The following is a 288,358-nucleotide window of genomic DNA, read 5'->3' on the forward strand; positions in this document are numbered from 1 at the left end:
TGCAGCTCTGGTGTAGGTTGATAATTACATGGCTTGTAGCCATAGGAGATGTATTTCTGAGCTCAAAACCAACCACTGACATTGAACACTGAACCTGTAACCCGCAAGGATCATTATAGAGAGGATGTTCTAATGGTGGTGTTGTTGAGTTCCCCAGACACTGCGCTGAGATAGAGAATAAGGCTGAAGCTTTAAGCAAGGAGGGACTACACTCATTCTTACAAGGTGCATTTCCTTTCAGGTCAAGCTTAAGATGTTCTATGTATTGGTGAATATTTGTTACGGCCTATTCTTGAGGACAGATTATTTTTCACAATATTAACGTATAAATATCAATAAAGGCCCCCCACAGTTTTGGATGTATTTGTTGAGTTTTGAAGGAATGCTGAGAAAAGCTTTATTTTGATTGTTTCTTGTCACGGGCCAAACGCGGATAGATCCCTCTCCATAAAGTCAGTATTATAGACACCAAACTCTGTGTGCCATGATGTAACCCTATTTTATATATGGTGTCTGCTCACGGTGTCGGCTCACAGTCTCATTCCAGACCAGGCAGGGGGGTGGGACGTGAAATATAAGATAAGAACATAAGAAATAGGAGCAGGAGTAGGTCTTGCGGCCCCTCTAGCACGCTCCGTCATTCAATACGATCATGGCAGTACTCTAGGTATGGTCTCACCAACGCCCTGTACAGTTGTACCCAAGACTTCCCTACTTTTATACTCCATCCCCATGCAATAAAGGCCAACATTTGCCTTCCTGATTACTTGCTGTACCTGCGTGCTAACCTTTTGTGTTTCATGTTCAAGGACACCCAGATCCCTTTGTACCACAGCATTCTGTAGGGATGATGGGAAAGGGATGGGAAATGGAAGGGCAGGGGTTGGGACGTGGAACATAAGATAAGAACATAAGAAATAGGAGCAGGAGTAGGTTTTGCGGCCCCTCTAGCCTGCTCCGTCATTCAATAAGATCATGGCTGATCTGATCTTGGCCTCAATTCCACTTTCCTGCCCGCTCCCCATAACCCTTGACTTCCCTATAGTTCAAGAATCTGTCTATCTCAGCCTTGACTATATTCAATAACTTAGTCTCCACAGCTCTCTGAGGTAGACAATTCCAAAGATTCACGACCTTCTGAGAGAAAAAAATCCTCCTTATCTCCGTTTTAAATGGGCAACCCCTTATTCTGAAACTATGCCCCCTAGTTCTAGATTATCCCACAAAGTGAAACATCCTCTCAACATCTATCCTGTCAAGCCCCCTCAGATTCTTATATGCTTCAATAAGATCACCTCTTTCTTCTAAATGCCAATGAGTACAGGTCCAACCTACTCAATCTTTCTTCATAAGACAACCCCTTCATCCCAGGAATCAACCTAGTGAACCTCCTCTGAACTGCCTCAAATGCAAGTATATCCCTCCTTAAATAACAAGACCAAAACTGTACGCAGTACTCTAGGTGTGGTCTCACAAATGCCCTGTACAGTTGTAGCAAGACTTCCCTACTTTTATACTCCATCCCCATGCAATAAAGGCCAACATTTGCCTTCCTGATTACTTGCTGTATCTGCATGCTAACCTTTTGTGTTTCATGTTCAAGGACACCCAGATCCCTCTGTACCACAGCATTCTGTAGTTTCTCTCCATTTAAATAATAATTTGCTTTTCTATTCTTTCTACCAAAGTGGATAACCTCACCGTTTCCCACATTATACTCCATCTACCAAATTTTTGCCTACTCATTTAACCTATCTATATCCCATTGCAGACTCTTTAAGAGGTGAAAATTCAGTCGCGCTCAGTTGGGATGGTAACGCAGGTGGAGCGGTAATTTTAGCTCCTTGAAAAAGTTTGCGCCTCCCGCCGAGAAATTTGTTGGAATCGGACGAATAGCTGAAGGAGGCGCTAAATTAGCCATTGCACACTTGACCTGGGCGGGGTGGGGACGCTAACGAAAATTCTAGCGCTAAATTTTTCCTACCCATTGCGCATGCTCTGATCTCCGATTGCGATCCTGGGAAAAGCCGAGGCTTACACGCGGGGCACGGTAAGTATGCGCATGCACAGCTCCACCTCCTCACTGACCTTAGAGCGGGAAAATGGAGGCACGGGGAGGAAGGCAGAGAGTGCACCGCTTCTCAGCTACTGCTCTTGAGGCCTTGTTGGAGCCTGTGGAGAGCCGCAACAATGCCCTACATCCGGGAGGGGGACGAAGGCCATCGCCAACGGTGTTCAGGAGGCTGTGGAGAGAGGTGGCCCGGCACATCTCTGCCTGCGACACGGTGGTCAGGACTGTTACGTTTAGAATAACTCCACAAGACTGTATATCTTAAGCTCAAACTGTTGTGACCTTGGTCTCTTTATTGTAACTCCAGAGTGAGAGGCAGCATTGTAATCTGCCTTTTATACCTGCTTGCCCAGGTTGTACAGGTGACCCTTGGATCTCCCACAGGTGCGCCCCCTGGTGACACGTCTCACACATTGGTAATGTTTACATACATAGCATCATTCCCCCCAAAGTCTTACATACAAGTTATTTACAAGTTGAGGCAATCCAGGGCTCTGTGTTCCCGGATTGATCACCTGAGTTGAAGTCCTGGCATGGGTGAGTCGGTCGGATCATTGTTGCATTGCAGTGTGGCTGGTCTGATCGGACTGTTGGGCATGGTGGGTTCATCCTCGTGGTTAACCGCGAGGTCGATTGTTGATTGGGTATGTGTGGGTGGATCAATGATGGTAATGTCCTCTTCAAACTGTTCTTGGTTGTCAGTGAACCGCAGTTTGGTCTGATCCAAGTGCTTTCTGCACGTTTGTCCATTCAAAAGTTTGACAACAAACACTCTATTCCGCTCCTTGGCTAACACAGTGCCAGCAACCCATTTGGGACCATGACCATAATTAAGAACAAACACAGGATCATTAACCTCAATGTCACGTGATACAGCCACGCGATCGTGGTACGTTATGCCGGTGATGCCGGGTTTATACAGGATCATTAAGATCCGGGTGGACTAAGAGAGCCTGGTTTTGAGTACTCTCTTCATTAGCAATTCTGCAGGGGGAACCCTGTAAGCGAGTCGGGTCGCGTGCGGTAGCTGAGCAGAATCCGAGATAACCAGGTCTGCAAGGAGCCGTCCGTCACGCGTTTCAAGCTCTGCTTGATGGTTTGGACTGACCATTCCGCTTGACCATTGGATGCGGGCTTAAACGGCGCAGAACTGACATGCTTGATGCCATTGCGGGTCATGAACTTGTTGAATTCCGAGCTGGTGAAGCATGGTCCATTGTCACTAACAAGGACGTCAGGCAAACCATGGGTGGCGAACATGGCCCGGAGGCTTTCAATAGTGGCAGTGGACGAACATGACGACATTATTATACATTCAATCCATTTAGAGTAAGCGTACACTGCTCCTAGGAACATCCTTCCTAGAAAGGGGCCAGCGAAATCTATGTGGACTCTTGACCACGGTTTGAAGGGCCATGACCACAGACTTAGTGGGGCCTCCCTTGGTGCATTACTCAACTGTGTGCAAGTGTTACATTGGTGTACGCATGACTCTAATTCCGAGTCAATGCCAGGCTACCAAACGTGCAACCTGGCGATAGCCTTCATCATGACTATGCCTGGGTGGGTACTGTGAAGGTCGTGTATAAATGTTTCCCTGCCTTTTTTTGGCAAAATTACACGATTCCCCTATAGGAGGCAGTCCGAATGGATGGACATTTCGTCCTTGCGTTGGTGGAACAGCTATATTCGTCTTGCATTTCCCCTGGGACTGCCGACCAGCTCTCATTGAGGACACAGCTTTTTACTCGTGATAGCACCGGGTCCTGGCTAGTCCAGGTCCTGATCTGGCGGGCCGTGATGGGTGACCTCTTGCTCTCAAAAGCATCCATTACAAGGAGCAAGTCTGCGGGTTATGCCATTTCCTCCCCGGTGGTGGGCAATGGTAACCAACTAAGGGCATCTGCACAGTTCTTAGTGCCTGGTCTGTGGCGGATTACATAATCATATGCAGACAATGTTAGTGCCCATCTTTGGATGCAGGACGAAGCATTGGTGGTAATACCTTTGCTTTCTGAGAACAGCGAAATGAGCGGCTTGTGGTTGGTTTCGAGCTCGAACCAGAGCCCAAATAGGTATTGGTGCATTTTCTTAACCCCGTATACGCATACTAATGCTTCTTTCTCAACTATACTGCAGCCTTAGATAAGCTTCTGAACGCATATGCAACCAGTTGCAGTTTGCCTGACATATTTGCTTGCTGTAACACACAACCGACCCCATACGAAGATGCATCACAAGCTAGTACTAAACGTTTACATGGGTCATACAATACACGTAACTTGTTAAAACATAGCAGGTTTCTGACCTTGTTAAAGGCTGTCTCTTGAGATTTACCCCAAACCCAGTCGTCACCCTTGCATAGCAACAAATGCAAGGGTTCCCATAAAGTGCTCAACCCCAGTAGAAAGTTACCAAAATAGTTGAGGTGTCCTAGGAACGAACGCAGCTCCGTCACATTCTGTGGTTTGGGTGCATTCTTGATGGCCTCCGTCTTGGAGTCCGTGGGTCTGATGCTGTCCGCCGCAATCTTTCTCCCCAGAAATTCGACCTCTGGCACCAGGAAAACACACTTGGAGCATTTCAACCTGAGTCCCACTCTGTCCAGTCGCTTGAGAACCTCTTCCAGGTTATGCACGTGTTCAGTGGTGTTGCGGCCAGTGATCAAGATGTCGTCCTGGAACATCACGGTGTATGGAACCAATTTCAGCAGACTCTTCACGTTCCTCTGGAAGATGGCCACTGCCAAATGCATCCCAAAGGGGCATCTGTGGTATATGAACAGTCCTCTGTGCGTGTTGATGCACGGCAATGTTTTCGAAGGTTCAGCCAGCTCCTGTGTCATGTAAGCAGAGGTTATATCCAGCTTGGTGAACGACTTCCCCCCTACTAGCATTGCAAACAGGTCATCCGCTTTGGGCAGTGGGTACTGGTCCTGTAACGAGACTCGTTTGATCGTTACCTTGTAGTCCCCGCAGATTCTGACCGTCCCACCGCTCTTCAACACCGGAACAATTGGACTGGCCCACTCGTTGAACTCGACTGGCGATATGATCCCCTCTCGTTGAAGTCTGTCCAGCTCAATCTTGACTTTCTCTCGCATCATGTATGGAACCGCATGGGCCTTGTGATGAATGAGTCATGCATCAGGGAGAAGATGGATCTGCACTTTGGCGCCTGTGAAGTTGCCGATGCCTGGCTCGAATAATAACGGGAATTTGTTTAGCACTTGGGCGCATGAGACATCATCCTCCGAAGACAGTGCTTTGATGTCGTCCCAGTTCCATCGGATCTTTCCTAGCCAGCTTCTGTTGAACAGCATTGGGTCATCGCCTGGTACAATCCATAGTGGTAAATCATGCACAGCTCCATCGTACAATACTTTCACTGCCGCACTGCCAATGACTGGTATGAGCTCTTTGGCCAAAGTGTGCAGCTTGGTGTGGATCGGACTTAGTTTTGGCCTTTGTGCCTTGTTGCCCCACAGTTTCTCAAAAGCCTTCTGGCTCATTGTTGACTGACTCGTCCCCGTGTCCAATTCCATGGAAACTGGAATGCCATTTAATTTGACTTTTAACATTATCGGAGGGCTTTTGGTGGTGAAGGTGTGTACCCCATACACTTCCTCTTCAGCCTCGGGTTGAGTTGCCTCTCTTACTCGTTCAGTGTGACCGGTGCCAGATCAGTCATCTTCTGCCGACTCTGCCACATGGTGAGTCGCAGCACGTCTGCACATTCACTGGAGGTGCCCCATTGTTCCACAGCCCTTGCACGTGTAATGCTTGAATCGACATTGATGGGCTCAATGATTACCCCCGCAGCGCCAACATGGTGCTTATGGATTCGCATTCATGCCCCATGGCGGACTCTGAGTCATCCTAGGTCTGGCCTCTGCGGGCGTGTAGGCCCTGCCATGTACAGTTCTGCCTGCTGAAGGTGTTAGTTTATGCACAGTACCTGCCGGTGAGTTCCGATGCTGCAATGATATCTGTTTAGTGTTATCGTTCGTGGATATAAAAGCTTGGGCTATTGTGATGACCTTGCTCAGATCTAGGGATTCGACAGACAGCAGTTTGCGAAGAATGACCTCGTGGCCAATTCCAAGCACAAAAAAGTCCCGCAACACTTCCCCCAAAAATGCAGCAAGGTGTCTTAAGTTGGCGACATAGCTCGCCACGTCCTGGCCCTCGGAGTGATGGTGCGTATAAAGGCGATACCTGGCCATTAAGATGCTCTCCTTCGGCTTGAGGTGTTCCCGAACCAGTGTGCACAACTCTTCATATGTCTTGTCCGTTGGTTTCTTCGCTGCTAGCAGATTTTTGATGAGGCCATATACCGTGGACCCGCAAACGGTGAGGAGATTCGCCCTGCACTTGATCACGGTTTCTGCCTTTTCCAGCTCGTTGGCCATGAAGTACTGGTCAAGATGCTCAACGAAGGCTTCCCAATCATCACCCTCAACAAATCTCTCAAGAATAAATGGCAGCCATAACTGCGTGAAAGTTCGTGATCTGTAACTCGTCGCCAATTGTTACGTTTAGAATAACTCCACAAGACTGTATATCTTCAGCTCAAACTGTTGTGACCTTGGTCTCTTTATTGTAACTCCAGAGTGAGGAAGCAGCATGGTAGTCTGCCTTTTATACCTGCTTGCCCAGGGTGTGCAAGTGACCCTTGGGTCGCCCACAGGTGCGCCCCCTGGTGGCAAGTCTTACACATTGGTAATTTTTATATATGTAACAAGGACAGTGATACCCTAAATGCTCTGTATCACCTCACCAGACAAGCCCCGCCCATCCAAGCCTCCCTCACCTTCTAGATCCCGAGTCAGTCTGAGGACACCCACCAACACTTTTTAACTCTTCATATGCGGTCACAGGCTTTCAGCCTCATACTTATGTGTAGCTCTTTGTCCCAAATCCCACCTTTGACACATCCACTTTGTACTGCCACGCAGGCTGAGACGCAGAGATTCAGACCTCGCAACATTAGTATCGAGTCACTTACTGCAGACATATATGGCACATGAGTTGCTGCAGAGCCACTGACAATTTCTTGTTTTGGTCATTGCAGGCCAAATTTGCCCACAGCAGGCGAGAACGCTGCGTGTGGTCGCACAGGAGGCGGGGAGCCAGACCTTTTAGACCTTACTGCCATCAAGGAGCGAATGTCCACCCATATGGGCGCACCAGTCGAGGCGGTAGTGGTGCCACAGCAGGTCAGGGTGTCTCCAGCAATGAGGATATGGCGTGGTACACATAGACCACATAGGGAAGGGCTGGGCAGTGTAAAGCCTTTACAATATGTAAGACAGTGAGGCTCACATGAATGCATTGCAAGGTTAATGTAAAAGGTACTCACCCTGACGACCCTAGTGAGGTCATTGTATTTCTTGCGACATCTAAACCGGGAAGCGGCCTCAATGAGCGACAGTGGGCCCCCAGAGGTGATGGTATGTGCCTTGCTTGATGTAGCAGCAGCCATGACATCACAGGCCGGAGCCACGCAAGGTCTTCGTGATGTCATACAGACACTGGTTGCTGGCATGCAATCTCAGACTGCAGCGTTTCAAGTGTTCTTTGCGTTTATGTAGTCTCAGAGTAATGCTATGCCAGCAGTGTCTGCCGCTATCCTCTCTGTCATCCCCACAGTCGGACAGGGAATGGATGGTGCCACAGCAGGTCAGCAATCTGTGGTTGCACATATTGCTCCTGATGCTCTGGCGTTGCCCCAGTGTGCCACTGGAAATGAAAAGTGCTGTCCTTCCTAATGATGACAGCATTCCAGCTCCCACCAATGCCAGTCCGCCTCTGCGACCTGCACCCCAGCCATCGCAAACTGCTGCTGCCCATCCTGAGGTGGTGCAGTCAGCAGCCGGGCATTCCATGGCACAGCTAGTCCAGGGCGTCAACGTGGCCATCTGTCCTTGAAAGTGGGCATGCAGGTACAGCAGGCGGTGAAGAAGGCAAATGGTATGTTGGCCTTCATAGCTAGGGGATTTGAGTATAGGAGCAGGGAGGTCTTACTGCAGCTGTACAGGGCCTTAGTGAGGCCTCACCTGGAATATTGTGTTCAGTTTTGGTCTCCTAATCTGAGGAAGGGCGTTCTTGCTATTGAGGGAGTGCAACGAAGGTTCACCAGACTGATTCCTGGAATGGCAGGACTGACATATGAGGAGAGACTGGATTGGCTGGGCCTGTATTCACTGGAATTTAGAAGGATGAGAGGGGATCTCATAGAAACATATAACATTCTGACAGGACATTCTGGGGAAGTCCAGAACCAGGGGACATAGTCTAAGGATAAGGGGTAAGCCATTTAGGACTGAGATGAGGAGAAACTTCTTCACTCAGAGAGTTGATAACCTGTGGAATTCCCTACCACAGAGAGTTGTTGATGCCAGTTCATTGGATATATTCAAGAGGGAGTTAGATATGACCCTTATGGCTAAGGGGATCAAGCGGTATGGAGAGAAAGCAGGAAAGGGGTACTGAGGTGAATGATCAGCCATGATCTTATTGAATGGTGGTGCAGGCTCAAAGGTCAGAATGGCCTACTCCTGCACCTATTTTCTATGTTTATATGACTCCCTCAGACACACAGCAGCCCTCAAGCAGCCTTACTGCAGGCACTGAGGCCACATTGAGGAGGAGCAGTAGGCGTTGGAGGGGGGTGAGGCAGAGGGGTTGGAAATGCCAGCGTTAAACGCACTGAGCAAATGTCTCCCCATGGGACCTGTGTTGAAATGTTAAGTCTCATCTTTGTTTGTGTTCTATGAAAGGGCGGGTGCTCCATTTTGTTTCGTTTGAGGGTGTGGAGTTGTTGGGGCTGTTTGAGTGATGTGTGAAAAATAAACTGTTACTTTGACTGTCTCCTTCAGCCTCTGTTGAATGACTGTGGACATGATGTAGATGTGGCATTATCGTGGCACAATGCACGGTAATTATTAGCTGCATCCTTCGGCTCCCTCCATTTCGGCTCATGTTCCTCTTCCTCCTCCTCCCCCTCGTCCTCCTTCTCTTGAAGTGGGCCTGTGATCCCCACTGGCAAGGCCTGGGCCAATTTGTGCAGCATGCAGCACACCACAATGAGTAATGAGACCTGTTGAAGGGGAGTATTGAAGACTGCCTCCAGAGTGGTCCAGATATCTGAATTGCTGCTTCAGCAGCCCTATTGTCTGCTCTATGATGTTGCGGGTGGCAGCTTGGCTCTCATTGTAGTGTTCCTCCGTCTCTGTGGTGGGATTGAGGAGGGAGGTCATTAGCCAGGTGACCAGGCATATCCCTTGTCCCCGAGCAGACTGCCTCGGCCTTTCCATGGTGGCTGAAATACTCATGGCACAGTGCTCTCCTGGAGGATATACGCATCATGCGTACTTCCAGGATAGCGAGCATTGACGGCGAGGATACGCTGCATGTGGTCGCACACCAGCTGCACATTTAGGGAGTAGTATCCCTTTCTGTTTCTGAAGACCTCTGTATTCTGGAATGGTGCTCGTCAGGCCACGTGCGTGCAGCCAATTGCTCCTTGAACCCTCGGGAAGCCTGCTATCCTGGCAAACCCACATGAGCGCTCATTCTGTTTCTCTCTGGTCATCGGGAAGGTAATGAAGTCCCTTCTACGTGTGTAGGGGTGTGTACATAGCGGATGCAGCAATGTGCTGCGAATTGTGAGATGCTGCATATGTTCCCTGGGAGGAGCTGGCGGCATAGAGGGTGAGTACCACTTTGACGGGCAGCGCAGTCCTGATGCCGATATGAGGCTACAGGTCTGCCTGCAGGAGGTGGCATATCTCTGTAACTACCTCCTTTCGGAAGCACAGCCTTCAAACACACTGCTCCTTGGACAGGTCCAGGTATGAGCGTTGCTGCCGCTAAAGCCAAGGGGGTAAGGCCTCCTGCCCCGACATCCAGGAGCTCTCCTCCTTCAGCCGCCAACATGATCAATAGCCCTTCTCTCTTGACACTGCTTCACTAGAGCAAATAGAATGCGACGCTGTGAACTAGGAATGCCCCCATTAAAGTTTTCAAAATGACTTTTTCTCAAGCTGAACTATTATGTGTGTCTGCCGTTGCAAACTCGGAGGCTCACGCACTGTGATCTGTGTAAACGTGGCAGTGACTGTGAGCTCCAAGGAAAGCGCTTCCTCATCCCTTTAAGTAGTCACTAGTTAACGACTCTGGAAGCCTGTACCGACTGTTTATTCAGATGTGATTATTGGCGGGCGCTAAATGAGGAGGCCACATCTAATTTAGCTCCCGGGGAGCAAGCATGCACGTTGCACCATGACTGACGTCATTATCGGAGTAATCGTCAGCAGCCCGGCACTAGTGGTTTGTGTAAAGTCCTTACTCTACAGCATGAAACCACACGAGGCACATTCCAGGGACAAGGCCACTCTGTGACCTTAACTCTTTATTACAGGACTCCAGAAGTGATGACCCTGCGTGGGACCTCCCTTATATACCTGTGAGATCAGGTAAGGAGTTTCTCCCACAAGTTCACCCCCTGTGGTCAAGGTGTAAATCTAGGTTGAGTATATACAGTAATACAGTGGTGTTACATTGTAGTTACAAACATGACATCACCTTCTCCCCCCCCCCCAAAGTCTTACTGGGATCATAGGTTCAGTCTTTCAGGTGGTCTGCGCTCCCTCGTGGAGCGCCGCAGTTGGGGCTCTGGTTGTTGGACACTGATGTGAATGTCTGTCACCTGTGGTGATTCTGGCCTGTCCGGGCTGACCTCAGGGACTGTGCATTCTTCTGATTGCTCTTGTTGCACGTTCGCTGGCGGTAGTGTGAGCTCCATCTCATGGTCTTCTTCAGGTTCCTCCATGTCCATGCTGAACCTTTTTTTTACTTGGTCCAGATGCTTACGGCATATCTGGCCATTGTTGAGTTTTACCACAATGACCCTATTCCCTTCTTTGCCAATTACGGTACCCTCAAGCCATTTGGGCCCCATGGCGTGATTGAGGATGAATACAGGATAATTTATTTCTATACATCTCACCCTTGAATTATGGTCATGGTACTCATTTTGTGACTTGCGCTTGCCCTCAACTATGTTGGTCAGGACTGGGTGGATGAGGGACAACCGAGTTTTGAGTGTCCGTTTCATGAGTAGCTCTGCGGGCGGGACTCCCGTGAGCAAATGCGGGCGGGATCTATAGGCCAGCAGGAGGCGCGATAGGCGACATTGTAGGGAGGGTCCTTGAATCCTGAGCATACGTTGCTTAATGATTTGGACCGCACATTCCGCCTGGCCATTGGAGGCCGGCTTAAATGGCGCAGTCCTGATGTGGTTGATGCCATTTCTTGACATAAACTCCCAGAATTTATAGCTCGTGAAACACGGGTCATTATCACTAACCAGGATGTCCGCAAGCCATGGGTTGCAAAGATCGCACGTAGGCTTTCCACGTTGGTGGATGACGTACATAAATTCAGGATGATGCACTCGATCTATTTCGAGTACGCATCTACCACAATGAGGAACATCTTCCCCATGAACGGGCCCGCGTAGTCAACGTGACTGCGTGACCATGGCTTTGTGGGCCAGGGCCACAGGCTGAGCGGGGCCTCCCTGGGGGCATTGCCCAGCTGGGCACAGGTCGTGCACCTGCGAACACAGTGTTCCAGGTCTGAATCAATTCCAGGCCACCAAACGTGTGACCGGGCAATGGCCTTCATCATCATAATGCCTGGGTGCTCACTGTGGAGTTCTCTGATGAATGCTTCCCTGCCCTTCTGGGGCATGACTACTCGGCTGCCCCATAGTAGGCAGTCGGCTTGGATGGAGAGCTCATCCATCCGGCTGTGGAACGGTCTGACCTCCTCAGGGCATGCTCCGTATGCGGGCGCCCAATCCCCAGTCAGGGCACATTTCTAAATCAAGGATTGGAGGAGATCTCTGTCCAGATTTTGATCTGGCGGGCTGTGATGGGGGAGCCTGCACTGTCAAAGGCATCGACAGCCATGACCATCTCAGCGCTTTGCTCAGCTGTCCCCTCGGTGGTGGCCAATGGGAGCCTGCTGAGTTCGTCAGCACAGTTTTCAGTGCCGGGCCGGTGCCGGATGGAGTAGTCATAAGCAGCTAGCGTGAGAGCCCATCGCTGTATGCGAGCTGATGCGTTGGCATTGACAGCCTTGCTGTCTGACAACAGGAATGTGAGTGGCTTGTGGTCCATCTCTAATTTAAACTTCCTACCGAAGAGGTACTGATGCATTTTTTTTACACAAGAGACACATGCAAGCGCTTCCTTCTTGACCATGCCATATCACCGTTCTGCTTGAGAGAGCGACCTGGAGGCATAAGCCACAGGTTGTAGCTGACCCTCAGCACGCACCCAATCCCATAGGACGATGTATCACAAGTCAGAACTAAACGTTTACAGGGGTCGTACAGGGTCAACAATTTGTTTGAACAAAGTAGGTTTCGCGCCCGATCAAAATCCCGTTCCTGACAGTCCCCCCAAAACCAATCGCAACCCTTACACAGGAGCACGTATAGCAGCTCCAACAACATGCTCAAGTTCGGCAGAAAGTTCCCGAAATAGTTCAACAGTCCCAGGAATGAACACTGCTCCGGTGTGTTGCAGGGCCTGGGTGCTCGTTGAATCGCCTCTGTTTTGGATTCGTTGGGCCGAATCCCATCTGCAGCAACCTTGCTGCCCAGAAACTCAACCTCAGGAGCTAAGAACACACATTTAGACTTCTTGAGTCGCAGGCCTACCCGGTCCAGTCGGCGTAGCACCTCCTCCAGGTTGTGGAGGTGTTCCTCGGTATCTCGACCCGTGATGAGGATGTCGTCCTGGAATACAATCATTCCCGGAATGGATTTAAGCAGGTTTTCCATGTTACGTTGAAAAATCGCGACCGCTGATCGAATGCCAAACGGGCACCTGTTTTACGCAAACAGTCCCTTGTGCGTGGTGATGGTGGTCAGTAGTTTAGATTCGTCGGCCAGTTCCTGGGTCATATAGACTGAAGTGAGGTCCAACTTGCTGAACAGCTTGCCGCCTGCCAGCGTGGCGAAGAGGTCCTCCGCTCTTAGGAGTGGGTATTGGTCTTGTAGGGACACCCGATTGATGGTGGCCTTGTAGTCACCACAGATCCTGACAGAGCCATTCGCTTTTAGAATGGGAACGATGGGGCTCGCCCAGTCACTGAATTCAACAGGCGAGATGATGCCCTCTCGCAACAGCCGGTCCAATTTGCTCTCGATTTTTTCCCGCATCACATACGGCACCGCTTTGGCTTTGTGGTGCACTGGCTTGGCGTCCGGGGTGATGTGTATCCTTACTTTAGTGCCTTTGAAAGTCCCGATGCCCGGTTGAAATCGTGACTCGAATTGTTGTAGGACTTGTGAGCACGAACTTCGCTCCACCGAGGACATTGCGTGAACATCCCCCCATTTCCAGTTCATCTCAGCTAACCAGCTCCTCCCCAACAGAGCGAGACCATTGCCTGGGACAATCCAGAGCGGCAGCCGGTTCACTAACCCATTGTGTGTGACAGCCATCATTGCACTGCCTAGCACCGGAATGATTTCCTTGGTGTAAGTCCGTAATTGTGTCTCAAGACGTTCTAATTTGGGTCTACTGGCTTTGAGTGGCCATAGCTTCTCGAATTGCTGAACGCCCATGAGTGACTGGCTGGCCCCAGTGTCCAGCTCCATGTGTACTGGGATGCCATTCAACAAAACTCTCATCATCATTGGTGGTGTTTTGGTGCATGAACTGTGAATATTCACCGCATGGACCCGCTGAACCTCGGCATCCATCGATTTGCCCCAAAAGTCATCCTGCCTCACAGAACCCTCTTCTGGTCCATCTGTCTTATATATTAGTCTGGTTGCAGGTTTTCTACACATTCGAGCTAAATGGTCACTGAGATTGCAGTTTCTGCAGACAAAATGTTGGAATTTGCAAAATCTGGCTGAGTGTTTTCCCCCACACCTCCAGCATGAGTTAAAGTTTCCATTGTTAGGGACAAAGGGATTATGGCCAGGAATTCCGTGCTGACTGTCCCTTTGACTGCTCTTAAGTACCCTATTAGTGTGTGTCAATGGCCCCATCCCAGGCCACATTGTCCACTGTGATGGTGTGAACGTCCGTTCAGCCTGCCACTGTCTCTGTTGAGATCCTGCTCTGGGATCTATTGCTGCCTGGTAAATGTCGGACTGCCCCTGCCTGCCTGCGGGGCTCTGAGTAGCATTTATGACGTTGACTCCCTGATCCATCGCCGCGTTAGAGACAGAATTGCGTGCGTAAATCATTTTCGTCTCTTCCTCCACCGCCATGAAAGTCTGAGCCAACAATGCCGCCGCTTCCAAGGTCAAGTCCTTGGTCTCAATTAACTTGCGAAAAATCCCCGCATGACCGATACCCTCGATAAAGAAGTCCCTTAGCATCTCCCCCCTGCAGGCGTCTGTGAACTTACAGAGGCTGGCCAAACGCCGGAGGTCCACTACAAAGTCCGGTATGCTCTGTCCTTCACGACGTCGGTGGGTGTAGAATCTGTATCGAGCCATGTGTATGCTGCTCGCCGGCTTGCGGTGCTCCCTGATTAATTTGCTGAGCTCTTCAAAGGTTTTGTCCGACGGCTTTTCGGATGCCAGTAAGTCCTTCATGAGCGCATAAGTCTTTGCCCCGCAGCTGGTCAAAAGATGAGCCCTTCGCTTGTCGGCCGCTGCATCCCCCAGCCAGTCTTTAGTTACGAAGCTTTGCTGAAGCCTCTCTACAAAATCGTCCCAGTCTTCCACAACACAGAACCGTTCCTCTGTGCTACCGGTGGCCATTCTGTGGGTCATGAATTCCCGTTTCTCGTCGCCAATGTAAAGTCCTTACTCTACAGCATGAAACCACACGAGGCACATTCCAGGGACAAGGTCACTCTTTGACTTTAGCTCTTTATTACAGGACTCCAGAAGTGATGACCCTGTATGGGACCTCCCTTTATATACCTGTGTGATCAGGTAAGGAGTGTCTCCCACAAGTTCACCCCCTTATGGTCAAAGTGTGCATCTCAGTTGAGTGCATACAGTAATACAGTAGTGTTACAAACATGACAGTTTGCGCTCCTGGTAAACCTCTAATGAATTTTCTGGCAGGGCACTAAAAGCTGCGCGCCCAGTCGGTAACCTCGAACACTCGCATTAATGCCCCCTCTGGACCCACTTAAAAGTCCTTAAGGAAATGGGCAATTTCAGCCCCTTGGTGTTCAGACAGATTTGGGTGTCCTTCTGCAAGAAACATAGAACACTAGCATGCAGGTACAGCAAGCAATAAGGATAAGTTGTGAGGAGGACACAAAGGGCTGCGTTTTCAGTTGTTTATCACCTCAGTACATGTCACATAAGAAATAGGAGCAGAAGTAAGACAATAAGGGAATTAAGGGTTACGGGGAGCGGGCGGGTAAGTGGAACTGAGTCCACGGCCAGATCAGCCATGATCTTGTTGAATGGCGGAGCAGGCTCGAGGGGCTAGATGGCCTACTCCTGTTCCTAATTCTTATGTTCTTATGTTCTTATTTGGTCCTTCGAGCCTACTCCGCCATTTAATAAGATCATGGCTGATCAAATCGTGGAGCTGAGTCAAAATTCCACTTCTGCGGTATCCCAGCAGTGACCCGCTCCTCCCCCACCACTCTGCTGCTGCCGAGCCATCCTAAGTGTGTCATTACAGTGCGCACTACTGATGTTCCCCTCTGATGTCGGAATTCCGCCGAGAAAATCTGCCAAAAGTTGCTTTTCTAAGGTGGTCCAGTGAGGCTGTGGCCTTATAAAATGGTGGTGCAGCTCCCATTAAAGGGGAGGATGCACTGTCGCTGCTGCCATGTTTTTTTTTGTTGGCCAACTGCCATGTCGGGCCGACAATTATGCCCCCGGGTTTGGCTGGGCCGCCAACAGGCAGCCTGGCACCCCTAGTGGCCGAACTTTAAAAATCGCGCAGGCTCTCCCCTTCCGCCACCCTTGTGTGCTCACCGCCACATTACCGCCCCCATTATGAGCAACTTCTGGTCCGCCGGATAAAAAAAGGCGAAGAGCGGAATTTCGCTCAAGAGGGCACCTCATCCACTGCGGTGGTGAAAACACAAGAAACAGGTTTGCAGCGGTGGACAATTTCGGCTCCCAACATTTAAAAGTTTCTTACCATTTAAAAATATTCTGTTTTTCTATTCTTCCTACCAGAGTGAATAACCTCACATTTCCCTACATTATACTCCATTTGCCATCTTATTGCCCACTCACTTAGTCTATCTATATCCCTTTGTAGACACTTTGTGTTCTCCTCACAGCTTACTGTCCCACCTATCTTTGTATCGTCAACTAATTTGGCTACAATACACTCGGTCCCTCCATCCAAGTCATTAGTAGAGATTGTAAATAGTTAAGGCCCCAGCACTGATCCATGTGGCACCCCACATTACCCATTTATCCCGACTCTCTGTTTTCTGGAGGGGCAGGGGTTGGGACACGGAGGAGCAGGGGCTGGGATGTAGGGGTGCATTGGCAGGCTATGAAGGACCAGGAGGTGTGATGTGATTGTTGGGGTCACAGAATATGGAGGAGCTTGGGATGGGACAAGAAGGGTCAGGAGATGAGAGGAAGTGGGATCATCTCTTGTGTCCAGTTTGCATTATAAATATTTGCAGACGACACAGTCCTAATGGATGACAACTCTAGGCACCAGGGCAAGAGCTGTGTGAGGAAGTAGATCTCAATGATGGTAGTAATTCAAATATTTCCTACATTACAGCAGTAATTACATTTCAAAAGGCTGTGAAGCACTTTGGGATGTCCTGAGGCTGTGAAAAACACAATATAAATATTGTTTTCTGTTTTTCTTTCTTTCTTCCTTTCTTTCTTTCTTTCTTTCTTTCTTTCTTTCTTTCTTTCTTTCTTTCTTTCTTTCTTTCTTTCTTTCTTTCTTTCTTTCTTTCTTTCGTTCTTTCTTTCTTTCTTTCTTTCTGTAACTATCTTTCTTTCTCTTTCTATCTTTCTATTTCTTTCTTTCTCCCTCTTTCTTTCTCTTTCTATCTTTCCTTTTCTTTCTTTTTATCTATCATTCTTATAAAGTCCTGACCTTGCAGTACAGACTTATACGAGGCACATGCTGAAGTCAAGGTCACTCAGGACCTGCACCTTTATTTCACAGCTCTCGAGTGCCACACTTGTCTGAGACCTGCCTTTATATACCTGTGTGGAACAGGTGTGCAGTGTCTCCTGCAAGTGCACCCCTGGTGGTAAGGTATGCTTGTGGTTACAGGTCATATCTAGTTACAGTCATGTGTAGCATGGTAAGATACAGTTATATACAGTGGTGTGAGATATATGACATCACCCTCCCCCAAGGTCTTATTGTCTTTATAGATTCAGTCTCTCAGGTGGTCTACGCTCTCGCATGGAGCGTCTTAGTTGTGGTTCAGTTGTTTGCCTTGGTGTCTGTTTTTCTTTCGGTGTGATTGCTGGTATCTCGCCTGGGCTGTCTGTTTCATTCAGTATGATTGCTGGTATCTCGCCTGGGCTGTCTGTTGAGACTGCCCTTTCCTCAGGTTGTTCCCTCTGTCTGTCCACCAGGTGTGGTGTGAGTTCCACATTATAGTCTGCCTCTGGTTCTGCAGTGTTGTTGGTGAATCTACTTTTTACTTGGTCTACATGCCTCCGGCAGGTTTGGCCATTGTCCATTTGTACAACCAGAAGCCTGTTTCCTTCATTGCCTGTTACTGTCCCTGCAAGCCATTTGGGACCCCTGCCATAGTTTAACACAAACACTTTGTCCCCTATCTCATTCCACCTCCCCCTCGAATTTCAGTCATGGTACTCAGTTAGCTTCCGGCGCTTTGCCTCAACAATTTCATGCATGTCTGGGAGGATTAACAAGAGCCTAGTCTTTAAGGTCCGTTTCATCAATAGTTGCGCGAGGGGAACCCCAGTCAACGAATGCGGATGAGATCTGTATGCCAGCAGCAGTCGCAACAGGCTGCTCTACAGCGTGGGACCTTGGATTTTAAGCATGCCTTGTTTAATGATTTGCACTGCTCGCTCCGCCTGGCCATTGGAGGCCGGCTTGAACGGTGCCATCTTAACGTGATTTATGCCGTGGTCAACTATAAAATCTTGGAATTCTGCGCTGGTGAAGCACGGACCATTATCACTGACCAATATGTCAGGAATTCCGTGCGTTGCAAACATGGTTCTAAGGCTCTCCACAGTGGTGGAGGTGGTGCTCGAGTTTAAAATGGTGCATTCGATCCACTTTGAAAATGCATCGACGACTACGAGGAACATTTTGCCCATGAATGGGCCCGCATAGTCTACATGCACCCGCGACCACTGTTTGGTGGGCCAGGGCCAGGGGCTCTGCGTCCGACGGTGCACCATTTGTGCCCAACATTGCTGAGTTGGGCACAAATGGTGCACCGTCGGACGCAGAGCTCCAAGTCCGCGTCAATGCCAGGCCACCAGACATGGAATCTGGCTATGGCCTTCATGAGAACGATCCCTGGGTGCTCACGGTGGAGCTCCCAAACAAACGCCGCTCTGCCTCGCAAAGGCATGACTACCCGGCTGCCCCACATCAGGCAGTCTGCCTGTAGTATAGTTCATGCATGCACCTATGGAAAGATTTGATCTCCTTGGGGCTGGCATCGTGAGCCTCTGCCCAGTCACCAGTTAAGACACATCTTTTGACTAGGGATAACGTGGGGTCGCTGGTCGTCCAGGCTCTGATTTGGCGAGCCGTCATGGGCGAACCTGTGGACTCAAAGGCATTGATTGCCATGACCATCTCACAGTCCTGTTCATCGGATCCTTCCGTGGTCGCCAGGGGTAGCCTGCTAAGCGCTTCGGCACAGCTGTCTGTGCCTGGTCTGTGCCTTATTGTGTAGTCATAAGACGCCAGCATGAGTGCCCACCGTTGAATGCGCGTCAAGGCGTTTATTGCCTTGCTCTCGGATAGTAGGGACGTGAGGGGTTTGTGGTCAGTTTCTAACGTGAACTTGTCCCCAAAAAGTTATTGGTGCATCTTTTTGACACCATACACGCACGCGAGCGCCTCGTTCTCCACCATACCGTACCCGCGCTCCGCCCACGAAAGTGACCTGGAGGCATAAGCAATCGGTTGTAATTTATTCGCACCATTGACATGCTGTAAAATGCACCCGACCCCGTACGCTGACGCATCACATGTAAGAACTAGCTGTTTACCTGGGTCAAAAAAAGTCAAAACACTGTTGGAACATAGAAGGTTGCGTGCCTTATTGAAGGCGCGTTCTTGGGCGTCCCCCCAAAACCAATCGCACCCCTTTCTGAGTAGCACGTGGAGAGGCTCCAGCAGCGTGCCCAAATTCTGCATAAAGTTCCCAAAGTAATTGAGTAACCCGAGAAAGGCACGCAGTTCCGAGACATTCCGGGGCCTGGGTGCCAGATGAATTGCTTCGGTTTTGGATTCTGTTGGTCGGATTCCATCAGCGGCAATCCTTCTGCCCAAAAATTCAACCTCGGGCGCGAGAAACAGACACTTGGATTTCTTAACTCTTCGGCCTACCCGATCCAATCGCTTTAGTACTTCCTCCAAATTGCGGAGATGGGAGTCGGTGTCCCTGCTCGTGATGAGTATGTCGTCTTGAAACACAACCGTCCCCGGGATGGACTTGAGCAGACTCTCCATGTTGCACTGAAATATAGCAACTGCCGACCTGATGCCGAATGGGCATCGATTGTACATGAAAAGGCCTCGATGTGTGTTGATGGTGGTGAGTAGCTTAGACTCTTCGGTCAGTTCTTGTGTCATATACGCAGATCTGAGATCTAGTTTCGAGAAAAGTTTTCCTTCAGCCAATGTGGCAAATAGGTCCTCCGCTCTGGGCAGCGGGTATTGGTCCTGTAGGGAGACTCTGTTTATGGTAAATTTGTAATCCCCACAGATTCGTACGGATCCATCAGGCTTCATGACGGGGACGATGGGACTTGCCCAGTCACTAAATTCCACGGGTGATATAAAGCCTTCCCGCAGAAGCCGGTCCAGTTCATGTTCAATCTTTTCCCTCATCGCATAAGGCACAGCTCTAGCCTTGTGATGGACCGGTCTGGCATCCTGTGTGATGTAGATTTTAACTTTAGCCCCTTTGAAGGTGCCCACACTTGGCTGAAAGAGATGTTCAAATCAACTTAGAACTGTTGAGCAGGAGGTCCGTTCCTCTGACGACATGGCGTGAACATCATCCCATCCTCGTCGTCACTGTAAAGTCCTGACCCTGCAGTACACACTTACACGAGGCACATGCTGAAGTCAAGGTCACTGAGGACCTGCACCTTTATTTCACAGCTCTGGAATGCCTCACTTGCCTGAGACCTGCCCTTATATACCTGTGTGGGACAGGTGTGCAGTGTCTCCTGCAAGTGCACCCCTGGTGGTAAAGTATGCTTGTGGTTACAGGTCATATCTAGTTACAGTCATGTGTAGCATGGTACGATACAGTTATATACAGTGGTGTGAGATACATGACATCTCTTTCTATCTATCATTCTTTCTGCCTTTCCTCCCCTTTAATGAGTCCTATGTTAACGAAGAAAGTTGCTCTCAAATCTCTGCAACCTGGACCCAACATCTCCATTTGATCCCAGCACAGAATGGATAAATCAAGCGCCTGTGTCCTGGTTGTGACACTAGTTGAGATATAGATGAAAATAGATCCTCGTGTTGCAGTGTAATATTAAACCTTGAGAACTAGGCTTAAAGGCTGAAGTATTAATACCCTTCTACCACAGAAAAGATTAAATGAGATTTGAATCTTTAGTCACACATTCAGTTCTCACCATCTGTAGTCTTCGCGACTAGTCTTTCTCACTTGTGAAATAGATTTCTCCACCCAATATCTTGGGCTGCAAAACCTATTTATTATCATATCATTGTATTTAATTATCTGCTTGCTGTCATAGGATTCCCAAACATACAATTCCCAACACATTTCTAAAATAGTTTAACTGACTTGTATCATAATAAGGTTTCACTTAATATCTTAATTTTTCTAAATATCTTAGCTACACACAGCTTGGCTGGTCTGAATTTGTAAACAAACCAATGTGTTTTCACATCTTCAGGGGATGTGAGTTAGATTATTATGGAATATAGGAACAGGAGTCAGCCATTCAGCTCCTCGGGCCTGCTCCACCATTCAATTTGACCATGGCTGATCTAGAATGTCTTTTGGATGAGACATCTGCTCCATCTGTAGAAGATCCAATGGCATTATGTCAAAGAAGAGTAGTGGCAGTAACCTCAGTATCCTGGCTGATATTTATCCATCAATCAACATAACAAAAACAGATTATCTGGTCATTATCACATTGCTGTTTGTGGGAGCTTGCTGCGCACAACTTGGCTGCCACATTTCCCACATTACAACAGTGAGTACACTTCAAAAAGTATTTCTGACGAAGGGTCAACGACCCGAAATGTTAACTCTGCTTCCTCTCCACAGATACTGCCTGACCTGCTGAGATTTCCAGCATTTTCTGTTTTTATTCCAGATTCCAGCATCCGCAGCATTTTGCTTTTGTGTCAAAAAGTACTTAATTGGCTGTAAAGCATGTTCTGTGGCCATGAAAGGTGCTATATAAATGCAAGTCAGCCTCTTTCTTTCTCTTTTCTTTCTTTCTTTCTTTCTTTCTTTCTTTCTTTCTTTCTTTCTCTCCCTCAACTCCATTTACCCATTTGGGTCCATATCTGTTGATACTCTTTTCTTACAAAACTCTACCACTCTCAGTCTCATAAGCTCTAATTGACCTCCAGCATTCACAGCCTTTTTGGTGGAGAGAGTTCCAGATTTGTTCATGGGGGAGGAATTCAAGTCGTGTTAGATTCCAGCATGAAATGGGCGACTTGAAGCGGAACGAGCTCCTGAAGATGTGGGCCCAAGGCCCCGATCGAAATTGAGTCTCAGGTCTTATCTGCATGACACCGCATGGCCAGCTGCGGACTCCATAATACAGCTCAATCGTAAAACCACCCACTTGAAGCCCCATAACATTGCCCAATTCAGCCTCATCCTCAGCCCATCTGCTGCCCAAACTCTCATCTGTGACTACACTCCAAAAGTACTTATTTGGCTGTGAACCGCTTTGGGACATCCTGAGGTCATGTAAGGTGCTATATAACTACAAGTTCATTCTTTATCATCTCCAGACTCAACTACTCCAATGCTCTCCTGGCCAACCTCCCATCCTCTACACTCTATAAACACCCGAAACTCTGCTACCCATATCCTATCCTGTACCACATCCTGCTCACCCATCATTTCTGTCCTCTCTGACCTACATTGGCTTCTAGTCCCCCAATGACTCCAATTTAAAATTCTCATCCTAATGTTTAAAACCCTTCATGGGCTTGCCCCTCCCTATCCTTGTAACTTTCTCCAGCCCTGCAACCCCCCCTCCCTAGAACTCTATGTTTCTCCAACTTTGAACACTTGTGCATTCCCTCTTACTTCACCCATGCCTTCAGCCAACTAGGGCCAAACTCTGGAATTCCCTCACTAAAACCTCTCCACCTCCCTCTTCTTTGAGACCTGACTTAAAACCAAGCTCTTTGACCAAGCTCTTAATTACCCCTCCGAATATATTCTTCTTGCTCTCAGTATCCTTTTAAAAAAATTCACGCCTCTGTGAAGTGCATTGGGACGTTTTTTTACGTCATAGGTACTTTATAAATGTAATTTGTTGTTGGATTTAATACTTGATGTTCAGTACAAGTCACTCTGTAACCTTTGAGTTGCTGCAGACAGACTAATCAGGTATTCGCCATATTGCAAGTTTTCCCACAAAGAAAGGTACAAGATTAGGAAGGCCATTTAGCCCATCAAACTCATCACTTTTAATTGTAAGATTGCTATAATCTTTCAGGTCCTTCTGAATTTCTGGGCACAGTGCAACTAAAGCACCCCAGGTTCAGGGAATGGATTAATAAGACCACAGCTGAAGTACAGTGTGCAGTACTGGGCTCCACACTATAGGAAGGATATTGACGTTTCAGAGAATGTTCAGTGCAGATTTACTAGAATGTTGCCTGCAATGAGGAAGTACAAATACGAAGAAAAACTTGGAAAATTGGATCTTTTTTGATAGAATAGTGCAGCTTGAGGGGTCAAGAACCAGGGGCAAGAGAAATCTCGGTTTCTCCTTCCCGCGGGCGTTCGAATGGATTTTAGAAAAAAGATGCCCACCTACCTGAAGCTGCTGCGGCCACGCGAGATCCCGGTCCTGAGGCCTCGCCTGACTGCGCGTCGCAACACGTGCACGTCAGGACGTGCGCAGGCCTGGAGCTGGAGTCACATGGCTCTGGGCAGCCAATCAGGTATAGTATATTCTCATTCATTGCAAAGAGTAGGAATAAATGGGTACTTTTCAGAATGGCAGGCAGTGCCCAGTGGGGTACCGCAAGGTTCTGTGCTGGGGCCCCAGCTGTTTACATTGTACATTAATGATTTAGATGAGGGGATTAAATGAAGTATCTCCAAATTTGCGGATGACACTAAGTTGGGTGGCAGTGTGAGCTGCGAGGAGGATGCTATGAGGCTGCAGAGTGACTTGGATAGGTTAGGTGAGTGGGCAAATGCATGGCAGAAGAAGTATAATGTGGATAAATGTGAGGTTATCCACTTTGATGGTAAAAAGAGAGAGACAGACTATTATCTGAATGGTGACAGATTAGGAAAAGGGGAGGTGCAACGAGACCTGGGTGTCATGGTACATCAGTCATTGAAGGTTGGCATGCAGGTACAGCAGGCGGTTAAGAAAGCAAATGGCATGTTGGCCTTCATAGCGAGGGGATTTGAGTACAGGGGCAGGGAGGTGTTACTACAGTTGTACAGGGCCCTGGTGAGGCCACACCTGGAGTATTGTGTACAGTTTTGGTCTCCTAACTTGAGGAAGGACATTCTTGCTATTGAGGAAGTGCAGCTTGGGATGGCGGGACTGACATATCAAGAAAGATTGGATCAACTGGGCTTGTATTCACTGGAGTTCAGAAGAATGAGAGGGGATCTCATAGAAACATTTAAAATTCTGACGGGTTTAGACAGGTTAGATGCAGGAAGAATGTTCCCAATGTTGGGGAAGTCCAGAACCAGGGGTCACAGTCTAAAGATAAGGGGTAAGCCATTTAGGACCGAGATGAGGAGAAATGTCTTCACCCAGAGAGTGGTGAACCTGTGGAATTCTCGACCACAGAATGTTGTTGAGGCCAATTCACTAAATGTATTCAAAAAGGAGTTAGATGAAGTCCTTACTACTAGGGGGATCAAGGGGTATGGCGAGAAAGCAGGAATGGGGTACTGAAGTTGCATGTTCAGCCATGAACTCATTGAATGGCGGTGCAGGCTCGACGGGTCGAATGGCCTACTCCTGCACCTATTTTCCATGTTTCTATGTTTCTATAATGGGATCTCCGTAAGTTGGAGTTCCCATTATTATGAATGAGAACCCCCCCCCACAAACACTAATAACCTATAATAAAAGATAGAAAAATTCACAACATATTTTTATTAATTTAAGTTAAAGTTATTTATGTATTTAAAAAATATATATGTTTCTGATTTTTAAAAAGTTTTTAAAATTATGGTTTAAATAAACTTACCGTAGTGGGGAGGGTTTTTAACAATAACATGTGTTTTTAAAATTTTATTTTACAATGTTTTTGTGTGTTTTAAAACTCTTACGCCTGTAAAAGTAGGCTATGCACCTGCCTTTATCAGGTGCAAGAGTTTTGAGGACATTTGCTGGGCAAGATATACGTAAATCCCGCAATATTGCCCTTGCAAATGTCCTCGCTCCCAATATGCGCGAGATCTGTCAAACAGAAACTTGACAGATTGGAAAAGCCGGTTTTCAGCGCATGTGCATTGTGCGCTGAAAACCGGCTTTTCCGAAGTCTTCCCGGGTCCATACAAACTCCGTACAGACCTGGGGAGGCCGGTATTTCCAGACCATTATTAAATGTAAGAGAAAGAACAGAGTGCAGGAGAGACTTCTTTACACAGAGAATTTGAGGATCTGGAATTCACTTTCAGGGTTCGTAGTCGAGGCATAAGCTGTCAACATTCAAGATTAGATTGGACAGGTGAATGAATGAGAAGGGATGAAGCTATATGGGAAGGGGGTGGGTAACTGTGATTAGAATTATTTGCTCGCATGGAGGGTAAATGCCAACACGGACAGGTTGGGCCGTTTCTACATTGCAACTTCCATGTATTTCTATATGTAATGTGCATGCCTGATAAAAATGATGATGGTGATTGCTCAAAGTAAACTCAGCAGCAGCACCGGGATCACATGCACCGACTGACTGAAAAGCATGACTCTGTCAAAACGCATGCAGAACAAAGGAATCACTAATTCCCAATGTTTTTGTGAGCTTTACTTGAACAAAGATAAGGCAACTAAAATATCCGCAACATGTGATAAATTCGTGATGATGACTGGTACTGAATCATCCCCAAAAGTTTTATCCAGAGGCTGCTGATTTGCAAACGAATTGCAGCTCCCTGCTGATCTTTTGTTGGCTTTGTTTTGGAGCGGAGGTGAGAGATTTTTTTCCCCTTGTTGTTTGCAGGAGATTGCTGGTGAAAAACAAATGTTTTGTATTTCTTCAAATTGTACACAAGCCAATTGCATTTGCAGCAAAACTGTTTCTAGTAACACAGTGAAAGGTTTATAGTGGAGGGCTGGAAAAAACAAGTTGAGAAAACATGTGGAGCTGGGCTGCCAACAATGGGGGATGTTCGGAGGGACCACCACAATCAGAAAGTCATTGAAAGTTGGCATACAGGTACAGCAGACGGTGAAGAAGGCAAATGGTATGTTGGCCTTCATAGCAAGGGGTTTTTGAGTATAGGAGCAGGGAAGTCTTGCTGCAGCTGTACAGTGCCTTAATGAGGTCTCACCTGGAATATTGTGTTCAATTTGGTCTCCTAATCTGAGGAAGGACATTCTTGCTATTGAGGAAGTGCAGCGAAGGTTCACCAGACTGATTCCAGGGATGGCTAGACTGACATATGAGGAGAGACTGTATCAATTAGGCCTTTATTCACTGGAGTTTAGAAGGATGAGAGGGGTTCTCATAGAAACATATAAGATTCTGACGGGACTGGACAGGTTAGATGCAGGAAGAATGTTCTCGATGTTGGGGAAGTCCAGAACCAGGGGACACCGTCTTAGGATAAGGGGCAGGCCATTTAGGACTGAGATGAGGAGAAACTTCTTCACTCAGAGAGTTGTTAACCTGTGGAATTCCCTGCCGCAGAGAGTTGTTGATGCCAGTTCATTGGATATATTCAAGAGGGAGTTAGGTATGGCCCTTACGGCTAAAAGGATCAAGGGGTATGGAGAGAAAGCAGGAAAGGGGTACTGAAGGAATGATCAGCCATGATCTTATTGAATGGTGGTGCAGGCTCGAAGGGCCGAATGGCCTACTCCTGCACCTATTTTCTAGGTTTCTGTGAAAGAGTGGTGCAGATGCAACTGAACACTTAGGGGCTGAAATTGCTCACCGATAAGTCCCGCCCATTTTTCGGCGGTCCCCAGGCGGCACCTACCTTTTGTCCATCGGGAGCCTGTTTCAGCTACGTTGTGTGTGCGGCAGTGGCAGCGGCAGGCAACGGGAGTCGGCGGGCGGGAGCGGGCGTTTGCGGGCGGCAGCATCAGTGGGCGGCAGGTGCAGGCCTCTCCACTCGGAGAACTCCGAGGTCCTGCAACGCGCATGCATGAGACTTGGTGAGTTTTTTTCGTAGTCTTTTCACCCACCTGGTGTCATTTCGACTCTCTTGCAGCTGTGAGTGGGAGAGGGGAGAGTCTGAGTTGGAGATTGGAGAGGGAACAGTCTGAATTGGAGAGGGCAGAGTCTGAGTTGGAGAGGACAGAGTCTGAGTTGGAGAGGGCAGAGTCTGAGTTGGAGAGGGCAGAGTCTGAGTTGGAGAGGGCAGAGTCTGAGTTGGAGAGGGCAGAGTCTGAGTTGGAGAGGGCAGAGTCTGAGTTGGAGAGGGCAGAGTCTGAGTTGGAGAGGGCAGAGTCTGAGTTGGAGAGGGCAGAGTCTGAGTTGGAGAGGGCAGAGTCTGAGTTGGAGAGGGCAGAGTCTGAGTTGGAGAGGGCAGAGTCTGAGTTGGAGAGGGAACAGTCTGAGTTGGAGAGGGCAGAGTCTGAGTTGGAGAGGGGGCAGGTGGGGCGATGAAGAGGAGCTTGGGCATCGCTTCAAGGGGGGGGAAGAGAGGTGATGGTGCTGGGTAGAGGGGTGGGTGTTGGTGGTGTAAATGTTTGTAAATGTAATAATGTTATGTAACTTTGTTATTGTGCACTTGTAAATACACTCACATTGTTGACCCTCTCTTGGTAAGTGTCTCATTTTAACATCATGTGTGGTGCCTTGTGAGAAACACACATCTGTCCCTCGGGTCATCTGCTTTATCAGGAATAGCTTCCCATCCACATATGACTGCACTGTATAATGGGTACGGTCATCAGGCCATCGCAATACAACAAGGAAGGGTCACCGGTGCAGGAAGGTTGCCATTCAATAACACTCACTTTACCTACTTTCAGGGCAGACCTTAAGGCTTGCACTTCAACCCTCTTTTTCCGAGGAGTGCCACCCTGAGATGACATGGTCATCAGTTACATTGCAGTACATTAAATGTCTTTTCCCGTGTTCCATTCCTCATGAAATGCTCTTCTGACGATCAGTTGCAGCGATGCTCCATTTCTTAATATCTTCTAACTCTCGCTTATTCAGCCTGACATAATCCCATACCCTCTGCGCAGTCACAATATGCGCCTAAATATGTTCCGCATTAAATACTCTCATAACTCTTGGAGGGTATCTCCACTGAACCTTTACCATCTTTCGCTACTCATTGCCGCCTCATCCAGCACACCTTCCCTTCAACGGAGTCATATGGAGAAACATACCTGAACTCTTTCTGTGCGGGTTAAGGTCCATCTCATTACTCTTTATGTGCTGTGAGGGTTATTTGATCTGTCAGCTTTATTACATCTCACAGAATAGAGTTATGTCCATGACCACAACAAAGCATGCTGGGTACAGGTCTTTTGTGATTAAGCAGAACATATTTTATTAAGTAGTTTCCTTGCAGTACAAAGAAATAAAACCTAAGGCGATAGTGACAGTCTAGTCATTGAAACCTCAACGGTAGGCCACTGAGTCACCACGGCGCTTGTCTCTTGCTGTATTCTATTGACTGTAGTCCTTCTTCAGTCTGCTCTGTAATCGTGCTGCCCCTAAAGTCGAATAGCTGTAACTTTATACTTTTTTCCTCTCATACAAATGTTGTGAGAGTCTGCAGCTGTCTCAGGCTTACAATAGATCATTCTAAGACTGTGCCTCTGACCTTCTATGTTATATCTAGTGCTTTCCTGAGAACTTTTAGAAGGACTGTATCACGGAATTAATTAATGAGCTTGGCTGTACAAAATCTGACATGCTGCATACTTTTCAGTTATTGATAATTATTTGGCTTTGGCCATTGTGATTCTAAATGAAGGTGTTTCAGCAAGGTAAAAAAAAAGTTTCCATCAGCTTAGACACATTTTAGTCACTTTTATCACATACCAATTAAACATGAGCATGATCTATAAACTAAAGCAACATCCAGTAAACTTTTTTCTCGCAGTCCCACTCAGAATGCTGTAGCATCCGCGATGTGCAGCGCTGCAGCACTCGGAGCCCTTCTCACTGCCACCCGATTCACGGCCAGGCCAGACCTGCTTTTTGCGAGCAGTCCTTCTGGCGGGCGGCAGGTCGATTTGAGGCCAGCATCACTGACCAAAATGGCCGACTTCCAGCATCACGCCGGCGGAACCCTCCACCACCAATCTCCCGCCGGTCCTGAAGGAATCGCGCCAAAAAGCTACATTTCCGGCGGAACCTCGGCGGCTGCAGGCGCAACTTCCACCAATTGTGGCCGCTTAATCCCTGAAATTCCAGGATTCCCACTCCGCCAGTGAACGTGCAGCATAGCAGGACTCCTGTCTTTTGCTGCCTGAATGGTAGGCTTTGTCTCAAATCCCACCAATGAGGTTATTATTGTTAAGTCCTGACTCTAATGTACTGACTTACACGAGACACATGCTGAAGTCAAGGTCACTCAGGATCTGCACCTTTAATTCCAGCTCTCCAGTGCTGCACTTACCTGAGACCTCCCTTTATATACCACAGTGGGACAGGTATGGAGTGCCTACTGCAAGTGCACCCCTGGTGGTAAGGTATGCTTATTGTTACAGATCATATCCAGTTACAGCCATGTATAGCATGGTAAGATACAGTTATATATAGTAATGTGAGATACTTGACATCACCCTCCCCAAGGACTTATTGCCTTTATAGATTCAGTCTCTCAGGTGGTCTCCGCTCTCGCGTGGAGCGTCTTAGTTGTTTGCCTTGGTGCCTGTTTTTCGTTCGGTGTGATTGCTGGTATCTCACCTGGGCCGTCTGTTTCGTTCGGTGTGATTGCTGGTATCTCACCTGGGCCGTCTGTTGAGACTGCCCTTTCCTCAGGTTGTTCCACCTGTCTGTCCACCAGGTGTGGTGTGAGTTCCAAATTGAAGTCTGCCTCTGGTTCTTCAGTGTTATCAGTGAATCTACTTTTTGCTTGGTCTACATGCCTCCAGCAGGTTTGGCCATTGTCCATTTGTACAACCAGTAGCCTGTTTCCCTCTTTGTCTGTTACTGTCCCTGCAAGCCATTTAGGACCCCGGCCATAGTTTAGCACAAACACTTTGTTCCCTATCTCATTCCACCTCCCCCTCTAATTTCGGTCACGGTACTCAGTTAGCTTTTGACGCTTAGCCGCAACAATTTCATGCATGTCTGGGAGGATTAACGACAGCCTGGTCTTTATGATTCATTTCATCAATAGTTGTGCAGGGGGAACCCCAGTCAACGAATGCGGATGAGATCTGTATGCCAGCAGCAGTCGCGACAGGCGGCTCTGCAGCGTGGGACCTTGGATTCTGAGCATGCCTTGTTTAATGATCTGCACTGCTCGCTCCACCTGGCCATTGGAGGGCGGCTTGAAAGGCGCCATCTTAACGTCATTTATGCCGTGGTCAACTATAAAATCATGAAATTCTGCGCTGGTGAAGCACGGACCATTATCATTGACCAATATGTCAGGAATGCCGTGCGTTGCAAACATGGTTCTAAGGCTCTCCACAGTGGTGGAGGTGGTGCTCGAGTTTAAAATGGTGCACTCGATCCATTTTGAAAAAGCATCAATGACTACGAGGAACATTTTGCCCATGAATGGGCCCGCATAGTCTACATGCACCCGCGACCACGGTTTGGTGAGCCAGGGCCAGGGGCTTAGGGGGGCCTCCCTGGGGGCATTACTGAGTTGGGCACAAATGGTGCACCGACGGACGCAGAGCTCCAAGTCCGCGTCAATGCCAGGCCACCAGGCATGAGATCTGGCTATGGCCTTCATAAGGACGATCCCCGGGTGCTCGCGATGGAGCTCCCGGACAAACGCCTCCCTGCCTCGCAAGGGCATAATTACGCGGCTGCCCCACATCAGGCAGTCTGCCTGTAGGGAGAGTTCATGCATGCGCCTATGGAAGGGTTTGACCTCCTCGGGGCAGGCATCGCGAGCCTCTGCCCAGTCACCGGTTAAAACGCATCTTTTAACTAGAGACAACGTGGGGTCGCTGGTCGTCCAGGCTCTGATTTGGCGAGCCGTCATGGGCGAACCTGTGGATTCAAAGGCATTGATTGCCATGACCATCTCACAGTGCTGTTCGTCGGACCCTTCTGTGGTCGCCAGGGGTAACCTGCTAAGCGCGTCGGCACAGTTGTCTGTGCCTGGTCTATGCCTTATCGTGTAGTCGTAAGCCGCCAGCATGAGTGCCCACCGCTGAATACGCGCCGAGGTGTTGCCGTTGATTGCCTTGCACTCGGATAATAGGGACGTGAGGGGTTTGTGGTCGGTTTCTAATGCAAACTTGGCCCAGAAAAGGTATTGGTGCATCTTTTTGACACCGTACACGCACGCGAGCGCCTCCTTCTCAACCATACCGTACCCGTGCTCCGCCCGCAAAAGTGACCTGGAGGCATAAGCAACGGGCTGCAATTTACCCGCATCACTGACATGCTGTGAAACGCACCCGACCCCGTACGCTGACGCATCACACGTAAGGACTAACTTTTTACCTGGGTCAAAAAAGGCTAAAACTCTCTTGGAACATAGAAGGTTGCGTGCCTTATTGAAGGCGCGTTCTTGGGCATCCCCCCAAAACCAATCGCACCCCTTTCTGAGTAGCACGTGGAGTGGCTCCAGCAGCGTGCTCAAGTTCTGCATAAAGTTCCCAAAGTAATTGCATAGTCCGAGAAAGGCGCGCAGTTCCGAAACATTCCGGGGCCTGGGTGCCAGGCGAATCGCTTCGGTTTTGGATTCGGTTGGGCGGATTCCATCAGCGGCAATCCTTCTGCCCAAAAATTCAACCTCAGGCACGAGAAACAGACACTTGGATTTCTTAACTCTTAGGCCTACCCGATCCAATCGACTTAGTACTTCCTCAAGATTGCGGAGATGGGAGTCGGTGTCCCTGCCCGTGATAAGTATGTCATCTTGAAACACAACCGTTCCCGGGATGGACTTGAGCAGACTTTCCATGTTGCGCTGGAATATAGCAGTGCCAACCTGATGCCGAATGGGCATCGATTGTACACAAAAAGGCCTCGATGTGTGTTGATGGTGGTGAGCAGCTTAGACTCTTCGGTCAGTTCTTGCGTCATATACGCAGATGTGAGATCAAGTTTCGAGAAAAGTTTTCCTCCAGCCAATGTGGCAAATAGGTCCTCTGCTCTGGGCAGCGGGTATTGGTCCTGTAGGGAGACTCTGGTTATAATAGACTTGTAATCCCCACAGATTCGCACGGACCCATCAGGCTTCATGACGGGGATGATGGGGCTTGCCCAGTCGCTGAATTCCACGGGAGAAATTATGCCTTCCCGTAGAAGCCGGTCCAGTTCGTTTTCAATCTTTTCCCTCATCACATAAAGCGCAGCTCTAGCCTTGTGATGGACCGGTCTGGCATTCTGTGTGATGTAGATTCTAACTGTAGCCACTTTGAAGGTGCCCACACCTGGCTGAAAGAGATGTTCAAAACGGCTTAGAACTGTTGAGCAGGAGGTCCGTTCCTCTGACGACATGGCGTGAACATCATCCCATTTCCAATTAAGTTCTGCTAGCCAGCTTCTCCCCAACAGGGCTGGGAGATCCCCGGGGACATTCCACAGGGAAAGTCAGTGTACCATCCCTTTGTGTGTGACTGAGAGCATGGTGCTGCCAAGGACTGGGACGATTTCTTTAGTATAGGTCCTCAGTTTGGTATCGATCTTTGTGAGTTTTGGTCTGTTGCTTTTGTGCGGCCACAGCTGTTCAAATTGTTGAATGCTCATGAGGGATTGACTGGCCCCCGTGTCCAGTTCCATGTTGACGGATATCCCGTTGAGTAGAACCCGCATTATAATTGAAGGCGTCTTGGTGTAAGAACAGTGGACATTGATCGTGTTAACCCGCTGTACCTCGTCATTCCAACCTTCTTCTGGTCTGCTTTCCGACCCTTCCGATTCGTATACCAGCCGAGCTGCTGTTTTTTTGCACATGCGAGCTAGATGCCCTGTATAGTTGCAGTTTCTGCAAACGGCATGCTGAAATCGACACACCCTGGTTGAGTGCCTTCCCCCACATCTCCAACACAGACCATTTCCATTGTCTCCGAAGGATGAGCTGCGTCTGGCTGATCTCCCTTGAGCTTCTCTCAATCTGTTGTTCATTGCTCACATTGTGGGTTGATGAGGTGTGATCAACCGTTCATGTGGCTCTTGATTTTGATGGCTTCTGGCGCCACTGTCTGCTGTTGAAGGCCTGCTCTCCTGCCTTTGTCTGTGTGTGGGGGTAGCGGTTTGTTTCACAATGTGAACCCCTTGTTCCGATGCCTCGTTGGTTGTCGTACCCGAAGTATAGATCAGCCTCGTTTCTTCTTCGCCTGCCAAGAACGTCTGTGTGACCAGTGCTGCTGCCTCTAGAGTCAAGTTCTTAGTCTCTATAAGCTTTCAGAATATGCCTGCATGGCCTATTCCTTCAATAAAAAAAGTCTCTCAGTACTTCTCTCCTTAGTTCATCGGGGAACTCACATGAACTAGCCAGCCTCCGAAGTTCTGCCACGAAGTCGGGTATGCTTTGGCCCACACAGCATCTGTAGTTGTAGAACCTGTGTCTGGCCATGTGTAGGCTGCTCACTGGCTTCAGGTGGTCTCTCACCAGTGTGCTCAACTCCTCAAATGATTTGCTTGCTGGTTTCTCGGGTGCCAGCAGGTCTTTCATTAAAGCGTATGTTCTCGAGCCACAGCAGGCCAAGAGATGGGCTCTTCTCTTGTCTGCCTTATCATCGCCCAGCCAGTCTTTGGTCACAAAGCTTTGCTGGAGCCTTTCTATAAAGTCATCCCAATTGTCTCCAGCATTGTATTTCTCATCTGAGCTGTTGGTAGCCATTCTGTGGATTCTGTGATCCCGTAACTCGTCGCCACTGTTAAGTCCTGACTCACACGAGACACATGCTGAAGTCAAGTTCACTCAGGACCTGCACCTTTAATTCCAGCTCTTCAGTGCTGCACTTGCCTGAGACCTCCCTTTATATACCACAGTGGGACAGGTATGGAGTGTCTCCTGCAAGTGCACCCCTGGTGGTAAGGTATGTTTATTGTTACAGGTCATATCCAGTTACAGTCATGTATAGCATGGTAAGATACAGTTATATACAGTAATGTGAGATACATGACAATTATCATAATAGGGACTGACTAGTGGCAGGACGATCGCACGCACCCAACAACAGGATGTGAGGAAGGATGGAGGAATTTTGTAAATGCACCAAAGGGGGAAAATGGACACTGGGCTTGGATCCTTTTCTGTAATGAAGTCTTGGAGCTGTTGATAGGCTCCACTATATAACTCTGGCCTATGTACCATTGGACCTAAGGAGAGTGTAGCCAGCTAAATTCCCAAGCTACCTTGGCAATTCCCTCAGACACGCCCTCAAAACAGTCTCTGGACGTGGAGGTGGGGTCTGCGCTGGCCACAACTACTAGAATTTGGCCCAAATCTTACACTGGGCAGTAACCCATTGGATCTGAGGTCTGCTCAAACCCCAGCCTCCACCTTGCCCCCCATCCCCAAAGGAGAGGCACCTGCCCTACATCCTCCCTGGTCCTTTTAATTTCAGCTCCAGGGAGCTATATTTATCTTGAATTGTGGTGTCGATCTACACCAAACTGATTGACTGACACGCCGTATGAGTACGGCTTGGACACGTTACCAGGAAAAAGATATGTGATCATAGAGTGAAGTAGGTAGATTACAAGATTATTAAGGACCACAGAGGTGAGTGTGTTTTCAGAGAGGGTCACTGAGGAACAGGAACTAATCAGGCCCCGATATTAACTGGGAACTGGGGCAGTTCCATATTGTGTGGGAAACCTGGACGTAAGTTCTGTGCATCTGTCAGTGGCATTTTAATGCAGCCAACTCATTATCATTTTACTTCCGGGTTTGATATTGATTTCGTAGCAGCGGGCGTGATGTGGACCTGCATGATGTGATCTCAACTCCAGTATTTAAAGGGCCAATCGAAAGATGGAATTTGGAGGAGATTGGAGTTGGAAGCAAGAGAGGAAGAACTTTGACAATGGATTCCGGACGTCCAAAAGCTATCTCCCACTTCAATGACCCCTCTATTGATGTATTGCTAGGGGCTATAAGGAGCCAGAGAGAGATAGTCTTCCCCAGCAATGGGAGGAAGAAACCTGCTGCCACAAAGAAGGCTTGGCTGGAGGTGGCCCAGGAGGTCAGCAGCAGGAGCATTTTGCCACACTCCTGGATTCAGTGCAGGAAGCACTTTAACAACCATAACAGGTCAGGAAAGGTGAGCATTGTTGCACCTTCACCTATATCCTGCTGTGTGCTTCAACCCAACATCTCACTTTACCTTGTCAAGCCTACACCATCACTCCTCACAGCCACTTACCTTGCAAGTGCACCCATCCTTCACTTTCTATGCATTTCCTTACATCCCCATCTATTCATCCACCACTGCCATTCAGCCTCATCCTGATGCAATTTCATGCATCTCCCTGATAGTCACCCTCACCGAATGCATTCCATCCATCGGGTGAACGCATGCCATTAGAATTACTCATAGGTTTGTTCTTTCCCCTGTTGCAAAAGAGAGCGCAATACACGAGGTAGAGGGAGAGAATTGGCAATGGTTCTCCATCGATTTCCCAGCTAACAACTGTGGAGGAGGAAGCGCTGCAGATCAGTGGTGTTTCAGCATCCCTTGCCATCGGGAATGGGGAGGCGGGAACCTCCCATCTACCTGGTGATACAATTAAACATCAGCGACCCACATGTCGTACAACACTCAGTCATACTGACTTAATTTTAACAGCGAGTGAAATATGATCATCTTTATTATGATAAGTTGCAACATACTTAAATTGCCAGTACTAATTCATATCTTTTCTCTCCACCAGGATCCTCACACGTGCAGCAAGAGTCCAGGGACCTCGTAGACGATGAATCCTCAGAGGAGCTGATTCCTTCTGAGGGTGCACTATTATAGGACTCATGATTGCCATGCATCAGTTCATGCACTCGCACTTTGGTGGGACAGTTCAGCAGATAGTTTGGTTTTTACCTTCAATTACCTGAAATTAGGAAATTACCTTCTCTGTAATAAATTATGTTGTAACAGAATATTTGCTTTACTTCCATTACAATCACATTAAAATATCCAAATGGGAGAAGTATTCTTGACCTCAATGTGCAGATATATCACTACCTCTTTTGTAGTTTGCTGGCACCTGGAATTGTCTATGAATCTAGCCGTGGAAAATTAAGTACGAAGAAAGGCTACAAATATGTAGCAAGAGGCATGTGGCAACCTATATGTGCTACAACTTGTGTGTTTTGATGTATACTTAACAGAACTGTATTTGTTAATTTAAGTCTTGCTTTTAAAGTTCTTTACATGGGTGCTTAACAACTATTTGTATTTGAACCATTTTATGTTCTGTCAGACTTTTATTTTTTTTAAACCTAATAGATCTCCTGTGGTATTGCTCACAGTACTGTCTTACCATGTGATTTTTGTGTGTATGAACATAAGAAATAGAAACAGGAGTAGGCCATATGGCCCCTCGAGCCTGCTTTGCCATTCAATAAGATCATGTCTGATCTGATCTTGGCCTCAACTCTATTTCATGCCTGTTCCTCATAATCCTTGACTCTCCTGCAGTTCAAAAATCTGTCTATCTCCACCTTGAATATATTCAATGACCCAGCCTCCACAGCTCTCCGGGGTAGAGAATTCCAAAGATTCATGACTCTCTGAGAGAAGAAATTCTTCCTCATTTCCGTCTTAAATGGGTGACCCCTTATTCTGAAACTATGCCCCCTAGTTCTAGATTCCCCCACGAGGGGAAACATCCTCTCTGCATCTACCCTGTCAAGCCCCCTCAGAATCTTACATGTTTCAATAAGATCACCTTTCATTCTTCTAAACTCCAATGAATACAGTCCCAAATTGCTCAACCGTTCCTCATAAGACAACATTTTCATCTCAGGAATCAACCTAGTGAACCTTCTCTAAACTGCCTCCAATGCAAGTATATCCCTTCTTAAATAAGGAGACCAAAACTGTACGCAGTACTCCAGGTGTGGTCTCACCAATGCCCTGTACAGTTGTAGCAAGACTTCCCTGCTTTTATACGCCATTTCCTATGCAATAAAGGCCAACATTCCATTTGCCTTCCTAATTGCTTGCTGTACCTGCAGGCTAACCTTTTGTGTTTCATATATGAGGACACCCAGAACCTACTGTCCCGCAGCATTTTGTAGTCTCAACATAAGAACATAAGAAATAGGATTAGGAGTCGGCCATTTAGCCCCCCGAGCCTGCTCCGCCATTCAATAAGATCATGGCTGATCTGATCTTGGCCTCAACTCCACTTTCCTGCCCACTCCCCATAACCCTTAACTCCCATATCGTTCAAAACTCTGTCTATTTCTACCTTAAATATATTCAATGACCCAGCCTCCACAGCTCTCTGGGGCAGAGAATTCCAAAGATTCAGGACTTCATTTCCATTTTCCCTCTCCATTTAAATAAATAATAATTTGCTTTTCTATTTTTTCTGCCAAAGTGGATAACCTCACATTTTTCCACATTATACCCCATCTGCCAAATTTTTGCCCATTCACTTAGCCTGTCTATATCCCTTTGCAAACTCTTTGAGGCCGAAATTGCTCCCGCCTGAAACGGGGTGCACGTACCCGTTTGTACCGCTGCGGTGGTTGAGGTGGCTTCTTGAGAGAAATTCCGCACTTTGGATTTTTTTTCAGGCGGACTGGAAGTCGCTCAGAATGGGGTGGAAATGGAGCGGTGAGTACACTGAGGGGCGGAAGTTGGGGTGGAGCGGAGCAGCCGCCGCATCACCACGATCATGACATCATCACGGCGCCGCATCACCACAATCTCCCCTTCACTTAAAGGGGAGAGCCTACACGAATTCTAAAGTTCGGTCCACTGGGAGGGTTTCGGCCGGGCCAGTGGCCTGGCACCCAAGAGGGGGTGCCAGGCTGCCCGTTGATGGCCCGGCTGAACCCAGGGGCATAATTGTCGGCCCGACATGGCAGTTGGCCAACAAAAAAAAACATGGCGGCAGCGGCAGTGCGCCCTCTCCTTTAATGGGAGCCGCACCGCCATTGCAGAAGGCCACATGAAAAGCATGGCCAGTCATTTCCGGTGTTAAGTGGCCTTAAGGAAAGGGGCAATTTCGGTCCCTTTATGTCCTCCTCACAATTTGCTTCCCCACCTATCTTTGTATCATCAGCAAATTTGGCTTCAGTACACTTGGTCCCTTCGTCCAAGTTATTAATATAAATTGTAAATAGTTGAAACCCCAGCACTGATCCCTGTGGCACCCCACTAGTTACAGTTTGCCAACCTGAAAATGACCCATTTATCTTGACTCTCTGTTTTCTGTTAGTTAGCCAATCCTTTATCCATGCTAATATATTATCCCCTACCCCGTGAGCTCTTATCTTGTGCAGTAACCTTTTTGTTATATGGCTATGTCATATTACATGTCTATGATTTCTCACTCTGTGGAGCAGTTTCCATGTAGTGTCCATTATTTCTGTTTAATTGACAAATCCAGGTGGAAACAGATCTGATTCCAGATATTAGCTTGAAGCTATGGTTTGTTGTGACAGGTTATTGGGCCAGAGGAGCATTGTAGGTAGAGCGAAACAATCCCACAATCAACGAATCACATCAAAGCTCTGCAGTCCTGCCACATCCAGTCATGAATGGTGGTGGACATTTGAACAACTGACTGCAGAATTGAAAAGTTGGGAAGTTATACTAAATGTGTATCGAACCTTGGTTAGACCACACTTAGAGTATTGCGTACAGTTCTGGTCGCCATATTATAAAAAGGATATAGAGCCACTGGGGAGGGTGCAGAGAAGATTTAGAAGGATGATACCAGAAATGCGAGGGTATACATATCAGGAATGGATGAACAGGCTGAGGGGTGACGATCCCAGGCAGCGGAGGCGCTCAGGTCAAGAACTCCCTGTATATGGACGACGTCGCTGTCTTTTGCTTGGATCCGCAGTTGGTCCGCAGATTGCTCGCAATCTGCGACCAGTTTGAACTGGCCTCGGGAGCAAAGGTCAATCGCAGAAAAAGCGAGGCCATGCTCTTTGGCAACTGGACCGACCGATCCTTTATTCCCTTCACCATTAAACCAGATTACCTGAAGGTGTTGGGAATATGGTTCGGAATGGACGGGACGTGCGCTAAAAACTGGGAAGAGCGTATCGCCAAAGTGAAGCAAAAACTGGGATGGTGGAAGCTGTGCTTCCTCTCCATGGCAGGAAAGAACCTGGTCATCAGGAGTGAGGTGCTCTCGGGGTTGCTACACGTGGCGCAGGTCTGGCCCATCTCTTGCTCCTGTGCCACGGCAGTCACCCGGACCGTCTTCCACTTTGTCTGGAGGTCCAAAATGGACCGTGTCCGCAGAGACACAATGTACAAATCTCTGGACAGTGGAGGAAAGATGTTCCGAACGTGGCCCTCATCCTGATGGCCACCTTTGTGTGCGGCTGCATCAAGCTGTGCACAGACCCCCGGTATGCAAACATCAAGTGTCACTATGTGCTGAGGTTCTACCTGTCCCCTTTGTTGTGAAGGATGGGTCTGGCCACGCTGCCGCGAAACGCCCCCACCAGCTGGACCATGCCTGCCCACCTGTCCTTCGTGGAAAAGTTTTTCACAACAAACCCCTTTGACCACAAGGCCATAAAACAGTGGTCAGCACGTAACGTCCTGGACGCCCTACAAAAGAAGGAGAGGGTGGACCCTGTCGGGTGGTTCCCTGAGCGGACTGTCGAACTCGTTTGGCAGAACGTCTCATCGCCAGAGCTGTCACACAAGCACCAAGACGTAGCTTGGTTGGTGGTGAGGAGGGCCTTACCCGTCAGAGCATTCATGCACAACCGACATCTCAGCAGCACGGCACAGTGCCCCCGAGTCGGCTGTGGGGCGGACAAGACTGTCACCCATCTCCTTCAGAATTGCGCCTTCGCAAGGCAGGTTTGGAAAGAGATGCAGTGGTTGCTGTCGAGGTTCATCCCGAGCAGCTCCGTAACACAGGACTCTGTGCTCTACACGCTGTTCCCAGGGACACACACCGAGACAGACATCATCGCTCTTTGCTCTTGCCGAAACTTGCTGGTCTTCCAGAGCAAGGAGATGTCCACATCTGTGTGTTGCAGACTGGCACAATCCAAGATCCAGGATTACGTGCTGAGGGACGCACTTAAAATTGGTGCAGTCGCCGCAAAGGGAAGGGCCACAGTTTAAAGCCCTTCTGCCACGGTAAACCCGGGGGCAGGAATCAGAACAAAACTTCCCTCGGGCCGTACTTGTAACTTCTTTTTTGTGTACATGGAGCACCGTGATCTGTAAACACCTATGTAGTGCCATGTACAATGCAAGGTCTGTTTCGTGATGCACGTTGGAAAGGAAAAGTGTAAATGTACCGTCACCCATTCCGTGTACTGTATAGTGACACATGTAATGTAATTTGTTGAATGTACTACAATGTATCCCATATTGTTCCGAATTGTACTTGAATTGAAAAGCAAGGAAATGTATCGAACGGAACTGCCGTCAGCACCCAAATGTAGTGTATGGGATTGCTGACCGCAGCTAAATGTACTGAACTGCTTTTGAAAGTACTGTACAAATTTTTATATGAATAAAGTATATTTTGAAATTTAAAAAAAATGAACAGGCTGTGTCTTTTTTCTCTTGAAAAAAGAGGCTCAGGGGTGACCTAATAGAGTTTTTTAAAATTATGAAAGATTTTGATAGAATGGATAAAGAGAGAATGTTTCCACTTGTGGGGAAGAGCATAACTAGAGGCCATCAATATAAGATAGTCACCAAGAAATCCAATAGGGAATTCAGAAGAAACCTCTTTACCTAAAGAGTGCTGAGAATGTGGAACTCGCTACTACAGGGAGTGGTTGAAGCGAATCATGTAGATGCATTTAAGGGGAGGCTAGACAAGCATATGAAGGAGAAAGGAATAGAGGGTTATGTTGATAGATTTAGATGAGGAAAGACGGGAGGAGGCTCGAGTGGAGCATAAACGCTGGCATTGTCTGGTTGGGTTGTTTCTCTGCCGTATATCCTATGTAATCCTATGACTGGAAAAGGAGGCCCCATGAACATCCCCATCCTCAATGATGGCGGAACTCAACACCTGACTGCAAAAGAAAAGGCTGAAGCGTTCGCAACCATTTTCAGCCAGAAGAGTCGAGTGGACCATTCATCTCAGCCTCTTCCTGAGGTCCCCACCATCACAGAAGCCAGTTTTCAGCCAATTCGATTCATTCCACGTGATTTCAAGAAATAGCTGAGCGCACTGGATACAGCAAAGGCAATGGGCCCCGACAACATCCCAGCTGTTGTGCTGAAGATTTGTGCTCCAGAGCTAGCGGACCTCTAGCCAAGCTGTTCAAGTACAGCTACAATACTGGCATCTCTCCAACATTGTGGAAAACTGCCCAGGTATGCCCTGTCCACAAAAAACAGGACAAATTCAATCCGGCCAATTAACGCCCATCAGTCTACACTCAATCATCAGCAACGTGATGAAAGGTATCGTCGATGGTGCTATCAAGCAGCACTTACTCCCCAATAAACTACTCATCAATATTTAGTTTGGGTTCCACCAGGACCACTATGCTCCAGACCTCATTACAGCCTTGGTCCAAACACGGACAAAAGACTTGAATTCCAGAGGTGAGGTGAGAGTGACTACCCTTAACATCAAGGCAGATTTTGACTGAGTATGGCATCAAGCAGCCCTAGTAAAATTGAAATCAGTTGGAATCAGGGGGAAAACTCTCCACTGGCTGGAATCAGACCTAGTACAAAGGAAGATGGTTGTGGTTGTTGGAGGCCATTCATCTCAGTCCCAGGACATCGCTGAAGGAGTTCCTCAGGGCAGTATTCTAGGCCTAACCATCTTCAGCTGCTTCATCAATGAATCAGTCACTCCCTTCACCACCAGCACGCCGTGTTTGAAGTGCGTACCATCTACAAGATGCAGTGCAGCAACTCGCCAAACCTTCTTCGGCAGCACCTCCCAAACTTGCGACCTCTACCACCTAGAAGGACAAGAACAGCAGACACATGGGACACCATCACCTCCAAGTTCCCCTCCAAGTCACACATCACCCTACTTGGATATATATCGCTGTTCCTTCATCGTCGTTGGGTCAAAATCCTTGAACCCCCTACCTAACAGCATTATGGGAATACCTTCACCACACAGACTGCAGTGGTTCAAGAAGACGGCTCATCACCACCTTCTCGAGTGCAATTAGGAATAGGCAATAAATGCTGGTCTTGCCAGCAACACCCATATCCCATGGACGAATAAAAAAAATGTATCCTCTTGTTCTGAGTAATAAATGCGTGAATCTTTTTACTGTTGGTGATCCTCATCAGCAGGCAAAGTGTGTATATGGCAAGGTCTGTGGGGGCCGCAAGGTGGTCTTGACTCGTGTGGTCCCAAGGACTTCTGTATAGAAGGGTCCTCTGATTTTGTCTGAATTGATGTGCCATCATGGTTTTGTGCCTATTGTTGGATTGGACTGGTGCCTGTGTCTGGGGAACCAAAATACCCACCCATTGCTGCAAGTACTAACTGTTGGCCAGTATGATCTGGCCAACATGAGTTGTCATTGTTTAATGTGCTTATACTCTTAATCGAACAAGGACATTAGTGATACAAAAGCAAAATAATGCGGATGCTGGAAATCTAAAATAAAAACAGAAAATGCTGAAAATATGCAGCAGGTCAGGCAGCATCTGTGGAAAGAGAAACAGATTTAACTTTTCATAAGAATATAAGAACATAAGAAATAGGAGCAGGAGTAGGCCATTTGGCCCCTCGAGCTTGCTCCGCCATTCAATAAGATCATGGCTGATCTGATCATGGACTCAGCTCCACTTCCTTGCCTGCTTCCCTTTATTCCCTTATTGCTCAAAAATCTGTCTATCTCCGCCTTAAATATATTCAATGACCCAGCCTCCACAATCTCTGGGGCAGAGAATTCCATAAATTTACAACCCTTTGAGAGAAGAAATTCCTCCTCATCTCAGCTTTAAATAGGCGGCCCTTTATTCTAAGGCTATGTTCCCTAGTTTTACTTTCCCTTATTATTGGAAATATCCTCTCTGCGTCCACCTTGTCGAACCCCCTCATTATCTTATAAGTTTCAATAAGATCACCTTCATTCTTCTGAACTCCAATGTGTATAGGCCCAACCTACTCAAATTTTCCTCATAAGTCAATCCCCTCATCTCTGGAATCAACCTAGTGAATCTTCTCTGAACAGCCTCCAATGCAAGTATACCCTTCCTTAACTACGAAGACCAAAACTGTATGCAGTATTCCAGGTGTGGCCTCACCAATACCCTGTACAGTTGTAACAGGACTTCTCTGCTTTTATACTCTATCCCCCTTGCCAACATTCCATTTGCCTTCCTGATTACTTGCTGTACCTGCATACTAACTTTTTGTGTTTCATGCACAAGGACCCCAGGTCCCTCTGTACTGCAGCACTTTGCTATTTTTCTCCATTTAAATTATAATTTGCTTTTCTATTATTTCTGCCAATGTGGATAACCTCAGATTTGCCCACATTATACTCCATCTGCCAAATTTTTGCCTACTCACTTAGCCTGTATATATACCTGTGCAGATGTTTTGTGCCCTCCTTACAATTTGCTTTCCCATCCATCTTTGTATTATCAGAAAACTTGGCTACGTTACACTCGGTCCCTTCAGCCAAGTCAGTAATATAAATTGTAAATAATTGCGGTCCCAATACCGATCCCTGCAGCACCCCACTAGTCACTGTTTGCCAACTGGAAAATGATCCATTTATCCCGATTCTCTGTTTTTTGTTAGTTAGCCAATCCTATATCCATGCTAATATATTACCCCAACCCCGTGAACTTTTATCTTGTGCAGTAACCTCTTATGTGGCACCTTATCGAATGCCTTCTGGAAATCCAAATACACCACATCCACTGGTTCCCCCTTATCCATCCTGCTCGTTTCATCCTCAAAGAACTCCAGCAAATTTGTCAAACATGATTTCCCTTTCATAAAACCAGGCTGACTCTGCTTGATTGAATCATGCTTTTCCAAATGTCCCACTACTGCTTCCTTAATAATGGACTCCAGCATTTTCCCAATGATAGATGTTAGGCTAACTGCTTTTTGTCTGCCTCCTTTTTTAAATAGGGGCGTTACAATTGTGGTTTTCCAATCCGCTGCGACCTCCCCCAGAATTCAGGGAATTTTGGCAGATTACAACCAATGCATCTACTATCTCTGCTGCCACTTCTCTTAAGACCTTAGGGTGTAAGCCATCAGATCCAGGGGACTTGTCTGCCTTTAGTCCCATTATTTTACCTAGTACTATTTCATTAGTGATAGTGATAGTATAGAAACATAGAAACATAGAAAATAGGTGCAGGAGTAGGCCATTCGGCCCTTCTAGCCTGCACCGCCATTCAATGAGTTCATGGCTGAACATGCAACTTCAGTACCCCATTCCTGGTTTCTCGCCATACCCCTTGATCCCCCTAGTAGTAAGGATTATATCTAACTCCTTTTTGAATATATTTAGTGAATTGTTCCTCCCTCCCTATAGCCCCTTGATTATCCACTATTGGGATGTTTTTAGTTCGGGACCTGGAATATTAGGTCCTTCATTGAAACACCTGTGAACTTTTTGGCGTGGAAGCAAGTCATCCTCGACTCGAGGGACTGCCTATGGTGATGATGAGGGTTTTTAGTGTTTTCTACCATGAAGACCGATACAAAATATTTATTGAATATCTCTGCCATTTCCCTGTTCTACATTATTAATTCCCCAGTCTCATCCTCCAGGGGATCAAATATTCACTTTAGCCACTCTTTTCCTTTTTATGTACCTGTAGACACTATTACTATCTGTTTTTATATTTCGTGCTAGTTTACTTTCATAATCTTGCTTCCCTCTTTTAATCATATTTTTAGTCGTTCTCTGTTGGCTTTTAAAAATGTCCCAATCCTCTGGTCTCCCACTAGTCTTGGCCACAGTGTATGTCTTTGTTTTCAATTTGATACCCTCCCTTATTTCCTTAGTTAGCCACAGATGGTTATCCCTTCTCTTACAGTCTTTCCTTCTCATTGGGATATATTTTTGTTGCGAGTTATGAAATATCTCCTTAAATGTCTGCCACTGCTCATCAACCGTCCCATACTTTAATCTATTTTCCCAGTCTACTTTAGTCAACTCTGCCCTCATACCTTTGTAGTCCCCTTTATTTAAGCTTAGGACCCTGGTTTGAGTATCAACTTTCTCTCCCTCCAACTGCATTTAAAATTCAACCATATTATGGTCACTTATTCCTAGAGGATCTTTTACTACGAGATCATTTATTAATCCTGCCTCATTACACAGTACTAGATCTAAGATCGTTCATCAGAACTGAACAAATTAGCAATATAGCAGGTTGTAAGCAAGTGTGCAGGGGCAGGGAAAGGGGGAGGGAAGGAAAGAACAAAAGGGAAGGTCTGTGATAGGGTGGAAGGCAGGAGAGATGTGGGGCTAGATTTTCCGATCATTTCTCGGCGATTTACTCGACTGTACAGCTGTTTTTCTGCCCGGCGAAAGGTGCCTCTTAAGTTTTTTCACGGTATTGCCCACATCTGAACACACCCGCCAGGACCAAACCGCCCACGTGCAATGCCGAGTACTACCGCCAGGGCATAAGTTTGGCCTCAACCGCCGACGTCCAGATCGCCGAGAGAACCGCCCTGTAAAAACTGCTTAAACAGGACGGTAGGTGAGTACTCTGCAAAGAAAGGTAAGTTAAAGGTTCTTTAGTTATTTATTTTTAATTTTAAAACGCCAATTAGGTATAAAAGTGGCTTGGGAATGCTTTGTACGTTTTTTTTTATTGAAATTTTTTTTTAAGTTTCCCGCCTCCCTAGGTCCAACCGCAGCCTCGGACTAAATTTGAAATACTTAGCGTCCATTCCGGTAACGACCGCCCATGTTGCTAACTTTCCACTTAACCACCGAGAAAACCGTCGACAATTAGTGTGCAACACCCATTTTCTTGCCGGGAGATTAGTTTTAATTACTTTAAACATAAAAATGGAAATTCTCGCCAGCGTTACTCACCAAACATTAGCACTTCTTCTCAGCAGGCAATAGGGCGTTGAAGGGCTCATAGGAAAGTCTAGCCCTAAATGACAAAAGGTATGATTGTACAAAGCAAAAGGAGATGGTAATGGGGAATTAGTGAGTAAGGATAGATGGTACTATTCGGCAGCCCCTCGAGACGAGGATGACACTCTTCACATCAAAAAAAGATGGGCTCACAGGTGTTACAATAAGTTACATCTTAAAGGGTGGAAGATGCCTGTGCGTGTATTTTTTTTAACATGTAGTGACCAGTGATATGTATGGAGAAAGAGTCAGACTGAACACTGTGAGCTCAAAGTGAAGTGTGACCATAGTCTTTTATTGAAGGTCTCCAGAGTGCCTCTCCAACCTGTGAAGCCTCCTTAAATACCTGTGCTCCCAAGAGATTATGGGATCCCTTGGGACTCCAGGGGATGAGCCCTCTTGTGGCTGTACAGAATAAATACAAGTTTACATATATAGCACACACTCCCCCCCCCCCCCCCCAAAGTCAATAGTGTAACTATTTACAATGTGAGTCGATCTGGGCCCTTCTTGCCCTGGTTGATCATCTCAGTGTGAAAGCTGGTATTGTTGAATCATTTGTTGGGCCCTCGCTGGACTGCTGTGCAGCTGGCCTTGCTGGGCTGCCTGGTGTGTTGGGTCCTGCTGGGCTGCTGTGGATGATGGGTTCTGCTTCGTGGTCAACCATGGTGCCGGTTGCCATTGGTGTGTACATTGGGGGATCAAAAAAGGTAGGGTCCAACGTGGGTTGCTCAGAATAGTCCATGAATCTGAGTTTGATTTGGTCTAAGTATTTCCGCTGAATGAGTCCATTTGAAAGTTTGACCCGAAACACCCTGCTCCCCTCTTTGACCACGACAGTGCCAGGAAGCCACTTGGGACCTTGTCCATAATTCAATACAAATACAGGATCATTGATTTCAATCTCATGTGACATATTTTCGCTATCATGGTATGTACTTTGTTGAAGCTGCCTGCTCACTACCTGTTCATGTATATCAGGGTGAACTATTGAGAGCATTGTCTTAAGTGCTCTTTTTATGAGCCGTTCAGCAGGTGGGATTCCAGTGAGTGAGTGGGGTCTTGTGCAGTAGCTAAGCAGGACTCGGGATAGGCGCGTCTGCAGTGAGCCTTCAGTTACCCTCTTCAAGCCTTGCTTAATGGTTTGCACTGTTCTCTCTGCCTGGCCATTGGACGCTAGTTTAAATGGGGCAGATGTGACATGTTGATCCCATTACGGGTCATGAATTCTTTGAACTCAGCACTTGTAAAACATGGCCCGTTGTTGCTCACCAGGACATTGGGTAGGCTGTGTGTGGCAAACATGGCCCGCAGGCTTTCAATAGTGGCAGTGGACATGCTAGCCGCCATTATCTCACATTCAATCCACTTGGAATACGCATCTTCAACCACAAGGAACATTTTACCCAAGAACGGGCCTGCATAGTCGACATGTACCCTAGACCACGGTTTGGAGGGCCAAGACCATAAACTTAGCTGTGCCTCCCTGGGTACATTGCTTAACTGCGAGCATGTATTACATCTGTGAACGCAGGACTCTAAGTCCGCATCGATACGTGGGATCTGGCTATCGCTTTCATCATTACGATGCCTGGGTGGGTACTGTGGAGGTCATTGATGAAGGTGTCACTTCCCTTCTTGGGGACCACTACTCGATTGCCCCACAGAAGGCAGTCTGCCTGTATAGACATTTCATCTTTGCACCACTGGAATGGCTTTATCTCTTCCTGCATTTCCACTGGGACACTGGACCAGCTCCCGTGAAGCACACAGCTTTTGACTAGGAACAATAAGGGGTCCTGGCTCGTCCAGGTTTTGATCTGCCTGGCAGTGACGGGTGATTGCTCACTCTCAAATGCTTCCATAACCATGGCTGAATCTGTGGGCTGCACTATTTCCATCCCCGTGGTGGGCAATGGCAGTCTACTGAGAGCACGGTGCAGTTTTCTGTGGTGGATGGCGTAGTTGTATGTGGACAACGTGAGCGATCTCTGGATGCGGGCCGATGCATTGGTACTTATCCCTTTACTCTTGGGATATGGGTGGCTTATGGTCTGTTTCCAATTCAAATTTTAGCCCAAACAGGTATTGATGCATTTTCTTTACCCCATAGACACTGATGTAAAGTGCAGCTGGGTCGGGAGGCTTCATGAAGGGGCAGGGTGTCAGCATCTGTGCTTCAGTCAAACCAGGATGTCAGTCATTCACAGTGAGGTAGTGGATGACTAGAGCCTTGTTCGCGAGTGAATGGATATTCTGCATTAAATAAGTAGAAGGGTGGTGTCTTCTGCCGGCAAAGTCCAAGCGGGCAGTGGTGGGTGAGTGGGATGGAAAGGGGGCTGGCAAGATTAGTGTCCAGCGTGTTCGCTGGGTGGAAAGATCGGCAAGAGAGGGTGATTGAACAGTTCAGGTTGTTGCTTGTAAAGAAAACTGACCAATCTGATTGTGATGCTGTATTTTTTCATTTTTAAGTGAGACACACCACCCTTTGTGTTATGGCAGAATGTAGGATTGAGATTTGTCTATGGGCCATTCATCACGTGAGAGATAGAAATTCATCGAATAGAAAGATAATATTGTGACAAAATCTGAAATGGATTTTGATACTGTGTAAGCATTGTGGCTTTAAGTAATACAATGGTAAGAGTGCCTTCTGAAAATTACAAGAAACAACATTCTTTTTCATTCTATATATTGTAGGAATACAGCCTAGCTTGATTAGTTCTGAGGAAGCTGTGTGATGAATAGAAATTAAAATGTTGTCATGTTGATGCACATAGACATTGTCACTCACTTCCATTGTATAAAGCCTGGTTTCATTTTCCCCTTGTAAGGCTTTGTTCCTCATAACAAACCGCCTGTTGCTAAAAATTGGGGACTTGGATTCTAGCCTCTCTACAGGAGAAGATTAGATTAAGTCAAAGTATCAAACTTCAGGATTTTTGTTTCTTCAAACTTCCAAGGTTTTTGTTCCTTCTCAGGTTACCTAAGAGACTAAGGTGTCAGCACTAGATGAACTGTTAGAAGATACTCATACTCGGCTGTTCTTTTCAGGATAAATGCAGTCTGTTCAGGTAGTTTGCTAAATGAGCCAGTCCTATGCTCCCTAGATGTTATGTGCAAATTTGCCAATGGTGTTAAATACGGTGCATAATACAGTAATGCATTCATGATAGCTAATAGGAACATAAGAAATAGGAGCAGGAGTAGGCCATTCAGCCCTTTGAGCCTGCCCTCAATAAGATCATGGTTGATCTTCGACCTCAACTCCACCTTCCCGCACTATCACCATATCCCTTGGTCCGTTTAGTATCAAAAAATCTATCGATCACTGTCTTGAATATACTCACCAACTGAGCATCCATTGCCCTCTCGGGTAGAGAATTGAAAGATTCACAACACTTTGAATGAAAAAAATTCTACTCATCTCAGTCCTAAATGGTCAGCCCGTTATTCCGAAACTGTGACCACTAGTTCTAGACTCCCTAGCCAGGGTTTTTAATACAATGCAATGCTCATTTCACCATGTAAATGCCTGTTGCTTAATTATGACGTTGCGTTTCACCAAGCCTCCTTGGGTTCACGAAATGCATCTGTAAAGAATGGCTGTACTGTGTTTTCCATATCAGAACAAAATAAACTAGCATCGTAAGCCGAGGAAAGGCAGCATCATCCTGTTGGATATCAATGAACATGCATTGGAACTGATTGGTTCTAAGGAAGTAATGATAAGCACCTTTGTATTCCTATTGATGCTGAGAGTTCATTAAGTTTGACCTTATTGTGAAAACATTGCAGTGGAAAGAATTTTGGTACCATCCTGACTATGTAAATTAAGGAAAGATTACATCTAATCCTTTCAATCTTTGGTCTAATAACATGGGATTTCCCTCAGACAGACTTGGAGGTCTTGGCACTGCCTGGGACAGACATTCCTGTTGAAGCAAAGCTGGTGTCAGCCAGCATTGTTAACCTTCAGGCTGTATTTCCTTAACGATAATAAAACAGAGTGTAAGTATTTCCCTAAAGGACATTTGGAGATAATGCAAGAAAAGAACAATTTACATTTATATAGTGTCTTTAACGTAACAAGCATCCCAATGCACTTCACAAATATGGACGTTACAAATTAGGAGAGGTGACTGAAAACCTGGTCAAAGACCTGATTTTGAGGATAACTATCGATTGTTTCCCTGTAACACACTTGATAGTGATAAAATATGTGCTCCTAACAGAATGGGACATCAATCTGCAATAGAATCAGACTCAAAGGTGATAGAATTGTGTACTTAGCACATCACTTGAGAGCAGTAAGGCTCACTCTGGAACATTTCCTGACCATAATTCAGGATAAGTCAGGATGTGGTTAAACAACAGTGGGTTGGCCCACTACACCAAGTCGGGGAGGTGGGGGTGGGAAAGAAAATCTTTGACAGATTGCAACCCAGCTGGTGTTGGGGTCAGAAGATTATTCTCTTGCCTCAGCATTTAGCTGGGGTGAACAACATAGTGAAGGGTGTTTTGACATTACCATTGAGTGGAAAATCCATTTGAGCGCATTTCGGGAGTTGGCAGCTCCTGGAGATAAACCAGTTTCCCGTTCCGGTCAACCATTAGATCCGATGGTTCTGTTCAAGGATAGATTTCTGTTCAAGCTTCTCCCATTTCTTCTGATCGCATGTTCAAACAATTTGAGGAGACAGGTCATCAGTATCAGGATCCAGGCTTTGATAACCCTTGTACATTGTTTTTCCCTATCAGATACTCTGGAATCTGTGGCACTTTATTCTGATGTATGTGAATTTCAGTGCCACTGGCCCTCCGCTAGAATCTGCTTTGTGATTGAATATTGTCAGAGTCTGCTACCTACTGCAGGCCCACAGACTGTGCAGTGTTTCACATGTACTGGGCTAGGTTCCGTACTTGTTCCTTTATCAGCATTCACAATGATGGATTAGTCTTTGCCGTGGATGTTTCTGCTGCTATAGGTTGCATGTTTGAAACTTTTCAGGTCCAGAGGGTTAGGAAAGGCTGCTGTGTGATTAGTGGGTCTAATCGTGGTCTCGACCCAATGGGCTGGATTTCCGTTTTGACTCTGTCTCTGTTACTGCCCCAAAGGGACAGTAATGGGAAATGGTTACCGCTCGGGCAGTCAGCTTCCAGCACCCCGCCGGTACATTTGGTGCCGGATTTGTGGCAGCGCTGAGCAGTACCGCCCGGGAACGCCGCGCCAGTGTGCGGGAACGCCGTGCCGGTGTGCAACACCCCCGGTTTCCACAGCGTTGTGAAATTTGTTTGGAGCGGCACCCATAGCGCCCTGTAGTGGGACCGCCTGGGAAAGCGGGTAGTCCGAGCTGTTCCGGCAGCTGTGAGGGAAGGAATGAATACATCAGGGAAGTTTGATTGTTTTTTTGTTGTTTTCTTTTTGCGATTTATTTTTATTTGGGGTCAGTAATAGATTGAGAATGTTTTCTGTGTTTTTTGTCCCGCTTTTCTTTTTTGCAGGGAGCTTTGGGCGCTCTGAAGCCGGCTCTTTAGCAACCGATTTTCAGTTGCTCACCCGGCCTAGCGCCCTAAGACAAGTGTGTAACGCCTCCCTTCGTGCTCCGCTCCACACTCAGGGCCCAGCTGCTGAATTTTGTGCATGCCGACGCAAACCATTTCCCAGCGCAAAATGTACCTCCCCGCCGCCATTAGCTCCCTAAGAAGCCTCCAACCGAAAATCCAGCCCAATTGGTCTAAATTCACTGATGGAAGAGCAGTCTTTTTCAATCTTTCTGGTCGGGAAAACTCAAACAGTTGATGACAACAGCATAAAAAACGTAAGTGCACAAAATAAAACAGTCTGGGACTTTGAAGGTCACAGGACAGATCATGCCGCGTGTTGGACATCTATGTGCTGGTTAATCTTCTGTGATGTCTGGAGGATGCATTTGAAAAAATGGAGGAAACCCTACAAGATGTAAGGCTGCTTTTGTGTTCAAAGAAAGAAGTGATTCAGTGATAGACTTATAGTCACGTTGTTTTGTTTTATTCAGAGACTCATTTAGCGCATTATTCCCAAATACTGGTGAGAATACTGGAATTTTGAAATCTAGTTTTTATCACTAGAGGATCAATTTAGACGTACTTCTGTTCCAGATCTGCTTTATGTTAGATTTGCTGTGGTTTGTCCTATTGATATGAACGGCAACACAAATATTGATCAAATAGATTCCCCCTCCCTCCACCCCCAGTATAAGCAGTTTTAAACTCTAATTGCATCTTATAAGTAATTCACTTTCTCTTGTCCCCTTTCTCCTCTTCCTCTGTATATGTTAACTCCAAGAGCACTGGCTATTCTCTGCTTTTGAATGAGGTGATAAACCATCCGCTCTCTCAGGTAGCCGAAAAAGATCCCATGGCACTATTCCGAAGAAGAGCAGAGGAGTTATCCCCGGTGTCCTGGCTGATATTTATCCATTCCCTGTAGGAAGGGGGAAAGAGGACAGTAGGAGTATGTTTGAGATTGTGTGTATGTACTAGACCTATACAGCGGAGCCTGATCTCCAGTTGTCTTGGATCCCCTTGCCACTGGACCAAGACCTAGCTCTGTCAAGCCCGTGTGGTAGCTGGTGTGCAACGGCCACCCCACGTTAAAAGAATTCACGCACAGGCATCTTCCACCGTTTAAAATGAAGTTCGGGACCTGGAACATCAGGACCCTCATGGACAACCCCAACAGCAACAGATCGGAACTGCTACTGCTATCGTTGCCCAGGAACTCAGACATTTCGATGTAGACATCGCCGCCCTAAGCGAGACACAGCGAGCAGAGGAAGGCCAGCTCAAGGAACATGATGGTGGTTACACCTTCTCTGGAAAGATAAACCAGAAGAAGAACGGCGCCTCCATGGGGTGGGCTTTGCCATAAAAAATGAGCTAGTTGGCCATCTCAGAGACTCCCCTTACGGGAGAAACGAACGCCTCATGATCCTTCGGCTCACTCTCTAGCCCGGAACCAGTGCGCTACCATCATCAGTGCGTATGCACCAACACTGGAAACTGCAGATGAGACCAAAGAGAAATTCTACTCCAGCCTGTAACAATCCCTGTCCCGAGTCCCAATGGGTGACAAGCTGATCCTCCTTGGCGACTTTAACACCAGAGTTGGAAAGCACACAGATCTCTCGGGAGGTGAGATCGGCAGAGAGGGGATAGGGAAAACCACTTCCAATGGGCCCTCCTCCTGATGAAAAGCTTAGAACATGGCCTTGTTATAACCAACACCTTGTTCTGTCAGAGACACAAGTACAAGGCCTCATGGCAGCACCCTCACTCCAAGCACTGGCATCTGCTAGACTACATCATCGTCCGAGCGAGGGACTGCAAGGGCGTGCGCATCACCCGTGCCATGACGGGAGCTGACGACTGCTGGACGGGCCACCGCCTAATCCACTCCATCATTAACATTAATATAACCCCAAAACAGTGATGGCAATGAAAACAATGCCGCAGAAAAATCAATGCTGGAGCACTCAAGATCCTGCTAAGAAAGTGCTATTCATCCAGCGCCTCACTCATCATAGGCAGTCCCTCGGAATCGAGGAAGACTTGCTTCCACTCCCAAAGTGAGTTCTTTGGTGGCTGAACAGTCCAATATGTGAGCCACAGACCCTGTTATAGGAGGGACAGACATTCGTCGAGGGAAGGGGTGGGTGGGGCTGGTTTGGCGTGCGCTCCTTCCACTGCCTGCGCTTGACCTCTTTTCTCTCTTTGCATTGAGACTCGAAGAGCTCAACGCCCTCCCGGATGCACTTTTTCCACCTCGGCGGTCTTCGACCAAGGTGTCCCAGGTGTCAGTGGTGATGTTGCACTTTACCAGGAAGGTTTTCAGGGTGTCCTTGTAACATTTCCGCTGCCCACCTTTGGCTCATTTGCCATGAAGGAATTCGGCATAAAGCATTTGCTTAGGGAGTCTCGTATCTGGCATGCGAACTGTCATATATGTAACCTCTATGTAACACCACTACAATACTGTATATACGTAAGCAATGCACACCTTGACCACAAGGGTGAACTTGTGGGAGACACTCCTTACCTGGTCATCCAGGTATATAAAGGGAGGTCCCACGCAGGGTCATCACTTCTTGGTCCTGTGAATAAAGGTTCAGGTCATGGAGTGACCTTGTCCATAGAATGTGCCTCGTATGGGTTTTGTGCCATTGAGTAAGGACTTTACACAAACTATGTGGCCTGCCCAGCGAAGCTGATCGAGTGTGGTTAGTGCTTCAATACTGGGGATGTTAGCCTGAACGAGGTCACTGATGTTGGTGCGCCTGTTCTCCCAGGGGATTTGCGGGATCTTGCGGCGACATCGTTGATGATATATCTCCAGCGACTTGAGGTGCCTTCTATACATCGTCCATGCCTCTGATCCATACAGGAGGACGGGTATTACTACAGCCCTGTAGACCATGAGCTTGGTGGTAGATTTGAGGGCCTGGTCTTCAAACACTCTTTTCCTCAGACGGCCGAAGGCTGCACTGGTGCACTGAAGGTGATGTTGAATCTCCGCATCAATGTCTGCCTTTGTTGATAAGAGGCTCCAGAGATATGGGAAATGGTCCACGTTGTCGAGGGCCGCGCCGTGAATCTTGATGATTGGAGGGCAGTGCTGTGCGGCAATGACAGGCTGGTGGAGGACCTTTGTCTTACGGATGTTGGTGCCTCACTACCAACCAGACGACTCCCAGGGATCCAGAGATGCAGAGTGTCCACAGCGCCTGGTCTGTCCTCAAGGCCTAAATAATTAGCACCTGTGAAGAGACGCTCAGGCACTTGACCAGGAAATACCAAGGTTGGTTTGACGAGAATGACCAGAAGATCCAGGAGCTAATAAGCTGCAAGCGCAAGGCATTCTTGAACTGGAAACAGCAAGACAACTCGAGAGCAAAAAAGCAGCTCTACAGGTGTTTGAAGGCCAAAGTCCAACAAAGAACTCGTGATCTAAAGAACAGATGGTGGGTGGAGAAAGCCCAGGAGATCCAGCAACTAGCTGACAACCACGATGTGCGTGGATTCTTCAACGCAGTCAAGACCATCTATGGCCCAAGCAGCCAAGGCCTTACCCTACTGCTGGCCCAGAACAGAGAGGTACCCATCAAAGACAGGGAGGCAGTCAATACCCGCTGGAAGGAGAACGTCGAAGATCTCCTTAACCGAGACTCTGTCTTCGATGCGAGTATACTCAACTCCATCCCATGGCATGTTACCCGCCACCACCTCAGTACAACCCCAGCCCAGCATGAGTTTGAAAAGGCCATCCGAAAACTGAAGAACAGCAAGGCCTCAGGAGCAGATGGAATCCCTGCCGAAGCACTAAAACATGGCAGAAAAGCACTATTGGCGAGAGTACATGATTCATTTATCTTATTTGGAAGGAGAAGAGCTTGCCAGGGTATCTCAGAGACACTTGCAGCTTATTAGCTTTTGGATCTTCTGGTTGTTTTCGTCGAACCAACCTTGGTATTTCCTGGTCGAGTGATCAAGCGTCTCTTCACAGGTGCTAATTATTGAGGCCTTGAGGACAGACCAGGTGCTGTGGACACTCTGTATCTCTGGATCACTGGGAGTCATCTGGTTGGTAGTGTCTCAAACGAGCGTACTATGCTTAAACAAAGGGCACTACACTGGGATGAGGGCAGAGTTGGCTAAAGTAGACTGGAAACACAGACTAAACGGTGGCACAATTGAGGAACAGTGGAGGACTTTTAAGGAGCTCTTTCATAGTGCTCAACAAAAATATATTCCAGTGAAAAAGAAGGGCGGTAAGAGAAGGGATAACCAGCCGTGGATAAGCAAGGAAATAAAGGAGAGTATCATATTAAAAACCAATGCGTATAAGGTGGCCAAGGTTAGTGGGAAAATAGAAGATTGGGAAAATTTTAAACGACAGTAAAGAATGACTAAGAAAGCAATAAAGAAAGGAAAGATAGATTACGAAAGCAAACTTGCGCAAAACATAAAAACAGATAGTAAAAGCTTTTACCGATATATAAATCGGAAAAGAGTGACTAAAGTAAATGTTGGTCCCTTAGAAGATGAGAAGGGGGATTTAATAATGGGAAATGTGGAAATGGCTGAGACTTTAAACAATTATTTTGCTTCGGTCTTCACAGTGGAAGACACAAAAACCATGCCAAAAATTGCTGGTCACAGGAATGTGTGAAGGGAGGACCTTGAAATAATCACTATCACTAGGGGGTTAGTGCTGGACAGGCTAATGGGACTCAAGGTAGACAAGTCCCCTGGTCCTGATGAAATGCATCCCAGGGTATTAAAAGAGATGGCGGAAGTTATAGCAGATGCATTCGTTATAATCTACCAAAATTCTCTGGACTCTGGGGAGGTACCAGCGGATTGGAAAGCAGCTAATGTAACGCCTCTGTTTAAAAAAGGGGGCAGACAAAAGCCAGATAACTATAGGCCGGTTAGTTTAACATCTGTAGTGGGGGAAATGCTTGAAGCTATCATTAAGGAAGAAATAGTGGGACATCTAGATAGGAATAGTGCAATCAAGCAGATGCAATATGGATTCATGAAGTGGAAATCATGTTTAACTAATTTACTGGAATTTTTTGAGGATATAACGAGCATGGTGGACACAGGTATACCGATGGATGTGGTGTATTTAGATTTCCAAAAGGCATTCGATAAGGTGCCACACAAAAGGTTACTGCAGAAGATAAAGGTATGCGGAGTCAGAGGAAATGTATTAGCATGGATAGAGAATTGGCTGGCTAACAGAAAGCAGAGAGTCTGGATAAATGGGTCCTTTTCCAGTTGGAAATCGGTGGTTAGTGGTGTGCCACAGGGATCGGTGCTGGGACCAGAACTGTTTACAATTTACATAGATGACCTGGAAGAGGGGACAGAGTGTAATCTAACAAAATTTGCAGATGACACAAAGATTAGTGGGAAAGCGGGTTGTGTAGAGGACACAGAGAGGCTGCAAAGAGATTTAGATAGGTTAAGCGAATGGGCTAAGGTTTGGCAGATGGAATACAATGTCGGAAAATGTGAGGTCATCGACCTTTTAAAAAAAAAACAGTAAAAGGGAATATTATTTGAATGGGGAGAAATTACAGCATGCTGCGGTGCAGAGGGACCTGGAGGTCCTTGTGCATTAATCCCAAAAAGTTAGTTTGCAGGTGCAGCAGGTAATCAGGAAAGCGAATGGAATGTTGGCCTTCATTGCGAGAGGGATGGAGTACAAAAGCAGGGAGGTCCTGCTGCAACTGTATAGGGTATTGGTGAGGCCGCACCTGGAGTACTGCGTGCAGTTTTGGTCACCTTACTTAAGGAAGGATATACTAGCTTTGGAGGGGGTACAGAGACGATTCACTAGGCTGATTCCGGAGATGAGGGGGGTTACCTTATGATGATAGATTGAGTAGACTGGGTCTTTACACATTGGAGTTCAGAAGGATGAGGGGTGATCTTATAGAAACATTTAAAATCATGAAAGGGATAGACAAGATAGAGGCAGAGAGGTTGTTTCCACTGGTCGGGGAGACTAGAACTAGGGGGCACAGCCTCAAGATACGGGGGAGCCAATTTAAAACCGATTTGAGAAGGAATTTCTTCTCCCAGAGGATTGTGAATCTGTGGAATTCTCTGCCCAAGGAAGCAGTTGAGGCTAGCTCATTGAATGTATTCAAATCACAGATAGATAGATTTTTAACAAATAAGGGAATTGAGGGTTATGGGGAGCGGGCGGGTAAGTGGAGCTGAGTCCACGGCCAGATCAGCCATGATCTTGTTGAATGGCGGAGCAGGCTCGAGGGACTAGATGGCCTACTCCTGTTCCTAATTCTTATGTTCTTATGTTCTTATGAAAGGGGACAAGTCCAATTGCGGTAGTTACAGAGGAGTTTCCCTGATGTCTACCACAGGGAAAGTCATCGCAAAAGTGCTCCTCAATTGCCTTCTCCCAGTGGCTGAAGAGCTCCTCCCAGAGTCGCAATGTGGATTACACCAGCTAAGGGGCACAATGGACATGATCTTCACTGCGCGTCAAATTCAAGAGAAATGCAGAGAACAGCACCAACCCTTGTACATGGCCTTTTCTGACCTCACAAAGGTCTTCGACACTGTCAACCGCGAGGGATTATGGAACATCCTCTTCAAATTAGGATGGCCTTAAAAGTTTGTCACCATCCTCCGCCTGCTTCACGATGACATGTAAGCCGTGATCCTGACCAACGGATCCACCACACACCCAATTCATGTACGGACTGAGGTCAAGCAAGGCTGTGTCATCGCACCAACGCTCTTCTCGATCTTTCTTGCTGCAAAGCTCCATCTCACCCTCAGTAAGCTCCCTGCTGCAGTGGAGCTAATCTACAGAACAAACGGGAAACTGTACAACCTCCATCGCCTCCACACAAGATCCAAGGTCATCCCATCCTCCATCATCGAACTACAGTACACAGATGATGATGTGCACACACGGAGGCCGAACTCCAAACCATCGTCAACCTTCACCGTAGCGTACGAGAGCATGGGCCTTACACTAAACATCCGTAAGGTAAAGGTTCCTCTACCAACCTGCCCCCGCCACACAGTACTGTCCCCCGATTATCAAAATCCACGATGAGGCCCTGGACAACGTTGACCATTTTCCATACCTCGGGAGCCTACTGTCAACAAGTACAGACATCGATGATGAGGTCCAACACCACCTTCAGTGTGCCAGTGCAGCCTTCGGTCGCCTGAGGAAGAGAGTGTTTGAAGACTAGGACCTCAAACCCGGCACAAAGCTCATGGTCTACAGAGCAGTAGTGATACCTGCCCACCTATATACTTCAGAGACATGGACTATATACAGCAGGTACCTCAAAACACTGGAGAAGTACTACAAACGCTGCCTCCACAAGATCCTGCAAATCCATTGGCAGGATAGGTGCACCAATCTCAGTGCTCAGGCCAATATCCCCAGCATCGAAGCACTGACCATGCTCGATCAGCTCCAATGGACGAGCCATATTATCCGCATGCCCGTTACATGACTTCCAAAACAAGCGCTCTACTCGGAGCTCCAACACGGCAGAGGAAACATTTCAAGGACACCCTCAAAGCCTCCTTGAAAAAGTGCAACATCCCCACCGACCCTTGGGAATCCCTGGCCTAAGACCGCTCAAAGTGGAGGAGAAGCATCCGGGAAGGCATTGAACACTTCGAGTCTCTTCGCCCAAGCACCCGTCTCTTCAACCACCATCTGCCCCACCTATGACAGAGACTGTAGATCCCACATTCGATTCATGAGTCACCTTCAAACTCATTTTTAGTGTGGAAGCAAGTCATCCTTGACTCCAAGGGACTGCCTAAGAAGAAGAAGAATCAACATCACTAAAACAGATTATCTGGTCATTATCACGTTGCTGTTTCCGTGAGTGCGACATTCAGCTCAGCGCTGAACGTGCTGCTGAGTGGCTGAACACTCAGCAGCGGGCCCAAGTGTGTGTGAGGCTAGCACTAATTAAAGCTAGCCTGCACTAGTTTGCACCTCTTAGAGGGGAGTTGCATTCTACCCACAGCAGCTCATTGAACTGGCTGGGTGCGCAGGAACAACTAATAATGGCACAACAGGGGAGAAATCGTGCACCGAGGTTCTCAGATGGAGCACTTGGAGGCCTTGGTACAGGAGGTGGATTGGAGGAGAGAGGTCCTCTTTCCACAGGGGGCCAGGAGGTCCTCCAGGCAAAATCACAAACCGCAATGGGAGCAGATAGTCATAGCTATCAATGTCAGCAATGTAGCCATGAGCAACTGGCTGAAATTCAGGCCGAAGTTTAATGACCTCACATGAGTGGTCAAGATCAGTAAATTCATCTTCAAGTGCCATATCCCACAATCTGCACCACTAGCCACACACACGGCTCAATTCACTACACCCCCACCACTCACCTACCAACTATTTCTATCAAGCAGGACTCATACCTCACATCCTCCATTTAAATTATAATTTGCTTTTCTATTATTTCTGCCAAAGTGGATAACCTCTCACTTTCCCACATTATACTCCATCTGCCAAATTTTTGCCCACTCATTTAGCCTGTCTATATCCCTTTGCAGATTTTTTGTGTCCTCCTCACAATTTGCTTTCCTACCCACCTTTGTATCATCAGCAAACTTGGCTACATTACACTCGTAGATGTCATATAGATGTCATTTATGTTGTGTTCCTAACACAGATGAGACTGCACACAGGGAGGTTAAAGTAACAGTGACCTCAGTCTTTATTATCCAGAGTGAGGAACAGGCCTTCAGGGCCGGCTTATATACAGTGCTCCCAAGGGATGCTGGGATCCCTTGGGACTTCAGGGGATGCGCTCCCTGGTGGCGGAAAATGGGAGTGCATACTTTACAGACACACAACATCACTCCCCCCCAAAGTCAAAGTGAAAACTATTTACAAGGTGAGGTGGTCGGGAGCCTTTCTTTCCCTGGTGGACTGCCTCGGTACAAATGTCTGTTCTGGTGTGTTGGCTGTGCCCTCGCTGGGCTGGCGTGTTGTTGGCCCTGCAGGGCTGCTGGGTGAGTCTGGCCTTGCTGCGATGTTGGGCGTGATGGGTTCAATTTCCTGGTCCGGTGTGGTGTCGTTGATCCTTTGGGTGTGTGTTGTGGGCTCGAAAAAGGTGGTGTCTGCTGTGGGTTGTTCAGGGCAGTCTGTGAACCGCAGCCTCGTTTGGTCCAGGTGCTTTCTGCAAATTTGTCCATTGTCTAGTTTGACTACAAACACCCTACTCCCTTCTTTAGCTATCACCGTGCCCGCGATCCACTTGCGACCATGTCCATAGTTTAGCACATACACAGGGTCATTCAGATCAATTTCCCGTGATACAGTGGCGCGGCCATCGTTTACATTTTGTTGCTGCCGCCTGCTCTCTACCTGATCATGCAGGTTGGGGTGGACCAGCGAGAGTCTGGTTTTAAGTGTCCTTTTCATGCATAGCTCAGCCGGGGGCAACCCTGTGAGCGAGTGGGGTCTCGTGCGGTGGGACAGGCGGGTTTGGACTGAGCCTTCTGTGACTCATTTAAGGCTCTGTTTGATTGTTTGCACTGCCCGCTCTGCCTGCCCATTAGAGGCTGGTTTAAACGGGGCCGAGGTGACGTGTTTGATCCCATTGCGGGTCATGAATTCTTTAAATTTGGCACTGGTGAAACATGGCCCGTTGTCACTGACCAGTATGTCAGGCAGGCCGTGGGTGGCAAACATGGCCCTCAGGCTTTCAATGGTGGTGGTGGTGGTGCTTCTCGACATTATTTCACATTCAATCCATTTTGAAAAAGCATCCATCACCACCAGGAACATTTTACCGAGAAACAGGCCCGCATAGTCGACATGGATCCTCGACCATGGTCTGGAGGGCCAGGACTACAAACTTAGTGGTGCCTCTCCAGGCGGGTTGCTCAACTGAGCACATATGAAGCATTGCCGTACACAGGACTCTAAGTCAGAGTCGATACTGGGCCACCACACGTGGGATCCGGCTATTGCTTTCATCATTACTATACCCGGGTGTGTGCTGTGGCAATCCGAGATGAACATCTCCCTGCCCTTTTTGGGTAGCACTACGCGGTTACCCCACAACAGGCAGTCTGCCTGAATGGACAGCTCATCCTTTCGCCGCTGGAACGGCTTGATTAGCTCTTGCATTTCAACGGGGATGCTGGCCCAGCTCCCGTGCAGTACACAGTTTTTTACTAGGGACAGCAGAGGATCTTGGCTGGTCCAAGTCCTAATCTGGTGGGCTGTGACAGGTGATTTATCATTTTCAAACGATTCCACGACCATCAACAAGTCTGCGGGCTGCACCACCATCAACAAGTCTGCAGGCTGCGCCATTTCCACCCCCGTGGTGGGCAATGGTAGCCGACTGAGAGCATCCGCACAGTTCTCAGTGCCTGGCCTATGGCGGATGGTATAGCAATACGCTGATAACGTGAGTGCCCACCTTTGTAAGCGGGCTGAGGCATTAGTATTTATCCTCTTGTTTTCAGCGAACAGGGATATGAGGGGCTTCTGATCGGTTTCCAGCTCAAATTTGAGGCCAAACAGGTACTGATGCATTTTCTTTACCCCGAACACACACGCTAATGCCTCTTTCTCAATCGTGTTGTAGGCCCTCTCGGCCTTAGACAAGCTCCTGGAAGCATCGGCGACAGGTTGCAACTTCCCCGCAATGTTAGCTTGTTGTAATACACACCCGACTCCGTACGACGATGCATCACATGCTAACACAAGTCTTTTACATGGCTTATACAATACAAGCAGCTTGTTGGAGCATAAAATGTTTCTGGCTTTCTCAAAAGCGATTACTTGGTTTTCTTCCCATACGCAATAACACATGTAGGGGCTCTAAGAGGGTTCTTAACCCTGGTAGGAAATTACCAAAATAGTTGAGGAGTCCCAGGAACGACCGCAGCTCCGTGACGTTCTGTGGCCTGGGCGCGTTCCTGATAGTCTCTGTCTTGGCGTCTGTGGATCGAATGCTGTCCGCCGTGATCTTTCTCCCCAAAAACTCCACTTCTGTTGCCATGAAGACACATTTTGACCTCTTCAGCCGCAGCCCTATGCGATTCAGTTGCTGAAGGCCCTCCTCCAGGTTTTGTAGGTGCTCGACAGTGTCCCGACCCGTGACCAAAACTTCGTCCTGAAAAACCACCGTGCGTGGTACCGACTTGAGTAAGCTCTCCATGTTTATCTGGAAGATCGCTGCAGCTGATCGAATTCCAAACGGGCATCTGTTGTAGATGAACAGTCCCTTGAGCATGTTAATGCAGGTGAGGCCCTTCGAAGACTCCTCCAGCTCCTGTGTCATGTAGGCCGAAGTCAGGTCGAGCTTGGTGAATGTCTTGCCTCCTGCCAGCGTCGCAACTAGGTCGTCTGCCTTAGGTAGCGGGTATTGATCCTGTAGCGAGAACGATTAATAGTCACTTTATAATTGCCACAAATCCTGACCGTGCCATCACTTTTGTGTACTGGAACAATCGGGCTGGCCCACTAGCTGAATTCCACTGGAGAGATGATGCCCTCGCATTGCAGCCTGTCCAGCTCGATTTCCACTCTCTCCCTCATCATGTGAGGTACCGCTCGCGCCTTGTGGTGAATGAGTCGTGCCTCTGGGACCAAGTGAATCCGCACCTTTGCCCCGGAAAAGTTTCCAATGTCTGGCTCAAAAAGGGAAGGAAATTTGTTAAGAACCTGGGTACATGAGGCCTCATCGACATGTGATAGCACTCGGATGTCATCCTAGTTCCAGCAGATTTTGCCCAGCCAGCTCCTTCCAAGCAGTGTGGGGCCATCGCCCGGGACAATCCAGAGTGTCAGTTCATGCACCGTGCCCTTGTAGGTGACCTTGACCATGGCGCTGCCCAGGACAGTGATAAGCTCTTTGGTGTACGTTTTCAGTTTCGTGTGGATGGGGCTCAGGGCTGGTCTGAGCCTTGTTGAACCACAGTCTCTCAAACACCTTTTTACTCATGATGGATTGGCTAGCGCCAGTGTCCAGTTCCATGGCCACGGATAAGCCATTCAATTTTACATTTAGCATTATAGGTGGACATTTCGTCGAAAATGTGTGCACCCCGTGTACTTCAGCATCTGCCTCCTCTCTCTGAGGCTCGAAATTGTTTTGATCCGCCATAGACCGACCTTCCTCTGCCATGTGGTGGTTAGCAGGTTTTGCAGAGCTTGCAGCTCATCTACAAGCTCGTTGGAGGTGCCCCATTGTTCCACAGCTCTTGCAAATATACCCTTTGAAATGGCATGAATAGGCTGAATGGAAGCCTCCACAACAAGACCTTGCATTCATCCTTTGTTGCGGACTCTGAGTCATCTGGGTCACCTGAGGCCTGCTGGCAGTTGCAGACACGTGGGTTCTGCCCTATACACTTCTGCTTGCATTTCTTATTTTATGAACATTGCTAGCACTTGTGTGCTGAGAGATTTGTTTGGTGTTATCACTGGTGGACATAAACGCATGTGCTATCGCAATGGCCTTACTGAGGGTCGGTGTCTCTGCAGTCAAAAGTTTTTGTAGGATGGTGTCGTGGCGAGTGCCCAGTACAAAAAAGCCTCTGAGCATTTGCTCCAGGTAGCCATCAAGCTCACATTGTCCTGCAAGTCGCCTTAGCTCGGCGACGTAGCTCGCCACTTCCTGACCTTCAGATCGCTGGCACGTGTAGAACCGATACCTCGCCATCAGCACGCTCTCCCTCGGGTTAAGATGCTCCCGAACCAGTGTACACAGCTCCTCATACGGCTTATCTGTGGGTTTCACCGGAGCCAGAAGACTCTTCATGAGGCTGTAGGTCGGTGCCCCGCAGACCGTGAGGAGGACTGTTCTCCTTTTTGCAGCGCTTCCTTCTCCGTCCAGCTCGTTGGTACAGAGTACTGGTCTAGCCGTTCGACATAGGCTTCCCAGTCCTCACCCTCCGAGAACTTCTCCAGGATGCCCACAGTTTGCTGCATCTTTGCGTTGGATTCATATACTCATCGCCAGTTATTGTGTTCCTAACACAGATGAGACTGCACACAGGGAGGTTAAAGTAACAGTGACCTCAGTCTTTATTAAGACATTCCAGAGTGAGGAACAGGCCTTATATATAGTGCTCCCAAGGGATGCTGGGATCCCTTGGCGGAATATGGGAGTGCATGCTTTACAGATACACAACAATTTATATCTAACCTGATGTGTTTTCAGATGATGTTGTCGAGGGGCAGCTTGTAGATGAGAAATAGTCTTTTCCCGCTATTCCACTGTGCCTTATCCCAGTGCACGGGGTCAATGGTAATATTGTTGGACTCAAAAGGGAAAATATTACAGCATTGCCCACACCTGAAAACATTGTCACCTTGGAAGATGCTTGGTGGAAATTCAGGGATTGAAATTGCCCTCCGACCAGAAAGCGTTGCATCTACTATTTTCTTTGATGTTTTATCGCCCCAATGGTTGTGTCGGCGACTAGAGGGAAATTCAGAACATTGAAGAAAAATGAGCGGGTCATTGTTTGAGTAGTGAATCGGCTCTCCGCTGCCTTGTGGGGGCAGCAGCAGCGATTGAGAGTCGATATTCAACTGCTGCCGATTGACTGAAACCGAGGCAGCTGCTCTCTGGAGTTCTTAAAGGGGAGGTCCTGTAGGTAGGTGTACTGCATTGTGTGCTGAGACTGGGAAAGTTTTGTTGCTTGTCAGACATGGCTGGCCAAGGCACTTTCAGGAAGGCAACGAGATTCTCGGATGCGGAGCTAGAGACCCTAGTCCAAGCTGTGGAGGGAAGGAGGCGGCTCCTATTCCCCGAGAGAGGTAGAGTGAGTTGGGAGGACTTTCGAGCTGTCGGGACAGAGGTGGCAGTGCAGGTGTCAGGGACCTCTGTGCATGACCGGATGCCCATTCAATGCAGGAAGAGGTTTAATGACATCACTCGAGCGGTCAAAGTGAATACATTTTGCCTCCAATGGTGACCTTCCATCTCGGAGTGTCTCCGTCACCAACTCTTGTTCGTTGCCTTCACTTAGCTAGTGGAGGACCATTTCATTGTTGAGCCATATATATGTAATGTAACGATAGTGACATTTGAATTGCCCTTTCATGTAAGTGTTGGATTTGCATGCAATGAAGGACCACGTGCATTAATTGGGAATGTGTGTCATGACACCCTTCTTTACAAAAGCAAAATACTGCAGATGCTGGAATCTGAAATAAAAACGGAGAATGCTGGAAATCTCAGCGGGTCAGGCAGCATCTGTGGAGTAACAGAACAATTCTAATGACTTGAAAAATGATCGTGCTGGGGCTGATATGCTGCTCGATTAAACCTGCTTAATGCAATCTGAGAACTCACTGGGAAGTCAAAAGAAGTGTGCGCTGCTCTCAAACAGTGGCTGATTACACAGGTTTTCATTTAAATCTGTCTGCAAGTATGCTTGTCCCCAGCATTAAGCTAGCAGTAAAGCTTTATCTTGGGCCTGTTTAGTAAAAGTGTCATGGTGATAAATGCTTTGTGAGTTTTCCATGTCGTGTTGTGAATGCTCATTAGTTTTGTCCATTCTGCTGGAGCTGAATCACATGTTGCAGTTAACTTCACGTCAGCATTTTCATAGTGCTGAACCCGAGCGCTGGCTGGCACTGTCTGCGCGGCCCGTGTAACGCTGCACAGGGAGGCACTCTGACAGTGCTGGCTTTGTGGAAAGGTCCAACATTTCATCTGTGATGAACGTTGGACATTTTCTTCTTGGCAGTTTTAAGAAATATCACTTCCAGCAGGCTTGAAAGCAAAATTTATACATATATTATCTATAAATAAAGTACACACACACATATATATAAAATATATATCACATATATCTACACACACATATATCACATGCAAAAATATATAGACACACACACATATATATATATATATTTGTCAACGGAAAACCTAGATGGTGCTACCTGTGACGGCTCAACACTGAATGCCGGGCGGATGAGTTTCTGAAAGAAACACGATCAAAAGACAGATGAGCTAATCCATGAATTAGTACAATAGTACAGAACAAGTCAATGGGCTAAACTTTTGGCATATATCCACCCATTTAACGCCCATTTACCGCCCATTTAACCACCGAGATTCAGTTTACCGCCATATTTGATTATAAATAGAAACTAATGCCAAATTATCGCCCATTTATCACCGGTGAAACTTTCGGCATACAATTACCGCCGGGAATGAACTGAACTGCCCGCCCATATTTTTAAAATAAAATCTGACATTGTCACTTGTGCACTGCCCAGAAGACTGTTTATAATCGAAACTAACGGCCAAATACTGCCCAGATTATCGCCAAGCGCTACTTTTGGCATTTCACCCATATCCTGCCCAAATGATTGCTCACCCAAAAAGACACCCAAGAAAAACTGCACTCACCTGACCTTAACCCAGCAGTATGGACACCATTTTGTAAATTAGAGGACGTTTAATAAAAGGCTGCTTCAATTTGATGGTAGCATTGAAGTAATTTGTGAGTGATTATAAAGGCGTTTTAAAATCTTGACAATCATCTAATCATGTTGTGGTAAATTTTGAGTTTAAATTGCATTTGTAGAGGACAATTTAATAATTTTGAAGACATATTAGGGCATTTATAGTAATTGGGCCTGTAATTTCTCAGCCAGTTTTGATGACTACTCACATGCTGCAGAATAGAGATGGGAGAAGGTTCATTGAAGAGCATTATGTGTCCAATCGAAGAGGTGACAGTCTGCTGAGGAGGAGGTGCCATATCTCGAGACTACTGCCTGCCGCATGGCATCAACGCAATCAGCCATTCTCGGCATTGCCGCAACCATCTGCTTCATGTCCTCTGAAATATGTGCAGTCAGTGCACCAATGTAACCGATTAATCCACCCATCGCCTGGAGGAGCTCTCGACCAATGTTGACGCTCGTCCTCAACAGTGAAACCATGTTCAGGTTGACATCCGCCTGTTGTTGCGCATGCCTGCCTCGCTGAACCAACTTCCGCGGGGTCGGCGTAGGCATTGGACCACCTTGATTGATAGCGTGAGCAATAGTTTGTTTGGATTGCTAAAAGTCAAATGATTGCATTAATTGACTGTTTTGAGTTTATTGAACAATTTTTAAATGACCATGCCATAAGATGCTTGGCCTCGCTATTTCCCCAGTTGACTTGGACATGGCCGCAGGAACATTGGACCCTTGAGTAAGTTTCCTCCGTGATCAGCATGACCTCACTAGAAGTGGTGATGCTCTAGGGGCCTCCACATTCTGGTCTTGCTCCTGGGGAGCCTGCGGAGCTAGAAAACATAACTGAGGGTAGTAGGAGAGAAGGGGAGGCCAGGGTGACATGAGAATGCTTACGCTACACAGGCATATGTACGAGGAGCAACACTACTGCAATAAATATTACCAACAGACGTCGCATATAATTATCACCGAAAGATGTTACAGAAAAATCCCCAAGGCCTGATAGTCTGCATCCCAGAGTACTTAAGGAAGTGGCCCTAGAAATAGTGGATTCATTGGTGGTCATTTTCCAACATTCTATAAACTCTGGATCAGTTCCTATGGATTGGAGGGTAGCTAATGTACCCCCACTTTTTAAAAAAGGAGGTAGAGAGAAAACACAGAATTATAGACCGGTTAGCCTGACATCGGTAGTTGGGAAAATGTTGGAATCAATTATTAAAGATGTAATAGCAGCACATTTGGAAAGCAGTGACAGGATCGGTCCAAGTCAGCATGGATTTATGAAAGGGAAATCATGCTTGACAAATGTTCTAGAATTTTTTGAGGATGTAACTAGTACAGTGGACAAGGGAGAACTAGTGGATGTGGTGTATTTGGAGTTTCAAAAGGCTCCCACACAAGAGATTAGTGTGCAAAATTAAGACACATGGTATTGGGGGTAACATATTGACGTGGATAGAGAACTAGTTGGCAGACAGGAAGCAAAGAGTAGGAATAAACGGGTCCTTTTCATAATGGCAGGCAGTGATTAGCGGGGTACCGCAAGGTTCAGTGCTGGGACCCCAGCTATTTACAGTATAATGATTTAGACAAAGGATTTGAATGTAATATCTCCAAGTTTGCAGATGACACTAAGTTGGGTGGCAGTGTGAACTATGAGGAGGATGTTAAGAGGCTGCAGGGTGACTTGGACAGGTTAGGTGAGTGGACAAATGCATGGCAGATGCAATATAATGTAGATAAATGTGAGGTTATCCACTTTGGTGGCAAAAACAGGAAGACAGAATATTATCTGAATGGTGACAGATTAGGAAAAGGGGAGGTGCAATGAGACCTGGGTGTCATGGTACATCAGTCATTGTAAGTTGGCATGCAGGTACAGCAGGCAGTGAAGAAGGCAAATGGCATGTTGGCCTTCATCGCGAAAGGTTTTGAGTATAGGAGCAGGGAGGTCTTACTGCAGTTGTACAGGGCCTTGGTGAGGCCACACCTTGAATATTTTGTACAGTTTTGGTCTCCTAATCTGAGGAAGGACATTCTTGCTATTGAGGGAGTGCAGTGAAGGTTCACCAGACTGATTCCCAGGATGGCAGGACTGACATATGAAGAAATACTGGATTGACTAGGCTTATATTCACTGTAATTTAGAAGAATGAGAGGGGATCTCATAGAAACATATACAATTCTGATGGGATTGGACAGGTTAGATGCAGGAAGAATGTTCCCGATGTTGGGGAAGTCCAGAACCAGGGGTCACAGTCTAAGGATAAGGGGTAAGCCATTTAGGACCGAGATAAGGAGAAACTTCTTCACTCAGCGAATTGTGAACCTGTGGAATTCTCTACCACAGAAAATTGTTGAGGCCAGTTTGTTAGATATATTCAAAAGGGAGTTAAATGTGGCCCTTATGGCTAAAGGGATCAAAGGGTATGGAGAGAAAGCAGGAATGGGGTATTGAAGTTGCATGATCAGCCATGATCATATTGAATGGAGGTGCAGGCTCGAAGGGCCGAATGGCCTACTCCTGCACCTATTTTCTATGTTTCTAACATCATGAGAGTACAGAAACTGCATGACATTACAATGAGATTTCATGATCATTAATTACATAACATTATATAATTCATAGATTATACTCAAATGGCATTAAATTACTTTAAATCACCAATGGTTTATACATTATTTATGTGGCGCAACAACGGGATCAGCACCATCACGGGTGGTCGAAAGATTATGCGCACTGACAAATGCCGCTCCTCCAGGTCAGTTAATTGGTAAAGGTCAGCACGTCCTCCTCCTGTGCGCCTGCGCTCAGCGCGATTCTTAGATATCTTCCTCTGCAAAGGTGACAAGAGCATGGCATAAGCTAATTGCCTAGGTACTATTACTGATATTACTAGATACTATTAGAGAACACACAGATATTATAATCCACAATTAGTCATCGCCCATGCTACTCATCGTTAACGTTATACACTTTGTATGCAATTGATGCATGGGTACATCTACGGTCGAGAACAAATGCAATAAATTTAATAAGATCATGGTTAGCAACTAGTGCATGACACCAAGATTACCAGATTAATTACAATCTAGCAGATTTACATTTTAATTAATGAGTCATTGCATCATTACAATTATAAATTTAATAATTTAATACTTACTCTTGCAGACCCAATCAGGTCGTTCCAGCACTTGCGGCACTGGTTTGGCTCTCGGACATCGTGGGCTGCTGATGATACAACTTCGCCGATCTCTGCCCAAATTCTTTGGTAAATGCGGGGTGGGGGGGTTCCCACGACCACCCCGGGTTAATTGGCTCCACCGAGTTTCTACCTCATGGACAAGGGCAGCATTTGCTTCAGCAGAAAATCTTTTTGCTCTCCTTCTCCCTCCAACCTCCGCCAAATCACTCCACTCACCCACCTCTGCCACCTCACCAACATCACTCACTCCCGACCTCCTCATAATCCATCTCCATTCTAGTATCAGGTTTTTTAATATTTTCTCTCTGCTAGCCGCGACAATAATGCGGTCTCTCTCTCCCTCTCTTGCAGTCTTCTGAGCATGCTCAGATGACCCCTGACCTCCTGAATCACGGTAAAAGTTAATTAACTAAAAAAAAAACACGCATGCGCAGAACGGCCGTTGCTATGGATGCTGGCCTTGCATGGTTGAATACATTGCTATTGCCCCTTTCACATCACTATGGCTATCGCCCAAATTAAAAAAGTGAAACTAGCAATTTTTAAAATGGGCACTATTCTGGTGATCCTGAAAAATAAAACAACCACTAACGCCAGAAAAATCGCTTAATTTTTGGCGATAACGATGATAATGGAAAGTCTAGCCCAATGAAAGAGAGACCATGGACAGTCCAATACACAGCATTAGGTTAAGGTCCCTGCCTTAAAGAGTCACAGGAGCTCCGGAACAGTAATCGACTGATCATGGTGATGATGATGATGATGATGATTTTATATATATATATATATACATAGTAACAATGGTAATCCAGATTAAAATGGATACTGGTCAGTTTAAAGTGTCAGACAGCTGTGTATATGACATTATTTCAAATATTCCCTTTGATCTGCATTTGTTAGTCTGTGGATTATCACTGCGATTAATTAAGAAAAGTTGCCATCTTATTCCTGGTGGATGTCTGAATTGTTTGTCAATAGAGTCATCTGGTATTTTGATAGTGCTGGTATGAATATACGTTTCAAGTCTGTAAATTAACTGCTCAACGAACAGAGCTGTCTCATCTCAAACTGGCTGAGAAAAGAAAGCTCTGAATTTTGTTTTAGGATTGGTTTTATTATCAAGCTAACTTTGGAAACCATCTTGAAAGTAAAATCTGACCTATGGACTGGAGGCTTTTAGCACAAGTGACAACCCTGCATCTGGGAGAAGGGTGATTGCAATCAAATATTGAGCAGAAGGCTGAGTTGGAGATTCGTTGATTGTCCTCTGAAAACTTTATGCAGTGATTTATTATCTTGTCTTCATCAGAATGCTACTCCAGACTTATTAAAGTCTGAGGAGAGATCTTTAAAGGAAAATCTACCCCTTTACTGGACATTATTTAGTCATCTGTACTTCGATGGCAATATCATCTTGTACTTTGTACGCGTGACTAACATCTCTGCTTCTATATATATTTAGGTTTAAATAAATTTGATTAATAATTTTACCCAGCATGTGATATTTTTACATTTGATTTGATAGGAGTATAGAGGGCCTCCAATATCAATTCTAATGGACAAAGTTATTGCAAGATGCTGTACTTGTTCTTGTAAGACATACATTCCTGGATCATAGGGGAACAACTCATGCACATGGAGTCTGGTATAATTAGTCAAAAAGAAATGGTGATTAAAAAGCCTGACTCATTTCTCAGTCTGTCACACCATTCCAATCAAAGACAGTCACGTCACATTGGGCTAAGTCAAGGGAGAAGAATTGCTCTGAAAAGAAAATTCTAAATAACGACCATAAAAATCTAATGACCGTCTAAGAATCACTTCTATATGTTAATGTTACTTAATCTTTGTGCAATCACCACTTGCTCGATTATATGGCGCAGCCTTATGAAGACTGCTTTCTATCGGATAGATACAGGAATCTCAAACTCTAGTCTATCCCGCCATAAATATACATCGTAGAGCAATTCAACTGAAGCATGAAATGTACTTGCCTGAACACAGATCTCATTTTCTATAGTTTTGGTGTCCTGGTCTGGGCCTACACTAGTTCACAATTTGACAAAATGAAGTTACATTTAAAAAGATTGAGACGATCAAGGATGATTTTTTTAAAAGATAGTGGAGTCAACCTTGTTGCTAAGGGCTAAAAATACAATGCATTTGTGACTCCTGTTGCGGCGTTGGCAACGACTCCCGCTATGTTGGGTGGGGGGTTACCAGCGGTGCTACGGCTGTGCACCCCGATCTCCTGCATCCGGAGATAGTGACGTCATCGCGCATGAATCGCCCCGTTAGTGCCCCGGCCTCGAAATTCACTATTGACCCCTGAAGCAGTGCCGGGCGAAAACACCGGCAGCTGCAGGAACCGCTACGGGGGTGAAAATTAAAGGCAAGGTGGCCGATGGAAAATAAAAAAAACACTTACCTTGCTTTGCACTGTTTTCGTCACAGGGTCCTGGCCACAAATGCACAGCCCAGCACTGTGCTTGAGTGCCGGGCTGAGCGAGCAGCACCCCCGCTTCATGGTGGTCCAGGTAGGTCCCTTTTTAATTCGCAGAGTCTGCAGCGTGGGCTCTCGCTTTAAGTGAGGGAAGGGCCCCTTGGCCGCAGCTGTGCCGCACGGCCCAGTGTGCAGCGCTGTAAAGGCGTCTGTCCTGTTCGCACTTCACTAAATGTGCTTGATTTAGTGCTCCACTTCCTCCCGGGGCGGTAACACAAATCTTTTGAGAGTGGTAGAAAGTTAGCGCCCGTCCCTAAGTTTTGTGCATCCCAACTGTTACCGCCCCCAAACGGGGCGATACTGCAATTCATCCCCTGATTGTGCTACAAAACTGAGATAACAAGATTTTAAAACGTGCAGTAGATGTTAAAGGAGTGCCAGAGATTTCCCACAGAGGCCTGGTGCATGAATGGGGTTCCTAGATGAAGGTCTCACAATCAGACAGTGAGCTGCATGTGATTGTGAAGAATTATGAGACCCTCACACACGTAGTGGCTAACTAAGGAAGTAAAAGACAGTATCAAATTGAAAACAAAGGCATTCAATATTGCGAAGAATAGTGGAAGGCCAGAAGATGGGGAAATTTTTGGAAACCAGCAAAGGACGACTAAAAAAATGATAGAGAGAGAAGATAGTTTATGAGAGTAAACTAGCAAGAAATATAAAAACAGACAGGTATATAAAAAGGAAGCGAGTAGCTAAAGTAAATGTTGTTCCATTAGAGGATGAGTCTGGGAAATTAATAATGGGAAACAGAGAAATGGCTGAGACTTTGAACAAATATTTTGTATTGGTTTTCACACTAGAAGACACTAAAAGCATCCCAATAATTGATAATCAAGGGGCTATTGGGGTGGGGGGGGGACTTAAAACAATCATTATCACTAGAGATAAAGTACAAGGCAAACTAATGGGATTAAACATGGACAAGTCCCCTGGACCCGATGGCCTGCATGCTAGGGTCTTAAAAGAAGTGGCTGCAGAGATAGTGGCTGCATTGGTTGTAATCTACCAAAATTTCCTGGATTCTGGAGAGGTCCCAATGGACTGGAAAATCGCAAATGTAACGCCCCTATTTAAGATAGGAGCAAGACAGAAAGCAGGAAACTATTGACCAGTTAGCCTAACATCTGTCATTGGGAAAATGCTGGAGTCCATCATTAAGGAAGTAGTAGCAGGACATTTAGAAAATCATAATGCAGTCAAGCAGAGTCAACATGGTTTTATGAAAGGGAAATCACGTTTGACAAATTTGCTGGAGTTCTTTGAGGATGTAACAAACAGGGTGGATAAAGGGGAACCAGTAGATGTCGTGTATTTGGATTTCCAGAAAGCATTTGATAAGGTGCCACATAAAAGATTACTGCTCAAGATAAGAGTTCACGGATATATTAGCGTGGATAGAGGATTGGCTAACAAACAGAAGGCAGAGAGTCAGGATAAATGGGTCATTTTCAGGTTGGCAAACGGTAACTAGTGGGGTGCCACAGGGATCAGTGTTGGGGCCTCAACTATTTGCAATTTTATTAATAACTTGGATGAAGGGACCGAGTGTAATGTAGCCAAATTTGCTGATGATACAAAGCAAGTTGTGAACAGGACGCAAATACTCTACAAAGCAATATAGATAGACTAAGTGAGTGGCAATAATTTGGATGATGGAGTATAATGTGGGAAAATGTGAGGTTATCCACTTTGGTAGGAAAAGTAAAAAAGCAAATTATTATTTAAATGGGGAGAGATTACAAAATGCTGTTATACAGAGGTATCTGGGGGTCCTAGTACATGAAACACAAAAAGTTAGCATGCAGGTACAGCAAATAATTAGGAAGGCAATTGGAATGCTGGTCTTTATTGCAAGGGGGATGGAATATAAAAGGAGGGAAGTCCTGCAACAAATGTAAATAAGATCACACTTGGATTACTATGTACAGTTTTGATTTCCTTATTTAAGGAAGGATATCCTTGCACTGGAGACAGTTCATAGAAACATAGGAAATAGGTGCAGGAGTAGGCCATTCAGCCTTTAAGCCTGCACCACCATTCAATAAGATCATGACTGATCATTCACCTCAGTACTCCTTTCCTGCTTTCTCTCCATACCACTTGATCCCTTTAGCCGTAAGGGCCATATCTAACTCCCTCTTGAATATATCCAATGAACTGGCATCAACAACTCTCTGCGATAGGGAATTCCACAGGTTAACAACTCACTGAGTGAAGATGTTTCTCCTCATCTCAGTCCTAAATGGCTTACCCCTTATCCTTAGACTGTGTCCCCTGGTTCTGGACCTCCCCAACATCGGGAACATTCTTCCTGCATCTAACCTGTCCAGTCCCGTCAGAATTTTACATGTTTCTATGAGATCCCCTCTAATCCTTCTAACCTCCAGTGAATAAAGGCCCAATCGATCCAGTCTCTCCTCATATGTCAGTCCAGCCATCCCAGGAATCAGTCTGGTGAACCTACACTGTAGTCCCTCAATAGCAAGAATGTCCTTCCTCAGATTAGGAGATCAAAACTGAACACAATATTCCAGGTGAGGCCTCACCAAGGCCCTGTATAACTGCAGTAAGACCTCCCTGCTCCTATACTCAAAACCCCTAGCTATGAAGGCCAACATACCATTTGCCTTCTTCACCGCCTGCCGTACCTGCATGCCAACTTTCAATGACTGATGTACCATGAACCCAGGTCTCGTTGCACCTCCCCTTTTCTTAATCTGCCGCTATTCAGATAATATTCCGCCTTCGTGTTTTTGCCCCCAAAGTGGATAACCTCACATTTATCCACATTATACTGCATCTGCCATGCATTTGCCCACTCACCTAACCTGTTCAAGTCACCCTACAGCCTCTTAGCATCCTCCTCACAGCTCACACCGCCACCCAGTTTAGTGTCATCTGCAAACTTGGAGATATTACATTCAATTCCTTCATTCAAATCATTAATATATATTGTAAATTGCTGGGATCCCAGCACTGTGCCCTGCGGCACCCCATTAGTCACTGCCTGCCATTCTGAAAAGGAGCCGTTTATCCCAACTCTCTGCTTCCTTTCTGCCAACCAGTTCTCTATCCACGTCAGTACATTACACCCAATACCATGTGTTTAATTTTGCACACTAATCTCTTGTGTGGGACCTTGTCAACAGCCTTTTGAAAGTCCAAATACACCACATCCACTGATTCTACCTTGTCCACTCTACTAGTTGCATCCTCAAAAAATTCTGGAAGATTTGTCAAGCATGATTTCCCTTTCATAAATCCATGCTGACTTGCATCGATCGTGTCACTGCTTTCCAAATGCGCTGCTATTTCATCTTTAATAATTGATTCCAACATTTTCCCTACTACTGATGTCAGGCTAACCGGTCTATAATTACCCGTTTTCTCTCCCTCCTTTTTTAAAAAGTGGTGTTACATTAGCTACCCTCCAGTCCACAGGAACTGATCCAGAGTCGATAGACTGTTGGAAAATGATCACCAATGCATCCACTATTTCTATGGCCACTTCCTTAAGTACTCTGGGATGCAGACTATCAGGCTCCAGGGATTTATCGGCCTTCAATCCCATCAATTTCCCTAACACAATTTCCTGCCTAATAAGGATATCCTTCAGTTCCTCCTTCTCACTAGACCCTCAGTCCCCTAGTACTTCCGGAAGATTATTTGCGTCTTCCTTCGTGAAGACAGAACCAAGATATTTGTTCAATTGGTCTGCCATTTCTTTGTTCCCCATTATAAATTCACCTGAATCTGACTGCAAGGGACCTACATTTGTCTTCACTAATCTTTTTCTCTTCACATATCTATAGAAGCTTTTGCAGTCAGTTTTTATGCTCCCGGCAAGTTTCCTCTCATGCTCTATTTTCTTCCTTTTCATTAAACCCTTTGTCCTCCTCTGCTGAATTCTAAATTTCTCCCAGTCCTCAGGTTTGCTGTTTTTTCTGGCCAATTTATATGCCTCTTCCTTGTATTTAACACTATCCTTAATTTCCCTTGTTAGCCACGGTTGAGCCACCTTCCCCATTTTATTTTTACTGCAGACAGGGATGTACAATTGCTGAAGTTCATCCATGTGATCTTTAAATGTTTGCCATTGCCTATCCACCGTCAACCCTTTAAGTATCATTTGCCAGTCTATTCTAGCCAATTCACGCCTGAAACCATCAAAGTTACCCTTCCTTAAGTTCAGGACCCTAGTCTCTGAATTAACTGTGTCATTCTCCATCTTAATAAAGAATTCTACCATATTATGGTCACTCTTCCCCAAGGGGCCTCGCACAACAAGATTGCTAATTAGTCCTTTCTCATTACACATCACCCAGTCTAGGATGGCCAGCCCTCTAGTTAGTTCCTCGACATTTTGGTCTAGAAAACCATCCCTAATACACTCCAGGAAATCCTCCTCCACCGTATTGCTACCAGTTTGGTTTGCCCAATCTATATGTAGATTAAAGTCACCCATGATAGCTGCTGTACCTTTATTGCATGCATCCCTAATTTCTTGTTTGATACCATCCCCAACCTCACTACTACTGTTTGGTGGTCTGTACATAACCTCCACTAGCGTTTTCTGCCCTTTGGTATTTCGCAGCTCCACCGATACAGATTCCACATCATCCAAGCTAATATCCTTCCTTACCATTGCGTTAATTTCCTCTTTAACCAGCAACGCTACCCCACCTCCTTTTCCTCTCTGTCTATCCTTCCTGAATGTTGAATACTCCTGTATGTTGAGTTCCCACCCTTGGTCACCCTGGAGCCATGTCTCCGCGATGCCAATTATATCATATTCATTAATTGCTGCCTGCACTGTTAATTCATCCATCTTATTCCGAATACTCCTCGCATTGAGGCACAGAGCCTTCAGGCTTGTCTTTTTAACACCCTTTGTCCCTTTAGAATTTTGCAGTAATGTGGCCCTTTTTGCTTTATCCTTGGGTTTCTCTGCCCACCACTTTTACTTTTCTTCTTTCTCTTTTGCTTCTGCCTCATTCTACTTCCCTCTGTCTCCCTGCATAGGTTCCCATCCCCCTGCTATATTAGTTTAACCCCTCCCCAACAGCACTAGCAAACACTCCCCCTAGGGCATTGGTTCCGGTCCTGCCCAGGTGGAGACCGTCCGGTTTGTACTGGTCCCATCTCCCCCAGAACTGGTTCCAATATCCCAGGAATTTGAATACCTCCCTTCTGCACCACTCCTCAAGCCACGTATTCATCTGAGCTATCCTGAGATTTCTACTCTGACTAACACGTGGCACTGGTAGCAATCCTGAGATTACTACCTTTGAGGTCCTACTTTTTAATTTAACTCCTAGTTCAGAAAAGTTTCACGTCGTTGATTCCTGAGATGAAGGGGTTGTCATATGAAGAAAGGTTGAGCAGGTTGGGCCTATACTCATTGGAGTTTAGAAGACTTAGAGATGATCTTATTGAAGATTCTGAGGGGGCTTGACGGTAGATGCAGAGAGGATGTTTCACCTCATGGGGGAATCTAGAACTAGGGGGCTTTGGGCTCAATTTTCCCGAGTGATCTGTGCCGTTTTTTTAGCGCACGCCACTCTTTTTGGCCTAAATTTAAAAATCCAAGTTTCCCCAAAGATCGTGCGCCAGCGTAACTCAGTTAGTTATGATTTTTTTAGGTTAGTGTTTTTGTTACGTCATAGCGAGGGAGCGATTCTGCCAACCGACCCTTGATCCCGGTGAGGAGATGTGCGGTTGGTGGCGGGATGGTACTGTGAAATAAATCTAAAATTAAAGAATTACATTAGACTTCAGTGCTCCAAATATCCTCACTTCAATTCCTTGCTTCCCGTTCTAAGCAAGCCTATTGCGCATATGCAGATCTGGGTATGGTCCATACCAGGGCGTCGACATTGGGGAGAGAGACAACAAAGGAGCTTGTCCTGCTGTTTTGAGCTTTTTGCAAAGGTAAAATTTAATCATGGGGGGAAATACTGTCAATGACATATCTCGCGCAACTCTTCTGCATGATGGTGCTGCGGAGGAAATGATTGATTCGACGTCATTGCATGAGGAACCTCAGAACACGTAGGATGATGGGCAGGAGGCCTTACCCATGTTGGGTATATTGAGACAGGCATTCATACCTGCACATGAGTGATGCGGATTGTGTGAGAAAGCTGTGTTTCTGCAACGAAGTTGTAACCGAGATCTGTGAGTTAGTAAAAGCAGACCTGCAACCTAGAAGCATCAGGAGGACTGCTTTGTCAGTTGAAGTGAAGGTTACAGCTGCACTTTCATTCTATGCATCTGGATTGTTCCAGGCCACAACTGGGGATGTGTGTACCATTTCTCAACATGCAACACGTATCTGCATTCGGCAGGTGACTGCTGCACTATATGCCCAGAGGAATAATTACATAAAGTTCCCCATGACCGCCCAGGCAATGCGTGAAAGGGCTGTGGGCTTCTCCAGGATTGTTGGCTTCCCAAAGGTACAGGGCTGCATTGATTATACCCACATCACCTTGCGAGCACCTTTGGAGAATTCCAAGATGTACTTGAACAGACAAAGTTTCCACTCCGTGAATGTGCAGCTTGTGTGTGATGACATGCATCTCATCATGTCAATCGATGCAAGATACCCTGGCAGCACCCATGATGCGTTCATCGCACGCGACAGCGTTATATCTGCCATGTTTCAGCAGCAACCAAAAGGGCAGAGCTGGCTACTGGGAGACAAAGGGTATGGTCTTGTCACCTGGCTCATGACGCCCCTATGCATAACCCGGACGGAAGCTGACCGGCAATGCAACATGGCGCACATTGCGACGCGCAGCATAATAGAAAGGACCATTGGCATCCTGAAACAGCGTTTCCGATGCCTGGACCATTCTGGAGGCTACTTGCAATACTCCCCTGAGATTGTCGGTCAGTTCACTGTTGTGTGCTTCATGCTACATAACTTAGCCATCATGAGGCAGCAGCAGCTGGTAATAAAACACCCACCTGAGGTGAGAGTGGCTGATAATAATGAGGAAGATGCAGATGAGGAGGAAGAGGAGGAGGAGGATGAGGAAGCCATGCAACTACTTGAATTCGGAGCATGACGGCGGAGGAAGGCGGTCTGTCACGCTTGAGCCTTGCGCCAGCAGCTCATCCATGAACGCTTTGCTGCCTGAAGGCTCAGCGACAACTATTCCAAATGGACCATGTTTACAGTTTGGACCTGTTCTGTAATGTTGTGTTGTGTTAATGGAACAAATAATTGAAATTCTTCTTCTTTATTTCAAAAAGTTGTGTTAATAATGGAACAAATATGGAAATGATTTAGTTATAATTTAAAATATATTTTATTCAAAAGTTTATCAAACTTGCACTTAACTTAATTTTAATAAAAATATTCTTGTATCAAAACTTTGAAGTTTTCAGTTAAGGTCACTTTCAAACTCTTAAGATTGCTTAAAAACTTTTAAACTTGTAAATTTACATCACTTACAAAAAACTAAAATTGAGAAAAGTTACAACAGTAACAACAATAAGAAGAAGAACACCAAAAGCAGCAAAGAAAGGCTGCACCCATCTCTCCTCCATCTTATTCTAAGACCACCCGCTGCGCTTGGCCTTGTTGACTCCACCCCTGCCCGCAGGCAATGGCGTAGCGTTTCTCGGGTTGGTACCAAGCTTATTCTTTCGAACATCTCGGGTAATGCTCACTTCTTGATTGCGGGGGGTGGGGGGGAGGTGGAGGCAGGCGGCAATGTGGAGGGCGAGGCTTGGTCAGGGATTGGAGTGGGAGTGGCAGTTGATTATGTCAATGGGCGCGGGGTCTGGGTGTGTTCCCTTATTTTAGCAACTAACACCGACATTCCCTCCCTTATGTGCCCTGATAGTCCCTCAACTACCTTCAACATTCCCTCCCTCATGTTGGCCGACATTGTCTCAACTACCTGAAACATTCCCTCCCTCATGTTCACTGACAGCGCATCAGCTACCTGCAACATTTCCTCCATCATGTGCACCGACATTGTATCTGCTGCCTGAGATATTCCCTCCCTCATGTTCCTGGACAGTGTTCCCATTTCTCGTGAGAGTGTTGATACTTCTGCCGACCATCCCGATACCTCATCACCCACCCCGTTGATGGTGTCCAGGAGTGATTGCATAAGGTCAATGCTCTGCGCACTCATTGCCATCATCTGAACCATATCTGTTGAATCCTGCACCCCAGGAGAGCGCTGTCGAGCTCTCCTTCCCCTCCTCAACCTGGGGGTGGCTCGCTGCATCCTACTGGGACCCACAGCCTCCGAGGGTGGGGCACTGGGTGTGCCTCACTGCATCCCACTGGAATCCCCAGCCTCGGATTGTGAGAAATCATGGAATGTCCCAACAATACACACGTATCACTCAGGAAAGGGCCTGGCACCTCAATGGGCCTCCTCCAGAGTGAGTACAACAGTGGGGGTTTCATCCATCCCCTCCCCCTGCCCCTGCCCCTCACCCACATGCTCTTGGTCTGGAAGGTGGTATTTATTGGAAGATGTTCGCCTCTTATGGCTCGTCTGCGTCTAAATCTTCTTCTGCACCGGCTTCAGCCTCATCAGGATTGGCCTCAAGTTCTGCAAAATATAACAGAACAGACAAATGGTGAGCAGCAGAGGAGGGGGCAGGGTGGTATGAGTAGGCTCACACAGCGCAGGCAGCAGGCTCAGTTGAAGGACCACGAACGCACATTGCATCAACCGAAGCCTAGCTGACGGAGACATCCCCATGAACCGAAGCATGGCTAGCCCGCGCAGTACTTAACATTTAGCAGGCAGACTGTGAAATTTGCAGGACTTACCCTCTCTGTCGAATGTGGGCCCAGCTTGTGCAGTAGTGGTTGCTTTTCTCCAGGCAAGTCCCATCAAAGCAGCAACCCTCGCTTCCAAGGGTGTCAGTGGGTGCAGATTTGCCGGGCCTCCTCCTATTCGAGTTCGTTTCCTTTTGTTGTATGTCACCTTCCTCTGCAAAGGTGAAAAAATAACTTTTTAGAGAGCGTGTCTTTCTGCTGGGTGGGACATATACAGCTGGTCACATTTACAATTGCAATTCCATTGAATAAATGAAAATATTACTTACACTAACTACTTGACCAAGGTCCAGCCGCTTCTTTTTGCACTGGCCTCCAGACCTCGGGGTGGTCACCATTACACAGTAATCTTCTGCAAGTTGGTTCCAGCGTTTCTTCATTTCTTTTGGTGAAACTTTTATGTGACCTCAGCTCGTGCCATCTGGCCTCAATTACAGTAACCAGTGCCTCCACTTTATCCTGTTAGAAATTCTTGGTCTTTGAGCTGCGTTGCATTTTTTAAAATGAAAATGAGGAGGAATTTCTTCTCTCAGAGGGTCGAGAATCTTTGGAATTATCTACCTCAGAGAGCTGTGGAGACTGGGTCATTGAATGTATTTAAGATGGAGATAGACAGATTTTTGAAAGCTAAGGGAGTCGAGGGTTATGGGTAGTGGGCAGGGAAATGGCGTTGAGGCCAGGATCAGATCAGCCATGAACTTATTGAATAGGGGAGCAGGCTCGAGGGGCCAAATAACCTATTCCTGCTCATATTTCTTATGTTCTTATGTATGTACATAGGCCGGAATCTTAGCAGCCCTGCGAGAGTAGTTTTAGAGGCGGTCCCGCTGTCAAAATAGCTGTGATTGACAGTGGGGCGCGATCCCGCTCTGAACCCACCTCCTTGTCAGTTTCCAAAGTGTCGGGTCTGGCTGCTGTTCACAGACCCGGCACCAAACGGCAGGCCAGCCAATTAATATCATTGGGCTCAACTTTGCCCGTTTTTCTAGGCCACAGCCACTCCAAAAATAAATGTGCCAAGTTTCCCCACTCTATTTTTTTTAATTGGCGCTGCACAGCCTGTCCTGTAGCCTCGGGGGGTGTGAGCTAAATGTTTGCATTGAAATAAATTATGCCGCCCCTTCTGCGCATGCGCAAAAGGAAAAAGGACCTTTTTGACGTGATTGCTATGGGCGCGCATGCCCAGTACAGCTCCCAGTCTGCAATCAGACATTTTTTAATTGCCAGTTGTGCGTGAAAACTTTAATTCTGATTGGAAAAATCGGAGCTGCAATACAAGATGCAACACGGCGCAAGGACCAAGAATTTCTTACAGGATGAAGTGGGGGCACTAGTTACTGTGATTGAGAACAGGCACGAGCTGGACACCAGCAGAGGTCACATAAAAGTTCAACCCAAAGAAATGAAGAAACGCTGTAACCAACTTGCAGAAGATTACTGTGCAATGGTGACCGCCCCGAGGTCTGGAGGCCAGTGCAAAAAGAAGTGGCAGGACCTTGGTCAAGTAGTTGGTGTAAGTAATATTTTCATTTATTCAATGGAATTGCAATTGTAAATGTAACCATCTATATATGTCCCACCCAGCAGAAAGACAGACTCTCTAAAAAGTTACATTTTCATTTTTTCAGAGGGAAGTGGCACACAACAAATGGGAAAGTACTCGAACAGGAGGAGGCCCGGCAAATCTGCACCCACTGACACCCTTGGAATAGAGAGCCACTGCTTTGATGGGTCCTGCCTGGAGAAAAGCAACCACCACTGCACAAGCTGGGCCCACACTCGAGGGAGAGGGTAAGTCCTGCAAATTCCACAGTCTGGCTTTACTAAATGTTAAGTACTGCGCGGGCTAGCCATGCTTCGGTTCATGGGAATGTTTCCCTCAGCTACGCTTCGGTTGATGCAATGTGTTATCATTCATCATGATCCTTCAAATCAGCCTGCTGCCTGTGCTGTATGAACCTATTCATGCCACCTGTACCCTTCTCTGCTGCTAACCATTTGTCTGTTCTGTTATATTTTGCAGAACTTGAGACCAACCATAAGAATATTCAGACGAGGTCGAGCCTGAGGAGGAGAACATCTTCCAATCCCACCTTCTAGGCCAAGAGCATGGGGGTGAGGGGGAGGTGATGGATGAAGTCCCCACTGTTATACTCACTTTGGAGGAGGTGCAGGTGCCGCCCATTGAGGTGCCAGGCCCTTTCCTGAGTTATGGTTTGAGTGTTGGTGGGACATTCCATGGTTTCCCACCGTCCGAGGCAGAGGATTCCAGTAGGGTGCAGTGAGCCACATACTGGGTCCCATCGCCCCAGGCTGTGGGTTCCATTGGGGTGCAATGAGCCACACACAGGGCCCCATCATCCCAGGCTGTGGGTCTCAGTGGGATGCAGCAAGGCACACCCAGGGCCGCACCAGCCCGAGGCTGCGGATCCCAGTGGGATTCAGCGAGGCACACCCAGGGCCCCATTGTCCGAGGCTGTGGGTCCCAGTGGGATGCAGCGAGGCACACCCAGGGTCCCATCGTCCCAGGCTGTGGGTCCCAGTGGAATGCAGCAGGGCAGACCTAGAGCTCCACCGTCCAAGGCTGTGGGTCCCACTGGGATGCTGCGAGCCACACCCAGGGTGAGGAGGGAAAGGAATGCTCGACCATGCTCTCCTGAGGTGCAGGATCCAACAGATGTGCTTCACATGATGGCAATGATGGCAATGACCTTACTTGATCACTCCTGGACACCATCAGCGGGGTGGCTGATGAGGTATGGGGACTGTCGAGAGAAGTAACAACACTCTCACGAGAAATGGGAACGCTGTCTGGGAACATGAGGGAGGGAATATCTCAGTCGGCAGAAACAGTGTCTGTCCACATGAGGGAGGGTATGTCGCAGATAGCTGATGCGCTGTCAGTGAACATGAGGAAGGGAATGTCGCAGTATTTCATAGAAACATAAAAACATAGAAAATAGGTGCAGGAGTAGGCTATTCGGCCCTTCTAGCCTGCACCGCCATTCAATGAGTTCATGGCTGAACATGCAACTTCAGTACCCCATTCCTGCTTTCTCGCCATACCCCTTGATCCCCCTAGTAGTAAGGACTACATCTAACTCCTTTTTGAATATATTTAGTGAATTGGCCTCAACAACTTTCTGTGGTAGAGAATTCCACAGGTTCACCACTCTCTGGGTGAAGAAGTTTCTCTTCATCTCAGTCCTAAATGGCTTACCCCTTATCCTTAGACTGTGACCCCTGGTTCTGGACTTCCCCAATATTAGGAACAATATTCCTGCATCTAACTTGTCTAAACCCGTCAGAATTTTAAACGTTTCTATGAGATCCCCTCTCATTCTTCTGAACTCCAGTGAATACAAACCCAGTTGATCCAGTCTTTCTTGATATGTCAGTCCCGCCATCCCGGGAATCAGTCTGGTGAACCTTCGCTGCACTCCCTCAATAGCAAGAATGTCCTTCCTCATGTTAGGTGACCAAAACTGTACACAATACTCCAGGTGTGGCCTCACCAAGGCCCTGTACAACTGTAGCAACACCTCCCTGCCCCTGTACTCAAATCCCCTCACTATGAAGGCCAACATGCCATTTGCTTTCTTAACCACCTCCTGTACCTGCATGCCAACCTTCAATGACTGATGTACCATGACACCCAGGTCTCATTGCACCTTCCCTTTTCCTAATCTGTCACCATTCAGATAATAGTCTGTCTCTCTGTTTTTACCACCAAAGTGGATAACCTCACATTTATCCACATTATACTTCATCTGCCAGGCATTTGCCCACTCACCTAACCTGTCCAAGTCACCCTGCAGCCTCTTAACATCCTCCTCGCAGCTCACACTGCCACCCAACTTAGTGTCATCCGCAAATTTGGAGATACTACATTTAATCCCCTCGTCTAAATCATTAATGTACAATGTAAACAGCTGGGGCCCCAGCACAGAACCTTGCGGTGCCCCACTAGTCACTGCCTGCCATTCTGAAAAGTACCCATTTACTCCTACTCTTTGCTTCCTGTCTGCCAACCAGTTCTCAATCCACGTCAGCTCACCACCCCCAATCCATTGTGCTTTAACTTTGCACATTAATCTCTTGTGTGGGACCTTGTCGAAAGCCTTCTGTAAGTCCAACTACACCACATCAACTGGTTCTCCCTTGTCCACTCTACTGGAAACATCCTCAAAAAATTCCAGAAGATTTGTCAAGCATGATTTCTCTTTCACAAATCCATGCTGACTTGGACCTATCATGTCACCTCTTTCCAAATGCGCTGCTATAACATCCTTAATAATTGATTCCATAATTTTACCCACTACCGATATCAGGCTGACCGGTCTATAATTCCCTGTTTTCTCTCCCCCTCCTTTTTTAAAAAGTGGGGTTACATTGGCTACCCTCCACTCCATAGGAACTGATTCAGAGTCTATGGAATGTTGAAAAATGACTGTCAATGCATCCGCTTTTTCCAAGGCCACCTCCTTAAGTACTCTGGGATGCAGCCCATCAGACCCTGGGGATTTATCGGCCTTCAATCCCATCAATTTCCCCAACACAATTTCCCGACTAATAAGGATTTTCCTCAGTTCCTCCTTCTTACTAGACCCTCTGATCTCTTTTATATCCAAAAGGTTATTAGTGTCCTCCTTAGTGAATACCGAACCAAAGTACTTATTCAATTGGTCTGCCATTTCTTTGTTCCCTGTTATGACTTCCCCTGATTCTGACTGCAGGGGACCTACGTTTGTCTTTATTAACCTTTTTCTCTTTACGTATCTATAGAAGCTTTTGCAGTCCGTTTTAATGTTCCCTGCAAGCTCCCTCTCGTACTCTATTTTCCCTGCCCTTTGTCCTCCTCTGCTGAGTTCTAAATTTCTCCCAGTCCCTGGGTTCACTGCTATTTCTGGCCAATTTATATGCCACTTCCTTGGTTTTAATACTATCCCTGATTTTCCTTGATAGCCATGGTTAAGCCACCTTCCCTTGTTTATTTTTACACCAGACAGGGATGTACAATTGTTGTAGTTCATCCATGCGGTCTCTAAATGTCTGCCATTGCCCGTCCACTGTCAACCCCTTAAGTATCATTCGCCAATCTATCCTAGCCAATTCATGCCTCATACCTTCAAAGTTACCCTTCTTTAAGTTCTGGACAATTGTCTCTGAATTAACTGTTTCATTTTCCATCCTAATGTAGAATTCCACAATATTATGGTCACTCTTCCCCAAGAGGTCTCGCACAACGAGATTGCTAATTAATCCTCTCTCATTACACAACACCCAGTCTAAGATGGCCTCCCCCCCAATTGGTTCCTCGACATATTGGTCCAGAAAACCATCCCTTATGCACTCAAATACTGTCAATGACCATGAGGGAGGTAATATGGCAGATAGTTGACACGTTGTTGCTCAACATGAGGTAGGTGAGACACTGTTGACAAACATGAGGGAGGGAATGTTGGAGGTGGTTGCGACACTGTCAGGGCACATGAGGGTGGGAATGTTGGAGTTAGCTGTTGCAATAAGGGAACACGCCCAGACCCCGCGCAATTTGACAGAATCAACTGCCACTCCCACTCCAATCCCCAGACCAGTCACTGAAGAGGCCCAAGCCAGGCCCTCCACAATACCGCCTGCCTTCCCAAGCCCCCACCCCCTCCATCAAGAATGCATTACCCGAGATGTTCGAAAGGATAAGCTTGGTACCAACCCGAGAAACCACTGTGCCACCGCCTGCGGGCAGGGGTGGAGTCAACAAGATCAAGGCAGTCTTAGAATAAGGTGGAGGCAAGATGGATGCAGCCTTTCTTTGCTGCTGTTGTTGTTGTTGTTGTTGTTCGGAGGGAATGATCAGCCATGATCTTATTGAATGGTGGTGCAGGCTCGAAGGGCCGAATGGCCTACTCCTGCACCTATTTTCTATGTTTCTATGTTTCTATTATTATCGTTGTTGCTGTTGTAACTGTTCTCAATTTTAGTTTTTTGTAAGTGATGTAAATTTACAAGTTAGTAAAAGTTAGTAAATGATCATAAAATTTTTAAGTGATCTTATAGTTTGTCAGTGATCTTAAAGTTTGTAAGTGATCTTAAGTGAAAACTTTAAAGTTGCTTACAAGAATATGTTTACAAAAGTTAAGTTAAGTACGAACAAATGTTTGTTCAACTTTTGAATAAAATATATTTTAAATTATAACTAAATCATTTACATTATTTGTTCCATTATTAACACAACTTTTGGAACGCAAGAAGAATAATTTTCATTATATGTTTGATTATTAATATAACTTTTTGAAGTAAGCAAGAATAATTTCTATCACTTGTTCCATTAACACAACACAACATTATGGAAAAGGTACAAACAGTAAACATAGTCCATTTGGAATAGTTGTCTCTGAGCCTTCAGGCAGCCAAGTGTTCATGGATGAGCGGCTGGCGCAAGGCTCAAGCAATCGTTAAAGGGGCACGACTGCCCGCCCGCCCTCCTCCGCCATCATGCTCCGGGTTCAGATAACTGCATGGTTTCCTTGTTCTTGCCCTCCTCCTCCATCTCGTCAACTGCATCTTCCTCATCATCATCAGTCACTTTCATCTCAGGTTGGTCTTCTACTACCAGCTGCTGCTGCCTCATGATGGCTAAATTATACAGCATGCAGCACACAACAGTGAACTGACCGCAATCTCAGGGATGTATTGCAAGTAGTCTTCGGAATGGTCCAGGCATTGGAAATGCTGTTTCAAGATGCCAATGGTTCTCTCTATGATACTGCGCGTCGCAATGTGCGACATGTTGTATTTCCGGTCAACTTCCATCCAGGTTACGCGTAGGGGTGTCATGAGCCAGGTGGCGAGGCCGTACCCTTTGTCTCCCAGTAGCCAGCTCTACCCTTCTGGCTGCTGCTGAAACATGGAAGATATAGCGCTTTCACATAGGATGAACACATCATGGGTTCTGCCAGGGTGTCTTGCATCAACTGACATGATGCGATGTATGTCGTCACACACAAGCTGCACATTAATAGAGTGGAAGCCATTTCTGTTTCTGTACCTCTCGGAATCCTCCAAAGGTGCTCGCAAGGCAAAGTGGGTACAATCAATGCAGCCCTGTACCTTGGGGAAGCCAGTAATCCTGGAGAAGCCCACAACCCTGTCATGCGTTGCTTGGATGGTCATGGGGAACTTTATGTGCCTTCCTCTCCTCCTCGAGCACGTGGTGAGTACAATGGCTGTGACCCCCCCCCTTCCCCCCATTCTGAACCCCAGTGCGCCACTGGGCCCCCAATGCCTGCCCCCAACCAAGCCTTGGACCACTTACCACCAAGGGCGCTACCCAGCGCCGAGCCTGCGGCCAACAACTCGCCGTAGGCAATTAGGTCCATACAGCAGTGCCTGGTCTCCAGTCGTCTTGGACCCCCTTGCCACTGGACCAAGACCTTGCTCAGCTTAGCCCGTGTGGTTGCCAGAGTGCAGCGGCCACCCCACGTTAAAAGAACTCACGCACAGGCATCTTCCACTCCTTTAACATGAAGTTCGGGACTTGGAACGTCAGGACACTCATGGATAGCTCCAACAGTGACAGGCCAGAACGCCGCACCACCACAGTTGCCCGGGAACTTAGACACTTTGATATCGACATTGCCGCCCTAAACGACACCCGTTGGGCAGGGGAAGGCCAGCTCAAGGAATAAGGTGGATATTATACCTTCTTCTGGAAAGGGAAACCAGAGGCAGAACGCCGCCTTCATGGAGTTGGCTTTGCCATCAAAAACGAGCTGGTCGACCGCCTCAAAGACTCTCCCTGCGGGACTAACGAACGCCTCATGATGCTTTGACTCACCCTATCCCGGAGCCAGTGTGCCACAGTCATCAGTGCTTACACCCCAACACTCGATGCAGCAGATGAGGCCAAAGAGAGTTTTTACTCCAACCTCGAAAAATTCCTGACCTGCTTCCCCGCGGGCGACAAACTGATCCTCCTCGGTGACTTCAACGCCAGGGTCAGCAAGGACACAGACCTCTGGGGAGGCGTGATTGGCAGAGAGGGGGTAGGGAAAGACAACTCCAGCGGTACCCTACTCCTGACAAAATATCTAGAGCATGAACTTGTCATCACCAACATCTTGTTCTGCCTGAGGGACAAATACAAGGCATCGTGGCAACACCCTTGCTCCAAACACTGGCACCTGCTCGACCATGTCATCATCCGAGCCAGGGATCACAAGGATGTGCGCACCACCCGTGCCATGACAGGAGCCGACGACTGTTGGATGGACCGCCGCCTGATCCGATCCATCATTGACATTAACATAGCCCCAAAGCGAAGGCGGCAGCAGAAGCAGTGCCACAAAAAAGTCAATGCCGGGCACATAAGGACCCAGCTAAGAGAGCCCTATACAGCCAGTGCCTCACAGCTAACCTGGCGTGCCTTGACGATCCCGAGACGCAGAATGCCCACAGTGCTTGGTCTGCCCTCCAGGCCTCCATAACCAATGTCTGCAAGGAGACGCTCGGTCACTCAACCAGGAAACACCAGGACTGGTTTCTTGAGAATGATCAGGAGATTCAAGAACTAATAGATTGCAAGCGTAGAGCATTACTGAGCCTTAAACAGCATCCCAACTCGGGAGCAGCAAAGCAACATTACAGACGGCTAAAAGTTCAGGTCCAACAAAAAACCCGGGACCTAAAGAACAGATGGTGGATGGAGAAAGCACAGGAGACACAGCAGCTGGCCGACAGCCATGATGTGTGAGGATTATTCATCGCAGTCAAGGCCATCTACGGCCCAAATACCCAAGGTCCCACCCCACTGCTGGCCAAGAATGGGGAAACACTCATCAAGGACACCGAGGCTGTCAGAGCCCACTGAAAGGAACACTTCAAAGATCTTCTCAATCGAGACTTTGCCTTTGACTCGAGTGTTCTCGACTCCATTCTGCAGCATGCTACCCGCCACCAACTCAGTGAGACCCCAACACTGCACGAGGTAAAAAAAGCCATAAGACAGTTAAAAAATAACAAGGCTACGGGAGCATATGGAATCCCTGCTGAGGCACTGAAGTGCGGCGGAGAGGTACTGCTGCCGTGAATACATGACCTCATCTCTCTCATCTGGAGAGAGGAGAGCATGCAGTGATCGTGACCATCTTTAAAAAAGGGGATAAGTCCGATTGCAGCAACTACAGAGGAATCTCCCTGATATCAGCCACTGGGAAAGTCATTGCTAGAGTCCTCCTCAACCGTCTTCTCCCCTTGGACGAGGAGCTCCTCCCGGAGTCGCAGTGCGGATTTTGTTCCCTCTGGGGCACAACGGACATGATTTTTGCAGCGCAACAGCTATGGAGCGTCCTCCTCCGTTTCGGATGCCCCCAAAAGTACATCACCATCCTCCCCCTACTCCACAACGACATGCAGGCCGTGATCCTTACCAACAGATCCATCACAGACCCAATCCACATCTGGACCGGGGTCAAGCAGGGCTGTGTCATCGCCCCAATCCTCTTCTCAATCTTCCTCGCTGCCATGCTCCACCTCACAGTTGACAAGCTGGAGTGGAACTAAACTACAGAACCAGTGGGAAGCTGTTCAACCTTCGCCGTCTCCAGGCCAGGTCCAAGACTACGCCAATCTCTGTCGTCGAGCTACAGTATGCGGATAACGCCTGCGTCTGTGCACACACAGAGGCTGAACTCCAGGACATAGTCAACGTATTTACCAAGGCATATGAAAGTATGGCCCTTACGCTAAACATCAGTAAGGCAAAGGTCCTCCACCAGCCTGTCCTCGCTGCACAGCACTGCCCCCCAGACATCAAGGTCCACAGCGCAGCCCTGGACAACGTGGACCACTTCCCTTATCTCGGGAGCCTCCTATCAACAAGAGCAGGCATTGGCGACGAGATCCAACACCTTCGGCCGCCTGAGGAAAAGAATGTTTGAAGACCAGGCCCTCAAAACTGTCACCAAGCTCATGGTCTACAGGGCCATAGTAATACCCGCCCTCCTGTATGGCTCAGAGACGTGGACCATGTAGAGTAGACACCTCAAGTCGCTGGAGAAATACCACCAACGATGTCTCCGCAAGATCCTACAAATCCCCTGGGAGGACAGACGCACCAACATTAGCGTCCTCGTCCAGGCCAACATCTCCAGCATTGAAGCAGTGACCACACTTGATCAGCTCCGCTGGGCAGGCCACATAGTTCGCATGCCAGACACGAGACTCCCAAAGCAAGCGCTCTACTCGGAACTCGTACACGGCAAATGAGCCAAAGTGGGCAGAGGAAACTTTACAAGGTCACCCTCAAAGTCTCCCTGATAAAGTGCAACATCCCCACTGACACCTGGGAGTCCCTGGCCAAAGACCGCCCTAAGTAGAGTAAGTGCATGTAGGAGGGCGTTGAACTCCTTGAGTATCGTCGCTGAGGGCATGCAGAAATCAAGCGCAGGCAGCAGAAGGAGCGTGTGGAAAACCAGGCTCCCCCCCTACTCTTCCCTTCAACCACTGTCTGTCCCACCTGTGACAGAGACTGCGGTTCTCGTATTAGTCTGTACAGCCACCTAAGAACTCATGCTAAGAGTGGAAGAAAGTCTTCCTCGATTCCAAGGGACTGCCTATGATGATGATGATATGTAGTCATTCCTCCGGGCATATAGTGCAGCAGTTACCTGCCAAATGCAGACATGTGTTGCATGTTGAGAAATGGCACACACATCCCCACTTGTAGCTTGGAACAATCCAGATGCATAGAATGAAAGTGCAGCTGTAACCAAACTTCAATTGACAAAGCAGTCTTGACACTTCTAGGTTGCAGGTTTGCCTTTACTAACTCACAGATCTCAGTTACAACTTATTTGCGGAAACACAGCCTTCTGACACAATCTGCATCACTCAGGTGCAGGTACGAATGCTTGTCTCGATATACCCGACGTGGGTAAGGCCCCCTGCCCATCATCCTGCGTGCTCTGAGGTTCCTCATGCGATGGCGTCTAATCAATTGTCTCCTCCGCAGCACCATCATACAAAAGGTTTGCACGAGGTATGTCATTGTCAGTATTTCCCCCATGGTTAAATTTTACCTTTGCAAGAAGCTCAAAACAACAGGTAGGCAGGACAAGGTTCTTTGTTCTCTCTCCCTACAAGATATGTATGAACCACACCCAGGTCTGAGCAGGCGCAGTGATTGGGAACCCACCTCCCCACCCCGCCCCATTTGATGCATAGTGGAGGCTTCTGATGCCTTCTGTATGCCTTCCACGGCCCCCCGACCCACGCGGGCTTGATTTGATGTGTAGTTCAGGCTTCTGATGCAGTCCACAGCACCCCCACCCAGGGCTTCCTTTTCAGCCGAGCCCTGAGCCCCTGTGTCCGGGCGTGGGACCGATTCTGCCGGCCCACGCTCCAACCCTCGAGCCCTGTTTGCAGACGTGTGGTGGCGTGTCAGTTTAAAAAAAAATGAAAACTTACAGAATCCCATCAAACTTCCATTTACTGCATTATGAGGTAAAACAAATTTATCTTTATTATGCATATTTAAGTGTTCTTTACTACCTCCAAAATTTCGCTGAGAAACAATGGTGTTTTTCTGCACCGATTTTTCAATGCGTGCTGGTTTTTCTTAACTCACCAGAAAGTTTTTTGGGAGTGGTCACATACGCCGACCTAGGAGAAATTTTTTTTACACAAACTTACATAATTGACAAAAACTGGCGCAGACATCAGGTTACGCCCCCGATGACTCAAAAAAAAACTAACCTAAAAAAATCATAACTAACTGAGTTACGCTGGCGCATATTCCTTGGGGAAACTTTAATGTTTTAACTTACGGCAAAAAAAGTGGTGCATGCCAAAAAAATGGCGCAAATCACTGGGGAAAATTGAGCCCAAAAAGAGGTACTTTAAAGATATTTTGAAAGAATATTACCAGGTACTTAACATTTTTCCAATTATTTCAGCAGCTTCCCATCACGTGGGCTTCTCGTTAGGCAAGTGTGTCGGGTTCTCAATGACTCTCATTTGCTTTGACTAGTTGACAGCTGCAGAAGTCGTATAAAAGCTACCATTTCACAGCTGTTCACATTCCAATCGCAGAGGTTGAAGCCTTCAGGGTTTGGAAGGCACCTTTGAGCTGTATGCAGTTTGGAAGTGTCTGCAGTGAACTCTCTATCCACTGTCACCTCCTTAGAGCAGCCTCTCTCACCATTGACACATCGCTTCTGTCATCTCAGCTTCAGCTGCCATCTATTCCAGCAGCATCGGTGCCCTTGAGAAAATCTCACCTTGGTCCTCAGAATCACACCACGATTAGCCCCAACATCAACATCATTAAACACACCAGTACCACCAACAACAACACCGCAATCACATAATGCTGCACAGGACACAGGACATCAGCACCCGACCACATTGCTGCTCGAAATGCCAGGGATGGCCTCACCATGGCCACACTTACTTCACTTGAGGCGGTACACCCTGGCTGCTACATGAAGTGCCAGGTTGGCAACACCCCACACCAGCACCATAAAGCACCCCTGCAATGATCAAACCATTCCTTTCACACATCACCATTCGGGGTATACCTTTACGTCTCATCATTCACTACAACTCACTAAGCCACTTCCAAAGGTTCACACAAATCTGTCCAAGAACGCACTGTGTGCAAAATAAAGATTTAAATGTTTGACAACACATTGGCAGAAACTTTACATGAACATTGGCTAAACGACCTAAGTGCCTAATCTTGTGTGTTGTTAGGTGGTATGATTGGACAAGGATGAGGGTGAGTGTGAGGTGTGGCTACTGAGATGGGGATGTGATAATGTAGATAGAGAGAGGGGATGGGTGAAGGTGCAAAGTAAGTTGGTTTGAGTAAGGATGTGCAGGAGTAGGGTAGGGAAATGTAAAGTCCTGTCCCCTCAGTACAGATTCACACGAGGCATGTAGTGAAGTCAAGGTCACTCTGGACCTGCACCTTTATTTCACAGCTCTGGAATGCTGCACTTGCCTGAGACCTGTCCTTATATACCTGTCTCTTGCAAGTGCACCCCTGGTGGTAAGGTATGCTGGTGGTTACAGGTCATATCTTATTACAGTCATGTATAGCATGTTGGGATACAGTTATATATAATAATGTAAGATACATGACATCACCCTCCCCCAAGGTCTTATTGTCTTTATAGGTTCAGTCTCTCAGGTGGTCTATGCTCTCGCGTGGAGCGTCTGAGTTGTGGTTCAGTTGTTTGCCTTGGTGTCTGTTTTTCTTTGGGTGTGGTTGCTGGTATCTCGCCTGGGCTGTCTGTTTCGATTGGTGTGATTGTTGTTGACTCGCCTAGGCTGTCTGTTGGGAATGCCCTTTCCTCAGGTTGTTCCTTCTGTCTGTCCACCAGGTGTGGTGCGAGTTCCACATTGTAGTCTGCCTCTGGTTCCACAGTGTTGTTGGTAAATCTGCTTTTGACTTGGTCTACATGCCTCCGGCAGGTTTTGCCATTGTCCATTTGTACTACCAGTAGCCTGTTTCCTTCCTTGCCCGTTACTGTCCCTGCAACCCCTGCCATAGTTTAGTACAAACATTTTGTCCCCTATCTCATTCCATCCCCCCCTCGAATTTCTGTCATGGTACTCAGTCAGCTTACGGCGCTTTGCCTCAACGATTTCGTGCATGTCTGGGAGGATTAATGAGAGCCTTGTTTTTAAAGTCCTTTTCATCAATAGTTGCGCGGGGGGGATCCCAGTCAATGAGTGCGGACGAGATCTGTATGCCAGCAGCAGTCGCGACAGGCAACCCTGCAGCGTGGGACCTTGGATGTTAAGCATGCCTTGTTTAATGATTTGCACTGCTCTCTCCGCCTGGCCATTGGAGGCCGGCTTGAACAGTGCCGTCTTGACGTGATTTATGCCGTGGTCAATTATAAAGTCTTAGAATTCTGCACTGGTGAAGCACGGACCATTGTCACTGACCAATATGTCAGGGATTCCGTGCATTGCAAACATGGTTGCGAGGCTCTCCACAGTGGTGGAGGTTGTGCTCGAGTTTAAAATGGTGCATTCGATCCACTTTGAAAATGCATCTACAACTACGAAGAACATTTTGCCCATGAATGGGCCCGCATAGTCTACGTGCACCCGCGACCACGGTTTGATAGGCCAGCGCCAGGGGCTCAGTGGAGCCTCCCTGGGGGCATTGCTGAGTTGGGCACAAATGGTGCACCTTCGGACGCAGAGCTCCAAGTCCGCGTCAATACCAGGCCACCAGACGTGGGTTCTGGCTATGGCCTTCATGAGAACGATCCCCGGGTGGTGTAGCTCCCGGAAAAATGCCTCTCTGCCTCGCAGAGGCATGACTACTCGGCTGCCCCACATCAGGCAGTCTGCTTGTAGTGATAGCTCATGCATGCGCCTGTGAAAGGGTTTTAATTCCTCGGGGCAGGCATCGCGAGCCTCTGCCCAGTCACCGGTTAGGACACATCTTTTTACTAAGGATAACGTGGGGTCGCTAGCCGTCCAGGCTCTGATTTGGCGAGCCGTCATGGGCGAACCTGTGGACTCAAAGGCATTGATTGCCATGACTATCTCACAGTCCTGTTCGTCAGACCCTTCTGTGGTCGCCAGGGGTAGCCTGCTGAGCGCGTCGGCACAGTTGTCTGTGCCTTATGGTATAGTCGTAGGACGCCAGCATGAGTGCCCACCGTTGAATTCGCACCAAAGCGTTAACGTTTATTGCCTTGCTCTTGGATAGGAGGGATGTGAGGGGCTTGTGATCGGTTTCTAACGCGAACTTGGCCCCGAAAAGGAATTGGTGCATCTTTTTGACACCGTACACGCACGCGAGCGCCTCCTTCTCTACCATTCCGTACCCGCGCTCCGCCCGCGAAAGTGACCTGGAGGCATAAGCTATAGGTTGTAATTTGCCCGCACTATTGACATGTTGCAAAACGCACCCAACCCCATACGCTGACGCATCGCAAGTGAGAACTAGCTTTTTACCTGGATCAAAGAAAGTCAAAACACTGTTGGAACACAGAAGGTTGCGTGCCTTATTGAAGGCGCGTTCCTGGGCGTCCCCCCAAAACCAATCGCACCCCTTCCTGAGTAGCACGTGGAGAGGCTCCAGCAGCATGCTTAAGTTCTGCATAAAGTCCCCAAAGTAATTGAGTAGCCAGAGAAAGGCGCGCAGTTCTGAGACATTCCGGGGCCTGGGTGCCAGGCGAATTGCTTCTGTTTTGGACTCTGTTGGGCGGATTCCATCAGCGGCAATCCTTCTGCCCAAAAATTCAACCTCGGGTGCGAGAAACAGGCACTTGGATTTCTTGACTCGTAGGCCTACTCGATCCAACCGCTTTAGTACTTCCTCCAAATTACGGAGATGGGAGTCGGTGTCCCTGCCCGTGATAAGTATGTCGTCTTGAAATACAACCGTCCCCGGGATGGACTTGAACAGACTCTCCATGTTGTGCTGGAATATGGCAGCTGCCGACCTGATGCCGAATGGGCATCGATTGTACATGAAAAGGCCTCGATGTGTGTTGATGGTGGTGAGTAGCTTGGATTCCTCGGTCAATTCTTGCGTCATATACGCAGATGTGAGTTCTAGTTTTAAGAAAAGTTTACCTCCACCCAATGTGGCAAATAAGTCCTCCGCTCTGGGCAGCGGGTACTGGTCCTGTAGGGAGACTCTGCTTATGGTAGATTTGTAGTCCCCATAAATTCGTACGGATCCATCAGGCTTCATGACTGGGATGATGGGACTTGCCCAGTCGCTAAATTCCACAGGTGATATAATGCCTTCCGGCAGAAGCCTGTCTAGTTCGTGTTCAATCTTTCCCCTCATCACATAGGGTACAGCTCTGGCCTTGTGATGGACCGGTCTGGCATCCTGTGTGATGTAGATTTTGACTTTGGCCATTTTGAAAGTGCCCACACCTGGCTGAAAGAGATGTTCAAATCGCTTTATAACTGTTGAGCAGCAGGTCCATTCCTCTAATGATATGGCATGGACATCATCCCATTTCCAGTTTAGTTTTGCCAGCCAGCTTCTCCCCAGCAGTGCTGGGAGGTCTCCGGGGACAATCCACAGGGGAAGTCGGTTCACTGTCCCTTCGTGTGTGACAGAGAGCATAGCGCTGCCGAGGACTGGTACGATTTCTTTGGTATAGGTCCTTAGTTTGGTGTCGACCCTTGTGAGTTTTGGTCTGTCTCTTTTATGCGGCCACAGTTGTTCAAATTGTTGAGCGCCCATGAGAGATTGACTCGCTCCCGTATCCAGCTCCATGTTGACAGGTATCCCATTGAGTAGGACCCTCATCGTTATAGGAGGCGTCCTGTTGTAGGAGCAGCAGCCATTGATCGTATTGACCCGCTGTACATCGGTGTCCCGGGTACTGTCCCCACCGTCTTCTGGTCCGCTTTCCGACCCATCCGATTCGTATACCAGCCGAGCTGCCATTTTTTTGCACATGCGGGCCAAATGCCCTGTATATTCACAGTTCCTGCAAACAGCCTGCTGAAATCGACATCCCCTTGATGAGTGCCCACCCCCACACCTCCAGCACAGATTGCCTGCAAAGAATGAGCTGCGTCTGGCTGATCTCTCTTGAGCTTCTCTCAGTTTGTAGTTGATTGCTCGCATTGTGGGTTGATGAGGTGTGAACGGCTGTTCCTGTGGCCCTTGATGGCTTCTGGCGACACTGCCTGCTGTCGAGAGCCTGTTCTCCCGGTTTTGTCTGTGTGTGGGGGTAGCAGCTTGTTTAATGCTGTGAACTTCTTGTTCCGATATTTCGTTAGTTGTCGTACCTGCATTGTAAATCAACCTCGTTTCTTCTTCCCCTACCAAGAATGTCTGTGCAACCAGTGCTGCTGACTCTAAGGTCAGGTTTTTGGTCTCTATGAGCTTTCGGAATATGCCTGCGTGACCTATTCCTTCAATGAAAAAGTCTCTCAGCATTTCTCTCCTCAGTTCATCGGAGAACTCACATAAACTAGCCAACCTGCGAAGTTACGCCACGAAGTCGGGTATGCTCTGGCCCACACAGCGACTGTAGTTGTAGAACCTGTGTCTGGCCATGTGTAGGCTGCTCGCTGGCTTCAGGTAGTCTCTTACCAGTGTGCTCAATTCTTCAAACGACTTATTTGCTGGTTTCTCAGGTGCCAGCAGATCCTTCATTAAAGCGTATGTTTTCGAGCCACAGCTGTTCAAGAGATGGGCTCTTTTCTTGTCTGCTTTGTCGTCTCCTAACCAGTCTTTGGTTACAAAGCTTTGCTGGAGCTTTTCTATAAAGTCCTCCCAATTGTCTCCAGCATTGTACTTTTCATCTGATCCGTTGTTTGCCATTCTGTGGATTCTGTAATCCCGTAACTCGTCGCCATTGTAAAGTCCTGTCCCCTCAGTACAGATTCACACAAGGCATGTAGTGAAGTCAAGGTCACTCTGGACCTGCACCTTTATTTCACAGCTCTGGAATGCTGCACTTGCCTGAGACCTGTCCTTATATACCTGTCTCTTGCAAGTGCACCCCTGGTGGTAAGGTATGCTGGTGGTTACAGGTCATATCTTATTACAGTCATGTATAGCATGTTAGGATACAGTTATATATACTAATGTGAGATACATGACAGGAAAGAAGAGTGATAGGGATGGGATAAGTGGCACAGCAGGATGAGGTTGAGTGTGGTTTTGCGGTAACATTTCGTCATCTACTGAAAGTATTGAAAGGCTTGCTACAACTGGACAGGTCCTTGGTGAGACCTCACCTGGCGTACTGTGCACAGTTTTGGTCTCCTTATCTCAGGAAGGATATACTTGCCTTGGAGGTGGTACAACGGAGGCGCACTAGATTGATTGCTGGGATGAGAGGGCTGTCTTATGATGAGAGATTGTGTAGAATGGGTCTATACGCTCTGGAGTTTAGAAGAATGAGAGGTGATCTCATTAAAAAAGGGGGCAGACAAAAGGCAGGTAACTATAGGCCGGTTAGTTTAACATCTGTAGTGGGGAAAATGCTTGAAGCTATCATTAAGGAAGAAATAGTGGGACATCTAGATAGGAATAGTGCAATCAAGCAGATGCAACATGGATTCATGAAGGGGAAATCATGTTTAACTAATTTACTGGAATTCTTTGAGGATATAACGAGCATGGTGGATAGAGGTGTACCGATGGATGTGGTGTATTTAGATTTCCAAAAGGCATTCGATAAGGTGCCACACAAAAGGTTACTGCAGAAGATAAAGGTACGCGGAGTCAGAGGAAATGTATTAGCATGGATCGAAAATTGGCTGGCTAACAGAAAGCAGAGAGTCGAGATAAATGGGTCCTTTTCGGGTTGGAAATCGGTGGTTAGTGGTGTGCCACAGGGATCGGTGCTGGGACCACAACAGTTTACAATTTACATAGATGACCTGGAAGAGGGGACAGAGTGTAGTGTAACAAAATTTGCAGATGACACAAAGATTAGTGGGAAAGTGGGTTGTGTAGAGGACACAGAGAGGCTGCAAAGAGATTTAGATAGGTTAAGCGAATGGGCTAAGGTTTGGCAGATGGAATACAATGTCGGAAAATGTGAGGTCATCCACCTTGGAAAAAAAAAACAGTAAAAGGGAATATTATTTGAATGGGGAGAAATTACAACATGCTGCGGTGCAGAGGGACCTGGGGTTCCTTGTGCATGAATCCCAAAAAGTTAGTTTGAAGGTGCAGCAGGTAATCAGGAAGGCGAATGGAATGTTGGCCTTCATTGCGAGAGGGATGGAGTACAAAAGCAGGGAGGTCCTGCTGCAACTGTACAGGTTATTGGTGAGGCCGCACCTGCAGTACTGCGTGCAGTTTTGGTCACTTTACTTAAGGAAGGATATACTAGCCTTGGAGGGGGTACAGAGACGATTCACTTGGCTGATTCCGGAGATGAGGGGGTTACCTTATGATGATAGATTGAGTAGACTGGGTCTTTACTCGTTGGAGTTCGCAAGGATGAGGGGTGATTTTATAGAAACATTTAAAATAATGAAAGGGATAGACAAGATAGAGGCAGAGAGATTGTTTCCACTGGCCGGGGAGACTAGAACTAGGGGGCACAGCCTCAAAATACGGGGGAGCCAATTTAAAACCAGGTTGAGAAGGAATTTCTTCTCCCAGAGGGTTGTGAATCTGTGGAATTCTCTGCCCAAGGAAGCAGTTGAGGCTAGCTCATTGAATGTATTCAAATCACAGATTGATAGATTTTTAACCAATAAGGGAATTAAGGGTTATGGGGAGCAGGCGGATAAGTGGAGCTGAGTCCACGGCCAGATCAGCCATGATCTTTTTGAATGGCGGAGCAGGCTCGAGGGGCTAGATGGCCTACTCCTGTTCCTAATTCTTATGCTCTTATGTAAACATACAAGATTCTGAAAGGTTTGACAGGGTAGATGCTGAGAGGTTGTTTCCCCTGGCTGGAGTGTTTAGAACTAGGGGGCACAGTCTCAGAATTATGGATAGGCCATTTAAGACAGAGATGAGGAGGAATTTATTCACTGAGAGGGTTGTGAATCTTTGGAATTCTCTGCCCCAGAGGGCTGTGGATGCTGAGTCAAGTATATTCAAGGCTGAGATAGATAGACTTTTGGAGTCTAAGGGAATCAAGGGATATAGAGATCGGGCGGGAAAGTGGAGTTTAAGTCGATGATCAGCCATTGAACATATGTTCTTGTGTTCTTATGTTTGCGCCACTGCAGGCAGCTCCTCCTGGCGACATCCCTGCTTGTGCCCTCCTGTGCAATGTGCAACCAGGCTGTGTTGGTGTCCTGGGGAGGTCTTTTCCGCCCATTGAAAACAAAGAGAACCTACTCGCTTGCTGTGACTCCCTCCATAAGCATCTGGAGGGAGTCATGGGAGAGCCTGGTGCATCCGTGCACCTTTTTGCAGTGCTTGTCAGCATTTGCAGCATCTGAATGCTGCACAACACTGACTACACAACTGGCAAAATCAATGTGGTCATGGTCTCTTTAAGGAAACCGGCTGATGACATGTCATTAAATGACGTCATCAGACCCGCTTCCTTCAATTGGCCGGGAACCTCGCTGAGCGGGCTTAACAAGCCCAATCAATGGAAGATTCTTTCACTTGGGTGAGTTCCATTGCGACTAAGAGACTTTCGGAGCATATGTGGAGCGGCTAGAAATGTTTTTCACTGCGAATAGTATCATTGATGTCCCTGATGAAATGAAACGGGCTATTTTCTTGACTGAAGCAGGGCCTAATGTGTATGAAACCCTGAAAAATGTGCTTGTTACCACCAAGGCGTAGAAATGCCACTGACGGAGATTCTAACAGCACTACAGTCCTGAGCCCCTGGAAATTGCTAAAAGTTATCGTTTTGGAACATGAGATCAAATGAATGATGAGGGTATCAATTAGTACATTGTAGCTTTAAAAAAGATATCCAATCACTGTCATTTTGGAATCTTTCAGGACCGAGCATTGCGTGACAGCTTTCTTTGTGGGATAAAAAATGAAGCAATCAGAAGGAAGTTGTTGACAATCCCTAACTTGACTTTTGATTTAGCTTGTCAGACAGCTATGTCAGGCAGACAAACAGACTGAAGTTGTAGAGAGTCCACATGTAGATCAAGGGTTTCCCTTGGAGAAAATCTTTCTTCAGGCCCAGCCTAGAATGAGTCGAAGTTCGACACCAAGTTTGAAAAATTCTATTTGAGGGCGAAGGTATCCTCTTCGAAACAGAAAATCAGTGGTTAAGTTTGATTTATAGATATGGAAACATGCATCCTTATCTTTTGTTGTGTATAACCATGCAAGTTATGTATGATGAGTATTTTGTTATGATTACTTCTTCATTAAGGAGGGAGAAATGTAATAAAGCGCCCCCTAGTGAACTACTGCTCTAACTAGTAGACTACTGATGTACTGCAACTACTAATGTATAACAATACAAGGGTCATGTGGCAAAGTCTCATGATGACAGGTTTCTCCATTGGCGCCATCTTGTAGAGTGTGTTTGTTAATGATGTATCACATCGTCGTAGCAAAGAGTTGGCACAAACTTGATGAGCTGAATAGCCTCTGCTATTATGTAAACTTCTATGGTTCTATTGTCATGGTTGAATGCAAATCCTTTCATTTAGTAATAGCTTCAGAAGTGACATGTAAATCCTTTGTGCTCAGAAAGGTAATTTGTGGATTCATAATGGGAAAAGAGATGCAGTGTTTATTTCTCAAGAACAGGCATTGTCCACCATTTCAAAAGACTTTAAATGCAACCATTTTTGTTTTGTATTTTTTATTTATTCATGGGATGTGGGTGTTGCTGGCAAGGCCAGCATTTATTGCCCAACCCGAATTGCCCTTGAGAAGATGATGGTGGGGACGGAGGGAGTTCCAGGATTTTGAACCAGCAACTATGAAGGAATGGCAATATGTTTCCAAATCAGGAAAATGTGTGATTTGGAGGAGAACTTGGAGGTGGTGGTGTTCCCATGTGCTTGCTGCCCTTGTCCTCATAGGTGATAGAGGTTGTGGGTATGGGAGGTGCTGCCGAAGAAGCCTTAGCGAGTTGCTGCAGTGCATCCTATAGATGGTACACACTGCAGCCATGGTGCATTGGTGGTGGAGGGAGTGAATGTTGAAGGTGGTGGATGGGGTGCCAATCAAGCGGCTGCTTTGTCCTGGATGGTATCGAGCTTCTTGTGTTGTTGGAGCTGCACTCATCCAGGGAAGTGCAGAGTATTCCATCACACTCCTGACTTGTCCCTTGTAATGATGGAAAGGCTTTAGGAGCTATTTCAGTAACTCTTCTTTGAATGCCTTCCACTGCTTTGACACTAATTTGCCTTCAAGTAGCTTTCCAGTCCATTTTGGCTAAATCACATTTCAGCTTAATTAAATTGGCCTTTCCCCAATTGAGAACTTTTACTCAAAGTCTATCTTTGTCCTTTTCCATAACTACACTAAATCTAACTGAATTATGATCACTGCCACCAAAAAAGCTCTCCCACTGATACCCCTTCCACCTGCCCAGCTTCAGTCCCTAAAACGAAGTCCAGAATGGCTGCTTCTCTTATTGTGCTTACTAAGTACTGGCTATAAAAGTTCTCCTGAATGCATTTTATGAATTCTGTGCCCTCGACACCTATTAAATTTATTTTATCTTAGTTAATATTTGAGTAATTGAAATCCCCTACTATTACTGCCCTATTTGTTTTGCACTGCTCAGTCACTTGACTAAATATCTCTCTCTGACTATACCCAGCCTTTGACCTGCTCTTGCACCCACAGTAATAATGTGGCTGATCCAGTTAAGTTTCTGGTCAATTGTTACACCCAGGCTGTTGATGGTTGGGGATTCGGAGATGGTAGTCCTGTTGAATGTCAAGAGGAGGTGGCTAGACTCTCCCTTGTTAGAGATGGTCATTGCCTGGCACTTGTGTGGCAAGAATGTTACTTGCCACTTATCAGCCCAAGCCTGAATGTCGTTTAGGTCTTGCTGCAGGTAGGCACAGACCGCTTCATTATCTGAGGAGTTTCGGATGGAACTGAACACTGTGCAATCATCAGCAAACATCCCCACTTCTGACCTTATGATGGAGAGAAGGTCATTGATGAAGCAGCTGAAGATAGTTGAGCCTAGGACACTTCCCTGAGGAACTCCTGCAGTGATGTCCTGGGGCTGTAATGATTGGCCTCCAACAACCACAATCTTTTCCTTTGTGCTAGGATTGATGCCAGCCAGTGGAGAGCTTTCCTCCCGATTCCCATTGACTTCAATTTTACTAGGGCTCCTTGACGCCACACTCGGTCAAATGCTGCCTTGATGTCAAGGGCAGTCACTCTCACATCACCTCTGGAATTGAGATCTTTTGTTCATGTTTGGACCAAGGCTATAATGAGTTCTGGAACCGAGTGGTCCTGGCAGATCACAAACTGTGCATCGGTGAGCAAGTTATTGGTAAGTAAGTGCCGCTTGATAGCAAATGACCCGAGTTTCTTCCCCCAAATTTTTAAGGAAAGTTTAAAAATATATATATATATTTTTTTTTAAAGTTCATTCTTCTTTATTTCAGGTTTGCCTTTTCCCCATGTGAGAGGCCCAATCTTTGTTTTTCTCTCTCTAACATTTTTGCAAAGTTAGAATGTTAAGAGCTTCCCCACTTCCGGGTTCACTGTCTGTGAGAATTCCACATTTTGATTGGTTGCTTAGGCAGCTTGTTGATGTCACAGTAGCTCTTTGCAGTAGATTCCTGAGATGAAGGGGTTGACTTATGATGAAAGGTTGAGCAGGTTGGGCCTATACTTATTGGAGTTTGGAAGAAAGAGAGGTGATCTTATTGAAACATATAAGATACTGAAGGGGCTTGACAAGGTAGATGCAGAGAGGATGTTTCCCCTCGTGGGGGAATCTAGAACTAGGGGGGGTAGTTTCAGAATAAGGGGTCACCCATTTAGAACTGAGATGAGGAGGAATTTCTTCTCCTAGAGAGCTGTGGAGGCTGGGTCATTGAATACATTTAGACAGATTATTGAACGATAAGGGAGTGACGGTTATGGGGAGTGTCATGTATGTAACCATCATGCACCGGTACTCTTCATGTAACTGTAACCTTCGTGCAACTCCTGTACACTGTACTTATACCCTAGAAATGCACACCCTGACCACAGGGGCTGAACTTGTGGGAGACACTCCTCACCTGGGTTTCCAGGTATAAAAGAGGAGGTCCCATCCAGGTTCAGACTCCTTGGTCCTGGAAATAAAGGTTAAGGTCACGTAGTGACTGTGTCTGTAGTACATGCCTCATGTGAATTTGTAGTACGGTGCAGGCACACCACAGGGAGTGGGCAGGGAAGTGTAGCTGAGGCCAAGATCAGATCAGCCATGATCTGATTGAATGGCGGAGCAGGCTCAAATGGCCTACTCCTGCTCCTATTTCTTATGTTCTTATTACGTTGCTGGGAAACCACATTAACTTCTGCTGATCTGAGTTACGCATCAGAAAACCTGAACTTCTCGTCACAGAGATCGCAAGATCATTGTGCGAAGCTTACTTGGGGGCCAGCAGCGAATGCCTTTGCTTTGCCGCTGACCACAAATTCCGGGCCAATCTGTTTTAGTGATGTTGCTTGAGGACTCCTCTGCTCTTCTTCCAGTAATGTCATGGGATCTTATATGTCCACCTAAGATGGCAGACAGGGCCTTGGTTTAGCGTGTCATCCTAATGATGGCTCATCCGACAATACTCCCTCAGTACTGCACTAAAGTGTCAGCCTAGATTTTGTGCTCAAATCTCGGGAGTGGGACTTTGAACTTACGACCTTCTGACTCAACCATCATCACTTAAACAGATTATCTGATCATTTATCTCATTGATGTTTGAGGGACCTTGCTATGCACAAATTGGATTCTGCGTTTCCCTACATTACCACAGTGATTACACATCACTAAGTACTTCATTGGCTGTAATGCGCTTTAGGACATCCTAAGGTCATAAACGTCAATGCTTAACTACAAGCTCTTTCTTTCAATAGTGCTACCAATAAGCCAAGGCTGACAAAAGTAACATTCCCAGAGGAACAAAAAAACAACTTGATGCAAAATTCAGAGTACAGGATGTTCAGACAGATAGATAATGCATTGTCGTCACATGTTAATGGTTTTAAGACGAGCAAATTATCATAAACACTATTCAACTTCATGATTTCCAAACAAACAAGTCTGATCTTGACAAACTGAGACTGCCTGTACAAGTGTCGTGATATGCATTTACCGCACCGCAAGTGAAAACAAATCTTCTAAATAGATGGAATTCCTGAACATAGATCCAGTACTTTTCTCCCTTTGTCTGCTAAAGGCTGGAATCTGTATTCATGCTGCCTAGCAGCTTTCTGATACTTCACATCCATTCTTCGTGTGTGAATGGACATCTTTGGCCATGTGAGGCCTTACAATTGAACCCAATGTGAGTTCTCACTTGACACCCTCACCCCCACTTGACAGCACAAAAGAGATCAAGGGGTAGGTTTTAAATATCGACTAACCTTCCCATATTGTCAATAAGAGAAAGAAAAGAATAAACTTGCATTTATATCGGAAAGGGCACCAGGAAGAATTCTCTTGTTCTTATTTGAATAGTGCCATGGGATCATTCGGTTTAATGTCTCATCTGAAAGATGGCACCTCCAACATTGCAACACTCCCTCAGTACTGCACTGGAGTGACAACCTAGATTTTGTGCTCAGGCCTGTGAAGTAGGACTTGAACCTGTGAGGCAGAGGCTTACGTACCTTTTGTGAGGTCACTCCCAGCCCCAACAAATATAATTGAAAACTTATCTTCATCGCAAGATGAAACTGAGCAGAAGGAGCACAGCGCACACTCCACCTGGTTTAGTCTCAAAGTGATGACCATGATCTTACGTACATTAACCCAGGGCTGCATGAGTTGTGCATCATGCCGATCATGCCCAGGAAAGCTGGAATCAGTCAGGACCGGGGCCAGCAAAGGACTCAGAAAGGTTAGTTTATCTTTATTTTTGATGGTATCCTTGTGGGCCAGGAGGAGTTGGAGCGTTCCTGCGGGGCCCACAAAGATACTTGGGCCTCCCTGCCTCAGGCTTCTCCCCGTCCCATTCTCCGACTGCATTACCTTATGATGGAAACCATTTCCTCGGGTCCCTGGCACTGGCTTCCTGCCGCTTGAAATAGCCTCTTCTGCTTTCCCGGCAGGTAGCGATTTCAGCCGGGATCGGGTGGGAGCTTCACTTGACAAATACAAATGGGGCACGAGAGTTAAAATGGCTCAGCTTGCTCACTCAATTTGCTCACCACCTTACACCACCCCCCCACTCCACCGCCCCCCCCCCCCCACCCCCCAACCACACGCACACACTCACACCCAATTTAAAATCATGGCTTCAGTTCAGAATTTGACAACTGGGAATGCTGATAGATTCCTGCATTCTAGAAATTTAAGAGCAAATTCCACAAAAGCTGTGTAGGATTGTGCGTAATATAATGAGCTAACAACTTGGCATAGGTAAAAGACCATCATGGGCTAGTTAGTATAGGGAACACCAGTGAAAGCTGAGAGAGTGAGGGAGGCTAATTGAATTCTGCTGTATTTACAGAACAGATCGCGTGAACAAGAATAAATATAAAACACAACTAAAGGCATAATTAACTGCAGTACTGGCCAAAGCTAATTATGGGTAAGTAGGATGCTTAGCTTAGATGGAATTTAAATCACATAACTATGGTAGTGTAAGCAATAAAGTGCTGCCAGGGATACAGAATCCAGGCTTGGCACAGCAAGTCACAGAAGCATTGGTAAGTTCAGCAGAAGGGCAACAGGAGTTTGTGTGGGAAGAACTAGGATCAACTGGTTTGCTAAGCTTTAAATGAATCTTAAGGAAAGAGCCCATGGTGCTACAGGTACACTAGGTTAGAAATAGTTTGTTCTTAACGATTACAATGACAATGAGCTAAGAGTAGGGGTGTGAGGAGGCTAAGACCAATAAGAGAGGGTTAAGTCTACGATGGACAAGATGACGGAGCCTAGATCTGCAGGCCCAAGTCAAAGAAGTGATCTAACATTCAAAAGAAACTAGGATATGTCATGGTAACCAATGTTAATGATGAGGCGAGTGTTTTACTGTGTGTGTGAAGGAGCAGCGAATGACCCTATAGTGAGGAGCTCAGAAGAAGGTAATCCTTGATTCTTGATAAGTAACTGGACATAGCGCTTGGATCTGTGTAAACAACTACTGCTTAACTTAATAAGATTGTGTAGTAACTCACTTTAGCCTTTGAACCGTATTTGGAATTTTGCATTCCTGTTACGGAGCCTCACTGGTGAGAAGTCGAGATTGGAGAGTACTGTGTGTTTGTCAATAGTGTGGGATTGTGCCAGAATCACAGTCTCGCTGAATTTCCCCTTGCTTTTTAATGTGAAAACCAGCACAAGAATTGTTCTGAAATGGACCACATTGTAAACTATCCAATGGATGTATTGTATGAAACAAAGAACTTGCAATTGTATTATAACTTCACATCCTCAGGATGTTCCAAAGTGCTTTTAATCCATTAAAGGCTAGGAGAGCTGAATCCATTCTCAATGGCGAAAACAAGATGGAGGCAGCAAGATATTAAAACATATAAATTCTGGGGATGTTGACATCACTGCCAAAGGCGGCTTTTATTGCCCAGCCCTAGCTGTCCTTGAGAAGGTGGTGTTGGGCCTTCTTCTTGAATCACTGCAGTCCTTGTGGTGAAGGTGCTTCCACAGTGCTTTTAGGGAGGGAGTTCCAGGATTTTGAGCCAGCGATGATGCAGGAACTGCGATATATTTCCAAGTCAGGATGGTGTGTGAGTTGGAGGGGAACTTGTGTCCTTGTCCAGGCTAACATCTCCAGTATTGAAGCACTGATCACACTCGATCAGCTTCATTGGGCAGGCCACATAGTTCACATGCCAGATACGAGACTCCCTAAGCAAATGCTTTATGCGGAGCTCCTTCATGGTAAACGAGCCAAAGGTGGGCAGCGGAAACGTTACAAGGACACCCTTAAAGCCTCCCTGGTAAAGTGCGACATCACCACTGACACCTAGGAGACCCTGGCCGAAGACCGCCCGAGGTGGAGAAAGTCCATCCGGGAGGGCGTTGAGCTCTTCGAGTCTCAACGCAAAGAGCACGAAGAGGTCAAGCGCAGGCAGCGGAAGGTGCATACGGCAAACCAGCCCCACCGACCCCTTCCCTCGACGAATGTCTGTCCCACTTGTAACAGGTCTGTGGCTCTCGTATCAGACTGCTCAGCCATCAAAGAACTCACTTTGGGAGTGGAAGCAAGTTTTCCTTGATTCCGAGGGACTGCCTATGATGATGATGTAGGTGATGGTGTTCCAATGCACCTGCTGCCCTTGTCCTTCTAGGTGGCAGAGGTCGCGAGTTTTGGAGATACTGTTAGATAGGGAGTTACAGGATTTTGACCCAGCGACAATGAAGGAACAGAGATAAAATATATTTAAATCAGGATGGTGTGTGAATTGAAGGTGATGGCTTTCTCATGCACATGCTGAACTTGTCCTCTAGGTGGTCGAGGTTGAGGGTTGAGGAGAAAATATCCTTAAAGGATATATTCACCTTGCCTTAAAGGCAGTGCAACAAAGATTTACTAGATTGATTCCTGGGATGAAAAGGTTGTCCTATGAGGAGAGATTGAGTAGATTGGGCCTATACTCTCTGGAGATTAGAAGAATGAAAGATGATCTCATTGAAACATATGACAATTTTTTTTATTCGTTCTTGGAATGTGGGATAGCTAGCAAGGCCAGCATTTATTGACATCCCTAATTACCTTTGAGACACTCGCTGCAGAATACCCAGCCTCTGACCTGCTCTTGTAGCCACAGTAATTATGTAGCTGGCCCAGTTAAATTTCTGGTCAATGGTAAACTCCCAGGATGTTGATGGTGAGGGATTTGGCAATGGTAATGCTGCTGAATGTCAATGGGAAGTGGTTAGACTCTCGTTTGTTGAGATCGTCCTTACCTGGCATTTGTATGGCGCGAATGTTACTCGCCACTTATCAGCCCACGCAGCATTCATAACAAGGTAGATGAGTTGACAGCACAAATAGAAATAAATGGGTATGATCTGATAGCCATTACAGAGATGTGGTTGCAAGGTGACCAAGGTTGGGAACTGAATATACATGGATTTTTGACATTTCGGAAAGATAGGCAGAAAGGAAAAGGAGGTGGGCTAGCTCTGTTAATAAAGGATGAGATCAGTGCAGTGGTCAGAAATGATATTGGCTCAGAAGATCAAGATGTAGAATCAGTTTGGGTGGAGATAAGAAATCATAAGGGAAAGAAGTCACTGGTGAGAGTAGCCTATAGGCCCCCTAACAGTAGCTACACTGTAGGACAGAGTATAAATCAAGAAATAATGGAGGCTTGTAAGAAAGGTACAGCAATAATCATGGGCGATTTTAATCTTCATATAGGCTGGACAAATCAAATTGGCAAAGGTAGCCTTGAGGAAGAGTTCATAGAGTGTATTCGGGATGGTTTCTTAGAATAATACATTCTGGAACCACCCAGAGAGCAGGCTATTTTAGATCTGGTAATGTGTAATGAGATAGGATTAATTAATGATCTCACATTAAAGGATCCTCTAGGGAAGAGTGATCATAGCATGTTAGAATTTCAAATTCAGTTTAAGGGTGAGAAACTTGGCTCTCAAACTAATGTCCTGAACTTAAATAAAGGCAATTACAAAGGTATGAAGACAGGGTTGGTTAAAGTGGACTGAGAAAATAGATTAAAGGGTAAGACGATAGATAAGCAGTGGTAGACGTTTAAGGAGATATTTCATAACTCTCAGCAAAGATATATTCCAGTGAGAAAGACTCGAAGAGAAGGATGAACCATACGTGGCTAACTAAGGAAGTAAAGGATGGCATCAAATTTAAAACAAAGGCATACAATGATGTAAAGATTAGTGGTAGGCCAGAGAATTGGGAAATTTTTAGAAACCAGCAAAGGATGACTAAAAAAATAATAACAAGAGAGAAGATAGATTATGAGAGTAAACTAGCAAGCTTCTACAGGTACATAAAAAGGAAGAGAGTAGGTAAAATAAACATTGGTCCCTTAGAGGATGAAACTGGGGAACTAATAATGGGAAACAGGGAAATGGCAGAGAGTTTGAACAAATATTTTGTATTGGTCTTCATGGTAGCAGACACTAAAAGCATCCCAATAATTGATAATCAAGGAGCTATTGGGAGGGTGGAACTTAAAAAATTCACTATCACTGGAGAAAAAGTACTAGGCAAACTAATGGAACTAAAGGTGGACAAGTCCCCTGGACCTGATGGCCTGCATCCTCAGGTCTTAAAAGAAGTGGCTGCAGAGCTTGTGGATGCATTGGTTGTAATCTACCAAAATTCCCTGGATTCTGGAGAGGTCCCAGCGGATTGGAAAACCGCAAATGTAACACCCTTATTTAAGAAAGCAGGGAGTCGGAAAGCAGGAAACTATAGACCAATTAGCCTAAGATCTGTCATTGGGAAAATGCTGGAGTCCATTATTAAGGAAGTAATAGCAGGACAGTTAGAAAATCATAATACAGACAAGCAGAGTCAGCATGGTTTTATGAAAGGGAAATCATGTTTGACAAATTTGCTAGAGTTCTTTGAGGATGTAATGAGCAGGGTGGATAAAGGGGAACCAGTAGATGACATGTATTTGGATTTCCAGAGGCATTTGATAAGGTGCCACATTAAAGATTACTGCACAAGATAAGAGCACACAGGGTTGGGGGTAATATATTAGCAAGGATAGAGGATTGGTTAACTAACAGAAAGCAGAGAGTCGGGATAAATGGGTCATTCTCAGGTTGGCAAATTGTAACTAGTGGGGTGCCACAGGGATCAGTGCTGGGGCCTCAACTATTTATAATCTATATTGATGACATGGATGAAGGGACCGAGTGTAATGTAGCCAAATTTGCTGATGATACAAAGATAAGTGAGAAAGCAAGTTGTGCAGAAGACACAAAGAATTTGCAAAGGGATACAGATACGCTAAGTGAGCGGGAAACAATTTGGCAGATGGAGTATAATGAGGTTGTCCACTTTGGTAGGAAAAATAAACAAGCAAATTATTATTTAAATTTAAAAAAGAAAAGACTTGCATTTATATAGCGCCTTTCACGACCACCGGACTTCTCAAAGCACTTTTGGAGTGTAGTCACTGTTGTTATGTAGGCAACACGCTGGACAATTTGTGCACAGCAAGCTCCCATAAACAGCAATATGATAAGACCAGATAATCTGGTTTTATATTGATTGAAGGATAAATATTGGCCAGGACACTGGGGATAATTTCACTGCTCTTCTTCGAAATAGTGCCATGGGATCTTTTACGTCCATCTGAGAGAGCAGATGGAGCCTCGGATTAACGTTTCATCTGAAAGACATTTCTGGTCACCAGCGAGCTGTTGAACTTTGAACAAATTGATACATTTCCTATTATGAAAAAAGTACAAGAAAAATAACCAACACATTAAAGCATTTATTTATAAATGGACGATCTGAAACATATGCGATATGAAACAAAGGTGGGTAACTGGAGTGGAGATTCAGATCAGCCATGATCCAATTGAAAGGCGGAAGCATATGGAAAGCAGTGACAGGATCGGTCCAAGTCAGCATGGATTTATGAAAGGGGAATCATAGTTGACAAATCTTCTACAATTTTTTGAGGATTTAACTAGTAGAGTGGACAAGGGAGAACCAGTGGGTGTGGTGTATTTGGACTTTCAGAAGGCTTTTGACAAGGTCCCACACAAGAGATTGGTGTGCAAAATGAAAGCACATGGTATTGAGGGTAATGTATTAACGTGGATACAGAACTGGTTGGCAGACAGGAAGCAGAGAGTCAGGATAAACGGCTCCTTTTCAGAATGGCAGGCAGTGACTAGTCGGGTGCCGCAGGGTTCAGTGCTGGGACCCCAGCTATTTACAATATACAACAATGATTTGTATGAAGGAATTGAGTGTAATATCTCCAAGTTTGCAGATGACACTAAGCTGGTGGTGGTGTGAGCTGTGAGGAGGATGCTAAGAGGCTGCAGCATGACTTGGACAGGTTAGGTGAGTGGGAAAATGCATGGCAGATGCAATATAATGTCGATAAATGTGAGGTTATCCACTTTGGTGGCAAAAACAGGAAAGCAGAATATTATCTGAATGGCGACAGATTAGGAAAAGGAGAGGTGCAATGAGACGTGGGTGTCATGGTACATCAGTCATTGAAAGTTGGCATGCAGGTACAGTAGGCAGTGAAGAAGGCAAATGGCACGTTGGCCTTCATAGCTAGGGGATTTGAGTATAGGAGCAGGGAGGTCTTACTGCAGTTGTACAGGGCCTTGGTGAGGCCTCACCTGGAATATTGTGTTCAGTTTTGATCTCCTAATCTGAGGAAGGACGTTCTTGCTATTGAGGGAGTGCAGCGAAGGTTCATCAGACTGATTCCTGGGATGGCAGGACTGACATATGAGGAGAGACTGGATCGACTGGGCCTGTATTCATTGGAGTTTAGAAGGATAAAAGGGGATCTCATAGAAACATATAAAATTCAGATGGGATTGGGCAGTTTATAGAGGCAGGAAGAATGTTCCCGATACTGGGGAAGTCCAGAACCAGGGGTCACAGTCTAAGGATAAGGGGTAAGCCATTTAGGACTGAGATGAGGAGAAACTTCTTCACTCAGAGAGTTGTTAACCTGTGGAATTCTCTACTGCAGGAAGTTGTTGAGGCCAGTTTGTTAGATATATTCAAGAGGGAGTTAGATATGGCCCTGACGGCTAAAGGGATCAAGAAGTATGGAGAGAAAGCAGGAAAGGGGTAATGAGGTGGATGATCAGCCATGATCTTATTGAATGGTGGTGCAGGCTCGAAGGGCCAAATGGCCTACTCCTGCACCTATTTTCTAAGAGGCTCGACGGTCTGAATGGCCTCCTCCTGTTCTTGTACGTCTGGCACCTAGCAGAGCAAACAATGGTGAGACGCAGATAATTGAGTATGTAGGACATATCCAATGGCACAGTCTAAAATTCCAGTTCACAACAAAGTCACATGTAACCAACTTGGATGATACAAGGTAGATTTAAGCACTTTGGCAGGAAACTGAAAGAGGGAAGATGAAAGGCTGCATACTATGGGTTGTTTGGAAAAGGAAGAGTTCAAGGATAGAATTATGACTAAATGGTGCTCGTTAAAGCTAGGACTGCTTGTGAGATCAAGTAATTTGGTACAGGAAAGATGAGCTACACTTGTACAGGACAGGAGCTCATGACTGATGATAAATCAAAGATGCAGGCTGGAGTGTGTTACAAAACAGTAAGGGTTGAAATGTCATAAATCATTTAAGTGGTTTAGTAACGTCTCAACCCAAGATGTGTTAAGTCCTTTATAAATACTCCAGCCTCTGCGTGCTTGTGCATATATATCTACTGGTAGAGGTGATGGGTGTTTTCTGCATTCTTTTGGCAGGTAGCAGTGCGGTGGACAGCACTCTACTGCAATTGAATCATTTGATCTGGTAAACACTAAAATCATCCAGTTTCAATTATTTATTGAACGGCAATAAAAAATATCTTAATTATTACCTGTGGAAATTTTTCAGTGAACAAGTTCTACAACTCTGGATATTTAAAATTTGCAAGTAGAGGCCTTCAGTTTGAGCACGTAACCATTTTATAAGATGAGGAATACAGATGAAGTATTGGGATATCCAAAAGATTTCAATTTTGTTTGCGAAAAAAACTTGGTAGAACCTGCAGAGATCCACAGTTGTTCTTAAACAAATATGATTGATTGCAAATACATTTTCAGGTTTGTGAAAAGAATTACGTGTGAAAAGTACAGTAGCTTGCCGCATGTTGATCAGAACGATGTTGCTCTCTGTTGATTGGGCAGCTGTAACATATACATTCATTGCATCAAGTAACAAAAGACTCTGAAGAAAGGAGTTTCCTCATGTAGTTTCCCTCTCATACGAGCGAACAGACAGCACATGATTGAAGGAAAGTGTCAATATGAGTTTCTCATATAAATGGAGAGAGATTACTGAATGCTGCAGGACAGAGAGATCTGGGGGTCCTTGTATATGAAACACAACAAGTTAGCATGAAGGTACAACAAGTAATTAGGAAGGCAAATGGAATGTTGGCCTTTATTGCAAGGGGAATGGAGTATAAAAGTAGGGAAGTCTTGCAAGTGAGGTGAGACCACACCTGAAGTACTGCTTACAGCTTTGGTCTCCTTATTTAAGGATGGATATACTTATATTGGAGGTAGTTCAGAGAAGGTTCACTAGGTTGATTCCTGAGATGAAGGGGTTGTTTTATGAAGAAAGGTTGAGCAAGTTGGACTTATAATCATTGGTGTTTAGAAGAATGAGAGGTGATCTTATTGAAACACATAAGATTCAGAGGGGGCTTGACAGGGTAAATACAGAGAGGATGTTTCCCCTTGTTGAGGAATTTAGAACGAGGGCCATAGTTTCAGAATAAGGGGTCGCCCATTTAAAATGGAGATGAGGAGGAATTTCTTCTCCCAGAGGGTCGTGAATCTTTGGAATTCTCTACCCCAGAGAGCTGTGGAGGCTGGGTCATTGAATATATTTAAGGTGGAGATAGACAGATTTTTGAACGATAGGGGAGTCAAGTTTTATGGGGAGTGGGCAGGGAAGTGGAGTTGAGGCCAAGATCAGATCAGCCATGATCTTATTGAATGGTGGAGCAGGCTTGAGGGGCTAAATGGCCAACTCCTGCTCCTATTTCTTATGTTCTAACGTAAGCCTGAATGTCGTCCAGGTCTTGCTACATGCGGACATGTACTACCTCTTTATCTGGGTAGCGAACATCCCCACTTCTGATCTAAGGATGGAGGGAAGGTCATTGAAGAAGCAGCTGAAGATGGTTGGGCCTTAGTCACTGCCCTCAGGCATTCCTGCAGTGATGGACTGGGGCTGAAATGATTGGTTCCCAACAACCACAACCATCATCCTTTGTGCTAGGTATGACTCCGGCCAGCGGAGAGTTTTCCCCGATTCCCATTGGCTTCAATTTTACTAGTGCTCCTTGATGCTACACTCGGTCAAATGTTGCTTTGATGCCAAGGACAGTCACCTCTGAGGGGGATTGACAGGGTAGATGCTGAGAGGTTTCTTCCCCTAGCTGGAGAGTCTAGAACTAGGGGGCATAGTCTCAGGATAAGGAGTTGGCATTTCAGACTGAAATGAGGAGGAATTTTTCACTCAGAGTCTTTGGAATTCTCCACCCCAAAGGACTGTGGATGCTGAATCGTTGCATAAATTTAAAGCTGAGGTTTATAGATTTTTGGACTCTGAGGGAATCAAGGAATATGGAGATCGGGTGGGAAAGTAGAGTTGAGGTCGAAGATCAGCTGTGATCTTACTGAATGGCGGAGCAGGCTCAATGGGCTGTATGGCCATCTCCTGCTCCTAATTCTTATGTATGTTCTTAAAAAGGGGAGAGATGTGGGTAATATAAACACACACAGACTGGACTGTGAGAACAGAACTAGAATTCAGGAGTACAAAAATAGCAAGCCTCAAACAATTCTGAAAATAAGAAAGATTTCTGTTCGAGGATCGTGGATTAAGTGGAAATTGTCTCCCAGTAAAAGTGGACAACTCAGGCTCGGACTTTCCTTGAGGCTTCTCCCACTCCTATGTTTCAGTGAAAGGTTGATGGAGACCACTTTTAGGGCTGAAGTTATTCCCCAAGGGAATTCACCTATTATACAGCATGCAATTATTGAGTTTTACAGCACAGAAGAAGGTAATTCTGCCCATGGTGCCTATGCTGGTTCTCTGAAAGATCGATCCACTTCCAAAAAAACAAAGTCGCATCAGAACCTGCATAAAAACAGAATTGAAGGTGATACCGGTGTTGATCAAGTTGATGAAATATTCTATAGAAAGCAATAACTCCCAGGTTACTGGAAGGAATTGTTTATCCTACCCATAGTTTGATGTCCTTCAATATGTTTATCATGTGCATGAAACTTCTGCACTGAAACAATTGCTCCCATCTTCGGAACTTATATCTTTGGCCAGTTACAGACCTGCTTACACTGTGGCAACTGGAGTTTAATAACAATAACAACAACTTGCATTTATATAGCGCCTTTAACATAATAAAAAGTCCCAAGGTGTTGCAAAGGAAGGTTATCTAACAAAGTTTGACACTGAGCCACATAAGGAAATATTAGGGCAGATGAAAGTTTTAAGGACTGTCTTAAAGGAGTAAGAAGAGGTACAGAGATAGAGGTAGGGTTAGGGATGGAATCCAGAGCTTAGGGTCTTGGCAACTGAAGGAGCGATAATTCGGGATGCTCAAGAGATCAGAATTGGTGGAGCTCAGATATCTCGGAGCGTTGTCGGCTGGAAGAGGTTACAGAGATAGGGATGAGTGAGGCCATGAAGAGATTTGAAAAGAAAAATTAGAATTTTAAAATTGAGACATTGCTTAACCGAGGTTATTGTAGGTCAGCGAGCACAGTGGTGATGTTTGAATGGGACTTAGTGCGAGTTAGGACATTGTTCGCAGAGTTTTGGATGACCTCAAGTTTATGGAGGGTAGAATGTGGGAGGCCAGCCAGGAGTGCGTTGGAATAATATCTGGAAGTGCAAGGTCATCAACTTTGGGCCTAAGAAAAATGGATCAGAGTATTTTAAAAACGGTGAGAAGCTAGGAATCATGGAGAAGCAGAGAGAATTAAGGGTCCATGTACAGAAATCATGAAAAATGAATGGATAGGCACAAAAATAATTTAAAAGCCTAATGGAATGTTATCCTTTATATCAAGGGGGCTGGAATACAAAGGAGTATAAATGATGTTACAATTCTATAGCTTTCTAGTTAGACTGTTCAGTTCTAGGCACCGCACCGCAGGAAGAATATTTTGGCTTTGGAGCGGGTGCAGTGCAGATTCATCAGAATGATGCCACTGTTAAAAGGGTTATATTATGAGAACAGGTCGCATAGACTAAGCTTGCATTCCCTGGATAATATAAGATTAAGAGGTGATATAATTGAGGTGTTTAAGATGTTTAAAGGATCATAGAGGGTAGATAGAGATGAACTATTTGTTCTGGTGGGGGAATCTAGAATATGGGTCCTCAAAATTAGAGCTGGTGTGGTGCCAGAAAGCACTTCTCCACACAAAGGGAAGTAAAAATTTGGAACTCTCTCCTGCAAAAAGCTGTTGAGGTTAGGTCAACTGAAAAATTCAAACCTGAGATTGATAGATTTTGTTAGGCATGGGTATTAAGGGTTATGGAACCAAGGTAGGTAGTTGGAGTTAAAATACAGATCAACCATGACCTAATTGAATGGCAGAACAGGCTCGAGGGGCTGGTTGGCCTACCCCTGTTCCTATGTTCCTGTATTCTGTTCCCATCTACACTACTACTGTGATATGGCTCTAATTCCTTCATCTATGTCACTGGTGAATATAGTGAAAAGCTGAGGCCCCAATACTGATCCCTGGGGATAACACGGGTCACATTGTGCCAATTAGAATACATACCCATTATCACTTTCCCCTTTATTTCTCTTTACCCCTTCCTCTTTCCCATCCTCTCCTGCCTTCTCTTTCTATCTCTATTCACCTCTTTCTTTTCCTCATTCCCTATTTTCCCTTCTCATCCATCTGTTCTCTCTCGAATGCTCTTTCTCCTCATTTGCTCTTCTTCTCACTTCTCTCTTACTCCCCCTATCTTGCTGTCACTCTCTCTCTTCCACCCTCTCTTCTCTCTCTCCCCTTTTCATAAGACCATAAGAAATAGAATCAGGAATAGGCCATATGGCCCCTTGAACCTGCTCCACCATTCAATAAGACCATGGCTGATCATCAACCTCAACTCCACTTTTTCGCCCAATCTCATTTACCAGATAGAGGGAGATAAAAAAGGAGGGCGAGTCGCAGTATTGATTTAAGAAACAATTACAGCTATGAAGAGGAATGATACGTTAGAAGGATCATCAAATGAGGCCATTTGGGTTGAACTGAAAAACAAAAATGGGGCAATCATACTGCTGGACGTGTACTATAGATCCCCAAACCATCAGAGGGAGATAGAAGAGCAAAATGTAGGCTGTTATGTATGTGAATCTCACCTGTGTGTAAGACTTGCCACTAGAGGGCACACCTGTGGGAGACCTATGGGTCACCTGTGTGTACCCTGGTGCAAGCAGGTATAAAAGGCAGGCCACCACGTTGCCGCCTCACTTTGGAGTTATATTAAAGAGACCAAGGTCACAATGTTTAAGTTTACAACATAGTCTCGTGAAGTTAATCTGAACGTAACAACTGGCGACGAGTTACAGATCACAAACTTTCACGCGGAAATGGCTGCCGTTGGTATTCTTGAGAGATTTATTGAGGGTGATGATTGGGAAGCCTTCGTTGAGCGTCTCGACCAGTACTTTGTGACCAATGACTTGGACACGGCTGAAACAGAGATCAAGCGCAGGGCGATTCTCCTCATCGTATGTGGGTCATCAGTATATGGCCTCCTTAAGAATTTGCTGGCACCGGTCAAACTAACGGACAAATCCTATGCAGAGCTGTGTACACTGGCTAAGGAACACCTCAAGCCAAAGGAGAGCATCCTGATGACCAGGTACCGCTTTTACACGCACCGTCGCTCCAAGAGCCAGAACGAGTTTTATTGCCGACCTAAGACGCCTTGCGAGGCAGTGCGACTTTGCAGAATCCTTGGGGGAAATGTTGCGGGACTTTTTTGTGCTTGGAATTGGCCACGAGGTCATCCTTCGCAAACTGCTGTCTGCCGAATCCCTAGATCTCTGCAAGGCCATCACGATAGCCCAAGTCTTCATATCCACGAGCGACAACACGAAGCAGATATCTTCACAGAATCGAGGCTCACCGGCAAGTACTGTGCTCAAAATAATACCTTCTGCAGGCAGGACTGTACATGGTAGGGCCCACACGGCCACAGAGGCCAGGCCCAGGGTGACTGAGAGGCCGCTGGGGAGTGCTAATGTGAATCCATTAATGCCATGCTGGCTCTGCGGGGGCAGTCACAGAGCCCATCAATGTCATTTCGAGCACTACGTGTGCAAGGGCTGTGGACACCTCCAGCGAATGTGCAAGCAACCTCGGACTCACCATGTGGCAAAGTCAGCAGAGAGCGACCGATCCAGCGTGGATCACGCTGAACGAGCAGGAAAGGCAACCAAACTGGAGGATGAGAAGGAAGTGTATGGGGTACACACCTTCACCACCAAAAGCCCTCCAATAATGTTAAAAGTCAAAATTAACGGCATCCCAGTCTCTATGGAATTGGACACGGGCAAGTCAATCGATTTTGAGCCAGAAGGCCTTTGAGAAACTGTGGAGTAACAAGGCACAGAGGCCAAAACTGAGCCCGATTCACATTACGCTGCGCACTTACACCAAAGAACTCATACCTGTTATCGGCAGTGCGGTAGTGAAAGTATCATATGATGGAAGGGTGCATGATTTACCACTATGGATTGTATCAGGCGATGGCCCTACACTGTTCGGCAGGAGCTGGCTAGACAAGATCCGGTGGAACTGGGACGATATCAAAGCCCTGTCCTCAGCAGATGACGCCCCGTGCACCCAGGTGCTAAACAAATTCCCGGCGTTACTTGAGCCAGGCATCGGCAACTTCACAGGCACCAAACTGCAGATCCGCCTTGTTCCTGGAGCACGGCCCATTCATCACAAGGCCCGAGCAGTCCCATATATGATGCGAGAGAAAGTTGAAATTGAGCTGGACAGACTTCAACGAGAGAGCATCATATCGTCAGTCGAGTTCAACGAGTGGGTCAGTCCAATCGTGCTGGTGCAAAAGAGCGATGGGACGGTCAGAATCTGCGGCGACTACAAGGTGGCGATCAACCGAGTCTCGTTACAGGACCAGTACCCACTACCCAAATTGGAGGACTTATGCGCAACGTTAGCAGGGGGAAAATCGTTCACCAAGCTAGACCTCACCTCCGCGTACATGACACAGGAGCTGGCTGAACCGTCAAAGAAGTTGACGTGCATCAACACGCACAAAGGTCTGTTCATGTACCACAGATGCCCCTTTGCAATTCGCTCAGCGGCGGCCATCTTCCAGAGGAACATGGAGAGTCTGCTGAAATCGGTTCCATGTACAGTGGTGTTCCAGGACGACATCTTGATCATTGGTCGAAACACCACCAAATACTTGCACAACCTGGAAGAGGTTCTAAAGCGACTGGACAGAGTGGGACTCAGGCTGAAATGCTCCAAGTGTGTTTTCCTGGTGCCAGAGGTCGAATTTCTGGGGAGAAAGATTGCGGTGGACGGCATCAGACCCACGGACTCCAAGACGGAGGTGATCAAGAATGGACCCAGACCACAGAATGTAATGGAGCTGCGTTCGTTTCTGGAACACCACAACTACTTTGGTAACATTCTACCAGGGTTGAGCACTTTGCTGGAACCCTTGCATTTGCTGCTACGCAAGGGTGATGACTGGGTTTGGGGTAAATCTCAAGAAACAGCCTTTATCAAGGCCAGAAACCTGTTATGCTCCAACAAATTACTTGCATTGTATGACCCAGATAAACGTTTAGTACTAGCATGTGATGCATCGTTGTACAGGATCGGGTGTGTGTTATAGCAAGCAAATGTGTCAGGCAAACTGCAACTGGTTGCATATACGTCCAGAAGTTTATTCAAGGCTGAAAGAGCTTACAGTAAGGTTGAGAAAGCAGTGTTGGCTTGTGTATACAAAATGCACCAATTTGGTCTCCGGTTCGAGCTCGAAACCAACCACAAACCGCTCACATCATTGCTCTCAGAAAGCAAAGATATCAACACCAATGCTTCGTCCTGCATCCAAAGATGGCACTAACATTGTCTGCGTATAACTATGTAATCCGCCACAGACCAGGCACAGAGAACTGCGCTGACACCCACCGGGGTGAAAATGACGCAACCCGCAGACTTGCCTCTGGTAATGGATGCTTTTGAGAGCGAGGCATCACCCATTACAGCTCAGCAGATCAGGTCCTGGACCAGCCAAGACCCCCTGTTATCACTAGTAAAAAGATGCATCCTCAACGGGAGCTGGTCGGGGAGTTCCCGGGGAAATGAAAGAGGAAATTAAGCCTTTTCACTGATGCAAGGATGAACTGTCAATCCAGTCGGATTGCCTCCTATGGGGAATAGCATGATTTCGCCCAAAAAGGGCAGGGAAACGTTTATACGCGACCTACACAGTACCCACCCAGACATAGTCATGATGAAGGCCATCGCACGTCTGGTGGCCTGGCATTGACTCCGAGTTAGAGTCATGCGTACACCAATGCGACACTTTCTCACAGCTGAGCAACGCACCCAGGGAGGCCCCCCCTGAGCCAGTGGTCATGGCCCTCAAAACCGTGGTCCAGGGTACACATAGATTTCGCTGGCCCCTTTCGAGGGAAGATGTTTTTAGTAGCAGTGGACACTTACACAAAATGGATTGAATGTATAATAATATCATTATGTACGTCCACTGCCACCATTGAAAGCCTCAGGGCCATGTTTGCCACCCATGGGTTGCTTCCTTGTCAGTGATAATGGACCAAGTTTCACCAGCTTGGAATTCAAAGAATTCATGACCCGCAATGGCATCAAGCATGTCAGGTCTGCCCCATTTAAACCCGCATTCAATGGCCAAGCAGAACGGGCAGTCCAAACCATCAAGCAAAGCTTGAGACGCGTAACGGATGGCTCCTTGCAGACCCGGTTATCTAGGGTCCTGATAAACTACCGGACGTGCCCCCACTCACTCACCGGGGTTTCCCCTGCAGAATTGTTAATGAAAAGAGCACTCAAAACCAGGCTCTCCTTAGTCCACCCGGACCTCAATGATCATGTAGAAACCTGGCGGCACAGGCATAACGTGTACATTACAGCAAAATTCTAAAGGGGCAAAGTGTGTTAGAAAGACAAGCCTGAAGGCTCTGTGCCTCAATGCGAGGAGTATTCGAAATAAGGTGACGAATTAACTGCGCAGATAGCAGTTAACAGGTATGATGTAATCGGGATTACGGAGACATGGCTCCAGGGTGACCAAGGCTGGAAACTCAACATCCAAGGGTATTCAACATTTAGGAAGGATGGACAGAAAAGAAAAGGAGGCGGGGTGGCGTTGCTGGTTAAAGAGGAAATTAATGTAATAGTAAGAAAGGACATTAGATTGGATGATGTGGAATTGGTATGGGTGGAGCTATGGAATACCAAACGGCAGAAAACACTAGTGGGAGTAGTGTACAGACCACCAAACAGTAGTAGTAAGGTTGGAGACAGCATCAAACAAGGAATTAGGGATGTATGTAATAAAGACACAGCAGTTATCATGGGTGACTTTAATCTACATGTTGATTGGGCTTGTCATGTATTCAACTATCATTGTAACCCACGTGTAAGCTGATCTAAGTTGTACACCTTGAGAACATTGACCACAAGGGGCGAACTTGTGGGAGACACTCCTAACCTGGACTTTCAGGTATACCTTCATCATTTGAGGTCTTGGTAATAATGGTAACTGGTCACAGAGTGACCTTCTCTCAAGTATGGGCCTCGTGTGCATTTATACTGTATAGTAAGGACATATCATTGGCGATGAGAAAGTGGGATTTAAGCCACGCGAGCATGGCCATTAGCAGCACAGAAGAGAGGTACTGTGTTGGTGATGATTGGGATGGCTTTATTGAGAGACTACAGCAAAGTTTTGTCACTAAGGAATGGTTGGGACAGGATTCGGCCGACAAACGCAGGGCTCATCTCCTGACGGTTTGTGGATCCAGAACGTACTCCCTGATGAAGGACCTTCTAGCGCCAGAGAAGCCGGCGGACAAAAAGTTCGAAGAGCTCAGTAAGTTAATCGGGGAACACCTTAAACCGGTGAGCAGCATGCACATGGTGAGACACCGGTTTTACACGCACCGGCGGCGAGAAGGGCAAAGCGTTCCAGACTTCGGGGCAGATCTCCGGCGACTGGCGAGCCTATGTAAGTTCCCAGGTGCATGCAGAGCGGAGATGCTGTGAGACTTTTTTATTGAGGGCATCGGGCACGCTGGGGTTTTCAGGAACCTGATTGAGACCAAAGACTTGACCTTGGAAGCGGCGGCTCTGATAGCCCAGACATTTATCTCAGGGGAGGAAGAGACCAGAATGCTGTATGACAAAAATCTTGGCTCAAATACAGCAAACGACCAGGGAGTCAACATTGTTAATGCGGCACACAGTTCTCTAGGCAGACAAGGGCAATTGGACATGTCCCAGCATGTAGTCAAACCCAAAGGGGGAATTCAACAGAGACAATGGCTAGCTGAACGACGATTCATGCCATCGCAATGGACAATGCGGCCAGTAATGGGGCCATCAACACCTGTTAATGGTGTGCTTAAGGACAGTTACAGAGACAGTCAGAGACGATCGACTGGTAATGGACCTTTTGTTTCCAACAACGGGGCCTCCAGCTCATGCTGGAGGTGTGGAGGCAAACACCCAGCCAGAGCTTGCAGGTATCAGCAATATACCTGCAGAAACTGCAACGTCAGCGGTCACTTGGCGCATATGTGCAGGAAGCCTGCAGCCAGGTTGATGTACGAGGAGAACAGGCCCGATGTAAGTCCTACGAGGCCAAATGAATACTGGGGGAAATTGCTGGAAACTGAAGTTCAGCAAGTTCATGTGGAGCACACATACAGTTCATATACTAGGATGCCACCGATAAAAATGTCAGTGCTCCTCAATGGCATGCCAGTATTAATGGATCTAGACACGGGGACCAGCCAGTTCCTGATGAGTATCAAACAGTTCTAAAGGCTGGGGGTGTCCAGGAGGCCAAAATTATTGCCGATTGACGCACAGCTACGGATATATACAAAGGAGATCATTCCAGTGCTAGGCAGCGCCACGGTAGTCGTGACCCAACTGAGAGGCCTATAAAGGCCAGCGGGAGTCGGGCAGTTTGAGCAGTCGGTCGAGGAGGCGGGAGCTTGGAGCAGCGCGAGTCCGGGGTCGTCGAGAGGCGTACTGGTGCAGCTACAGCAGGGACAGAAGGCAAAAAAGTAAAAAGAAATCGAAAGATGACGTCACAGCCAAGGGGGTAAGTGATTGGCTGGTGATTGGTAAGTAGTTTTTCTTTTTCTGTTTTATATCAGTGAGTAACTTTTAGCATTGTTGTTGCCAAATTAAGTTAATCTAGGGGTTAAGTCATGGCAGGAGAGCTCGGACACGTTTTATGCTCCTCCTGTACTATGTGGGAAATCAGGGACGCCTCCGGTGTCCCTGATGACTACGTGTGCAGGAAGTGTATCCGCCTCCAGCTCCTGACGGTCCGCATTGCGGAATTGGAGCTGCGGGTGGATTCACTCTGGAGCATCCACAATGCTGAGAATGACGTGAATAGCACGTTTAACGAGTTGGTCTTACCGCAGGTAAAGGATCCACAGCCAGAAAGGGAATGGAAGTAAACAGGAAGAGCAGTGAAAGGAAGGTTGTGCAGGGGTCCCCTGCGGTCATCCCCCTGCAAAACAGATACAACGCTTTGGGTACTATTGAGCGGGATGGCTCATCAGGGGAGAGCAGCAGCAGCCAGGATCACGGCACCGTGGCTGGCTCTGCTGCACAGGAGGGCAGGAAAAAGAGTGGGAGAGCAATAGTGATAGGGGATTTGATTGTAAGGGGAATAGATAGGCGTTTCTGTGGCCGCAACTGAGACTCCAGGATGGTATGTTGCCTCCCTGGTGCAAGGGTCAAGGATGTCTTGGAGAGGGTGCAGGACATTCTGAAAAGGGAGGGTGAACAGCCAGTTGTCGTGGTGCATATAGGTACCAAAGCTATCGGTAAAAAACGGGATGAGGTCCTACGAGACGAATTTAAGGAGCGAGGAGCTAAATTAAAAAGTAAGACCTCAAGAGTAGTAATCCCGGGATTGCTACCAGTGCCACGTGCTAGTCAGAGTAGGAATCGCAGGATAGCTCAGATGAATACATGGCTTGAGCAGTGGTGCAGCAGGGAGGGATTCAAATTTCTGGGGCATTGGAACAGGTTCTGGGGGAGTTGGGACCAGTACAAACCGGACGATCTGCACCTAGGCAGGACCGGAACCAATGTCTTAGGGGGAGTGTTTGCTAGTGCTGTTGGGGAGGAGTTAAACTAATATGGCAGGGGGATGGGAACCAATGCAGGGAGACAGAGGGAAACAAAATGGAGACAGAAGCAAAAGACAGAAAGGAGATGAGTAAAAGTGGAGGGCAGAGAAACCCAAGGCAAAAAACAAAAAGGGCCACTGTACAGCAAAATTCTAAAGGGTCAAAGTGTAATAAAAAGGCAAGCTTGAAAGCTCGGTGCCTCAATGCGAGGAGTATTCGGAACCCAGGAGAGGGCTCTGAGCTAGTTAGGGTGGGTGAGAGCTCAGATGAACAGGACCCCAAGAAAGAATGCAAAAGGCAGGAGGCAACAGAGCAGAGTAGCACTGGGGTAAGTGTAAACCACAAGGTGATAGGAAGGGACAATATGTATGAATATAAAGGCGCTGCAGGAGGGGTCAAAACTAAAAATCATGGTTTAAAAACTAGTATTAAAAGCATGCAGCATTCGAAATAAAGTAAATGAGTTGACAGCACAAATCATTACAAATGAGTATGATTTGGTGGCCATTACAGAAACGTGGTTGCAGGGTGGCCAAGACTGGGAATTAAATATACAGGGGTATCTGACAATTCGGAAGAATAAACAAGAAGGGAAAGGAGGTGGGGTAGCTCTGTTAATAAAGGATGATATCAGGGCAGTTGTGAGAGATGATATTGGCTCTAATGAACAAAATGTTGAATCATTGTGGGTGGAGATTAGAGATAGTAAAGGGAAAAAGTCACTGGTGGGCGTAATTTATAGGCCCCCAAATAATAACTTCACGGTGGGGCGGACAATAATCAAGGGAATAATGGAGGCATGTGAAAAAGGAACGGCAGTAATCATGGGGGATTTTAACCTACATATCGATTGGTCAAATCAAATCGCACGGGGTAGCCTGGAGGAGGAATTCGTAGAATGCATACGGGATTGTTTCTTAGAACAGTATGTTGCAGAACCTACAAGGGAGCAAGCTATCTTAGATCTGGTCCTGTGTAATGAGACAGGAATAATAAATGATCTCCTAATAAAAGATCCTCTCGGAATGAGAGATCACAGTATGGTTGAATTTGTAATACAGATTGAGGGTGAGGAAGTAGTATCTCAAACGAGCATACTATGCTTAAACAAAGGGGACGACAGTGGGATGAGGGCACAGTTGGCTAAAGTAGACTGGGAACACAGACTAAATGGCGGCACAATTGAGGAACAGTGGAGGACTTTTAAGGAGCTCTTTCATAGTGCTCAACAAAAATATATTCCAGTGAAAAAGAAGGGCGGTAAGAGAAAGGGTAACCAGCCATGGATAACCAAGGAAATAAAGGAGTGTATCACATTAAAAACCAATGCTTATAAGGTGGCCAAGGTTAGTGGGAAACTAGAAGATTGGGAACATTTTAAACGACAGCAAAGAATGACTAAGAAAGCAATAAAGAAAGGAAAGATAGATTACGAAAGTAAACTTGCGCAAAACATAAAAACAGATAGTAAAAGCTTTTACAGATATATAAAACGGAAGAGAGTGACTAAAGTAAATGTTGATCCCTTAGAAGATGAGAAGGGGGATTTAATAATGGGAAATGTGGAAATGGCTGAGACCTTAAACAATTATTTTGCTTCAGTCTTCACAGTGGAAGACACAAAAAGCATGCCAAAAATTGCTGGTCACGGGAATGTGGGAAGGGAGGACCTTGAGACAATCACTATCACTAGGGAGGTAGTGCTGGACAGGCTAATGGGACTCAAGGTAGAAAAGTCCTCTGGCCCTGATGAAATGCATCCCAGGGTATTAAAGGAGATGGCGGAAGTTATAGCAGATGCATTCGTTATAATCTACCAAAATTCTCTGCACTCTGGGGAGGTACCAGCGGATTGGAAAGCAGCTAATGTAATGCCTCTGTTTAAAAAAGGGGGCAGACAAAAGGCAGGTAACTATAGGCCGGTTAGTTTAACATCTGTAGTGGGGAAAATGCTTGAAGCTATCATTAAGGAAGAAATAGCGGGACATCTAGTTAGGAATAGTGCAATCAAGCAGACGCAACATGGATTCATGAAGGGGAAATCATGTTTAACTAATTTACTGGAATTGTTTGAGGATATAACGAGCATGGTGGATAGATGTGTACCGATGGATGTGGTGTATTTAGATTTCCAAAAAGCATTCGATAAGGTGCCACACAAAAGGTTACTGCAGAAGATAAAGGTACGCGGAGTCAGAGGAAATGTATTAGCATGGATCGAGAATTGGCTGGTTAACAGAAAGCAGAGAGTCGGGATAAATGGATCATTTTGGATTGGAAATCGGTGGTTAGTGGTGTGCCACAGGGATCGGTGCTGGGACCACAACTGTTTACAATATACATAGATGACCTGGAAGAGGGGACAGAGTGCAGTGTAACAAAATTTGCAGATGACACAAAGATTAGTGGGAAAGCGGGTTGTATAGAGGACACAGAGAGGCTGCAAAGAGATTTAGATAGGTTAAGCAAATGGGCTACAGTTTGGCAGATGGAATACAATGTCGGAAAATGTGAGGTCATCCACCTTGGAAAAAAAAACAGTAAAAGAGAATATTATTTGAATGGGGAGAAATTACAAAATGCTGCGGTGCAGAGGGACCTGGGGGTCCTTGTGCATGAATCCCAAAAAGTTAGTTTGCAGGTGCAGCAGGTAATCAGGTAGGCGAATGGAATGTTGGCCTTCATTGCGAGAGGGATGGAGTACAAAAGCAGGGAGGTCTTGCTGCAACTGTACAGGGTATTGCTGAAGCCGCACCTGGAGTACTGCGTGCAGTTTTGGTCACCTTACTTAAGGAAGGATATACTAGCCTTGGAGGGGGTACAGATACGATTCACTAGTCTGATTCCGGAGATGAGGGGGTTACCTTATGATGATAGATTGAGTAGACTGGGTCTTTACTCGTTGGAGTTCAGAAGGATGAGGGGTGATCTTACAGAAACATTTAAAATAATGAAAGGGATAGACAAGATAGAGGCAGAGAGGTTGTTTCCACTAGTCGGGGAGATTAGAATTAGGGGGCACAGCCTCAAAATACGGGGGAGCCAATTTAAAACCGAGTTGAGAAGGAATTTCTTCTCCCAGAGGGTTGTGAATCTGTGGAATTCTCTGCCCAAGGAAACAGTTGAGGCTAGCTCATTGAATGTATTCAAATCACAGATTGATAGATTTTTAACCAATAAGGGAATTAAGGGTTACGGGGAGCGGGCAGGTAAGTGGAGCTGAGTCCACGGCCAGATCAGCCATGATCTTTTTGAATGGCGGAGCAGGCTCGAGGGGCTAGATTGCCTACTCCTGTTCCTAATTCTAATGTTCTTCTGTTCTTATGTTCTTATGTTCTTATAACATTGACCACAAGGGGCGAACTTGTGGGAGACACTCCTAACCTGGACTATCAGGTATAAAAGGGGAAGCGCCACCCACCTTCATCACTTGAGGTCTTGGTAATAAAGGTAACTGGTCACAGAGTGACCTTCTCTCAAGTATGGGCCTCGTGTGCATTTATACTGTATAGTAAGGACATATCAGGGCTAACCATACTGGTAACAATGCGGTGGAAGAGGATTTCCTGGAGTATAGTAGGGACGGTTTTCTTGACCAATATGTCAAGGAACCAACCAGAGAGCTGGCCATCCTAGACTGGGTGATGTGTAATGAGAAAGGACTAATTAGCAATCTTCCTTGGGGAAGAGTGACCATTACATGGTAGAATTCTTTATTCGGATGGAGAGTGACAGTTAATTCAGAAACTAGGGTCCTGAACTTAAGGAAAGCTAACTTTGATGGTTTGAGGTGTGAATTGGCTAGATTAGACTGGCAAATGATGTTTAAAGGGTTGACGGTGGATAGACAATGGAAAATCTTTAAAGATCACATGGATGAACTTCAACATTTGTACATCCCTGTCTGGAGTAAAAATAAAACGGGGAAGGTGGCTCAACCGTGGCTAACAAGGAAAATTAAGGATAGTGTTAAATCCAAGGAAGAGGCATATAAATTGACCAGAAAAAGCAGCAAATCTGAGGACTGGGAGAAATTTAGAATTCAGCAGAGGAGGACAAAGGGTTAAATTAAGAGGGGGAAAATAGAGTACAAGAAGAAGTTTGCCGGGAAAACATGTCCTTTACAGTCGGATTCAGGTGAATGGGGAACAAAGAAATGGCAGACCAACTGAACAAATACTTTGGTTCTGTCTTCACGGAGGAAGACACAAATAACCTTCCGGAAGTACTAGGGGACCGAGGGTCTAGTGAGAAGGAGGAACTAAAGGATATCCTTATTAGGAGGGAAAGTGTGTCGGGGAAATTGATGGGATTGAAGGCCAATAAATCCCCGGGGCCTGATAGGCTGCATCCCAGAATACTTAAGGTGGTGGCCCTAGAAATAGTGGATGCATTGGTGATCATTTACCAACAGTCTATCAACTCTGGATCAGTTCCTATGGACTGGAGGGTAGCTAATGTAACACCACTTTTAAAAAGGGAGGGAGAGAGAAAGCGGGTAATTATAGGCCGGTTAGCCTGACATCAGTGGCGGGGAAAATGTTGGAATCAATTATTAAGGATGAAATCACAGCGCATTTGGAAAGCAGTGACAGGATCGGTCCAAGTCAGCATGGATTTATGAAAGAGAAATCATGCTCGACAAATCTTCTGGAATTTTTTGAGGATGTAACGAGTAGAGGTAGAGTGGACAACAGAGAAACAGCGGATGTGGTGTATTTGGACTTTCAAAAGGCTTTTGACAGGGTTCCACAAAAGAGATTAGTGTGCAAAATTAAAGCACATAGTATTGGGGGTAATGTATTGATGTGGATAGAGAACTGGTTGGCAGACAGGAAGCAGAGAGTAGGGATAAACGGGTCCTTCTCAGATTGGCAGGCAGTGACTAGCGGGGTGCCGCAGGGCTCAGTGCTGGGACCCCAGCTCTTCACAATATCCATCAATGAGTTGGATGAAGGAATTGAGTGTAATATCTCCAAGTTTGCAGATGACACTAAATTGGATGGCGGTGTGAGTTGTGAGAGGGATGCTAAGAGGCTGCAGGGTGACTTGGACAAGTTAGGTGAGTGGGCAAATGCATGGCAGATGCAATATATTGTGGATAAATCTGAGGTTATCCATTTTGGGGGCAAAAACGCGAAGACAGAATATTATCTGAATGGTGGCAGATTAGGAAAAGGAGAGGTGCAACGAGACATGGGTGTCATGGTTCAGCAGTCATTGAAAGTTGGCATACAGGTACAGCAGGCGGTAATGAAGGCCTTCATAGCTAGGGGATTTGAGTATAGGAGAAGGGGGTCTTACTGCAGTAGTACAGGGCCTTGGTGAGGCCTCACCTGGAATATTGTGTTCAGTTTTGGTCTCCTAATCTGAGGAAGGACATTCTTGCTATTGAGGGAGTGCAGCGAAGGTTCACCAGACTGATTCCCGGGATGGCTGGACTGACATATGCGGAGAGACTGGAGCAACTGGGCCTTTATACATTAGAGTTTGGAGTTTAGAAGGATGAGAGGGGATCTCATAGAAACATACAAGATTCTGACAGGACGGGACAGGTTAGATGCGGGTAGATTGTTCCCGATGTTGGGGAAGTCCAGAACCAGGGACACAGTCTTTGGATAAAGGGTAGGCCATTTAGGACTGAGATGAAGAGAAACTTCTTCACTCAGAGAGTTATTAACCTGTGGAATTCCCTGCCGCAGAGAGTTGTTGATGCCAGTTCATTGGATATATTCAAGAGGAAGTTAGATATGGCCCTTATGGCTAACGGGATCAAGGGGTATGGAGAGAAAGCGGGAAAGGGGTATTGAGGGAATGATCAGCCATGATCATTCTATGCTTCTATGTTTCTATGTTTCTCACCTGTGTGTAAGACTTGCCACTAGAGGGCACACCTGTGGGAGACCTATGGGTCACCTGTATGTACCCTGATGCAAGCAGGTATAAAAGGCAGGCCACCACTTTGCTGCCTTACTTGGAGTTATATTAAAGAGACCAAGGTCACAATGGTTTAAGTTTACAACACAATCTCGTGAAGTTATTTTGAATGTAGCATAAGCAAATGTCTGAGAAGTGCAAAAACAATGGAGCAGTAATAGGGGATTTCAACTGCCCTAATATTAACTGGGTTAGAATTAGGGTGAAAGGTATAGAGGGAACAGAATTTTAAAAATGCATTCAGGAGAACTTTTTTAGCCAATACGTAGCAAGCCCAACAAGAGAGGGGGAGCTTCTGGATTTAGTTTTCGGGAATGAAGCTGGGCAGGTGGAAGGAGTATCAGTGGCTGAGCATTTTGGTAATAGTCATCATAACTCAGATTTAGGGTAGGTATGAAAAAGAACAAAGATGGACCGGGAATAAAAGTTCTCAATTGGGGAAAAGCCAATTTTACTAAGCTGAGAAGTAATTTAGCCAAAGTGGACTGGAAACGGCTAATTGATGGTAAATCAGTGTCAGAACAATGGGAGGCATTCAAGGAGATAGTGAGGGTTCAGAGCAAGTATGATCCCTTAAAAAATGGTTAACATTAACAAATCTAGTGCCCCCTGGCTGTCAAGGATAGGATAAAGAAAAAAAGGGAAGCTTATGACAGATACCAAGGGCGCAATAGTGCAAAAACCCTACAGGAATATAGAAAGTGCAGGGGTGAAATTAAAAAGAAAATTAGAAAAGCAAAGAGACTGCATGAAGAAATATTGGCAAGTAAAATCAAGGAAAACCCAAAGATGTTTTATAAATATATTAAGAGCAAGAGGATAACTAAAGAGTGGGGCCTATTATGGACCATAAAGGTAACCTGTGTTAGGAGGCAGAAGTTGTGGGTATGGTTCTTAATGAATACTTTGCACTATTTTCACAAAAGAGAGGGATGATGCAGACATTGTAATTTTGGAGGAGGAGTGTGAAATATTAGATGAAATAAACATAGTGAGATAGGAAGTATTAAGGATGCTAATATTTAGCATCTTTAAAAATGGATAAATCCCCAGGCTCGGATGAAATGTATCCCAGGCTGTTAAGAGAAGCAAGAGAGGAAATAGCAGAGGCTCTGACCATCATTTGCCAATCATCTCTGGCTACAGGTATGGTGCTGGAGGATTGGAAGATTGCTAATGTTGTACCATTATTTAAAAAGAGTGGAAGGGATAGACCGAGTAATTACAGGCCAGTCAGCCTAACCTCAATGGTGGGAAAATTATTGGAAAAATTCTGAGGGACAGGATAAGTCTTCATTTAGAAAGACACGGATTAATCAAGGACAGTCAGCATGGATTTGTTAAGGTAAGTTCATGTCTGACTAACTTGATTGAATATTTCGAGGAGGTAACCAGGAGGGTCGATGTAGTGCATATGGATTTTAACAAGGCTTTTGATAAGGTCCCACATGGCAGACTGGTCATGAAAGGAAAAGCCCATGGGATCCAAGGAAAAGTGGCAAGTTGGATCCAAAATTGTCTCAGAAGCAAAGGGTAATGGTTGATGGGTGTTTTTGTGACTCGAAGGCTATTTCCAGTCGGGTTCTGCAGAGCTCAGTACTAGGTCCCGTGCTTTTTGTGATATAGATCAATGATTTGGACTTGAAGGTAGAGGGTATGATATAGAAGTTTGCAGATGATACAAAAATTGGCCGTGTGGTTGATAATGAAGAAGAAAGCTGTAGACTGCAGGAAGATATCAATGGTCTGGTGTGGTGGGCAGAACAGTGGCAAATGGAATTGAATCCAGAGAAGTGTGAGGTAATGCACTAACAAGGCAAGGAAATACACAATAAATGGTAGGACACTGAGAAGTGTAGAGGAACAAAGGGACTTTGAGTGCGTGTTCACAGGAAACAAAGGGAAAGATTTGCATTTATATAGCGCCTTTCTTGACCACCGGCTGTTTCAAAGCGCTTTACAGCCAATGAAGAACTTTTTGAAGTGTAGTCACTGTTGTAATGTGGGAAAAGCAGCAGCCAATTTGCACATAGCAAGCTCCCACAATCAGCAATGTGATAATGGCCAGATAATCTGTTTTAGTGATGTTGATTGAGGGATAAATGTTCGCCAGGACACCCAGGATAACTCCCCTGTTCTTCTTCAGAATAGTGCAATGGGATCTTTTCCGTCCACTTGAAAGAGCAGAGAGGGTCTCTGTTTAATGTCTCATCCGAAAGACGGCATATCCAACAGTGCAGCACATTCCCTCAGCACTGCACTGGAGTGTCAGCCTGGATTTAACTGCTCCTGGAGTGGGACTTGAACCCACAACCTTCTAACTCAGAGGTGAGTGTGCTACCCAGTGAGCCACAGATCCTTAAAGGTAGCAGGACAGATAGATAAGGTGGTTAAGAAGGCATACGAGATATTTGCCTTTATTAGCTGAGGCATAGAATATAAGAGGTTATGCTTGAATTGTATAAAACACTAGTTAGGCCACAGCTGGAGTACTACATGCAGTTCTGGTCACCACATTACAGGAAAGATGTGACTGCACTAGAGAGGCTATCGAAGAGATTTACTAGGATGTTGCCTGGACTGGAGAATTTTAGCTATGAGAAAAGATTGGATAGGCTGGGATTGTTTTCTTTGAAACAGTGGAGATTGAGGTGCATAAAATTATGAGGGGGCCTTGATAGAGTGAATAGGAAGGACCTATTCCCCTTAACAGAGGGGTCAATAACTAGGGGGCATAGATGTAAAGTAAGTGGTAGGAGGTTTAGAAGGGATTTGAGGAGAATTCTTTTCAGCCAGAGGGTGGTCAGGGTCTGGAATTCAAGGTGCCTGAAAGGGTGGTTGAGGCAGACACCCTCATAGCATTTAAAAAGTACTTGGATATGCCCTTGAAGTGCCGTAACCTACAAGGCTACAGACCAAGAGCTGGAAAGTGGGATTAAGCTGGGGAGCTCTTTGTCGGCTGGCACGGACACAATGAACCAAGTGGCCTCCTTCTGTGCTGTAAATTTCTATGATTTTATCCCTTGATTCCCCTAGAATCCAATAATCTATCTATCTTAGGCTTGAATATACTCAAAAACTCAGCATCCACAACACTATGAGGCAGAGAATTCCTAAGGTTCACAACCCTCTGAGTGAAATAATTCCTCCTCATCTCGGTCTTAAATGGCCTACTCCTTATCCTGTGACTATGCCCCCAACTGTTTCCACTGTTGCTCTTTCAACTATCTCTCTTCTACTCTCTCCCGCAACCCCCCAACCCCCCCATCTTCTCCCCTCTGTCTTCTCTTCCCACTCTCCCATCTCTGTGTCCCCCCCCGCTCCTTCCTTTCTCTCTTCTGAGCTGTAAAACTCCTGTGGTTTCTCAAAATGTATTAATGATCCAATAAACAAAAGCAACCAGCCCTCTACAGTTAGGAAAGAGCAGTTTAAACACACACATCTCATTGATTGTGATTTGACCTGCCTATAGCCTTATCAATGGCATCTGAAGTATAATTCTGTTCACATTACAGAGGCCATGAACCCAAAGACCTCTTCCCACTTCTACCCATCAGAAACAGCAGCCCCAGTATTAACCTGCAGTGAGAGGTAAGCGTGGGGCTGGTGGGGTAAGCAGCAGGCGCGACCCGACTTGCTGACATGAAGCCAGGGCCTGATACAAGGAAACCTTTAAACAATTAAATTCATTTACCTTCTCTGCCCTCTTCTGGGCTTGCGGTGCCTTTGCGCCTGGTGTTCGAGGTGGGGTCGGAACCAGTGGCGAACATGCGACCGAGCATTAAAATGGCATTGAGGTCTGAATCACGTCATCCGACCCTGACGTTTGCATTTTACTGAGGCCCTCACTTGCCTCACACCCCTCCCAAAACTCATGAGCTAAAGTTTTGGCTGGTGAGAGTGCGGCACCAAGCTTGAGGGTGGGAAGCGGCCTCTATTTTAGCCCCCCACCCCACCCTGAACACCCCCTTCTCATCGGGTGCAGGGAGTTACATTCGACCCACTCATTTCTCAATGGATAGTGAGTTTAACAAGAAACAAAGACTTTTCTTTGACACTACAACAAGCCCCAGGTAAAATATAAACATTCTGGAATCAAATCAACTCTTCTCTATAATTAGGTTGGTAAAAACAATCATTAACCAGGCATTAATATAAACAATGTCAAAGGAGATTTAACAGCCTGCTATGGGAACAGATTTAGAGATGTATCTCAAGGTAATATAACGTGTCAGTCTATAATTACTCTGCAGCAATTTCATAACAGTAATCTGAATCGTTAGCACGGACTTGAACCTCCGACCTGTAGAAAGTGTTTCCCACTCTGCTGCAATTTTCTCAAAACAGCTGATTCCAACAATATGGAACTGCTATCTTTGACTCGATTGTCATTTACAATGTGACCTCAAGTCATAACATCAAAAATAAGGCAGTTGAAGTAGTTGGCAACTCATAGTGGGACAAACTGTGACACACAACAAAAAGACACAAACAAAAAAGGCTGGGGTTTGACTGCAAGACGTCACTGATTTAAATTTTCCCATTTAATGAAAGGATTAGCATTTTCCTAGGTAGTGTAGTGATCTCCATTGAAACACCCCTGTAAAACTATGTGACCGAGACAAACCTTTAAACAGGTTTGATTGCTTGCTGTCTGACCTTTTCAATTTAACCTGGGTTTGAGAAAACTGCATGGCAATCCTTTCCTCTTCCTCCTTTCTTTTGTAATCTTTCCCAGGATGTGGGACTGGAGTCACATATATGTCAGGTGGCAGGTATCCTTCCCTAAAGGGCATTAGTAAACCATTAGCAAACTGATGCAAGATTTTATTTCCAGATTTCGTTAAACTGAATTTAAAGTCTCAAACCGTCAAATTCTCAAACTCGCCTTCTCTGGATTATTAGACAAGGGGGCCAAAATTGCTGCTCTCAGAAAGACACATTAGCGCCTCCGGGATGTGCTAATGGGGCGCTAAAGGGTTTTCAGCCAGGCGTAGCGGCCAGAGTGCCTTCTGGAGTTGCCCCGAGGCTCCGCCAGTGAAAAGTGGTTTGCACACTGGCGCACGCATGCCGATGACATCATCGCCATGTGCAACGACCCCTTATCACCCAGCGCCAACCCCTTTGCGCCCCTTGGGGGAAATTGCCCCGTGGGAAGCGAGATCAGCATGGGCCGATGCCATCAACAGCTTCGAGAAGCTGTGGTGGCTGTGATGCACTGGCCGCCCTTAAAGGGGAAGTGTTGCGCGGTGGCCTCCATCTTTTTTCTGTCGGCCGACTTTTTAGTCGGCCTGACAACGGCGGCCTCTGGTGTGGCCAGGCCACCAACATGCAGGCTGGCATCCCCTCTTAGGTACCAGGCATCTGGCCCGGCCAACACCCTCCCTAACGAGGCTACAGAGTTCGCAGCGGCCATCCCCCTTAAAAGAAAAGGAAGGAGATAGTAACGTGTCAGCATGACGAGGCACGTGTGAATGCTCCATTAGCACAACAAACATTTGTTTAAGTCAAAGAGGCCATTTCTGCGCAGGGGCCAGCGCTTCCCATGCCGACACAAAAAAGTCATATAATTCTTAATTGACCATCCCAAACCCACGCGGGGCAATTCCAGCTCCAAGACCTCTGGATTACTAGTCCAGTCACATAATCAGTGGCATTATTATCGCTTCAGAGTTAGAAGGTTGTGGGTCTAGTCCCACTCCGGAAACTTGAGCACAAATGTAGGCTGACACTCCAGTGCAGTACTGAGGGAATGCTGCACTGTCGGAGATGCCAGCTTTAGAATGAGAACAGAAGAACATAAGAAATAGAAGCAGGAGTAGGCCATTTGGCCCCTCGAACCTGCTCCGCCATTTAATACTGTTATGTATGCATATAAACCTTACTAAAATGTAAGATTTGCCAATAGGGGGCACACCCTGTGGGAGACCTAAGGGTCACCTGTGCACCCTAGGCAAGCAGGTATAAAAGGTGGTTCACCATGCTGCTTCCTCACTCTGGAGTCTGAAAAAAGAGACCGAGGTCACAGCAGTTTGAGCTTGCAATATAGTCCTGTGGATTTATTCTGAAGATAACAAATTGGCGACGAGTAACGGATCACGAACTTTCACGCGGTAATGGCTGCCGTTGGTATTCTTGAGAGATTTGTTGAAGGTGACGATTGGGAAGCCTTCGTTGAGCACCTCGACCAGTACTTTGTGGCCAACGAATTGGACACGGTTGAAACAGAGATCAAGCGCAGGGCGATTCTCCTCACCGTATGTGGGTCACGTTATCGCCTGCCTAAGGTGAACTGCCAGACGGGATGTGTCAACCTATCCGTCGCAGAGACAAAAGACCCATCCCTACGTTGCAAAGTAAGGCAGGGTAGCTACACACAGTCGGTGGTCCGGGGCCCACATACTACGGCCCTGGGTCCACGGGGACCACTAGGCCTCCCACCACTACTGAAAGTCTCAAGGTCATTGCGGCCATCCTGGGCTTGCCAAACCTCAGGGTCAGCGACAATAGCCCGGAGCAGGCAGCCCAAATCACTAAACCTAGCACCACGCGTGTCACGGTACACTCCCCACAGACCTGACTATCCTGGGTGCTACGCAGTCACCAGACAGAATCACTCAGAACCGAGCCTTCCATATGCCATCAGCAGAGAATGCACCATAATTGCACGGCCTCTCCACGCGACATCAGAATAAATGATGTAGACCATGATCAGGGCCCCAGTTGGGCCACTAGTACTGCATTAGCCAAGGGGGGAAAGGAGTGTATGTGATTAAAACTGAGTGTCTGATTGTAAAACCATGTACCGGGCTAATGAGTAAAGCATTTGGACAAGACCAAACTGCAAACCACAGATAACCAGGAACCACCATGAAAGGACTTGGACCCCAGCGACCCACGAACACGATCAACCTCGCCGTCAACCACGAGGATGAACCCACCATGTCAGGACTTCAACCCAGGTGATCGACCCGGGAGCGTGGGGCACCATATCACCTCAACTTACAAATAACTTGTACATAAGACTTTGGGGGGGAGTGATGTTATGTATGTATGTAAATCTTACCAAAATGTAAGACTTGTCACTGGGGGCACACCTGTAGGAGACCTAAGGGTCACCTGTGCACCTTGGGGCAAGCAGGTATAAAAGGGGATTCACCATGCTGCTTTCCCACTCTGGAGTCTGAATAAAGAGACCATGGTCACAACAGTTTGAGCTTGCGATATAGGCCTGTGGATTTATTCCGAACATAACAAATACGATCATGGCTGATCTGATCTTGGCCTCAACTCCATTCCCTGCCTGCTCCCCAAAACACTTGACTCCCTTATTGTTCAAAAATCTGTCTATCTCCACCTTAAATATATTCAATGACCCAATGACCTAGTGATAGTGATTGCTTTAAGTTCTCCCCTCCCAATAGCCCCTTGATTATCAATTATTGGGATGCTTTGATAATTAAACTGAAATTTGCCTTCTCAGGTGAACATAAAAAATTCCATGGCACTGTTCTGAAGAAGAGCAGGGGACTTCTCCCCAGTGTCCTGGCCAATGTTTATTCCTCAGCCAAGATCACTAAAACAGATGACCTGGTCATTTATTCCATTGCTGTTTGTGGGAGCTTTCTGCGTGCAATTTGCTGCCTTGTTTCTTACATTACAAGTCAGCGCACTTCAAAAGTTGGCTGGAAAGTCCTTTGGTGCATCCTGAGGTCATGAAAGGAATTATTAGAAAGGAAAATCTTTCTTTACTAGTGATGTTGGAGGACAGGATATAAGTCCTGCTCCGGTGCAAAAAAATCAGGTTTTATAGTTCATTCACCTGCTTATCTCAACTACTTTAAACGGACACACAGAGATTTATGCATCCACGCTCGTCTCCTATTCATCGCTGTTCCGCTTATCATTTAGTCATCAAAAATTAATCATTGATAACAAAGTTCTTGCCTGTCATTGCTTTGCACTTCCTTACAGTAAATGTTTATGTGCTAATTTTCACAGTTTCAACAATGGCACTCAGTTTAACCCAAACATTCATAAGTGATCTGTCTCTCTTCCTTCTTAATCTTTTCTCAAAGTTCTTGGCTTTTACCATATCGGTTTTCTCCCAAAGGTTGTTTCTAAAAGCGGTTGTCTCAGAATTACCAGTTTGTCTGACGGTACAAAGGTACAGAACTACTGATATGTTTTACAACAAGAGAGAAAGTCATTCCATTATAAATGATTAAATACAGAGGACAAGCATTTGTTCCTACAGTTTACAAGTAACTTTAAGTAATAAACTTATATTAAGCAAATACATTGAAGGGACGAGGCTGCCAGCAGAAGGGTAAGTCCGGAAGTGTGGCTGTTGTGATGGTCTCATGGATAGGGGGAGCCCAAGGCAGCAGAGACCCGTACTTTCATTGTGGGGTGCGGAGGAGTGCCAGTGCCATTAAATTGGCGAATCAGCGAGAATTGAATGGGAAATGGAGCCACTGATCAAGGAGAGTTAAAATCCCCCCCAAAACATGTTGTCAAATGCAATTGTGCATCACAACACCCGAAGCAGGGAGAAATTGAGCTGGAACAGATCAGGGAAGCCAGAGCGTTTGTGTATAGTCAATCAGCCTAAGTTAGCGAATTATTAAATGCAATGTAAATCTCATTGGGATGCAGGGTCCATCCAATTGTGCAAAACCTCTCCTTTAAAATTAACAGATTAAAATACAAAATAGATGTTTGTTTCAGGGCAACCTCTTTTTAATTCTGAGATGTGCTGAACCAAACACAGCAATAAATTCTTGGTGGCAGGGGCTAGACTTTCCACTCAATGACTGTGAATGATGTTCGTCAAGTCACGTTGCAGAACATAGCATTGGTTGGCGAATGGTTTTGAGTTACACCGGAGGAGTTACAGGAAAATAGCCAACATCCAAACAGGGTTAACAACAAATTAATCAGAGGAATCATTACAGAATTGATAGATTAATAAAGGAATGCACCAAAATGAATGCCAGAGCAAAGTAAGATTAAAGCACGTGAAGTGGGAGAGCTGTCCCACAAACTAGCCTAGCAACAGCCTGACAGCCATACGTATAGAATCACATCTATCAGCCAGTATCCCAGATTCCTCCAGCACCGTTCCCGGGTATGCCCTGTCCCATCAGCAAGACAGGCCTACCAGAGATGGAGGCCATCAGGTAGGAATGGCTTGGGGAATGCTCAGAAATGACCCTGGACCTTGTGAAACTGCATGGCCGCATGTGAAACCAGGCCAAGGAAGCCTCTTGTTGATAACCAACGCCCCCCTTCCCTCAACTGACAGATCAATATTTGAACACATTCGCTTAGGGTTAGTGTTCTTGCCTCTGAAGGTTGTGGATGCAAGTCCCAGAGACTTGAGCACATAGTCTACGCTAACACTCCAGTGCAGTACTGAGGGAGTGCTGCACTTTTGAAGGTGCTGAATTTTGAATGAGACATTAAACCAAGGCCCTGACTGCCCTCTCAGGTGGATGTAAAATATCCCACGACATTATTCAGAGAAGAGCAGTGGAATCCTCCCTGGTGTCCTGGCCAATATTTATCTCTCACCTTACATCACTAAAAATAGATTATCTGGTTATTTATCTCATTGCTGTTTGTGGGAACTTGCTGTGCGTGAATTGGCTGCTGTGTTTCCTACCTTACAACAGGCTATACACTTCAAAAGTACTTCATTGGCTGTAAAGCACTTTGTGATGTCCCGAGGTCATGAAAGACGCTATATAAATGCGAGGTCTTTATTTCTTTCACTGAAATTATGTAAAACACATGAGGGTGGAAAGTCGGTCACACCTCTGTTGCAGCGTTAACCTGGGCGGAGCGGTAAATTTTGTGCCGGGAAATAGTTTGCGTCTCCAGCCGCAAAATTTACCAGCTGGGCCCTGAGTGTGGAGCGGAGCGCTAAGGGAGGCAGTCCACACCTCTTTTAGGGCGCTAGACCAGCTGAGCAACTGAAAATCTCGAGCTAAACAGCTGGCCTCCGAGTACCCTAAGAGAGGCTTCTGTGAAAATAAATCTGAACAAAAAACACGAAAAACATTCCCAATACTTTCCTGACATCAATCCACATGAATTGCGAAAGTTAAAAAAAAACAATCACACTTACCTTAGGTAGACATTCCCTCCCTCACTGCAGCTGCTACAGCTGGAACCGCCAGCTTTCACAGGCAGACCCACTAGGGGGCGCTGTGGGGTGGTATGGATTGGGCGAGTTTCAAATTTCGAGCCAGTGTCGCAACCAGGGTCGTTGCACACAGGCTTGCCTCTCCCGGGCAGTAATGTTCCGCGCCCCCGCAAACCAGGCACCGAATGTCCCGGCGGGCGCTGGAAACTGGCCGCCCACCCGGAAATGCTCTCCGCCGCCATTACTGCCCTTCCGGGACGAAAACAGAGGCAAAAACGGTCCAAAAATCCAGCCCATTGATTTTTGGCAAAGAAAATTTCCACAGTGTGTATAATGTGCAGCTGTATGCATGAAGTAATAGAACGTGACAAAGTAACACTCAGCAGAATCAAAGAGTTGGATGAAGTACAACATTTCTCCCCATGTTAATGTTTTCCTTTGGGCACAAAGGTGACAGGAAGTATTGTCGCTCATTCCGTCACCTCGGGTTTTAACTGAAGGCGGCTCGCACGTCAGTGATGTCCTTTACATCTGTATGTGTGACCGTTGACACGTAGTTCACCCTTTTTCCAGCAATAATTTGCTAAACTTGGTTCTGTGCAATAGGAATATTTTTGGGCTTAAAAATAAACTCTGTAAACTGCTTCATAAGAACTTTTACAGCCATTCAGAAAGTTTAGGGTCACGGCTGCACACCTAATGGATATGCTATTTTCCTCTGTTAACTAACTTAGAAGTAAATAAATGCTCTTCGCACAAAGGTAAAATGCTTACATTTGATGTTTCAAGTAATAACTCTGAATAATTATAACTGAGTTCTGAGTGATGTCTTACTGCTGGAAGAACTGTAATCGGGATGAATTTATTTCTCCCCTTCACTCCTGAAATGACTGACTCCTTGCCCATGTGTACTTCCACACCAACTGGCGGCCTTTCATTACCTCCACTAAGTGCCCATTCTTCATGTCTGCAGCTAGGCAGTGAGTGGAGGACACCAGCTAAGATTGACCAAATCAGCACAGGCCGGGCTTCAAATCTGGGACCTTCTGTTCTGTAAGGAGTGAATTTGACTACATATACTCATTGTGGAAGGGAAAATGGGTGGGGTGTATAACGTATGGCTGATCTGCTACCACTTGCTTTGTGCCCCTGCTGAAGTTGAACTTTATCCCCTGTAGTGTCTGATCAAATCCTTAGCATTTCTCAAGGGTTTGCAACCAATGGTTACTTTTTGAAGTGCAGGATAGCGCAGATGAATACGTGGCTTGAGCAGTGGTGCAACAGGGAGGGATTCAAATTCCTGGGGCATTGGAACTGGTTCTGGGGGAGGTGGGACCAGTACAAACCGGACAGTCTGCACCTGGGCAGGACCGGAACCAATGTCCTAGGGGGAGTGTTTGCTAGTGCTGTTGGGGAGGATTTAAACTGATATGGCAGGGGGATGGGAACCAATGCAGGGAGACAGAGGGAAACAAAAAGGACGCAAAAGCAAAAGACAGAAAGGAGATGAGGAAAAGTGGAGGGCAGAGAAACCCAAGGCAAAGAACAAAAAGGGCCACTGTACAGCAAAATTCTAAAAGGACAAAGGGTGTTAAAAGAACAAGCCTGAAGGCTTTGTGTCTTAATGCAAGGAGTATCCGCAATAAAGTGGATGAATTAACTGTGCAAATAGATGTTAACAAATATGATGTGATTGGGATTACGGAGACGTGGCTCCAGGATGATCAGGGCTGGGAACTCAACATCCAGGGGTATTCAACATTCAGGAAAGATAGAATAAAAGGAAAAGGAGGTGGGGTAGCATTGCTGGTTAAGGAGCAAATTAAGGCAATAGTTCGGAAGGACATTAGCTTGGATGATGTGGAATCTATATGGGTAGAGCTGCAGAATACCAAAGGACAAAAAACGTTAGTGGGAGTTGTGTACAGACCTCCAAACAGTAGTAGTGATGTTGGGGAGGGCATCAAACATGAAATTAGGGGTGCGTGCAATAAAGGTGCAGCTGTTATAATGGGTGACTTTAATATGCACATAGATTGGGTTAACCAAACTGGAAGCAATACGGTAGAGGAGGATTTCCTGGAGTGCATAAGGGATGGTTTTTTAGACCAATATGTCGAGGAACCAACTAGGGGGGAGGCCATCTTAGACTGGGTGTTGTGTAATGAGAGAGGATTAATTAGCAATCTCGTTGTGCGAGGCCCCTTGGGGAAGAGTGACCATAATATGGTGGAATTCTGCATTAGGATGGCGAATGAAACAGTTAATTCAGAGACCATGGTCCAGAACTTAAAGAAGGGTAACTTTGAAGGTATGAGGCGTGAATTGGCTAGGATAGATTGGCGAATGATACTGAAGGGGTTGACTGTGGATGGGCAATGGCAGACATTTAGAGACCGCATGGATGAACTACAACAATTGTACATTCCTGTCTGTCGTAAAAATAAAAAAGGGAAGGTGGCTCAACCGTGGCTATCAAGGGAAATCAGGGATAGCATTAAAGCCAAGGAAGTGGCATACAAATTGGCCAGAAATAGCAGAGAACCCGGGGACTGGGAGAAATTTAGAACTCAGCAGAGGAGGACAAAGGGTTTGATTAGGGCAGGGAAAATGGAGTACAAGAAGAAGCTTGCAGGGAACATTAAGACGGATTGCAAAAGTTTCTATAGATATGTAAAGAGAAAAAGGTTAGTAAAGACAAACGTAGGTCCCCTGCAGTCAGAATCAGGGGAAGTCATAACGGGGAACAAAGAAATGGCGGACCAATTGAACAAGTACTTTGGTTCGGTATTCACTGAGGAGGACACAAACAACCTTCCGGATATAAAAGGGGTCGGAGGGTCTAGTAAGGAGGAGGAACTGAGGGAAATCCTTATTAGTCGGGAAATTGTGTTGGGGAAATTGATGGGATTGAAGGCCGATAAATCCCCAGGGCCTGATGGACTGCATCCCAGAGTACTTAAGGAGGTGGCCTTGGAAATAGTGGATGCATTGACAGTCATTTTCCAACATTCCATTGACTCTGGATCAGTTCCTATGGAGTGGAGGGTAGCCAATGTAACCCCACTTTTTAAAAAAGGAGGGAGAGAGAAAACAGGGAATTACAGACCGGTCAGCCTGACATCGGTAGTGGGTAAAATGATGGAATCAATTATTAAGGATGTCATCGCAGTGCATTTGGAAAGAGGTAATATGATAGGTCCAAGTCAGCATGGATTTGTGAAAGGGAAATCATGCTTGACAAATCTTCTGGAATTTTTTGAGGATGTTTCCAGTAGAGTGGACAAGGGAGAACCAGTTGATGTGGTATATTTGGACTTTCAGAAGGCTTTCGACAAGGTCCCACACAAGAGATTAATGTGCAAAGTTAAAGCACATGGGATTGGGGGTAGTGTGCTGACATGGATTGAGAACTGGTTGTCAGACAGGAAGCAAAGAGTAGGAGTAAATGGGGACTTTTCAGAATGGCAGGCAGTGACTAGTGGGATACCGCAAGGTTCTGTGCTGGGGCCCCAGCTGTTTACACTGTACATTAATGATTTAGACGAGGGGATTAAATGAAGTATCTCCAAATTTGCAGATGACACTAAGTTGGGTGGCAGTGTGAGCTGCAAGGAGGATTCTATGAGGCTGCAGAGTGACTTGGATAGGTTAGGTGAGTGGGCAAATGCATGGCAGATGAAGTATAATGTGGATAAATGTGAGGTTATCCACTTTGGTGGTAAAAACAGAGAGACAGACTATTATCTGAATGGTGACAGATTAGGAAAAGGGCAGGTGCAAAGAGACCTGGGTGTCATGGTACATCAGTCATTGAAGGTTGGCATGCAGGTACAGCAGGCGGTAAAGAAAGCAAATGGCATGTTGGCCTTCATAGCGAGGGAATTTGAGTACAAGGGCAGGGAGGTGTTGCTACAATTGTACAGGGCCTTGGTGAGGCCACACCTGGAGTATTGTGTACAGTTTTGGTCTCCTAACCTGAGGAAGGACATTCTTGCTATTGAGGGAGTGCAGCGAAGGTTCACCAGACTGATTCCCGGGATGGCGGGACTGACCTATCAAGAAAGACTGGATCAACTGGGCTTGTATTCACTGGAGTTCAGAAGAATGAGAGGGGACCTCATAGAAACGTTTAAAATTCTGACGGGGTTAGACAGGTTAGATGCAGGAAGAATGTTCCCAATGTTGGGGAAGTCCAGAACCAGGGGACACAGTCTAAGGATAAGGGGTAAGCCATTTAGGACCGAGATGAGGAGGAATTTCTTCACCCAGAGAGTGGTGAACCTGTGGAATTCTCTACCACAGAAAGTTGTTGAGGCCAATTCACTAAATATATTCAAAAAGGAGTTAGATGAAGTCCTTACTACTAGGGGAATCAAGGGGTATGGTGAGAAAGCAGGAATGGGGTACTGAAGTTGCATGTTCAGCCATGAACTCATTGAATGGCGGTGCAGGCTAGAAGGGCCGAATGGCCTACTCCTGCACCTATTTTCTATGTTTCTATGTTTCTATTCACCACCGTTCTTTAATACAAAAGAAATAACTTGCATTTATATATCACCTTTCATGACCTCAGGATATCCCAAATGCACTTTACAGCAAAAAAAAGTATATTTTTAATATGTATTCACTGTTGTATTGTAGGAAATGTAATAGCCAATTTGTGCCTCATTTTGTGAGTCAATTCAATTAAATTGGCAGATTAGATATTTAAAGGGCTGCAGCCTCATACTGCAGCAGTAAAACATCATTAGTGTAGTGGTCTCACTGAAAGGACCAAGCGTTACTGGAGGTGCTGCAGACAGAAGGGTTCATTATGTGTCAGCTGTGGCTCAGCAATAATGCTCTCACCTCTGAGTGAGAAGTCTCACTCCAAAAACTTGACCACATAATCTAGGTTAACACTCTAGCGCAGTGTTGATGGAGTGCTCCACTGTCAGAGGTGCCGGCGTTCAGGTGAGACGTTAAACCGAGTCCCTGTCTGCCCTCTTGGCTGGATGCAAAAGATCCCATAACACTATTCGAAGAGGAGCTCTCCTGATGTCCTGGCCAATATTTATCTCTCAACCAACATCACTAAAACAGATTATCTCGTTCTTATCTCATTGCTGTTTGTGGGACCTGACTGCGTGCAAATTGTCTGCCCCATTTGCCTTAGTACAACTGTGACTACTCTTCAAAAAAGTATTTTATTGGATGTAAGGCATTTTGGGATGTTCTGCGATCATGAAAGGTGCTATATAAATGCAAATTTATCTCTTTCCATGAAAAGGTGAATTTTTTCAAATTTTACTTCTTTTTCTAGGTTTTTTGTGCACTATCGGGAAATGTATTCATTGCCAGACTCGTACTGGATTCGGCCAAAGGATTAATGAGCAACAAAGGGCTGATTAGGTCCACAACTGATTTTCTATCAAATCCCAATGTTCATTTGTGCAGTGGGTGTCCCGCACCAGGCATAGCTATCTGCTAATGATAGTTGGGATGCAGCAAAAAAGCTGAGATAGATAAGGAGGCATTGACAGAGTAGGGCCATTTCCTGCATGAAGACCGCCATACAACTTGTAACACCCATATCACCAGTGACCATCACATTAAACATGGCCCAGAATTTTTATGCATCGGGCTGCTTCCAGGCCACCGCTTGGGTCATCTGCAGTGTCGGCCAGTTTGCTGCCTGCAAAATGTATCAGGGAAAGAAGCACCTTTCCTGCTACGATGTAACCAGTGAAAGTGGGTACTCAGCATAGAGTTTAAACCAACATATCAGGCTAATAACATATTTTTTAAGCCAAGGTGTTACAGTGTAAAAGGTTCTTCAAATCCCAATAAGTACCCTATCCTGTACTGTTAACATTAACCATTTCTGACAGCCTGTGATGAAAAAAAGTCCTCCAAATAGAGTTTAACTGATTAATCAGTGACTGCTTTGTTCTGCCTTTGATGCAAAATGCTTTAAATAAAGCAGAACAGATTAAATAATTACTTTTAATTCTCCTAGTGACGCAGAGTGCTGTAAGACAGAATAAATTAAACAATTACTTTTTTATTCTGTAATCACATAGTGACACCAGGGGTCAAATGCATATATTTAAAATCCATAAAATGGAACATGTGCTTTCCAAGTAATTTTTAGAACTTGAAGTATAATTTAGTCTCCTGAGAGTGTGAATAATTGCAGATATATAGTTGTCCTGCTTATTCTGTGTAGGGCAAATTATAATGACATTATAATGGACTGTGACTGATGTGTGTCACAGATATCAGCAGGGATCCAGCTGGGCTGGAAGCATAGTGTTCCACAGAGCATTTAATCATCTACATCTATATTCTTTCAGATGAGATGTTAAACCGAGGCCCCAACTGCCCTCTCAGGTAGGCGTGAAAGATCCCAAGGCATTATTTCGACAATTACTATTAATACTGAAGCAAAAATCCTATTTTCTAGTCTTACCAGTTCTGTCCCCATAAACCTAGATTTCCTACGACTGGCATCATCCAGGCGATCCCTCGAATGAGGATGACTTGCTTCCACACCAAAAGGGATGAGTTCACAGATGTTTCAATGAAGGACCCGATGTTCTAGTCCTGAACTCCAGGGGTGGAACATGCCTGTGTGTGGATTTTTTTAACGTATGGTGACCGTCGTACATCAGCCACCACACGGGTTTGACAGAGCTAGGCCTTTATCCAATGGCAAGGGTTAACCAGGACGACTGGGGACCTGCTCTGTTGCACGGACCAAGTGCACACACAAATCGCAGTGTGGGCTGGTCCGTGCTGCCCCTGGGCCCTTGGCTCTTCTGGGCCCCGTACCCTCATTTGCCGCACCTCTGCTACGACCTTCCACTCCTCTGCTGTGCCTGGCACTGCCAATGTTCCAGCCCACGCTCTAACCGGCGACCTGGGCCATGATGACATCACCCAGTCGCTCACCTCAAAGTCGTCGCGCACTTGGGACGACTCGCGCTGGAAGCTGTAGTGGCATGCTCCAGCTTTTATATTCCCAACCTGCGATGGTGTCCTTTCACAGGTCGGGATGGCCCCCGTTCTATCTCCCCGGGAAATAATTTATATAGTGGCCTTAGTTTATATCTGAATGGCTAGTGGTAAACAACTCAAATGTAACTGTCTGTGCCCAATTGTCAGAGGTTAGCTAATTTGCAATACTTTGACTGCAGATTTGGACAGGTGCAGGGAACGCATAGATAGAGAAAATTGTGTGTAAGATAAACTTAAAGGGAAGGGAATAATTAAAGAGAAGTGTCAGAATAGGAGGCCCAAAATTCAGAAAATCTTTAGAAAGGGTCCAAATCCTTCTCAATTGGCAGCCTTTGCCAAGGTGGAAGAGGACAGGGATTAAGAAGCAACGGCACAAGTGAAGGCAAAGGAAACCAAATGGTGCAGTAACTTGGCTGCAGGCAACGGTCGAAACAGTCCAGCACCTGACCTCTTGTATGGTGACTGCTGAACTGGTGGTGGTGCTGCATTGGTATTGGTGAAGAGGATGCTCTCCAGGCCACTTCCTTGGTAAGCCTGCAAAAAGGTGAAGCCAAGTTTTAGGCCATAGCTGACCATTATTGTCACTGGCTACACTGCACAGTAGCTACAGACTCTGCATCCAGTTCTTGGTTGGTGTGTCAAGGCAGTTCCCAATGGTGATTACCAGGTAGGTATGCCAGAGCCTACAGATGTAGCTGGTGGTATCTTCACAAATGTGAACAATCAGGGTAATCTGGCTGTTGGTCACCCTGACATGCCTTATTTCATGCAGTGGCATTGAGTGGGGTGGTTAGTCAGGCAGTGACATGTCTGAGTGGCATCATTTGGCCTGCTATCTAGCTTTCTTTGGTAGTGCTCTAATTGTCTGCTAGAATGAGCCATGTCCAACTATGTCTGCAGATGTGGGTGTGAGGGCCCTACGGGTGGCATAGGGTATCTCCCATACTACTGCTGGCATCCATTCATAGGCCCGCCTGCTCTTCCAAACACCTCAGACAGGGGCATTCTCTCCACAGGGGGGAAATAAAAATTGAACAATTGGTATGAAAGCCCATGAGAACCCTAGTGGCAGCAGAGAGAAAGAGAAAAACAAAACAATTAATGCAATATAATGGATTTAAATGATTAATGTCAGCCCTTCAAATTAGATCTGACTACAGTGGGTTCTCTTACAGGCTGGCTACCAGGGAACGTGAAAATATACCCCCTGGTGGGGGCTTCAACAGACAGCCTCCTGAATGAGATGCATGAGTGCTACCAAGATTTTTTCTCGGTATATGGGCGTTGCAGGCAAGATCGGCAATTATTGTCTAACCCTCATTGCCTTCAAGAAGATGGTGGTGGGCCTTCTTCTTGAACCGCTGCAGTCCTTGGGGTGAAGGTACTCCCACGGTGCAGTTACGTTGATGGTGGAGTTTGGGAGGTACTGCAGAAGAAACCTTGGTGCGTTGCTGCAGCGTATCCTGTAAATAATACAGACTGTAGCCACGGAACACCAGTGGTGGAGGGAGTGCATGTTTTAGCTGGTGGATGGGGTGCCGATCAAGCAAATTGCTTTGTCCTGGATCATGTCAAGCTTCTCGAGTGTTATTGCAGCTGTATCTACCCAGGGAAGTGGAATGAGCCAAGCTGACCGAAGGCTTTCACTACATCCTGTTTAAATATTGAGTAATGTACCTAACATACTCAACAGGCATGAGCAGTCTTCTGTGCAGTTATAGGTGCCACTGATTACTGGGATCAACTTTCACTGAACGATCGAAGGTCGAGGTCCCCATGAAAAAACAGGACTATATTATGTGGAGACACACAAAATCTAGTCATTGGCATGTTTTCAGATAGGAGATGATACACCCCGCTGAGCTGGTCACATGGAGGTGAGATAATGAGTCTCCCACAGTTCATTTACTGCCCCAGGGTGAGGAATTAAAAAAATGGAGAGGAGTGACTGAATCCAATATGTGAGAGGGAGCGGGCGAGGGAGCAGAGACTTTGGAATCAGTGAACAATATGTGACAAGTTACTGTGAAATTAAGGAACTTACAAGAATGATAAACAAGTATTGAAGACATTCATTAATTTATTGTTTGTTTCTAGCAATCACAGTAAAAGGGTTGTTACAGTTTCCATGTCAACTTATAAGAATTAGGGCACGAAAAATCTTGATTCTTGTTTCATCACGGTTCAGGGTCATTTACTTGTAGGGCATATGGAAGTATAGACCATTATACACTGTCAATTTCCTGCAGGAAAGAAGCTAGTCACCCCAATTGTGTTATAATAGGCCAAGTGCAGGCTACTAGTGAATCGGCCAGACATTAGCAAAACAATGGTCATCGAATTTAGCTGATTACATTAGACTTACTGACATGATCACCTCAGACTTACGGAGATAGGTTTGAACCGTCCATAGTGGGAACCTAGGAGCAACACTCGACAGAAGTAGGTGCCAGGGAACAGACCCCTGATGGAACAGTGTTAGTACGGACTGATCATCCGCGGACCTATTGGGGAACTAGAAAGTATAAGTAGTGAGTCTTGTACTACTTCTGTATTAAACAAACATTAACGGTACCGCCATTGTCTAGTGTATCATTTGGTATTTAACTCAAGAACCGTCGCAGGCAACTACTAGTCACACAATTAGCGAAAATGCCGTTCGAGCAACATTGGCGACCCAGATGAGACATTTCTGAGTTAAATTAAATAAATAGGAAAGACATAGGAGAAATGGCAGGAAAAGGTGGAACAACCCTGTCGGGGGAAGTGCAGCTTAACCAGTTCAGGGGATGGCTTGAGTTTACCGGATTTCCCGGAGGAGACTCATTCTTCGACAAAACTAAAAATGAAAAGAAAAGGAGGGAGTCTAAATGTGTAAAATAAAACATAGAATATGCTACTATGGATGGTTGAAAAGTTATGAAATGTATTGTGTGTGACGTTTCAGTGTGAATGGTAAAGTTAAAAGCATGTGGATGGTTTTTAACTTGTCTTTAAGTGTGTGTGTCTGGATAGGTTTTTTTTCAACTGGCACTGGTTAGTTTGAAATTAGTTTGAATTAATTTGGAGTTATTGAGGTTAATTAACCTGTGAAAACCAGATTTTTGCTATGGCCATGGTGAATTTTTGGTTGGTTTAAATTGTGTGAAAAACCTCCAGTTCTGGACATGAGGCGATCACATATATTTGGTATTTTAAAATAAAGAAATTTTACGACCAATTCAAGAATGTGGACCAGTGGAGAAAAGGGCGTGTGCTGCTATTATGCATTAAAGAGAGAACCATTATAATGTGTAAGCTATTGATATGCGTGGTCCCAGGCATTAGTATGCATGTTTGTCGAACTTTTTAAAATGCGAAAAACGAAGATAACTCTCTGCACCAGACTTCAGAAAGCAACACCTTTTTGCAGAGTTGAATATAAATATTTTGAGCATTTTAAAATTTTAGGAGAATTTAAAGTTTCGAGTTTGAGTGAATGTTTCCCTCAGTAACAGAAAGGGGATCAGGATTGATGAATTAACCCATTGGGCTGGCACGAAAGCCACAACGGAGTTTCTGTTTTTTCTTCTAAGCAGGACTGCAGATGATGCAAGATAACCAAGAGGGGTTGTTTAATATGGAAGTGACTTCAAGGTGTTACCAAACTTTAACTTTTGCTGGAACAAAGGAGAAAAGCTCCAGTAATGTTCAAGAGTTTGAACTTTTTTATCTGCAATGATGGATCTCAAATGTCACAGCATGGCGTCAAAATTGAACTCAAGACTTTGCCTTTTTAAAAAAATGCTTGGAATTAATGATTTGGAGTCATGTGTTATTTTCCATGATACTCAACAGGGAAGATAAAGAACTTCCATCCAAATGCAGGGCAGATACCTTTCGTTTTGTTAAATCACAAAGGCTGGATATAGCATATTGTGAAATTAAAATTGACTAGGCAAATTGATGTGAGTTGCTGCTCAAGCACTCGGGAAGGGAAATTTATCATAATTTAAGGGGATAAATCAATCTTATTTTTTTTGAAAAGGTCCAGTCTATGTGATTCCATTTAAACTGTGTTTAAAAGGATGTTTTTGGGAGGAGTCTGTTGTGTTCTTGCAGACTGGACTGCTCTCTGGAATGACAATATTTTAAGAAGGTTCATTGAGAGCTTATCAGCAGTCCAACTGTAAGAAACATAATCAGTAACCCACGGAAGAGCTTAAACCCAATGTGCTCGTGTAAACACCAAGGGAAGATAGTGATTCAGGTATTACAGACACTGACTACCCCCGAGCCAACTACCCCACTCATTGTTCAGACCACCACCCCAATCACTACGACCCCGCTTCCGGTTTGGGACTGCCCCAAACACAAGCCAGGCCCAAGGGGAGGCGTTGTTATCAGACCGGCAAGAAAGGTTGTGTATGACAATGTACAGTAAGAGTTGATACCTGTTGTACTTAACATAAGTAGTATTCAGTTACCCAACTGGTGCCCAGGCAATCTAAGGAAATTGTATCAGGACCTGACTTCACTACTGTCGAGACAAGTAATAGGATGAAATAAGACGGAAAGTAAGAGTAGGCGGAAAAGAAGCTTTGCAAATGACATAGGTACAGCATATGGAGGCAGAAATGGCCACAGTCAATACCTTAGATATTACTAATCTGAACGCTAAGATAAAGGGATTGAAAGGACAAATAAAGCAGATTTTAAATAGTTTAAATAATAATCAGAGACAGGTAGGGGAGACAGGAAAAGATGACGGTAAGCTGGTCATCTTGATAGCAATAATTTTCCTAGCATTAATAATAATGGTAGCATATGTGAGAAAGTTGGTATGTAGATTGGAGTTACAGATAGGATGGGACCCCGTATCAAAACCGAAAATCTACTGTGATCAAAACATTAATATATATATATATTGATTGATCAAAGGGAGGAATGTGAAAGTATAGGCCATTATACACTGTCAATTTCCTGCAGGAAAGAAGCTAGTCACCCCAATTGTGTTGCAATAGGCCAGGTGCAGGCTACTAGTGGATCGGCCAGACATTAGGAAAACAATGGTCATCGAATTTAGCTGATTACATTAGACTTACTGACATGATCACCTCAGACTTACCGGAGCCATCTCGACAGTTTAGGTTAGAACAGAACAGGCTAAGGAAAGGTATAAAGATATAGGTTCGGACCGTCCATAGTGAGAACCTTGGAGCAACACTCGACAGAAGTAGGTGCCAGGGAAGAAACCCTTGACGGAACAGTGTTAGTACAGACTGATCATCCGTGGACCTATTAGGTAACTAGAAAGTATATGTAGTGGGCTTTTGACAAGGCCCCACACAAGAGATTGGTGTGCAAAATTAAAGCACATGGTATTGGGGGTTATGTATTGACATGGATAGAGAATTGGTTGGCAGACAGGAAGCAAAGAGTCGGGATAAACGGATCCTTTTCAGAATGGCAGGCAGTGACTAGTGGGGTGCCGCAGGACTCAGTGCTGGGACCCCAGCTGTTTACAATATACATCAATGATTTAGATGAAGGAATTGAGTGTAATATCTCCAAGTTTGCAGATGACACGAAGTTGGTTGGTGGTGTGAGCTGTGAGGAGGATGCTAAGAGGCTGCAGGGTGACTTGGACAGGTTAGGTGAGTGGGCAAATGTATGGCAGATGCAGTATAATGTGGATAAATGTGAGGTTATCCACTTTGGTGGCAAAAACACGAAGGCAGAATATTCTCTGAATGGTGGTAGATTAGGAAAAGGGGAGGTGCAACGAGACCTGGGTGTCATGGTACATCAGTCATTGAAAGTTGGCATGCAGGTACAGCAGGCGGTGAAGAAGACAAATGGCATGTTGGCCTTCATAGCTAGAGGAGTTGAGTATAGGAGCAGGGAGGTTTTGCTGCAGTTGTACAGGACCTTGGTGAGGCCTCACCTGGAATATTGTGTTCAGTTTTGGTCTCCTAATCTGAGGAAGAACATTCTTGCTATTGAGAGAGTGCAACGAAGGTTCACCAGACTGATGCCCGGGATGGCAGGACTGACATATGAGGAGAGAATGGATCGACTGGGCTTGTATTCACTGGAGTTTAGAAGAATGAGAAGGGATCCCATAGAAACATAAAAAATTCTGACGGGTTTGGACAGATTAGATGCAGCAGGAAGAATGTTCCCGATTGTTGGGGGAATCCAGAACCAGGGGTCACAGTCTAAGGATAAGGGGTAAGCCATTTAGGACCGAGATGGGGAGAAACTTCTTCACTCAGTGAGTTGTTAACCTGTGAAATTCTCTTCCGCAGAGAGTTGTTGATGCCAGTTTGTTAGATATATTCAAGAGGGAGTTGGATATGGCCCTTATGGCTAAAGGGATCAAGGGGTATGGAGAGAAAGCAGGAAAGGAGTACTGAGGTGAATGATCAGCCATGATCTTATTGAATGGTGTTGCAGGCTCAAAGGGCCGAATGGCCTACTCCTGTACTTATTTTCTATGTTTCTATGTGTCTATGTTTCTAGTGAGTCTTGTACTTCTTCTGTATTAAATGAACATTAACAGTACCGCCATTGTCTAGTGTGTCATTTGGTATTTAACTCAAGAACCATCGCAGGCAACGATGACTAGCAAAATTGCCATTCAAGCAAAAGGCAGTTGAATTAAATTCCGTATCATCGGTGTCTGCCAATTTCACCTCCTCTCTCAAACGTGAAATGGGAACACGAGAACAGGAGTAAAATTTGCCCCTCGAGCCCGTTCCATCTTTCAATTAGATCATGACTGATGTGCACCTCAATTCCATTTACCTGCCTTTACTACATATCTCCTGTTATCCTTACCTAACAAAAATATCAGTCTTGAAAGCTCCAATTGACCCCCAGCATCCATAGCCTTTTGGGAGAGAAAGTTCCAGATCTCCACTATCTTTCGTGTGAAAAAATGTTTCCTGATTTCATTCATGGCCTATTTCTAATTTTAAGATTATGTCCCTTTGCTCCCGGTTGAATGCTCATGAGCATCCTCCTACAGCTCCTGTGAACATCAATGCTGGAAGTTATAAGAGTTATGACAGGCCCGACAAACCACCAGACCCAGACACCACAACCTTGTGTCTTGTTTGCTTGGCCTTATAGTAAGAGACTTATGGAAGGCAAATTTTCCAATGGCTTCTGTGTCTGAGTGCTGCTCAGGTAGACTGCACCAATCCATATTTGTAAGTTCAGGCCATTAATCCAATACTCCTCAGGTACACCTAATCGGGCTCTATGTCCAAAGTCAGCAGCCATGAGTCTTCCAGCTACAAACCCTAACCTAATGTTCCTGAAATATAAAATAAATTAAAAAGCCAATGAGAGGAAAGCCAACCCCAGGGCTTTTGATACTGGCAGTTCTCATTTGTTAGGCATTCCTTTAATCTGACACAATCCACATTGCCTTTCCTCCCACAAAATTATGTGAAAAAGTGCCTGTGGCACATCGAACAATCTCAAATACATGTGGACTATGTTTGGAGTTAGGCAAATGCTATACTTATTGGATCCCTCCTTAACAGAACACAACCCCAGTTTCTGGGCGTAGAGGGGATTTTCCCACTTCCCTAGATCTAGTCAACACAATTGAAGAGGAGGAAAGATGACAACCAAAACAATCCCACAATACCCCAACCTCCAGCTGAACATTTAACTTGATTTATCTTGGTGGAAGATCAAAAGTAATTGCAAATACACCGGCAGCCAAGAAGAAAATCATATGGTCAGCTTGCTGATGAGGGAGTTAATTTGGCACTTCTAGCTCCTCATTTCCCCTAAAGAATCTAACTATAACTACAACTACAACTTGCATTTATATAAGAACATAAGAAATAGGAGCAGAAGTAGGCCCTCGAGCCTGCTCTGCCATTTAATACCATGGCTGGTCTGATCATGGACTCAGCTCCACTTCCTTGCCCGCTCCCCATAACCTTTCACTCCCTTATCGCTCAAAAACCTGTCTATCTCCGCCTTAAATATATTCAATGACCCAGTCTCCACAGCTCTCTGGGGAAGAGAATTCCAGAGATTTACAACCCTCTGAGAGAAAAAATTCCTCCTCATCTCAGTTTTAAATGGCGGTCCCTTATTCTGAGACTATGTCCCCTAGTTTTATTTTCCCCTATGAGTGGAAATATCCTCTCTGCATCCACCTTGTCGAGCTCTTCATTATCTTATATGTTTCGATAAGATCATCTCTCATTCGTCTGAATTCTAATGTGTATAGGCTCAATCTACTCAACCTATCTTCATAAGTCAACCCCCTCACCTCCGGAATCAACCTAGTGAACCTTCTCTGAACAGCCTCCAATACAAGTATATCCTTCCTTAAATACGGAGACCAAAACTGTATTCAGTACTCTAGTTGTGGCCTCACCAATATCCTGTACAGTTGTAGCAGGACTTCTCTGCTTTTATATTCTATCCCCCTTGCAATAAAGGCCAACATTCCATTTGCCTTCCTGATAACTTGCAGTACCTGCATACTCACTTTTTGTGTTTCATGCACAAGGACCCCCCAGGTCCCTCTGTGCTGCAGCACTTGCAATTTTTCTCCATTTAAATTAGAATTTGCTTTTCTATTTTTTTCTGCCAAAGTGGATAACCTCACATTTTTTCACATTATACTCCATCTGCCAAATTTTCACCCACTCACTTAGCCTGTCTATATCCCTTTGCAGATTTCTTGTGTCTTCCTCACAATTTGCTCTCCCACCCATCTTTGTACCATCAGCAAACTTGGCTACATTACACTCGGTCCCTTCATCCAAGTCATTAATATAGATTGTAAATAGTTGAGGCCCAGCACCGATCCCTGCAGCACCCTACTGGTTACTGTTTGCCAATCGGAAAATGACCCATTTATCCTGACTCTCTGTTTTCTGTTAGTTAGCCAATCCTCTATCCATGCTAATCTATTACCCCCATACCTGTGAACTTTTACCTTTTATGTGGCATCTTATCGAATGCCTTCTGGAAATCCAAATACACCACATCCACTGGTTCCCCCTTATCCACCCTTATAGCACCCTTAAAATAGTAAAACCTTCCAAGCGCTCCCCTGAAGCGATTATCAAACAAAATTTGATATCGAGGCACATAAGGAGATAGTTGGACAGGTGACCACAAGTTTCATCAAAGAGGTAGGTTTTAAGGAGTGAATGTGCAAAGTTAAAGCACATGGGATTGGGGGTAGTGTGCTGACGTGGATTGAGAACTGGTTGTCAGACAGGAAGCAAAGAGTAGGAGTAAACGGGTACTTTTCAGAATGGCAGGCAGTGACTAGTGGAGTGCCGCAAGGTTCTGTGCTGGGGCCCCAGCTGTTTACATTGTACATTAATGATTTAGACGAGGGGATTAAATGCAGTATCTCCAAATTTGCGGATGATACTAAGTTGGGTGGCAGTGTGAGCTGCGAGGAGGATGCTATTAGGCTGCAGAGTGACTTGGATAGGTTAGGTGAGTGGGCAAATGCATGGCAGATGAAGTATAATGTGGATAAATGTGAGGTTATCCACTTTGGTGGTAAAAACAGAGAGACAGACTATTATCTGAATGGTGACAGATTAGGAAAAGGGAAGGTGCAACGAGACCTGGGTGTCATGGTACATCAGTCATTGAAGGTTGGCATGCAGGTACAGCAGGCGGTTAAGAAAGCAAATGGCATGTTGGCCTTCATAGCGAGGGGATTTGAATACAGGGGCAGGGAGGTGTTGCTACAGTTGTACAGGGCCTTGGTGAGGCCACACCTGGAGTATTGTGTACAGTTTTGGTCTCCTAACTTGAGGAAGGACATTCTTGCTATTGAGGGAGTGCAGCGAAGGTTCACCAGACTGATTCCCGGGATGGCGGGACTGACCTATCAAGAAAGATTGGATCAATTGGGCTTGTATTCACTGGAGTTCAGAAGAATGAGAGGGGACCTCATAGAAACGTTTAAAATTCTGACGGGTTTAGACAGGTTAGATGCAGAAAGAATGTTCCCAATGTTGGGGAAGTCCAGAACCAGGGGTCACAGTCTGAGGATAAGGGGTAAGCCATTTAGGACCGAGATGAGGAGAAACTTCTTCACCCAGAGAGTGGTGAACCTGTGGAATTCTCTACCACAGAAAGTAGTTGAGGCCAATTCACTAAATATATTCAAAAGGGAGTTAGATGAAGTCCTTACTACTCGGGGGATCAAGGGTTATGGCGAGAAAGCAGGAAGGGGGTACTGAAGTTTCATGTTCAGCCATGAACTCATTGAATGGCGGTGCAGGCTAGAAGGGCTGAATGGCCTGCTCCTGCACCTATTTTCTATGTTTCTATGTTTAAAGGAGGAGAGAGAGGTAGAGAGGCGGAGAGGTTTAGGGAGGGAATTCCAGAGCTTAGGGCCTAGGCAGCTGAAGGCACGGCCACCGATGATGGAGTGAATAAAATCCGAGATGCACACAAAGGCAGATTTGGAGCAACATGGAAATCTTGGCGGGTTATAGGGCTGGAGAAGGTTACAGAGATAGGGAGGCCATGGAGGGATTTCAAAACAAGGATGAGAATTTTAAAATTGAGGCATTACTGGACCGAGAGCCAATTTAGGTCAGTGAGCACAGGGGTGATGGGTGAACTGGACTTGGTGCAAGTTAAGATATAGGCAACAGAGATTTGGATGGTAGAAGGTGGGAGGCCTGCGAGGAGAGCATTGGAATATTTGCGTCTAGAAGTAACAAAGGCTTGAATGAGCCCAGAATTTTGGGTCCACTACCCTATCTGAAGATTTTCTCAGGAATGAATCACTCTTGATGTGAAGTCTTGCTGACATCAGTCTGAACTTGCCTTTCACCAGTTTGTATCTATGGCCTCTTGCTTTGTGGTGATAAATCTGTGTTGTTAAACACAAGATGGTTTACAAGCATCGACTCAACCACCCCTTAAAGATACCAGGTAAAGCTCAGGTTCGATTCTCATTCTTAGCTCCCCAGACTGCCAAGAGTTGGCCACAATGCACCCATGACGAGCTTGCCAGGCAATGGAAAACATAGACCACCTTTGACTACAGCAGGAACAGCAAACATGGACAGTCTTTCCCGGTCTGCACTTTGGGCAAGTGAATATAACAATGGAAATACGCTCATAAAGGGTTCTGACTGGCCGTTCATCCATTTAAATTAATGAATGGAGATCTTGGAAAGTTCCATTAAGGATGTGCATTTCTCTCTGCCTGATTTTCCTTTGCTCATTGCGACCAGGAAATTCAGTAGCCCCAGGCACAGCAACAAGGAGATCTGCCCCAATATGTTTCAAAAGAATGTAAATACGCTTACCTTTACAAGGGTCAGCCATGGCTCAGTTGGTAGCACTTTCACCGCTGAGTCAAAAAGTTGTGGGTTCAGGTCCGACTCATAAGAACAAAACATAACATAAGAACATAAGAATTAGGAACAGGAGTAGGCCATCTAGCCCCTTGAGCCTGCTCCGCCATTCAACAACATCATGGCTGATCTGGCCGTGGACTTAGCTCCACTTACCCACCCGCTCCCCATAACCCTTAATTACCTTATTGGTTAAAAATCTATCTATCTGTGACTTGAATACATTCAATGAGCTAGCCTCAACTGCTTCCTTGGGCAGAGAATTCCACAGATTTACAACCCTCTGGGAGAAGAAATTCCTTCTCAACTCGGTTTTAAATTGGCTCCCCCGCATTTTGAGGCTGTGCCCCTAGTTCAAGTCTCCCTGACCAGTGGAAACAACCTATCTGCCTCTATCTTGTCTATCCCTTTCATTATTTTAAATGTTTCGATAAGATCACCCCTCATCCTTCTGAACTCCAACGAGTAAAGACCCAGTCTACTCAATCTATCATCATAAGGTAACCCCCTCATCTCCGGAATCAGCCTAGTGAATCGTCTCTGTACCCCCTCTAAAGATAGCATATCCTTCCTTAAGTAAGGTGAACAAAACTGCACACAGTACTCCAGGTGCGGCCTCACCAATACCCTATACAGTTGCAGAAGGACCTCCCTGCTTTTGTACTCCATCCCTCTCACAATGAAGGCCAACATTCCATTCGCCTTCCTGATTACCTGTTGCACCTGCAAACTAACTTTCTGGGATTCATGCACAAGGACCCCCAGGTCCCTCTGCACCGCAGCATGTTGTAATTTCTCCCCATTCAAATAATATTCCCTTTTACTGTTTTTTTTCCCAAGGTGGATGACCTCACACTTTCCGACATTGTATTCCATCTGCCAAACCTTAGCCCATTCGCTTAACCTATCTAAATCTCTTTGCAGTCTCTCTGTGTCCTCTACACAACCCATTTTCCCACTAATCTTTGTGTCATCTGCAAATTTTGTTACACTACACTCTGTCCCCTCTTCCAGGTCATCTATGTAAAATGTAAACAGTTGTGGTCCCAGCACCGATCCCTGTGGCACAACACTAACCACCGATTTCCAACCCGAAAATGACCCATTTATCCCGACTTTCTGCTTTCTGTTTGCCAGCCAATTCTCTATCCATGCTAATACATTTCCACTGACTCCACGTACCTTTATCTTCTGCAGTAACCTTTTGTGTGGCACCTTATCGAATGCCTTTTGAAAATCTAAATACACCACATCCATCGGTACACATCTATCCACCATGCTCGTTATATCCTCAAAGAATTCCAGTAAATTAGTTAAACATGATTTCCCCTTCATGAATCCATGCTGCGTCTGCTTGATTGTACTATTCCTATCTAGATGTCCCGCTATTTCTTCCTTAATGATAGTTTCAAGCATTTTCCCCACTACAGATGTTAAACTAACCGGCCTATAGTTACCTGCCTTTTGTCAGCCCCCTTTTTTAAACAGAGGCGTTACATTAGCTGCTTTCCAATCCGCTGGTACCTCCCCAGAGTCCAGAGAATTTTGGTAGATTATAACGAATGCATCTGCTATAACTTCCGCCATCTCTTTTAATACCCTGGGATGCATTTCATCAGGACCAGGGGACTTGTCTACCTTGAGTCCCATTAGCCTGTCCAGCACCACCCCCCTAGTGATAGTGATTGTCTCAAGGTCCTCCCTTCCCACATTCCTGTGACCAGCAATTTCTGGCATGGTTTCTGTGTTTTCCACTGCAAAATAATTGTTTAAGGTCTCAGCCATTTCCACATTTCCCATTATTAAATCCCCCTTCTCATCTTCTAAGGGACCAACATTTACTTTAGTCACTCTTTTCCGTTTTATATATCTGTAAAAGCTTTTACTATCCATTTTTATGTTTTGCGCAAGTTTACCTTCGTAATCTATCTTTCCTTTCTTTATTGCTTTCTTAGTCATTCTTTGCTGTCATTTAAAATTTTCGCAATCTTCTATTTTCCCACTAAACTTGGCCACCTTATACGCATTGGTTTTTAATTTGATACTCTTCTTTATTTCCTTGGTTATCCACGGCTGCATATCCCTTCTCTTACCGCCCTTCTTTTTCACTGGAATATATTTTTGTTGAGCACTATGAAAGAGCTCCTTAAAAGTCCTCCGCTGTTCCTCAATTGTGCTACCATTTAGTCTGTGTTCCCAGTCTACTTTAGCCAACTCTGCCCTCATCCCACTGTAGTCCCCTTTGTTTAAGCATAGTACGCTCGTTTGAGACACTACTTCCTCACCCTCAATCTGTATTGCAAATTCAACCATACTGTGATCACTCATTCCGAGAGGATCTTTTACTAGGAGATCGTTTATTATTCCTGTCTCATTTCACAGATCTAAGATAGCTTGTTTCCTTGTAGGTTCTGTAACATACTGTTCTAAGAAACAATCCCGTATGAATTCTATAAATTCCTCCTCCAGGCTACCCCGTGCGATTTGATTTGACCAATCGATATGTAGGTTAAAATCCCCCATGATTACTGCCGTTCCTTTTTCACATGCCTCCATTATTCCCTTGATTATTGCCCGCCCCACCATGAAGCTATTATTTGGGGGCCTATAAACTACGCCCACCAGTGACTTTTTCCCCTTACTATCTCTAATCTCCACCCACAATGATTCAACATTTTGTTCATTAGAGCCAATATCGTCTCTCACAACTGCCCTTTATTAACAGAGCTACCCCACCTCCTTTCCCTTCTTGTCTATCTTTCCGAATTGTCAGATACCCCTGTATGTTTAATTCCCAGTCTTGGCCACCCTGCAACCACGTTTCTGTAATGGCCACCAAATCATACCCATTTGTAATGATTTGTGCCGCCAACGCATTTACTTTATTTTGAATGCTGCGTGCATTTAGGTAGAGTGTTTTAATACTAGTTTTTAAACCATGATTTTTAGTTTTGACCCCTCCTGCAGCCCCTTTGCATTCAGTGGCCCTTTTTTTTTGCCTTGGATTTCTCTGCCCTCCACTTTTACTCATCTCCTTTCTGTCTTTTGCTTTTGTCCCCTTTTTGTTTCCCTCTGTCTCCCTGCATTGGTTCCCATCCCCCTGCCATATTAGTTTAACTCCTCCCCAACAGCACTAGCAAAAACTCCCCCTAGGACATTGGTTCCGGTCCTGCCTAGGTGCAGACCGTCTGGTTTGTACTGGTCCCACCGACCCCAGAACTGGTTCCAATGCCCCAGGAATTTGTATGCCTCCCTGCTGCACCACTGCTCAAGCCACGTATTCATCTGAGCTAACCTGCGATTCCTACTCTGACTAGCATGTGGCACTGGTAGCAATCCTGAGATTACTACTTTTGAGGTCCTACTTTTTAATTTAGCTCCTAGCTCCTTAAATTCGTCTCGTAGGACCTCATCCCTTTTTTTACCTATATCGTTGGTACCAATGTGCACCACGACAACTGGCTGTTCACCCTCCCTCTTCAGAATATCCTGCACCCACTCCGAGACATCCTTGACCCTTGCACCAGGGAGGCAACATACCATCCTGGAGTCTCGGTTGCGGCCGCAGAAACGCCTATCTATTCCACTTACAATCGAGTCCCCTATCACTATCGTGCTCCCACTCTTTTTGCTGCCCTCCTGTGCAACAGAGCCAGTCACGGTGCCATGAACTTGGCTGCTGCTGCCCTCCCCTGATGAGTCATCCCCCTCAACAGTACTCAAAACGGTGTATCTGTTTTGCAGGGGGATGACCGCAAGGAACCAGAAGATTGAGCATATAATTCAGGCTAACACTTGATATACAGCATTGAATGAGATGTTAAACCTCTCAGATGAATGCAAAAGATCCTCTGGCACTATTCCAATTAGAGCAGAGGAGATGTGCTGGCCAAAATTTATCCTTCAACTGCCATCACTAAAACAGATGACCTGGTAATTTATTTCATTGCTGCTCCTGGGATCTTGCTGTATGCAAATTGGCTGCCACATTTCCATATTTTACATCAGTGACAATACTTCAAAAGTACATGATTAGATATGAAGCATTTTAGGACGTCCTGAGGGCATGAAAGGCACTCTGCAAATACACGTTCTTTCTTACAATCATTCCCGGTTAATCATTTTTGCTTATCCAGGAGTGCCAATTTGTTTGGCTCAACAGAAAATGTCAACGCTCATGTCGAAAAGGGATCAGAACTGATTAACTTGTATCATTGTCAATAGAAAAGGGCAGGTCCACCATGAACTAGTCATAAAGTGTTTTTCATGGGTTGGTATACATTTGGATTACTTCAGAGTCTGGCACTTGCTTATATTGTAAGCCCATTGCTCCAGCCCAGCTCCAACTGGCTTTTACAATATGTAGATGCTAAATTTAAAAAGCACAGTGCTCAGCAGTCGCTACTTATCGGGTATCCACTGTAACATTTGTTTTTGATCACTCAGCATGGCCATTTTCCTCCATGTAGCCTTCTTCAAACAAAGGCACTTCCTCACAATCACTGTAAGTACCACTTCATGACTGGCTAAACACAGTTTACTCGTAGCAAGTGTAATTTCTGTATAGCACATAGGAGCTATCAGCTAGTTAATTCAGCCGTGTATGTCAAACTGATGCTTCAATCATGCTCAAGCCCTTCCTCTGACTCAGATTGAAGTGGAAGATGCAGTAGTTGGTTTAAAGGGTCTCGAAATCCCAATTGTTTTATCGAGCGTAAACCCAGCAGTTTGGGATGTGGGACTTTGAGAGACATTGGACCTTGGTGCAACAGGAATGGTATGGCCATGCAGTTAAAATTGTCTCCGAAAGTTTGGGGAACACCTAAAAAGATTTCCTTTCTCAACACCTCCCACCTATCAAGTCCATTCCATTCAGTCAATGTTACAATTCACACATCCCCCATCAACTCCCGAGTAATACTGTTTCCTGGGAATGGTAACAGAAAAAATAGAAAACAAAATTGAGAAAAATTTCTAGGAAAGTCCTCTTCCTGAAGCAATCGCGGAAAGCTCTAAAAACGACAACAATTTGCATTTATATAGCATCTTAAACATCGTTAAACATCCCAAGGCACTTCACAGGAGCATTAGCAAACAAATTTTGGCACCGAGCCACGTAAAGAGATATTGCAACAGCTGACCAAAAGCTTGGCCATAGTGATTGGTTTTAAAGAGCTTCTTAAAGAAGGAGAGGTAGAGAGGCAGAGAGTTTTAGGGAAGTAGTTCCAGAGCTTAATGCCTTGACAGCTGAAGGCACAGCCGCCAACGGTGGAGCGACGGAAATCGGGAATGGACAAGAAGCCAAAATTGAAGGAGCACAGATCTTGAAGGTTTGTAGGGCTGCAGGAGTTATTGGAGAGGGAGTTGGTGCGAGTTAGGATAGAGGCAGCAGAGTTTTGGATGAGCTCAAGTTTACGGAAGGTGGAAGAGGGGAGGCCAGCCAGGAGAGTCCATAACTCAACACAATCACCACAACTGGCAACATAACCCCTATGTTACAGAACAGCTGCCAGGAAATCAATGGCAGGAAAGTCTTTGATGGAGAGTAGAAGATTTTATAAAATTGTCAACAGGCTCTGATTAAAAAAAACAGCAATTAGAATAAGAACATAAGAACATAAGAAATAGGAGCAGGAGTAGGCCATACGGCCCCTCGAGCCTGCTCCGCCATTTAATATTGCTGGGTATAGAAGAACTTCACAAGGCTGAGTACTGTGAGCTAAATTTAATGTGACCTTAGTCTTCTTTATTGCAACTCCAGAGTGCCTAAACAACATGGCAGCCAACCTTTTATACTGGCCCTGCACATGTGTGCAGGTGACCATTAGGACTCCAACAGTCGTGCCCTCTGGTGGCAAGTATTACATAGTTACGTACATAAAATCACCCCCCCCCCAAAGTCTTTGGTACAAGTTATTTACAAGTTGAGGTGATCCAGAGCCCTTCGCTCCCTGGTTGATCATCTAAGTTCAAACCCTGGAGTGTGTGAGTTGGCCAGACCATTGCTGCACTGCATGACGGCTGGTCTGACAGGACTGTCAGGAGCGGTGAGTTCATCCTCGTGATTGACAGCGAGGTCGATTGCTGGTTGGGTGTGTGTTAGTGGATCGTCGATGGTGATGTCCTCTTCAGGTCGTTCCTAGTTATCAGTAAATCGCAATTTGGTCTGATCAAAATGCTTTCTGCACGTTTGGCCATTTAACAATTTGATTATAAACACCCTATTCCCTTCCTTGGCCAAAACAGTTGGCCACTTGGGACCATGACCGTAATTCAGGACAAACACAGGGTCGTTAACATCAATGTCACGTGAAACAGCCGTGCGATCGTGGTACATGTTCTGCCAGTGTCGCCGGGTTTCCACATGATCATTAAAATCGGGTGGACTAGGGAGAGCCTGGTTTTGAGGGCTCTCTTCATTTACAATTCTGCCGGGGGAACCCCAGTGAGCGAGTGGGGTCGCATCCGGTAACTGAACAGAATGCAAGTCGAGCGGGTTTGCAGGGAGCCGTCTGTCAAGTGTTTCATGCTCTGCTTGATTGTTTGGACTGCCCGCTCCGCTTGACCGTTAGATGCGGGCTTAAATGGAGCAGACCTGACATGCTTGATGCCATTGCAGGTCATAAACTTGTTGAATTCCGAGCTGGTGAAACACGGTCCATTGTCACTGACAAGGACGTCAGGCAAGCCATGGATGGCGAACATGGCCCGGAGGCTTTCGATGGTGGCTGTGGACGTGCTGGATGACATGATTATGCATTCAATCCATTTGGAGTAAGCGTCCACAACTACGAAAAACATCTTTCCTAGAAAGGGGCAGGCAAAATCTACATAGATCCTGGACCACGGTTTGGAGGGCCATGACCACAGACTCAGTGGAACCTCCCTTGGTGCATTTCAAAGTTCTGAAAATCGATGATATGGCCGCCTCATAGATCCCAGCGAGGTACTGCAGGGTACAGCGCAAGCTGGTGCAGGAGGGTGATGGCAGTGAAGAGGGACATCATCAAGGTCCAGGTCGGTGGTTGGAGCGTGGGCAGGTACAGCAGGAGCAGCGAGGTTGGGATGAAGGAGCGGCGAGAGATTGCAGAGGGACATGATTGGGGCCCAGGAGAGGCGCTAGTTCGGGGCCACACTGCGATATGTGTGCACACTAGGTCCACGCAGCAGAGCAGGTCTCCAGTCGTCCACTCTGTCAAGCCCGTTGGTGCCTGGTGTGCAACGGCCACCACACATTAAAAAAATCCACGCACAGGCATCTTCCACCCTTCAAGATGTAGTTCAGGACCTGGAATATTAGGTCCTTCATTGAAACACCTGTGAACTCATCCTTTTTTGGCATGAAAGCAAGTAATCCTCATTAAAGGAAGATGTTGGAGTCCATTATTAAAGAAGCAATAGCAGGATATTTGGAAAAGCAAAATTTGGTCAGGCAGAGTCAGCATGGATTTATGAAGGGGAAGTCATGTTTGACACATTTGCTAGAATTCTTTGAGGATGTTATGAACAGGGTGGATAAAGGGGAACCAGTGGATGTGGTGTATTTGGATTTCCAGAAGTCATTTGACAAGGTGCCACATAAAAGTTATCTGCACAAGATAAAAGATCACGGGGTTGGGGGTAATATATTAGCATGGACAGAGGATTGGCTAACTAACAGAAAACAGAGAGTCAGGATAAATGGTTCATTCTCGGGTTGGCAATTAGTAACCAGTAGGGTGCTGCAGGGATCAGTGCTGGGACCCCAACTATTTACAATCTATATTAACAAATTGGAGGAAGGGACTGAGTATAACGTAGCCAAGTTTGCTGAGAAAAGGCAATGTGTGAGGAGGACACACAAAATCTGCAAAAGGACATAGACAGGCTAAGTGAGTGGGCAAAAATTTGGCAGATGCGAATACAATGTTGGAAAGTGTGAGGTCATGTACTTTGGCAAAAAAAAATCAAAGAGCAAGTTATTATTTAAATGGAGAAAGATTGCAAAGTGCTGCAGTACAGCGGGACCTGGGGGTACTTGTGCATGAAACACAGGTACAGCAAGTGATCAGGAAGGCCAATGGAATCTTGGCCTTTATTGCAAAGGTGGTTGAGTATAAAAGCAGGGAAGTCTTGCTACGGTTGTACAAGGTATTGGTGAGGCCACACCTGGAATACTGCGTGCAGTTTTGGTTTCCATATTTACGAAAGGATATACTTGCTTTGGAGGAAGTTCAGAGAAGGTTCACAAGGTTGATTCCAGAGATGAGTGGGTTGACTTATGAGGAAAGGTTGAGTAGGTTGGGCCTCTACTCATTGGAATTCAGAAGAATGAGAGATGATCTTATCGAAACTTATAAGATTATTAGGGGGCTTGGCAAGGTGGATGCAGAGAGGATGTTTCCGCTGAGAGGGGAGACTAGAACTAGGGGGCATCATCTTAGAAAAAGGGGCTGCCCATTTAAAACTGAGATGAGGAGAAATTTCTTCTCTCAGAGGGTTGTAAATCTGTGGAATTCGTTCCCTCAGAGAGCTGTGGAAGCAGGGACATTGAATAAATTTAGGACAGAAATAGACAGTTTCTTGAATGATAAGGGAATAAGGGGTTATGGAGAGCGGGCAGGGAAGTAGACCTGAGTCCATGATCAGATCAGCCATGACCGTATTAAATGGCGGAGCAGGCTTGAGGGGCCATATGGCCTTCTCCTGCTCCTATTTCTTATGTTCTTATGTTTCGAGGGACTGCCTATGATGATGAGGGATCCCAGCGGTAAAACAGTAAAAACTCATAGGTGCGCCAGCTTTCTGGCGTACCTGAATTTTGGCTCCAAGCAGTATGTGACAGGAAGGGACAGAGGGGCCGAAATTGCCTCCCGCCCGAAACGGGGCGCACACACCTCGTTTCAATGGTTTTTACCACAGCTGTGGTTGAGGTCGCCTCTTGAGCGAAATTCTGCTTTTTGTTGTTTTATTTTAAATTTGGATCCGGAAATCGCTCTTAATGGGGGCGGTGACTACACCAGGGGGTGGATATGCAGCGGTGGCAACACATGAGGGATGGAATGGGGGGGGCGGTACGGAATGACCGCCACAATGATGTAATCACGGCGCTGCGTCACCACGGCTCTCCCTTTCACTTAAGGGGGAAAGCCCTTACGATTTTAAAACTTCGGCCACCAGGGAGAGTTTCGGCTGTGCCGGCAACCTGGCACCCAAGAGGGGGTGCTAGGCTGCCTGTTGGTGGCCCGGCCGAACCTTGGGGCATAATTGTCAGGCCAACATGGCAGTCGGCCGACAAAAAAAAACATGGCGGCAGCGGCAGTGTGTCGTCCCCTTTAAGGGAAGCCACATCATCGTTGCAGAAGGCCACAGCCTCACTCGATCACCGGGAAAAAACAGGTTTTGACACCGCCAAAATTTTCAGAGGGGAATGTCACCGTCGGGAGGGTAGATCGGCAGTACACACAGTGATGATGCACTTAAGACGGATCGGCAGGAGCGGAGCAGGAGGGGGAGGACCGGGACACCACCAGGAAACCTCGGAAGGGCAATTGGGCTATCAGTGGTCATTCCATCAAAAGTCGGCAGCCACTCCACTCCGCAATGTGACCGCCAATTTGCGGTGGTCACAGGCCTTAAGGAGGGGGGGCAATTTCAGCCCCAGAGAGTTTAAAGATAAGAGTGCATCAACGAATAAGGTGAAAACAGGGAATAATGGTACAAAGTTAAAAGTAAAGACTCTTTACCTGAATACATGAAGCATCCGCAACAAGATGGATGACTTCGTGGCACAAATAGAGATAAATGGGTATGATCTGATAGCCACTACAGAGACATGGTTGCTTGGTGACCAGGGTTGAGAACTAAATATTCCAGGGTACTTGACGTTTTGAAAAGACAGACAGAGTGGAACCGAAGTGTGGGGGCGGGGTAGGGGTAGGGTAGCCCTGATAATTAGGGATGACAGTAAAACAGTAGTGAGAAACAATCTTGTCTCAGAAGATCAGGAAGTAGAATGAGTATGGGTGGAGATAAGAAATAAGAAGGGGCAGAAAACTGGTTGGTGTAATTTAAAGGTCCATTAACAGGGGTCAAGTTTTGGCCTGAGTTGCTCCTATTTTTTTGGAGCAACTAGTTTAGAATGGAGTATCTTAGAAATTTCAAATCTCAGCATTTAGTTTGCTCCAGTTCTAGTCAGTTAGAACAGTTTCATTTTGGAACAGATTTTTTTTATCAAAAGGGGGCGTGTTCGGCCACTTACACCTGTTTTGCAAGTTTAGGCAGTGAAAACTTACTCCAAACTAACTTAGAATGGAGTATGTGTAGATTTTTGTACGCTCAGAAAAACCTTGCCTATACTTTACAAATCAGGCGTAGGGAACAAAGGGGGGCGGGGGGAGGGGGGGGGTGGAGGGAAGTAATTAAATTTTACAAGCATTCAACAGTCTTACTTATACAAATAAAGAGCCATCCTGAATAAAAAATTATAAATAAAGCAAATAAAAATTATTGAATATTCCAACCTGTGTGAAGCAGCAAACAGCCTTCGAGTTGCGGAGGAGGCTGAAGCCATTCGGCCAGGAGAAAGGGGAGGGACACAGTTGGGTCACACACAGAGACAATGCAGCAGCCTCCACAGCTGTGAATTTATTTTTAGAGGCTGCAGGCCGTTCGGCCAGGAGACAGGGGAGGCGTGCAAAGCACCGGGAGGGAGAGCCAGCCCGCCAGCCAGCCAGTTTAAAAGTTACATTTGTAATTCAAGTATGGGTGCTGCATTATCAACACCACGGATTATGTAATGGTTCGCCAGAAATTCACTGCATAGGAGAGAATTGATTAGAGCTCACCGCACCAGGAACGTCATAGCCCGTAGGCTGATGGGCAGGAGACCTTACCCACGTCGGCAATATCGAGCCAGGCGCTCGTACCTGGACATGAGCGAGGCTGATTGTGTCACAAGGCTGCGTTTCCGCAGAGAAGTTGTCATTGAGATCTGAGATATGCTGAGAGCAGATTTGTAGCCCAGAAGCAGAACGCCGACTGCCTTGTCTGTTGAAGTGAAGGTAACAGCTGTACTTGCCTTCTATGCCTCGGGATCGTTTCAGGCTACAACTGGAGATGTGTGCGCTATCTCTCAACGTGCAATACATGCCTGCGTTTACCAGGTCACGGCTGCACTGTATGCGCGGAGGAATGACTTCATCAAGTTCCCAATGACCGCACAAGTGATCCATGACAGGGTTGTGGGCTTCTTCAGGATTGCTGGCTTCCTAAAGGTACAGGGCTGCATTGATTGTACCCACATTGCCTTGCGAGCACCTGTGGAGGATTCCGAGCAGTACAGGAATAGGAAAGGTTTCCACTCCATCAATGTGCAGCTCGTGTGTGACGACAAGCAGCGCATCATGTCAGTCGATGCGAGATACCCTGGCAGCACTCATGATACGTTCATCCTACGCAACAGCTTTATATCTGACATGTTTGAGCAGCAGACAGAAGGGCAGAGCTGGCTACTGGGAGATAAAGGGTATGGCCTGGCCACCTGGCTCATGATGCCCCTACACGCAACACGGACGGAAGCTGACCGTCAATACAACATGGCGCACATTGCGATACACAGCATCATAGAGAGGACCATTGGCATATTGAAACAGCGATTCCGATGCCTGGACCATTCCGGAGGCCACTTGCAATACTCTCCTCAGATTGTCGGTCACTTCACTGTTGTGTGCTGCATGCCGCATAATTTAGCCATCATGAGGCAGCAGGAGCTGGTCGTGGAACCAGAAGACACACATAAGGGGCCAGAGCCTGATGATATTACGGAACAGCAGGATGTGGATGATGAAGCCGATCAGGAAAGCATGCAAGTGCCTGATGCCGGAGCACGAGGTCGGAGGAGGGCCGTCCATCGTGCTCCTTTAAAAATTGCTCGAGCCCTGTGCCAGCAGCTCATCCGTGAACGCTTCAATTACTGATGCCTGAGGGCTCTGCCACAACTGTTGCGCGTGGACATGTTTATTTTTTGGAGTTGTTCCTACGTTGTGTTGTGTTAATGGAACATGATTCAGCTTTAATGAAAAAATATTTTATTGAAAAGTTAACGTCACTGTAATAAAAGATTTGTTGTATCAAACTTTACTTGTTAATATGACACTGGAAGATCACTTAAAAACTTTAAGATCACTTATAAATTTGTAAAGTTACAAAAGTTAAAAAACAATTTCAATGTGAAAAATCTTACACTCTTAAGATCACTTAAACTTTAAGATCACTTTTTAGATGCAAAATTAAATAAGTTACAAAATGTGAGAGCATTTACACTATAAGATCCCTTAAAAACCCGAAGATCACTTATAAGTTGTAAAGTCACAAAACTTACAAAACAATTTCAATTTGAAAAATGCTACTACAGCTACATCAAGAACAAGAACATAAGCAGCAAAGAAAGGCTGCAACCATCTCTCATCCACATGTCAGTGAATGTTCACTTCTTCATGGGGGTATCATTTGATTGGTGGGGCTGTGTGCCCTTATTGCAGCAGCTATCTCCATGAGGGCCTGTGCCGTCACTTGCATGCCCTCCTTGATGGCCTGTACCATCGATTGCACTCCCTCAGACATTCCCTCCCTAAGTTCCCGTGTCATTACTGCAATTTCTCCCGTCAGGACCGTCAACTCTTCACTCACTGCACTGACGCCACCGATGAGTGATCAGGTAAGCTCATTGGTCTCCATACCCAATGCCACAATCTGAGTCGCATCTGTTGCACGCTGCATCTCAGGAGAGCGTGTCTCCAATCTCCTTCTTCTCTGCCTGGGTCTGCCTCGCGATATCACTACACAGGGAGGCGCGTACTGGGACGGTGGGACGCTTGGTATTCCAGACGGCAGTACTAGAGTGAGAGCCCCGGGCTGTGACGGTGGGACGCTCGGTGTTCCAGATGGCAGCACGAGAGTGGGAGGCGCGGACTGGGATGGTGCGACCCTGGGTCTTGCATCTGGCACCACTCAAAGTGCGAGCCGTGGGCTGGGATGGTAGGTGAATGGGTGTAAACTGTTCCATTATATCACCAACATCACTGGGACCCGCAACATCGGAATCAAAACCATGGAAGGTGGAACCAGAACCTATCCAAGGGGTTCAAATTCTGATGCCCCTTAATGTGGGCCCATAAACATTAATTTGGAAAATCTCCCCTGTAGACATTTCAGTCCTCGCCGCCAGCATCCAGTTTGGATTGTCCGCATCTGGTTCTACTGGTGCATGTTCTGGATCTTCAGTATCTTCGGGATTGTCATCATCATCATCATCATGTTCTGCAAAATACATCAGAACAGTCAAATGTTTAACGCCTCTGTTTAAAAAAGGGGGCAGACAAAAGGCAGGTAACTATAGGCCGGTTAGTTTAACATCTGTAGTGGGGAAAATGCTTGAAACTATCATTAAGGAAGAAATAGCGGGACATCAAGATAGGAATAGTGCAATCAAGCAGACGCAGCATGGATTCATGAAGGGGAAATCATGTTTAACTAATTTACTGGAATTCTTTGAGAATATAACGAGCATGGTGGATAGAGGTGTACCGATGGATTTGGTGTATTTGGATTTCCAAAAGGCATTCGATAAGGTGCCACACAAAAGGTTACTGCAGAAGATAAAGGTACGCGGAGTCAGAGGAAATGTATTAGCATGGATCGAGAATTGGCTAACGAACAGAAAGCAGAGAGTCGGGATAAATGGGTCCTTTTCAGGTTGGCAATCGGTGGTTAGTAGTGTGTCACAGGGATCGGTGCTGGGACCACAACTGTTTACAATATACATAGATGACCTGGAAGAGGGGACAGAGTGTAGTGCAACAAAATTTGCAGATGACACAAAGATTAGTGGGAAAGTGGGTTGTGTTGAGGACACAGAGAGGCTGCAAAGAGATTTAGATAGGTTAAATGAATGGGCTAAGGTTTGGCAGATGGAATACAATGTCGGAAATGTGAGGTCATCCACCTTGGGAAAAAAACAGTAAAGGGGAATATTATTTGAATGGGGAGAAATTACAACATGCTGCGGTGCAGAGGGACCTGGGGGTCCTTGTGCATGAATCCCAAAAAGCTAGTTTGCAGGTGCAGCAGGTAATCAGGAAGGCGAATGGAATGTTGGCCTTCATTGCGAAAGAGATGGAGAACAAAAGCAGGGAGGTCCTGCTGCAACTGTACAGGGTATTGGTGAGGCCACACCTGGAATACTGCGTGCAGTTTTGGTCACCTTACTTAAGGAAGGATATACTAGCTTTGGAATGGGTGCAGAGACGATTCACTGGGCTGATTCCGGAGATGAGGGGATTACCTTATGATGATAGATTGAGTAGACTGGGTCTTTACTCGTTGGAGTTCAGAAGGATGAGGGGTGATCTTATCGAAACATTTAAAATAATGAAAGGGATAGACAAGATAGAGGCAGAGAGGTTGTTTCCACTGGTCGGGGAGACTAGAACTAGGAGGCACAGCCTCAATATACGGGGGAGCCAATTTAAAACCGAGTTGAGAAGGAATTTCTTCTCCCAGAGGGTTGTGAATCTGTGGAATTCTCTGCCCAAGGAAGCAGTTGAGGCTAGCTCATTGAATATATTCAAATCACAGATAGATAGATCTTTAACCAATAAGGGAATTAAGGGTTATGGGGAGCGGGCGGGTAAGTGGAGCTGAGTCCACGGCCAGATCAGCCGTGATCTTGTTGAATGGCGGAGCAGGCTCGAGGGATTAGATGGCCTACTCCTGTTCCTAATTCTTATGTTCTTAAGTAAAGGAGGGGGCAGGATGGGTGGCATGAGTACTCTCACTCATACCAGGCCAGGCAGCAGGTTGATTTGAAGGGCCGCGATGCATTTTCAGGACTTACCCTCTTCCTCGCGTGCGGGCCAAGCTTGTGCTGTACTGATTGCTCCTCTCCATGTAGAACTCATCATAGCAGCTACCCTCTGTTCCAAGGGTGTCAGTGGATGCAGATTGGGTGTGCCTCCTCCTGTTCGAGTTGCTTCCCTTTTGTTGTGGGCCAATTTCTTCTGCAAAGAGTAAAATCTAACTATTTATAGAGTGTGTCTTTCTGCAGGGTGGGACATACAGATAGTCACATTACAATTACGAATACATTAAAAAATGAAAATATTACTTACACTAACTACTTGACCAAGGTCTTGCCATTCCTTTTTACACTGGCTTCCAGATCTCATGGTATGCACCACTGCGCAGTAATCTTCTGCAACTTGGTTCCAGCGTTTCTTCATTTCTTTAGGTGGCACTTTTATGTGACCTCTGTTGCTGGTATCCAGCTCCTGCCATCTCTGCTCAATGACGTTAACTAATATCTCCACTTCCTCATGCAAGAAATTCTTTGTTCTTAGTGGACGCTGTTCCATTGCTGTATTGAATTGACACTATTATTTTTGAAAACACACAGTCCTTATTTTGCATGCACCTATGCAGCATTTGTTCTGTAAGTTTAGCAGCAAAAAGCAGCACTCACTGATTTCAGCAGGTGATTTCTTCAACAGTGCTGCTAAAAGCACTCCTTCAGGCACAAAAAATCACCAAGATTCAATCCCAAGCCTTTCCAGAGCTCCACGAAACAAATCAGCACTTTTCTTCAAGTTCCTTTAAAAATGGCCGAGTGCAAATGTTTGTGATCTACTGCGCGTGCGTGTGCGCTCCAATGCGCATGCGCAGGGCTGCCGGTATGACGTCCTCGGATCTGAGTTAGCTCCGCCCCCCTGCACTTCCAGAATCGGCGCAACGCTCTGGCTCCGCCCCCCGCTGATCTCTGCACGCCTCGCTGAGCTCCGAGGGACCTGCACGGAGGCCGAGAATTCCTATGTAAGTTTTTGACGTGCTTTTGGGCGCGAAAGCGCTGTTCTAGGCACGGTCCAAAACTTGACCCCACAGTAGCTATACCATTGGACAGCGTATTAATCAAGAAATAACAGGAGCTTGTAGCAAAGGTAATGCAATAATTGTGGGGGACTTTAATCTTCATATAGATTGGAAAATAAAATTGGCAAGGGTCATCTGGAGGACAAGTTCATGGAATGCATTCGAGACAGTGTCCTACAACAATAAGTCATGGAACCAACCATGAAACAGGTTATGTTAGATGTTGGTTTGTGTAATGAGACAGGGTTAATTAGTAATCTTATAGTAAAGAATCCTCTAGGGAAAAGTGACCATAATATGATAGAATTTCACATTGAGTTTGTGATTGACATTCTTAAATTAATACTAGAGTTTTAAACTAAAACAAAGTATATTACATAAGAATGAGGGGCGTATTGGCGAAGGTAGCTTGGGAAATTCGATTAAAAGGTATGATGGTAGATAAGCAGTGGTGACCATTTAAACAAATATTCCAAAATTCTCAAAAAAATATAAGAACATAAGAACATAAGAATTAGGAACAGGAGTAGGCCATCTAGCCCCTCGAGCCTGCTCCGCCATTCAATAAGATCATGGCTGATCTGGTAGTGGACTCAGCTCCACTTACCCGCCCTCTCCCCGTAACCCTTAATTCCCTTATTGCTTAAAAATCTATCTATCTTTGACTTGAAAACATTCAATGAGCCAGCCTCAACTGCTTCCTTGGGCAGAGAATTCCACAGATTCACAACCCTCTGGGAGAAGAAATTTCTTCTCAACTCGGTTTTAAATTGGCTCCTCTGTATTTTGAGGCTGTGCCCCCTAGTTCTAGTCTCCCCCACCAATGGAAACAACGTCTCCGCCTCTATCTTGTCTATCCCTTTCATGATTTTAAATGTTTCTATAAGAGAAATTCTATTGAGAAATAAAAACATCCATGGGAAAAGTGATCCATCTGTGTCTAACTGAAGAATTTAAGGATAGTATTAGATTAAAAATAGTAGTAAGCCTGAGGATTGGGAGAGCTTTAGAAACCAGCAAAGGATGACCAAAAAACTGATAAAATAAGAAGAAAATAGAATATGAGAGTAAATTAGCAAGAAATATTAAAACAGATTGATTGTAAGAGCTTGTACAAGTATGTAAAAAGGAAGAGAGTAGGCAAAGCAAATGTTGATCCCTTGGAGGCTGATGCAGGAGAAATTATATTGAGGAACAAGGAAATGGTAGAGACTTTAAACAAATATTTTGTATCTGTCTTCACAGTGGAAGATGCAAAAAGTATACAAAATATTGAGGAATCAAGGGGCTAATGAGGGTGGCGAACATAACGTAATTAATATCAGTCGAGAAAAAGTACTTGAGAAACTAATGGGACTAAAAGCCGCCAAATCCCCTGGACCTGATGGCCTGCATCTTAGGTTCTAAATGAGATGGCTGCAGAGATAGTGGATGCATTGGTTGTGATCCAAAATTCCCGAGATTCAGGAACACTGCCAGCAGATTGCAAGGTAGAAAATGTAACTCCGCTATTTAAGAAAGGAGGGAGCGAGAAAACAGAGAACTACAGGCCAGTTAGTCTGACATTGGTCATTGGGAAAATGCTGGAATCCATTATGAAGGAAGTGGTAACAGGGCACTTAGAAAATGATGATATGATTAGACAGAGTCAACATGGTTTTATGAAAGAGAAATCATTTTGACAAATTTATTTGTAGAAGAGTTGCAGCGAATATTTCTCCCTTTGATAGCCAGGAACTTTGGTGGAAACCCTATTTACATGGATTCATACCGGATTAATGCCAAAGTTATGGCAGCTGATTCCCTCCCCCGCTCGCACCCCCACTCCCCTCAAGAAAATTCCTGGTAAATGTGTTGTCAAAGGAACAGGATTAGACCATTCAACACTTGAGCCTGTTCCACCCATCAATTAGATCATGGCGGATCTGTATCTTAACTCCATCTACCCCGTTTTAGTACTATAACCCTTAAGCGGTTCAAGAAAGTGGCTCACCAGCACCTTTTCAAGGGCAATTATGGATGAGCAATAAATGCTGCCTAGCCAGCAACGCCCACATCCCTTGAATGAATAATAAAATTGTCCCTTGCCTAACAAAAATCTATCAATCTCAGTTTTGACCATTTCAATTGACTCAGCCTCAATAGCGTTTTAGAGGAAGAGAGTTCTGGATTTCCACTATTCTTTGTGTAAAGAAGTGCTTCCTGACCTCACCCTTGAATAACCTAGCTCCAATTTTAAGGTTATGTCCCCTTGTTCTGGACTCCTTCACTAATAGAAATAGTTTTTCTCTACCTACCCTATCAACTTCTTTAATCATTTGAAACATCTCAATTGGATTAATCTTCTAAATTCAAGGGAATATAAGCCTCGTCTATGCAACCTGTTCTCATAATTTAATCCTTTGAGCCCCAGTATTATTCTGGTGAATCTGCGCTGCTCCCCATCCGAGGCCAATATACCCTTCCTGAGGTACAGTGCCCAGAACTGAACACAGTACGCCAGATGAGGTCTAACTAGAGCAGGGGTAGGCAATTATTTGGGCTGGAGGGCCACTTAACAAGTTTTGGTGAGCTGTTGAGGGCTGCACACCAATGTCCCCCTAAAGTGTGCGGCCACGCGTTTGCACACCAATCACGAGGTCCCGCACAGGCTGCTCACCAGCTCCTGCCGCTGGAAGAAATATTGCGTTTGCAGCCCAAATAATTGACCACCTCTGAGTAAAAGCTTTTCCAACCAACCAGTGACATTTTCATAAGAACATAAGAACATAAGAATTAGGAACAGGAGTAGGCCATCTAGCCCCTCGAGCCTGCTCCGCCATTCAATAAGATCATGGCTGATCTGGCCGTGGACTCAGCTCCACTTACCCGCCTGCTCCCCGTAACCCTTAATTCCCTTATTGGTTAAAAATCTATCTATCTGTGATTTGAATACATTCAATGAGCTAGCCTCAACTGCTTCCTTGGGCAGAGAATTCCACAGATTCACAACCCTCTGGGAGAAGAAATTCCTTCTCAACTCGGTTTTAAATTGGCTCCCCCGTATTTTGAGGCTGTGCCCCCTAGTTCTAGTCTCCCCGACCAGTGGAAACAACCTCTCCGCCTCTATCTTGTCTATCCCTTTCATGATTTTAAATGTTTCTATAAGATCACCCTTCATCCTTCTGAACTCCAACAAGTAAAGACCCAGTCTACTCAATCTATCATCATAAGGTAACCCCCTCATCTCCGGAATCAGCCTAGTGAATCGTCTCTGTACCCCCTCCAAAGCCAGTATATCCTTCCTTAAGTAAGGTGACCAAAACTGCACGCAGTATTCCAGGTGTGGCCTCACCAATACCCTGTGCAGTTGCAGCAGGACCTCCCTGCTTTTGTACTCCATCCCTCTCGCAATGAAGGCCAACATTCCATTCGCCTTCCTGATTACCTGCTGCACCTGCAAACTAACTTTTTGGGATTCATGCACAAGGACCCCCAGGTCCCTCTGCACCGCAGCATGTTGTAATTTCTCCCCATTCAAATAATATTCCTTTTTACTGTTTTTTTTCCAAGGTGGATGACCTCACATTTTCCGACATTGTATTCCATCTGCCAAACCTTAGCCCATTCGCTTAACCTACCTAAATCTCTTGTGTCCTCTACACAACCCGCTTTCCCACTAATCTTTGTGTCATCTGCAAATTTTGTTACACTACACTCTGTCCCCTCTTCCAGGTCATCTATGTATATTGTAAACAGTTGTGGTCCCAGCACCGATCCCTGTGGCACACCACTAACCACCGATTTCCAACCCGAAAAGGACCCATTTATCCCGACTCTCTGCTTTCTGTTCGCCAGCCAATTCTCTATCCATGCTAATACATTTCCTCTGACTCCACATACCTCTATCTTCTGCAGTAACCTTTTGTGTGGCACCTTATCGAATGCCTTTTGGAAATCTAAATACACCACATCCATCGGTACACCTCTATCTACCATGTTCGTTATATCGTCAAAGAATTCCCGTAAATTAGTTAAACATGATTTCCCCTTCATGAATCCATGCTGCGTCTGCTTGATTGCACTATTCCTATCTCGAAGTCCCGCTATTTCTTCCTTAATGATAGCTTCAAGCATTTTCCCCACTACAGATGTTAAACTAACCGGCCTATAGTTATCTGGCTTTTGTCTGCCCCCTTTTTTAAACAGAGGCGTTACATTAGCTGCTTTCCAATCCGATGGTACCTCCCCAGAGTCCAGAGAATTTTGGTAGATTATAACAAATGCATCTACTATAACTTCCGCCATCTCTTTTAATACCCTGGGATGCATTTCATCAGGACCAGGGGACTTGTCTACCTTGAGTCCCATTAGCCTGTCCAGCACTACCCCTCTAGTGATAGTGATTGTCTCAAGGTCCTCCCTTCCCACATTCCTATGACCAGCAATTTTTGGCATGGTTTTTGTGTCTTCCACTGTGAAGACCGAAGAAAAATAATTGTTTAAAGTCTCAGCCATTTCCACAATTTCCATTATTAAATCCCCCTTCTCATCTTCTAAGGGACCAACATTTACTTTAGTCACTCTTTTCCGTTTTATATATCTGTAAAATCTTTTAATATCTGTTTTTATGTTTTGCTATCTGTTTTTATGTTTTGCTGTCTTTGAAGACATACAGGGGTTACATGTTTGACTGTGCAACTGGCCGTTTGCCCTGTTATTTCCAGTACCCCCTGCAGGTATCCATTGTTCCTTATTTTCTTACCACTCTGTACCAGGCTCTTCTAGAAATGATTCAATGTGCAAAACCCTTTATCAGCCCCAGCACAGTCCAGACTCAGCAGAAATTCCAATTAGCATGATTACTGACCCAGCGAGCTGAAATAAACCCCCATCACAGTCACCCAGCTACAGCAAGGTAAAATGAAGAGCCCTCCATTACGCCAGAATCAATATTGACCACAAAAATGATGGCAGACTAAACACGTTGCTCTATAAGCAATGAAGGCATGCGTAATATCTGGAATCGCCTACCATTGCCTGGAGTCCTTGTGCTCCGGGATCCACACCCGTGTCTAAGACGGCACTGAGAACCCCCCCCAGCCGTGGTAATCTGGGTACCAGGAGAGGAAAGACATAGCGCTGGTCCCTTCGGTAAAAGTGTCATGGAGATAAGCAGCCATGTCTCGACTCTAACATGGATAGGGCATCCAGTACGCAGTGCCTTCTGGGTACAGAAATCTGCAATGGTGCCCAGAATCGCAGAATGGATCTTTTTAAGATTGGGCCAGGGAGAGTAGCTTTTGGGTATTGATAAATTAAATTTTAGTGTTTTCCTCAGCTGCATTCAGGTCCATTTTTGACTCACGAGAAGTGAAAGTGACTAGTGTGCAGCTCGAGCTCTGGCTTGAGTTCTATTTCTGTCCCGGCCAGCAAGCTGGATAGAATATCTTGGCAGCTGACTGGCCGACTATATTCTGCCCACTCCTGTACTAGAGCTTTATACATCTATAACATAGCTTCCACCCATTTGTATTCCACTCTTCTTAAGATAAAAGCCACATACTATTAGGCTTTTAAATTATTTTTTGTACCGGACCATTAGCTTTTAATGATTTCTGTACATGGACCCCTAAATTGCTCTTTTCGCTATTTAGAAAATACTCTGATTTATTTTTCTTAGGTCCATAGAAACATAGAAACATAGAAACATAGAAATTAGGTGCAGGAGCAGGCCATTCGGCCCCTCGAGCCTGCACCGCTATTCAATAAGATCATGGCTGATCATTCAACCTCAGTACCCCTTTCCTGCTTTCTCTCCATACCCCTTGATCCCTTTAGCCGTAAAGGCCATATCTAATTCCCTTTTGAATATATCTAATGAACTGGCCTCAACAACTTTCTGCGGCAGAGAATTCCACAGGTTAACCACTCTCTGAGTGAAGAAGTTTCTTCTCATCTCAGTCCTAAATGGCTTACCCCTTATTCTTAGACTGTGACCCCTGGTTCTGGAACTCCCCAGCAATGGGAACATTCTTCCTGCATCTAACCTGTCCAATCCTGTCAGAATTTTATATGTTTCTATGAGATCCCCTCTCATTCTTCGAAACTCCAGTGGATGCAAGCCCAGTTGATCCAGTCTCTCCTCATATGTCAGTCCTGCCATCCCAGGAAACAATCTGGTGAACCTTCGCTGTACTCCCTCAATAGCAAGAACGTCCTTCCTCAGATTAGGAGAACAAAACTGAACACAATGTTCCAGGTGTGGCCTCACCAAGGCTCTGTACAACTGCAGTAAGACCTCCCTGCTCCTATACTCAAATCCCCTAGCTATGAAGGCCAACATGCCATTTGCCTTCTTCACCGTCTGCTGTATCTGCATGTCAAACTTCAATAACTGATGCACATGACACCCAGGTTCCATTGCTCCTCCACTTTTCCTAATCTGTCACCATTCAGATAATATTCTGTCTTCCTGTTTTTGTCACCAAAGTGGATAATCTCACATTTATCCACATTATACTGCATCTGCCATGCATTTGCCCACTCACCTAACCTGTCCAAGTCACCCTGCAGCCACTTAGCATCCTCCTCATAGTTCACACCACCACCCAGTTTAGTGTCATCTGCAAACTTGGAGATATTACATTCAATTCCTTCTTCTAAATCATTGATGTATATTGTAAATAGCTGGTGTTCTAGCACTGAACCCTGCGGCACCCCACTGGTCACTGCCTGCCATTCTGAAAAGGATCCGTTTATTCCAACTCTCTGCTTCCTGTCTGCCAACCAGTTCTCTATCCACGTCAATACATTACTCCCAAAAACATGTGCTTTAAATTTGCACACTAATCTCTTGTGTGGGACCTTGTCAAAAGCCTTTTTAAAGTCCAAATACACCACATCCACTGGTTCTCCCTTTTCACGCTATTGATTACTTCCTTAAAAAATTCTAGAAGATTTGTCAAGCATGATTTCCCTTTCATAAATCCATGCTGACTTGGACCGATCCTGTCACTGCTTTCCAAATGCACTACTACTTCATCTTGAATAATTGATTCCAACATTTTTCCCACTACTGATGTCAGGCTAACTGGTCTATAATTACCTGTTTTCTTTCTCACTCCTATTTTAAAAAGTGGTGTTCCATTAGCTACCCTCCAGTCCATAGGAACTGATCCAGAGTCAATAGAATGTTGGAAAATGATCACCAATGCATCAACTATTTCTAGGGCCACTTCCTTAAGTACTCTGGAATGCAGCCTATCAGGCCCTGGGGATTTATCGGCCTTCAATCTCATCAATTTCCCTAACACAATTTCCTGACTAATAAGGATTTCCTTCAGTTCCTCCTTTTCGCTAGACCCTCGAACCCTTAGTAATTCCAGAAGGTTATTTGTGTCTTCCTTAATGAAGACAGTTCCAAAATATTTGTTCAATTGGTCTGCCATTTCTTTGTTCCCCATTATAAATTCACCTGATTCTGACTGCAAAGGACCTCCGTTGGTCTTCACTAATCTTTTTCTCTTCACATATCTATAGAAGTTTTTGCAGTCAGTTTTTATGTTCCCTGCAAGCTTTCTCTCATACTCTATTTTTCCCCTCCTAATTAGACCCTTTGTCCTCCTCTCCTGAATTCTAAATTTCTCCCGGTCCTCAGGTTTACTGCTTTTCTTGGCCAATTTATATGTCTCTTCCTTCGATTTAAAACTATCCCTAATTTCCCTTGTTAGCCACGGTTGAGCCACCCTCCCCATTTTATTTTTACTTCAGACAGGGCTGTACAATTGTTGAAGTTCATCCATGTAATCTATAAATATCTGCCATTGCCTATCCACTGTCAACCCTTGCATTTTCCTGGGAACGGCCGACCAGTTCCCATTTAAGACGCAACTCTTTACTAATGATAGCATAGGATCCTAGCTGGTCCAGGTCCTGATCTGGCAAGCCGTGATGAGTGACCCCTCGCTCTCAAAAGCATCCAAGACCAGTAGCAAGTCTGCGAGCTGCGCTATTTCAACCCCGATGGTAGGTAATGGTAGCCAGCTGAGAGCATTGGCACAGTTTTCAGTGCCTGGTCTGTGGCGGATAACATAAGTGGATAATATTAGTGCCCATCTTTGGATGCGGGACGAAGCTTTGGTGTTTATACCTTTGCTCTCTGAAAACAGCAAAATGAGCGGCTTGTGGTCGGTTTCAAGCTGCAACCAAAGTCCAAATAGGTATTGGTGCATTTTCTGAACCCCATATACACATGCTAACGCCTCTTTCTCAACCATACAATAGGCTCTCCCAGCCTTAGACAGACTTCTAGACACCTATTCAACCGGTTGGAGGTTGCCCGATACATTGGCTTGCTGTAACACACAGCCGACCCCGTATGATGAGGCTTCACAAGCTAGCACTAAACATTTACATGGGTCATAGTGTACAAGTAACTTATTTGAACATAGCAAGTTCCTGGCATTCTCAAAGGCTGTGTCTTGAGATTTGCCCCAAACCCAGTTGTCACCCTTATGTAGTAACATGTGCAAAGGCTCTAACAACATACTCAACCCGGGCAGAAAGTTACCGACATAGTTGAGGAGTCCCTGGAACGAACGCAGCTCTGTCACATTCTGTGGTCTATGTGCATTCTTGATGGCCTCTGTCTTTGAGTCCATGGACCTGATGCCATTTGCTGCAATCTTTCTCGCCAAAAATTCGATTTCTGGCGCCAGGAAAACGCACTTGGAGCGTTTCAGCCTGAGTCCCACTCTGTCTTGGTGACTTAGAACCTCTTCCAGGTTGTGTAGGTGTTCGATGGTGTCACAACCGGTGATCAGGATGTCGTCTTGAAACACAACGGTGCGCGGAACAGATTTCAGCAACTCTCCATGTTTCTCTGGAAAATGGCTACAGCCGAGCGAATCCCGAGAGGGCACCTGTGGTATATAAACAGTCCTTTGTATGTGTTGATGCATGTCAGTCTTTTCGAAGATTCAGCCAACTCCTGTGTCATGTAGGTGGAGGTTAGGTCCAACTTGGTGAATGACGTTCCCCCCCCCCCCCCCGCTAACATTGCGAACAGGTCATCTGCCTTGGGCAGCGGGTACTGGTCCTGTAGTGAGACTCGGTTAATCGTTACCTTGTAGTCTCCGCAGATTTTGACCGTGCTATCTCTTTTCAACACCAGAACAATTGGACTGGCCCACTCATTGAACTCAACTGGTGATATGATTCCTTCACGTTGGAGTCTGTCCAGTTCAATTTCGACTTCCTCCCTCATAATGTACGGAACCGCCCGAGCCTTGTGATGGATGGGCTGTGCATCGGGGCCTAGGTGGATCTGTACCTTGGCACCTGTGAAGTTGCCGATGCCTGGTTCGAATAGCGAGAGAAACTTGCTCAACACTTGAGCACACGAGGCATCATCCACTGAAGATAGTGTTTTGATGTCGTTCCAAAGCTGTCAGTGGCACCGACCAGCAGCGGTGCCGTTCCCAGGGGGCAATTTCCCACGGGGCAATTTCGGAAAGGGGTCGCCGCCGGTCGGTAGGGGGTCGGTGCGTGCACGACGCGGCGGGAAAACGGGTGAAGCAGTCCCCTACACTGCTCCAAAGGTAAAGGAGGGCCATATCAAAAATGGCAGCCCCTCAGTGGTGACTCGGCAGCCAGTCCGCACCAACCCATGGCCGTCGCTTTCAGGCTGCCACGGGTCTTATAGAAAGGGGCAATTTCGGCCCCTTAGTGTCATCAGCAAACCTGGATATACAGCTCTCTATTCCTTCATCCAAGTCAGTTTTAAATATAGTGAAAATCTGAGGCCCCAGTACAGGTCACTGGGAAACACCTCTAGTCACATCATGCTATAGAAACATAGAAACATAGAAAATAGGTGCAGGAGTAGGCCATTCGGCCCTTCTAGCCTGCACCGCCATTCAATGAGTTCATGGCTGAAAATGCAACTTCAGTACCCCATTCCTGCTTTCTCACCATACCCCTTGATTCCCCTTGTAGTAAGGACTTCATCTATTTTGTGTACACACCCATTATCCCTACTGTCTGTCTTCAAACTCCTACACAGTTCCATATCTAAGCCAATAGGTTGCTTCCTATTCCATGTACTCTCTTTTTGTTAACAGTTAATGGGCTTTATTTTCGCCACCATTGGGCGCCATTTTTTTGACGTCCACTGATTTTTTTGAGCAATCTTGATTTTGCAAACTTTCCTCAAAGTTTGTATGCTGGTGGCGACTGTCAGCACTGGATTTTTTTGTACACCAGATTTTTTGGCGCAGGTCTGGGTGAAAACTGATTTCTGCACCGTTTTTGGCCTTTTTTGGCCATTTAACCGATTTTCGCCTTAAGTACCAATCAAAAGTTATGTTAACTTAAGGAAATTGCCACTGAGTATATTTCTGAGTTTTTGGAGTGAGGGAAGAAGACAATTTAAAACACAAATTCATGATGATTTTTGCAGAGGGAAAACCGGAAAATAACTCGGAAAGTTAATTTTTTTCCACAGAATATTTTTGAGAATGGACAAATCGCGACTCCACCCCATCACAGAATCTCAGCTCACAGGGCTCAGGCACGGGTTGAAGAAATGCCAGCCGATTGGTAGCAGGATTGCTCCCTCGGCCGGACACAAGCACAGGAGCTCGGCGCTTGGATTCCACCCCCTTACCCCCACCCATCCCCCCACTCCCCGGACTTCTTTCCAAGCTGAACGCCGATCTCCTGTGTTTCTGGCTGGCCGAGGGAGCGATCCTGTCGGCAGGCGCTCTGAACTGTGCATCGGAGACGGCACAACAGCAAACATAAGCATTTCGGCAAAAGTTACAAATAGTGCCATAAATCACTGTGCGTCGCGTCTCCATAGAGACAGAGCCTAGTGTTGTGCATGTGCAGAGCAGGGTGTGGTCTGTTCTACTAGGGTGTCACGCAGCAACGGTGTGAGTGCTTCAGTAAGTACTGTCTCACAATAACAAGAATGACAAAATTAAGAATAATAATTATGGGTGCAAGTCTGACTATGCATCATATCATAAGGTTAATTTGCATGCATGCCATTCAGAGGCGACGGATAATACGACACCACCATCGCAGAAACCAGATCGCTCAGAGATTGATGGGGAGGAGACCATACGCTGATCGAATCTACAGGGACAGGCTCATACCTACACCTGAGTGAGGCAGACTGCATTCGCAGGCTGCAATTTAGAAAGAAGGTCATCACCGAGATCTGCCATCTAGTCAGGGCAGACATACAGCCAAGAAGTGGCAGGAGGACTGTCCTATCTGTGGAAGTGAAGGTTACTGCAGCACTTGCCTTCTATGCTTCTGGCTCATTTCAAGCAGCAACTGTGGACATATGCTGCATCTCGCAGCACGCCACACATTGCTGCATTTGACAGGTGACTGTATGCCAAAAGGGGACCAGTTCATCAATTTCCCTATGACCACGCAAGCAATGCGTGACAGGACTGTGGGGTTCTCCAGAATTGCTGGCTTCTCAAAGGTACAGGGCGCGATTGCCTGTACCTACATCGCCTTGAGAGCACCTTTGGACGACTCCAAAGTTTATCGCAACAGGAAAGGGTTCCACTCTCTAAATGTCCAGCTCGTCTGTGACAATATCCATTGGATCATGGCAATGGTTGCCAAATATCCAGATAGCATCCATGATTCTTTCATCCTATGTGAAAGCGTTATATCTGCGATGTTTCAGGAGTTGCCAGAAGGGCACAGCTGGTTGCTCGGGGACAAAGCGTATGGGCTCGTCACCTGGCTTATGACCCCCCCTCCCCTACGCAATCCCCGCACTGAGCCAGAGTGTCGGTACAATACGTCGCACATAACAACACGGAGCATCATAAAGCGGACAATTGGCATACTGAAGCAGCATTTCCGATGCCTGGACCACTCTGGAGGCTACTTGCAATAACCCCTCTACACGTCGGTCAGTTCACTGTTGTGTGCTGCATGCTGCACAACTTGGCCATCATGATGGGATAGGTACTGGACATTGAAGATCCTCCTGAGGGGAGAAGGGGGAGGGGAGGAGGAGGAGGAGGAGCAGCAGAAGGAGGAGAAGAACCAACAGCAGGAAGAGGAGGACGAACCCATGCCACCACCTCAACCCGCAGGATGATGGCGGAGGAATCGGCCTCGTGCACCTATAGCCATAGCTAGAGACTTGCGTCAGCGGCTAATCCGTGATGGCTTAGCTGCCTGAAGGCTAAACGGCTCGATAGTGTTGACTCTTTGCACCTGTTAGTGTGAAAAAATAATGTACATAGTAATGTACGTAATGTTGTGTTGGTTTATAGTGCTTTAATTCAAAAAATAATGTGCAGGATTCTGCTTAAATCTAAAAAATAATTAGGTTTATTCAACATTTGTACAGTTGTACTTAACTTAAATAAAACATTTTGTATCAAACTTTAAACTTTTCAATGAAGAAAACAACAAGTAGCAGCAACAAACAAACAAACAAACTCTAGCTGCAGCTATCTCTCCATCCCCTTATTCAAAGACCTTAGCGCTGTGCGCCCCTCTTGCCCCTGTTGTTGCCTCTACCCCTACCCGTGCCTGTTGTCGCAGACCTCTGCTTCCTCCCCCCGACCCCAAGGCTTTTTCTGTTTTCTGCACGAAGGCACATTTGCTGTTGGTGGGGTTGGACAGGGACAGACCTAGCAGACAGCATTGTGGAAGGCCCGGGTTCATCGTCGGACTCTTCTTCAGCCTGTGGATCAACCCGTGGCACACCACCTGAGGTTGGTCTGGGGATTGGAAAGTGAGTGTCAGCAGTTGATGCTGGCAATTGCTGTTGGGGAATGACAGCCTGGGTGTGTTCACTTATTGTAGCACCTATCTCCGATATTCCCTCCCTAATCTCCGCCATCCCCTCCTTCATCTGTCCCGACAGTGCTCCCATTCCTCCAGACAGTGTTGCTACTTCTACTGACAGTCCCGCTAAGTCTACCGTCACCCCAGCCATGGTGTCCAGGAGTGATCTCGTTAGCTCAGTGCTCTCCCCATTCATTCCCATGAGCTGTCCTATGTCCCCTGCATCCTGCATTTCAGGTTGAGCTCTCCTTCCCACCCTCCTCAGTCATCTCCCAAGTGTGGCTTGCTGCAACCCACTGGGACCCGCAGCCTCAGACTGTACCCCATGAAATGTCGCGTCGGTTGTATTGCTCAGCAAAGGGGTTGGTGCCCTCTGGGGGCTCATTGGTTCCAATTCCAATGTAAACATCTCAGTATTGGGGTCTTTCTGTTGCCCTTCATTCTTCAGCTCATCCTCATTCTGATGTTGATGAAGAATATAGAAACATAGGGGTCAAGTTTCGGGCCGCGCCTAGAATGGCGCAGCCCCGACATCGACGCCCGTTTTTCACGACCAAAAGCACGACAAAACCTTACCTAGGAATTCTCGGCCTCCGTGCAGGTCCCTCGGAGCTCAGCGAGGCGTGCAGAGATCAGCGCGGGACGGAGCCAGAGCGTTGCGCCGATTCTGGAAGTGCAGGGGGGCGGAGCTAACTCAGATCCGAGGACGTCATACCGGCAGCCCTGCGCATGCGCATTGGAGTGCACACGCACGCGCAGTAGATCACAAACATTTGCACTCGGCCATTTTTAAAGGAACTTGAAGAAAAGTGCTGATTTGTTTCGTGGAGCTCTGGAAAGGCTTGGGATTGAATCTTGGTGATTTTTTGTGCCTGAAGGAGTGCTTTTAGCAGCACTGTTGAAGAAATCACCTGCTGAAATCAGTGAGTGCTGCTTTTTGCTGCTAAACTTACAGAACAAATGCTGCATAGGTGCATGCAAAATAAGGACTGTGTGTTTTCAAAAATAATAGTGTCAATTCAATACAGCAATGGAACAGCGTCCACCAAGAACAAAGAATTTCTTGCATGAGGAAGTGGAGATATTAGTTAACGTCATTGAGCAGAGATGGCAGGAGCTGGATACCAGCAACAGAAGTCACATAAAAGTGCCAAATAAAGAAATGAAGAAACGCTGGAACCAAGTTGCAGAAGATTACTGCGCAGTGGTGCATACCATGAGATCTGGAAGCCAGTGTAAAAAGGAATGGCAAGACCTTGGTCAAGTAGTTAGTGTAAGTAATATTTTCATTTTTTAATGTATTCGTAATTGTAATGTGACTATCTGTATGTCCCACCCTGCAGAAAGACACACTCTGTAAAAAGTTATATTTTACTCTTTGCAGAAGAAATTGGCCCACAACAAAAGGGAAGCAACTCAGACAGGAGGAGGCACACCCAATCTGCATCCACTGACACCCTTGGAACAGAGGGTAGCTGCTATGATGAGTCATACATGGAGAGGAGCAATCAGTACAGCACAAGCTGGGCCCGCACGCGAGGAAGAGGGTAAGTCTTAAAAATGCATCATGGCTCTTCAAGTCAACCTGCTGCCTGGCCTGCTATGTGTGAGAGTACTCATGCCACCCATCCGGCCCCCTCCCTTGCTGTTAAACAATTGACTGTTCTGATGCATTTTGCAGAACATGATGATGATGATGATGACAACCCCAAAGATCCTGAAGATCCAGAACATGCACCAGTAGAACCAGATGCGGACAATCCAGACTGGATGCTGGCGGCGATGACTGAAATGTCTACAGGGGAGAGCTTCGAAATTAATGTTTATGAGCCCACATTAAGGGGCATCAGAGTTTCAACCCCTTGCATAGGTTCTGGTTCCACCTTCCATGGTTTTAGAAACATAGAAACATAGAAAATAGGTGCAGGAGTAGGCCATTCGGCCCTTCGAGCCTGCACCGCCATTCAATGAGTTCATGGCTGAACATGCAACTTCAGTACCCCATTCCTGCTTTCTCGCCATACCCCTTGATCCCCCTAGTAGTAAGGACTACATCTAACTCCTTTTTGAATATATTTAGTGAATTGGCCTCAACAACTTTCTGTGGTAGAGAATTCCACAGATTCACCACTCTCTGGGTGAAGAAGTTTCTCCTCATCTCGGTCCGATATTGATTCGGATGTTGTGGGTCCCAGTGGTGCTGCTGGTGTAATGCAGCAGTTTACAGCCAGTGCCCCACCATCCCAGCCTGCGCCTCCCACTCGCATAGGTTCTGGTTCCACCTTCCATGGTTTTGATTCCGACGTTGCGGGTCCCAGTGGTGCTGGTGATATAATGGAGCAGTTTACACCCATTCACCCACCATCCCAGCCCGCACCTCTCACTCTAGTACTGCCGTCTGGAACACCAAGCGTCCCACCGTCCCAGCCCGGGGCTCTCACTCTAGTACTGCCGTCTGGAACACCAAGCGTCCCACCGTCCCAGCCCGCGCCTCTCACTCTAGTACTGCCGTCTGGAACACCAAGCGTCCCACTGTCCCAGCCCGGGGCTCTCACTCTAGTACTGCCGTCTGGAACACCAAGCGTCCCACCGTCCCAGCCCGCACCTCTCACTCTAGTACTGCCGTCTGGAACACCAAGCGTCCCACCGTCCCAGCCCGCGCCTCTCACTCTAGTACTGCCGTCTGGAACACCAAGCGTCCCACCGTCCCAGCCCGGGGCTCTCACTCTAGTACTGCCGTCTGGAACACCAAGCGTCCCACCGTCCCAGCCCGGGGCTCTCACTCTAGTACTGCCGTCTGGAACACCAAGCGTCCCACCGTCCCAGCCCGGGGCTCTCACTCTAGTACTGCCGTCTGGAACACCAAGCGTCCCACCGTCCCAGCCCGGGGCTCTCACTCTAGTACTGCCGTCTGGAACACCAAGCGTCCCACCGTCCCAGCCCGCGCCTCTCACTCTAGTACTGCCGTCTGGAACACCAAGCGTCCCACCGTCCCAGCCCGCGCCTCTCACTCTAGTACTGCCGTCTGGAACACCAAGCGTCCCACCATCCCAGCCCGCGCCTCTCACTCTAGTACTGCCGTCTGGAACACCAAGCGTCCCACCGTCCCAGCCCGCGCCTCTCACTCTAGTACTGCCGTCTGGAACACCAAGCGTCCCACCGTCCCAGCCCGCGCCTCTCACTTAGTACTGCCGTCTGGAACACCAAGCGTCCCACCATCCCAGCCCGCGCCTCTCACTCTAGTACTGCCGTCTGGAACACCAAGCGTCCCACTGTCCCAGCCCGGGGCTCTCACTCTAGTACTGCCGTCTGGAACACCAAGCGTCCCACCGTCCCAGCCCGCGCCTCTCACTCTAGTACTGCCGTCTGGAACACCAAGCGTCCCACTGTCCCAGCCCGGGGCTCTCACTCTAGTACTGCCGTCTGGAACACCGAGCGTCCCACCGTCCCAGTCCGTGCCTCCCAGTGTAGTGGTGCCGCGAGGCAGACCCAGGCAGAGGAGAAGGAGATTGGAGATACGCTCTCCTGAGATGCAGCGTGCAACAGATGCGGCTCAGGTTGTAGCTTTGGGTATGGAGACCAATGAGCTTACCCGATCACTCATCGGTGGCGTCAGTGCAGTGGGTGAAGAGGTGACGGTACTGACGGGAGAAATTGCAGTAATGACACGAGAACTTAGGGAGGGAATGTCTGAGGGAGTGCAATCGATGGTACAGGCCATCAGGGAGGGCATGCAAGTGATGGCACAGGCCCTCATGGAGATAGCTGTTGCAATAAGGGCTCACAGCCCCACCAATCAAATGACACCCCCATGAAGAAATGAACATTCACTGACATGTGGATGAGACATGGTTGCAGCCTTTCTTTGCTGCTTTTGTTCTTGTTCTTGATGTAGCTGTAGTAGCATTTTTCAAATTGAAAGTGTTTTGTAAGTTTTGTAACTTTACAACTTATTAGTAATCTTAGGGTTTTTAAGTGATCTTATAGTGTAAATGCTCTCACATTTTGTATCTTACATAGTTTTGCACCTAAAAAGTGATCCTGAAGTTTAAGTGATCTTCAGAGTGTAAGATTTTTCACATTGAAATTGTTTTGTAACTTTTGTAACTTTACAAGTTTATAAGTGATCTTAAAGTTTTTAAGTGATCTTCAAGAGTCATATTAACAAGTAAAGTTTGATACAACAAATTTTTTATTACAGTGACGTTAACTTTTCAATAAAATATTTTTTCATTAAAACTGAATCATGTTCCATTAACACAACACAACGTAGGAACAACTCCAAAAAATAAACATGTCCACGCGCAACAGTTGTGGCAGAGCCCTCAGGCATCAGTAATTGAAGCGTTCACAGATGAGCTGCTGGCGCAGGACTTGAGCAATCGTTAAAGGAGCACGATGGACGGCCCTCCTCCGACCTCGTGCTCCGGCATCAGGCACTTGCATGCTTTCCTCATCGTCATCATCATCCTCATCCTGCTCTTCCAAATTACTATCATCAGGCTCTGGCCCCTTATGTGTGTCTTCTGGTTCCACTACCAGCTCCTGCTGCCTCATGATAGCTAAGTTATGCAACAGTGAAGTGACCGACAATCTGAGGAGAGTATTGCAAGTGGCCTCCGGAATGGTCCAGGCATCAGAAATGCTGTTTCAATATGCCAATGGTCCTCTCTATGATGCTGCGCGTCGCAATGTGCGCCATGTTGTATTGATGGTCAGCTTCCGTCCGTGTCACATGTAGGGGCGTCATGAGCCAGGTGGCCAGGCCATACCCTTTGTCTCCCAGTAGCCAGCTCTGCCCTTCTGGCTGCTGCTCAAACATGTCAGATATAACGCCGTCGTGTAGGATGAACACATCGTGGGTGCTGCCAGGGTATCTCGCATCGACTGACATGATGCCCTGCTTATCGTCACACACGAGCTGCACATTGATAGAGTGGAAACCTTTTCTATTCCTGTACTGCTCGGAATCCTCCACAGGTGCTCGCAAGGCAATGTGGGCACAATCAATGCAGCCCTGTACCTTTGGGAAGCCGGCAATCCTGAAGAAGCCCACAGCCCTGTCATGGATCGCTTGTGCGGTCATTGGGAACTTGATGAAGTCATTCCTCCACGCATACATTGCAGCCGTGACCTGGTAAACGCAGGCATGTATTGCACGTTGAGAGATAGCGCACACATCTCCAACCTGAAACGATCCCGAGGCATAGAAGGCAAGTGCAGCTGTTACCTTCACTTCAACAGACAAGGCAGTTGGCGTTCTGCTTCTGGACTGCAAATCTGCTCTCAGCATATCTCAGATCTCAACAACAACTTCTCTGCGGAAACGCAGCCTTTTGACACAATCAGCCTCGCTCATGTCCAGGTACGAGCGCCTGGCTCTATATTGCCGACATGGGCAAGGTCACCTGCCCATCAGCCTACGGGCTATGACGTTCCTGGTGTGGTGAGCTCGAATCAATTCTCTCCCATGCAGTGAATTGCTGGCGAACCATTGCATAATCCATGGTGCTGATAATGCAGCACACATACTTGAATTACAAATTTAACTTTTAAACTGGCTGGCTGGCTGGCTCTCCCTCCCGGTGCTTTGCACGCCTCCCCTGTCTCCTGGCCGAACAGCCTGCAGCCTCTAAAAATAAATTCACAGCTGTGGAGGCTGCTGCGTTGTCTCTGTGTGTGACCCAACTGTGTCCCTCCCCTTTCTCCTGGCCGAATGGCCTCAGGTTCCTCCGCAGCTCGAAGGCTGCTTCCTGCCTCTTCGTCTATCGCCGAGCCACTGACGCTGCCCCTGTCCCCTGGCCGAATGGCCTCGCCTCTTCCGCAGCTCGAAGGCTGCATACTGTCTCTTCGGCTGCCATCGAGCCACTGACGCCGCCCCTGTCTCTTACATGAAATGCCTGCCTGATGCACCACAGCTCGAAGGCTGCTGCTGCTTCACATAGGTACGAATATTCAATATTTTTTATTTGCTTTATTTATAATTTTTTATTCAGGATGGCTCTTTATTTGTATAAGTGAGACTGTTGAATGCTTGTAAAATTTAATTACTTCCCTTCCCTTCCCCCCCACCCCCACACCCCTTCGTTCCCTACGCCTGATTTGTAACCTACGCCTGATTTCTAAAGTGTAGGCAAGGTTTTTCGAACGTACAAAAATCTACACATACTCCATTCTAAGTTAGTTTGGAGTAAGTTTTTACTGCCTAAACGTGCAAAACAGGCGTAAGTGGCCGGACACGCCCTCTTTTGAAAAAAAAAATCTGTTCCAAAATGAAATTGTTCTAACTGACTAGAACTGGAGCAAACAAATTCCCAAGAATTGCAATTTCTAAGATATTCCATTCTAAACTAGTTGCTCCAAAAAAATAGGAGCAACTCAGGCAAAAACCTGACCCCATAGAAACATAGAAAATAGGTGCAGGAATAGGCAATTCGGCCCTTCGAGCCTGCACCACCATTCAATAAGATCATGGCTGATCATACAACTTCAGTACCCCATTCCTGCTTTCTCTCCATACCCCTTGATCCCTTTAGCCGTAAAGGCCATATCTAACTCCCTTTTGAATATAGCTAATGAACTGGCCTCAACAACTCTCTGCAGTAGGGAATTCCACAGGTTCACAATTCTCTGGGTGAAGAAGTGTCTCCTCATCCGGTAGGAAGTTACCAAAATAGTTGAGAAGTCCCAGGAATGACCGCAGCTCCGTGACATTCTGTGGCCTGGGCGTGTTCCTGATAGCCTCTGTCTTGGTGTCTGTGGGCCGAATGCCGTCTGCCGCCATCTTTCTCCCCAAAAACTCCACTTCTATTGCCATGAAGACGCATTTCAACCTCTTCAGCTGCAGCCCTACACAATCCAGTTGCTGGAGAACCTCCTCCAGGTTTTGTAGGTGCTTGGTGGTGTCCCGACCCATGACCAATATGTCGTCCTGAAAGACCACCGCGTGTGGTACTGACTTGAGTAGGCTCTCCATGTTTCTCTGGAAGATCGTTGCAGCCGACCGAATTCCAAATGGGCATCTGTTGTAGATGAACAGTCCCTTTTGCGTGTTGACGCAGGTGAGGCCCTTCAAAGACTCCTCCAGCTCCTGCGTCACGTAGGCCGAAGTCAGGTCGAGCTTGGTGAACATCTTGCCTCCTGCCAGCGTCGCAAATAGGTCGTCTGCCTTAGGTAGCAGGTATTGGTCCTGTAGCGAGAAATGATTAATAGTTACTTTATAATTGCCGCAAATCCTGACCGTGGCATCACTTTTGAGTACTGGAACAATCGGGCTGGCCCACTGGCTGAATTCCACTGGGGAGATGATGCCCTTGCGTTGTAGCCTGTCCAGCTCGATTTCCACTCTCTCCCTCATCATGTGAGGTACCGCTCACGCCTTGTGGTGAATGGGTCGTGCCTCTGGGACCAAGTGGATCCGCACCTTCGCACCGGAAAAGTTTCCAATGCCTGGCTCAAAAAGGGAAGGAAATTTGTTAAGAACCTGGGTACATGAGGCCTCATCGACAGGTGATAGCGCTCGGATGTCATCCCAGTTCCAGCGGATTTTGCCCAGCCAGCTCCTTCCAAGCAGTGTGGAGCCATCGCCCGGGACAATCCAGAGTGGCAGTTCGTACACCATGCCCTCGTAGGTGACCTTACATAGAAACAGAAAATAGATGCAGGAGTAGGCCATTCAGCCCTTCTAGCCTGCACCGCCATTCAATGAGTTCATAGCTGAACATGCAACTTCAGTACCCCATTCCTGCTTTCTCGCCATACCCCTTGATCCCCCTTGTAGTAAGGACTTCATCTAACTGCTTTTTGAATATATTTAGTGAATTGGCCTCAACAACTTTCTGTGGTAGAGAATTCCACAGGTTCTCTGGGTGAAGAAGTTTCTCCTCATCTCGGTCCTAAATGACTTACCCCTTATCCTTAGACTGTGACCCCTGGTTCTGGACTTCCCCAACATTGGGAACATTCTTCCTGCATCTAACCTGTCCAATCCCGTCAAAATTTTATATGTTTCCATGAGATCCCCTCTCATTCTTCTAAATTCCTGTGAATATAAGCCAAGTCGATCCATATGTCAGTTCTGCCATCCCAGGAATCAGTCTGGTGAACCTTTGCTGCACTCCCTCAATAGCAAGAATGTCCTTCCTCAGATTAGGAGAACAAAACTGCACACAATACTCAAGGTGTGGTCTCACCAAGGCCCTGTACAACTGCAGTAAGACCTCCCTGCTCCTATACTTAAATCCCCTCACTATGAAGGCCAGCATGCCATTTGCTTTCTTTACCGCCTGCTGTACCTGCATGCCAACCTTCAATGACTGATGTACCATGACACCCAGGTCTCGTTGCGCCTCCCCTTTTACTAATCTGTCACCATTCAGATAATAATTTGCCTTCCTGTTTTTGCCACCAAAGTGGATAACGTCACATTTATCCACATTATACTGCATCTGCCATGCATTTGCCCATTCACCTAACCTGTCCAAGTCCCCCTGCAACCTCCTAGCATCCTCCTTGCAGCTCACACTGCCACCCAGCTTAGTGTCATCTGCAAACTTGGAGATATTACACTCAATTCCTTCGCCTAAATCGTTAATGTATATTGTAAATAGCTGGGGTTCCAGCACAGAACCCTGCTGCAACCCACTAGTCACTGCCTGTCATTCTGTAAAGGACCGGTTTATTCCCACTCTTTGCTTCCTGTCTGCCAACCAGTTCTCTATCCACCTCAATACATTACCCCCAATACCATGTGCTTTAATTTTGCACACTAATTTCCTGTGTGGGACCTGTCAAAAGCCTTTTGAAAGTCCAAATACACCACATCCACTGGTTCTCCCTTATCTACTCTACTAGTTACATCCTCAAAAAACTCTAGAAGATTTGTCAAGCATGATTTCCCTTTCATGAATCCATGCTGACTTGGACCGATCCTGTCACTGCTTTCCAAATGCGCTGCTATTACATCTTTAATAATTGATTCCAGCATTTCCCCCATCACCGATGTCAGGCTAACCGGTCTATAATTCCCTGTTTTCTCTATCCCTCCTATTTTAAAAAGTGGTGTTCCATTAGCTACCCTCCAGTTCCCAGCATGTACCACCATTCTCACTCATCGTGCAAGGACCACAGCCAGAAAACACAGAGACACAAGCACAGCTTTCAACCAGCTGCGTCTGTGCCAGGTTTGCCTCACTGGTCCCACTCTCTGGAAACTGACAGCAGTATAAACCAGGCCAATGAATGGCCACGAGGTGAGGGAAGTTTAACCCAAGTTTAGAAAGGTGTTCGGCTGCGTTGTTTTAGGGGTTTGCGTAGATTGAACAATTTTACTTGAGATCAGTGATTGTTGATCACTATAGAATGTAGGTGATTTAATGATAGTTGTGTATGTTAAACCAACGTCCTGTCTGGTCTCTCGGGTGGATGTAAAAGATCCCATGGCATTATGTTCAAAGAAGAGCAGGGGAGTTTTCACCGTTGTTCTGGCCAATTTAGCTCTCAACCAAGAAACTGGTCATTGGCCCCGAATTCGCTCGGAGCTGCTCCAGGATGTGTGCAAACAAAACATTTGGGTATTCCATCTATCAGAATGTTCCTTCACCAGTTGTACGAGACTCCAGCTCAGACCCCGAGCAATCATTAGCATGTGATTTGCACCCTTACTGTGGCAGATGGAGTTCAATTACCGGTAGTTGCATTCCAATACCTCGTGTTAGTCATGTTGGTTGCAAAGTCTCTTAATCCATTAGCAGCTTTAACACTAATACGTAACACAATGAAATGATACCCTTTACTCTACTTTCCTCAAAGAACAGCTGGCTTTTTAAGCTCTTAAAAAAATAATTTGCATTTGCATAGCATCTTTCAGGCCTTCAGGATGTCCAAAAATGTTTCAAATCCATGGATTACTTTTTGAAGTGCAGTCACTTTTAGGTAGGGAACACAGCAAGTGTCCACAAACAGTAAAAGGAGCAATGGCCCAGAATCTTTTCGGAGCTGCTCTCTCCACTGCTGTAACTTCGGTACTTTGGCACACATGCTGGAGCAGCTCCGAGGAAATTCGAGGCCAATGACCAGTTAATCTGCTTCTTGGTTGAGAGCTAAATTGGCCAGAACAACGGTGAAAACTCCCCTGCTCTTCTTTGAACATAATGCCATGGGATCTTTTACATCCACCCGAGAGGCCAGACAGGACCTTGGTTTAACATCTTATCTGAAAGACAGCACTGCCAACAGTGCAGCACTCCCTCAGTACTGCACTGGAGTGTCGGCCTAGATTAAGTGCTTGACTTTCTGGAGAGGGATTTGAACCCACAGCCTTCTGACTCAGAGGTGAAGTAGGTGTGGCTCTTTAGCCTCAGTTGCAGCCCATCTAGGAGAAGGTACTCCGAAGGTAAAAACCATGCAACAGGAAACCACCTTAGTTACACGTCCCTAATAAGTGGCTTAAGAATCTCCTGTGTGAGACTGGAGTTAGGACCTGCCCAAGGGCAGAACACGACAGACAGACTTGTGAGGGATGAAAATACATCGTGATATTTGACAGTGCTTGGAGCCAGTCATGAGCTCCAAATCTTAAAGGTGCAGTGTACCACTGAAAAATTGCATGGCAAAAAACTTGCATTTATACAGTACCTTTCATGACCTCAGGATGTTCCAAACTACTTTAAAATCAATGTACTTACAAACGATGATAGACTCCTACACCTTCCCCATCAAAATCCTTCATGTCACAATGCAACTGACTCACAGCTTATCTCCTTCCCAAAGCAAAAAGAGGTTTGCCAAACAGTTTTCCCATGAATACGATATCCGTTTAAGTGATCGCAGCTGGTGGCTTTCTCAGAACTGGCTTTGCTGTTGCTAGGGATTAAATTCCAAAAACAATGTTTTTTTGTTTCACTCTTAGATGCTTACCCGATGTGTTTGCAAGGTAACCTGTTATAAAAACCATTGAAAATTGATTATTTAACTGGAGGATAAACTTCAGTTTCTCTGGATTACCATTAAGTGTCGCACAGTACATAGATATGAAACACCATATCACGTGATATTTCACTACCTCAGTGAGATCTAGTTAGCCTGAATATTGAGCCATGTAGCAGCTGTCCTGGACAACCAGCTAGGGACAGGTCTGTAAACGGATCTGCTTTCACGCAGGCTCTCCAGGACTTGAAAACATGACTTTCTGGGTCAGAAGCTAGAGCCATCACCTGATCAGCCGGGGTGACAGTGGGACCCTGAAGTAGTCACAACGGCCCTGGGTTAGAGAGGGCTCCCTGCTCCTTATCGCAGTCCAGCCAATCCTGCTGGAAACGCGTGTGTGCAAGGGGCAGGTCCAGCCTCTAATGTGAAGCACCCATGACCATTCAGGGCTTTGGAGTGGAAGAGTAGCGGGGTGCGATTTCTGCTTGCCCCTGCAACTCTGCCCTGGGTCATGAGTCATTGATTATGAATGGTGGGCTCCTGGTGGGATTTCTGCTGTCAAGAACTCGCCCGGCCGCAAAATACCAATGGTGCTGCAGTAAAAATCACTATTGCACCAGCAGCCGAAGCGGCCAGCGACATAAAGAGACAGCAGAGTCTGAACATCAACAGCACTGACTGAGGTCGCCCAGGTAAGTGAATGGGGACCATATGCTGTGACAGCAGATCTCTACTCGGCCTTCTCCCTCCATTGCCTGACTGTCATGTATGTACATTCTGTTTGTAGCCACCAGATGGCGTCATTGTTGGAGGCCACTGAGCAGCACGCACATGTTGCCGCTCAGGTATAAAAGGCCAGCCATTTTGAGAATCAGGCAATTTGGGCCTAAATAAAGTAGAGCCAAGGTTGTACCTTGCTCAGTTAAACAGTACTCATTTTGAACCTTTATTGCATACAATACATTTGGCGACGAGATTACAAGAACCTTTGTTTGCAAAATGAGCACGATTGGATTTTTAGAGCGATTTGTGGAGGGAGAAGATTGGGCAGATTTTGTGAGCCGTTTGAACCAGTACTTCGTAGCCAACAAAATGAAGGAGGTCGATGATGCAGATCGGCACCGGGCTGTGTTCCTCACTGTATGCGGTTCAAAGATCTATGGTCTGATAAAGAATCTAAAGAATCTACTCATGCCTAGTGATCCAACAGAGAAAATGTACGAGGAGTTGTGTACATTGGTATGGGAGCACCTCAAGCCAGACGGCGGCATCATCATCTCGAGATACAGGTTTTATATACATGTTCGATCAGAGGGCTAGAGCGCGGCGGAATTTGTTGCCGAACTGAGACGCTTAGCGGGACCGTGCAATTTCGGAACGGTGTTGGCAGACAAGCTGCGGGACTTCTTTGTTATCGGTATCAACCACAAGGTGATCCTGCGCAAACTTCTGGCGGTGGAGGAGTTGGATTTAAAAAGGGCCATCCAGATCACTCAATCATGTATGACGACGGACAGGAGTCTAAAGCAAATAGTGGTGACGAACCGAACCTCGGCAAGTACTGTAAATGCGATTGATTCACCGTTCGGCAGAGCGGCACATGGCAGGGCCTATCCGGCTGCGTTTGCAAAACCTGTGGCTGCCCAAAGTCCACCAGCGGGAATGTATCCGACTTCTCTGTGTTGGCGTTGTGGGGGAAATCATTGGTACCAGCAGTGCCGATTTAAGCAATATAGTTGCAAAGGCTGTCTGAGATTGGAGCATCTCCAGCGCAAGTGTCCGCAGATGAGCAAGCGAGCTGCGACATACCACGTGGAGGATGAGAGTCAGACTAGCGCGGATCCGGATACGCAATCCGAGATGCCAGAGGAGGAAGTGTATGGACTGTACTCCTTCATAACCAAGAGTAAACCAATTTTGATTAATGTGAAGTTTAACGGGACACCGGTATCGATGGAACTGGCAACTTCTCTGCGGAAATGCAGCCTTTTGACACAATCAGCCTCGCTCATGTCCAGGTACGAGCGCCTGGCTCGATATTGCCGATGTGGGTAAGGTCTCCTGCTCATCAGCCTACGGGCTATGACGTTCCTGGTGCGGTGAGCTCGAATCAATTCTCTCCTATGCAGTGAATTGCTGGCGAACCATTGCATAATCTGTGGTGTTGATAATGCAGCACCCATACTTGAATTACAAATTTAACTTTTAAACCTGCTGGCTGGCTGGCTAAATGGCTGGCTGGCTCTCTCGCCCGGTGTTTTGTACGCCTTCCCTGTCTCCTGGCTGAACGGCCAGCAGCCTATAAAAATAACTTCACAGCTGTGGAGGCTGCTGCGTTGCCTCTGTGTGTGGCCCCAACTGTGTCCCTCCCCTTTCTCCTGGCCAAATGGCCTCAAGCTCCGCAGCTCGAAGGCTGTTTGCTGCCGTCTCTGCGGGTGGCCTGACGCCGCCCCTATCTCCTGGCCGAATAGCCTCAAGCTCCGCAGCTCAAAGACTGCTTGCTGCCTCTTGGGCGGCCGTCGTTCGACTGACGCTGCCCCTATCTCCTGCATGAAAGGCCTGCCTGAAGCTCCGCAGCTCGAAGGCTGCTGCTGCTTCACACAGGAAAATTCAATGTATTTTTTATTTGCTTTATTTATAATTTTTTATTCAGGATGGCTTTTTATTTGTATAAGTGAGACTGTTGAATGCTTGTAAAATGTAATTACTTCTCTTCCCCCCACCTCTCATGCCCTTAGCCTGATTTGTAACCTACGCCTGATTTGTAAGTGTAGGCAAGGTTTTTCTGAGCGTACAAAAATCTACACTTACTCCATTCTAAGTTAGTTTGGAGTAAGTTTTCGCTGCCTAAACTTGCAAAACAGGCGTAAGTGGCCGGACACACCCCCTTCTGAAAAAAAAAATCTGTTCTAAAATGAAACTGTTCTAACTGACTAGAACTGGAGCAAACTTAATGCCGAGAATTGCAATTTTGAAGATACTCCATTCTAAACTAGTTGCTCCAAAAAAATAGGAGCAACTCAGGCCGAAACTTGACCCCAACATAACAAACTTGTAAGACTATGTCGCACATTTTGGTTACGAAATTTCCCCTCTACCCGAACATCTTACCGCCCTACTGAAAGCTGTAGAAGTATCACAGAAACATTTCTATACTCTAGAACAAAACACAGTTGAGATAGGGGTTGAAATTTCAGAGATCACAGTTCCACCCTGGTGGGATATTTTCAGAAATATCAAGGTCCCTGCCGGGATCAGAATAGCTTCCCAGGTTTTAGTTGTCTGCCAGCTCGTGATTATTCTTTATTTATGGTGTACTACCTGCAGGGTGAGGGGCAGAGGTCATTGATTCCGGCACCAGAGGGTGCTGGACAAGCCCTAGCTGAACTTAAGGATTGTATCAGGGAGGGAGACACAAAATATGATAAAACACTGCTCAAAAATCGCGGTCACCTGGTGAGGTCCGGTTTAGATTTCACCTGCTGTAAAAACGCAGAGGTCAAGTGTTGTAAAAAGTTTGTACTTTGCGTGTTTTGCTGTATTTTTTGTAAAGCTTTGAGTAACGGAGGGGCGTTGGACCCCCTCTATGCTGTAATGTAATTGGAATGACTGAATTTATCTGAACATTACATTTAAAGGGGAATGTATGCTTCGGGTTTTAGATAGGTAAATTACTGGGGAAGGTTGGCTCTCGGGAATCAGGAATTTTGTTCATTTAGTCTGACACTTTGTGGCGAAGAGTGTCGAATGGGGGAACTGTAAAATTCGGGGGAACCCCCCAGTGTTTGGACTCACTGAAAAGGAAATTCGATTTGGGACTATTAAACAGCAAGTTTGGGATCCTAAAATGCATATGGAAGAAATCTATGAGTTTAACCAAGTTTGGGATTTTAAAAGGTATGTTGGGTCTGTGAGGAAAAAAAAAGGCTGCAAGACCAGGGGTGGGATCAATCTCTGTAAAACCAGTTTGGATATTGGAGCCAATCAAACTGTCTGGAGATATTGGAGCTAATCAAATTGTCTGGGGAACTGTTTACGCTCCGACCTGCCCCCTAGAAAACATTAATGTGCAAAGTTAAAGCACATGTGATTGGGGGTAGTGTGCTGACATGGATTGAGAACTGGTTATCAGACAGGAAGCAAAGAGTAGGAGTAAATGGGGACTTTTCAGAATGGCAGGCAGTGACTAGTGGGGTACCGCAAGGTTCTGTGTTGGGGCCCCAGCTGTTTACATTGTACATTAATGATTTAGACGAGGGGATTAAATGTAGTATCTCCAAATTTGCGGATGACACTAAGTTGGGTGGCAGTGTGAGCTGCGAGGAGGATGCTATGAGGCTGCAGAGTGACTTGGATAGGTTAGGTGAGTGGGCAAATGCATGTCAGATGAAGTATAATGTGGATAAATGTGAGGTTATCCACTTTGATGGTAAAAACAGAGAGACAGACTATTATCTGAATGGTGACAGATTAGGAAAAGGGGAGGTGCAACGAGACCTGGGTGTCATGGTACATCAGTCATTGAAGGTTGGCATGCAGGTACAGCAGGCGGTTAAGAAAGCAAATGGCATGTTGGCCTTCATAGCGAGGGGATTTGAGTACAGGGGCAGGGAGGTGTTGCTACAGTTGTACAGGGCCTTGGTGAGGCCACACCTGGAGTATTGTGTACAGTTTTGGTCTCCTAACTTGAGGAAGGACATTCTTGCTATTGAGGGAGTGCAGCGAAGGTTCACCAGACTGATTCCCGGGATGGCGGGACTGACCTATCAAGAAAGACTGGATCAACTGGGCTTGTATTCACTGGAGTTCAGAAGAATGAGAGGGGACCTCATAGAAACGTTTAAAATTCTGACGGGTTTAGACAGGTTAGATGCAGGAAGAATGTTCCCAATGTTGGGGAAGTCCAGAACCAGGGGTCACAGTCTAAGGATAAGGGGTAAGCCATTTAGGACCGAGATGAGGAGAAACTTCTTCACCCAGAGAGTGGTGAACCTGTGGAATTCTCTACCACAGAAAGTTGTTGAGGTCAATTCACTAAATATATTCAAAAAGGAGTTAGATGAAGTCCTTACTACAAGGGGGATCAAGGGGTATGGCGAGAAAGCAGGAATGGGGTACTGAAGTTGCATGTTCAGCTATGAACTCATTGAATGGCGGTGCAGGCTAGAAGGGCCGAATGGCCTACTCCTGCACCTATTTTCTATGTTTCTATGTAAGGTCACCTACGAGGGCACGGTGCACAAACTGCCACTCTGGATTGTTCCGGGCGATGGCCCCACACTGCTTGGAAGGAGCTGGCTGGGCAAAATCCGCTGGAACTGGGATGACATCCGAGCGCTATCACATGTCGATGAGGCCTCATGTACCCAGGTTCTTAACAAATTTCCTTCCCTTTTTGAGCCAGGCATTGGAAATTTTTCCGGGGCGAAGGTGCAGGTCCACTTGGTCCCAGAGGCACGACCCATTCACCACAAGGCGCGAGCGAAACCTCGCATGATGAGGGAGAGAGTGGAAATCGAGCTGGACAAGCTGCAACGCAAGGGCATCATCTCCCCATTGGAATTCAGCCAGTGGACCAGCCCGATTGTTCCAGTACTCAAAAGTGATGCCACGGTCAGGATTTGCGGCGATTATAAAGTAACTATTAATCATTTCTTGCTACAGGACCAATACCTGCTACCTAAGGCAGACGACCTATTTGCGACGCTGGCAGGAGGCAAGATGTTCACCAAGCTCGACCTGACTTCGGCCTACGTGACGCAGGAGCTGGAGGAGTCTTTGAAGGGCCTCACCTGCGTCAACACGCAAAAGGGACTGTTCAGCTACAACAGATGCCCATTTGGAATTCGGTCGGCTGCAACGATCTTCCAGAGAAACATGGAGAGCCTACTCAAGTCGGTACCATTCACGGTGGTCTTTCAGGGTGACATATTGGTCATGGGTCGGGACACCACCAAGCACCTACAAAACCTGGAGGAGGTTCTCCAGCAACTGGATTGTGTAGGGCTGCGGCTGAAGAGGTTGAAATGCGTCTTCATGGCAATAGAAGTGGAGTTTTTGGGGAGAAAGATGGCGGCGGACGACATTCGGCCCACAGACACCAAGACAGGGGCTATCAGGAACGCGCCCAGGCCACAGAATGTCACGGAGCTGCGGTCATTCCTGGGACTTCTCAACTATTTTGGTAACTTCCTACCGGGGTTAAGCATCCTCTTAGAGCCCCTACATGTCTTATTCAGCAAAGGTGAGAACTGGGTATGGGGAAAAAAACAAGTAATTGCTTTTGAGAAAGCCAGAAACATTTTATGCTCCAACAAGCTGCTTGTATTGTATAACCCGTGTAAAAGACGTGTGCTAGCATGTGACGCGTCGTCGTACGGAGTCGGGTGTGTATTACAACAAGTTAACATTGCGGGGAAGTTGCAACCTGTCACCTATGCTTCCAGGGGCTTGTCAAAGGTCGAGAGGGCCTACAGCATGATTGAGAAAGAGGCATTAGCATGTGTGTTCGGGGTAAAGAAAATGCATCAGTACCTGTTTGGTCTCAAAATTGAGCTGGAAACCGATCACAAGCCCCTCATATCCCTGTTCGCTGAAAACAAGGGGATAAATACTAATGCCTCAGCCTGCATACAAAGGTGGGCACTCGCACTATCAGCGTATAACTATACCATCCGCCACAGGCCAGGCACCGAGAACTGTGCGGATGCTCTCAGTCGGCTACCATTGCCCACCATGGGGGTAGAAATGGCGCAGCCTGCAAACTTGTTGATGGTGGCACAGCCCGCAGACTTGTTGGTGGTCATGGAAGCGTTTGAAAATTATAAATCACCTGTCACGGCCTGCCAGATTAGAACTTGGACCAGCCAAGATCCTCTGCTGTCCCGAGTAAAAAACTGTGTACTGCATGGGAGCTGGGCCAGCATCCCTGTTGAAATGCAAGAGCTAATCAAGCCGTTCCAGTGGCGAAAGGACGAGCTGTCCATTCAGGCAGACTGCCTGTTGTGGGGTAACTGCGTAGTGCTACCAAAAAAGGGCAGGGAGACGTACATCTTGGATCTCCACAGCACACACCCGGGCATAGTAATGATGAAAGCGATAGCCAGATCCCACGTGTGGTGGCCCGGTATCGACTCTGACTTATAGTCCTGTGTACGGCAATGCAGCGTATGTGCTCAGTTGAGCAACGCGCCCAGAGAGGCACCACTAAGTTTGTGGTCCTGGCCCTCCAGACCATGGTCGAGGATCCATGTCGACTATGCGGGCCCGTTTCTCGGTAAAATGTTCCTGGTGGTGGTGGTCGCTTTTTCAAAATGGATTGAATGTGAAATAATGTCGGGAAGCACCGCCACCGCCACCATTGAAAGCCTGAGGGCCATGTTTGCCACCCACAGCCTGCCTAACATACTGGTCAGTGACAACGGGCCATGTTTCACCATTGCCGAATTTAAGGAATTCATGACTCGCAATGGGATCAAACATGTCACCTCGGCCCCGTTTAAACCAGCCTCCAATGGGCAGGCAGAGCGGGCAGTACAAACCATCAAACAGTGCCTTAAACGAGTCACAGAAGGCTCACTCCAAACCCGCCTGTTCTGAGTACTGCTCAGCTACCGCACAAGACCCCACTCGCTCACAGGGGTACCCCCGGCTGAGCTACTCATGAAAAGGACACTTAAAACCAGACTCTCGCTGGTTCACCCCAACCTGCATGATCAGGTAGAGAGCAGGCGGCAGCAACAAAATGTAAACGATGGTCGCGCCACTGTATCACGGGAAATTGATCTGAATGACCCTGTGTATGTGCTAAACTATGGACATGGTCCCAAGTGGATCGCGGGCACGGTGATAGCTAAAGAAGGGAATAGGGTGTTTGTAGTCAAACTAGACAATGGACAAATTTGCAGAAAGCACCTGGACCAAACGAGGCTGCAGTTCACGAGGCCTGAACAACCCACAGCAGACACCACCTTTTTCGAGCCCACAACACACACCCAAAGGATCAACGACACCACGCCGGACCCATCACGCCCAACGTCCCAGCAAGGCCAGGCTCACCTAGCAGCCCTGCAGGGCCAACAACACGCCAGCGCAGCGAGGGCACAGCCAACACACCAGAACAGACATTTGTACCGAGGCGGTCCACCAGGGAAAGAAAGTCTCCCGACCGCCTCACCTTGTAAATAGCTTTCACTTTGACTTTGAGGGGGGAGTGATGTTGTGTATCTGTAAAACATGCACTCCCATGTTCCGCCACCAGGGAGCTCATCCCCTGAAGTCCCAAGGGATCCCAGCATTCCTTGGGAGCACTGTATATAAGCCGGCCCCTAAGGCCTGTTCCTCACTCTGGAGTGTCTTATTAAAGACTGAGGTCACTGTTAGTTTAACCTTCCTGTGTGCAGCCTTATCTGTGTTCGGAACACAATAGTTTTCGAATCGAAATGTACATGGTAAGACTTACACACCTATAGCTGCACGTCTGCAGATGACTCAGAGTGCACCATCAGTGGTGGTGAATACAAGGCCATTAACACCTTGTTTGCGCTGCGGGGTGATCATCGTTTCCATTCATGCCGCTTCAAAGGATACTTTTGCAAGGGCTGTGGAACAATGGGACACCTCCAACGCATGTGCAGGCGAGCTGCAAACCCTGCTAATCCTGCAAACTACCATGTTGCAGAGGAGGACAGACCCACGGTGGATCATGACGAACCAGAGCCTCAGACCGAGGAGGCAGAGGTATATGGGGTGCACACATTTATCACAAAGTATCCCCCAATAATTCTGAAGGTTGAATTAAATGGACTCCCAGTATCCCTGGAGCTGGACATGGGCGCAAGCCACTCCATAATGAGCAAAAAGACTTTTGATAAATTGTAGTGCAACAAGGCTTCAAGGCCAGTCCTGACTCCCATTCGTACCAAACTTAGAACGTACACAAAGGAACTGATTCCTGTAATTGGCAGTGCTACCATAAAGGTCTCCTACGATGGAGCCGTGCAGAGTTACCACTCTGGGTGGTACCGGGCGATGGCCCCACACTGTTCGGCATGAGCTGACTGGGAAAGATACGCTGGAACTGGGACGACGTCCAAGCACTTTCGTCCATCAACGACACCTCTTGTGCCCAGGTCCTAAGCAAGTTCCCCTCGCTGTTCGAACCAGGCATGCAAAGTTCCAAGGAGCAAAAGTGCAGACCCATTTGATTCCGGGCGCACAACCCATCCATCACAAGGCAAGAGTAGTACCTAACATGATGAGAGAGAGGATGGAGATCGAGCTGGACAGGCTGCAACGAGAGGGCATCATTTCGCCGGTCGAATTCAATGAGTGGGCCAGTCCGATTGTTCCAGTCCTCAAGGTAGTCAGCACCGTCAGAATCTGTGGTGATTACAAAGTACTTATCAATCGTTTCTCGCTATAGGATCAATACCCACTACCAAAGACAGACAACCTATTTGCGACGCTGGTGGGAGGGAAAACATTCACGAAGCTGGACTTGACCTCGGCCTACATGATGCAGGAGCTGAAGCAATCTTCAAAAGGCCTCACCTACATCAACACGCACAAAGGTCTCTTAATTTACAACAGATGCCGTTTATGATTCGATCACCTGCGGCGATATTCCAGAGGAACATGGAAAGCTTGCTGAAGTCAGTCCCACGTACCGTGGTCTTCCAGGACGACATCTTGGTTACAGGTCGGGACACCGTCGAGCACCTGCAGAACCTGGAGGAGGTTCTTAGTCGGCTTAATCGTGTGGGGCTCAGGCTAAAATGCTCGAAGTGCATTTTCCTGGCGTCTGAAGTGGAGTTCCTGGGGAGAAGAATCGCGGCGGACGGCATCAGGCCACCGATTCGAAGACGGAAGCAATCAAGAACACACTGAGACCACAGAATGTGACGGAGCTGCGGTCGTTTCTAGGACTCTGAACTATTTTGGTAACTTCTTACCGGGTCTTAGCACATTGTTAGAACCCCTGCACTCTTTACTGCATAAAGGAAATGAATGGGTATGGAGTAAAAGCCAAGAAAATGCTTTTGAGAAAGCAAGGAAGCTGTTATGTTCAAACAAATTGCTTGTGTTGTACGATCCATGTAAACGTTTGGTACTAGCATGTGATGCGTCGTCATACGGGGTCGGGTGTGTATTGCAACAAGCTAATGAATTTGGGAAATTGCAACCGTTTGCTTATGCATCCAGAAGTCTGTCTAAGGCCGAGAGGGCCGACACTGTTAGAAGGATCATCAAACGAGGCCATATGGGTTGAATTGAAGAACAAAAAAAGGGGCGACCATATTGTTGGGAGTGTACAACAGACCCCTAAATAGTCAGAGAGAGATAGAAGAGCAAATATATCAGCATATTTCTGAGAAGTGCAAAAACTATACGACAGTAATAGTAGGGGATTTCAACGACCCTAATATTAACTGGGATAGAATTAGTGTGTAAGGCATAGTGGGTGCAGAATTCCTAAAATGAATTCAGGAGAACATTTTTAGCCAGTATGTAGCAAACCCAACAAGGGAGGTGGTGGTTCTGGACTTAGTTTTAGGGAATGAAGCTGGGCAGGTGGGAAAGCATTTTGGTGCTCATGAAAGTAATTCAGTTAGATTTAGTGTAGTTATTGAAAAAGACAAAGATAGACCAAGAATAAAAGTTCTCAATTGGGGTAAAGCCAATTTTAATAAGCTGAGATGTGATTTAGCCAAAGTGGAGTAGAAACAGCTACATGAAGGAAAATCAGTGTCAGAGCAGTGGGAGGCATTCAAGGAGGAGATCCTGTCGGTTCACAGCAAGTATGTTCCCTTAAAGAAAAAGGGTGGGACTAACAAATTTAGAGCCCCCTGGATGTCAAGGGGCATACAGGGAAGGATAAGGAGACAAAGGGAAGCTTATGACAGATACCGAGGGTTCAATACTGCAGAAACTCTACAGGAGTATAGAAAGTGCAGGGGTGAAATTAAAAAGGAAATTAGGAAAGCAAAGAGGGAACATGAAAAAATGTTTGCAAATAATGTCAAGGAAAACCAAAAGATATTACATTAAGAGCAAGAGCATAACTAAAGAAAGAGTAGGGCCTATTTGAGACCTAAAGGTAATCTGTGTGTGGAGGTGGAAGATATGGGCATGGTTCTTAATGAATACTTTGCATCTGTTTTAACAAAGAGAATGGCAATGCAGACATTGCAATCAGGGAGGAGTGTAAAATATTAGATGAAATAAACATACTGAGAGAGGAAGTATTAAGGGGTTTAGCAGCTTTGAAATCCCCAAGTTTGGATGAAATGTATCCCAGGCTGTTAAGAGAAGAAAAAGATTAAATAGAAGAGCTCTGACCATTATTTTCCAATCCTCTCCGGCTACAGGTGTGGTGACAGAGCATTGGAGGACTGCTAATGTGGTACCTTTCATGTATCTCACACTACTGTATATAACTGTATCTTACCATGCTACACATGACTGTAACTAGATATGACCTGTAACCACAAGACTACTTTACCACCTGGGGTGCACTTGCAGGAGACACTGCATACCTGTTCCACAAAGGTATGTAAAGGCAGGTCTTAGGCAAGTGTGGCACTCGAGAGCTGTGAAATAAAGGTGCAGGTCCAGATTGTACATTCCTGTCTGTCGTAAAAATAAAAAAGGGAAGGTGGCTCAACCGTGGCTATCAAGGGAAATCAGGGATAGCATTAAAGCCAAGGAAGTGGCATACAAATTGGCCAGAAATAGCAGAGAACCCGGGGACTGGGAGAAATTTAGAACTCAGCAGAGGAGGACAAAGGGTTTGATTAGGGCAGGGAAAATGGAGTATGAGAAGAAGCTTGCAGGGAACATTAAGACGGATTGCAAAAGTTTCTATAGATATGTAAAGAGAAAAAGGTTAGTAAAGACAAACGTAGGTCCCCTGCAGTCAGAATCAGGGGAAGTCATAACGGGGAACAAAGAAATGGCGGACCAATTGAACAAGTACTTTGGTTCGGTATTCACTGAGGAGGACACAAACAACCTTCCGGATATAAAAGGGGTCGGAGGGTCTAGTAAGGAGGAGGAACTGAGGGAAATCCTTATTAGTCGGGAAATTGTGTTGGGGAAATTGATGGGATTGAAGGCCGATAAATCCCCAGGGCCTGATGGACTGCATCCCAGAGTACTTAAGGAAGTGGCCTTGGAAATAGTGGATGCATTGACAGTCATTTTCCAACATTCCATTGACTCTGGATCAGTTCCTATGGAGTGGAGGGTAGCCAATGTAACCCTACTTTTTAAAAAAGGAGGGAGAGAGAAAACAGGGAATTACAGACCGGTCAGCCTGACATCGGTAGTGGGTAAAATGATGGAATCAATTATTAAGGATGTCATCGCAGTGCATTTGGAAAGAGGTAATATGATAGGTCCAAGTCAGCATGGATTTGTGAAAGGGAAATCATGCTTGACAAATCTTCTGGAATTTTTTGAGGATGTTTCCAGTAGAGTGGACAAGGGAGAACCAGTTGATGTGGTATATTTGGACTTTCAGAAGGCTTTCGACAAGGTCCCACACAAGAGATTAATGTGCAAAGTTAAAGCACATGGGATTGGGGGTAGTGTGCTGACATGGATTGAGAACTGGTTGTCAGACAGGAAGCAAAGAGTAGGAGTAAATGGGGACTTTTCAGAATGGCAGGCAGTGACTAGTGGGGTACCGCAAGGTTCTGTGCTGGGGCCCCAGCTGTTTACACTGTACATTAATGATTTAGATGAGGGGATTAAATGTAGTATCTCCAAATTTGCGGATGACACTAAGTTAGGTGGCAGTGTGAGCTGCAAGGAGGATTCTATGAGGCTGCAGAGCGACTTGGATAGGTTAGGTGAGTGGGCAAATGCATGGCAGATGAAGTATAATGTGGATAAGTGTGAGGTTATCCACTTTGGTGGTAAAAACAGAGAGACAGACTATTATCTGAATGGTGACAGATTAGGAAAAGGGCAGGTGCAAAGAGACCTGGGTGTCATGGTACATCAGTCATTGAAGGTTGGCATGCAGGTACAGCAGGCGGTTAAGAAAGCAAATGGCATGTTGGCCTTCATAGTGAGGGGATTTGAGTACAAGGGCAGGGAGGTGTTGCTACAATTGTACAGGGCCTTGGTGAGGCCACACCTGGAGTATTGTGTACAGTTTTGGTCTCCTAACCTGAGGAAGGACATTCTTGCTATTGAGGGAGTGCAGCGAAGGTTCACCAGACTGATTCCCGGGATGGCGGGACTGACCTATCAAGAAAGACTGGATCAACTGGGCTTGTATTCACTGGAGTTCAGAAGAATGAGAGGGGACCTCATAGAAACGTTTAAAATTCTGACGGGGTTAGACAGGTTAGATGCAGGAAGAATGTTCCCAATGTTGGGGAAGTCCAGAACCAGGGGACACAGTCTAAGGATAAGGGGGAAGCCATTTAGGACCGAGATGAGGAGGAATTTCTTCACCCAGAGAGTGGTGAACCTGTGGAATTCTCTACCACAGAAAGTTGTTGAGGCCAATTCACTAAATATATTCAAAAAGGAGTTAGATGAAGTCCTTACTACTAGGGGAATCAAGGGGTATGGTGAGAAAGCAGGAATGGGGTACTGAAGTTGCATGTTCAGCCATGAACTCATTGAATGGCGGTGCAGGCTAGAAGGGCCGAATGGCCTACTCCTGCACCTATTTTCTATGTTTCTATGTTTCTATGTGACCTTGACTTCAGCATGTGCCTCATGTAAGTCTGTACTGCAGGGTCAGGACTTTACAGTGACGACGAGGATGGGATCACCGAATCCACAGAATGGCTACCAACGGCTCAGATGAGAAATACAATGCTGGAGACAATTGGGAGGACTTTATAGAAAGGCTCCAGCAAAGCTTTGTAACCAAAGACTGGTTGGGCGACGATAAGGCAGACAAGAGAAGAGCCCATCTCTTGACCAGCTGTGGCTCAAAAACATACGCCTTAATGAAGGACCTGCTGGCACCCGAGAAACCAGCAAGAAAGTCGTTTGAGGAGATGAGCACACTGGTGAGAGGCCACCTGAAGCCAGCGAGCAGCCTACACATGGCCAGACACAGGTTTGACAACCACAGGCGCTGTGTGGGCCAGAGCATACCTGACTTTGTGGCAGAACTTTGGAGGCTGGCTAGTTTATGTGAGTTCTCCGATGAACTAAGGAGAGAAGTACTGAGAGATCAGCCAGGCGCAGCTCATCCTTCGGAAACAATGGAAGCGGTCTGTGCTGTCGATGTGGGGAAAGGCACTCAACAAGGGGATGTCGATTTCAGCATGCTGTTTGCAGAAACTGCAACTATACAGGGCATCTGGCTCACATGTGCAGAAAAACAGCAGCTCGGCTGGTATACGAATCGGAAGGGTCAGAAAGCGGACCAGAAGACGGTGTGGACAGTGCCCGGGACACCGGGGTACAGCGGGTCAACACGATCAATGTCCACTGTTCTTACAACAAGACACCTCCAATAATTATGAGGGTCCTACTCAACGGGATACCCGTCAACATGGAACTGGACACGGGAGCTAGTCAATCTCTCATGAGCGTCCAACAATTTGAACAGTTGTGGCCGCACAAAAGCAGCAGACCAAAACTCACAAGGATTGACACCAAACTAAAGACCTATACCAAAGAAATCGTCCCAGTCCTTGGCAGCGCCATGCTCTCAGCCACACACGAAGGTGTGGCCAGACACAGGTTCTACAACCACAGACGCTGTGTGGGCCAGAGCATACCTGACTTTGTGGCAGAACTTCGGAGGCTGGCTAGTTTATGTGAGTTCTCCGATGAACTAAGGAGAGAAGTATTGAGAGATCAGCCAGGCGCAGCTCATCCTTCGGAAACAATGGAAGCGGTCTGTGCTGTAGATGTGGGGGAAGGCACTCAACAAGGGGGTGTCGATTTCAGCATGCTGTTTGCAGAAACTGCAACTATACAGGGCATCTGGCTCGCATGTGTAGAAAAACAGCAGCTCGGCTGGTATACGAATCAGAAGGGTCGGAAAGCGGACCAGAAGACGGTGTGGACAGTGCCCGGGACACCGGGGTACAGCGGGTCAACACGATCAATGTCCACTGTTTTTACAACAAGACGCCTCCAATAATTATGAGGGTCCTACTCAACGGGATACCCGTCAACATGGAACTGGACACGGGAGCTAGTCAATCTCTCATGAGCGTCCATGAACCGACTTCCCCTGTGGATTGTCCCCGGAGATCTCCCAGCACTGTTGGGGAGAAGCTGGCTGGCAAAACTAAATTGGAAATGGGATGATGTTCACGCCATGTCGTCAGAGGAACGGACCTCCTGCTCAACAGTTCTAAGTCGTTTTGAACATCTCTTTCAGCCAGGTGTGGGCACCTTCAAAGGGGCTAAAGTTAAAATCTACATCACACAGGATGCCAGACCGGTCCATCACAAGGCTAGAGCTGTGCCTTATGTGATGAGGGAAATGATTGAACACGAACTGGACCGGCTTCTGCGGGAAGGCATTATCTCACCCGTGGAATTTAGTGACTGGGCAAGTCCCATAGTCCCCGTCATGAAGCCTGATGGATCCGTACGAATCTGTGAGGATTACAAGTCTACCATAAACAGAGTCTCCCTACAGGACCAATACCCGCTGCCCAGAGCAGAGGACCTATTTGCCACATTGGCTGGAGGAAAACTTTTCTCGAAACTAGATCTCACATCTGCGTATATGGCGCAAGAACTGACCGAAGAGTCTAAGCTACTCACCACCATCAACACACCTTGAGGCCTTTTTATGTACAATCGATGCCCATTCGGCATCAGGTCGGCAGCTGCTATATTTCGGCACAACATGAAGAGTCTGCTCAAGTCCATCCCGGGGACGGTTGTGTTTCAAGGCAGGGACGGGCAGGGACACCGACTCCCATCTCCGCAATTTGGAGGAAGTACTAAGTTGATTGGATCGGGTAGGCCCAAGAGTTAAGAAATCCAAGTGTCTGTTTCTTGCACCCGAGGTTGAATTTTTGGGCAGAAGGATTGCCGCTGATGGAATCCGACCAACAGAATCCAAAACCGAAACAATTCGTCTGGCACCCAGGCCCCGGAATGTCTCGGAACTGCGCGCCTTTCTCGGGCTACTCAATTATTTTGGGAACTTTATGCAGAACTTGAGCACGTTGCTGGAGCCTCTCCATGTGCTACTTAGAAAGGGGTGCGATTGGTTTTGGGGGGACGCCCAAGAACGCGCCTTCAATAAGGCACGCAATCTTCTTCGTTCCAACAGTGGTTTAGCCTTTTTTGAGCCAGGTAAAAAGCTAGTTACATGTGATGCGTCAGCGTACGGGGTCGGGTGCGTTTTACAGCATGTCAATGATGCGGGTAAATAACAACCCATTGCTTATGCCTCCAGGTCACTTTCGCGGGCGGAGTGCGGGTACGGTATGGTTGAGAAGGAGGCGCTCGCATGCGTGTACGGTGTCAAAAGATGCACCAATACCTTTTCTGGGCCAAGTTCGCATTAGAAACTGACCACAAACCCCTCACGTCCCTGCTATCCGAGTGCAAGGCAATCAACCGCAACGCCTCGGCGCGCATTCAATGGTGGGCACTCATGCTGGCGTCTTACGACTACACAATAAGGCACAGACCAGGCCACAGGCAACTGTGCCGACGCGCTCAGCAGGCTACCCATGGCAACCATGGAAGGGTCCGACGAACAGGACTGTGAGATGGTCATGGCAATCAATGCCTTTGAATCCACAGGTTCGCCCATGACGGCTCGCCAAATCAAAGCCTGGACGACCAGCGACCCCACGTTATCTTTAGTCAAAAGATGTGTTTTAACTTTTGACTGGGCAGAGGCTCGCGATGCCTGCCCCGAGGAGATCAAACCTTTCCATGGGCGCATGCATGAACTATCACTACAGGCAGACTGCCTGATGTGGGGCAGCCAAGTAGTTATGCCCTTGCAAGGCAGAGAGGCGTTTGTCCGGGAGCTCCACCGCGAGCACCCAGGGATCGTTCTTATGAAGGCCATAGCCAGATCCCACGTCTGGTGGCCTGGCATTGACGCGGATTTGGAGCTCTGTGTCTGGCGGTGCACCATTTGTGCCCAACTCAGTAATGCCCCCCTAAGCCCCTCGCCCTGGCCCACCAAACCGTGGTCGCGGGTGCATGTAGACTATGCAGGCCCATTCATGGGCAAAATGTTCCTCGTAGTCGTCGATGCATTTTCAAAGTGGATCGAGTGCACCATACTAAACCACCTCCACCACTGTGGAGAGCCTTAGAACCATGTTTGCAACGCACGGAATTCCTGACATATTGGTCAGCGATAATGGTCCGTGCTTCATCAGCGCAGAATTTCAAGATTTTATAGTTGACCACGGCATAAATCTCGTTAAGACGGCACCGTTCAAGCCGGCCTCCAATGGCCAGGCGGAGCGAGCAGTGCAGATCATTAAACAAGGCATGCTTAAAATCCAAGGTCCCACGCTGCAGAGCCGCCTGTTGCAACTGCTGCTGGCATACAGATCTCATCCGCATTCGTTGATTAGGGTTCCCCCCGCGCAACTATTGATGAAACGGACCTTAAAGACTAGGCTCTCGTTAATCGTCCCAGACATGCATGAAATTGTTGAGGCAAAGCGCCGGAAGCTAACCGAGTACCATGACGGAAATTCGAGGGGGAGGTGGAATGAGATAAGGGGACAAAGTGTTTGTACTAAACTATGGCAGGGGTCCCAAATGGTTTGCAGGGACAGTAACAGGCAAGGAAGGAAACAGGCTACTGGTTGTACAAATAGACAATGGCCAAACCTGCCGGAGGCATGTAGACCAAGTAAAAAGTAGATTCACCAACAACACTGCAGAACCAGAGGCAGACTACAATGTGGAACTCACACCACACCTGGTGGACAGACAGAGGGAACAACCTGAGGAAAGGGCAGTCTCAACAGATAGCCCAGGCGAGATACCAGCAATCATACTGAATGAAACAGACAGCCCAGGCGAGACACCAGCAATCACACCGAAAGAAAAACAGGCACCAAGGCAAACAACTGAACCACAACTAAGACGCTCCACGTGAGAGCGTAGACCACCTGAGAGACTGAATCTATAAAGACAATAAGACCTTGGGGGAGGGTGATGTCATGAATCTCACACTACTGTCTATAACTGTATCTTACCATGCTATACATGACTGTAACTAAATATGACCTGTAACCACAAGCATACTTTACCACCAGGGGTGCACTTGCAGGAGACACTGCATACCTGTTCCACACAGGTATATAAAGGTAGGTCTCAGGCAAGTGTGGCAGTCGAGAGCTGTGAAATAAAGGTGCAGGTCCAGAGTGACCTTGACTTCAGCATGTGCCTCGTGTAAGTCTGTACTGCAGGGTCAGGACTTTACAGTACCATTGTTTAAAAAGGGAGAGAGGGATAGACTGAGTAATTACAGGCCAGTCAGCCTAACCTCAGTGGTGGGAAAATTATTGGAAAACATTCTGAGGGACAGGATAAACTTTCATTTAGAAAGATACGAATTAATCAAGGACAGTCAACATGGATTTGTTAAGGGAAGATCATGTCTGACTAACTTGAATTAATTTTTTGAGGAGGTAACAAGGAGGGTCGATATGCATTTGATGTTGTGTACTTGGATTTTAACGAAGCTTTTGATAAGGTCCCACATGGCAGACTGGTTACAAAAGTAAAAGCCCAGGGGATCCAAGGCAAAGTGGCAAGTTGGATCCAAAATTGGCTCAGAGGTAGGAAGCAAAGGGTAATGGTTGATGGGTGTTTTTGTGACTGGGAGGCTGTATCCAGTGGGGTTCCACAGGGCTCAGTATTGGGTCCCTTGCTTTTTGTAGTATATATATCAAAGATTTAGTCTTGAATATTGGGGGTATGATTATGAAGTTTGCAGATGATACAAACATTGGCTGTGTGGTTGATAATGAAGAAGAAAGCTGCAGACTGCAGGAAGATATCAATGAACTGGTCAGGTGGGCAGAACATTGGCAAATGGAATTTATTCTGGAGAAATGTGAGTTAATGCATTTGGGGAGAGCTAACAAGGCAAGGGAATACACATTAAATGGTAGGACAGTGAGAAGTGTAGAGGAACAAAAGGACCTTGGAGTGCATGTCTACAGATCCCTGAAGGTAGAAGGCCAGGTAGATAAGGTGGTTAAGGCATACAGAATACTTGCCTTTATTAGCTGAGGCATAGAATACAAGAGCAGGGTGGTTATGCTTGAATTGTATAAAACACTAATTCGGCCACAGCTAGAGTACTGGTCACTGCATTACAGGAAAGATGTGATTGCACTAGAGAGGGTACAGAGGAGATTTACGAAGATGTTGCCTGGACTAGAAAATTTTAGCTATGAGGAAAGATTGGATAGGCTGGGGTTGTTTTCTTTTGAACAGAGGAGACTGAGGGGAGACCTTATTGAGGTGTATAAAATTATGAGGAGCCTAGATAGAGTGGATAGGAAGCACCTATTTCCCTTAGCAGAGGGATCAACAACCAAGGGGCATAGATTTAAAGTAATTGGTAGGAGGTTTAGGGGGGATTTATGGGGAAATCTTTTCACCCAGAGAGTGGTGAGGGGTCTGGAACTCATTGCCTGAAAGGGTGGTAGAGGCAGAAACCCTCACCACGTTTAAAAAGTACTTCGATATGCACTTGAAGTGTAGTAAATTACAAGGCTACGGACCAAGAGCTGGAACGTGGGATTAGGCTGGATAGCTCTTTGTCAGCTGGCACGGATACAATGGGCCAAGGGGCCTCCTTCTGTGCTGTAAATTTCTGTGATTCTATGATTCTATGATCGATTCCAGTGTGCAAAAGGGCTTGCAGTGTGTCACAGCAGTTCAGTAATCTGTTCTCCAACAGATACCGCCCAGGAGGATTGTCAATGGCTCATGCAGCACGAATCGGCTGTCCTCTTTCAGGATGACAGCATTCATCCTCCCACCACTGCCACTCCACCAGTGCCCTTGTTGTTTCTTGTCAACCAGCCAAGACCGATTGCTGCCACCCATATCAAGATGGTGCAGTCCTTCTCGGCCCAGAGCTGCTCGAGGTTGTCCTCCAAGGCCATATGCAGTCTGCCCCCCTGAAAGTCAGCAGCCTTCCACCAGCCATGCTGCAGCCATTGGGGTAGCACCGCATATGAGCACTAAATCAGGCAAAGGCACACGGAAGACACAGGGAATGCACAAAAGTGATTAGCTTACGTTTGTCCGCAATATGGCCTGCTTTGATGTATAGATTTGTTTTGAATGTTTATTTTGTGGGGACTTTTATTTTTGCATTGTGGCCAAGCGGACGCTGTGATGGCCAGTGACAGAGGGAAGGGAACGTGTGGGACTGTTGCTGAATGGGGAATTGGGGTTGCGGTTACCGGTATCACACTCGCATGAGTTCTTTATGGTCAGCCTGGTCAGAAAGGGGCTGTCTAGTTTGCCTCCTCGCTGCCTTCCCCTGCTCAGCTCTCAGCTGTTGCTGTATAGCTGGTGGAAAGGGCTGTGCCCTCATGATGGTGAGGTTGTGCAGCATGCAACAGATCGGCACGAATCCTGACACCCACTCTGTCAAGCACAATAGGGCTCCTCCAGAGCAGCCCAGGCAGCGGAAGTTCGATCACATTTCCTGTGGCAGCATGGCTTTCATAATATGCATGCTGCTCACGTATGGGTGGGTGGCGTACCGGAGTCATGAGCCATGTCATCAACAGATAGACCTAGTAGCCACCCTCTGGTTTGCTGCGGTGGCTCAAATGCAGGTGGCACAACGGATTGCCACAGAATGTGGGCATCATGACTGCTGCTAGGTTACCGGGCATTGACCCGCATGATTCACTGTCTATGGTCGCACGCCAGCTGGACGTTGAGGGAGTGGAATCCCTTTCGGTTCCTGTACATGGCAGAATTGACATGCGGCGCCCGCAAACCGACGTTCGTGCAGTCAGTGGCATCCTACACCATGGGGAAGCCTGCAATCCTCGAGAAGTCATGGCGAGATTTCAGCGAGGTCGGCCGCAGACGTCTCAGACATTGTTCCTCACTTGTCCCTGAACACTTTGGGCAGATGTGGCCTCCTGCTGAGAGCCCTTCTCCCCTCCTCCTCCCTCTTCCATCACCTCTACGTGGCCTCTTTTCATTCTCCAAGTCATTTTGTAATTCAAGGGGAATTCCTACTGCTGCGCCCATGTTTGGCAGCAAGTGGTTTGTGCAGAATCCTTGAAGTCAGGAAAAAGGCCTGCGGCACCTGCCATACCTTTCCCTGTAGACTTTGGTAACTTTAAACAACTATAGAAAGCAGGAACCACTTGTAGAATCGGAGCAACAGCCTGAAGAAATCAACCAGCAACTAACCTGTAAGTAGTTGATAATCACTTTAAATAGCTGGGGGCAATCTTCCCTCTATTGTTTTTTTCAGGTGCAGTTCCTTTAAATCTGCTTTTCCAGTGGCAAGAGCTGGTGAGCGGCCTGCGCGGGACTCCTGCTTGATGCACGGCCGCGCACCGCAGGGGGAACGTTGGTGGGGAATTCTCCTTGCTGCTGTAGGTATGACCAGCTGTGCGAGATTAAAAGAGGCCATTAGCGAGAACATTGAGCTCCAAAATGGCAGCGCTGATGTCAAATCGGCGTTGCACGTTGATTGTCGTCATGATCTACCTACTCTGCAAACTTCCAGCGGGTATTCAATGTGCGCTCGCTAACACCCTCACCAATATGGCGTCTGGTGCGATTCACCTCACAAGTGTGCGTGTGCGCCACGGACGCCATTTTGGAGCTCTCAGGGCACTGCAAACACCCAAAAGACGGGCACTACGGATTCAAATTTTGCGCCCTGTCTTGCAACTCGGGCCTCTTCGGCATCCCCCCACTTCCTTAGCCCCACCATTGGTTAACATGCCTTCAGTTGTCTCGGCCCAAAACTCTAGAATTCCCTTCCTATACATCTCCAATTCTCCACCACTTTCTCCACCTTTAAGATGTTCCGTAAAACCAACCTCTTTGACCAAACCTTTGATCACCTGTCCTAATGTCTCCTTCTTTGACTTGGTGTCAATATTTGTGAAGCACCTTGGGACGTTTTACTTGTGTTAAAGGCACTATCTAAATGCAAGTTGTTGTTGTTGTTGAAGGAGCAGCCACTGGCAGTCCTGATGGGGGAGGGGTGAGCAGAGGGAGGGAACTCGAGCACAGGGCATTGAGCAATGTTCCCACTACGTGCCCGCGCAGTAAGGGAAAATGTTCCGTGCAGGCCACTCACCGGCTTTTACATTTACATTTAAATTTAAAGGGACCATTGGTGGTGAGCTGGCACTAGGCCTCACCACCTGATTCTGCCTCGTTCTCCCTATCATGTCCCATTTTGGGCAGGATCACGGAGGAGAAACCAGGCCTCACAGTTGTAGAACGGCCACTTGGGACAGCATCAAACAAGAAATAAGGGATGTGTGCAATAAAGGTACAGCAGTAATCATGGGCGACTTTAATTTACACATTGATTGGGCTAACCTAACTGGTAGCAATGCGGTGGAGGAGGATTTCCTGGAGTGTATTAGGGATGGTTTTCTAGACCAATATATCGAGGAACCAACCAGAGAGCTGGCCATCCAAGACTGGGTGATGTGTAATGAGAAGGGACTAATTAGCAATCTTGTTGTGCGAGGCTCCTTGGGGAAGAGTGACCATAATATGGTAGAATTCTTTATTAAGATGGAGAGTGACAAAGTTAATTCAGAAAATAGGATCCTGAACTTAAGGAAAGGTAACTTCAATGGTATGAGGCGCGAATTGCTTAGATTAGACTGGCAAATGATACTTAAAGGGTTGACGGTGGATAGGCAATGGCAAACCTTTAAAGATCACATGGGTGAACTTCAGCAATTGTACATCCCTGTCTGGAGTAAAAATAAAACGGGGAAGGTGGCTCAACCGTGGCTAACAAGGGCATTTAAGGATAGTGTTAAATCCAAGGAAGAGGCATACAAATTAGCCAGAAAAAGTAGCAAGCCGGAGGACTGGGAGAAATTTAGAATTCAGCAGAGGAGGACTAAGGGTTTAATTAAGAGGGGGAAAATAGAGTACGAGAGGAAGCTCGCCGGAAACATAAAAAATGACTGCAAAAGCTTCTATAGATATGTGAAGAGAAAAAGATTAGTGAAGACAAATGTTGGTCCCTTGCAGTCGAATTCGGGTGAATTTATAATGGGGAACAAAGAAATGGCAGACCAATTGAACTTGTACTTTGGTTCTGTCTTCAGGAAGACACAAATAACCTCCCAGATGTACTCGGGGTCCGAAGGTCCAGTGAGAAGGAGGAACTTAAGGATATCCTTATTAGGCGGGAAATTGTGTTCGGGAAATTGACGGGATTGAAGGCCGATAAATCCCCAGGGCCTGATAGTCTACATCCCAGAGTACTTAAGGAAGTGGATCTCGAAATAGTGAATGCATTGGGGATAATTTTCCAACAGTCTATTGACTCTGGATCAGTTCCTATGGACTGGAGGGTTGCTAATGTAACACCACTTTTTAAAAAAGGAGGGAGAGAGAAAACGGGTAATTATAGACCAGTTAGCCTGACATCAGTAGTGGGGAAAATGTTGGAATCAATCATTAAGGATGAAATAGCAGCACATTTGGAAAGCAGTGATAGAATAGGTCCAAGTCAGCATGGATTTATGAAAGGGAAATCATGCTTGACAAATCTTCTGGAATTTTTTGAGGATGTAATTAGCAGAGTGGACAGGGGAGAACCAGTGGATGTGGTGTATTTGAACTTTCAAAAGGCTTTTGACAAGGTCCCACACAAGAGATTGGTGTGCAAAATCAAAGCACATGATATTGGGGGTAATGTACTGACGTGGATAGAGAACTAGTTGGCAAGCAGGAAGCAGAGTGTCGGGATTAACGGGTCCTTTTCAGAATGGCAGGCAGTGACTAGTGGACTGCCGCAGGGCTCAGTGCTGGGACTCCAGCTCTTTACAATATATATTAATGTTTTGGATGATGGATTTGAGTGTAATATCTCCAAGTTTGCAGATGACACTAAACTGGGTGGCGGTGTGAGCTGTGAGGAGGACGCTAAGAGGCTGCAGGGTGATTTGGACAGGTTAAGCGAGTGGGCAAATACATGGCAGATGCAGTATAATGTGGATAAATATGAGGTTATCCACTTTGGGGGCAAAAACACGAAGGCAGAATATTATCTGAATGGCGGCAGATTAGGAAAAGGGGAGGTGCAGCGAGACCTGGGTGTCATGATTCATCAGTCATTGAAGGTTAGCTTGCAGGTACAGCAGGCGGTGAAGAAAGCAAATGGTATGTTGGCCTTCATAGCAAGGGGATTTGAGTATAGGAGCAGGGAAATCTTACTGCAGTTGTACAGGGCCTTGGTGAGGCCCCCCCTGGAATATTGTGTTTAGTTTTGGTCTCCTAATCTGAGGAAGGATGTTCTTGCTGTTGAGGGAGTTCAGCGGAGGTTCACCAGATTGATTCCTGGGATGGCAGGACTGACATATGAGGAGAGACTGGATCGACTGGGCCTGTATTCACTGGAGTTTAGAAGGATGAGAGGGGATCTAATAGAAACATATAAAATTCTGACGGGACTGGACAGGTTAGATGCAGGAAGAATGTTCCCGATGTTGGGGAAGTCCAGAACCAGAGGGCATAGATTTAGGAAAAGGGGTAAGCCATTTAGGACTGAGATGAGGAGGAACTTCTTCACTCAGAGAGTTGTTAACCTCTGGAATTCCCTACCGCAGAGAGTTGTTGATACCAGTTCATTGGATATATTCAAGAGGTAGTTAGATATGGCCCTTGCGGCTAAAGGGATCAAGGGGTATGGAGAGAAAGCAGGACCGGGGTACTGAAGGAATGGTCAACCATGATGATCTTATTGAATGGTGGTGCAGGCTCGAAGGGCTGAATGGCCTACTCCTGCATATAGAAACATAGAAATATAGAAAATAGGTGCAGGAGTAGGCCATTCGGCCCTTCTAGCCTGCACCGCCATTCAATGAGTTCATGGCTGAACATGCAACTTCAGCACCCCATTCCTACTTTCTCGCCATATCCCTTGATCCCCCTAGTAGTAAGGACTACATCTAACTCCTTTTTGAATATATTTAGTGAATTGGCCTCAACAACTTTCTGTGGTAAAGAATTCCACAGGTTCACCACTCTCTGGGTGAAGAAGTTTCTCCTCATCTTGGTCCTAAATGGCTTTCCCCTTATCCTTAGACTGTGACCCCTGGTTCTGGACTTCCCCAACATTGGGAACATTCTTCCTGCATCTAACCTGTCTAAATCCGTCAGAATTTTAAACGTTTCTATGAGGTCCCCTCTCATTCTTCTGAACTCCAGTGAATACAAGCCCAGTTGGTCCAGTCTTTCTTGATAGGTCAGTCCCGCCATCCCAGGAATCAGTCTGGTGAACCTTCGCTGCACTCCCGCAATAGCAAGAATGTCCTTCCTCAAGTTAGGAGACCAAAACTGTACACAATACTCCAGGTGTGGCCTCACCAAGGCCCTGTACAACTGCAGTAACACCTCCCTGCCCCTGTACTCAAATCCCCTCGCTATGAAGGCCAAGATGCCATTTGCTTTCTTAACCGCCTGCTGTACCTGCATGCCAATCTTCAATGACTGATGTACCATGACACCCAGGTCTCGTTGCACCTCCCCTTTTCCTAATCTGTCACCATTCAGATAATAGTCTGTCTCTCTGTTTTTACCACCAAAGTGGATAACCTCACATTTATCCACATTATACATCATCTGCCATGTATTTGCCCACTCACCTAACCTATCCAAGTCACTCTGCAGCCTCATAGCATCCTCCTCGCAGCTCACACTGCCACCCAACTTAGTGTCATCCGCAAATTTGGAGATACTACATTTAATCCCCTCGTTTAAATCATTAAATGTACAATGTAAACAGCTGAGGCCCCAGCACAGAACCTTGCGGTACCCCACTAGTCACTGCCTGCCATTCTGAAAAGTACCTATTTACTTTGCTTCCTGTCTGCCAACTAGTTCTCAATCCACGTCAGCACACTACTCCCAATCCCATGTGCTTTAACTTTGCACATTAATCTCTTGTGTGAGACCTTGTCGAAAGCCTTCTGAAAGTCCAAATACACCACATCAACTGGTTCTCCCTTGTCCACTCTACTGGAAACATCCTCAAAAAATTCCAGAAGATTTGTCAAGCATGATTTCCCTTTCACAAATCCATGCTGACTTGGACCTATCATGTCATCTCTTTCCAAATGCGCTGCTATGAAACCCTTAATAATTGATTCCATCATTTTACCCACTACCGATGTCAGGCTGACCGGTCTATAATTCCCTGTTTTCTCTCTTCCCTCTTTTTTTAAAAAGTGGGGTTACATTGGCTACCCTCCACTCGATAGGAACTGATCCAGAGTCTATGGAATGTTGGAAAATGACTGTCAATGCATCTGCTATTTCCAAGGCCACCTCTTTAAGTACTCTGGGATGCAGACCATCAGGCCCTGGGGATTTATCGGCCTTCAATCCCATCAATTTCCCCACCACAATTTCCCGACTAATAAGGATTTCCCTCAGTTCCTCCTTCTTACTGGACTCTCTGACCCCTTTTACATCCGAAGGTTGTTTGTGTCCTCCTTAGTGAATACCGAACCAAAGTACTTGTTCAATTGGTCTGCCATTTCTTTGTTCCCCCTTATGACTTCCCCTGATTCTGACTGCAGGGGACCTACGTTTGTCTTTACTAACCTTTTTCTCTTTACATATCTATAGAAGCTTTTGCAGTCCATTTTAATGTTCCCTGCAAGCTTCCTCTCGTACTCTATTTTCCCTGCCCGAATCAAACCCTTTGTTCTCCTCTGCTGAGTTCTAAATTTCTCCCAGTCCCCGGGTTCACTGCTATTTCTGGCCAATTTGTGTGCCACTTCCTTGGCTTTACTACTATCCCTGATTTCCCTTGATAGCCAATGTTGAGCCACCTTCCCTTTTTTATCTTTACGCCAGACAGGCATGTACAATTGTTATAGTTCATCCATGCGGCCTCTAAATGTCTGCCATTGCCCATCCACTGTCAACCCATTAAGTACCATTCGCCAATCTATCCAAGCCAATTCACGTCTCATACCTTCAAAGTTACCCTTCTTTAAGTTTTGGACCATGGTCTCTGACTTAACTGTTTCATTCTCCATCCTAATGTAGAATTCCACCATATTATGGTCACTCTTCCCCCAAGGGGCCTCGCACAACGAGATTGCTAATTAATCGTCTCTCATTACACAACACCCAGTCTAAGATGGCCTCCCCCCTAGATGGTTCCTTGACATATTGGTCTCGAAAACCAATTCTTATGCACTCCAGGAAATCCTCCTCCACCGTATTGTTTGCAGTTTGGTTAGCCCAATCTATATGCATATTAAAGTCACCCATGATAACTGCTGCACCTTTATTGCATGCACCCCTAATTTCCTGTTTGATGCCCGCCCCAACATTACTACTACTGTTTGGAAGTCTGTACACAACTTCCACTAGCGTTTTCTGCCTTTTGGTATTCTGTAGCTCCACCTATACCAATTCCACATCATCCAAGCTAATGTCTTTCCTTACAATTGCATTAATTTCCTCTTTAACCAGCAACGTCACCCTGCCTCCTTTTCCTTTCTGTCTATCCTTCCTAAATGTTGAATACCCTTGGATGTTGAGTTCCCAGCCTTGGTCACCCTGGAGCCATGAATCCGTGATGCCAACCACATCGTATCCGTTAACTGCTATCTGCGCAGTTAATTTGTCCACCTTATTCCGAATACTCCTCGCATTGAGGCCCAGAGACTCCAGGCTTGCTTTTTTAACACACTTTGACCCTTTAGAATTTTGCTGTACAGTGGTCCTTTTTGTTTTTTGCCTTGGGTTTCTCTGCCCTCCACCTTTACTCATCTTCTTTCTGTCTTTTGCTTCTGTCTCCATTTTGTTTCCCTCTGTCACCCTGCATTGGTTCCCATCCCCCTGCCATATTAGTTTAACTCCTCCCCAACAGCACTAGCAAACACTCCTCCTAGGACATTGGTTCCAGTCCTGCCCAGGTGAAGGCCGTCCGGTTTGTACTGGTCCCACCTCCCCCAGAACTGGTTCCAATGCCCCAGGAATTCGAATCCCTCCCTGCTGCACCACTGCTCAAGCCACGTATTCATCTGAGCTATCCTGCGATTCCTACTCTGACTAGCACGTGGCACTGGTAACAACCCCGAGATTACTACTTTTGAGGTCCTACTTTTTAATTTAGCTCCTAGCTCCTTAAATTCGTCTCGTAGGACCTCATCCCATTTTTTACCTATATCGTTGGTACCAATGTGCACCACGACAACTGGCTGTTCTCCCTCCCTTTTCAGAATGTCCTGCACCCGCTCCGAGACATCCTTGACTCTTGCACCAGGGAGGCAACATACCATCCTAGAGTCTCGGTTGCGACCGCAGAAACGCCTATCTATTCCCCTTACAATTGAATCCCTTATTTTCTATGTTTCGATGAGGGTAATAAAGGGAACTCCCGCATCTTGTCAGGTTTATAATACAGTTGAGAACCAAGCTGAATATAGAAATTGCAGAGAAGAAATGGAAAAGGAAATAAAAGGGGCAAATTAAGATAATTGGTAATTGAATAGCTGCAGTTATGGAAGGGAGAATGAGGAGAGGCAATATTAAAGGGGGTGCAAGATGAGAGAGACCTGGTGGTTTACATACATTAATCTTTGAAGGTGCCTGGACAAGTTGATAAGCATATGGGATCCTTGGTTTTATAAATAGAGGCAGAGAATACAAAAGCAAGGAAGTTATGTTATACCTTTATAAATCACTGATTAGGCCAAATCTGGAGAAGTGTATCAAATTCTGAGCATCACACTTTAGGAAGGATGTCAAGGCCTTGGAGATGGAGCCAAGGAGATTTATTAGAACGGTACCAGGGATGATGGACTTCACTTGTGTGGAAAGACTTGAGAAATTGGGATTGTTCTCCTTGGGGCAGAATAAGTTAGCGGAGATTTAATAGAAGCGTTCAAAATCATGAATAACTAAACAAACATCATGTGCTCCCATTAACCTGATTTCAGTCCACAGTGCATACACAGTGTAACATAGAACAGCATTCAGTACGGTATCATGTGGTATGTGAGGAAAAGGCTTTAGAACTGCCTGGTTTACCAGCTGACTCTGCTACAGGCTGTAAAGGACTCTCCCTAAACCTCTCCGCCTCTCTTCATCTCGTTCCACTTTAAAATGCTCCTTAAAACCTACTTCTTTGATCAAGATTTTGGTCATTTGTCATAATGTCTCCTTATGTGACTCCGTGGCAAATTTTGTTTGGTAACACTCCTTTGAAGTGCTCATTAGATGTCTTACTGTGTTAAAAGTGGTATATAATTGTATAGTTATTGTTGTTTCCTGATGTAACTGGTGTGTATTAGCGATACCGCCACTGTTGCTTGGCAGAGAATAGATAATTTAGCAGACAGCGAGGATCAGGCCTGGGACCCTCCTGGTCTGTGTGGCTTTGTACCACTGAGCCACGGATGGAGGGAACTTCCCCCTCCCCCTCACTCCTCTTCCACTGCCTCCCCTCCTCTCAACACCCCCCTGCCCCTCTCCCTCCTCCTCCCCTTCCATCCCTTCCCTCTCCTCCGGCCCTCCCCATTCCCTCCTCCTCCCCGTCCCTCTCCTCCAGTCCCCTTCCTCCTCCAAATCCCCACTCCCTCTCATACCCATCGCCTTCCCTCCTCCTCCCCCATCCCCGGTCACCCTCCCATGTCCCCCTCCCCCTCCTCCTTCCTCTCCCCCCTACTCACCCCTTCCTTCTCAATCCCCCTCCCCGCCTCCTCCTTCTCCCCCTCCAATACCCCTACCCCCTCCCCCTCCCATCTGCCTATTTCTGCTCCTCTTCTCTTTCACGCCCCTCTCCCTACTCCTCCCTCTCCCACCTCCTCCCTCCTCCTCCTCCTCTCCTCTCACTCCCCCTCCCTGTTCCCCATCTCCTCCCCAGATCATCTTTCTTTAACCTTGATAAAGATGGTGCAGGATAGCAAAGTTACAAAAGGGGTGAAATCGTTCCTGAGCGATAGTGAATCGGGTGATAGTGAATCGGGTGATAGCGAATCTAGCGAATCGGGTGATAGTGAATCGGGTGATAGCGAATCTAGCAAATCGGGTGATAGCGAATCGGGTGATAGCGAATCGAGAGCCCATTTACACTCCCCCACCTTTATTTTCCAATGGAAAAGAGAATCAACGGGTGTAAAACGGGCGGCCGATTCGTTCTGGCCCAATTTGCACCAAAGCCCGAGACCGATTTCACCCCCTTTCTATCTTTGTATCTAATTGAACAGCTCCTGGAAGATCTGAGTTTACGTAAAATCAGTGGAGCTTTTAAATTGGTAAATACAGGGTTTTAAATAATGAAGGTATTTGAACTTTAACGAGGTGCAAAGACCTTATTGAACAGCTGAGTCTGCCCAGAACAGCTGACACACTTATTACGTTGTATGTGGCACCTATGTAATCGACTCGTACAGTGACGGAAAATAGTCAGCGTTAATTGCTAATGGTCACCCATCAGAACAGTGGGCCGCATAAGTGGTGGGGACTGTAAAGAAAGAATTTGCATTTATTTAGTGCCTTTCGCTATCATTGAGATAATGAGCAGATAATCTGCTTCAGTGATGTTGGTTGAGGGATAAATATTGACCAGGACACCGGAGACCCTGCTCTTGTCCATGGGACCATTTACATTCATGTGAGAGGGCAAACAGGACTTTGGTTTAACGTCTCATCCAAAAGACAGCACCTCTGACAGTGCAGTGTTCCCTCAGCCCTGAATTAAAGTGTCAGCCTGGATTATGTACTCAACTCTCTGCAGTGGGGCTGCAGAACCCATGACCTTCGGACTCAGAGGGGAGAGTACTACCACTGAGCCATGGCTGCACTGTATTATCTCTTTCCAGGACTATTTTTCTCAACTTTGATTCTAATTAATTCATCATAGGTCATCAGAGCAGTTCTGATTATCAGTGCAGGATCTACATTAATCTGCTATATATAGAGCAGTCGGTAATCTAAGTGGCTACAATTCTGACTGCCCAACCAGGCACTTGTGGATTCATGTCTCAGGCCAGTTTGTCACTCAAATCCACCTGCCACATTCAGTAACAATTTTCTGTTATGGTTCTTGATTGGTCAGAACTTTAGATGCCGTGTTGACAGTCATGGACCATTCCATTTTGTATCACAGAATGGTACAGCATGGAACGAGGTCATTTAGCCCATCGTGAGAACTCTGCTGAATGTGGAATGGAGCTGGTAATTAGCTCATTGGAAGGATATATTATAGAAGAGGAAAAACATGATTTATTAAAAACATTCATTCATATATTTTGCCCTTCCCTTACAGTGAAAATTAATCAACTTAAAGTTGATATCAGAAAGGTCAAACTTCTTTTAATTATTCTGTGATACGGATAGCGGCAGATTCTCAACCATGGAAGGCATCATAGCCAACCACAACCCTGCTCTCATTGGACATCCATGCCTTCCAACAGGAGTCGCCAGTTAGTGATCAAGAGCAGGAACTTTGGCTACTTGTTCTCATCCCATAACTCAGAGGCACTTGGATAAATTGCATCACTGGGAAAGAAAGAACCGTGCATTTATAGAGCACCCTTCACATCCTCGGGACATCCCAAAGTGCTTCACAGCCAATGAATTATTTCTGAAGTGTAGGAACAGTTGGTATGCAGCCAAACACAACCGTCAATGTGCACAGAAAGATCCCACAACCAGCAAATGGACCATTGGTTAATTTGTTTTGGGTTCTGTTGGTGGAAGAATAACTGTTGGCCATGGACACATTCTTGATCTTCTTTGAATAGTGCCACTGGATCTCTTACACCCATCTCAGCAGGCCAATATTTATCCCTCAACCAAGATCACTAAAACAGACGATCTGGTTATTTATACCAATGCTGTTTGTGGGAACTTGCTGTGTGCTTGGGAATAGGAGTAGGCCATTTAGCCCGTCGAGCTTGATCTACTGTTCAATGCAATCATGGCTGATCTGTATCCGAACTCCATCCATCTGCCTTGGCTCCATCTATAATAATGATAGCCAGTTTTTGTCTGTCCTTTGTCTGTCCTGGGGTGGGGGTGGGGGTGGGAGCATGTGGTCTGGACTGAGTGACAGTTGCACCGACCAATGGGCTCGTACCCAATCAGGGCGGGGCACGATGTGTCTCCTCCAATGAGGAGGCGGCAGTGGATGTGGCGGGGCCAATGGGTGCGGGCACGGGGGGCGGGGCCTCCCCAGGAGTTGCTGCGCAGCCGAGAGGAGCACGTGGAGGGAGCGGCGGGTGAGAGAGAGAAAGAGAAAGAGAGAGGGACAGGTAGAGAGAGGCAGGAATAGAGAGAGAGAGCAAGAGGGAGGGGCAGAGAAATAGTGAGAGGGAGGGGCAGAGAGAGAGAGAGAGAAGGAGGGGGAGAGAGAGAGATGGGAAGAGAGAGGAAGAAGGGGAAGAGAAGTGATGGGGAGGGGGAGAGAGAGAGAGGTATGGAGGGGGGAGAGAGAGAGAAGTAGGAAATGGGAGGAGAGTGTGAGAGTGGGAGAAGAGTGGAAGGGAGGGGCGAAAGAGAGAGGGAGGAAGGGGGGGAGGGGGAAGAGGGAGGGAGGGAGGGAGGGGAGGAGAGAGTGGGAGAGATGGGGAGAGGGGGAGGGAGAGAGAGGGGGAGAGAGGGTGGAAGGGGAGGGGGTGGGAGGGAGAGAGAGTGTTGGAGGGAGGGGGGAGAGAGGAAGGGAGGAAGGAAGGGGTAGAAAGGGAGGGCAAGAGAGATGGAGGGGGGAGAGAGGCAGGGAGGGGAGCAGAAAGAGGGAGGGGGAAGGGGGGAGAGAGGGAGGGAGAGGGAGGGGGAGAGATGGTGGAAGGGGAGGGTGTGGGAGGGAGAGAGGGTAGGAGGGAGAGAGAGGGTTGGAGGGAGGGGGAGAGAGGGAGGGAGGAAGGAGGGGGTGAGAAAGGGAGGGAGAGGGAGGGGTAGAGAGATGCAGGGAGGGGAGGGAGAGGGAGGTGGGAGGTGGGAGAGGGAGAAGGAGAGGGGGAAGAGAGGGTGGAAGGGGAGGGGGTGAGAGGGTGGGAGGGAGAGAGAGGGTTGGAGGAGAGAGGGGGAGGGAAAGAGGGGGTGGGAGGGGGAAGGAGAGAGAGATGGAGAGGGAGGATGGGAGAGAGAAAGGGAGAGGATTAGAGGATAGAATGAGGGAGGGGAGTGAGGGGAAGAGAGGGAGGGAGAGTGGGAGAGAAACAGAGGGAGCGAGGGAGGGAGACAGAGAGGGGAGGGTTTGAGGGAGGGAGGACATCAGCCTTGATTCTATAGATGACAAAGATGATAACAGTCTAAACAAGTATTTTTGCAATAAAGATACTAATTTGACTGCAAATATTTTGCGGGTCTCTGTTAGTATCCCTTAATACCCTTGGCTAACAAAAATCTATCAATCTCAGATATAAAATTATTAATTGAGCTACCATTTATTGTTTTCTGTGGGAGAAACTGCCACACTTCTACTACCATTGCATGAAGAAATGGTTATTAACTTCTCCACTGATTTTACAGTTCTGTCCCCTTGTCCATGACTCTCCTACTAGTGAAAAAAGTTTCTCTCTATCTACCCTATCAATTCCTTTCATAATCCGAAAAACCTCAATCAAATCACTCCTTAATTTCTATATTCCAGGGACTACAAGCCTAGTTTATGTAACATATCCTCATTTTCTACCCTTGGAGCACTGGTAACATTCTGGTGAATCTGCGCTACATTCCTCCCAAGGCCAATATATCCTTTCTAAGGTGCGATGCCCAGAACTGTACACAGTACTCTATACGTGGTATATATGAGAGCATGCAGAAAATAAGTGCAGGCAGTGGAAGGAGCATACGGCAAACCAGACTCCAACGACTATCTGTCCCACCTGCGACAGAGACTGTAATTCCTTTATTGGACTGTACAGTCACCTGAGAACTCACTTTTGAAGTGGAAGCAAGTCTTCCTCGATTTCGAGAGACCGCCTATGATGATAATGATGATATGGTCTAACCAGGGCTTTGTATAGTTTTCGCAATACTTCCTCCACTTTATATTCTAGCCCTCTAGTTATAAAGGCTAACATTCCATTAGCTTTGTTGATAATTTTTGTATCTGATTACTACAGTGTACACGGACTCCTAAATATTCAGATCTATCCTTTTTTGGTCCAAAATGGATGACGTCCCACTTTTCTGCTTTGAAATCCATCTACCACAGTTTTGCCCTCTCATTTAATCTATCATTGTCTCTTTGTAATTTTAAGTTCGCAAATCTTTGTGTCATCGGTAAACTTAGTTAAATGGTTCTCAAGTGCATTATCTCAATCATTAATAAATATAGTGAATAGTTGAGTCCCCAGCACAGATCCTTGTGGGACACCACTCGTCACTTCCTTCCAATTGAAGAACAGACCCATTATCCCTACACTGTCTTCTACTGTCTAACCAAACTCCTAACCAGGTCAGTAATTTTCCTTCAATTCCATGAAGTTTAATTTTAGCTAACAGTCTGTTATGTGGAACCTTATCCAATGCCTTCTGGAAGTCCTTATAAATTACATCCATAGGCATTCCCCTGTCTACTTCTTTAGTTACTTCCTCAAAATTTCAATTAGGTTCATTAGACATGACCTACCCTTTACAAATCCATGTTGGCTCTCTCTAATCAGTTCATATTTCTCTAAGTGCTCAACCATTCTGTCCTTAATTATAGATTCCAATAACCTCCTTGCAACAGATTTTAGATGAACAGATATATAACTTCATGGTTTCTCTCTCCCACCTTTCTTAAATAACGGAGTTACATTTACAATTTTCCAAGAGAAAGGGGCCTTTCCTGAATCGAGAGGGCTTTGGAAGATTATGGCTAAAGCATCTGAAATTTCCTCACTTACTTCCTTACATAAGAACATAACAAATAGGAGCATGAGTAGGGCCATTTGGCCCCTCGAGCCTGCTCCGCCATTCAATAAAATCATGGCTGATCTGATCTTGGGCTCAGCTCCACTTCCCTGCCCGCTCCCCATAACCCTTCACCCCCTTATCGCTCAAAAATCTGTCTATCTCCACCTTAAATATATTCAATGACCCAGTCTCCACAGCTCTCTGGGGTAGAGAATTCCACAGATTTACAACCCTCTGAGAGAAGAAATTCCTCCTCATCTCAGTTCTAAATGGGCAACCCCTTATTCTGAAACTATGCCCCCTAGTTCTATATTCCCCCACGACGGGAAACATCCTCTCTGCATCTACCTTGTCAAGTCCCCTCAATGTCTTATATGTTTCAATAAGATCACCTCTCATTCTTCTAAACTCCAATGAGCATAGGCCCAACCCACTCAACCTTTCTTCATAAGACAACCCCTTCATCTCAGGAATCAACCTCGTGAACCTTCTCTGAACTGCCTCCAATGCAAGTATATCCCTCCTTAAATAAGGAGACCAAAACTGTACGCAGTACTCTAGGTGTTGCCTTGCCAATACCCTATATAGTTGTAGCAGGACTTCTCTGCTTATATACTCCATCCACTTTGCAATAAAGGCCAACATTCCATTTGCCTTCCTGATTACTTGCTGTACACTAACTTTTTGTATTTCGTGCACAAGGACCCTCAAGTCCCACTATACGGCAGCATTTTTCGCCATTTAAATAAGTTGCTTTTTAATTTTTTCAACAAAAGTGGATAACCTCATACTTTCCCACGTTATACTCCATCTTCCAAATTTTTGCCCACTCACTTAACCTATCTATATTCTTTTGTAAATTTGTTGTGTCCTCCTCACAACTTGCTTTCCCACCCATCTTTGTATCATCAGCAAACTTGGCCACATTATACTCGGTCGCTTCATCCAAATCATTAATATAGATTGTAAATAGTTGAGGCCCCACCATCGATCCCTGCAGCACCTCACTAGTTACCATTTGCCAACTGGAAAATGTACCCATTTATCCCGACTCTCTGTTTTCTGTTAGTTAGCCAATCCGTTATCCATGTGAATATATTACCCCCAACCCCATGAACTTTTATCTTATGCAGTAACCTTTTATGTGGCACATTATCGAATGCCTTCTGGAAGTCCAAATACACCACATCCACCGGTTCCCCCTAATCCACCCTGCTCGTTACATCCTCAAAGAACTCCAGTAAATTTGTCAAATCTGATTTCCCTTTCATTAAACCATGCTGGCTCTGCTTGACTGTATTATGCTTTTCCAAATGTCCTGCTACTGCTTCTTTAATAATCTAATTGCTGAGAGCATGCAAAAATCAAGCGCAGGCAGTGGAAAGAGCATGTGGCAAACCTGTCCCACCCTCCCTTACCCTCAATGACTATGTCCCACCTGTGACAGGGACTGTGGTTCTCATATTGGACTGTTCAGCCACCTAAGGGCTCATTTTAAGAGCGGAAGCAAGTCTTCCTCGATGCCGAGGGACTGCCTATGATGATGATGCTTAATAATGGACTCCAGCATTTTCCAACGACAGATGTTAGGCTAACTGGTCTATAGTTTCCTGCATTATGTCTGCCTCCTTTTTTAAATAAGGGCGTTACATTTGCGATTTTCCAATCCGCTGGGACCTCACCAGAATCCAGGAAATTTTGGTAGATTGCAACAATGCATCCACTATCTCTGCAGCCATTTCTTTTAAGACCCTAGGATGCAAGCCATCAGGTCCAGGGGACTTGTCCACCTTTCGTCCCATTATTTTACCGGGTACTTTTTCTTTAATGATAGCGATTGTTTTAAGTTCCTCCCTCCCTATAGCCCCCTGATTATCCATTATTGGGATGTTTTTAGTGTCTTCTACCATGAAGACCGATACAAAATATGTGTTCAAAGTTTCTACCATTTCCCTATTTTCCATAATTAATTCCTCAGTCTCATCCTCTAAGGAACCAACATTTACATTAGCTACTCTCTTCCTTTTTATATACCTGTAGAAACACTTACTATCTCTTTTTATATTTTGTGCTAGTTTACTTTCATAATCTATCTTCCCTCTCTTTATCATTTTTTTAGTCGTTCTTTGCTGGCTTTTAAAAGTTTCCCAATCCTCTGGCCTCCCACTAGTCTTAGCCGCATTGTCTGCCCTTGTTTTCAATTTGATACCATCCCTTGTTTCCTTAGTTAGCCACGGATGGTTATCCCTTCTCTTACAGTCTTTCCTTCTCATTGAGATACACTTTGTTTCAAGTTATAAAATATCTCTTTTTATATTTCTTGCTAGTTTACTTTCAGAATCTATCTTCCCTCTCTTTATTTTTTTTTAGTCGTCCTTACCTGGTTTTTAAAAGTTTCCCAATCCTCTGGCCTCCCACTAATCTTGGCCACTTTGTATGCCATTATTTTCAATTTGATATCATCCTTTACTTCCTTAGAAAGCCATGGTTGGTTCTCGCTTCTCTTAAAGTCTTTCCTTCTCACTGTAATATATTTTTGTTGAGAATTATGTAATATCTCCTTAAATGTCTGCCATTGCTTATCAACCGTCCCACACTTTAATCTATTTTGCCAGTCCACTTTAGCCAACTCTGCCTTCATACCTTTGTAATCTCCTTTATTTAAGATCAGAACACTGGTTTGGGATCCAACTTTCTCACACTGCAACTGAATTTGAAATTCACCCATGCTATGATCACTCTTTCCGAGAGGATCCTTTACTAAGAGATTATTTCTTAATCCTGCCTCATTAAACAGTACCAGATCTAAGGTAGCCTGCTCCCTGGTTGGTTCTGCAACATCTTTAACCCACATTAACTTTAGTGAGCTCCAGTCCTGATTCATTATTCATTTCCCTGGAATGTCAGGTATATTATCATCTTCCTCTCCTGCGAAGGCAGGCACAAAGTAATTATTCAACTCTGCCATTTCCTGACTTTCATTTGCAATATTACCCCCAACTGTTTTTAAAGTGCCCACATTACCGTTGACTACCTCTTTTCTTCTAATATAATTGCAAAAAAAAATGGTATTAATATTGATATCACTTGTAATTTTTGTTTGTATTCGCTCTTTAGAGTTCTTCATATCATTTTTGTTTTCCTTTGCTTTTCTTTATCTCTCTCCCAGTCCCCTGGATCTACACTATACTTTGTACTTTTGTTTGCTCCTTCCTTTAGTTTTATGTTATCTCTCACTTCTCTTGTTGTTCATGGCTGTTTTATTTGGTAAGTAGAGCTCTTTCCCTTAGTGGTGTATATTGGTCCTGTATTCAGGTAAATTCATTTTTGAACACCTCCCACTGTTCATCTGTAGTTTTACCTAATAACAGTTTTGACCAATTTGCTGTCTTCAATCTCTGTTTCATCCTATTAAGTTAAACGTAGCAAAATCGAGAACCTTAGTAACTATGTTAAGTTTCTCCTTTCAGACATTGAATTTGATCATATTATGACTATTGTTGGATAAGTGTTCCCTTACTGTTAGATTATTAACTAAGTTTGGTTCATTATTCATTATTGAATCTAGTAGGACTTGCCCTCTTGTTGGTTCTAAACATATTGCTACAGAAAACTATCTTGAATGCACTCAAGAAATTCACTACCTTTCTGAACTGAGCTACTCTGCTCGTTTCAATCTATATGAAAATTAAAGTCTCGCATTAAAACTACTTTGCTATTGCTACAAGCACCTCTAATTTCTGAATTAATACATTTTTCCATTTTGTTGCTACTATCAGGAGGCCTGTAGGCAACTCTCATTACAGTTTTAAGTCTTCACTTATTCCTCAATTTTAACCTGGAATATTTAACTCCCAATCATGACCAGCTTACAGTTGTATCTCTGTAATGGTCACCATGTCATACCCTCTAAGCTGCATTTGAGACTCTAATTCACTTAATTAATTTCTTATACTCCGTGCATTAGTATATAAAAGTTTTATTTGGGCAAGGGACCTTAATACAGTCTTACTCACACCGTTTAACTTAACATGTTTTTTATTTGTCACTCCAGCTGTAACTACTTTAGTTATTTTAGTATTCCCTTCACCTGGACTATCTATATCACTGTTTGTGACCTGAACTCTGCTTTTATCTCTTCACGAAATGGAACTCTACCTTCCCACACCATTCCTTTAGCTATCTGTTCACCTTCCTAATCTGTCTATCCCCTATACCAATTAGCACGTGGCTCCGATAATAATCCTATGATTACCATCCTTGAGGCCCTGCTCTTAACTTTGCTCCTAATTTCCGATACTCCCTCAGGTGGACCTCTTCCATTTTCTTCCCTATGTCAATGGGCCCAACATGGACCACGACAACTGGATCTTCCCCCTTCCTTTCCAAGTTCATTTCTAGCTGCATCAATATGTCCCTTACCCTGACACCAGGTAGGCAGCATACCCTTCGGGAATCGTGATCGTGGTTACAGAGGATGCTATCTATATACCTAAATATTGAATCCCCTATAACTATTACATTTCTATTTTGCTCTTCCGCCCATCCCCCTGCCCCCCCCGCTTTGGACAGCCATCTGATCCATGGTGATAGGACAGCATTGTGTCTGCCCTCTTCACAGTCATTCTCTTTATCCTCACAGGTATCAAGTACATAGTACCTGTTGGATAGGACCAGTACCTGTGGGACTTCCTCCTTTAGCTCCCCTCGGTTCCTCCTGCCCTGCTGACTGACAGACACACTCTCTCCTTCCTGTACTGTGCATTCATAAGAACATAAGAACATAAGAGTTAGGAACAGGAGTAGGCCATCTAGCCCCTCGAGCCTGCTCCGCCATTCAACAAGATCATGGCTGATCTGGCCGTGGACTCAGCTCCACTTACCCGCCCGCTCCCCACCTTCTGAACTCCAATGAGTAAAGTCCCAGTCTACTCAATCTATCACCATAAGGTAACCCCCTCATCTCCGGTATCAGCCTAGTGAATCTTCTCTGTACCCCCTCCAAAGCTAGTATATCCTTCCTTAAGTAAGGTGAACAAAACTGCACACAGTACTCCAGTTGCGGCCTCACCAATACCCTGTACAGTTGCAGCAGGACCTCCCTGCTTATGTACTCCATCCTTCTCGCAATGAAGGCCAACATTCCATTCGCCTTCCTGATTACCTGCTGCACCTGCAAACTAACTTTTTGGGATTCATGCACAAGGACTCAAAAGAGTTTCATGCACAAGGACCCCCAGGTCCCTCTGCACCGCAGCATGTTGTAATTTCTCCCCATTCAAATAATATTCCCTTTTACTGTTTTTTTTTCCAAGGTGGATGACCTTACATTTTCCGACATTGTATTCCATCTGCCAAACCTTAGCCCATTCGCTTAACCTATCTAAATCTCTTTGCAGCCTCTCTGTGTCCTCTACACAACCCGCTTTCCCACTAATCTTTGTGTCATCTGCAAATTTTGTTACACTACACTCTGTCCCCTCTTCCAGGTCATCTATGTATAATGTAAACAGTTGTGGTCCCAGCACCGATCCCTGTGGCACACCACTAACCACCGATTTCCAACCCGAAAAGGACCCATTTATCCCGACTCTCTGCTTTCTGTTCGCCAGCCAATTCTCGATCCAAGCTAATACATTTCCTCTGACTCTGCATATCTTTATCTTCTGCAGTAACCTTTTGTGTGGCACCTTATCGAATGCCTTTTGGAAATCTAAATACACCACATCCATCGGTACACCTCTATCTACCATGCTCGTTATATCCTCAAAGAATTCCAGTAAATTAGTTCAACATGATTTCCCCTTCATGAATCCATGTTGCGTCTGCTTGATTGCACTATTCCTATCTAGATGTCCCGCTATTTCTTCCTTAATGATAGCTTCAAGCATTTTCCCCACTACAGATGTTAAACTAACCGGCCTATAGTTACCTGCCTTTTTTCTGCCCCCTTTATTAAACAGAGGCGTTACATTAGCTGCTTTCCAATCCGCTGGTACCTCCCCAGAGTCCAGAGAATTTTGGTAGATTATAACGAATGCATCTGCTATAACTTCCACCATCTCTTTTAATACCCTAGGATGCATTTCATCAGGACCAGGGGACTTGTCTACCTTGAGTCCCATTAGCCTGTCCAGCACTACCCCCCTAGTGATAGTGATTATCTCAAGGTCCTCCCTTCCCACATTCCCATGACCTGCAATTTTTGGCATGGTTTTTGTGTCCTCCACTGTGAAGACCAAAGCAAAATAATTGTTTAAGGTCTCAGCCATTTCCACATTTCCCATTATTAAATCCCCCTTCTCATCTTCTAAGGGACCAACATTTACTTTAGTCACTCTCTTCCATTTTATATGTCGGTAAAAGCTTTTACTATCTGTTTTTATGTTTTGCACAAGTTTGCTTTCGTAATCTATCTTTCCTTTCTTTATTGCTTTCTTAGTCATTCTTTGCTGTCGTTTAAAATGTTCCCAATCTTCTAGTTTCCCACTAACCTTGGCCACCTTATACGCATTGGTTTTTAATTTGATACTCTCCTTTATTTCCTTGGTTATCCACGGCTGGTTATCCCTTCTCTTACCGCCCTTCTTTTTCACTGGAATATATTTTTGTTGAGCACTATGAAAGAGCTCCTTAAAATTCCTCCACTGTTCCTCAATTGTGCCACCGTTTAGTCTGTGTTCCCAGTCTACTTTAGCCAACTCTGCCCTCATCCCACTGTAGTCCCCTTTGTTTAAGCATAGTATCCTCTTGTGAGACACTACTTCCTCACCCTCAATCTGTTTTACAAATTCAACCATACTGTGATTACTCATTCCGAGAGGATCTTTTATTAGGAGATCGTCTATTATTCCTGTCTCATTACACAGGACCAGATCTAAGATAGCTTGCTCCCTTGTAGGTTCTGTAACATACTGTTCTAAGAAAGAATCCCATATGTATTCTATGAATTCCTCCTCAAGGCTACCCTGTGCGATTTGATTTGACCAATCGATATGTAGGTTAAAATCCCCCATGATTACTGCCGTTCCTTTTTCACATGCCTCCATTATTCCCTTGATTATTGTCCGCCCCACCATGAAGTTATTATTTAAGGGCCTATAAACTACGCCCACCAGTGACTTTTTCCCTTTACTATCTCTAATCTCCACCCACAATGATTCAACATTTTGTTCATTAGAGCCAATATTGTCTCTCACAACTGCCCTGATATCATCCTTTATTAACAGAGCTACCCCACCTCCTTTCCCTTCTTGTCTATCTTTCCAAATCGTCAGATACCCCTGTATGTTTAATTCCCAGTCTTGGCCACCCTGCAACCACATTTCTGTAATGGCCACCAAATCATACCCATTTATAATGATTTGTGCCGTCAACTCATTTACTTTATTTTGAATGCTGCGTGCATTTAGGTCGAGTGTTTTAATATTAGTTTTTAAACCATGATTTTTAGTTTTGACCCCTCCTGCAGCCCCTTTATATTCATACATATTGTCCCTTCCTATCACCTTGTGGTTTACACTTACCCCAGTGCTACTCTGCTCTGTTGCATCCTGCCTTTTGCATTCTTTCTTGGAGTCCTGTTCATCCTCTCCTGGGTTCCGAATACTCCTCGCATTCAGGCACCGAGCTTTCAGGCTTGCCTTTTTATTACACTTTACCCTTTAGAATTTTGCTGCAAAGTGGCCCTTTTTGTTTTTTGCCTTGGGTTTCTCCGCCCTCCACTTTTACTCATCTCCTTTCTGTCTTTTGCTTCTGTCTCCATTTTGTTTCCCTCTGTCTCCCTGCATTGGTTCCCATCCCCCTGCCATATTAGTTTAACTCCTCCCCAACAGCACAAGCAAACACTCCTTCTCGGACATTGGTTCCGGTCCTGCCCAGGTGCAGACCGTCCGGTTTGTACTGGTCCCACCTCCCCCAGAACCGGTTCCAATGCCCCAGTAATTTGAATCCCTCCCTTCTGCACCACTGCTCAAACCACGTATTCATCTGAGCTATCCTGTGATTCCTACTCTGACTAGCACGTGGCACTGGTAGCAATCCCGAGATTACTACTTTTGAGGTCCTACTTTTTAATTTAGCTCCTAGCTCCTTAAATTCGTCTCGTAGGACCTCATCCCTTTTTTTACCTATATCGTTGGTACCAATGAGCACCATGACAGCTGGCTGTTCACCCTCCCTTTTAAGAATGTCCTGCACCCGCTCTGAGACATCCTTGACCCTTGCACCAGGGAGGCAACATGCCATCCTGGAGTCTCGGTTGCGGCTGCAGAAACGCCTATCTATTCCCCTTACAATTGAATCCCCTATCACTATCGCTCTCTCACTCTTTTTCCTGCCCTCCTGTGCAGCAGAGCCAGCCATGGTGCCATGAACTTGGCTGCTGCTGTCCTCCCCTGATGAGTCATCCCCCTCAACAGTACTCAAAGCGGTGTATCTGTTTTGCAGGGGGATGACCGCAGGGGGCCCCTGCACTACCTTCCTTGCACTGTTCTTCCTGATGGTCTTCCATTCCCTATCTGGCTGTGGACCTTTCACCTGCGGTAAGACCAACTTGCTACACGTGCTACTCACGTTATTCTCAGCATCGTGGATGCTCCAGAGTGAAACCACTCTCAGCTCCAATTCCGCAACACGGTCCGTCAGGAGCTGGAGGCGGATACACTTCCCGCACACATAGTCGTCAGGGACACCAGAAGTGTCCCTGAGTTCCCACATGGTACAGGAGGAGCATATCACGTGACCGAGCTCGCCAGCCATGATTTAACCCTTAGATACACTTAATTTGGCGACAACACTGTTAACAGGTTACTTACTGATATAAGGTGTGAATGTATTCTGGAGTAAATTATCCAGAAACTCCTCCCTCTCCCTTAAATGTTGAAGTGTCTCTAACTCGCACTCCAACTCCAGGGCCGGAATCTTCCCAGCCCTGCGAGTGTGGGTTTGGAGGTGGGCCCGCTGTCAAAATGGCTTTGATTGACAGCGGGTCGGGTAAGTTTCCGAGTGAGTTTCTCAGCTGTCAGGTCAGCGTTCGGATAGGAGACACAACAGAAAGTGGCAGGACTGGTAATTAACATCATTACAAGGTACTTAAATGCTAGTTAAGAGGCTTAAAAACAAGCACTTACAATTTTACCAACCTTTTGATGGCTTTGCCGTCCCTTGGGTTTCACGGCAGGTAAGTGTGTCGGGTTTTTAGTGACTCTCTCTTGCTTTGGCAAGTTGACAGCTGCAGAAGTGATATAAAAGCTACCATTTCACAGCTGTTCACTTTCCAATGTCAGAAGCTGAAGCCTTCAGGGTTTGGAAGAGACTTTTGAGCTGTATGCACTTTGGAAGTGTTTGCAGTGAACTCTCTATTCACTGAAACTTCCTTAGAGCAACCTCTTTCACCATTTAAAGGGTGCTCAGTCATCTCAACCGCACCGGCCATCTATTCCAGCAGCATCGGTGCCCTTGAAAAAATCTCACCTTGGCCCTTAGAATCCCACCACGATCAGCCGCAACACCAACATCACTAGGCACATCAGCATCACCAACAACAACACCAACCTTCTCCGCAATCACCTGATGCTGCACAGCATCAGCACCCGACCACATTGCTGCCTGGGAGGACAGTGATGGCCTCACTCTGGCCACATTTACTTCACTTCATGCTATGCACCCTGACTGCCACATGACACACCAGGTTGACACCAGCTCCATAAAACATCCCTGCAATGTCCAACCCATTCCTTTCATACTCATCACCATTGTGGGGCTCCCTTATGACTCACCATTCAGTAGAACTCACTAAGCCACTTCCAAAGGTGTTCACACATCTGTCCAAGAACACAAATAAAGATTTCAACATTAACGATACATGAACATTAGGATCCAAGTGCCTACCCTTGTGTGTTGTTAGTTGGTATGATTGGTCAAGGATGAGGATGAGCGTGAAGGGTGGCTAGTGAAATGGCGAACTGATAATGTAGATAGAGAGAGTGAGAGAGGATTGGTGGAGGTGCAAGGTTAGCTGGTGTGAATAAGGATGTGCAGGGGTAGAGTAAGGAAGGTAGAGAGATGGGGATATGATGAGTAGCACAGCAGGGTGAGGTTGCAGTAATGGCTCATGATCTAATGAGATAATTGAAAGGTTTGCACCGCCGTTGCCAGCTCCTTCAGATGGCATCCCTGCTTGTGACCTCTGCAAACAGGCTGCATTGATCTCCTGGGGAACGAAAGGGTGTTAAAAAAACAAGCCTGAAGGCTTTGTGTCTTAATGCAAGGAGTATCCATAATAAGGTGGATGAATTAACTGTGCAAATAGATGGTAACAGATATGATGTGATTGGAATTACAGAGACGTGGCTCCAGGATGATCAGGGTTGGGAACTCAACATCCAAGGGTATACAACATTCAGGAAGGATAGAATAAAAGGGAAAGGAGGTGTGGTAGTATTGCTGGTTAAGGAGGAGATTAATGCAATAGTTAGGAAAGACATGAGCTTGGATGATGTGGAATCTATATGGGTAGAGCTGCAGAACACCAAAGGGCAAAAAACGTTAGTGGGAGTTGTGTACAGACCTCCAAACAGTAGCAGTGATGTTGGGGAGGGTATCAAACAGGAAATTAGGGGTGCATGCAATAAAGGTGCAGCAGTTATCATGGGTGACTTTAATATGCATATAGATTGGGCTAACCAAACTGGAAGCAATACGGTGGAGGAGGAATTCCTGGAGTGCATAGGGAATGGTTTTCTAGACCAATATGTCGAGGAACCAACTAGGGAGGAGGCCATCTTAGACTGGGTGTTGTGTAATGAGAGAGGATTAATTAGCAATCTCGCTGTGTGAGGCCCCTTGGGGGAAGAGTGACCATAATATGGTGGAATTCTACATTAGGATGGAGAATGAAACAGTTAATTCAGAGACCATAGTCCAGAACTTAATGAAGGGTAACTTTGAAGATATGAGGCATGAATTGGCTAGGATAGATTGGCGAATGATAGTTAAGGGGTTGACTGTGGATGGGCAATGGCAGACATTTAGAGACCGCATGGATGAACTACAACAATTGTACATTCCTGTCTGGCGTAAAAATAAAAAAGGGAAGGTGGCTCAACCGTGGCTAATAAGGGAAATCAGGGATAGTATTAAAGCCAAGGAAGTGGCATACAAATTGGCCAGAAATAGCAGTGAGCCCGGGGTCTGGGAGAAATTCAGAACTCAGCAGAGGAGGACAAAGGGTTTGATTAGGGCAGGGAAAATGGAATACGAGAAGAAGCTTGCAGGGAACATTAAGACGGATTGCAAAAGTTTCTATAGATATGTAAAGAGAAAAAGGTTAGTAAAGACAAACGTAGGTCCCTGCAGTCAGAATCAGGGGAAGTCATAACGGGGAACAAAGAAATAGCAGACCAATTGAACAACTACTTTGGTTCGGTATTCACTAAGGAAGATACAAACAATCTTCCGGATATAAAAGGGGTCAGAGGGTCTAGTAAGGAGGAGGAACTGAGGGAAATCCTTATTAGTTGGAAAATTGTGTTGGGGAAATTGATGGGATTGAAGGCCGATAAATCCCCAGGGCCAGATGGACTGCATCCCAGAGTACTTAAGAAGGTGGCCTTGGAAATAGCGGATGCATTGACAGTCATTTTCCAACATTCCATTGACTCTGGATCAGTTCCTATCGACTGGAGGGTAGCCAATGTAACCCCACTTTTTAAAAAAGGAGGGAGAGAGAAAACAGGGAATTATAGACCGGTCAGCCTGACCTCAGTAGTGGGTAAAATAATGGAATCAATTATTAAGGATGTCAGAGCAGCGCATTTGGAAAGAGGTGACATGATAGGTCCAAGTCAGCATGGATTTGTGAAAGGGAAATCATACTTGACCAATCTTCTGGAATTTTTTGAGGATGTTTACCGTAGAGTGGACAAGGGAGAACCAGTTGATGTGGTATATTTGGACTTTCAGAAGGCTTTCGACAAGGTCCCACACAAGAGATTAATGTGCAAAGTTAAAGCACATGGGATTGAGGGTAGTGTGCTGACATGGATTGAGAACTGGTTGTCAGACAGGAAGCAAAGAGTAGGAGTAAATGGGGACTTTTCAGAATGGCAGGCAGTGACTAGTGGGGTACGCAAGGTTCTGTGCTGGGGCCCCAGCTGTTTACACACTGTACATTAATGATTTAGACGAGGGGATTAAATGTAGTATCTCCAAATTTGCGGATGACACTAAGTTGGGTGGCAGTATGAGCTGCGAGGAGGATGCTATGAGGCTGCAGAGTGACTTGGATAGGTTAGGTGAGTGGGCAAATGCATGGGAGATGAAGTATAATGTGGATAAATGTGAGGTTGTCCACTTTGGTGGTTAAAAATAGGGAGACAGACTATTATCTGAATGGTGACAGATTAGGAAAAGGGGAGGTGCAACGAGACCTGGGTGTCATGGTACATCAGTCATTGAAGGTTGGCATGCAGGTACAGCAGGCAGTTAAGAAAGCAAATGGTATGTTGGCCTTCATAGCGAGGGGATTTGAGTACAGGGGCAGGGAGGTGTTGCTACAGTTGTACAGGGCCTTGGTGAGGCCACACCTGGCCACAACTGTATTGTGTACAGTTTTGGGCTCCTAACTTGAGGAAGGACATTCTTGCTATTGAGGGAGTGCAGCGAAGGTTCACCAGACTGATTCCCGGGATGGCGAGACTGACATATCAAGAAAGACTGGACCAACTGGGCTTGTATTCACTGGAGTTTAGAAGAATGAGAGGGGACCTCATAGAAACGTTTAAAATTCTGATGGGTTCAGACAGGTTAGATGCAGGAAGAATGTTCCCAATGTTGGGGAAGTCCAGAACCAGGGGTCACAGTCTGAGGATAAGGGGTAAGCCATTTAGGACCGAGATGAGGAGAAACTTCTTCACCCAGAGAGTGGTGAACCTGTGGAATTCTCTACCACAGAAAGTTGTTGAGGCCAATTCACTAAATATATTCAAAAGGGAGTTAGATGAAGTCCTTACTACTAGGGGGATCAAGGGGTATGGCGAGAAAGCAGGAATGGGGTACTGAAGTTGCACGTTCAGCCATGAACTCATTGAATGGCGGTGCAGGCTAGAAGGGCCGAATGGCCTACTCCTGCACCTATTTTCTATGTTTCTATGTTTCTATCCCTGTGTACTATGACTCATAGAAACATAGAAACATAGAAAATAGGTGCAGGAGCAGGCCATTCAGCCCTTCTAGCCTGCACCGCCATTCAATGAGTTCATGGCTGAACATGAAACTTCAGTACCCCCTTCCTGCTTTCTCGCCATAACCCTTGATCCCCTGAGTAGTAAGGACTTCATCTAACTCCCTTTTGAATATATTTAGTGAATTGGCCTCAACTACTTTCTGTGGTAGAGAATTCCACAGGTTCACCACTCTCTGGGTGAAGAAGTTTCTCCTCATCTCGGTCCTAAATGGCTTACCCCTTATCCTCAGACTGTGACCCCTGGTTCTGGACTTCCCCAACATTGGGAACATTCTTCCTGCATCTAACCTGTCTCAACCCGTCAGAATTTTAAACGTTTCCATGAGGTCCCCTCTCATTCTTCTGAACTCCAGTGAATACAAGCCCAGTTGATCCAGTCTTTCTTGATAGGTCAGTCCCACCATCCCGGGAATCAGTCTGGTGAATCTTCGCTGCACTCCCTCAATAGCAAGAATGTCCTTCCTCAAGTTAGGAGACCAAAACTGTACACAATACTCCAGGTGTGGCCTCACCAAGGCCCTGTACAACTGTAGCAACACCTCCCTGCCCCTGTACTCAAATCCCCTCGCTATGAAGGCCAACATGCCATTTGCTTTCTTAACCGCCTGCTGTACCTGCATGCCAACCTTCAATGACTGATGTACCATGACACCCAGGTCTCGTTGCACCTTCCCTTTTCCTAATCTGTCACCATTCAGATAATAGTCTGTCTCTCTGTTTTTACCACCAAAGTGGATAACCTCACATTTATCCACATTATATTTCATCTGCCATGCATTTGCCCACTCACCTAACCTATCCAAGTCACTCTGCAGCCTAATAGCATCCTCCTCGCAGCTCACACTGCCACCCAACTTAGTGTCATCCGCAAATTTGGAGATACTGCATTTAATCCCCTCGTCTAAATCATTAATGTACAATGTAAACAGCTGGGGCCCCAGCACAGAACCTTGCGGCACCCCACTAGTCACTGCCTGCCATTCTGAAAAGTACCCGTTTACTCCTACAACCAGTTCTCAATCCACGTCAGCACACTACCCCCAATCCTATGTGCTTTAACTTTGCACATTAATCTCTTGTGTGGGACCTTGTCGAAAGCCTTCTGAAAGTCCAAATATACCACATCAACTGGTTCTCCTTTGTCCACTTTACTGGAAACATCCTCAAAAAATTCCAGAAGATTTGTCAAGCATGATTTCCCTTTCACAAATCCATGCTGACTTGGACCTATCATGTCACCATTTTCCAAATGCGCTGCTCTGACATCCTTAATAATTGATTCCATCATTTTACCCACTACTGAGGTCAGGCTGACCGGTCTATAATTCCCTGTTTTCTCTCTCCCTCCTTTTTTAAAAAGTGGGGTTACATTGGCTACCCTCCACTCCATAGGAACTGATCCAGAGTCAATGGAATGTTGGAAAATGACTGTCAATGCATCCGCTATTTCCAAGGCCACCTCCTTAAGTACTCTGGGATGCAGTCCATCAGGCCCTGGGGATTTATCGGCCTTCAATCCCATCAATTTTCCCAACACAATTTCCCGACTAATAAAGATTTCCCTCAGTTCCTCCTCCTTACTAGACCCTCTGACCCCTTTTATATCCGGAAGGTTGTTTGTGTCCTCCTTAGTGAATACCGAACCAAAGTACTTGTTCAATTGGTCTGCCATTTCTTTGTTCCCCGTTATGACTTCCCCTGATTCTGACTGCAGGGGACCTACGTTTGTCTTTACTAACCTTTTTTTCTTTACATACCTATCGAAACTTTTGCAATCCGCCTTAATGTTCCCTGCAAGCATCTTCTCGTACTCCATTTTCCCTGCCCTAATCAAACCCTTTGTCCTCCTCTGCTGAGTTCTAAATTTCTCCCAGTCCCCAGGTTCGCTGCTATTTCTGGCCAATTTGTATGCCACTTCCTTGGCTTTAATACTATCCCTGATTTCCCTAGATAGTCACGGTTGAGCCACATTCCCTTTTTTATTTTTATGCCAGACAGGAATGTACAATTGTTGTAATTCATCCATGCGGTCTCTAAATGTCTGCCATTGCCCATCCACAGTCAACCCCCTAAGTATCATTCGCCAATCTATCCTAGCCAATTCACGCCTCATACCTTCAAAGTTACCCTTCTTTAAGTTCTGGACCATGGTCTCTGAATTAACTGTTTCATTCTCCATCCTAATGCAGAATTCCACCATATTATGGTCACTCTTCCCCAAGGGGCCTCGCACAATGAGATTGCTAATTAATCCTCTCTCATGACACAACACCCAGTCTAAGATGGCCTCCCCCCTAGTTGGTTCCTCGACATATTGGTCTAGAAAACCATCCCTTATGCACTCCAGGAAATCCTCCTCCACCGTATTGCTTCTAGTTTGGCTAGCCCAATCTATGTGCATATTAAAGTCACCCATTATAACTGCTACACCTTTATTGCATGCACCCCTAATTTCCTGTTTGATGCCCTCCCCAACATCCCTACTACTGTTTGGAGGTCTGTACACAACTCCTACTAACGTTTTTTGCCCTTTGGTGTTCTGCAGCTCTACCCATATAGATTCCACATCATCCAAGCTAATGTCTTTCCTAACTATTGCATTAATCTCCTCTTTAACTAGCAATGCTACCCCACCTCCTTTTCCTTTTATTCTATCCTTCCTGAATGTTGAATGCCCATGGATGTTGAGTTCCCAGCCCTGATCATCCTGGAGCCACGTCTCCGTCATCCCAATCACATCATATTTGTTAACATCTATTTGCACAGTTAATTCATCCACCTTTTTGCGGATACTCCTTGCATTAAGACACAAAGCCTTCAGGCTTGTTTTTTTTAACACCCTTTGTCCTTTTAGAATTTTGCTGTACAGTGGCCCTTTTTGTTCTTTGCCTTGGGTTTCTCTGCCCTCCACTTTTCCTCATCTCCTTTCTGTCTTTTGCTTTTGCTTCCTTTTTGTTTCCCTCTGTCTCCCTGCATTGGTTCCCATCCCCTTGCCATATTAGTTTAAATCCTCCCCAACAGCACTAGCAAACACTCCCCCTAGGACATTGGTTCCGGTCCTGCCCAGGTGCAGACCGTCCGGTTTGTACTGGTCCCACCTCCCCCAGAACCGGTTCCAATGCCCCAGGAATTTGAATCCCTCCCTGCTGCACCACTGCTCAAGCCACGTATTCATCTGCGCTATCCTGCGATTCCTACTCTGATTATCACGTCTGGAGGGAGTCATGGGAGAGCCTGGGTGCAGCTGTAGCTCAATGCTGCAAAAGACTGAGAGATGAATTGTCAAAAAATAGTTGAGCATGATCCCTTTCAGGAAACCGGCTGATGACGCGTCATCAGACCCGCCTCCAGTTAATTGGTCAAGAAACCCGCAGGCCAGGCTTAACAAGTCCCAGCCACGGAAGATTGAAAGGAGAGGGCATGCAGCAGCTGGGAGTGCGTTCCCCGCACACCACCGATGCCAGCCACACCCAGCTCGCACCCACTGGCAAAATCATAGCCAAAAACTCTGAACTGGAGTGTCTGAAGGCATTTCCTGCGGATGTAACAATTCGGGACAATCGCACTGTCTATAAACTAAGAAAAGGGAATACACATTAAATGGTAGGTCAGTGAGAAGTGTAGAGGAAAAGAGGGATCTTGGAGTGCATGTCCATAGATCCCTGATGGTAGCAGGACAGGTAGAGAAGGTGGTTAAGAAGGCATACGGGATATTTGCCTTTATTAGCCGAGGAATAGAAAATAAGAGCAGGGAGATTATGCTTGAACTGTATAAAACACTAGGCCACAGCTAGAGTACTGCGTGCAGTTCTGGTCACCACATTACAGGAAGGGTGTGATTGCACGAGAAAGGATATGGAGGAGATTTACAAGGAAGTTGCCTGGACTGGAGAATTTTAGTTATGAGGAAAGATTGGAGAGGTTGGGGTTGTTTTCTTTGGAACAGACAAGGCTAAGGGTAGATTTAATTGAAACATAGAAACATAGAAAATAGGTGCAGGAGTAGACCATTCGGCCCTTCGAGCCTGCACCACCATTCAATATGATCATGGCTGATCATGCAGCTTCAGTACCCCATTCCTGCTTTCTCTCCATACCCCTTAATCCCTTTAGCCGTAAGGGCCACATCTAACTCCCTTTTGAATATATCTAATGAACTGGTCTCAACAACTTTCCGTGGTAGAGAATTCCACAGGTTCACAATTCTCTGAGTGAATAAGTTTCTCCTCATCTCGGTCCTAAATGGTTTACCCCTTATCCTTCGACTGTGACCCCTGGTTCTGGGCTTCCCCAACATCGGGAACATTCTTCCTGCATCTAACCTGTCCAATCCCGTCAGAATTTTATATGTTTCAATGAGATCCCCTCTCATTCTTCTAAATTCCTGTGAATATAAGCCAAGTCGATCCAGTCTTTCATCATATGTCAGTCCTGCCATCCCGGAAATCAGTCTGAAGAACCTGCGCTGCACTCCCTCATTAGCAAGAATGTCCTTCCTCAGATTAGGAGAACAAAACTGCACACAATACTCAAGGTGTGGTCTCACCAAGGCCCTGTACAACTGCAGTAAAACCTCTCTGCTCCTATACTCAAATCCCCTCACTATGAAGGCCAGCATGCCATTTGCTTTCTTTACTGCCTGCTGTACCTGCATGCCAACCTTCAATGACTGATGTACCATGACACCCAGGTCTCATTGCACCTCCCCTTTTACTAATCTGTCACCATTCAGATAATAATTTGCCTTCCTGTTTTTGCCACCAAAGTGAATAACCTCACACTTATCCACATTATACTGCATTTGCCATGCATTTGCCCATTCACCTAACCTGTCCAAGTCCCCCTGCAGTCTCCTAGCATCCTCCTCACAGCTCACACTGCCACCCAACTTAGTGTCATCTGCAAACTTGGAGATATTACATTCAATTCCTTCATCTAAATAATTAACGTATATTGTAAATAGCTGGGTTCCCAGCACTGAACCCTGCGGCACCCCACTAGTCACTGCCTGCCAATCTGAAAACGACCCATTTATTCCTACTCTTTGCTTCCTGTCTGCCAAGCAGTTCTCTATCCACATCAATACATTACCTCCAATACCATGTGCCTTAATTTTGCACACTAATCTCTTGTATGGGACCTTGTCAAAAGCATTTTGAAAGTCCAAATACACCACATCCACTGGTTCTCCTTTATCCACTCTACTAGTTACAGCCTCAAAAAACTCTAGAAAATTTGTCAAGCATGATTTCCCTTTCATAAATTCATGCTGACTTGGACCAATCCTGTCACTGCTTTCCAAATGTGCTGCTATTTCATCTTTAATAATTGATTCCAGCATTTTCTCCACCACCGATGTCAGGCTAACCAGTCTATAATTCCCTTTTTTAAAAAGTGGGGTTACATTAACTATCCTCCAATCCATAGGAACTGATCCTGAGTCCATGGAATTTTGGAAAATGACCACCAATGTATCTACTATTTCTAGGGCCACTTCCTTAAGTACTCTGGGATGCAGACTATCAGGCCCTAGGGATTTATCGGCCTTCAGTCCCTTCAATTTCCCTAACACCACTTCCTGACTAATAAGGATTTCCCTCAGTTCCCCCTTCTCGCTAGACCCTCAGTCGCCTAGTATTTTCAGGAGGTTATTCGTGTCTTCCTTAGTGAAGACAGAACCAAAGTATTTGTTCAATTAGTGTGCCATTTAATTGTTCCCCATTATGAATTCCCCTGATTCTGACTGCAAGGGACCTACATTAGTCTTCATTAATCTTTTTCTCTTCATATATCTATAGAAGCTTTTGCAGTCAGTTTTTATGTTCCCTGCAAGCTTACTCTCATACTCTATTTTCCCCCTCCTAAGTAAACCCTTAGTCCTTCTCTGCTGGATTCTAAATTTCTCCCAGTCCTCAGATTTACTACTTTTTCTGGCCAATTTATATTCCACTTCCTTGGATTTAACACTTTCCCTAATTTTCCTTGTTAGCCATGGTTCAGCCACCTTCCCTTTTTTATTTTTACGCCACACAGTGATGTACAGTTGTGGTAGTTCATCCATATGATATTTAAATGTCTGCCATTGCCTATCCACCGGCAACCCTTTAAGTATCATTCTCCAGTCTATCCTAGTCAATTCATGTCTCATACCATCGAAGTTTCCGTTCTTTAAATTCAGGACCCTAGTCTCTGAATTAACTGTGTCACTCGCCATCTTAATGAAGAATTCTACCATATTATGGTCACTCTTCCCCAAAGGGCCTTGCATGACCAGATTGCTAATTAATCCTCTCTCATTACACAAGACCCAGTCTAGGATGGTCTGCTCTCTAGTTGGTTCCTTGACATATTGGTCGAGAAAACCATCCTTTATATACTCCAGGAAATCCTCCTCCACAGTATTGTTACCAGTTTGGTTAGCCCAATCAATATGCAGATTAAAGTCACCCATGACAACTGCTGTACCCTTATTGCACACAACCCTAATTTCCTGTTTGATGTCATCCCCAACCTCCCTACTACTGTTTGATGGTCTGTACACAACTCCCACTAATGTTTTCTGCCTTTTGGTGTTTCACTGCTCTACCCATATAGATTCCACATCATCCACGCTAATGTCCTTCCTTACTATTGCGTTAATCTCCTCTTTAACCAGTAACGCTGCCCCACCTCCTTTTCCTTCCTGTCTGTCCTTCCCGAATATTGAATACCCCTGGATGTTGAGTTCCCAGCCTTGGTTACCTTGGAGCCATGTCTCCGTAATCCCCATTACATCATATCCATTAACAGCTATCTGCGCAGTCAATTCATCTATCTTATTACGAATGCTCCTCGCATTGAGACTTAGAGCCTCAGGCTTGTTTTTTTAACACTCTTTGTCCTTTTAGAATTATGTTGTAATGTGGCCCTTTTTGATTTTTGCCCTTGATTTCTCTGCCCTCCACTCTTGCTTTTCTCCTTCCTACCTTTTTCTTCTGCCCCCTTTTTACTTCCGTCTGCCTCCCTGCATAGATTCCCATTCCCCTGCTTTGTTAGTTTAAACCCTCCCCAAAAGCACTAGCAAACACTCTGCCAAGGACATCGGTTCCGGTCCTGCCCAGTTGCAGACCGTCCGGTGTATACTGGTCCCACCTCCCCTAGAACCGGTTCCAATGTCCCAGGAATTTGAATCCCTCCCCCTTGCACATTCCTCAAGCCACGTATTCATCTGAGCTATCTTGCAATTCCTATTCTGACTAGCACGTGGCACTGGTAGCAATCCTGAGATTACCACCTTTAAGGTCTTGCTTTTTAATTTAACTCCTAGCTCCCTAAATTCAGCTTGTAGGACCTCATACATTTATTTCTGTATCGTTGGTGTTGTGTATGTAAACCTGTAATTACCATGTCTAATCACCAGATGGCTTATCCCCTGGAGTCACAAGGGATCCCACAATTTCTTGGGAGCACCTGTTTGTAAGAAGGCCTCACAGGCTGGAGAGGCACTCTGAGATCTGCAATAAAGGGCTACAGTCACACTTACTTTGAGCTTGCAGTATCTAGTCTGACTTTTTATCCAAGACATAACAACTGGCGACGAGCTACAGATAACGAACCCCAACGCAACAATGCAGAGAACTGTGGGCACCTTGGAGAAATTTTTGGAGGGAGATGATTGGGAAACCTTCGTGGAGTGACTTGACCAATACTTCGTGGCCAACGAGCTGGAAGGAGAAGTGAACGCTGCCAAACGAAGGGCGATCCTCCTCACCGTTTGCAGGGCATCAACCTATGGCCTTATGTAAAACTTGCTCGCTCCAGCAAAACTCACACACAAGTCGTACGATGAGTTGTGCACACTGGTCCGGGAGCATCGAAACCCGAAGGAAAACGTTCTGATGACAAGGTATCGGTTCTACATGTACAAGAGGTCTGAAGGCCAGAAAGTGGCGAGCTACGTCGCCGAGCTAAGGACATTGCGAAATTGAAGGACACTTGGAGCTCAGGGACTTCTTTGTACTTGGCATTGGCCATGAAGTAATACTGTCGAGACCCCAACCTTGGGTAAAACCATAGTAATAGCCGAGGCATTTATCTCCACCAGTGACAATACCAAACAAATTTCCCAGCACACTAGTGCTGCTGCAAGTACAGTGAACAAAGTAACGATGTTTTCGAATCGAAATGTACATGGCAGGACTTACACGCCCGTAGCTGCGCGTCCGCAGATGACTCAGAGTCCACCCTCAAGGGTGGTGAATACAAGGTCATTAACACCTTGTTTGCGCTGCGGGGGTGATCATCGATTCCATTCATGCCACTTCAAAGGATACGTTTGCAAGAGCTGTGGAACAATGGGACAACTCCAATGCATGTGCAGGCGAGCTGCAAACCCTGCTAATCCTGCAAACCACCATGTAGCAGAGGAGGTCAGATCCACAGTGGATCATGATGAACCAGAGCCTCAGACCAAGGAGGCAGAGATATATGGGGTGCACACTTTTACCACAAAGAGTCCCCCAATAATGCTGAAGGTTGAATTAAATGGACTCCCGGTGACCATGGAGCTGGACACGGGCGCAAGCCAATCCATAATGAGCAAAAAGACTTTCGATAAGCAGTGGTGCAACAAGGCTTCAAGGCCAGTCCTGACCCCCATTCGTACCAAACTCAGAATGTACACAAAGGAACTGATTCCCGTAATTGGCAGTGCTACCTTAAATGTCTCCTACGATGGAGCGGTGCACGATTTACCACTCTGGGTGGTATCGGGCGATGGCCCCACGCTGTTCAGCAGGAGCTGGCTGGGAAAGATACGCTGGAACTGGGATGACGTCCGAGCACTCTCGTCCGTCGACGACATCTTATGTTCCCAGGTCCTAAGCAAATTCTCCTCACTGTTCGAACCAGGCATCGGGAAGTTCCAAGGAGCAAAAGTGCAGATCCATTTGATTCCGGGGGCGTGACCCATCCATCACAAGGCGAGAGCAGTACCTTACATGATGAGAGAGAGGGAGGAGATCGAGCTGGACAGGCTGCAACGAGAGGGCATCATTTCGCCGATCTAATTCAATGAGTGGGCCAGTCCGATCGTTCCAGTCCTCAAGGGAGATGACACCGTCAGAATCTGTGGTGATTACAAAGTAACTATCAATCGTTTCTCGATCAATACCCACTAGCAAAGGCAGACGACCTATTTGCGACGCTGGTGGGAGGGAAAACGGTCACGAAGCTGGACTTGACCTCGGCCTACATGACGTAGGAGCTGGAGGAATCTTCGAAAGGCCTCACCTGTATCAACACACACAAAGGTCTTTTCGTTTGCAACAGATGCCCATTTGGGATTTGATCGGCTGCGGCAATATTCCAGGAACATGGAAAGCTTGCTGAAGTCGGTCCCGTGCACCGTGGTCTTCCAGGACAACATCTTGGTTACAGGTCGGGACACCGTCAAGCACCTGCAGAACCTGGAGGAGGTTCTTAGTCGGATTAATCGTGTGGGGCTCAGGCTAAAACACTCGAAGTGCATTTTCCTGGTGCCTGAAGTGGAGTTCCTGGAGAGAAGAATCGCGGCAGACGGCATCAGGCCCACCGATTCGAAGATGGAGGCAATCAAGAACACACCGAAACCACAGAACATGACGGAGCTGCGATCGTTTCTAGGACTCCTGAACTATTTTGGTAACTTCTTACCGGGTCTTAGCACATTGTTAGAACCCCTGCACTCTTTACTGTGTAAGGGAGATGAATGGGTATGGGCTAAAAGCCAAGAAAATGCCTTTGGGAAAGCTAGGAAGCTGTTTTGTTCAAACAAATTGCTTGTGTTGTACGATCCATGTAAACGTTTGTTCCTAGCATGTCGTATAGGGTCGTGTGTGTATTGCAACAAGCTAATGAATTTGGGAAATTGCAACCGGTTGCTTATGCATCCAGAAGTTTGTCTAAGTCTGAGAGGGCCAACAGTATGATTGAAAAAGAAGTGTTAGCGTGTGTTTACGGGGTAAAGAAAATGCGTCAATATCTATTTGGGCTCAAATTTGAATTGGAAACCGACCATAAGCCGCTTATATCCCTCTTTTCTGAAAATAAGGGGATAAATACAAATGTATCGGCCCGCATCCAGAGATGGGTGCTCACGTTGTCCGCATACAACTACACCATCCGCCACAGGCCAAGCACAGAAAACTGCCGGGGTGGAGATTGCACAGCCACAGATTTAGTTATGGTAATGGAAGCATTTGAGAGTGAGCAATCACCTGTTACCGCCCGACAGATTAGAACCTGCACGAGCCAGGACCCCTTACTGTCCTTAGTAAAAAAACTGTGTGCTCCACTGGAGTTGGTCTAGTGTCCCATTAGAGATGCAGGAAGGAATAAAGCCATACCAGCGGCGCAAGGATGAAATGTCTATACAGGCAGACTGCCTCCTATGGGGTAATCGGGTAGTTGTGCCAAAAAAGGGCAGGGACACTTTCATTAGAGATCTCCACAGTACCGACTCAGGCATCGTAATGATGAAGGCGATAGCCAGATCCCACGTGAGGTGGCCCGGTATCGATGCAGACTGTGTGCACAAATGTAATACATGTTCACAGTTAAGCAATGCACCCAGGGAGGTGCCACTAAGTTTATGGTCTTGGCCCTCTAAACCGTGTTCTAGGCTTCATGTCGACTATGCAGGCCCATTCTTGGGAAAAATGTTTTTAGTGGTTGTAGATGCGTACTCCAAATGGATTGAATGCGTGATAACGTCGGCAAGCACGTCAGCTGCCATCATTGAAAGCCTATGGGCCATGTTTGCCACACACGGCCTGCCTGATGTCCTTGTAAGTGATAATAGGCCGTGCTTTACCAGTGCCGATTTCAAGGAATTCATGACCCACAATGGGGTCAAACATGTCACGTCTGCCCCGTTTAAGTCAGTGCCCAACGGTCAGGCAGAACGAGCAGTTCAAACAATCAAGCATTGCTTGAAAAGGGTAACTGAAGGCTCACTGCAGACTCGCTTATCCCGAGTCCTGCTTAGTTACCGCACAAGACCCCACTCACTCACCGAGGTTCCTCCCGCTGAACTGCTCATGAAAAGGGCACTTATGACAAGGCTCTCGTTAGTCCACCCTCATCTACACGAACAGGTAGAGAGCAAGCGGCTTCAACAGAATACATATCATGATCGCGCAAATGTCTCATGCGAAATTGAAGTAAATGATCCTGTATTTGTGTTGAACTATGGACAAGGTCCCAAGTGGATTGCTGGCACTGTTTTGGCCAAAGTGAGGAGTAGGGTGTTTATGGTCAAATTCGCAAATGGACTCACCTGCAGAAAACACTTGGACCAAACCAAACTCAGATTTACGGACTATCCAGAGACTACCTTTTTCGACCCTCCAACACACATACCAGCGGTTGACCACGAAGCAGAACCCATCACTCGCAGCAGCCCAGCAGGACTCACCACCCCCAGCAGCCCAGCAAGGCCAGCTGCGCAGCAGCCCAGCGAAGGCCCAACAAACGACGCACCAACATTAGCATTTGCACCGAGACGATCAACTAGGGAAAGGAAGGCCTCAGATCGACTCACCCTGTAAATAGTTACACTACTGACTTTGGCGGGGGAGTGTTGTTATGAATGTAAACCTGTAATTACCATGTCTAACCACCAGAGGGCTTATCCCCTGGCATCCCAAGGGATCCCACAATCTCTTGGAAGCACCTGTATATAAGGAGGCTTCACAGGCTGGAGAGGCACTCTGAGATCTGCAATAAAGGACTACAGTCACACTTAGAAACATAGAAACATAGAAAAATAGGTGCAGGAGTAGGCCATTCGGCCCTTTGAGCCTGCACCGCCATTCAATAAGATCATGGCTGATCATACCCTCAGTACCCCTTTCCTGCTTTCTCTCCATACCCCTTGATCCCCTTAACTGTAAGGGCCATATCTAACTCCCTCTTGAATATATCCAGTGACCTGGCATCAACAACTCTCTGCGGCAGGGAATTCCACAGGTTAACAATTCTCTGAGTGAAGAAGTTTCTCCTCATCTCAGTCCTAAATGGCTTACCCCTTATCCTAAGACTGTGTCCCCTGGTTCTGGACTTCCCCAACATTGGGAACATTCTTCCTGCATCTAATCTATCCAATCCCGTCAGAATCTTATATGTTTCTATGAGATCCCCTCTCATCCTTCTAAACTCCAGTAAATAAAGGCCCAGTTGATCCAGTCTCTCCTCATATGACAGCCCAGCCATCCCTGGAATCAGTCTGGCGAACCTTTGCTGCATTCCCTCAATAGCAAGAATGTCCTTCCTCAGACTAGGAGACCAAAACTGAAAACAATATTCCAGGTGAGGCCTCACTAAGACCCTGTACAACTGCAGTAAGACCTCCCTGCTTCTATACTCAAATCCCCTAGCTATGAAGGCCAACATACCATTTGCCTTCTTCACCGCCTGCTGTACCCGCATGCCCACTTTCAGCTTGCAGTATCTAGTCTCACTCTTTATCCAAGACATAACAGTTGGAACCTATATGTACCACGACAGCTGGCTGTTCACCCTCCCCCTCCAGAATGCGCTGCAGCCACTCCGAGACATCCTTGACCCTTGCACCAAGGAGGCAACATACCATCCTGGAGTCTCGTTTGCGGTTGCAGAAACGCCTATCTATTCCCCTTACAATAGAATCCCCTATCACTATAGCTCTCCCACTCTTTTTCCTGCCCTCCTGTGCAGCAGAGCCACTCCTGGTGCCATGGACTTGGCTGCTGCTGCCTTCCCCTGAGGAGTCATCTCCCCCAACAGTATCCAAAGTGGTGTATCTGTTTTGGAGGGAGATGACCGCAGAGGACCCCTGCACTATCTTCCTTCCACTGCTCTGCCTGATGGTCATCCATTCCCTATCTTGCTGTATAACCTTTACCTGCGGTGTGACCAACTCACTAAACGTGCTATTCACTACATCCTCAGCATCGCGGATGCTCCAGAGTGAGTCCATGCGCAGCTCCGGTGCCGCAATGCGGTCTGTCAGGAGCTGTAGCTGGATACACTTCCTGTACATGTAGTTGTCAGGGGCACTGGAAGTGTCCCTGATTTCCCACATAGCACAGGAGGAGCATGACACGGGTCTGGGCTCTCGTGCCATGGCTTAACCCTGAAATTAACCTAATTGATAACAGTGCCAAAGATTTCTTACTGATCAGAAAAGAAAAAGAAAAAGAAAAAGATTAAATACTCACCAATCCACCAGTCAATCACTTACCCTCTTGGCTGTGACGTCACATTTCGATTTCCTTTTACCTTCTGCCCCTGCAACTACCTCTGACTGCTAGGTCCCATTTTATGGGCCTCACTGCTCCCGACCTCCTCCGCTCCTCCGACTCCCGCTCTTTTTAAACTGCCCGCTCCTCCGACTCTCCGATCCTTATCAGAGATGTATAAAATTATGAGGGGCCTAGATAGAGTGGATAGGAAGGACCTATTTCACTTAGCAGAGAGGTCAAAAGAGAGGTGGCATAGATTTAAAGTAATTGGTGGGAGGTTTAGAGGGGCTTTGAGGAGAAATCTTTTCACCTAGATGGCTGTGGGGGTCTGGAACACACTGCCTGAAAGGGTGGTAGAGGCAGAAACCCTAAAGCACATTTAAAAAGTACTTGGATATGCACTTGAAGTGCTGTAACCTGCAAGACTATGGAGCAACAGCTGGAAAGTCGGATTAGGCTGGATAGCTCTTTTTTGGCTGGCACAGATACAATGTGCCAAATCGCCTCCTTCTGTGCCATAAATTTCTGTGATTCGATGAAACTGCCATATATCACAGACCTGATGCACAGCCTGCGCTGGCATTTCAGTTTGATTTATTTATTTGTTAGCAGTAATTTAATTCCAAATATAATAGAATTACATTACATTTAGCAGATGGATTTAGCTTGATTTCAGATGAATTTGCAACTAATTAACCTTGATTTTGTTTATTAATATCTTTATTTTAATATCCCCTTAACTCCTATTTATTACTGATGTGTACCAGATTATTATTTAATGCAATCCAAATCCCTTTAAGGTTGGTATCCTCTATTTAGTTTATTTAAATGTTATCCTCTTCGATCTAATTAATTACTCTGATTACTTATTTATATATTTACTTAGTTCCTGTTGCTCCTTGGTTTAAATTACTTTGCACCTCCTTCCCCCTCTGCACTGAATTCTCACCAAACGCCCGTCAGCACTCCGTTAAGCAGATTCACCCAACTCTCACCGAGCTCTGTGCTAAATGAAGGCCTCAGCTCCACATCTAATCTGAAAGATCAACGTAACTGAGATCAGAAACTGACCAAAGCCTCAGGATTGAAGCTGGGATCTTTGGCCTGTCCATGGGCCCAACATTACCCAACCCCTTTTTTTGCCGCACGTACCTTAAGTGCGCCGACTTTGCGCGCTGGAAAGGGCGCCGGAAAAAAGGGACCCCCATCGTGGCCACTCTTCAGAGTTCCCGGAGTCCTGGCGTGGCATGCAGCCTGAAGTGGGGGGCGGAGCAACAGGCCAGCGTCGAAAACAGTGCTGGCACCTGCGCGCATGCGCAGTGAAGTCTGCGCGCATGCTCCTGCCCTTCCAGCGTGTCCTGTGGGCTGTGAGCAGGACCCGATGCTCGCAGCCCCTATCCTCGGCCGAAGGGACGCCCCGATCTCGCTGCAACCTATCCCCGGCCGAATGGCCTCCCGCACCGGCCGGCCCGCTGAGTTCACGGGCGAGGTAGGACTTCGGTTTTATTTTTTATTTATTGGTTGTGTTTGAGATTTTTGATTGGGGGAGCGGGGGGGAGGAGGAGAGTTTTGCGGGGGGGAGGAGAGTTTTGAGGGGGGAGAGAAAGAGTGTTTTGGGGGGTGGGGAGAAAGCGTGTTTGGGAGGGTGGGTGGGGGGGGAGAAAGAGTGTTTTGTATACCAGCATCTCTCTCCTTCTCTGGCTACCCCCTCCCCTCCCCCCCTCCCCCGTGACATCGCGGCCAGCAGCTCGTATTTCTCCGGTCGGATTTACTTCATTTTTATTAGTATTTTAATTGTTTGAGCTTTTCCTCGCAATTTTTGGTGCTTGGTTGTTGAGGTCCTCTCCAGTTCCCTTCCCTCCCCTATCCCTGCCCTAATGTCTGCCGAATGTGCGTTACTTTTTCTTCACTGCCCGCAAGGTTTTTCAGAGCTGGCCACATACGCTGACCTCAGTCGATTTGGAGTAAGTTTTTGCTGGCCAAAGTGGCATAAATGGCCAAAACTGGCGTAAGTGTCTGGGAACGCTCCCTTTTGAAAAAAAAATTACCTAAAATTCGTACCTAACTGACTTACTCTGGAGCAAAATTTGGGGAGGAAACGACATTTTTTAACTTACACCAGAAAAAACAACTTACTCCAAAAAAATTGATGCAAGTCATGGCCAAAGTTGGGCCCATAGTCAGTATATCCCGATGCAGTACATGTCTTCCTTCTTCTTCTCTTCTTAGGCGGTCCCTCGAATTGAGGATAACTTGCTTCCACGCCAAAAAGGGATGAATGAGTTCACAGGTGTTTCAATGAAGGACCTAATATTCCAGGTCCAAACTGCATATTGAAGGGTGGAAGATGCCTGTGCGTGGATTTTTTTTAACGTGAGGTGGCCGTTGCACATCAGCCACCACACCGGCTTGACAGAGCCAGGTCTTGATCCAGTGGCAAGGATTAACCAAGACGACTGGAGACCAGTTCTGCTGCACGGACCTAGTGCGCACACATATCGCAGTGTGGGCTGGCCTGTGCCGCCCCTGGGCCCTCGCCTCTCCTGGGCCCCGATCACATCGCTCTGCAATCTCTCGCCGCTCCTTCGCCCTGACCTCGCCGCTCCTGCTGTACCTGCCCATGCTTCAATCACCGACCTGGGTTATGGTGATGTCCAATCCAGTCGCCCTCTTCACAGCCATCACCCTCCCGGACCAGCTCGAACTGTACCCTGTAGTGGTCGACCTGCGAGAGACCATCAGTGACAGGTCGGGCCACAAAAGGAGCAGCGTGTGGCAGCCCTGGAGCAGCGTGGCAGTCCCAACATGTGAGAGCACCTTCACGCTGCTCCAGGATCACCACAGTATATGTACCCAGACAACCATAGGGGAAAGTAGACCAATTTAAAATAAATTGAAAACCCTCTTTCATTCATGAACAAAGTTTATTTTATTTGAAAGGAGTGGTATATCACAAAATTTCTGTGGTTAAAATGAATATCATGCATGAATTTATTGCCCCGAGATGGTTCTCTTGTAAAGAATATTAGCTGCTTTATTTCAATTGACGCTTAAAATTATGCTAGTAGGCCCTCATTCCAGTGGTCTATCTGTTATGTATTAATGCTTGGGGGTCACCAGACACCAGAGGGCACCGCGGTCAGAGGTCATTGGACTGTACGCATGTGGCATGTGTGCTTGGTCACCTGTATATAAGCTGGGTGTCTTGGTCATGCAGGCACTCTCAGGCTGGAATAAAGATGGATCAGGTTGCACCTGAGTGAGTTTACAGTAACCAGACTCTTGAATCATTACAATTGGCAACGAGATAATTTAAGAACCTTCGCATGCACAATGGGCACGGTTGGAATCCTGGAGAGATTTGTGGAGAGCGAGGATTGGGCATATTTTCTCGACTGCCTGGATCAGTATTTTGTGGCCAACGGCATGGAGGCAGAGGCCTACGCAGTTAAACACAGAGCAGTTCTTCTCACCGTTTGTGGTCCGAAAATTTACGGCCTCATGAAGAATCTTCTCTCGCCTGTACATCCGGCAGAAAAAGGGTACAAGGAATTGTGTACGTTGGTGGGTAACCATCTGAAACCACAAGAGGGGATCATCATATCACGCTACCATTTCTACACGCATGTTCGTGCTGAGGGCCAGGGCGTGTCGGGATTTGTCACCGACCTGCGACGTCTTGCTGAGCCGTGTAAGTTTGGGAACATGCAGGAAAACATGCTGCGTGATGTCTTCATGATAGGCATCAGCCATGATGTGATCCTCAGGAAGCTGTTGGCTGCAGAGACGCTGGATTTGAAAAAGGCCATCACGACTGCCCAGGTCATGCATGGCGACGGATGATAATTTGAGGCAGATATCATCGACGAGTCGGAGTTCCACGGCAAGTACTGTAACCAAGATGGCGTCGTTTTCGGGCAGAGCTGCTTACATGAAACCTGCCGCTGCTCAAAGCCCGCCAACTGGTTCAAATCAGATTTCACCCTGTTGACGTTGTGGCGGCAATCATCGGCCTCATCAGTATCGGTTTAGACAATACTCATGCAGCGTCTGGACAAAGTGGGACTCAAGCTGAAATGCTCGAAGTGTGTATTCATGGCACCTGGTCAAATTCCTTGGGAGGAAGATTGCTGCTGATGGCATCAGGCCCACTGATGCGAAAACTGAGGCCATCAAAAATGCACTCAAGCCTCAGAATTTGATGGAGCTGCGTTCGTTCTTTGGGCTACTCAACTGCTTTTGTAATTTCTTACCCAGATTGAGCACTTTACTAGCGCCACTGCATGTGTTACCAAGAAAAAGCGACAACTGGGTCTGGGGTGTGTATCAAGATAGACCTTTGAGAAAGCCAAGTATCTGCTGTGTTCAAACAAGTTGCTTGTCCATTATGATCCGTGTAAGCATTTTGTATTGGCCTGTGATGCTTCATCATATGGGGTTGGCTGCTTTACTCCAACAAGCAAATGAATCAGGCAAGCTACAACCTGTTGCGTATGCTTCGAGAAGTCTGTCTAAAGCGGAAAGAGCTTACAGTATGGTAGCGAAAGAAGCTTTGGCCTGTGTGTATGGGGTAAAAGAAATGCACCAATACATGTTTAGTCTTCGTTTTGTACTAGAAACGGATCACAAGCCACTCATTTCATTGTTTGTGGAAAACAAAGGTATTAATATCAACGCATTGTCCTGCATTCAAAGGTGGGCGCTGACATTGTCTGCCTGTGATTACCTCATCCGTCACAGATCTGGTACTGAGAATTGTGCCGATGCACTGAGTCGTCTGCCCTTACCCACAACTGAGATGGAGACGCCTCAACCTGCAGATCTACTGTTAGTAATGGATGCTTTTGAGAGTGAAGGAACCCCTTTCACTGCTCAACAAGTTAGGATCTGGACCAGCTCTGACCCTATTTTATCGGTTGTGAAACGGTGTGTACTCAGTGGTGATTGGTCTGCCATACCTATGGAAATGTGTGAGGAGACCAAACCTTACAACCGTCGCAAGGATGAGCTGTCCATTCAGTCAGTCTGTTTACTTTGGGGTAATCCTGTAATCATGCCTAAGAAAGGTCGAGAAAAATTTGTACATAAACTTCATAGCACTCATCCTGGTATTGTCATGATGAAGTCCATTGTTAGGTCTCATGTATGGTGGCCTGGAATTGACTCTGATCTAGAATCATGCGTGCATCAGTGCAATACTTGCATGCAGCTGAGTAAAGTGCCAGCAGAATCTCCGCTGAGTCTTTGGTCGTGGCCATCTAAACCATGGTCGAGGATCCACATTGATTTTGCAGGCCCGTTCCTAGGAAAGATGTTTTTTGTCATAGTAGATGCATATTCTCAGTACATATTCTTCAAACTCAATTTAATATGACCAAATCCTACTTGAAGAAAATGTATCAACTTTTGATAATCCAACAGTCCTGCTCACATTTGAACTTTAAGGCAGCAAAGTGGTGCTTTGGACATCCCTCCCACAACAACCGAAACTATAACCTGTTTATTGGTTTTAGACGATCTATGGGCTAGATTTTATATTTTTGTGCTTTTCACCCAAAAATGGGCGTAATTTCCGGCATGGGCGGTAAAAATTGGTTTTCAGATCGCCAGCTTCTCGCCCATTCTCAAAGCACCTAGTCTCCATTTTCAAAACTGGGCGTTAGCGTGAGCGATATGAAATGGGTGGTAGCGTTAAATCTCGCTGACCTTCTGCCATAAAGTGTCGCCGTTGTTAGCAACGGCATGGCAACACTCGATTCCCGCGATTCAGGAGGTCAAGGGTCATCATGACTGTTGTGTATCTGTAAAGCATGCACTCCCATGTTCTGCCACCAGGGAGCTCATCCCCTAAAGTCCAAGGGATCCCAGCATATACTGTATATAAGCCAGCCCCTAAGGCCTGTTCCTCACTCTGGAGTGTCTTAATAAAGACTGAGGTCACTGTTATTTTAACCTCCCTGTGTGCAGCCTCATCTGTGTTAGGAACACAATAACTGGCGACGAGAATATGAATCCAACGCAAAGATGCAGCAAACTGTGAGCATCCTGGAGAAGTTCTCGGAGGGTGAGGACTGGGAAGCCTATGTCGAACGGCTAGACCAGTACTTTGTAGCCAATGAGCTGAACGGAGAAGGAAGCGCTGCAAAAAGGAGAGCGGTTCTCCTCACAATCTGCGGGGCACCGACCTACAGCCTCATGAAGAATCTTCTGGCTCCGGTGAATCCCACAGATAAGTCGTATGAGGAGCTATGTACACTGATTCTGGAGCATCTTAACCCGAGGGAGAGCATGCTGATGGCAAGGTATCGGTTCTACACGTGCCAGCGATCTGAAGGTCAGGAAGTGGCGAGCTACGTCGCCGAGCTAAGGCGACGTGCAGGACAATGTGAGCTTGATGGCTACCTGGAACAAATGCTCAGAGACATTTTTGTACTGGGCATTGGCCACAAGACCATCCTACGAAAACTTTTGACTGTAGAGATACCGACCCTCAGTAAGGCCATTGCGATAGCACAAGTGTTTAGATCCACCAGCAATAACACCATCAAATCTCTCAGCCCACAAGTGCTAGCAATGTTCATAAATTAACTGGAACTGTGTTTGCGAGCAGAAATGTACAGAGCAGAACCCACGAGTCTGCAACTGCCAGCAGGCCTCAGGTGACCCAGATGACTCAGAGTCCACAACAAAGGATGAATGCAAGGCAATTCACACCTTGTTGGCGTTGTGGAGGCTTTCATTCAGCCTATTCATGCCGCTTCAAAGGATATGTTTGCAAGAGCTGTGGAACAATGGGGCACCTCCAACGACCTTGCAAATGAGCTGCAAGCTCTGCAAAACCTGCTAACCACCACGTGGCAGAGGAAGATCAACCCATAGTGGATCAAAGCAATTTCGAGCCTCAGAGAGAGGAGGCAGATGCTGAAGTACACGGGGTGCACACATTTTCGACAAAATATCCACCTATAATGCTAAACATAAAATTGAATGGCTTACCTGTAGCCATGGAACTGGCACGAGCCAATCCATCATGAGTAAAAAGATGTTTGAGAGACTGGTGCAACAAGGCATTCAGACCAGCCCTGAGCCCCATCCACACGAAACTGAGAACATACACCAAAGAGCTTATCACTGTCCTGGGCAGCGCCATGGTCAAGGTCACCTACGAGGGCACAGTGCACGAACTGCCACTCTGGATTGTCCCGGGCGCTGGCCCCACACTGCTTGGAAGGAACTGGTTGGCAAAATCCGCTGGAACTGGGATGACATCCGAGCGCTATCACATCTCGATGAGGTCTCATGTACTCAGGTTCTTAACAAATTTCCTTCCCTTTTTGAGCCAGGCATTGGAAACTTTTCCGGGGCGAAGGTGCAGATCCACTTGGTCCCAGAAGCACGACCCATTCACCACAAGGCGCGAGCAGTACCTCACATGATGAGGGAGAGAGTGGAAATCGAGCTGGATAGGCTGCAACGCGAGGGCATCATCTCCCCAGTGGAATTCAGCGAATGGGACAGCCTGATTGTTCCAGTACTCAAAAGTGATGGCACGGTCAGGATTTGCGGCAATTATAACGTAATTATTAATCGTTAATCGCTACAGGACCAATACCCGCTACCTAAGGCAGACAACCTATTTGCGATGCTGGCAGGAAGCAAGATGTTCACCAAGCTCGACCTGACTTCGGCTTACATGACGCAGGAGCTGGAGCAGTCTTCGAGAGGCCTCGCCTGCATCACCACGCACAAGGAACTGTTCATCTACAACAGATGCCCGTTTGGAATTCGGTCGGCTGCAGCGATCTTCCAGAGAAACATGGAGAGCCTACTCAAGTCGGTATTACACACGGTGGTTTTTCAGGACGACATATTGGTCACGGGTCGGGACACCGCCGAGCACCTACAAAACCTGGAGGAGGTCCTCCAGCGACTGGATTGCCTAGGGCTGCGGCTGAAGAGGTTGAAATGCGTCTTCATGGCAACAGAAGTGGAGTTTTTGGGAAGAAAGATCGCGGCGGATGGCATTCGGCCCACAGAAGCGAAGACAGAGGCTATCAGGAACACACCCAGGCCACAGAACGTCACGGAGCCGCAGTCGTTCCTGGGACTCCTCAACTATTTTGGTAACTTCCTACCGGGGTTAAGCACTCTTTTAGAGCCCCCTACATGTGTTATTGCGCAAAGGTGAGAACTGGGTATGGGGAAAAAAACAAGTAATTGCTTTTGAGAAAGCCAGAAACATTTTATGCTCCAACAAGCTGCTTGTATTGTATAACCTGTATAAAAGACTTGTGCTAGCATGTGACATGTCGTCGTACGGAGTCGGGTGTGTATTACAACAAGCTAACATTGCGGGGAAGTTGCAACCTGTCGCCTATGCTTCCAAGAGCTTGTCTGAGGCCGAGAGGGTCTACAGCATGATTGAGAAAGAGGCATTTGCGTGTGTTCGGGGTAAAGAAAATGCATTAGTATCTGTTTGGCCTCAAATTTGAGCTGGAAACTGATCACAAGCCCCTCACATCCCTGTTCGCTGAAAACAAGGGGATAAATACTAATGCCTCAGCCCGCATACAAAGGTGGGCACTCGCGCCATCAGCGTATAACTATACCATCCACCATAGGCCAGGCACCGAGAACTGTGCGGATGCTCTCAGTCGGCTACCATTGCCCACCACGGGGGTAGAAATGGCGCAGCCTGCAAACTTGTTGATGGTGCTGCAGCCCGTAGACTTGTTGATGGTCATGGAAGCATCTGAAAATGATAAATCACCTGTCATGGCCCGCCAGATTAGGACTTGGACCAACCAAGATCCTCTGCTGTCCCTAGTAAAAAACTGTGTACTGCATGGGAGCTGGGCCAGCATCCCTGTTGAAATGCAAGAGCCAATCAAGCCGTTCCAGCGGCGAAAGGACGAGCTGTTCATTCAGGCAGACTGCCTGTTGTGGGGTAACCGCGTAGTGCTACCAAAAAAGGGCAGGGAGACGTTCATCTCGGATCTCCACAGCACACACCCGGGTATAATAATGATGAAAGCGATAGCCAGATCTCACGTGTGGTGGCCCAGTATCGACTCTGACTTAGAGTCCTGTGTACGGCAATGCAGTGTATGTGCTCAGTTGAGCAACGCACCCAGAGAGGCACCACTAAGTTTGTGGTCCTGGCCCTCCAGACCATGGTCGAGGATCCATGTCGACTATGCGGGCCTGTTTCTCGGTAAAATGTTCCTGGTGGTGGTGGATGTTTTTCAAAATGGATTGAATGTGAAATAATGTCGGGAAGCACCGCCACCACCACCATTGAAAACCTGAGGGCCATGTTTGCCACCCACGGCCTGCCTGACATACTGGTCAGTGACAACGGGCCATGTTTCACCAGTGCCGAATTTAAAGAACTCATGACCCGCAATGGGATCAAACATGTCACCTCGGCCCCGTTTAAACCAGCCTCCAATGGGCAGGCAGAGCAGACAGTACAAACCATCAAACAGAGTCTAAAACGAGTCACAGAAGGCTCACTCCAAACCCGCCTGTCCCGAGTACTGCTCAGCTACCGCACGAGACCCCACTCGCTCACCGGGGTGCTCCCGGCTGAGCTACTCATGAAAAGGACACTTAAAACCAGACTCTCGCTGGTCCACCCCAACCTGCATGATCAGGTAGAGAGCAGGCGACAGCAACAAAATGTAAACAATGGTCACGCCACTGTGTCACGGGAAATTGATCTGAATGACCCTGTATGTGCTAAACTATAGACATGGTCCCAAGTGGATCGCGGGCACAGTGATAGCTAAAGAAGGGAGTAGGGTGTTTGTAGTCAAACTAGACAATGGACAAATTTGCAGAAAGCACCTGGACCAAACGAGGCTGCGGTTCACAGACTGCCCTGAACAACCCACAGCAGACACCACCTTTTTTGAGCCCACAACACACACCCAAAGGATCAACAACACCACGCCGGACCAGGAAATCGAACCCATCACGCCCAACAGCTCAGCAAGGCCAGGCTCACCTAGCAGCCCTGCAGGGCCAACAACACACCAGCCCAGTTCGGGCATAGCCAACAAACCAGAACAGACAGTTGTACCGAGGCGGTCCACCAGGGAAAGAAATGCTCCCGACCACCTCACCTTGTAAATAGTTTTCACTTTGACTTTGGCCGGGGGGGGGAGTGATGTTGTGTATCTGTAAAGCATGCACTCCCATGTTCCGCCACCAGGGAGTTCATCCCCTGAAGTCCCAAGAGATCCCAGCATCCCTTGGGAGTACTGTATATAAGCCGGCCCCTAAGGCCTGTTCCTCACTCTGGAGTGTCTTATTAAAGACTGAGGTCACTATTACTTTAACCTGCCTGTGTACAGCCTCATCTGTGTTAGGAACACAATAATGACATGCGCAGAAGAGGAGACAGAGCGAGAGGGAGCTGAGAGGGACTGAAGGCATGTGTGGGTGTTGTGTGGCTGTTTTGGGAGGAAGGACGGAGACTTTAGATCTTTACAGCAAATAGGGAAACAAAAATTAGCTGTTACCAGCCACATATTAGACAGAATTTGGCCTATAATGGAGGGAGATGAGGAGGCATCACAACACGCTTGGAAATTAACGCTGGAGAGAGCAGTGAGGTGGGAGAGGAGCTCATTGGAGGACGCAAAAGAGCGAGGAGGTTCTCAGATGAGGCAAATGCCTCCCTCCTGCAGGAGGTCGAGTTACGCTGAGGTGATTTGACACAGAAAGGGCGTGGGAAGCCCGCCGCAAAGACCTACCAGAAGATATGGACCGAGATAGCAGAGGTGGTCTCGTCGGTGACCAACGAGATGCGTGAGGACAAACGATGGAACGACCTTGTGGGATCCGCAAGAGTAAGTATTACATTTATTTACATGTACTTATGTATTTATATAATTTGATTTGTAACAGTCATGAGTGACTATCAGCAGATGTGAGGTCTTCCACTTTTACTCAAAGCCTGCGGTCACGCTGCACATCTTTAGGTAAAGAATGATAATTATCATAATAATCATGATTACATCTGTCGGTTATGTGTTGTATCAGCCTCTGTGACAGTACCTAGCAATGATATCACGCAATGATCTCATGCCATGTCGTCCTGTTACCTTTTATTGAAGAAGCTATCGATGATGAGGTCCATGCAGAGGCCAACGGGTGGGGGGCCACCTGTCATGTATGTAAACTTCATGTAACTGTAACCTTCATGTAACAACACCGCATACTGTATACACCTAAAAAATGCACACCTTGACCACAGGGGGTGAACTTGTGGGAGAAACTCCTCACCTGGTCACCCAAGTATATAAAGGGAGGTCCCATGCAGGGTCATCACTGCTAGGTCCTGTTAATAAAGTTTTGGGTCACAGAGTGACCTTGTCTGCAGAATGTGCCTCGTGTGAATTTATAGTAGTGTGCAAGAACACTACATTTGGTGACGAGAAACGGGAATCAACGACTCACGAGAATGGCCACCGGTAGCACAGAGGAACGGTACTGTGTTGGTGAGGACTGGGACGATTTCATTGAGAGGCTCCAGCAGAGCTTTGTCACGAAGGACTGGCTGGGAGCGGCAGCGGCTGACAAGCGAAGGGCGCATCTACTGACCAGCTGTGGACCTAAGACGTACGCGCTGATGAAAGACCTGCTCGTACGCGAGAAGCCGGCCGACAAAATCTTTGAAGAGCTCAGCAAACTGATCGGTGAGCACCTCAAACCGGCGAGTAGTATACACATGGCCCGACACCGATTCTATACGCACCGACGTCGGGAAGGACAGAGCATACCGGACTTCGTTGCGGACCTTCGGCGCTTGGCCAGCCTCTGTAAGTTCACAGACGCCTGCAGGGGGGAGATGTTAAGGAATTTCTTTATTGAGGAGGAAACCAAGATAATATACGTGCGCAACTCTGCTTCCAACGTGGCGATGGATCAGGGAGTTAACATTGTAAACGCGACTCAGAACCCCGCAGGCAGGCAAGGGCAATTGGCCACCACCCAGGCAGCAACAGATTCTAGAGTGGGTCCTCAACAGAGACAATGGCAGGTTGGACGGACATTTACGCCATTGCGGTGGACAATGCGTCCCGGGATGGGGCCATTGACACCCACTAACAGAGTGCTCAAGAGTAATCAAAGAGACAATCAGAGAGGAATGCCTGGTAACAGCCCTTTTGTTCACAACAATCTCAGCTCATGCTGGAGGTGCGGGGGCAGACATACTGCAAAAACCTGTAGGTTTCAACAATTCATCTGTAGAAATTGTAACTTCAGTGGACATTTAGCCAGAATGTGCAGGAAGCCCGCAGTGAGGCTAATTTACGAGGCAAATGAACCAGAAGAGGGGTCTGCAAGGCAGGTTGATGCTTGGGTCAAAGCAATGGACGCTGAAGTTCAGCGGATTCATGTGGCAAACATCCACAGCTCATATACCAAAACGCCACCGATGATGATGAAAGTCCTATTAAACAGCACCCGGTACACATGGAGCTGGACACAGGGGCCAGCCAGTCACTTATGAGTGTCCAACAATTCGAGAAACTATGGCCACTCAGAGCTAGCAGACCCAAACTAGAACGCATTAACACGCAATTACGGACGTACACCAAAGAGATCCTCCCAGTGCTAGGCAGTGCAATGTTGGTGGTCACATATAATGGATCAGAGAACCGGCTGCCACTCTGGATTGTCCCGGGAAATGGTCCCGCGCTTTTGAGGAGGAGCTGGCTAGCCGAGATGAACTGGAAATGGGGGGATGTGCACACCATTTCATCTGTGGAGCGAAGTTCATGCTCACAGGTCCTACAGAAATTTGAGTCACTATTTCAACCTGGTGTGGGGACTTTCAAAAATACCAAAGTAGTGATACGCATTACCCCGGACGCTAGACCAGTACACCACAAAGCCAGAGCTGTGCCGTATGTGATGCGGGAGAAAATTGAGAGTGAGTTGGACAGGTTGCTAAGAGAGGGCATAATTTTGCCCATTGAATTCAGCGACTGGGCAAGCCCCATCGTCCCTGTCCTAAAAATGGATGGCTCGGTCAGGATCTGTGGCAACTACAAGGCCAATATCAACCGAGTGTCACTACAAGACCAATACCCGCTTCCGAGAGCGGAGGATCTTTTGCCACGCTGGCAGGCGGCAAGCTGTTCACCAAGTTGGACCTCACTTCAGCCTACATGACCCAGGAACTGTCCGAAGAATCCAAGCTACTGACCACCATCACCACGCACAAGGGGCTGTTTGTCGACAACAGGTGTCCGTTTGGTATTCGATCAGTGGCCGCTATCTTTCAAAGGAACATGGAAAGCCTGCTCAAATCCATCCCTGGAACAATCATATTTCAGTACGACATCCTTATCACGGGTCGAGACACCGAGGAACACCTCCACAACCTGGAGGAGGTGCTACGCCGACTGGACCGGGTAGGCCTGCGACTAAAGAAGTCCAAGTGTGTGTTTGTGGCCCCAGAGGTCGAGTTTTTGGGCAGGAGGGTTGCCGCAGACGGGATCCAACCTACCGAATCCAAAACGGAGGCGATTCATCGTGTGCCCAGGCCCGGCAACACATCGGAGTTGCGTTCATTTCTGGGACTCTTGAACTATTTCGGAAACTTTCTACCAAACTTAAGCACATTGTTGGAGCCGCTACACGTGCTCCTGCGTAAGGGTTGCGATTGGTTTTGGGGGGACTGTCAGGAACGGGCTTTCAATCGGGCGTGGAACCTGCTTTGTTCCAATAAGCTGTTCACCCTGTACAACCCCTGTAAGAAATTGGTTTTGACATGTGAAGCACCATCCTATGGGGTTGGGTGCGTGATACAGCAGAGTAATGATAAGGGCCAACTCCAACCTGTGGCTTATGCCTCCAGGTCGCTCTCCCAAGCAGAACAGGGATATGGGATGGTTGAAAAGGAAGCACTCGCAAGTGTCTACGGGGTGAAAAAGAGGCACCAGTACCTTTTTGGCAGAAGGTTCGAGTTAGAAACGGACCACAAGCCATTAACATCCCTGTTGTCAGACAGCAAAGCTGTCAATGCCAATGCGTCAGCTCGTATACAGCGATGGGCTCTCAAGCTGGCTGCATATGACTACACCATACGGCATCAGCCAGGCACCGAAAATTGCGCTGACGCGCTCAGCAGGCTTCCACTGGCCACCACTGAGGGGGCAGCGGAGCAAAGCGCTGAGATGGTCATGGCTGTTGATGCCTTTGACAGCGCAGGCTCCCCCATCACAGCCCACCAGATCAAAATCTGGACCAACAGAGATCCCCTCCTGTCCTTGATTAAGAAATGTGTCCTGACTGGGGATTGGGCGCCCGCACACGGAGCATGCCCCGAGGAGGTCAGACCGTTTCACAGACAGATGGATGAGCTCTCCATCCAAGCTGACTGCCTACTATGGGGCAGCCGGGTAGTCATGCCCCAGAAGGGGAAGGAAGCATTCATCAGGGAACTCCACAGCGAGCACCCAGGCATCGTACTAATGAAGGCCATTGCCCGGTCACATGTATGGTGGCCGGGAATTGACTCAGACCTGGAACACTGTGTTCGCAGGTGCAGGACGTGTGCCCAGCTGGGCAGTGCCCCCAGGGAGGCCCCACTCAGCCCGTGGCCCTGGCCCACCAAGCCATGGTCACGTATTCACGTAGACTACGTGGGCCCATTCATGGGAAAAATGTTCCTCATTGTTGTTGATGCGTACTCGAAATGGATCGAGTGCATCATATTGAATTCGTACACGACATCCACCACTGTGGAGAGTCTGCGTGCGGTCTTTGCGACCCACAGCTTGCCGGACATCCTGGTTAGCGACAACGGCCCGTGTTTCACTAGCTATGAATTCCGGGAGTTCATGTCGGGTAATGGCATCAAACATGTCAGGATGGCACCGTTCAAGCCGGCTTCCAATGGCCAGGCGGAACGTGCGGTCCAAATCATAAAACAGGGCATGCTCTGGATTCAAGGACCCTCCCTTCAATGCCGCCTATCGCGCCTCCTGCTGGCCTATAGATCCCGACCGCATTCGCTCACGGGAGTCCCGCCCACGGAACTACTAATGAAACGTACACTTAAAACTCGGCTGTCCCTCATTCATCCAGTCCTGTCAGACATCGTTGAGGGCAAGCGCCAGTCCCAAAATGAGTGCCATGACCATAACTCAAAGGGGAGATGTATAGAAACCGATGACCCTGTTTTTGTTCTTAATCACGCTTTGGGGCCCAAGTGGCTTGAGGTACTGTAATTGGCAAAGAAGGGAATAGGATCACAGTGGTCAGACTTAACAATGGACAGATATGCCGCAAGCATCTGGACCAAGTAAAAAAAAGGTTCAGCATGGATACTGAGGAACCTGAGGAAGATCATGAGATGTTGCCCACACCACCGCCAATGAACGAGCAACAAGAACTTTCAGCAGCATGCACAGTCCCTGCGGCCAGCCCGGACAAGCCGGAATCACCACAGGTGACAGAGACGCATGCCAAGGCTTAACAACCAGAGCCCCGACTGCGGCGCTCCACGAGAGAGCGTCGACCGCCTGAAAGACTTAATCTTTGACCCCATAAGACGTTGGCGGGGGGGTGGGGGGGAAGGTGATGTCATGTATGTAACCTTCATGTAACTGTAACCTTCATGTAACAGCACTGCATACTGTATACACCGAAGAAATGCACACCTTGACCACAGGGGGTGAACTTGTAGGAGACACTCCTCACCTGGTCATCCAGGTATATAAAGGGAGGTCCCACGCAGGGTCACGCAGGAATAAAGGTTCGGGTCACAGAGCGACCTTGTCTGCAGAATGTGCCTCGTGTGAATTTATAGTAGTGTGTAAGAACACTACACCACCAGTCCCCAGCGACATCGCTGACATGGAGGAGCGGGTACTCGCACTCGTGGGAAAGCACCCCCGGACAGCCACGAAAGAATCTGCAGACCCTGAAGTGATGCCACGTGAGTAAAGCTTACACCATTGTGTGATGTAAAGCCAATAGATGCCATACCCACTCATATCCGAATAATCATATATGTTAGATGATTTTTTAAATTGTCCGAGAAATAACGCTGGCCTGATGAAAATCATTGTAATGCAAATGTGTTGATGATCATGAAATGTGATGTCTGTGATGATTTTGAGAGCGGTGATGCTTTTGTCGTGCATATGCTGTGTGTAGCACTGGACTCACCTTGTGACCCTAGCACCCCCTTCTCCTTTAATAACCTAATTTGTGTTTTGCAGCTCAGCCAGTAGTGGGGCCCCAAGGAAGACCACAGAGACCAGAAGTTGGGGATGCGGGGCCCGACTTTCCAGACGATCCTACATCTGGTGCTGAGGAGTTCCGATTCTCGCCCGTCAATCCGCTGGGTCTGTTCTCTACGGATGAGAGCGCGGACTTCGAGGAACCTGCATTGGAGCACATGGGATTGGGGGTAGTGTGCTGACATGGATTGAGAACTGGTTGTCAGACAGGAAGCAAAGAGTAGGAGTAAATGGGGACTTTTCAGAATGGCAGGCAGTGACTAGTGGGGTACCGCAAGGTTCTGTGCTGGGGCCCCAGCTGTTTACACTGTACATTAATGATTTAGACGAGGGGATTAAATGTAGTATCTCCAAATTTGCGGATGACACTAAGTTGGGTGGCAGTGTGAGCTGCAAGGAGGATTCCAAAAGGCTGCAGAGCGACTTGGATAGGTTAGGTGAGTGGGCAAATGCATGGCAGATGAAGTATAATGTGGATAAATGTGAGGTTATCCACTTTGGTGGTAAAAACAGAGAGACAGACTATTATCTGAATGGTGACAGATTAGGAAAAGGAGAGGTGCAACGAGACCTGGGTGTCATGGTACATCAGTCATTGAAGGTTGGCATGCAGGTACAGCAGGCGGTTAAGAAAGCAAATGGCATGTTGGCCTTCATAGCGAGGGGATTTGAGTACAAGGGCAGGGAGGTGTTGCTACAATTGTACAGGGCCTCGGTGAGGCCACACCTGGAGTATTGTGTACAGTTTTGGTCTCCTAACCTGAGGAAGGACATTCTTGCTATTGAGGGAGTGCAGCGAAGGTTCACCAGACTGATTCCCGGGATGGCGGGACTGACCTATCAAGAAAGACTGGATCAACTGGGCTTGTATTCACTGGAGTTCAGAAGAATGAGAGGGGACCTCATAGAAACGTTTAAAATTCTGACGGGGTTAGACAGGTTAGATGCAGGAAGAATGTTCCCAATGTTGGGGAAGTCCAGAACCAGGGGACACAGTCTAAGGATAAGGGGGAAGCCATTTACGACTGAGATGAGGAGGAATTTCTTCACCCAGAGAGTGGTGAACCTGTGGAATTCTCTACCACAGAAAGTTGTTGAGGCTAATTCACTAAATATATTCAAAAAGGAGTTAGATGAAGTCCTTACTACTAGGGGAATCAAGGGGTATGGTGAGAAAGCAGGAATGGGGTACTGAAGTTGCATGTTCAGCCATGAACTCATTGAATGGCGGTGCAGGCTAGAAGGGCCGAATGGCCTACTCCTGCACCTATTTTCTATGTTTCTATGTTTCTATTGCCACGCTCCTGAAGCCATTCCACCCCAAGGCCATCTAGTGGTCCTCCGGTCATTCCCGCCTCCACCCTGGAGGTACCGGCCCCAAGCACCTCACCACAAGGCATCCCATTTGTCCCCAGGACGGCGCCGACCCCATGAAGGTCTCGTGGACATGGCAGATCTGTTCCACGAGCGCCACATGACAGCGGAGAGATGGTACAGTTGTCCAGGAGGACTGTAGACATTGGTGACCAGCTCATCGAAGCATTGGGGGGCATATCACAACAGCTGGCCACCATAATTGAGTACATTCCACGGACGGCTGAGTCTCTGGATGTGATAGCCAGGAACACTGTTGGCACAGGCCTCCCTGTGGTCCCCGAGCACGGCACTCCATTCCTAGGTTCCGCACCACCACTACGAATGACAGATGAGAGCAAGGACCAAAATCCTGTTTCTGCATCAGAGAATGTTGCCCCTTCGGCACCCCCCGTTCCCGTCCCTGTGCAACCACCGACTCTGCCTTCATCCCCCCCCAATGAGGCACCGCCTGAGGAGCTCCTCGGCCATGCGCCGTGGAGCGAGGAGGGAAAGGGGTAGAGGTGGGGAGAAGAAGGGGAGGGAGAAAGAAAGTGAGGTGCATGCCCGCAGGTGTTGGCTGTGTTATATCTTCATCTGGGTGTATGCAATTTGTTGCAATGTATGGGGGCTGGGGACCATGCTCCTGCTTTGCCTTTGTATTCTGTGTTGCTGGACATGTTGAACATTTGATTGATGTCAATGGTGGAAAAAGATGGGTTTGGGCGGGGGTTGGGTGTTTTTGCCTGTGATACTTATGATTTCAGACCAATGTTGGTATAAAAAAAGTTTTTTTGAACATAACCTTGTTGCGCATTGTCTCAGATAGCTGGACCATTACACACTGGTGATTCCTTAACATGAAAGGGTTAAATAAAACTTAACTTCAATCTACGTAAACTTTAACTGGCACCAAGGTGATGAGCACCTTTGATGTCTGAGCTGCACACACACAGCAGTGTGTCAGCGTTGTCACTCACAGCAACGTTCTTTCGGGCAAATCATTCAGATATCAGCTCCTGACGTAAGAGTCTTGCAGCTATGTAGCCACCACAGGCCCTTTCCTGCGGTCTGGAGGGGGGTTCGTGGGCATGATTGCATAGCCAGCCTGATTGTCTGGGCTGTGGTCAGCGTCCAGCCCCTCGTCGTCCTCTTCCTCTCTCTCCTGAGGTGGAGCATCAGTCCCTTCTGTCAATTCTTGGCCCCGCCTGCTAGCCAGATTGTGCAGCATGGAGCACACGACCACAAATTTCTCAGGGTTGTATTGTAGCTCCCCTGCTGAGTGGTCCAGACATCTCAGGGCTGCTTAAGCACAGTTATTGTTTTGTGGCCCACATTGCGTGTGTCTCTGTGGCTCTGGTTGTATCGTTTCTCGGCCTCAGTGTGGGTGTCATACAGTGGGGTCATCAGCCAGGTGGCTAGGCACAAGAGCAAGCATCGACAACGAGATCCAACACCGCCTCCAGTGCACCAGTGCAGCTTCCGGCTGCCCGAGGAAAAGAGTGTTTAAAGACCAGGCCCTCAAAACTGCCACCAAGCTTATGGTCTACAGGGCTGTAGTAATACCTGCCCTCCTGTATGGCTCAGAGACATGGACCATGTACAGTAGACACCTCAAGTTTCTGGAGAAATATCACCAATGATATCTCCGCAAGATCCTACAAATCCCCTGGGAGGACAGGCGCACCAACATCAGCGTCCTCATTCAGGCTAACATCCCCAGTATTGAAGCACTGACCACACTCGATCAGCTCCACTGGGCAGGCCACATAGTCAGCATGCCAGACATGAGACTCCCAAAGCAAGTGCTCTACTCGGAGCTCCTTCACGGCAAACGAGCCAAAGGTGGGCAGCGGAAATGCTAAAGGACACCCTCAAAGCCTCCCTGATAAAGTGCGACATCCCCACTGACATCTGGGAGTCCCTGGCCCAAGACCGCCCTAAGTGGAGGAAGTGCATCCAAGAGGGCGCAGAGCACCTCGAGTCTCAACGCCGAGAGCATGCAGAAATCAAGCGCAGGCAGCGGAAAGAGCGTGCGACAAACCAGTCCAACCCACCCCTTCCCTCAACGACTATCTGTCCCACCTGTGACAGAGTCTGTGGCTTTCGTATTGAACTGTTCAGCCACCAAAGAACTCACTTCAGGAGTGGAAGCAAGTCTTCCTCGATTCCGAGGGACTGCCTATGATGATGATGATGATGGACTGGACCATATTGGTTATTACCAAGCATCCAGCATTGTCCTTGTGGCTGACTCTTAAAGATGTCAAGGACAGCGCTCTCACGCAGGATGTGAGCCTCATCGAAGGTGCCCGGATATTTGGCATTCACTGCCATGATGATCTGGCTGTGGTCGACAACTAGTTGGACCTTCAGGGAATGAAATCCTTTTCTGTTATGAAAAAGCTCCGGGTCCTGAGAAGGTGGCCTCATGGCGATGTGAGTGCATTGTATAGCTCCCTGCACCCTGGGGAACTTAGCAATGCAGTAGAATGCTCCAGCCCTGTCAGTCTGAGCCTCCGTGGTCATGAGGAAGCTGATAAAGTCCATCTTTCTCGCGTACAGGGCTCCCGTGACCTGTCTAATGCAGCGATGGGTGGCATGGTGAGACAGAGGGGAAATCTTGACCGCGGAGGCCCAAAAGGAACCAGACGCGTAGAAAGACAGTGCTGCGGTGACCTAGACCTCGACTAACACTGATGTCCTGATGGCAGGCTGCATATGTGGCCTGATGAGCTCACATATTTCATTGATCACCTTGTGGAAGCGCAGTCTCCGAAGGCAGGTGTGCTCGGACACGTCGAGGTAAGACCTCTTCTCCCTGTTCATGCGGAATGTGTAAGGTCTGGCTCTCCTCCTCATTCTTGCACATTTTAAATTGGGCATCGCACATTGAGCCATCTGCATTCTGCAGCATCTGCGTATTAATCGATGCAAGCTGAGAAATGGCTGGCCCCATTGCAATGAAAGTATAATAGCGATTGATCAGAAGCAATAATTTCTTACTAAAATACACCTAGAGTAAACTCCCAATAGTCCAGAGTCTGAAAATATGTTTGTTGAGATGGTCACTTCACCTGAGAAGAACTCCAGAGTCAATGCAAACTCCAGCGAAGTTGAAGCATCGTTTTGAATGAAGCAACCTGTGATTTTAAAAATGGCAGCCACACCGCTGGCTTTAGTTCAGAACAGTTCCACTTTTTCCAGGCAGTTTTTTAGGTGAGCGATATTGTGGGCGATATGTGTGCGAGGTGCTGAAAGTGACATTGGGCGATCTCTTGGGCATTAGTTTCGCCAAATGTGCTCTTTACGACAAAAAGAAGTTGGCGGTCGGTATTATTGAATCTCGACATTAATTCCGTGCGGAAAGTAACACTGGGTGATATTATGGCCATTGATTTCGCCCTTTCTGATGATTCCGCCCCAAAAAAGTGGGCGGGCGGTATTATTTTTTCTCGGCGTTACACACATGGGGAAAGCAACGCTCGGCGATAAGTTTCCGAAAAATGCCCGTCAGTTTCCATTTTGTGGCTAAATGGGCGATATCTGGGCGTTATACGTCATTTCAGCGGAAAAATGGACGTTAAATTGGCATTAAGCATGCAAAAAATGTGGAAAGTCTAGCCCTTTGTTCCTTTAGATGGGAAATGTATTCTGTATTTTTTAAATGAAGAAAGAATTTGTATATGTAAAATCAATTATTCTTATTTTGTTCCCTTTGCTACCATCTTCTCCATTCCATGGCAGCCTCTTGTTGAGCAGCTATTCTTCATGTGTGTGACCGTATACAGTGGCCTAGAGTTTCCGTTAGATTGAGCTGGGGTTTTTTCAGCTCAACACGACTGAAATCGGCCAAACTAGCGTAAAAGATCGAGGAATTTTAAGCCCAATTATGTCGAGTGTAAGTTGAGTTTCCACAATATTAAACGCTGATTTATAAAACATCGCACTCCTGGCCGGTCGCGCTCACAATGCTGTCCATGCCCCCAGATTGAAATCATGATCATGGTGAGTTTTCTTAGCCGCGAAGGCACTAAAAGGTACATTTTGAAAACTTTCACATATTAAAAATATTTAATTTACTAAGAATATGACTTGGGTACACCCATAAAACCAATAAATGGTTCAGTATATTTTTTTAAGTCATTTTCAGTTATTTAAAACCAGATTACTCACAGGTGATGGACAAGAAAAAAATGCTTATTCTTTGTGATAACTGTATATTATAGTCTCTTGAACACTCAGTTCAACTTAACTCTATTTATTTGGGAGATTTCAGATAGCCATGTGGATCTTTAAAATGGCATTCCTTCACAGACCCTCTCTCTCAAATACAGCTCCCTAGCTAGAGGGCGCTATACATTATATCAATACCTCCTAGCTAGAGGGCGCTATACATTATTTTGTTTCCTTTCATAAGAAACAAAAATGAATTAAAGTTAGCTTCAATATAAACGGGTATTAAATGAATACATGTATTAAACAACAACAAGTTTAACAAACAACAACAAAACTTTGTCTTATTGATTCTTATCAAAGTGTTGCATGTTTCACACTTTGAAACATAGTACTTTATATCACATTCGCCAGTTTGAGTCGCATGAAGTCGCTGGCGAATGTTGGATCTCGGGGTTTGGTATGATACAGCGATAGCCTTTGAAGACTATGCCATCCTGTGTTGTGAGTTCGTCACAAACTTTGAAGTATGCATGTGTTTCAGGCGGGCCTTCATGTATCGTTTCTGGCCATCCCATTTTGATTTGTTGTAAGACCAGTTGTAGTGTGCACGCTTGCAGTTGCACGTTGTATGGTAGTCAGTCCTTGTTTGGAGAGTGGGAGAAAGTCACCATGTGGATGCATTCTACTGCAATTTCTGTCGGTGATCTCTCCACGTTTTCGAGGTATGCAAGCGAGAGGGTGTCTGCTAGGTACATTTCTTTTCCTGGTTGATACTTTATTTCGATGTCATACTGGTTGAGCCGAATGAGCAGATGTTGGTAGTCGCTTGGGTGCTGCAGATAATGGCTTGCGTCGTATAGCAACCAAAGGCTTATGGTCTGTGTTATGTATGTAAACATGTATATACCTTCTACAGCCACCAGAGGGCTCGTCGCTGGAGTCCCAAGGGATCCCACAATCCCTTGGGAGCACAGGTACTTAAGGAGGCCTCATAGGCTGGAGAGGCAATCTGGAGACCTGCAATAAAAGACTAAGGTCACACTTTATTTTGAGCTCACAGTATCGAGTCAGACTTTTTATTCATACATAACTGGTGACGAGATACAGATGACGCACCCAACGATGCAGAGAACAATGGGCATCCTGGAGAAATTTTCGGAGGGAGATGATTGGGAAACCTTCATGGAGCGACTCGACCAATACTTCGTGGCCAACGAGCTGGAAGGAGAAGCGAACACTGCCAAACGAAAGGCGATTCTCCTCACCGTCTGCAGGGCACCCACGTATGGCCTCATGAAAAATCTGCTTGCTCCAACGAAACCCACAGAGAAATCGTACGATGATTTGTGCGCACTGGTCCGGGAGCATCTGAAGCCGAAGGAGTGTGTTCTGATGGCGAGGTATCGGTTTTACACCTACAAGAGGTCTGAAGGCCAGGAAGTGGCGAGCTATGTCGCTGAGCTAAGACGCCTTGCAGGACATTGCGAATTTGAAGGACATTTGGAGCACATGCTCAGAGACTTTTTCGTACTTGGCATTAGCCATGAAGTGATACTACGTAAACTTTTGACTGTAGCGACTCCATCCTTGAATAAAGCCATAGCGATAGCCCAGGCGTTCATTGTCACCAGTGACAATACTAAACAAATCTCTCAGCACACGAGTGCTGCTACAAGTACTGTGAACAAAGTGATGTTGTTTTTAAACGCAACGTACAAGGCAGGCCCCACTTGCCTGCAGTTGCATGTCCGCAGATGTCTCAGAGTCCACCATCAAGGGTGGTGAATGCTAGGCCATTAACACCTTGTTGGCGCTGCAGGGGTGATCATCATTTTCATTCATGTCGCTTCAAAGGGTACATTTGCAAGTGCTGTGGAACAATGGGACACCTCCAACGTATGTGCAGGCGAGCTGCAAACCCTGTTAATCCTGCAAACCACCATGTTGCAGAGGAGGACAGATCCACGGTGGATCACGATGAACCAGAGCCTCAGACCGAGGAGGCAGAGGTATGTGGGGTGCACACATTTACCACAAAGTGTCCCCCGCTAATGCTGAAAGTTGAATTAAATGGACTCCCAGTGACACAGGCGCGAGCCAGTCCATTATGAGCAAAAAGACTTTCGAAAAATTGTGGTGCAGCAAGGCCTCAAGACCAGTCGCATGAAACTGAGAACTTACACAAAGGAACTGATTCCCGTAATCGGCAGTGCTACTGTAAAGGTCTCCTACGATGGAGCGGTACACAAGTTACCACTCTGAGTGGTACCGGGCGATGGCCCCACACTGTTCGGTAGTGGCTGACTGGGAAAGATACGCTGGAACTGGGACGACATCCGAGCGCTCTCGCCCGCTGATGACACTTCGTTTGCCCAGGTCTTAAACAAGTTCCCTTCACTGTTCGAACCAGGCATTGGGAAGTTCCAAGGAGAAAAAGTGCAGATCCACCTCATTCCAGGGGCAGGACCCATCCATCACAAGGCGAGAGCAGTACCGTACATGATGAGAGAAAGGGTGGAGATCAAGCTGGACAGGCTGCAACGAGAGGGCATCATTTCGCCGATCTAATTCAACGAGTGGGTCAGTCTGATTGTCCCAGTCCTCAAGGGAGACGGCACCGTCAGAATCTGTGCTGATTACAAAGTAACTATCAATCATTTCTCCCTGCAGGATCAATACTCACTACCAAAGACTGATGACCTTTTTGCTATGCTGGCGGGAGGAAAGACGTTCACAAAGCTGGACTTGACCTCGGCCTACATGACGCAGGAGGTGGAGGAATCATCGAAGGGCCTCACCTGCATCAACACTCCCGTTTTGAATTCGATCAGCCGCGGCAATATGCCAGAGAAACATGGAAAGCTTACTGAAGTCAGTCCCACGCATGGTGGTCTTCCAGGACGACATCTTGGTTACAGGTTGGGACACAGTCGAACATCTGCAGAACCTGGAGGAGGTTCTTAGTCGACTCAACCGCGTGGGACTCAGGTTGAAACGCTCGAAGCGTGTTTTCCTGACGCCTGAAGTGGCTTGTTCTTCAGTCAATTTCCAGACTATGTCTTTATGAGTAACCCGTCGCAGAGGCTCACTGAGGTTTGAAAGATCTGGCAAGAATTTTGCAAGGTATTTTGTCATACCGACAAATCATTTCGTTGATTGCGACCACTTTGCTTGGGTCGGCTTTGAGTCCATCACTAGACAATATGTGTCCCATGTATTTCACTGAGAGCTCTTGTATTCAAACTTATTGAAGTTTAGTTTGATTTTTCGCTCTCTGCATCTCTGCATGAATTTGCGTAAGTTTGCGTCATGATTGTGATTGGCCTCTTTAAGTGTCTCACCGTGCCCAGTGATCAAGATATCATCTGCAATTTTGTAGACTCCATCTAGACCATCGAGGTACTGGTCTAGCTTCTGCTGGAAGATTTCAGGGGCAGGGCTGATGCTAAATGGCATTTTAGTATATCAATATCATCCCCATGGAGTCTGGAAGGTCGTGAGGTTTAGTTCACATTGCAAGAAATCCTCCTTGCAGTCTGCTTTAGTGAAGACCTTTACATTTGACATCTGTGGCAAGATGTCATGGACCACAGGAAGTGTCCATGTTTCATGGCATTGTTCAGATGTTGAGATCAATACATACTCGTATCTTTCCATTTGGTTTTTGTACAGTCACTAGACTGGATACCCAGTCCATTGGTTCAACAACTTTTGCGATGATTTGTCGATTTTCCAAACGATCGAGTTCCTCTTTTAGTGTTTGTTTGATCGCTATTGGCAATCGTCTGGGTGGCATTACAGCTGGTGTCGCTGATTCATTAAGTTCAAGGTGAACTGTCCCTGGCATGTGTTCAAGTCCCTGAAACACATCTGGATACGCATTGTTGACATCAGTTTTTGATGCTAGTAAGATGTTTGCCTTGTTCGTAGTTTGCGATTCGCATGATTCATTTACCACCGTGATATTCTGATGCTGCACTTTTATCAGTTGTAGCTGTTGAGCAGTGCATGAGTCAATCAGTGGTGCACTTTGGCCCTCAAAGATCACAAAGGGCACAATGTACTTTTGCTTATTCTTTGTATTTTCCAGTGGTATATTCATTATAAGTCACTACCACTGGAATGGTTGCATGGTTGTCATATAGTGACAGTATTGTCTTAGGTTCTTTTATCTTTAAGCCTTTTGGTAAGTATCTAAGAGGTAGCACATTGCATGTGGCCCCACAATCTATTTGCATTTTTACTATTTGACCCTTAATGGAGAAGATAGCCATAATTTTGTTAGGATACTTTCTGTCAGCTTTGTCCTCAATTGTGCGATCAAATTTACCAAGCATCTTTACAGTCATGACTTGAAAATCAGAATCATAACTCTCTTCATATAGTGCATGAACTTTTGGCTTGCTCTTATATTTAGGGTTATGTGTAGACTTCTGCCTCGATCCATTCTGCCTATACTTTTGAGAAAAGTGATTTAGTTTACCGCAACTTGTACAGGTCTTCCCATCTGCTAGGCATTTAGTTTTTGACAGCTCATGTCTTTTGCCACAATATCTGCAATTGTTCGTGAACTCTTTATCTGTGAATTCTTTCTTTGTAGGTC

Source organism: Pristiophorus japonicus, chromosome 1 (assembly GCF_044704955.1).
Source record: "Pristiophorus japonicus isolate sPriJap1 chromosome 1, sPriJap1.hap1, whole genome shotgun sequence".
Lineage (NCBI taxonomy): Eukaryota > Metazoa > Chordata > Chondrichthyes > Pristiophoridae > Pristiophorus > Pristiophorus japonicus.